The sequence below is a fragment of the Aythya fuligula genome, chromosome 5 (assembly GCF_009819795.1).
Source record: "Aythya fuligula isolate bAytFul2 chromosome 5, bAytFul2.pri, whole genome shotgun sequence".
Lineage (NCBI taxonomy): Eukaryota > Metazoa > Chordata > Aves > Anseriformes > Anatidae > Aythya > Aythya fuligula.
Window position 1 is genome coordinate 57310072 of NC_045563.1, and position 288358 is coordinate 57598429.

The window sequence follows — 288358 nt, forward strand, 5'->3', positions numbered from 1 at the left end:
TGTGTTTGTGGTATTTTAGCACTTTTTACATATTGCACTAGGATTCTGATTTTACAAGATAAACATGTATCTTCTTTATTAAAGGAAGAGATTAATTTTGTGGATCCTCTTTTACGTCGGCAGATCCTGATAGTCCTTGCTGAACTGTGCTGCAACTAACTCAAAACACCTATGGAACTCGGTATCTTTCTTTTCTTCTTTCTCACACTATAGGAATTTGTCTATAGTTATTTTTGTTTAGCTCTATGTAACAAATTATTATCATGCATTCCCATTTCCTGTCGTATTAGCATTATTTGCGCAAGTGCAAAGCAGTTCAGTTTCCACTGAACCATAACTTATAAAATGACATGTGATAGCTTTTTGTTCCAGCAGGTTTTTTTTTTTTTTTTTTTTTTTTTTTTTTTTTTTTTGTTACAGTTTTGCATTAAATTCAAAATTCTGACTCTTACTTCACCTTGCTGTTTTGATGGAAAAAAAATGTTAATCCTTTAAGAAAAAAAAAATGTTTTGAAAATTCAGAGATGCCAAGACAAAGATAACTACTTAGTATTTTATATTTAGCATCATGATATGCTGTCATTCAGCTGCAATCTTCTGTCTGCTACAACTTTTGCTAGGAAACTAGTATTTATTAAAATCTTTGCCACTGACATTAAACCATGATCTTTCTCACTTCTTTTGAAAAGACATGTTCCTGCTTCTAAAATGTGCCTGATTTTCAGCAGACTACCTCATTTTCAGGTATTATTCATTGTACATTTACCACTTCTTTCCAAATGTTTTTCTGGGGCAGTACAAAGAAACAAAAACATAAAAAATATAATGTATCCTATATTAACACATAAAAATAATAAAAAATACTAATTCTCACCTTTTACTTTACCAAAAAATCTGAACAATTCTCAGGGGCACTACACCTGAACACTCCTGCAGCACTGAGAGGTTCTACCACCAGGCTGTAGTCTACTCAATGAAAAATCTTTAAAAATACATTCATTGTATCTGGGAATTTCACGATAAAAACAATGACCAACATAGTCTAAATGGCAGCATTAAGAAACATCTTCCAAATAAGGTGGTGAGTGCAAATATAAAAGGCCTATTTTGCTAATGGCAAGTATCAGAAAATCCTCAGAGAAAATCAAACAAACAATAACCCCACTTTAGAAAAACATGCATTTTTTTCTCCTTGTCAGTAATCAAACAGGTTCCTTTTTTGCATAATTATACAGTTCTTCTAGTAAGCTTGTTTTTTTATTTGTTTGTTCTTCTCTAAAATAATCAGCAATTAAATCCATTCTGCCTACTGCCCATTTCCCATAATTAAACTCCCCTTTCATCTCTCTGGCAAGATGCACTTCTCTAAGGATACACATCATGCAAGGGTTGGTTCTTCCCACTCACCTGTAATTCAGAGCCCTGAAATTGTCCTCAAATTCTTCCTTGCCTATAGTGTTCTTTGTCCCTTTAGGTCAGCTTCCTGATGAAACTTTTTATAATGCAATAATTCATGCCACTTTTTTAATGGTAAATCTTCATTTCATATTACCCATACCCACGGTTTTTAAGCCTCATTTGATACATGGGTAACACTGTAATTCCTAAGTTTTATTCCTATGGCCTCTTTAATAGCTTTATTTTTGCACTGAATTGACAGGTAATGTCAAGCGCAGGTAGCATTTAACAACTGTTTTACTCCACTATCAGGGTTGTTACTACTCTCTATCACTTGATTACTTTTAATTTTTTAAGTAGCTTAACTGAGCAGTACAATAGTCAAGTATTGCATTCAGCAAACACCACCACCAAATCAATTTTCAATTTTTTCCCAAGCATTTATGGTAAACTCATATAAGCTAAGTCATAAGATATTGTTTTACATTCCTTTGACTTTTCAATGGAACTTGATGAAAAAAATATTATGGAAGCATCTACTTGTAGCTAACAAAAGCAGATGAAGACAGTTGAAACCTTCAACTGATAAAGTCCATTCTCATCCAAAGGATACTCATGAGGTTTATTATATCTTGAAACATCTACTTATACTGCACCAAGCAGTATATCACAAGCATGAAAAATTCAGGTGTACAAACTAAAACAAAAGACTGAAATGCCACAGTGAAAATATGCCAAAACTTCAAGCCTTTTCCTGAGAAACTGCATTATAGCTCTTGATTTTTCCTCCAAATCTCTTTGCTGAAATTCATTTATGATTCCAAATATTAGTGGAAATTTCTCACATACCAACAGTATTCTGTTGTAGTGCTGCCTGCCACAGCATTTGTATGGCAGTCAAGATTTAAGTCCAGATGTAATGGTGAGGAGGTACTGGATGAAATAATTGGACAAAATTGGAAAACAATTGAAGTTTTCAAAAGCACATGCCTGTGTAAGAATTTATGCCTCTGTGTACTTTTCTGACCATTCCGTGATCTAATAAAAAAATGTTAATTGTCCCTACAAGTTTTAATATGCAGTGTTTTGTACACTGACATAGATGTTTTTCAGTTCCAGTACCACATTGTATCCACAGTGATACTTCATTGCTTTGGTGTTTTGTTTTCCTCTTCTAGCTTGGGGCTATGTTATCCTCTTCTAGTTCACTTTCTATTTATAAGACTATCTAATTCACAGCTACATTCTAACCACAGAGATCATAAAATGATATATGCTCCTAGATACGACCTGAGAGTAAAATAAGGAGCAAAAAAAAACACATTCCCTGGGAGAGTATTTCTTGTTCAGTTTTAAAAGAACAAGATGCAGTATTAGAGAAAGTCTTGGAGGAAATGTGACAAGACCCTACAGCATTTACTGATGAGTAACAAGCAGTGAGAGAAGCAGAGCTATCTATGTGGTAAATCTTTTAAAAGAAAGTATAGATCAAGATAGCCCAGAAATAAATCCTGACTGTGGTCAAGAACATATGAAATGAAAATATAGTTTGAGTGTGGAAAAGAACCTGATGCAAAAAAGAGAGAGAATAGTTTTTCCAAAGGTGGTGTATTCTGAAATTCTAGGGGGAGGAAGGAATTCATTAAGGACAACTCTGTATGCATTACATTTGAAAACCTGTTTGGGCCAAATGTGATTGCAAAAAGAAGAAATCATCAGAAATTTTGAGCCTGAGCCAAGTACGAAAATAAATTAGCAGAAATTTGTTTTTTAGTGATGCACTTAGTACAACCTGGCAGCAATTGGCAATCCAATTATAATCAACACAAGCACAATCACAAGGCAACATTATAACTTAGCTAGAGCTACAAAAATCACACGTTACTTGAAACCAACTCATCCAAGGATAATTGTTGCAGCAATATGAACACTGGTATCTCTGGAATTCTTTGCTTCATATCCCCCATTCACAATTGCAAAGTAAAATGCTCATTTAAAAGAACACAGGTTAGACACAACATAGTACAGAGAGAAGAGTTAGATTAAATAAAATAGCTTAGCATAGCATCAAACCCTTATTCTGCATGTTGGATACTTCACATGAAATTGCAATCTGCGGCATAAGCAAGCTATATGTTGCAGCTTGTTGTTCATGTGTTGGATATTTGAGTTGGGGATAAGAGAAAAGATCATTTAAAAGCTTTTCTGAAGAGAAAGTCTGTCCATTTTATACCATCCTGAGGGGGATTTTCCATAGTAGAAACTATGGAAAATGTCATAAAGTAGGAAAAAAAAAAAGTTTTAAAATAGTTTTGCTATTTTTAAAGAAAAAGAAAAAGAAAAAGAAAAAGAAAAAGAAAAAGAAAAAGAAAAAGAAAAAGAAAAAGAAAAAGAAAAAGAAAAAGAAAAAGAAAAAGAAAAAGAAAAAGAAAAAGAAAAAGGAGTATGTCTAGTGTAGTACTGTTCTTATTAGCAGCTCTCCTTCAGAGGAAAACTAGACAAACATTCATTTCAAACATCATTCTTAGGCCACATTTTGCTTACTTGTTTTACTTTTTAACAGATGAGACGTTTATAAAATGAGGCAACATATTACAGACAGAAATGGGTTTGAAAGAGAGATTTTAACTTCTGCGTGTAACGACAGGATTGAGGAAATTATTATCTGCACTCTTGTTCTGATTTTACATTTTACAAAGCTGCTATTAGAATTAAGTTCCAGTTCTGAAGTCCTCACATCACCTAAATTTCCATTGTTAGAAGAAGGATTTGTAGCAAATCACAAAAGCAAAACTCAGACCAAAACAGACCGCGTTTTAAAAGGAAAAGTATTTTGTAACGTGATTATTATAGAAATCCTGCTTCACCATTTTTCTGATTACCTAGAATACTGTGCTTTCATAAAAGTAAATAAATAAATAAGTCTATCCAGATATTTGTCAGAGCAACATATAAATTCATCAGGTTTGGAATAATGTAATATCTAGGAATTAAAGTGGTTTTATTAAGTGGCCTCAGGTTCTAGACAGGAAGCCAGACTAACAAAACAGTCCTTAAGGGAAACAGTTACTTGAGGCGTTTTTCAGGATCAGATTAGCTTTTCATCATAAAGGCTTCCTTAAGAACTAAGTTTTAAAAATGCAGTCATGTATCATACTGTTATCTGTTTATTGTAGTTAATTCATCTGGAAGTTTGCTTTAGGATGTTATTGAAACTGAAGTTCTTTGTATTCATGGTAGACTTTCAGCATTGTCCTTGTGATATACAGATATACCCTCCTCTTTATTTCTCTTACCCACTTTCTTCCTACTCAATTTGCACTATTTGCTTGATGAAGCCACTTTTTGCAGCTGAAATGCAGTTAGGGCAAACATACAAACTTAGTAAGTGAGCATGTACTTTTTGTACACAAAATACAAAAGTACTCATTACCTCTCACAGTATGCTGGCAAGGCAAGCACCTACAATAGGAGACTTGAGATAATGAAGTTTAATAATTTTTCCATTGAGAATGAAAAGCTAGTCACTTTGAACTCAAGAACTGTAGGCATTGAAAGACTTTGATGGTACTATGTTTGTAGGGCAACTCAATTATTTATATGGCAACCACTGCTGTAACCCATTATCACTTCAAGAATCTGTAAGTAGTTGTCTTCGCATTCCTCGGAGGTTAAAATAACCCACTGAACCTTAACTTATAGTGGCTTTCTGAGGTTACACAGGAAGCATAATGTACTATGGGAACACGATTAGTATTTGGACTCTAACCCAATGTTAGTTTACGACTGTGAGGACATAGCAAAATCAGATTAAATATTCTCCTTAGGTTATAACCTTCCTATCTCCAGCTACCAGATTTCTAGGATTCCGTTGATCCCCAAAAATGTTGTAGACACCTGGTAAAAATTTTCTTCATATCTCTACACCTACAAAGACTTCAGAGGGTTAACCAGGTTCAAATGATGGCTATGTTCATCCATGCCATGATCAATACTGCACAGTAAAAGCAAGCTACTAACATCTGAACACACTGAAAAGTTTCTGTGAAATAAAGAGCAAACAGAGCTACAAAGGTCGTTAAAGCCTAAATGAAAGGACAAATCCAGGGAAATACTTCAGCCTCTTCACAACCTCTAGGTATTGGCTTTCAAGGATCATAGATGAAGCAATTTTATATGTTTGCAATGCGCCCTATACAGGGTAATTCAATATAGCATAAACCAGCCAAAGGATAATGGTCAGGAACACACAACACATGACATAAAGAAACCATCCGGGGCACAGAGTAAGCAGGCTGCAGTGCAAGCCACAAAGGTTTTCTCAGACCATTGCACTGTTCAAACATCCATTCACCTCTGAAGTATATCAGCAGGAGCTGTCTGGCTACATTTTAAAATGACTTTCTTTGGTTTCCATTCAGGCTGAAATGGACAAACTGTTTAACGCTGTTTTACAAATACAAGGAGCCTTATTTTCTCTCTCCCAGTGTGGGAAGAGAAAGTGAAGACTGGTGGAAGACTGGTGGTCTAAATCCCAGTTCTCCCATGTGTACCAAATGAATCAGATCTGGCAGACAAGCAGATGGTATGTGATTTAAACATTTCATTGCTCTCTTAACCTTGCCTAATGAATAATTTGGAACTAATTGCAGATTGTGTAAATACAGCTCATCATTTATGACTCAAGTAGCAAATGCTTCATTGAATTCAAACCTCACTTTAGCCAAATGGTACCTTCATTTTTGTGTCTGTATTAAGACAGTATGAAGTCTGTGAAGGGAAATCCAACAGAGAGTATTCCTGTGGGGAGCAAGTTTCTTGAGTTTGCAACACCCTACCTATTCTCTTAAGCTCTCTGTTTGTGTATATTTTAATTTTTAGAAGAAAGCAGATATTTATTTTCAATGACGTGACCTAAAAAATAGGCTGAAGAGTGCTTACTATGTATGTAATTTTTTTTTGCAACACTTTTTTTCCAGCATGGACCAAGCACCAGATTTGCAGTTATAGCTTCTGTAAAACAAACAAAAATGGCACATGTAATTCCACTACACTAAGCGATGAGTGTGTAGCAGTACAGGTTGGGTTTCATTGGAATTCTAAGAGATGCTGGGAATTAGTTTCACATTCCACAATTTCTGATTTTTTGCTTTCAAAGTACATAATCACGTAGTAATTCAGAGAATACATGAAAGGGAAGTAGCTTGTGTTGCTAATGATAACTAGCTAATTAAGTACCACTTTTTCTCAAATTTATTTGATGCCTACCTCCTTGTGTCTTGATCTTAAGCTACCACTATGTTTACCATCATCAGCAACCAATACTGTGTAATCCCAGGGCAAGAAGTATTCTTAAGATATTCCATCAAGGGTTTTTATTGTTGTTGTTTTGTGTTTTGTTGGTGGTGTGTTTTTGTTTTGTTTTGTTTTTTAACCAAGATTAAATCTCCAGGATTAGCCATGAATTGTATTTAAAAAAAAAAAAAAAAAGAAATTTAGTTATTATTCAGGAGCAAAATTTCAACAAACAGGTAAAAAAAAAAATGCATGAATACAGTTACTGTGAGGAGTAAAATGCACATGACAGTGCGCAGACAAAGCATCATCAGCCCTAATCCCTGCCAGTGCAATGAAGAATCAGACTTCGAGTAGGACAACAAAAGATGATGTTTTTTCATCAATAACTGTGAAAAAGACTTTGGTCTTATATGGTACCTTTGGCAGCAACATGAATCTTCAGTGCATTCAGTGCAAAAGAAACACCGAAACCTTTTGGATTTAAAGAGAATTTTATGCACAGTGAAAGAAAAACATGCTCACAAAGTTCCTATCGCTCCAGATTTGGGTCCTAAAAGATGTAAAGATGTGCTAGATTGTTCTTTTGGAAAGAAGTGTTTCTATACATACATAAATACTACCTGAAGTTTTCTGCTATGGAAAAATGTTCTCTTGTCCAATAAAACAACTCTCCCTCTCACCTATATATACACGTGTACATACATACGTTTCCATGGTTTTCCTTCTATCTTCATAAAGCATATTAAATGCTGTTTTCTTTGATCTATTTAAGACCATGTAGCTGTTCATCTTTGTAGCATGTTAAAAAAAAGGCAATGGAAAGCACTTTTGTGACAAATGGGCTAGGTTTGTAGCCATTGCAGAGAAGTTCTATATCACAGATCATTTGGAAAAACAGATAGTGGCTATCTACACAGATATGTATAGTCCTTAAAGCCGACATATTGAATGGAGTAATTTCCATTTGTATTTTTAATTATGAAGCCTAAGCAATATGTTATTTTGTTTAAAAAAAGTCTTTATTACAGTGATGCTGAATTTACTTTCATATCCACAACAAAGAAATGCAATTTACATAGTGGTTTTAAATTAATTCTGTTGTGTTTTCTAGCTATAAATTAATTACCCTTTCAGTGATGTTAGACTATTGTTTGTGATACAGTGCTTCATTACAAGAGACATAGGAAAATAAATGTATAAGACATGGGTTTAGATTACCAGTCAAGATATATCCTTTTTCTCCCTGAGTGGTATAGTAACTTCGGTCATTTTCAAGGTGAGATCATTATTTAACTCCATCAACTCAATCAAATTAAATCTGACTTACACATCACATTAGTAAGGGTACCATTAGGTCAAATACTACAAAAATTACTTATTTATATCTCTAATTACAGCTTACTGTTGAGCTCTTGTCCTTGAGGAACTTCTTTTTCAGAAGATATGCAACACAAACTTGATAAATTCTTTATGAAGTGCAGGAACTCCTTCATCTTTGGAACCAGGGAAGCAATGATGTCTACTTTGCCAAGCAAAAAAGGCGGCCCTGCAAAGATAACAGCATAGCATGCTCAGGAAAATATGTTTCAATCAGTCTGAAATTAACTGAATTGTTCAGAATTAACTGAAATGTTCTATTTGAACTCCATCATATAGACACAAGTATATAAAACATAACAGTTAAAATGGTCAATCTAGCTGGTAGATACCTCAAGATATTTATTCAGCAGTTGTAATATTGATAAGGCTTAAATTCCTGAAGAATAAACAGAAATCTAATTGGATTACCACTCAGACCATCAAAAATGGACATAAAACTCAAGCTTTTGAATCTGTCTCCTGAGATGAACTTCAGATTGATTAGATTCCACAGGAAAGCAAATGTAAAAAAGATTAAATAAAATGAGCAACGAGGTAGGTAGCAGGGACAAATCCATAGTAAAAACATTTAATCTTCTTTAAAAATAAAAATTGCTTACTTATTGCTTAAATAAAAATTGCTTGCTTACTTTTCTGGTTTGTACTGTTGCATCACAAAGAAATGAATAAAACAATGATGTCTCCCTTATGCTAGCTTTGGTTCTCCACACCTTAATCCTTTGAACTCTGCCTCCCAGATATCACATGTATTCTCTGAGCACAGAAAACTACTGTTTCCTTTTTTTTTTTTTTTTTTTTTATATATAGATCGTCAGAATGTATACATCATATGACTTGAGAACCACAAAAGTATCTAATTGTAACAGCATATAAGTGTTTTAAATGTTGGAAGAAATCAAAGCAAGTAATAAACAAATGCTACTAAGAAAGGACCATGAATTCCACTCTGATTGCCTGTCAAGTTTTGTGGAGAAACACACAAATTCTTCTTGGATTTTTCTTCTACAAAGATTTATGCTTTTATAAGTTTTACTGGAAGCAATATTCAAGAGGACAGAACTTTAAAATCACATGGGTGCATAGTTACTGGTATTAACATGTACACTTATTCACATAGTCACAACAGAAGTGTTTTCTCATATACTTAGTCAAGTAAATGCAAAATGATCGCAGTTAGTAAAGATCACTCACCAAGTATGAAATTTACCCCATCAATCAATGTCAGCACAAGGCTTAAGTAGCTCTAATTCCACTAAAACCTGGGTGAGGACCATCTCTTATATAAGATAATTCCACTTTTGTCCTCTATTTTTTTGATAAAGATAAGAAGATTGAAGATGAGACTGAAAAAAAAAATGAATTTTAAAGATAAAATGACTCTGTATCATGGAACTAAGTGATTCATAAACAACTGATGATACCTAAAAACTACCACACAATCTATCCTCAAAAATGGTTTGAATTCTTCAGGTTGCTTATGTTCAATTTTCATGTATGTTCATGGCACCCAAGCCTTTTTGCACACCATTCGTAGAACTTCTGCAGGTTTCATCAACTGCAGCTATGAAAGTTTCTCAACAAGATTTTGAGGTGTCTGTTTATATTCTATCATTTATGATCTATTTTCTCTTTGAACTCCAACCACATAAGAAAACATTTTATATTCATTTACATTCATTATTCTCAGATTGTTCCTGAACTAAGCGTAGGAAAGAAGTAACAGGTAATGAATTATTAGCTTGTACCACACTCTCCTGTTGATCGCTTTGGCTCTGGATCATGTATTGTAAATACTAACCTCTGAGGATTTTAATTTATGCTGAATAGCAATGATGTGGATTTGGAACTCCAAAGTACTTAAAGGTCTTTCTTAGTTCCATCATCACTCATTTACTTGGCTAACACTTCCTTTTCTGTTATATGCGCAATGACAGACAAAAACTTTAGCTTTATAAAACTAGGAAATCCCGTGGCTCTTAGAAAGGGAATTCTTAATCTTCTCCAGTAACTGCTTTGGCTCGGAAGCCTAAATTGGAAAAATTCATGCTTTACTATCGCAGTTACTTAACTGAACCTTTAAAGTTACAAAACACAATGGATTTATATTTTTATTGAGAAGTGTATGTTTTCCTTTTCCCACTTAAATTCTGCAGTACTGTTTTCTCATTCTCACATTACTCAACCCTGTCTTATGTGGAACCGGAAGTAACTGAATAGTAACAATTAGTAACAGCATAAAAATTCATCTAGTGGGTTCAAGGCAGTAATGAAAGCTTGCTGCACTCTCCCTCCCACTTTTTTGGTGGTACTCAATCCCAAAATTCTTAGTAAATATGTCCAACTTTGTACTTTTTCATTCATAAATCAAGATTTGATGCAAGAAATTCTGAAACTGAGTCGTATTCTTCTGAGACACATAGCCATGTGCAGAAGAAGTAATGGAACCTTCTTCCTTACTAGGAAAAGATAATTTTGAAATAAATGTATTGGTCATATGTGATCTTGGAATTTGGTTTCATCTTCAGACTTGTATTTTTATAATTTAAGTCATCAACCTCTAGAAAAAAATTAATAATATCACCACTGATAAATATTTTTCTGCTATTTGTAATCAAGCTCCGTTTTTTCTCTTGTTTTCTTCTGTTACTCAAAAGCTGTTGAGAATGTTGAACAATACCCTAATTGCTTGAATTTATCTATAGGGGATTTCCAAAATGAGTTAACGCTTGCTGAAAATTTAAGTTAACTATACTTGGAAGTTTCACAATATATTTACTAATTCAAATATTCCAGTTTAGTACAGGTACACTGATTATAGCTGCAAAGATAATTGATTATATTCCTGTTATATGTACAAATGCACTGATACTCTGCACATTGTAGGTACTATATGATATGGTACCATATGATGTACCATGTTTGATGTACCGTGTATGTACCATGTGATACGCTACATTTTGAGCCACACCAGCCTCTACCTTTTCTAACCTTTTCTCACAAACCTAATTCTGAGAAACAGAAATCAGCACATGAAACAACCTTCATTCCATTTCACTCTTCAAACTTTCTTCTGAGATGGTACACAAAATCTGTCAAAACTGAGGTATTCTGTGAAAAGGGATTGATTTCTATCTCTTGTTGGACTGAGATCATCAACACATTTGGCAACTGTAAGATGATCCTTTGTTATTCCTGACTGATGTCAGATTATTGCCTGGCTTTGAATCTCCTGTATATTTCAAAAAGGTACAGAAGATAATTGTTGTGTGATACAACAGTGGAAAAAAATAAAACCATGACAAAGAGGAAAAAAGTTCACATGAAATTGGTGCAAATACATTATCAACACTGGAGAAATGTAAAGAGCTGTTGTTATTTTCTCCACTCACACTACAAATTGCTCCACACCCAATAATAGTTGTGCCATCAGAAATTTTCATTAATTCCTGATAATTCCTGAAGAACCAGTTACATTTTGAATTTCCACAGCTACCATCAAAAAAGACACATAAGTTTGAAAGTTCTCTTTCATTCGGTCTTCACAGAAGAAGCAGAATAGAATCAATCCATAACATCAAAGAATCTCAGGATGACTTTCAATTCAGATATTCAGTTGATTTCACAAGACTCAGTACTGTGAAAATAGCTATGTCCAAATAAATTCATTCATGTGAGCAGTCCCATTGGATTATAGTAGGACAAAATGTTAACATTTTGTGTTAGAAAAATAAAAATCTGACAAAAATAAACGTTTTTAACAATGTATTTGCCTTCAACTAGACCTTCAACTGAAAATGAGTGTTTATGTTTTGCAGCAAGTCAAGGTCAAAAAGATTGCCAGTATAGTCAGAACTGAACCATATTAAATGAAGCAAAAATTGAACTGGCTGTACCATATTCATGTGGTGCTTCAGGCCTCCAACCTGCCACCTTTTTAGTAACAGTCATAAACTTTTAATCTTACAAAAGATTCCATTTGTGACCACAGGGCTGGCTGTGTCTTTCAGCATACAGACACAAGTGAAGCATGCTGCTATATGATGTGCACTGCCCTAGGAGGTGCTCAGGGACGTATAGCGCGTGACTCACATACAAGCCTTTTTCTCTTCTCCACTGGCTGGCAAAGGCATAAATTTAAACTGGACTCTTTTTGTAACAAGCAATGTCATTCTTGCAGCAAGCAAGCTGCTTACTTTTTCCCCCCATACTCACTTGTTTGCAGACATGCCCCACAGCAGGTACATCTACTTTGCAAATTAAAGGTCTGAGCCTTTTCTCATGTTCAGCCTGTTTATGTGCTTTCATGTTTAAACGGACAGACCACCAGTAAAAAATGTTACAGACTTGTACATAAGCATCAGCTCCAAATAGAACTCTTCCTAAGCACTGTGAGGATGATCTACACCTGACCTGTATCTTTGCTTGGTCAGAAAATGTGGACAGAATGTATACAGATCACTGGCACTTTTATGCTTACCTTGTCCTTGACCCATCATCACATGTTCTTTTCTAGATCTTTTAACTGATATTTTATTTAATAGAAATAGTGGAAAAATTAGAGCTTATCTAGCTCTAACTCCATTACAATGTGTAACAAATTTTGAAGCTTGAAAAGTAAATCTATTTCTCAGTGCTTCATTAAGTTGTGTCAAATATATGGGTATTTGTGACTATGTGCTAATTTATGTACTTGTCTTAGCTATACAGCCCAACAAAACCAAGTCAGGGTGCTCTGGAACCATATGATTATGGAGCCCTATTCTGATACTGCTGACAGGAGACGCTTCAATAGAAATTCCTAATACCTGGTAATATTAGAACCCATGACCAGAAAAAAAGACTATGCAGTACAGAAGGCAATAGTGAATGGAACTCATCTAATTTAATCTTTTCTTCTAAAAATAAGCATCAGAAAACATGCCTCTGAGTAGGAGAATTCCTCAGTAGGAATCTGTATGAAATATTGGAGAGGTTTGTGGTCCAGGTCTTTTATATTCATAGCAAGAGGAAATGATTAAAGAACAGTTTGACACTGTAAAATTATGGTGTGAAACTTCACAAGCAGTATGGAAGATATACAATCAGTGGACTATCATACAGTGCGAAACGTGAAATTGGATAATCAAATTTCTGTCACAGATCCCAGATTCAGCAATCATATCAGACACAACCTCATTAACTGTGGTAGGCTACGTAAAATAAAAGAACAGGCGGGTTTTCAGATACGATGCAGTAGTCTTTTTGACCACTGATGCAAAACACATCTCAGTGTTCTCTTGTTACTTGTTGCTATTTTTGCATGTCTATAAAGAATTCTCTGGATATAATTCTGAACGCAAACATCAGAATCCCAAAATATTTTTAGTATATGGGTTCTATTATGTAAAAGATGATGTCTAATTTTACCGAGCATAATTTAGAATTGGCAAGTCACCTGGTAGCAAGGAGTAAGGAAAGGAAAGACTCATTATGCTGTATTACCCATAGACAGACATGCCTGCACAGCAGCAAGCAAATATGACCGTATTATGAGGGACATATAATTAGCATAATATCCAAAGGAAGCAATTCACCATCTTTTCTAGATCACTTGAGGAGACTTTAGACTGAACTGTACAAAAGGCCTCCTCTTTACTTCACAGTGTAATAGAACTTGCATCCATAAAAACAGCGGATGCAAGTCACCAGAACAAACTGTCTCAAAGACAACCAGAAAGGCTCTTTCTGGGAACTATGACTAAAGAAAGCACATGTTAAAAATTAAAGAAATCAATCTTTAAATTTTTGTTACCCACAATAATATTCATTAAACTCCTTGTCCTCATATTCACTGGAAATGTAGACTTACAGGAATTCAGCTTTTTATTCTTTACCTTATTGATATAAGAAATTGTTTCATTCTTCGAGGCTTAAATAAGACATGCACGCTGAAAAACATTGTTTTTAAATGACTCTTGTTTTTTCACCCATATAGAGACACATTTTGTACTTGCTGTTGGTCTGATTTTATATTCTGAAAATATTAGGAGAATCAGGATAAGCCATTGCAGTCAAACCTTCACTCCTTTGTTACAATTAATTTGATCAATCTTTTTGATTTCTCAATCTTTAATACGGTTTTTGAAAAACATACTAATAAAATAATTGATTATGGGTGGTAACATTATTTGCATTTTCTCTAATAAAGGCAGTTTCAGAAATCACAGAATCATTAGGTTAGAAGAAAATTAAGGAGTTCATGTAGCTCATCCTCCTGCTCAAAGCAGACTGAGACTAAGACAGATTTCCTTGGGCTTTGTCCAAATGGGTCTTGAAATTCTCCAAGAACACAGATTCCACTACATCTGGCAAACCTGTTCTAATGCTTAGTTATCCCACAATGATATATTTTTTTCCTCAACATACCTAATTCAAGCCACTCTTGTTTCCACCTATGACCACTATCTCTCTTTCTTCCACCTCAGTTAAGAACCTGTCTTCATTTTCTTGGTAACTCCTTAGGTTTTGAAAGTCTTGTTTGTCTGTTAATGGATGCAGGATCTACATGTGTTTAGAAATGCAAATGGAATAACTAGCAATGCCTGTAAATGGGAAAAAATCACACTGCAGTAAGTTTTACGTTCTTGCCTATTGAAGTTTTTAAAAATTTTGCACAATACTGTTCATATTTTATAATTGTTTTTAAAGTATGCGCGCTAAAAAAAAATTGGGGAGGGACAGCAACATATGACTCAGTTTGATTGACAGATAGATCACAACTAAATGGTGGGAGTTGAACTACTTTCAGTTTTCTTATTACACATTCCCCTACCTAGTATCGGCATTCCCACTCACATTACAGCCAGCAGCTGTGAAGACAGAACATGTATCTTTAAATCTGGAACATAAAGAGAGAACCTTGGTTCAAATGATGCTGTAGTAATTCACAAGACAGAAACAGTATGAAAATAGTAGACAGATGGCCTTTCGAATAGGACTTTCTTAAACATTTCCAATCAGTTGTCAGAGAAGGTTCATTCCAAAGTATTCATTCTGGGCACATTCCTTTTTCCACTACGTTACAAAGAACATCTCATGAATACTGCCACTTCTGGATCAGCGGTGTCTTATCAGAGGCACACGTAAGCTTTGACATCAGTAGATACCATGCTGTTGTTGTGCTCTTTATGTGCTTAGAAGTTCAGCGCATTCACTTTCCCCTGTCCAATTTCTTTGTTTTTTTATTAACTCTTTTACCATTAATATTTTTTTTACTCTTTTTAATGAGAGAAAAGCCTCCTTGAGCCTGCAGGTACAACAATCAATTTTTTAAAATGTCAGAGCTCTGATAACGGCCTGGTTCTTTAGCAACTATTAAATAATTAAGAGGTTGCAGCAGCAGTTTGAAGTGGCCCACGTCCATGCTTGATAATTTATTTTCGTATCAAAACCATTAATCATGGACAACCTGCCTTTCCATGTCATTTGAGGACAGATTGTTTTAAGGCTGTCTTGATGAGAAGGAAAAGAAAACACACTGTACTAATAAACAAGTAAAAGAAAAATCTTTTTAGGTTAAAATTAGATTCTACAGCTAAAGTTTGTTTCCCTTTCACACATCTGCCTTTCCATTTTCCTGCTATAGTGAAAACGAATCTACTTTGCATCAAATGAGAACAGACCGAGACTGCAGAAACAGCATGTGTTGGTTTATCACCCCGCATTCTTCCAACTTTTTTCTTAGTTACTGCAGCCCAACTCCTGTGAAACCAGTGACTTCCTATCCTTGATAAAGGAAGGGCAATGGATCATTTTGATACGTAGGCTCTGTGAGATAGTAAGACATGAGCCAGCAGAGGAGCAAGCATGGGGTTGACGATTCCAAGAACATGTGAATCTTCAAGAAAAATGGGAACTGTGAAGCTATTTGAGGAATTAATCCTTTCCCTTTCTAGTCCCTATACATTTCTCAGTATTCTGGTGCTTTCACAATTCACTGCAGACAGCTTCTACCTGGGTTGATTTAGTTGTGTGTGTCATCAAGATAACTGCACGTTTAATTAGCTATAGGATTCCTCACGTAACAGCTTGCGTACTCATAAGGTGACAGTTCTCAAGGAAGACAGTGAACTTCCAACAAGGTTATATCTGTCAGCAGGGAAGCTTTCTCATGGAGCAGGGCTCCACCCAACACTTCTCTGCCATTATTCAGCAATTTTGGTCGATCAAGACAGCCTTCCCATTTCAGAGTATGCTGCAATTAAAACCAATATACTGGGGCTCTTGGACACTCAATAACAAATGTAAAAAAGCACAAAGGAGACCTAATTATGTCACCTAATATACAACAGTTCCTCATGGCATCAGGAATGGGAAAGACCCATTTTTTCTATTCACAGAAAACTTACTTTCAGCTTTTGAGAATTTTTACTGCATGAGTATTCCTTTAAATTCTCCTTTTGAATTAAAATGTCTGGCTTTCCAAGAAGTTAATAACTAAGCCAATCCTAGAGGAGGAACAGAGTCAAATTCTTTCACTCACAACATATGATTTTTTTATTCTAAAAACTAGATCCATAATGCATCCAAATTTTCATCAGATTTTCAGTTATTCTGAAATAAAATTTATTTATAATGAAAAGCAAATATATATTTGAAGTAACTCTGCTTTCTCCAGTCTTTTCAGGCAGAGAGACCTAAATTATTTTTACAGTAATCTTAATGCCATAAAGAAGAAACCACAATAGAACAAAGCATTATGGTTCTATTTATTCATTTGCTCCTCCATAAAACATGGTAAAAGATCCCTTGGCAAAGGATGGAAAAGGTCCAGTTCAGGTAGAATTCAAGAAGGAACATACAAATTCTGGAAACTAAAGTCACTTCCTAAGAGCGACAAGTGTCATTTTAAGCATAATATAACCGCATGTTCTTCTTTCTTCTTTTTCTCTTCAAGCAAACAGAAATCAAGATCAACACCAAATGTTCAGCTACTGTCAGTCAATAGTCCTCAACCCAGCTGATGGTATCACTCCACAACTTAGACAATATTGAGGCTGAGAAACACTCAGCTGCATCATAAAAAGAAAAAAAAAAAAAAAAAAAGAAAAAAAAAAAAGAAAAAAGATAAACAGATAAACTAACATTGCCACAAAGCTTACTAAATCAGATTGTTCACTTGCAGTCCTTTGTATTCAAAATTTCTCAGTTGAAAATAAACACTAGCATATTGCTATTCAGTAAGAGTGCAAGAGCAGTACACTACCTACAAAAATAAACCACTCTCGTGTTAAAGAAAAATGCTGCTGGCAATGAGATGCAAATATGCACAATTTACCTTACAGAATTTCTGGAAAAAATTAATTACTCATTTTTCCTCTAAGCTAAAGCAAGCTTCACAGGGTATCAAAGCAGCACATAGCAACATAGGAAGTAACTGCAATATTTAACTCTATAATTGAATGAGTAGCAAGTTATAGCTAATAAGACCTGTCAGCGAATTTTATTTCAATGCACACTAAAAGCTCAAAAAAAAACTTTGATAGAGGATTCTGATTATTTTTTTTTTTCAACAAGTGATACAAATAAGGTAACACAAACAAAATAATTCAGAAGGAAAACAAATGCTTAAGAAGGAAAAAAAAAAATGCTGCTATCATGTTTTCTAGCTTCCTCACCAAAAAGCTGATCAGAATTTCTTCAGAGAAAGATTGTGATGGTGAAGGCAGGTTCCACAATAAAAATCTCAAAATCGAACTAAGGTTAGCTGACATTAACAAAGAAAGGACAAGAAGAGGAAGTTGAAAACAATGGAAAATAAATGAAAATGATGAGTGATCTGCAAACAACACAAGGGAAATTCAGGAAACAACACACATGATGACAGTATTGGAACTCAGAAACTACATCTGTGCAGGAAGAGGATCAGAAATACATTACAACTGTAAGATACTACAAAAACCAGAATGATCTTTATATTCTCAATGCATGCAGCCTCAGTGAAGGAAGTGTATTCACTGAAGTTTTTTACACCAGAAACACATTTCTGATCTAAATACTGCATTTCATAAAATCCTTAAGGACAGAATGGGAGACACTTGCACAATAATAAGATGAGAAATGCAAACACCAGATTTATAACATGCCTTAAAATTTAGTCATCCCACATGATAAAGGAGTGCTAGATATTCACAGGTTATTTGTTCTTTAGTTAAAGGAATAGCTCAGAGCAAATATCCCATTAGAAAAACAAATCTGCTCAAATCCTTCCTTCTTAAGACAGAGCAAATTATTTGATTGTCAGAATTATGGTAAAAACAAGACACTAAAAAATAGAATTAGTCTGCTTGGAAAATTTCCCCTCTTCTTCTGCCACTTCACAGCTGCAATCAACTGGTATAAAATTGAAAGGGCTACTGCATTTCTCCCTGCATAAAAGAAACTATTCTTTCTGAATGCAAGAGCCATCTGTAAGAACATGATCCAAAAACTAGAATGAGCAGACAGACCCTGCTACAATATATTTCTACTAATTAAAGTATCATGCTGTGTGCTAAAGCCCAGTGCTATTTTCAGGCTAAATGTATCCATTAGCAGGTTTAGAACCCTTTATCCTGGAGCTGACACTGTTCCTTAGCTTAAGCATTTAGCCAGCCTGATACACACACCCACCATGTTTATAGAGAGAAGACATCTCTTTTAGCCTTACTTTGCTGGCTTACAAAAGCAGTTTTCTGGCCTATTTCCACATCAGCAGGTGCCTACAGTCACATGCAGCGCGGCCTCTGTTTCAGACTCGCAACACCCAAATCAGCTCTAGTCCTAGAACTACAGCCCATGGGCAAACTATCCTGCCCATGCTAGTCTGCTAATCAGTTACAGGCAAAGCTCTTCACTTCCTTTACTCTTCTTATTAATGCATATGCTACAGCTTACTTTCATCCGGTTTAGCTGTCCAGAACCACATATGTGATGATATGATATGCCTGAGGAAATCTTACCAGTACAACAGCACTACTAATTTCTCCTGTCTGCTATATCTGAGCATGATGTTTGCTATTTTCACTGTCATATCTTTACTAAAAAATAATTATTTTGCAGCTAATTAGTACACTCATGTGTTGCTTCTAATCAATTATTATACATCAATGAAGCTCTAGTTGACAGCAGAAATCCTTGCAATTGGTCCCTAACTGCATGACCTTGCAGTTTAATACTGCATTTCATCCTGTTTCTATTAGTTCACTTCCAATTCATTTAGCCAGTTTCACCTCATCTTTGAATCAAATGATGCTTTCCAGCTTTAAGACATCAATGAATTTGCCTATTTACAACAAGGTAAAAATGAAAAAAAAAGAAAAAAAAAGAAAAAAAAAGCTGAATAAGATTGATGCTTACCCTGATTATGGAGTCTTTTGTTCAGTCCACTAGTTCTCATTTCATTAAGGATTTCATTATTATCACATTGATTTTTTTTTAATTACATCACAATTAATCTGTTATACACCGCCTTTTTAAGCTGAACAAGTTATGTTGCGCAATACAAATACAATACATTCCCAGATACCTTAGAAGTGAGAACTTCTGTAGTCCTTTTGTTTATAAAGGAGTCAAAGCAAACAATGATATCAGGCTGCTCTATCACAATCTTTCCTAGTTAACTTTTTTTGTTGTTGTTCCCTTATTGTTTTCTTTTATGTCTTTATTGATTCATTTGCTTGATAAATTCCCAATCCTTGCATAGTATTAATTCAGACTCACGGGTTTACAGTTGTCTGAATGTTTTTGTTATTTTTAATATAGATGTTATGTACAGTACTCTCCAACTTCTGTACATCAGTCAGGTTTTAACAGATTAATTATACGATCCTTGCTAGTAGTAGTTTCATGCGACAGTTTTTCCACTACTACAGAGTGAGATGTATGTGACTATCGAGTTCTTTCATAAAACTTTCTACCTATAGATATCAATGGTAAAAGTTGTTATTTATGGAACTGGGGGATCTTTTTGAGTAATCGTTGAGGTATCGCTTCATTATCTGAGAAATCGTTCTTAACTTTGCTGAAGTATGACATTACGCCTTGCATAGAAACTTATGGTCAGCTTATGGCAAAAGTTTCTGAAGCACAGAACGATTTCATTTCTCACACAAATAGATACTGAGAAATACCTAAAATGGAATATTTTTAAATAAGCACAGGTTTGCTTCACTGATAATAACTCCATTTAGTTGTAGCTTACAGTTCATTGCAGAGCAAAGGATATAAAAATCTCTTCACTTAAAACTTACAATATGTGAAAAAAATGAATGCATTCATTTCCTTAAGATATCAAGTAATTCTCTTGAGATGCAGAATCCAATTATTCCCTAATTAAGCAAATCTGCATCCTTTGTTTAATTGGAAGAGATCCAGACTCAAATAGTTGAATGTTCTTTTTTGTCACCATTAACAAAAATGAACTCTTTGTGTGTTCAGGAATTAAATCTAGAAGAAAGAATTGACGCTAATTCCTGGAAAATTACTTCTATTTCAAACCTGGAAACACCAAATATCGTGGACAGTTTTACACCATTGATCTAGACTCAAATTATTGTATCTGCATGTCATAAATATGCCAATTTGTGTACCTAAGAGTTCAATTTTTTTTACATAAGCTGCTGCAGAGAGATCTTTGAACGTCGTGCAAAGGCCAGATTTGCAAATGTCTGTGCATATTTGACCTGACGTCGCTGAGGGCTGGGGGTTATGGCCTGACATTAAAATTCTGCACTGCACAGGTGGACTGCAAGATACATGTATTATTTCATTTGCATGCAGAAGTGCATGTACATGTATGCTTTTGAAATTCTGCAGGTTTTAACTATTGCTTGTTGGTAACATATAAATTCTTTCTAAAACTTGTTTTAATCCCCATGGGGTACTCTGAATCAGGACTTGAGAATACCTGGTAGACATAATTATTTATATACCTTAAAAACACGGACTCCTTTCCTCTCCTTTTCTCAGTTTTATAGTACCCATGATAAATTTGTCTTTAATTTCCTTATAAAGCGATCACAGATTATACAGGGATCAGCGCCTCACAGAAGTATATAATAATCTTTCACAATTCCTCTGTTTTATGCTAAGAGGGGGTGGGAGGGAAGAAATTCAGCAGATGAGGGAGGAAAAAAAACATCATTCAAAATTCAGAACAGCTAAATAGGTCATTCAAGTCTTATAATAATCTCCAGTATCCAGGAGCAGGTGATGACATTGGTAGTCAGGAAGAGAAATTAAGAATACAGAACACACCAGCATTTTTTGCAGAGCTTATAGGTCTCTCAAACACTGGATCACCTCTACTACTTGTGATGCTCTAGGTGGCAACCCCAAAATACATTAACAAATATATGAAGGCAAAAATATGCATAAGAATATGCAGAACAGCTCTGCAAACTTAAAATATCTCCTTTCAAAGCCACTCAAATGTATTCCACTCAAAATGGCTTAAATATTACTTAAAATCCTTTAAAGTCATTACTGCAGGTAATGACTAGTCCTCACTGTCATTGTGACAACCACCACTTCTCTGATCTCTTTTGTTCTAGCTAATATTGACTAATGATTCATGGTATATTAAAAGATCACTTCAGTTAGCCAGCCAAGAAATTAATTGAAAAGCTTCCTCTCTTACAGTCTGCAGAAGGTAACCAATCAGCCAATTTCATTAGCAACTTGCAACTTGGCCCTACTCACAAGAGTGCGGTAGTACGCTCTGTGACCTCACCTGAGTCCATAAAGGTTGTCCATAATGGGAGAACGGTTGTGGACATTTGACAAAACTTTTCTTCACTGATCTCAGAAATACATATTGAGTCTTCTGTATGCTTTTTTGTTTGTTTTCTAAAATATTCAAAGCCATCAGCTTGATAACTGAGACCCAAGGCTCTCCTTTCCTGCACTTCCTGACCTCAGTGCAGGTAGATCCCAGTGTTCTTGACCAATGAAAGATCTGCATGCAGCATTTTACAAGTCTATGAAAATCACAGCTTATTAAGTTGCCCATCAGTATTCCCTGGGGCTGAATGAAGACAGCAGTTCTCATCTCTACTTCCAGGACTGCGTCTATGGCACTATCACATTGTAGCCTCTCCAGATTACTTCAGAAAGAATGTTATGCAGTAGAATTCATTTTCCCTTTCAGTGCTCTGCGTGCTCAGCTCTCTTGTGATGATTTTATGTCTACTACCTATATGGAAACAGAGCTGTTAAGCAAAAAACTTTTCTCTGGAGCTATTCAGTCATACACGGCCAGCAATTCTGGGATTCATAATTTTTACAAGCACCAAGAAATTTTATTATAGATGGATAAACATCTTCTTTGTTAAGTCCTATTTGTTGTGTTTGTTTGTTTGTTTGTTTTTATATACAGACACTTAGAATTCAGGAAAAAACAAATATAATGAAGATTTTTCTGAAAATGCCTGTTAATTTTCAGGATGCAATAAAAAAAAAGAGAGACAATATTATCACAAAAAAGAATAGGGAACAATGGACAACATCAACAAAATAGGAGGCTGTGAAATAACAATTTTAATGCTATTTCAAGTTTCCTATTTTTGAGGCTTGAAGGGAAAAATAAAACCCAATAAAAACAGACTTTCATTAATAATCTACTTGTCAACATGACTTTGGAAGAAAAGGAATATATCTCAGAGTAAACATTGTTTTTCAAGCTTTAGACAGCAGTAAGACAAGTGAGGCTCCCTAAACAGGAAAGGAAGCAGAAAGACTGCTGGAAATTAGGAGAAACACCCCTCAGCATACAACCTCTGCAATGTGTAGGTGGAAATGAGATGGAGAGAACCAGTATATACACTTTCCTATAAATCTTTTTTTCTTATTCCAACCAAGGCACATAAGCAGCAGGAAGACTGTACTTGCTTATTTACTTTGAGAGAAATTCTGTTCTTAAGTGACCAGCAGGAATGATTATACTTAATGTTCCACGGTTTAGAGAGAATGAATAAAGAAGGCATGTTTTCCTGAGTGTAGTTCTCCTTGCCTCTTATACACAGGGACAAGCAAAACGGCCTGAAGTAATTAACACCGCTGCATTTAAGGACTGTTATCACTACTCGGGCTCCTTGGTGAGAGTTCTGAAACTTCTTTTTACCCAGAGGCCTTACCTGATGCAGAAAGGATTGAACACAGCGGGCATGTGGCCGAGAGGCAGGAGGCTTAAAGTGCTGTTTAATTTCTAAGCACTCTCATTCGGTTTGGCTTGCCGCAATGCCGTAGAATCTGCTTCAGCTGTGAAAGAACTTTCCCAAGTGCGTGAACTTTTACTCGACAACCACTAGATGGCACCACAACTAGCCACAACAAGCCCTTTAATTACCAGCAGCTAAGGTCTTGCCCATTTATATAATTAATAAAGCAATCGAGTAGCACTGTTTCTTCTTCAGGCATTACTACAGAGATTACAGGTGGATTTGTGCTCTGTGGCTTTCCTATTCCTATAAAGCCGATCAGGCAGTGTTTAGACTTCTATTTCAAACAGCTGGTTAATACCATGCCGAAACAGACACAACATAGATCGGTATTTTAAAAGGTGATCCGTGACGACAGGTACCCAATTTCAAGGTAATTTTAATCATACTTTGGAACCCCCCTTTTACAGGCTGTCTCATTCAGCTTAGCCTGCAGGATGCCTACCCTGTTCATTCCTCCTACAACTCTTTTCAACAATCCCTGCCTGCTCCGGTGCCCTGCTTGGCATCCCACGCTGCCCAGTCCCCACACAGAGCCTACCAAGTGGGTCTTTGGTGCCTGACACCTGCCATGGAGGTAGGAGAAAAGGATCCCAAGCTCTTAACAGATTAGGAGTTTACAGGGTTCTTGGAGAAGGAAAAGAAAAAGGGGGGAGGGAGTGGGAGGGGGGTTACTCCAGGATCCTAAAGGGAACTATGGGCAGTATTTTCTGATGGCATTAATGGCACTATGGCCAAGACTCTGGCTGGAGGCTCCAGTTGTCAAGTAGCATTACTTTTCTGGCATAAGAAAGCTTTCCATCTTCTGACATCACGTAGATACAAGAGTATTTACTACACAGGCTGAGCAGCATTTATGTCCCCCTATGGCCTGGTGCAGTGCGTGCTCTCTGTCACTTGCCATGGAAGGCTCCTGCTGTCTAACAGACCCCCCCAGCCATTTCTTTATGCCCTTAGATAATAGAGTGCTTCTGGTCACTATAATTTACATCCCCTAGATGTGCTTCATCAGTGCTTCATCTTCCTGCTTCTCAGAAAGAGTATTTCTTGATTTTCTCTGTACACTGGAGAAGACAAAAGAATGACATTACGGGACTGTGCTCTCCCTCCTCAACTTCCAATGATCACCAAAGAAACAACCTCAAATCCAGAAGACTGAATAACCGAACACACAATACCTAAAATAATATACGTTCAAATAAGCTTTCTAGATATGTATGTCTGAATAAAGGCCGTCTGTATTGCTGCCCATGAGTTCAACCCTCAGTGAGCAGATCCAAATACTTGATTAAATTAAAGCAATTTTCTGATAGATATCACACTGTGCTTTTTTGGAAATTCAGTGACAATGAGGTGTTTCAGATATATATATTTTTTTCATTTTTTTTCTTTTAAATTGATTGCTGAAAAATCATGGATGCAATTATTTCTGTAGTAAAAATACCACTTGGCAGTACCAGACCAATTCTTCTAGAAATGCGCAAAACTGCACTGGTGGTCCTCCAAACTGAGATTCTGAAGTCTGAACGCTGCTGCCAGGAAAACAAACAAAACAGGAATCTTGGGGTCTTGGCATGGCTAAAGCCAGGAAGATATCCAGAGGAGTGAGACAGATAATTGTTTCCTCTACAGGAGAACTAACCCCAAAACTCTCACTCTCTCACAGACCTGCTTCCAGCTCTGTCACAGGCAGAGAAGACAACAAGGTCATGGCTCTTTTCCTCGCTCTAGAAGTCTGCTTCCCTGCCACAGCTTGCTTTGGTTATGCCTGGACTAATTCTGCATAAGAACAGCAGTATTCCTGCACTGTGGTTAATGAGAAGACAGTATCACATGAACAAAAAAAAAAAAAGAACAGGAGGAAAAGGAAAGAGCTGCACCCTTCACTGAGAAAAGTAACCGTATTTTGCTAACCGCTGAGTTGGTGGAACAGTGCATAATGGTGTACAGTGTAAACAAATGGTAGGAATTCAGATCAAGCCTGAGCTGCCAAGTCTGCATCTCCTTTATTTAAGAATAAATCCTCTGGCTTTATTATACTTTTCCTGGAAAAATATACCTCCATTAGGAGTTTAGACTAATACAGTGCTTGGTTTTGTATTTCATCATTCTGCTAATGCAACCTATCAAATAAGATTTGTTTATTTGAACTATAGACTGGGCTGATACTTGCCAAGCTTTTCCTGTAATAAAAATCTGTTCCCTCATTAGATCCCTGGAATTCTGCTTCCTGTAGTACGGTTTTGTGAAATTCTTTTTGCAAATTTGCAATCTGTATTGATTACAATCAAACTCCTACTTGATGAAAATCCCCATGAGTCAGTTAAGTAGGAATTTCTGCTGCTTACAGAGCAATGCCACCACCTTATATTTTATTCATCAATGGATCCGTGCCCTGGAACAAACATTTCATTAGACCACTGAGAAAATATGCTAAAAAAAAAAAAAAAAAAAAAAAGTGGTTGGTCAGATAAGAAGTAAAAGTCACAGCTAAAGGTGGCTGTGGCTCTATACATTCTCTTTGCCCTATTTTCCTTAAATAATTTGACCTAAAATTTGCAGCACCTGAAAAAAGAATATGGGTCAGGCATCTCCAACCTCCTAGGACTTTATATAGCATCCCAAATATGATCTTTTTCTCAATTATCCAGTGTGCTGAATCATTCTACATCAAATTCCATGTGCTATCAATGCACACTGTCAGCAAGATTCAAATAAGCCTTATACTACGTATCATAGACATAGTTTGAAATCAATTAGCACATACTGTTGTCTATTTGTGAGTAAAGGCATAGTCCTGCCAGACTTACTGTTTAAGAAATGCATGCTATTTTTATTAAAAAAGAAAGGAGCCTTCTTGCTCCTAAACTGACAGGTATGCCACTCAGCAAGCTGCATGAAAGCAGCTAAGTATTTCAGCTTTCTCTTAAGCACTTACTTTTCAGTGTATGCAGTAACAGTGTGCTCCAACAGTCTAATTAGACTCTGCCCTTCAAATGAATACTCAGGTATGTTTGGTTTTCATTTTGGTTTCAAAATTCAGTCAGCTCCTGATCAATATGGTTTAATAGAGTAATTAATACACACTTAAAAGCTTCCTTCGCAACTTAGGAACACTGTTCTCCAAAACACAAGACCAAAAAATTCTGACATTTTTTTTCTAGAAATTTACCATTTTTGGAGGTAAATGGCAAATTCCAAGTTGGTTGAAAACCGATCCTACAAAGACTATTTCCATGAAGTTCTTTGAAACCTAGGCTTCCTGCCAGCTTTCCCATCTGCCTGCCCCAAAGCCTACCAAGCTGGGTTGCTGAGGATACTACACTTCCAAGGCCGGGGAACCCAGCGCTTCCGCAACTGGCAGCTGCCTCGGCAGTCCATGTGTATGCTCTGGCTTCAACTTACCGTAACTTGAGAGAGAAATACGGCAACCTGAAGCAACTCTGCAAAGTAAAAGGCTTTCCTTCTATGGAGGGTTTCAAACTTTTCAGGTTCGTTTTGTATGAAATAAACATTTAAAAAACAAACTGCTCTTCCTCTCTGACAGTTTTGCTTCCACTCACACTGAACTGTTTAACAACCCATGACCCCAGTAAATCCAGAGGGGCCTCTGCTTCTGCTCAGTGTGGAAGATGAAAACACTTAGCACGGCTCCTGCTTTACAGGCATGCAGGTACCGCTTGTATTGGAGTGTGACAGTTCTGCACAGGTCTCTGTATTCTGCACAAAATCAGCAAAGATGATTCATAATGAATCATATCAGGTGAAGCCTCATGCTCCTATTTCTGGTTTCTTCAACTCACATCCCAGCAGAAATATTTTTGCTCTTTAGCTATCAACATCTTAACAGCAAACCCATATAGCCCCAAGAACTGCTTACATACTGAAAAGGAAACCCTAGCTGGTTATGTATCAATGGCACATGTGACTTGGAAGATATTTTCCATCAGATCTCTCCCTTGCTTTTTCAATTCTTTTCTAATATGACTAATCTTTTTTGTCAAGTCCATGAAAATGCTTTCTTGTTCCTTTTGAGAAAAATAAAATAAAACAAAATAAAATAAACACTGCTCTCATACTTACAGCCAAATATAGAACCATATTTCTCCAGGACAGTCACAGGAGCAAAACTGCTACTTTATTTACATACACAGAAATTAATCCAAAAAGATATATGTATATAAAAAAAAATAAAAAAATAAAAAATAAAAGGAAAAAATACTCTGAAATAAAGTGAAATGCTAAAAATTTCTAAAAATGAAAGAATGCAGGATGGTTTAGCATGTCAGGAAAATAAAAAAAACAAAACACGTGTAACAAACATACATTCAGTGCTCAACAGAATCTTAACACACTTTCTATCAGATACCACTGGATTCATCAAATTATGTTACATAAGAAGCCAAGATCATACAGTGGTTTTACAACAGCAAAGAGCTGCAGGTTGTAAGGATCACGTCACTGAACAGGGTAAGAAAACACAGCTGTTATATATTCAGAAATGTGGTATTAAATTCGGACAGGAATGAATTTACATCATGAGAGCCAAAACTACATGAAAAATAACTGAATGCCATTGTTCTTTGTATTGTTCTGTGTATACTAAACACATTTCAGAAGGATTAGCTTCTGCTGCTGTTGATTGCAAGCAGGATATCTACAAGACTTAAAAAGACGAACAGTTCATGTAGGTATTGCCTAGGGAATATGGGAAGCATAACCTCTGCACTAAGCAATGGAAACTGACATCTCAAAAGCTTTCTAAACTTCTGTGCTACCAAACATGTAGCTGATGCATTTTGTGATTTTCTTTATCCTCCTAAGGCTGAAATATTCTATTTGCATATAGGTGCATACTGCAATTCTTTATTAATTAATAACTCTTTAGCTGATGATGACTAGTTTCAGCTATGTGCTTGGCAGGCACAAGCTACTCCACAATTCTGCATCATCAGTGCTGGGAAATTAAACCAGTATCAGCAAAAATAGTATTGAACAGTAGTGACCAACTACCCAACACAATTACTACTAAAGTCATGAGGGGTTTCTCCAGTGACTTGGATAAGAATCTCAGTAAATCCCAAAGGCACCTAGAGGGGCAATGCAAGGACATAAGTCATCTGTTGTAAGCAGCAATAACAGAAGGCAAAGACTACACTCCAGTGAACTTATTTAACATTGAAACACAGGCCTGTGCTGCTGTGCTGTGAAACATCAACCCCACACAGAGACTGCAAATTGCCTCTGAATCTGTGCTTTATGAATCTGCGTACTTCAAGGATATCAATTAGCAAAACACTGGGTAGCAGCAAAAAGGTCTGTTGCTTTAAATAGCTCAGGTTAAATTTGGGCCTCTGCAGAAAAACATTTGAACAAAAAATAAGAAAGGAGAGAGGAAGAGTACTCAGTCAAGGAAGGCCACCCATAGAAGAAACTTGACACAAAAGCCATTATACTCAGCGAAGCACACAACTCCCAACTTGAAGAACCAGCTCTTCATTCTGTCCTAGTCCCTAGGAACTTAGCTAAAGCCACAGTTTTAAGCATCTTTAAAAATGTCTTGAGGCATACTTGCCATGAGAAAAAGCTCTCAGATGAAGAAACCATTCAATTTCCCAGTAACATAATATTTGACAAGACCTAAAACATGTAACCACAACCAAACTTAAACCCAAGGTCCCTTGACACTTTTTAAAAATATATAAGCTATTTTTTTTCTGCAGCTGGAATAATTTGCAGATAAGTTTCAACCAGACAGAGTCAGATTTATTACTCACAGTGTACAAGTTACACACATAAAGACAAGTTTTCCAATAGTACTTTTATAGATGCTGAACTTCTCTGAAAGATATAAAGCACATTCTTTAAAGCAAGGCAGATTTATGACTTCTAGTAACAGAACTGCTAGCCTTACCACCACCTCTCTTGAAGGCAGGAATTTCATTAGTTTAAGCTATATAAACAAAACAAAGTTTTCAGTCCTGTGTTAAATGCTTTGGGGGAAAAAAAGGAAAAAAAAAGAAAAAAAAAAGGCAGAAACATTAACTACTACATAGGAAACAATAGCAGAACTGTGTCACACCACTTCTGGTTGAAATAAGTGATTAGAAACAGCAAAGCAAGTGCTCCCTTGTGGCAGCACTGGTAACAATAGCTTGCTAGGTTACAATAATAAACAGTCCAAGGGAAACAACCAAAGAACACAAAAGATAGCAATACAGAGAAGTTTTTTATTTCCCTGAGAAGCTACTAAGATATTAACGCAACCATATGAATGTGATGTCTGCTCTGTCTTGTAAAAAATGCTGTCACGTCTTTTAATTTCCTAGGCTGCATACATTAACAACCATAATGACAACTGCTATATCTGGGAGGAGCAACACTGCTTAAGAACTACATAGATAATACCACTACTTAACACGTACAGATGCTGTAGCGTGTAAGGTGGGAGGGTTCGTCCCTCTGCATCTACTCCCGAAATAAGCATAAAGCATTTAAAATGGAAAACATTTCTATTACTGAAAACAATACAAAATCTGGTAACACAGAGCCTACGTGTAATATTCATATATGTGGGATAAAGAAAGTTTCCTGAATCAGTAACATCTGCAACTCCCTTCACAACAACCATAAACTTTGTTTTAACCTACTGGGAATATAAACTTGAGGGAGTATGACCCATTTAGAACATGAGGATTTCCCAGAGATATGAACTAATAGTCTTAGAAAAAAAATAAATACAGCACTTTACCCAACATGAGAAGGAATTCATTTCATGTATCTTTCCAAGAAAAGGAATGGGAATGATATCAAAGTCACTATCAAAATAACGACTCTCCAAATTACCACTCCTTGAATGATGTATTGCAAATGAGCTGGCTTCAATTTGTAATTTCTTATTAGCCTTAAAAATACATATTCATATACTTGAACAATCAATTTAGCAGAGATAATAGCTGGCTCACCAACTTGAAAACAGAAACAACCGCTCTTGAATTGAGGGTAGCAGTGGAATCCACCTGTTAAGAGCGTATTGCAGTTACCACGTGGCTTCAGGAATTCTTCAGTGAGAAGGCTGTGCAAGCATTTTCTGTTTACCTCCCTACTCATTCTCACTCCCCAAGCAATCCCATCAACTGCATTGCTGCAGCTGTGTATTTTGTTGGGGAACAAGCTGATACAGCAGTATTGAAAGCAAAGCTGTAGAAGAGGGTTGGTTGGTTCTTTTTTTTTTTTTTTTTTCCCTTTTAATCAGAATGATTTCCCTAATTCACATTGCCACAATTGAAGAGGCTGTGTGAGACACAACAAAGTAACATGGGGAAGAAAGCATGGCAGGGGCTAAGTTTGCACGCTCTGCTTGTGAAACTATGGTGTTAGTGAATGTGTATGACTTCTGCAGATCATGAAACAGACCACTGCAAATTAGAGATTTCATATTTTCTGTATTGCCCTTTGCAAATATAGTTCATTTGGCTTTATTTAATTTGCGTAAGTTAGTACCAGGTACTCTGTAGGGATATAATTACTTTTAATCAGCTTTTGTCTGGCATCTATGAAATTAGCGAGAATCTTTCCTGAGAAGCATGACTATATCAACTCTAAACAACAGAAAAGACCATTATTCAATCATAGAGTTTATGTTATCAGTAAAAAAGGTAGATATCTGCTTTCTTGACTTCTTTATACATTTAATTGGGCTGGATTTTCATTTAAACAAAACTATTATTACAGATGTCTAGGGAGAAATTGCAGATCACCTCCTAATTTTGTTGTGACAGGAAATTCAGTAACAAATTACAGTATTGCAGACTGGGTCAACACTGGAACAGATGGCCAGACTGCAGGACCGCAGGAAGGTATGAGACACTTAAAGGGTTCACTTGTAAAAGACATTCTGGAAAGCATCCCGTCTGCAGGACAACTAATAAGCTGGTGAGAATTTCTTTTCATGATGAAATGCTTTTAACTGCATGTCCTTGTCTAGTTTTCTTTTGTGGATAGATTTCTGTAAAAAGTCAGACTGACCATAATAGAACAGTCATAACAAAGCAAGACTGGCTGTTCTGGGCAGGTGATAGTAAATACAGTCCTACTGTGAGTCATTTTCCCCAGAAGTGATCATATGTGAAGCTCAACAAAGTTATTTCTCTGTCATTATTCTGGTAAAGAGGCACACATCGCTAGCTTTGACAGCAGAAAAAGGGCAGTGAACAGGGAACACTGGTCATAGAACCTTATTATAATGACAAACTAGGGAATGCATTCAAGTTGGGTTACACGATTGCCTGTTAGAAATATTTTTAAGTTTCCCTGTAATGTGACAATACTTGATCTGAGATCGCTGGCAGAAAACACAGATCTAGAGTCTAATTATGACATCTTTATAGTCCCTTTCCACAATACAGATCCCCCTTACATAATTTTTTTTAAAAGTGACAATGTGACAGACTGGAACCAGGAGTGCCTACACTGGGATAGAAATCAGAACCGTGATGAGCTATGGTGGTATTGTAGATGGTAAAGAAATGTCAAGTTTGGTTTAACAAAACACATACTCCTAGCCTTCTTGGACCCCTGATCAATAAACAAGTACACACACAGCCTACTGAGTAAAGTCACTCATACCTAACTTAGAGAAAAGCAATTAAGACTGGTATCCTGAAAGTCTCAGGAGCATACTCTTTAGATAAGAAACACTCTGGCAATGTCTCTGCTGTGATTTACCAGAGGACCAGCTTGCACCCTAGCATATCCTTTTGGTAGCTGACACAGAACAGTTAAAATACCCAAGCATTTTCACAAAAAATAGACTTCTCAACCCATTTCCAAATTGTGAAATGGGTCAGCTATTTCTAAATGCCAGCGAATAAAACCCAAGCAAATTTCTAAAAAGACATTGTAACAGTAACCTTCACGATCACTTCCTAAGTGTGTTTTGCTTTTCTTTTTTCCCCCCGTCTTAACAAGGCTTGATCTCACTGTCTGGCTGAGCATTAATCCTCTTTCACCAAGTACCAAACTAATGCTTGCTGCATTAATTCTCTGCAAATCCTCAAGGTATAAGTTACACATGATTTAGTATAAAAGGTAAGCTTGGGGCTTTCTTTTCACTATAGCTATTACCAGGAAGGCAAGTAGAATACAGGTGAGTTTTCATCAGATCTTGATCTGGAAATATTTTTTTGAAATTGCGAACACTGTATGCAATTAATTTCTTTTTTAAAGCAGGTTATCCTTTGCTCTTTTTTTTTTCCCTCGTTTCATTTTCTTTCTCCTAAAAGACAGGACACATTATCTGTACCGAAACTTAGATGAAGTTATTTCATTGAAAGTAGTATAATGTTCAGCTGTTCTTACTCTACAAAGATTGCTGATATACCATTTCAGTTGCTTAAGAAAATCAAACTCCTTTAACAATAAGCATACAGATAGATCTACTTAATTACTTTATCCTCTGAAAGCTTGCTATTATAGAAACACTTGAGGGTAATGTGAAGACTTAATTTATCCCTGTCTCTATAAATATTTCCTGTTGTAAATAATTATATGTTTCTCCAATACAGATCCATTTTCTGCTTTATGCACAAGATGAAGACGCTTAACTGCTATGTGCTGTTATTTTGCTGGAAAGCAATTTGTTGCTACAGCTGTGAGCTCACCAATATTACTATAGCAGTGGAAAGAGAAGAATGTGAATTCTGTATTACAGTGAATGCCACATGGTGCTCAGGATACTGCTTCACAAGGGTGAGACTCTTAAGTTTAAACTTCAGGCATCAGAATTAAGTACTGAAGTGATTTATGAATAACCAATTTCTCCAGTTCATAATATACACATGGGCAGGATGAGCCTTGTGAAAGAACAGGCTGAATAATGGCTATGTTATTTGATAGGAAAGTAGATATACTGACGGTCTGAACAGTAAAGGGAAGGGTGAAAAGACACTAGTTAAATTCAGACCTTTATTTGGCTGCATACATTGTTTATATTGTATGACTAGAGTTGAAAGTATGAGAATCTGGATCTCTGCTTTCTGTTCAGTTTGTGGTTGCAAACAGACACAATAAAGCAGTGATCACTATGTAGACTCTACTTTTCCAATAGAAAATAATTTAAAGAATCAAGCCATTGATCTGCACCTTTGTCTGGTGATGGTATGAAACCTATCTTGCACAACCATTCTCCTGAAAGGAGAAGTATATGGATCTAGGTGCAATCCAAATAGCCTAATCCAAACCCTTTTTATCTCAGTGGGATTTTCCCCACTGGTTTTACAAGACTTCACATTAGGTCTTCTATTTTGTAAAAACTAAGAATTCTGCCCTGTAATGAATTTCAAAATAAATATTTCCTTCTTGTAATTTTCAGGATCCGGTATATAAATATCCACCAGTATCATCCGTTCAGCAAACATGTACCTTCAAGGAGGTTGTGTACGAAACAGTGAAGATCCCTGGCTGTGGTGACCATCCTGAATCTTTTTATTCATACCCAGTAGCTACAGAGTGCCACTGTGAGACCTGTGACACTGACAGCACTGACTGCACTGTGAGGGGACTGGGGCCATCCTACTGCTCCTTCAGTCAGAATGGAAGCAACCAATGAAGGGTACTTGAGATAGCAGTTTGACTTTAAATGTGTTCTTCTAAATAGTGCTGACCAGGCTTAAGTGGAAGTTAATAGCCGAGGCTATTTAGAAACAGACAAGATTGAAAAAGATTTTTTAGGCCAAAATGGAGAGCTACTGACTATACTTCTCTTCAGGCCTCCCCTACTTCTTCTAGTTTCCTTAAAATCACTTTCTATAGAATGTCTATAGAATGTTGCTTATGATTCCTTCTGCTCTTGCCTCCTCTTCTTTTCTATTCCACCTTCATTCTTTATATTTCTGTATTTCCACAGCTTAGTTTGCTTGGCTTACTCTATACTATCCCATACTTTTAAGAAGTTCACAATCTCCATGCCTTTATTATGCCTTGCATCTCTCCTTAGAATTCACTTATCCTAAAAAGCCTTGCAGCACTGGTTTTTATCAAGTCCAACATCAATAGTGTTAATAACTACAGGCTGGACTGTAAACCTCTCTCAGATGAGATTCTGATTTATTTATTTTTTTTTGGCAAAATATTTCTTAGTCATTATGCTCTTTAAACAATAACAACATGTTTATTTAAGAGCCAAAATCCTGTGTTCAAATGTTGAAAGTCACTAAACTCTTGTGCTCTCTTATTAAGGATTGTTAGCTAAGGCTCAATGACACAGTGACACAAATGACATGAAATCCAGGTCCTACCTGGCTAACTTCCTACTTGAAATGCTTGGATGTTTACCTTCACCTGGGTAAACAAATGTCCTAAGTCAGTTAAACAATTCTGGAAAAAAAAAATTGCCATGCATTTGAAATGCTGCATTTCCTCTTATTATGCAAGAGAACTTAAGAATGAGAATTATTTCAATGCTATTTAATAGAGGAGTCTCACAAATGGTTTAGGGATGAATCTAGAAGAATCTGACCCTGGTTATGCAAACCTGGTGTGAGAGCATACCTTCAAAGTCATTCACAGTAGTGCCTCTGAGCCTGAAGTGAATTCATACAATTCTGCAGCAATCAGTATGAATGGAACAGGCTGGAAGCAAGCTGGAGAGCTAAATGAGAATGGAAAGTTACCTAAAATTGTTGGGAAAATGGTCAGAAATTTACAGAATGAAATCCTACCAGAAAAAAAGAAGATATGTCTCTTCAACAGAAACAACCACCTACACAAATACACAACTGACAGTAACTGGTTCAACAGCAGTTCTGCACAGAAGACTGAGGTTATACAAGCTAAGCATGAGTCAACAGTACCACGCTACTATGGAAAAGCAGAGATGTAAGAACAGGAGCAGAACTGACATGATGCACAACCTACATCCTCTACTCTGTTCAATCTTCTAAGGGTCTCAGATGAGACATTATTTCCAGTTTTGGACACAGAACATCAAGGTATTGAAAAACTGGAGAAAGTCCGCAGAAGAGTAATAAGAATGAATGGAGACCTAAATAACATGACTTAGAAGAAAGATCTTTTTTTAAAAGTGTAGTTGTTTGTCTTATGGATGGTAATAGGGGAAAAAAAAAAAAAAAAAAAAAAAAAAACAGTGAAACGTTTTACATGCTTGAAAACTGTTACAAAGAGAAAAGGAACAGTCAGTTTGCCATGTTCATAGCAAACAGAACAACTAATGCAAGATTCAGAGTAGTCACTAGCAAATCTCCCAAAAGGAAAAGATAAATAGACCCTGAAATAAATAGTCAGGGGAAGGAAAGAAGAGAGAAGGGGGTCTGTGTAGTGGCAGGTCTTCAATAATATGTTCACCTGTCAGGAATGACAGCAGTAAAGTTAACCTGCCATGAGGCAAGGGAAGGAAGTAGACCGCCTCTTGAGGTGCCTTCCAACACTATTTTGGTATTACTCTATGAGCTGTCGTGACTGTTTTTGAGACCCTTATACAAATGTTTATTTAAAGGGAATTTGTTACTCTGGATCTCTCTTATTACAGATATTTTAACTTATTTCATTTGTAACTTTTTTACTGTAAGATATTAGCTCTTGTAACTTAATTTTATTTATAAGTTGTATCATCATGGGCATTTTCTTCGGTCTAGTGAAGTTTTAAAAATGGTAAAGTAATAGGTAAATCAAATTGTGTGTAATTTCAATTTTAAGCAAGAGTTGATTTCAGTTAAATACAAATATATTGTTTACATCAGGAATCATTTCATCTGGATGAGGGAATTCTGGATAAAAATTGCAAAACAGAGGAGCTTGAAGCAAAAAGTATGGAAAAAATATATGATTTATTTCTGTAAACATCTACACTGTTGTGCACTTTGGAATAATAAAAACAACTTTTTGTTGCACTTGTGTTACGTACGTCTTTCTTAAATTGTAAACTAAAAACTTAAAAGCCCATCAAAAGTCTACCTGTGCACTTAATAATGCTTTAAACCACACCTTTCTTCCCCAGAAGTATTTTCATGGGACCAATATACCCACCTGAGCCATCTGTCTTTTTTTGCTTTGCCAAAAAATGTATATCCAAATCACATCAAATAAAAGATTGATACATTTTAGCCTGATCCGGTAACATTGTGATGAAGTATATTTTAGTTTCAACACAACAGAATTGTGAATCAGAATAATGATTATTACGAGTATATTTTTTGAACTATAGGGATTAGAACTTCTCCAGAGCTCAATCCACAACTCTCATGAATTTGCTTGCATGTGAAAACAAGAATTATACAGATATTATTTCATCTACCAGACAAACGCAACCACTCATTTTCATTTTGCAAAGGAATCTATTCAGAACCTCAGAATTGCAACAAATGGAGTCAAAGGAGTAGTAAATTTAATACCAGAATGCTAACAAAAAACTCCTAATCATGCACCATTTCAAGCCTCCAGACTCACTTCTTATCTCTTACATATCTTAGGTACCAATGCTGAGTAAAATACCGAGACCTAGAGTCAGAAAGATGTAAATAAAAAGGTATTTCATATAAGCATTAACTTCTCATATAAAGGTGCTCTCCATACAAGCACAAGCGAAATACAGCCTTTGAAAATACCTGTCAAATGCTTCCTCGACCCCTGTCTAGTACTTAGAGATGAGTTCTACCAGACTCTTTTCCATATAGCTGGCTTTTGAAAAGATGAGTATTTCATGCAGCAAAAACATTATGTATTTCAATATATCAATAGGAGAGCAGTAAAAGAATAAATTCTTGAATTTAGCTTCTTTCTCTGATCATAGGTGATCACAAAAAAAAAAAAAAAAAAGGTTTAGAAAACATGCAAGCCCCATTGAAATCTTTCTGTTAAAAACAGTAAGCCTTGAACACACACCTCAATTTTTATGAAACTAGCAATGACATTCTACTCCAAAGTAAAATCCATTCCACATCAAGTCAACAGTTATTTGCTGTTCTGTAGACTGATTGCAAACATTTCAGTAGTTTCACTGACAAATTCAGAAATTCTTACAGAAGCAGCGCTGGCTTGACTTGAAGATACCACGGACTACCTTCAACAGTTTGTCTGACAGACTTTGTCTTATCAATGTTCACTTTCCATTCAGTTCCCAATAATTGTTTCATTAAACTTAATTATACTTCAATGTGTTTCAAAAACTTTAGTGTAATTTGAGGTTCAAATCTGCTTGGAATTATTATTTTTAAAAAAAATTTTAAGAAGTAGTTCGTATGCCTAGTGCTATTATAATGAATAAATGGCAACTCTGTCAGAGGTATAAGTCTTAGTATGATATGCTATTAAGTAGTAAATTAGTGGGAAAGCTGTTAGACACATTCCTTATAGATTCAGAAGGACATTGGCAAAAGTTCTCACCATGGGCCTAACCCTTTCCACTGAAATCAATAGGTAAAAGTTTTTCAGCTTTGATGCAACTGTTCTGCTAACACAAAGCTTTTCAAAAATCTCATACAAATTCTAACTTTAAAGGCAGGCTATTAAAAAAAAAAAAAAAAAAAAAAAAAAAAGAAAAGAAAAAAAAAAACTTTTTAATATGTCAGCATTAATCACCAACCTACAGAAATTAACTTTTTAGAGAAATGTCACGCCCCTGAGGTAGCAAAAACTAAAATGGATTAACCTATCTTCATTCTTACGCAATTTATTTACTCCCAGGTAAATATAATTCTCTCTTTTCTTGCTTGAAAGCAGGAAACCTGGAAAACTATTACTTATAATCCCCTGCTGAATGCATGCAACATAGAGGCAGGCCGTACATAGCATTGAACTGTCCATTAAAGACCTTTGGGAGGAGCACAATGTAGGATGTTGTAATTAACTGAGTCTTTCAAATACCCAGATGTACAGATAAACCGCATGAAGATTATTCATCTCTGCCACCACATCTATGAGTGAATTAATATTTTCTATCATTTATTATGCAGACAGTTTGTCCTTGATCTTATGAGTGTCCGTGCCAGTCGTACTTGAAGCTCTCCAGACATCAAGATGGGAACATGAAGTTCAGCAGCAGTGTTCATAGTCCTACTAATTGAAATGACCATTTAATCCTAACCGCCTTTTAGGTATAAAGCACACCCTGATTCTACAGGGATGCAAAGAAAAATGCATTCCTCACCTATAAGCTATTAATAAAGCATCAGCATAATAGCATCGCCCCGCTGCTGTCAATGCTCAACTGTTATTCTCAGACTAAAATCTGTAAACCTTTAATCCTATCTTTAAACAGGTTGCCACTTGTCTTTATAATGTTGGCATAAAACCGGGCTCACAACATTATTATTATTTTTTTTTTTGCCATAATTAAAGCATATATATATAAATGCCACCTGGTATTAACCCAACTGACACATAAGAATGTATTAGTCATTAAAAAAAAAAAAAAAAAAAAAACAAACACACATACAGATCTAAGCTGAGAGAGAGGTAAGTACAAACAACAGGTGGAAAACAGGAATGTTAGAACTGTGGTTTGTACCTGTGAGGTAGAGGCAGCACTTATCTGGGGCTATTTATATGGGAAAAGGAAAGACAGTTGAGAGTGTGGTTACTGTGCCATATTTCTTCACCCGCACACCTCAGGAAGTGCATTTTGCTTTGGCAGTACACAATGTTTAGCCACATGCTTTATTTTCATTAAAAATACAATTAATTAACATCTTGTTTGAAACTACAAATAAAGAAAAAAAAAAGAGATGAGCAGTTAACCTGAAAAATTCATTTGGAGATGGTAGCCTTGAGGTTAGTGGCTCCCCTCCACTCAGGCAATGGGATCTATAATTTTTTTCTGTGTATCTCATGTTTCTCTTCAATTTATGTTAATAACATAAGCTATCAAAGCCTTGGTCTTTTAATGTGACTTACACTGACAGACATTACAGCAGCTCACAAGGCTGCAGTCTCTGGGAAATACAGCAAACAAAGCAGCAGGGCTAGAGAAAGAACATACTTTCAAGAAATCAAATGTCAGTGTTTTATTATGTGTAGGTGGAGAAGAGACAGAATTAACTAGCTATGCTTTACCACCTTTAACTATTGGTTTCCTTACATGCTACAACTCTAAAGGGCAAGAACAAAGTTTTTACTTCACACTAATGACTTCTTAATTCACTGAAAAATACTGTTTTTCCAGATGCATTACATACGTAGCATAATGTTATTCTATAAGAGAAAACTTGAACAACTTGAGAAAACTGATTTTCCCTTTGCTCTGTGTATTTAAAAAAAAAAAAAAAAAGTTTCATTCAACTATGGTATTAGTTTTCATTGTTTCCTTCTCTCATAGTAAAACATTGGCAGGTCTTCATGCTTTTGTGAATGCTAAGAAGCAAGAAAGAACTTTTTTGGTTTAGACGCTGTCAAAATTTTATTCAATGATGCAAAAGGCTAAGGATTAGGTCTATGCCCTGGCAGCAACAGCCTTTTCAAACAGGCCTTTAAGAACATCAACAGCATGATTCCACATAACACAAAAGTAGGGTCTGCATTTCAGCTAGAGTAATGATCAAGAAATAATTAAGACAATTTAATATGAACTCTGCCCCCACTTCCAAGTAGTATCAAAGACACATCTACCAAGCAATTGATCTGGTCCAATCTGTTCCAATTTCTTCCTCACCGTATGACTTCTCCTTTTAGAATAAATATCTGAGTCTTCATGAGAATTCTCAGTCACAGGCAATCTAATGCTTCAGATGGGAGACTGATTTACACCATCAGTGTTACCACACGGTGTGGTAAACCACACTGGCTTTGTTTATGCAATCTAGCCTTAAGACAAGTAGATCTTTATCTATGAGTAGCTGGATGTGTTCATATACTTGGATTATTATGTCTGGAACTTGAAACCACTTTATGCTGAGATGCTTAGTTCAGGGACAACATAAAAGTATAATGAAACCAGCTCCTGTCTATGCACAATCTAGTCAGTTTTTGTCAGTAGGCGTGTACAGCACACAGAGGACTGTCATTTTAAGGCATATATTCATACAAACACCAATACGCAACAATTTATTTACAAGTTATGTTGGCTATTGCAGATTTTGACCCCACCAAAGCTATTTTGTGATGCTTCCATACAGTGATAACCCATTATTCTCAAACTGTTTCCAATTTATCCTAATCAGCCTATACCTTAGTATCAAAATTTTAAGACAGACAAGATGACAACATAAAGCTATGTAAGGTCAGAATGATCTTTCTCATAGAAATGGAGTGCTTCTACTATCAGCAATACCATCTAGCATTTTAGCAAATCCTAGAAGGGAAATGTAGTCCAGAAAAGAATTCCTTTTATTAAAGTCCAGTCACCCTTATTTAACTCTCTTATGCAGCAATAAGAAATACACATGACCAGAGACCTAATTTGAGATAAAGTTGGGTCACAAATTTTTCTGGTCCATTTTCTAAAAATAAAATAAAATAAAATAAAATGCTATTTTAAAAATATTTCAAGTGATGATATTCTAATAAATATTTTAATAATAACAAACAGGAAAAAAAAATTATAAAAAGGCCAGTAGTCTCTATAAGTGTCAATAAAGTTAAGATTTCTTATAATTAGTATTCTTCTCCATAACATGTCTGAGTTAGAAGCTACCCTGTCAAGTTCCCATACTCAGGTGTTAAATTCATTAGAGGTAATGAAGATTCAGGAGCCTGACAAAGGTTCTGTTCACCTCCATGCAAGCACCAAACACCACCTCTGAAAACAAGCACTGCAGGAATGGAAAATGCATTGCCTGGAATGGTCTAACAGACTCATAGGAATCACTGTTTTCTTCAGAGCATGTTTCAGGAGTATCAGGATAGCTAGCAGGATTACAAAGCGTTTCTATAAGCATCTCAAGAATATCCATTTAATTTTCCTTGTAGTTTCTAGACCAATACTGCTTTAGTAATAAATAAAAAAAAAAAAAATAGCACAAGAGCAACTCTGGGAATGAACATCATTACATCAGAATAACTAAGCCTCAGTTATGAATTTCAATATTTCGGGGGTTAAATACCCAAGGGTTTGAGATGCCCTTAAATAATTCAGTCCACGTCCTTTCAGTAGATGTCTGATCTATTAAATATTCACTAACACTTTGAAGACTGGAATAGTGTCAGATCTCAAATTAGAAAATTTCCTTTTAATGTCACTCTTGCGTTAATTTCTGCCATATTATTTCAGGTTATTTGCCACATCTCAAACTAGGTAATATTAATAGCACAAAAAAAGTATAAAAAAAAAAAAAAAAAAAAAGATTTTTCTTTCTTATGTATGCAGTATGCAGAGGGGAGGTTAGTAACCAATAATTCTGCAATTGACATCTGCAGCCCCATCAACTTCAAAACAGGAAAAGTAACCTGCCCAAGGATGTGTCAATCAGTAAGAGAGACTTTAGGACCTCCCTGACTTCTAACTTCAGCAAAGCAACACAAAAACACAGTTTGAAGCATAATTTAGCTGGCAATATTATTAAACTACACCAGTTTATTAAAAATGGATCCATATATTTGGTCTGAAAATAAAATAAAAGCTTATTGCCTGTGAAAAAAGGAAGAACAAAGGATAAGAGTCAAATTATAACTCTACTATTAGATGAAAAGAGCCTACTGTAGAGCTGCCAAGATTTTGAAAACAGACAACTAAACTGGGAAATCCCTTCCAGTCTTGATACAGTGTTACTACATAAATCCTTATTATGTTATATGGCTACAAAACCATTATGCAAACAGCTGTTGGGAAAGCACTGAAACAAGATCTTTTACACATCAGGAGCTTTGTGCCACAAAACAATTCTTCTGCTTGAAATATGTCGCATTCTCCTGGTGAACAACGGGTCTGTGCTGGCAAAGGATTTCCTGTTCACCTCAGCTGATTCCTGATGTTTTCATTTATGCAATTTAGTTCTTTCAAATTGTGAATTATTTTCAGGTAGATACTAATAAGTGTTTTGATTACATGGGTTTCAGGTCCAGTTTGTACAGATAATGGATGAATTATGGACGGCTACCTACAACTATTGGCTAGAATATTTAGTAGAGTTAAAAGTCAGTAATATTTCCAAAATCGAACAATCCAACAAGACTAGAAAGCAAGATGCCTCATTAGTTACACTTCTTTGTATTAATGAGGGAACACAGTAAGGGACCTGTTTTCCTGATACACTCTGACCAGCGTGTAAGTAATGATGCAGCAATAAATATTGCTCTTCCCCTGCATCTCACAGTGTCCCCTGCGCCTAAGGCAGCAACCCCTCTCTGTAAAATACCCAAATCTTATTTGGGTATTTTACACTTTTACTCAAATTAAGGAAAAAAAAAAACAGCTTTGCTCTTCCTTTTCTCACCACTTTTTCTGCCTACTGCTACTAGCAGAAAGAGACATTCTTGCACATTTTCTATCATGACTTCATTAAGAAATCACACGTACTCAGAATAAAGCCTTTTGAAGTGCAATTCCAGTAGAGTATTCATGTCAGTAGCTGTTCTCATTCTTTTCACAAAAGCACCTGAAATCATGCCTGCTTCTCCAAATCATGTGGATAGCTGCATGTCCACCTTATTCCCATTTACAGAATATGCATATATCCAGTTATTCAATATATATAATGCATATATCCAGTTATTCAATAGCTTTTCTAGCTTTTGCTATAATACTAACTGGATGCATAGCTGCACTCTCACATTTGGGCACACAGAGCTGCATGTCTGAAAGTCAAAATTTCAGTAATTGATAAATGGCAATAACATAAGGTACCAAGAGCCATCATCATGGTCAAATGCAAGGTCCTGCACCTGGGCTGGGGCAATCCCAACCACGAATACAGGCTGTGTGATGAGTGGCTAGAGAGCAGGCCTGTGGAGAAGGACTTGGGGGTACTCATGGATGAAAAGCTCAACAGGAGCTGCCGATGTGCACTTGCAGCCCAGAAAGCCAACTGCATCCCAGGCTGCATCAAAAGAAGCATAGCCAGCATGTTGAGGGAGGTGATTCTTTAGCAGGGAGTGCTGTGCCAGGACAAGGGGTAATGGTTTAAATTAAAAAAGGGTAGACTCAGATTAGACATTAGGTAGAAATTATTTCCTATAAGGGTGGTGAGGCCCTGGAACAGGTTGCCCAGAGAAGCTGTGGATGCCCCATCCCTGGCAGTGTTCATGTCCAGGCTGGATGGGGCTTTGGGCAGCCTAGTCTGATGGGAGGTGTCCCTGCCCACGGCAGAGGGTTGGAACTGAATGATCCTTAAGGGTCCCTTCCAACCCAAACCACTCTATGCTTCTATGATAATTCATCTTCTGCTTAAGATGCTAAATGGCTATTTTCAATACGGCTTTTGATTTAAATGCACAACAGACTGTGTTCTTTTTAAAAGTTCTCAGATGAAGGACATATGACAAAAGTGAGTTAGCTCATGCACAACTATACAATGCTTGTATTTGGCAGTGAAGATAAAATAAAAACTTTCTGAAGGACTCCCAACCCTGGTTCTCTTTGGAAAAAAATATGTTTATAAGTAAATCCCCCCAGATCAGGAAGAGGTACAATAAATTCTATAAATAAGCTACCACTTATTTAAGCTACCACTTCTATAAATAAGCTACCACATTTTCAAATGCTTCTTTAAGTGGCTTTCCACCTCTGCTGAGTACCACACTGAGTCTGTTTTACTGCTGTTCTAGCAAGAACAGAATGAAATTGATACTGTGACAAGAAATGCACATGTGAGTAATGAAACTCACACAGTCTGCATTCACAGTAGAACAAAAGATAATTTTCCCTTTCACCTCTTTAGCTCAGACACCCTTTGGCATTCATTGAGCATAATGTTTTGATTTCAAGTAATGTTTTTCTTTGCTTGGATGAGTATGACCTTTATGTGGCACCTGCACTAAAGTAAAATTCATTGGCAAACCAAGGTCGGACAGATTTTCCTGGTGAACACTTGAGTTTCCAAAACAATTCACACTAATTCATCGTAAGCAATCCTTTCAGGAACCCAGCTTTAGCTATCTAAATTAAAATCTCCACAACTCAGGTTTCCTAAGTCAGATTTACTCAGTGCTACACAAATATGTCCTCAGGTATCTCACCAGATCAAGCTATGAGTCTGTGTATCACTTTCCTGAAGTTAGGCTCTGAAATTCCAACCAACTTACAAGATTTCCCACACTTGAATAGCCCTTCCTTAACGCATAATTCTTTTTTGAAAACAAGACAAACTTGAAATCACAAATGAGCTTTTGAACATACAATCCCTTCTGATTTGCCTATATAGCATTAAGCACAGCAATGAATTTATGCAAGTCAAATGTTTTGTGCTTAATTCCAAAATTCACTTCTGGATGACTTCTTATTATCTTTATGATATAAGTAGTCAATTCAACTCCATTGCAACTTAAGAATATCTTCGGTCTATGTCACATTATTATGATCCACCCAGGAAGTTGAAAAGAGATGAAATGGAGCCAACTATTTACCATGTGACAGCACCTTGGCACTAAATATTATCAATTATTTGAAACTGAAGCACAAGACTTAAAAAGAAACTACCTAAGGATTTATCCTTGATTCATCACCTACGGAATTTGTACTTGCTTTTCCAGATCATATAGCTACTGTTAAATTTCTGTCACAGAAATGTATTTAGATATTTTAGTTTTGCTGGGACCCGAATAGGGGACTTGGCTTTCCAACATAAGCCACACTGTATGTCCTTATCTTTCTGATACCAATAAGCACAGGTATAAATATGAAATTTCCTTCATATGATCATTCTCACACATAAACAGAAATTCATACTCCTGAATTTAACTTAAGTAAAAAGAGAGACTGAAACTAGTTGATCATAGCAGAAGCACATTCATTGTGGGTGGGCAGGGGAATAAACAAACCAAATATACTCACAGAACTTGGTTCCTAAAAATTGTTCTTAGATAGCAGCAAATACTGTCAATGTAGCAGATACTAAACAATAGGTATCGGGCACACTATACGACCAAGGATGAGGGGGTTATTTCATATTCCTAGGACAATATTTGCCTGTTTATTTACTTCCGCTCAAGTTATGCAGTTACTGTGTGGTAAGAAACCAACAGAAAGTCAGAGAATTAAGCATTGCTGTTTCATCTGTGCTATACATAAGCATCTGTAAACATCTATGTCATATAGGGGATATTCTTGTTTCCTTGGATAGATTTCTGCTGCACAGCTTCCAGAGAATATGCCTTCCCCCAAGTGATATTGTCCAATAACGAAACATTTGACAGATGGGACAAAAAATTGTCCATGATTATATTAACATACACCAGTAAAACACATGGAAAAATAGTAAACCTTTGGGCTTGCTATAGACAAGAGTTTAATGAAGAATGCTCCTACACCGATCATCAGCCTTGCTTGCCAACCTACCTGTGTCATTGCTTTCTGCAGCCTTACACTGACCACGCCTTCTCTATTTTACCAACTGTAAGATATTTTTGCCATCACTTTCAAGGCTCTTTAGGATCGATCCTTCCTACCCATCAACTCTTATAAAGTATTTAGAGGTCTCTGATCAAGCTACAGTGACAGCTTCCATCATCTAGTAGTTAATTTTCCAGATAATCACCTGTATTCCTTCTGTCATCAAGTTTAGAGCTGACACATGAAAAAAGATAGTTTGTGGTTCTCCTTCATATCTTTCTTTCAAATTCTCCTTTATTGCGATGCCAGTAAAAAGCATATTATGATGTATGAAGATACATATTTAACACATTGATCAGGAATATTAAATTGTCTCCTTGACGATCTGTCTATAAGTGTCTATGTTATTTTAAAGCTATGAATTATTTATTCCTCTCAATAATGCTTTAGAGCCTGGTGGTTCATTCTACCACTTATGACACGATAAATGTGCAGGCATCCCCCCGAGGCAAAGGAAGCACTCGCCAAACCCGCAGACTTCACCCATTTTAATTTAGAGTAATACAACAACATCTCCACAAGATGGCACTCCTCCACGCCCAGATGGAGGAATGTGCAGCATTGGCACTCACTCTCTTGACTGCTTATTTTCAGGAAGGATTCACTACTCACTGAATTGTATGGAAGTAATCAGCACGCAGAAAAGACATCCCAGTCTCTTGGAAGTACATAAGAAAATGTATAAAGGGAAGGAAAACGCAGGACAGTGAAAACTGCAGTTTTTCCTTTTAGAAAATATGGAGTACATATTTCATAATATGTGAGCAGTCTATGAAATATGATTGTCCCACTGCCACTGCAAGACCAATTCAATTACTTCAGATGCTCACTCAGTCCCTGACAAAGACAATTCTCTACCTGACGCTCTATTTTTCACCCATGCAGACTGGCCCATAAGGAATGCAAGATTAACATTCAAGTAGGGTGAAAATTATCAAAACACACAATTATTAAAAGTATCCAGTTAGCAAGGAAACCCCAAAAACAACAAAAAACTGCAGTGTAATTTCAATGTCCTCCTAAGAGTCAAGTAAAGTCTTTGTAAATTGTTGCAAGTGCAGAAGATGCATGGTACCTCTGCAGTAAGAACATAGTACGATGAGATTTCAGGGTGTTACTGAAGATAAGCCAGTAGCACACTGAGATTAAGACAGTATCTTCTCAGAGGCTCTGGCAGGACAACAGTCTTGAAGGATGCATGCAGAGGCTGCGACAGAATCCTAGAGCAGGAGAGAGATCCTATGAACTGTAACATCTCAGGCTGAACAAGATAATCTACACAGCTAGAACTATGCTCCTTTTTCTAATTCTACCTTCACTACTCCCAGCGCCCAAAGAAGGGCAAGGAAGCTGGTGAAGTGTCTAGAGAACAAGCCTCACATGGAGCAGGTGAGTGAACTGTGGCTACTTAACCTTGACAAAGGGAGGCTCAGGGGAGACCTTGTCACTCCTTACGATTACTTCAAAGGAAGTTGTAGAAGAGTGGGAGTTGGTCTTTTCTTCCAGGAAGCAAGCGATACAGCAAGAAGAAATGGCCTCAAGTTGCACCAGCGGAGTTTTAGGTTGGATGGTAAGAAATTTCTCCACTGAAAGAGTTGTGAGACATTGTAACAGGCTGCCCAGGGATGGAGTTGAGTCACTACCTCTGGAGGTATTCAAGACATGTAGATGTGGTGCTTGGGGACATGGCCCAGTGGTAGATTTAGCAGGGCTAGGTTAACAGCTGGGCTTGCCAATCTTGGAGATGTTTTACAACCTAAACGATTCCATGATTCTATGTTCAAATAAAACAGATTTGTACCAAAGCTGTAACTTACTTGGTCACTGTCCTGTTCGGTAGTGCACAGAGTCACAGAATCAGCAGTACAGTGGTGAATTAAACTTTGTGTCAGGAAAGACTCAGACCTCCCAGTAAGAAGTACTAAAACTGACTAACATGATCTACCTCTTTCCCAAAGATCAAGTGAAGGGAGAATCAATTAAAACAAACAGCCATGGCAGTTTCTGCTTTATTGTTAGTTTTATCTGAAACACTGCAGGCTGTATCTAATTCAAAGACACCTGCTGACCTCAGTGGGCTCTGGATCAAGCCTGAGTTGAGGAATACTTCTCAGTTCTCTTTAACAAGACACTCAGTTGATTAACAGCCCTCCTGCCTGCTACTCTAATGGGAATGCTTTCATTTTTATGCTTCTCAGGGCAGCAGATATGCTTGCACAATCATCAGCAAGAAAAATTTAAAGAAAAACTGTGTAACTGCAGCATCCCCTAGTGTATTTACACTGCTTACCTGTTACAGAAGATCTTAAGATCACTGGGGGCAGATCCTCATTTCAGAATGAAGCTATCGTCATAGTGATTGAAATGCTGATTCTAACAGAGTAGGTTAGCTGATCTTTTTACAGCACACCTTTCTCTGCATATCAAAAATGCTGATATTAAAAAAAAAAAAAAAAAAAAAAAAAAAAAAAAAACATTAGAGACAGCAGCATGAAAAAGCGAAAACTCTGAAGACCTTCTGAACTGAACAGTCGAGGGAAGCTTAACAGAGACCACAGATTTTCCATAAACTGCAAGATAATAATGTGAGCTCACTGTTCGGAAGATATTTGATGGATTATAAAAAAAAAAAAAGCAGAAAGGATATCAAGGGGCTAGCAGTTAGAAGAAGTAGAAGCTTGTAGAGAGGGCAAACCAAGTCTGAATACAGCAGCACTATATTCCCACCCGAAAGGCTACAATTAGTGTGTAAGGGAGTGAAAGGAACAGTCTGAAGTAGCTTTTAGTAATAACAAAGCAAGTAGCCTGAAATTGTTTGCTCTAGTTTAGCTCTTAACTCATGCTTCAGAGAAAACTACATGCGTAACATGTCACTTCAAATGAACCAAAATATGAAGACATGAAAGCTGATACAAAAGGTTGGACACGTGAGAAACACTGTAGCCAGTAACTTCTGCTCAGGCCAGGATCTCGGTGAAGTAGTAATTTATTTGCGATTGCAAAGACCAGCACCCCACAAGCAGGAGAGCATGCCTACTAGTTCCAAAACACAGTTTATGTACTTTTTGATGACAGGACCCTCCCCTGTTTCCCCACTGAGTGGGTAATCCAGGTTCACAACCTATCTGATGCTTCACAGACAATGCATGGCCTTCAGTTGCTGGCCTGTTAAATTTCAAATTTCTTTTGACATTTTTACTGTTTAAAGTGGTAATGTTTTTTCACTTACCTGACTTGACTTAACACCGTGATTTTCACCTAATTGCTCGGAAGAGTCTGGTTGTCTGCATTTTACAATGTTGCCTGCTAAGCTTTCTTATCACTGTAAGCATATCTCAATACTACATTCCTTTCCTCCAAACAATGTAACTCTGCAAAAACATTTCTATTCCCACAAACACATAGTAGGTCTTGCTTTCTGAAGAATGAACGTAAGAGTGAAGTACAGAAATACTCAGAGCACTTTGTTTTTCATTTCTTTTAGATGTAGACTCAACTAGGTTTTCTGTTTGACTATCTTGCTAATGCAAACATTACTGCTCAGAATACTGTTATATTTCAAATAATAGAAAGGGTGATTTCCACTGGCACAACACTGTGATTCAAAGCATGTATAAAAATAAAAACTAAATTGGCTGATATTACTTATTTCCTTTGAAATTATGCTGCTTGTCGTACAGAGAACTTTTCATTTCCAAACTGCTCGCTTTCTTTCTGCTTCATCTCATGGAAGTCATTGCCACTAATAGCAAAAGAAACAGACATTATTCCATAAATTATCCACTGATGAGTAAATAGTCTGTTGCTCCAGAAGAGAAGGGACAATAATACCCATATTTTAACCAGCATGCACAGGAAAACCTTTCTTGCATAGAAAAACTGCTGTCTGGGCTGTTTCAGCATGTACTCATGAATCATCCAGTTAGCAACTTGGAATTCAGATCCTCCTCCAAGAAGATCAAGTCCCTGTCACTGGAACAAACAGATTTCACTTAACTGACAACACTCTTGGAATACAACACGAATTCACACTAAGAATGGAATCAGAAACAAAAAGGAACAACGGTTACTCAATCTAGCGTGATATGTATGATCAACAAGTGCTTTGCAACATCAATACAACTACTTACTTTATGTAGGCTTTAGGGATACAGCTAAAATCCATCCGAAAATATCAGTGGCTCTGAATTTGTAAGTAAATCTAATTTTGGTTACACTGAAGAATATGCCATTTCTTCAGTAGTAACAAGGTGATGGAAAATAAAACGTATTCTGTATTTGGCCAAGCAAGGACTACTACTAGCAGAAATACAGGCATATACTTTATCATCTCATTCCTACAGCACAGTGATATGCCAAAGAGACATGTTCCAGCTCAACAAGAAGTTTTACATTTAATCCAGGAATTAATTTGTTTTATTTTTTAATCATTATAGGAAATAAAATTGAATGACCTTAATGATACTTCCTGAGTTTATAGACTTTGACTATGAGCCTATTTATGCCTGTGAAAGGTAATAAAAAAATTGCTATCAGATTCAAACTGTTTAGTAAGGGCATACTCTGTTAATACTCAGGGGAGACCTTTTCTTCTTCCACTTTAGTGGGAACTAAAGTGACCCCTCAAAGCTGACAGTTGTTTATATACTTCTTGAAATCTTTTTTCAGTAGTTGTAAATAACTGCAAGAGAAGAAAGATAAGAGAATTTGGCCCATATTGTTGCATTCTAGTAAAAAAAGATGTGTTGACATTTCTTTCCCCTTATCAACATAAATTAGAGGATATTATCTCTCCCCTGCACTTGACATTCAAATGAGTGATTGGGAAGGCAATGAATGGTAAAGGGAAGTGTAATTACACAGGTATGACAACACATACCTGTGTAATAAGTGGGGTAAGACTGGTAAATCTTGACTAAATACTCCAGGAGGAGCAACCAAATTTTCTGGTTCCTGGTATCTGAAAAAACTAACCCATACAGTTTAGTAATCTGAATGGAGCATTTGATGACAGACTCCTACAACCCACTTTAGGCTTTTTGTTTGTTTCCTTGGGAGTTACGAGAAATAAACTGATCTACCTATTGAATAATATCCACCCCTAGCTGCTTTGAATGCTGTATATACCTGTATTAAATGGACTTTTACATTAGAATTTTAACCTGTTTCCTTCTCCCCACCCCCATTCAACTCTATGATTTTTTTTTTTTTTAATTTATCTCTAGAGTCCTAAAAATAACTAGAATTGATTGATGACACTGAATAATGTTTCTCAAGTTTTAAACACATTCAGTTTGAAATCTAGCATGACCTAGTGTAAAATTAAACATTCGACTTCAAATCAGAAATCTACTACGTATGTCTGCTGCTTATGCTTTGGTTTTGCAGTTTCACTGCATAGAAATTTTAGAATGCATCTGACCAGAAAAACCCTTGCCAAATGTACAAAGAGGAATTTGTGGCAATTTATCAGCTTGTCGCCAAGACTAGGCAGGGTGCTCACGGAAACCACAGAGTAACACTGATGGAACATCAGCATGTGACTGCTGACGCCTCTAATTTGCTCCTTGGGAACCAAGTTATTCTACAAGCTGGATGTCAGCAAAAAGCCAAATCAGTGCTTCCATCACTTTCAACCCTGTGTCTTGTATAATGCAGCTCAGGAGCATTTGAGCTCTCCTTTTGTGAGCTTTAGTGACTTTTCTGCTGGTCGTGATGCTACCTGGAGAGTAAAGGCAAAAGTAAAAATGTTTAATACCCATCCTGTCTGGTGGTATAAATAATCTATTTCCCATTAAGAAAATATTTCTACTTTTTTTTTTCCCTTTAAACAGAACAAAAATCAATGTTTGCCATTTTCTAACACTTTCCACTATACCAAAAAAATCAGTGCTAAGATCCAAAACCACACGGAAAACATACTGTTAAACACAGTTCTGACCTAACTCTAGAATACTCACTCTGACTCAAGCCCATTACACAGTAGCCACATTTCACTTCACAAAATTAGTTTCCTTCTCTTTCTGCAAAGAGAGGCAAAAAGAATGAAACACTGTGTAAAGTACAAGTTACCTCATGGGAACAAACACTGAACAAAGCAAAGGCTGCTGTATACTCCACTGAACTGTAACACTCCAAAGAGTTTGTCATTACTAAACAGAAAAGAAAAAAAGCAGAAACACAAAAATCATACATTTACCAGAAAATATTCTCCTGAGACTGAATACTATGGTTTCCTTGCATATCCCTCACTTGAGTAGGCACTGATCTGAGAAAAGATAAACCTGCATCCTGCCATGTGCAGTCTGGACCTTGGGAAGGTTCAGGTGAAGCCCAGATTAAAAACATCTCTCCAAGTGTCTTGGTGCCAGTTAGATAAACACAAAACATTAAAACAATTCTCGGTAAAAAAAAAAAAAAAAAAAAGCACTAAAATATTAACAATACTAATAATTCCTTTGATGGATAATTTTCCTCAGCCTAACTATAGCCCTCATACCCTATTTGCTGAACCATCTGCTGGACAGGTTTCCCAATACCTATTTGCTTGCAGCAACAGAAGATTTTATTCTTTTTTTTTTTTTTTTTTTTTTTTTTTTTTTTAATATTGCACTTGACACAAATTATAGCCCACAAGCATGGCTCCTGGCTGCTAGATTAATAACATACCAATAAAAACAAAATTATTGCAAAATACTGGCAGAATTTGAGTAAGGGATTCCATCTGATCTCAGTGCCTAGATGTGTACTGGATACAGCAGCGTTTCTGTGCTCCTAGATTCGAATAAGCAGTTTAGGAGCAACTTGAGTTACAGGGGCCAAACAGAACCACTGACAGCCTTCCCTTTTTCCTATTCCCCTTCAGCTGCAAATGCTTTCAATTTACCCAAGACAGAACTCTAAAGCACACTGCACATGCATCTTTAGATACAACCACTGTCTTTTTAATTTCTTTTGTGTAGCACTTTGCTCATTTAAAAATACACATGTTCTGATGTGTTATTTAATAGGTCGAACAACATAGGGTAAGACACTGGCTCCATCAATCTTGCTCATAACTGCATGCTGCTTAGCTGAACTAGAACTTTACTCTTAACTGCTGCTTTAAGGAAAAAAAAAAAAAAAAAGAAAGAAAGAAAAAAAGGAACAAGAAATTTGCTGGGTTTCGATAGACTAACTATCAATGCTGGCCATAAAACTGAAAAATCACACCATCCAAGCCACCCTATATTCTGTGAACTCCAGTGTCTGCATGTGTATCCGCCAATGGGCGGTAAGTTATTGCTCAGCTGTTAGATTGCCTATTGCTCTCCTCAGATTTTGCACTTGCACATGACTTACATTTTCAATAGGACACTAATACCAAGCTGACAGCTATGTAATATTCTAAGGACTTTTCCAAGGACATTCTAGATTTTCAAAATCAATGGAAAGCATTATAAAATAAGTCAATGCATGCTTATCATTCAGAATAAGAATAATAAGGAGACTCAAAAAATTATCCTGCTCATTCTAATACAGTAGCATAAAGAGGCTGCATGACAATACCACTCAAACTCTGAAATAAAAGAAAGCAATATAAAACACCGTAAACATCGAGATTGCAGAAAGAAAATGGGAATTGCACAAAAGGAAAACAACATTTTGGTCACAGTCCATTAAAGTGAATAAATAAGGAAATGTTCCAGTGGTATGCTTATATACTTAAAATGACATGAATTCAAGATGACAAATGGCCCAAATGCTCATCTCCTATAGCTGGAGGATAATAAAGATAGGAAAACAAAACAAAGCAAAGCAAGGAAAGGATAATATTCATTTCAAATATCTGAGATGTCAGGCTTCCAACTCCCCCCTCCATAGGCATGCCAAGTCATTTCATTAGCATACTTGACAGTCATTATGTTTATTTACAAAATAGTTCATAATTGGGTAACCTATGCACCTCTGTGCTATGCATATTTCTTCAAGCACAAGTGTGGGCTCTCGGAGCTGTTCCCATCTCTCAGATCATGACTTCATAGGTGGCCAACATCCCATTCTTCCCTTTCAGACTGACCCACACATGGCAAGAGCTGCCACACATTCCAACAGGTCTGTCCTGGTTTCAGTTAGGACAGAGTTAATTTTCCTCCTACTAGCTGGTAGGGTGCTATGTTTTGGATTAGGATGAGAGCTCGGAGAGGACAGACCCAGGACAGCAGACCCAAACTGGCCAAAGGGGTATTCCATCCCATCTGACATCATGCTAAACAATATATAGGGGTGGCTAGCCGGGGAGGGGGGCCTCAGTCAGTGGGTGGTAAGCAATTGCATCGTGCATCACTTGTTTCGTACACATTATTAGTAGTAGTACTATTATCATTATTATTATTTTCCTGTCTTAATAAACTGTCTTTGTCTCAGCTCACAGGCTTCACTTTCCCCTTTTCTCTCCCCCATCCCAGAGAGGGAGAGGGGAGGGTGAGTGAACGGCTGTGTGGTGTTTAGCTGCCAGCCAGGTTAAACCACAACAAGGTTCCTCAATCCAGACAATCAGCGACCACAACAAGCACACTGAGCAATCTTCTTGGTCTGCAATGTAGACAAGACACTATTACCTCCATATGATGTGGGAATTTTGGTGTTCAGCCAGCCAGTTTATCATGCACTTATAAAGGAGGTTTTAAGTATTGGGAATGGGGAGGGTATTGTGTTTACTAAACCTTTGAGATGAGTTATCAGCTACTGCTCTTCTCCACATCTGATCTTCAGAGGTCTCGGAGAAATGACCACCCTGAACCAAGAGCCAATGACAAAAAATCCTGGAGTATAATTTGAGTGCAAGTGTTCAGCCAAGATCTGACTCTACAATGGCACCCAACAGCATGGTGGTTCTGTCCAAATAGTGGAGATGCAATCAAGCAACAAGAAAGATTATCAAGAAAAATGTCCTATCAAACCTACTTAAATACAAAACAACAGAAATGAAAATAAGAGTCTAATATTAATTCCATAAAACAGAAAGGCACACGCTCCTTTAAAAATAAAAACTGGGAAAGTACCAGCAGTTTTTTTCAAAGTAATCAGTAACTGTGTTACTATGGAAAACCTACAATGACGTATAGCTGCCTAGGTATCAGCTGGATAAGTAGATAAAGGGAATCCTTCTGATCTTGCTAAACAATGAGGATATGGAGTTTTGATGCAATGGTATTACTCGCAATGTCAGAATTGTTCGTTGTAATTCAGGATTGCATGACACCAGCTTCAGAAGCGGTATTAACCCTGTGACATCATGACACTATCATTTCCCTGGGATTTCAGTCACCACTGAGCATGTTTTTATTAGCTTTGAAAAAGCATGTGATGCTTCCTAATGTAAACAACTTTTGAGGAGGCTGGACAACTTTCTGAGGAGGCTCACTAACCACAAGCATCTCAGTGATTTTAACAGAAGTCTCTACCATTACCAACAAGAGCTGGTGATGGTAGTAGTTGTTGCTGAGTATCATGAGAGATAAGTGTGTTCTCCCCTCAGTCACACAGAAGGTAGTACGGACACATCATGAACAAATTGCACAAAGGAGGTGAAATCTCCTTGTCTCTCTGAACTATCTCAGGTGCACTGATCATACATCAATCTTTGCTATGGAATGCAACGAGCATTGGAGTTGGCTAAAAAATCTTGAGAAATGCTGATGATCCTATGAGGACAGAGCATTAACACAGTACACTGACTTAAGAAATGGTGCCAACAATCAAAATGTTAGTACAAAAATTATCTGAGAGTGAAATGAAGCTGTTCTGAAGAAAGAAAGAGTGTTAAACAGCTTACTGAAGTTCAGGAGGACATGAATTTATTTAAATGGAGAAATAATTTATTTTCTCACAGTAACTTGTGTTTAAGGATCAGGGTAAATTCACATCACTGACACAAGAAACAAAACATTTGAGACATGATGGTGACAAAGACATCTTAGAAGATGACAAGGAACGATTACATCAGAAGTATTATTGGGAAAAAATAAAATTTTGTCAGCAGTCAACCAGACAACTTACATGCTGGGATAACCTCAAAGACAGAAGAATAGCCTTGAGGAAATCATTACAGATAAAATTATAGCAGGTCATTACTGTACAACTAATATACAACACACCCAGAGAAAAAAAAAATAAAAAGAAAATTTGAAGTTGGCAATGAAGAGAGAATATTAAAACATAAGTAAAACCAGCCAGTGGTATGAGCTTTCTTCTCAAGCCATTTGGGGCTTTCTTATTTTTTCCTATTTTTTTCCTATGTTATTTTTAAATAAAACTGTCTAATACAGTATGTATTGGTTTTACATTAGTTTTTGAAAGTTAAAAACCACCACATTTAGGCTGTGACTATTTGCAGTACTTGCTGGTACCTGCTTACAGGCCTATGAGCCTGCTGCAGCCAAATACACCATTTTCTCTCCAAATACATAATGACGCATGAAATCCAGGGGCAGGCGGTGTGTTGTTAGGCCACCAATTTGTCACGAGGCTGTAAAATTGCTGGACAATGTAATTGTCTCCCACACTTCAAGACACATACACAAAAATTACTCCTTAATGCAAAACCAGAAAGGATATAAATAAACTCGATTTCAGTAAGGGTTTCATGGGATAACCGCCTCATTTCTACAAGGATTAAGGAACCATGGTGATTCCCACAGCTACAGTTGACAGAAAAGTTGAATAGGAACATCATTGTGCAGCAAGCAATGGAGAAAAGGGCTGTAGAACTGAAGGACGGACTTACAGAACTTTGTGTAGAACCCAATCCCTCTAACAGACGAGGACTAAACAAAATCTAAGCTCACAGATACTTTTCATTTCAGGTGATGCGTACACACATCTGCACTGACCACTTCATTACCAAGGCTTTATGTTTGATAGGAAGTCGTGCAACACACAGAGTTAAAAATATGAGTCAGTTTCTGACATTCCTCATCACAAACATTTCAGGACTTGCTGTTTCACAAGTGTAACTGAGGAAGAGGGGCAGAACTCATCTGTTAGCAACAACAAGATAAGCAAGCAAATGTATTCTTGCAGCAAAGTCTGACTAAAGCAACAGGCCATACTAAAACATGTCTCATATGAATTATACCAATGCAACAGCACCAATAAAACCTTGCACAGCTGCTCCCAGGGATATAAGTCCACTCTGAGACTTGCTAGATGTTATTTCTACTTGGCTACTGAACTACTTCAGAATTTCAGAAAGTCATTTAAAATCTCTAAGTGCCATTTTGCCAGCTATAATAAAATGGTGGTAATGACTAGGACCTCCTTAATAAGGTAATAAACTGATGAGTGTAAGACCAGGGACTGGCCCTGGAAAAAACATGCTATTTAAACTACAGTCTGTATCAGCTACCCTCAGCAGCAGAGACACTTTCATGCCAGTATAACTATGCCAATAAAACAAAACTTTTCCTTACATAAAAATATCAGAGGAGAAAAATTTCTTCTTTTCCAGACAGTATCACAGAGCAAGAGTTTCCAAGATACTGCTGATAATCACTGGAGCGGTTTGTGCTGAATACCTTTTCAAAAACTAGGATTTAACTACAGTCCTTGTCAATGATCCAAATCTGGTGGCAGCTGTACAGCCAACACTCCTAGATGTGAATGCTGATCTGTCCGTTTCTTCCCCTGAACTTTGGTGTTCAATTCAGGGAGCCTTACAGTTTGCTCTCTCTGGCAGACAGCATAAAAGAAATGCAGAATAACCATGAATCACGCCCTGCTCTTTAATGGGAAACAAACTTACCAGGCTTCCTCGAACGATGTATGACCTCTAAACCCACACTTGCATTCAGAAATAATGCCCCCTGATGGGCACATATTCATTATTTATTTGCTTCCTCAGGCACAAGAGAGCATTGGGAAGAAGTAGCAGATAAATAGACAAATGCTCGAGCACGAACCAATGTGAAAACAGCAGTTTCTCCGTTCGTATTCAGTGTGCCTGTCAGATTAACAACCTGCAACGTCCAGCAATCCAAACATGGAGAGGACATTTTTCTTAGCAAAGGTCAAAGCCTAAATTCCTTGAACACCCTAACCTGTTACCAGTGAGTAAGCACTAACTGCACTTAGGTCTGTGCAAGTATTAGCTGCTCTCCAAAGAGCCTGAAAAGAGGCTGAATGAGACTGCTTTTACTAACATTCAGAATTAATGTCCCTGTTTTTTGAATCAGAAAAAAAACAGTATTTTTACAGATGCGTAAGAAAACTGAAAATCAGCACCATACAAGACTAATGTCAGAAATGCTACCTTACTTGGGCTTTCTCATGAGACACAAACCTGACAGAGAGATGTTGCATGGATTGCAAAGCATAGCAGACACCCACGTTTCAAAGCACGTTCTCGTCAGCCCTGAAACAAAGAACACAGTATACCAACAGGGTGATGATGCATTTGTTGCTACAACATCTGTGAAGTTGCTCAAACAAGAGGAGTAGATTGGAAGCAAAAGCCCAAATCCTGCTCAACGCAAAAAGAAAAATCTCACTGAGTAGACAGAACATGCCAGGACGTACATTTATAAAGGGTAACAAGAAATCAGCCTACAAAGGGCAAAAGATTCCCAGAGAGGAAACCCAAAGTCAAATGCCATTAAAGCAGATGATTCTCAATGTGACATATCCAGTATCAAAGCACTGAGAGGATTTTAGGTTTTTGTCAGCCTGACAGAATAGAAATATGTTACCCTAAAAATAAGGTGTAATATGAATCCAAACACTCAATATTTGTGGGTCAGAATTCAAATCCAGATTTTGAAAATAATCAATAATCTTTATAATACTGCCAAATTAAAATAAAACTAGAACACTCCCAGGCTGGAAAGTGATTTAAGCCAGTATGTAAAGGGGACCTAGAACAAAGCTGGGGAGGGACTCTCTGTCAGGGAGTGCAGTGACAGCACATGGGATACTGGTTTAAATTAAAAAGGGTAGCCTTGGATTAGACATTATGAAGAAATTCTTCCCTCAGAGGGCAGTGAGGCCCTGGAACAGGTTTCCCAGAGAAGCTGTGGATGCCCCATCCCTGGAGGTGTTCAAGGCCAGGCTGGATGGGGCCCTAGGCACTCTGGTCTGGTGGGAGGTGTCCCAGCCCGTGGCAGGGGGCTGGAACTGGGTGATCCTTAACATAACTTCTCTTCCAACACCCAAACCATCCATTCTATGATTTTATGTATGCTTTTATATCCAGTCTGACAAAACAGTGACTATTACATCCACATTATGCATAGTATATGTATTATATCCGTATCTTACAAAATAACAGGGTAACATTAAAAATACCCCAAAGAACTTTTAAAGACCTTCTGAAGTTATTTTAAACCAGTAGCTTTATGGTGATGCCTGCACTTTCAGCAGGTTTAAGATTTGGTGTGAAAGAAAGTTCTGCTGCTGACAATCATTAGTTCAATACTCTTAGATCGAACGCAGCACTTGCCATCACATTTTTCACGCGACGTGAAGGAGAAACTCATTATGTGCACTACTTATTTGCAGTTTTGTTAAGATTTACTGGTTGTCTTTATGCTTACGAGTTTGTGTGGGCAAAAGGATATATCAACACTTTAATTTGTAATAAAATATATCTATTGAGGCATTGTGCAAATAAAACTGTAGCTCCTTGTAAAAGCCAAAGACAAGACAGTTGAACAAATGGCAACACAAAAAAAAAAAACAGTTGGACAACACGAAATTAATGGCATCAAAATAAAACCTCTAAGGTCTTTTTTTTTTCATCCTTTCATAAACTAATGCTGCTCGATTCACAGCTGACACAAACAGGCTATTATTTACTCCTGTACTGTAACGATCAATCCCAAAAGAATGAAGTCCCCCGAGTTAGGGATCCCCGTAGCATCAGGGAACGTACAAAGCACAGCAAGAGTGGCAGCTTGCTGACCACAAAAAAAGCTGAGTCTGACCGCAAACCAAGTAATACTTTCTTCAAACACATCTTAGGATTTACTCACAATTTATCATCAGGTTTTTTTTTTATTATTATTTTTTTTTTAAATCAAGAGCATCGTAATTCACTGCAACCCTGTCTTCCAACTCAGACAGCCCTCCTTTCTGCATTGAGCCTTCCTAACCCTTACGCAGCTTCAAAGGTTCTGAGCTGCACCTCACAGGATTCTGCCCCTTCACGCTGCTTTTGCTGCTACACTCCTCCACATAAAAGGCCTATTTTCCATCTGTGCTAAACTGCCCTCCCTACCAAAACCATCAGCTCTTTTCTTCCTCCTTTCCTGCTACAATCACTCACGTTATCTCTGACATCACATATTTGAACCTTACATGAGCATATTTCACAGAAAAACTCAGAGCAGGCAATGCCTTATCCCTACCAAGTGTTCCAGCACATTTGCTAGGTGCTAGACACACAGAGGTGCTTGCTTCAAAAACTTTAAGAAAATAAACAGGAACTCTGGCTGCACAGGGATATATAACCACAAGTAGGCACTTCTTCATATCAAATAGGCCAAATACCATATTCAAATTTTATTTTCAATTAATATCCAAATTTAAAAGACATGTCACGTGATACTAAAGGTTCTTCACAAGTAGAATATCTCTATCTGTTTCAGTTAAATAATAATAAAAAATAAATAAAATGAGCTTTAAAACTTAACTTAAAAGAAGAAATCAAGTCTCTCACTGTTATCAACATTTTCTAGTTTCTAGGCCAATTTACATGGATACCATATAGTTAAAATAAATTGATAGCATTTTTGTATGGGCATGGTTCAAGCTCTTTAAAAAACGTTATTGACATAAGTTACCAAAAACTTAAACCCCAGGAAGAAAAAAATAGCAAAAGATTTCGTTTCTATGCTTTCTCAGGCAGTTCTGTCTCTCTCCCCCTCCCCCCCCCAAAAAAAAAAAAAATTTTTACTTGACTATCTTTCAAATTGACCTGAGATACCTAGCATTTGTACTGAACGCGGTGCTAATACCATCGCTCCCCTTCATCTGTCCCGGTGTTCTGCAGGTCAGTAACAAACCTGCCGCTGCTCTGGAAAATCAGGGCTATTTTTGTGTGCTGACAGATGTCAATATTACTTTATCCAATTTCACATGTGGGTGAACTTAGGTACATGCTAATTGCTGAATCTTAGCACGCAGATCAAAACTGGTTTCAGAGTATGACTTCTACCCCTCTCCAATTCCAGATCCATTAAAGATTACTATGACAGCATACATTCCTTTGCAGCACAGGCTTTGACAGTTTTCAGATGCATTTATGTATGAAAACAGCATATGGAGTCAACCCGTGCTAGCAGAGTAACAAATTTAAATTCTAGCTCAAAAACCATGACAATATTTTTACTTAATATAGCTGATGATCCTACCTTTCATCTTCCATATCTAGAATCATTTTACTCTAACCCAGAACTTCTCCCTCATTAGGGTGCGTTTCCAGTTACGCAGATGAAAACTAATGCGATCAAAGCCAGTCTAAACCCATGGGTGGCAGACTCGTTACAAGCTAACACACAGGTCAGACTCTGAACTCCAACTCAAACCCCACACAATCAGCCTCACTGATTGACACTAACACTGAAAAAGTGAATGCACACACCTCAGTGCTCTTCTTATATTTACTTAATACAAATTGATGTCATAACCTGTACCTCAAATATCTCCTCTCATGAATTATTCCCTTTCATTAATTCCACACATTTCATCCTAAGCAGCACAAGGCAGCAGAGGAAGCCTTATCACCCTCCTTGAATGATAGCACTTCACAGTCTCTCTGTCATCATTAAGCCAATGTATGACTTAAGCAATATATATGGAATTTATAACAGCTTTCTATTAATGGTCAGATACACAGCTTACATCCCACCACTGTCACATTAGGATTAAAGCTTTATATTCCAGTGCTTTAGAATCCCGGCTATCCCCAGAAGTGCAAAATTCTCCCTCATCTCCATAGGCTTTTGCTTATTTCTAGACAACCATTCCACCGACTCTTCAACACTGTGGCAATAAGTTAGATGAAAAGGCATCCTAATTTATAATCTCACATTTTAAAGGGATGCTTAAAATTACAGAAAAAAAAAAAAAAAAATGTATTTCTACCTTTGGATATCTTTTACAAAATCTCTTTATCAGTGATGCCAGAGGCTACGACAAGTAACAGACTAAAAGAGAACCCCACCAGCACCTTGTTACTTTGGCTCTTTCGAGCTGCTTCTAACATTTATGCCCAGTTGACTTCAGTACTTCCTTATGCCAAGAAATTTTTCTAGTTCGAAAATACAGCAGAGGGGGAAAAAAATGCTAGGCCTCAAAAAAGTTGTGTATTATTAACTATTTGAGCTTAAATTGTCTATACACTTCAAGCCATTTGCTTTGCCCTTTTAGACAAATTGAGCTTTTTAGGGGGGTGTGGCTACTGTTTCTAACATTGCTAAAGAATGTTTCTGAGGAGACCAGGGCCAAAAGCTGTTGAAATAAATTTTAACCACCTGTATCTACTCCCAGATGTTTATGCTGAATCAAAACTGGTTTCTGTTGCTCTACTCTCTACCCTAGCTCAGCTCCAAAGTCTGTTTGTTTAGTAAAAGCTGTCAGCTGTTACTGTAACATCCATCAGCTGTGCCTTGCTGCAGGTAAATGGTATGGTGTTACTCAGTGCTCTGTTACTAACACCAGCTTGTACTGCTCGTTATGATGTTTCTAGGTTCATGCTATGCCTGGCTGTACTTGCTCTGAGTACAGTTGAACTTTCTTATTCTTATCACCCACTCAAAGTCTGCTGTAAAGTCAATTAGTAATTACTTGGTTATAAATGACAGGGGAGGGAAACACAAGTCTCTAGAGCTGGTAACTGGGTGGCCTTACTTTGTTCACGTTGGGCTGTGAGACACGAGTTTTTGGGTGGGCAGAAATACAGTGAATTCTCTCTCTGATCTTTTCTTTCATTGTATGGCAACTCTGCAAAACACACATACTGTGTAACACAGCGGCAGCAGGTGGAACGACTGAGTCCCTTAAATCCACCTGCTACAGCTCACCTATCGAAAGGCTATTCTGCCTTCGAAGAGGTTTGGGAAGAACAGTCCCCTTCTGTAAAAGAATGTTGGTTGTGAATCCAGTCTGGAAAGAAAACTACCGGGCAGGAGTTGAAGAAAGTTTCTAGCCGATATTTTTTTTTTGTTTGTAAATGCTCAAATTCTAAATATAAACAGGGAAAAAAAAAAAAAAAAAAAAAAAAAAAAAAAAAAAAAAAAAAAAAAAACACTTCTTACCGGTGTATTTAAAGCCTTCTTTTAGGCATTGCTAACATCACCACGTTGGAACCCCTCACCTTCTCCACACGAAGAGGCACCGTCCTGACCGCCTCACGCCCCAACGGCCGCGCCTCGCGCCCAGCCCGGCAGCGCGCGCCGAAGGCGGGAACGTGCCGGCCACCCGCTCCCTCCCCGCTCCGCCGGGGGGCGCCGCCGGCCGGAAGCGCCGCTCCGCGCCGAGCTGAGGCGGTGCCGGATGGAAGCGGCCGAGCGGCGCTGAGGCAACGGGGGGCCCGGTGTGGAGGCGCTGGCAGGTAGCGGCGGGTGGCGAGGGGTTTAACGGGCGCGGGGGGGTTGTGGGGTGGCTCCCTGACAGAGAGGGAAGCGCAGGCACGCTGAGGCGGCGCCGCGGTGCGAGCTCGTAAATGTTGCGCTGGCCGTGCCTGCTCGCGGGGCCACAGCCTGGTGCGCTGGGAAGCGGGCACCGAGGAAAAAAAACGTAAAACTTGACCCGCGTCCACTCCTCGTCCTCTGCCCGGAGCATCCGGTGCGCGTCTGAGGAGCTGTGCAAGGCCGAGACTTCAAGGGGAGGTCTTTGTTAGCTGACAGGATACAGAAACCACGGCAAAGAGGAGTTCAGGTCAGCTAGCAATTCAGGACCGGGCTGGTTGTAGTCCTTAAAAACAGTCCTTAAAAAAGGGGTTTCAGTTTTGACCCGAGAAATCAATGTTAAATAAGCCTTAGCTATTAACTTGTTGACTTAAGTCTTTCTGTACAGATAAAGTGGAAAAAAGAAAAACAAAACTAACCTTATTTTCTTTTCAGAATGATACTTGCTTTGCTTCTCAGACTCCGGCGTTTTCACATTGTCCCTCCACGTTCAGGACTCTTAGTGCCTCCGCTGTGCCTGCTGTAGATCTGAAAGCACGAGCATTCATAACAGTAGGCTGAGACACCTGGTTTAAAAATAATTGTTATACTCTGCTCCATCTTGCACAAGATACAAACTTATTCCTTAAAACAAGCTGACTGGTCTAATATAGCCAAGTGTGTCGTTTATATTTGGAACAGGTGAAGCACTCAACAGTAGCATGTCCTGTGCAAAACGTTTAATTGCTGTGCATACGTGGAAGTGTGTTGTGTAACTGCTTCAAATCACCTAGTTTAAAAAACAAACAAACAAAAAAAACTAAAGTGTTACAGTCAAGGGGATTTCTGCTGCAAAAATGCCCTAGGAAGTGACTTTGGGTGTTGTGTAAGGCCTATTAACTTCTTGTTGCTCCGTGATAAGCTTTTGCACTAAAGTTGCTATGTTCCTGTTTCTTTTTACTGGTTAAACTTACACATTTCATGTTATTAGGTTGTGTGTGATGCTGCTTGCTTTTATTTTATTGAAGTAGCATCCTGGTCTGTCTCTTTCTGTTAGGCAACTGGCTGATATCTTCATTGATTAAAAAGATGTTAGAACCAATAACTGTGCTTTTTCATTTCTCTGATTTTTGGCTTTGCAGAGTAGCGTATAGGTGAACATTACAATCCCAGTTAGGTCATAGTCACATTAAGGCTTTCAGAGGTTTTGGAAGGCAAATTAATTCCTTTTTTGGGTAGAATGTTTTTCCCATTTTGTTATGGTAGAAAATAGCACAAGATTGGCTCAGGCTCTTATTTTTAGGGCTAGCACTGGACTTGCAACAAGCGTTGGCATGGGCAAAACCAGTCTGCAATAGCTAGCTTTATTTTTTGTAGTTGTTTTTGCGTTCAAGTAACTTTAAATGACTGCTCAATATTCTTAGTATTTACACAGAACTCAGGTGGAAAGAGCTGCATGCATAGGCCAAATGACCAGAAAAACTGCACACATGCAGAGCTACCACTCTTCACATATACCGTGGGCTGATGTTTCTTGGAAAGGCTCAGGGGCATTCTCTGTGCATTGACTTGCTCCTGTTCAGGAAACTGGTGTCTGGAGCAGGCTCCCGTCTGAGCAACTCGTCCACCTCACACCTCCCTTCCAGATTGCCTTTGAGAAAGCAATGCTGCTACTAGCGTAAACATTTTGAATCAATACTTACAATGGCTGGAACAAATTGCCTCTGAAGGGAGTATAAAATGCATGGCTTAATTCTAAAATGACATTCAGTGTATTTTTAGTCTTACCTAGACTGGAAGGATATAGTACAATTTCTTTAAATGTATTTTAAGCTACTTAAACCTAGTCTGTCAAGCTTACAGGTAAAGGTTTGCAGCACAAATCTGATTGATTTTAATGCTTTCTCTAGGGTGATCTTCACAGAAACTACTAGAGACTTCAGAGAAGTCATTTTAGGCCAAATAAGTGAAATAAGTTGTTCTGATAAAGTAAAATGGATCCTTGTTCAGTTGGAGTTCAGCTTCAAGCTGCCAATGAATGTCATAAGACCTATTACACCCGTCACACTGGCTTCAAGACTAAGCAAGATATATCATCATCTGATCTACTGTTACTTCAGCTTAGGACTGGAATGTCCCTTTCAGAGAACAACACTATCTGCTTCCATCACGCAAAAATCTACATTGAAAGATTTGAAGACTTGCAAAAGTCATGTTGTGATCCCTTTAACATGCACAGAAAGCTGTCAAAGAAAAACTTGCGTGCAATTGACTTAGATGACGCAACTTTTCTAAGTGCCAAGTTTGGAAGACAGTTTGTACCTGGCTGGAAGCTTTGTCCTAAATGCATGCAGGTCATAAATGGAAGCGTGGATGTCGAATCTGAGGAGCGCCAAAGAAGAAAACTTGATTCGGACGTATGTATATGGATCAGTTTTCCCACTCCCTCTAAATTCTGAAAACTATTGGAACTGGGCTTCATTCAGTGCTACATAAACATTTTTTTAATAGAATTATGAAAGGGTGTAGTCTTCTTGATGCATGGTAATTTACTGTATTTAATCCTTTACTTGAAGGACTGCTCGGTGAAATGAGTGCATACACACATTCCACTTGTTTTACCTTAAAAATCCTCTTCCCTAATTAAATATTGTGGCCTTGATAATTAAAGTAACTACACGTACCAGGGTGACTTACTCCTTTAAGATTATGTAAGTACCAGACTGCTGCTAGTATTTTAAGCTGTTACTCAAGCCTTGCAAAAAGCAAGCAAACTGAACACTGCGAAAGGTTGCTTCTAAGGATGTTGAGATAAACTTTATTTAGTCTCCAGTTTTAAAAACATCCACTGTTTCTAGCAGTTTGTTACCAAGTGGACCTGCTTTGAGACGAATTAAGTGTACTCTGGTGTGGTGTCTGAATGGCGAAGGCCACGGTGTCTGTTCAGGGGAACTGGTGTGGGAGGGTGACACTTCAAGTACTGAAATCAGAATACAGCTTGTACATTTTTGGATGCTTTGTTCAAGAAGTTTGCGGGTGTGGGAAACAAAATCAGCAAGAGCTCATCCTCATGTGCTCTATAGTAAAACAGCATTTGAGCAGCAGCTATCCAGCTATATTTCTCAATATGCCTATCAGCGTCCGATCACGACACTGATGGCAGGGGGGAGGGAAGGATGAAGAAATGTGAAAATATTGATTAAAACTACTATAAAGCTTGTGGTAGTATTTTTGAGACTGGTACAGTTCTCCAGTATAACACTTACAACTTAAGTCTTCTCCAATGCTTAGTAAACTGTTGACCTCAACACTAAGTTATTGCAGCAATCTGGGTAAACTGTATATTTTCTTATGAATTTACCTTTGTATTCATAATGAAGTGAGATTTTCTGTCTGTTCAGGGACGTACAGCTAAGGCTCTGAAGTCTCTTCAGTTTGCTAATCCAGGGCGGCAGACTGAATTCACTCCTGAGACCAGTAAGAGGGAAAAAAGAAGGCTGCAATCAAAAACTACATCATTTAATTCAGACAGGTGAGCAGCTTCCTGTATTTACAGGAATTACCTAATTTATAATTAGCTTTATCTTAAAAATAAAGAAATTGATAGTTGATGTCCCTATAACACTAACGTATTCTGTATAGAGGATGTTTTGTTTGTCTGGGGGTAGCTTTTTTGTTTTGAGGGTGTTGAAGGTTACTCACTGATGTAAACAAAACAAGGTAAAATGATAGCAGACAGTCCATATTTCAGATGCTTAAAATACAAACAAGCGTTTTGTTAGGTGTGACAGTACTGCACAGATAATAGATGAAGCTATTAATTTACGCATAAAAATCTGATAATAGATTAAACTTGAATACAGTAAGGTTAAGTACACTTGAAATAATGGAGTTGTCATATTTCAATAAACTCAGTAATTGCACTTCAGAAACAAAAATGTGCAAGTCAAATCCTTACATTTAATTAAGGGAGATCTTCACATCATTTGAAAAGTAATAAAAAGTTAACCTCATAAATATTCCTAAGTGTTATTACTAATAAATATTTGAAGTATTGAAGAAGTAAAAGCTTCCTGTTCCTGAAATGAGTTCAAAAGCACTATACTGGAAATATAATATAAAGCTGGGAAACATTGTCAAGTACATTAACAACTTAAATTAATGCAGTGTTAAAATTAAAAAAAAAAAATCCAAAAAAGCAAACTTCTGTCCACATCTGTTAGCTGCTGGGCATCAAAATGTGTGGATCTTTTTTAACAAGGAAATAAGTGTTGTTTTTCATCATACAGGCAAGTTATACCAGCCAAGAGTAAGGTCTACGATAGCCAGGGACTACTGCTTTACAGTGGGATGGACCTCTGTGACTGTCTTGATGAAGATTGCCTGGGGTGTTTCTATGCTTGCCCAAAATGTGGCTCCAATAAGTGTGGAGCTGAATGTCGCTGTGACCGCAAGTGGCTATATGAGCAGATTGAGATTGAAGGAGGAGAAATCATTCGAAATAAGCACCTTGGTTAGTGCATATGCTTTTTTTTTTTTTTAACCTGGATGTATGATGTTCCATGCTTAAACACAACAGATTAATTATTTTTTTATGAAATCCACTGGAATTTATCACAATCTACATGACTAATGTGCTTTCACATTCAATCCCAGTATGATTATGAAAATTTTCTTAATCATACTACTTGTTGTTGCATTTCTCTCTATCTTGTACTGTCTTGTCATCTAAGTTCTCATTGAACAGTCTTGCACTATAATAACATATAAAGGTGCTATTTTCCTGTGACACATTAGCCACTCACCATCACTTCCTATACTGCTTTTGCCATCTCCGTGTATCCCTCATTTTTCAGAATCTCATGGTTTGGAATTATTTTGTGAAACTCTCCTATTTTAAGTTACCACTGAAGTTATATGCAGTATTAATAAAGCTCTCTCCAGTATTAATAGCGAATGCTACATCTTCTATAGATTACCCCAGCTACATCTGAAAGTCAGTCATTTCCATTTGATTCAAGGGTATTTAGAATAACAGATCCCATCCAAGCTACTGGGATCTGTGATCGAGTTATCCTTATGAATTTAAGAGCCTCACTCTTAAAGTGTTACTTTTCAATGCCTTGACAGCTTAATATGTCAAAGTATTTCATTATGGTACTGTTTGTTTCAGTTGTTACACAGAAACCAATTTTGCTGTATTTGTAATCAGTCTATAATTGGACTGTACGGGTACTTCAACAGCCCTCTCCTCTTTTTTCTTTTTGCTTGTTTTTAAGGTAAAGGTTTACATGCAGCTGAAATGAATTCAAGTATCTGTTCCCAAACTAAGAATATCCAGACTGCTACAAAAAACAGTTGAATTTTTTTGCTTCATACAGCATTTATCTTCAAGAACTTTAAAACTTGCAAAATTACAAGATGTATGGAAATGAGATTTTGTAACTGAAATATTAGTTGACATTTGATGTGTTATTCCCTGGTATTTGTGTTACGTGCTGGATGAACTTTATACTTCTGTGACAGACTTGGAAGACCTGCATGTTTGTTGCATCAGATTTTATTCAAGAATACTCTGAACTGTTGCTTTCTGAAGGCTCTTACTTGGTAAAGTTACATAATCTTGCTATTTGTTTAGAGTATTTTATTTTCTGCTAAGTGTCACAAAGGTTCTCACCCCAAAATCCAAAGTTAGGCTTTGAGTTTTACTGACATCTGCTGGTCCTAGTGAAGTATTGTTTCGTACTACATTTGTTAGGTCTTATATTTGTTATATTTTTATAACTATTTGTTAGTCTATATATTTAGAAAATAAATAGACTCTTTTTTGATCAGAACAAACAATGCATGCTTGTCTCATTAGCCTTGGTTTCCAGCCACAACAATCATCATGCAGATTTTTGCAGATTTTTTCACTCTTTTCCAGGTAGAAACACCAAAATAAGTAATATCTGTGGCTTCCATTACATGCAAATAGCATTTAATACAATTCAATTTGTTGACTTCAAAACATGCTTATCCTAACAGTAGTTTAAGTCACGTGCTTGATCCATATTTGAAACTGTTACAGCTTGTAAATGATTTTGTATTAGATGAAAATACTAATATATTCCTCCATGAAAGGGAGGGGGGAAAGAAAGCCAGTTCAATCTTGTAAGTTTGATGGTGGTTATTTTTTTTATTTTTATTTTTTTTTTACGATCTGACCAGAATCAGCAGTAGCTGTTCTTAACAAGCTTCCATTTGTTGAATAAAACTTATTAACACCTAATCCCATGGTTGGGCTTTTGAATGGCTGAGTGGCTGTTGAATTTCAATGAAGTGAAATGCTTTCAAGTCCACCCATAGCTTAAATTGTCCAGAGCATCCCATTATTAGAACATTTTTCTGCATCTCCATTAAGTCTCTGAAAAGCTAATACAGTCGGTCTCTCACTTTACACTAGTAATGTTGACTTTCCCAAATAAATCACTCAAGTTCTTTTCTAACAAATTGCATAGAACTGCTGTTTGACAGAAAACCTGTAGTAAGTACTGAGCACTGTTAATTGCTGCAGAAGCTAGAAGAAGCATTAGATTTTTCCTGTATAAAGTTTTTTAGTGTTGGCTGTTCAGTTGCCCTACTTACGTATTTTGGACTCTCAGTTACAGAGTACTTCCCTAGCAAGCCTAGCATTCAGCACTGTATTGAGTTGAATATTATGTCTTTATACACTACCATGTCTCCCTGCTGTTTGCATCTGTTAGAGATATACTGTTACAAGTCAAATTTTACCCTCCTGCTAGATTTAAAACTTAGAGCCGTGAATTTCTGACTTACCTGGATGGTTTTACTAAGTTAAACACTAAGTTATTCCGACAGCCTAATACAGAAATTTCATTGGGATCTGAAAGTAACGTTCCCAGTAACTCATATCATCTTTCAGAAGTACTCCAACTAAGCCTATCAAACAGTATGTTCTACTGAATATAGCCAAAAGAAACAAATACTTTCCATAAAAGGCACAGTTCATAATTTTGCTATAACCATTCGCAGCTCTGCCTGCATTAAAGAGAACTTCTTCTTTAAGAGAAGTTAACTTCTGCCCTTGGATATTAATTGCAAAAATTAATGCCTAGACAAACTTCACATATTCAAAAGACAGAAGTCAGTGACAATAGAAATTTGTGGTTTGTGAATAATGCATGTCCCATCGATCAATTTGGTTTTATTAAACAGAAGCTCCAGATATGGGATCTCAAGTACAGTGCTAAATACTGTTTTGGTTTATTTCTCACAGGGAAACTCGCATCAAATTTAGTACATGAGGAACAAGGTGAACATGTAATCACCTATATTAACAGTTACAGAAAAAGCTGATGCTACAAGCTTAATACTTCAAAAAGATCACAGAAAACTCAAAGCATGTCCAGAACAACTGATTACTTTCATGAAGTGAGGCTGACTGAAACCAAGCCTACGAGACAGATACAATGAGGGGGGTGTTTCAGCTAGCTTTCTCAGGAGAAATCTTTTATTGGAAAAGCTAAATACTTTTGCTTCAGATGAGTGTACGAACAAGGACAGGTTCAAGGCCTTAATGTTGTCTAATGTGAGGGAGGAGGCATGGAGGAAAAAGCAGGAAACTGAGTTAAGGTGACAATTGAATGTTCTTTTCAGTCTAGGTGCTATCAATATTAGCCAGAAAAGACCAACAGGCAACTGCACAAGAGCAAACACTGAAATCCCAAAGTGACATAACTACAGAGAAGTTAAATGGTCATGTGCACACCTGTCTTATGCGACAAAAACAGCTACTACTTACCTTGCTAGAATCAGCATTAAAGCCTTTGAGTTCCTCTAGTCTCATGAAAAAACAAGCAAAGCTTCCAGTTTGTTTGTTTCCCACTAATTTTAGGAGGTTACATTTTTAGTTGTATTTATGTCAATAAATACAGAGTTTCAGCATGTTTCAACTAATTTCTCAACAGAATGGAGGATGTACAGACATGTAGTAACTCCGATTTAACATCTTTCCCCCTCACAGCCTAGATAGTATTCCCCAATAATTCTTCAAGAAAACATTTCTGAAGTTTTATTCACATTCATACTGACTTCTAATCAGTTATTGTCCTAATGACAGTGTTTCTTTACTTAAATTGGTTAACCACTTCTCTCCAACTTTACGTTATACACGCTTTTAAATCCCACTAATACTAGAGGAACAGTTTATTAAAAAGACTGTACTTGTATTTAAAGATCTTCAGTTGCATCTTAGACTACCAAAGTGGAAGCCCTGCCCAAACTGTTCTTATGTTCATTCATTGGCTGTATAAATTTCCAATTAACAGCTCTGCTCCAAGCACATATTAAAAGTTCTGTAGGTAGGTGTGAACGACTGTGATTAACGTGTCCCGTTCACTCTGTAGGGGTTCTGTTCAAAACTTACTAACCTGCTTGAGAAGAGCAGCGTTTCAAAGAGCGTTTTTAAAGTTCCTTGCATCCAGCAGAGGGCATCAGCTCCCTGCAAACCTCACCGTTCACTTCTGGTGTGCTGCAGAGGTGTAGCCACTGCCTTTGGGGGCAGAGAGGATTTCCTTGTTGGACAGATTCTGGCACCAAGCCCTAGACAAGAGATGCACAGCCTCCACGTCTGTGAGGCTGAAACATAGCAGACTCGAGCACAAGATTAGCGCTTCATAAGAGAAATGGATATTCTCATGCTCTTTATAGAGGCTTCTCCTCCACCCCTATATATCTTGCTGATTGTTAGTTCTTTCAGTAGAGATCAACCCAACTCTTCACAGATACGTTTCATGATTTACAATGTTCACTATGAAAACTTGACTAAAAGCTTCTATCTCACCATGCTCTTAGAAATCCAGTGCTAGGTATCCGAGAAGCCCATTCATAGCAGGGTTCTGCACTCACTGGCAAAACAGGAGTCTCTCCAACACTCACCGTGCTGCTGCTTCCAGCGTGCGACATGCAGCTGAAGAACTGCACACGCTCCATTTCTCAGAGAAATGTTTGTACTCCAGTGCAGTATTTTACTATGAAATACTAATTTACTCTGACCTATGGGAAAGCTATAGCCACCCAAGCCTCCAGAATGTCCCAACCCCAACACAGCCCTCCTGCCGCACTGTGCATCTCGCCTCATGTTACCCCTTTACCTGCTTCTTCACGTTTCATCAGGAGCTAGTGACCATACCATGCATGCAAGAATATTAAGGACAGCCTCCAGGTAGACTGTGCATCTCTTCCCACAGCCACCTTCCTGTGCTCTGCCCTATTATATCCCCCCAACTCACACACCTGCAGGAGATGCTGTTGATAGAGTGGCAACAGCAGCAGCCAGAAGTACTGCACCAGCTGTTGTAGAGCAAGATAACAGGGGCAGTTGGGACAGGGAAAAATATCTCTGGATCTCCTGTGAAGTGGTGAGAAAACTGCCCTAATTCTTGTCTTCTTCCCCCAGTTCCCTTTAGCAGCCCCGCACACGGGCTCACCAGCAAGTTCAATCTGTCTAGTACACTGCATGACCTGCCCCCGAGTTAGTACACCATTAACAAGCTCAGTTCTCCCTCTCACCCACAGGTGACAGCACTGCTGCCTCTAACCTCCGGAGAGCAAACAGGGAAAGGGATTTAGCATCCCTGCTGAGCCCAGGCTGCAGCCAGATGCTAAAGCAATTCCCTTCAATCATCTTCTGATTTTCTTTGTTATTCTTTTATTTGTTCTTGAATTTTAATTAATAGCATTACTAAATTTAAATTGTTCATTTTGGCTACTAAGTTAGTAGCATGAAGCAGAAAACATCAATTTGTGTATCAAAAAACCAAGATCAAAATAGTTGCAGCGTGCACCAGCTAAGCAATCCAGGTTAGCCACTTACCAGAATCGTTAGAACTTCTGAAAGATAAGTCACTAGAAATTCAAAGATCCTACCCAATTCACAGCCCTTCAGGCGCCCCAGTCTTCTAATAAACTGGATTTAATCATCAAAATACACTCACCACAGTCTAGTCCAGATAGAGAAGAAACAAACATCATAATCTAAGGTATACAGACCCTACAGAGCTATTCCATTAACACAGCTGCTCTGCTTAAAGGTAAAAAATTAGATGTTACTGACTTCCGGTAGTATAATAAAATTCCTAACTTAAGTATTTTTTGTTGAAGTACCTGATTGATCTGCTGGAGTACCAGTCCAGATGTAGTCAAGAAAATGAATTTCTCTCCCCACTTCATCCATTTTCTACTGTAAATGTGAAGGACCAAAAAAAGCCCACAAAAATAACAAACAAAAAAGTCAGACCAATGAGGCAACCCCCATCCCAAGAAAACCTCCTTCCTCCTCCTTCTGTTTTATAACATCTTACTGCTCTGGCAGGTGATTCCCTTGGGCGTTTCCAATCACCTGGGCTGAATCCTACCAGCTGACCTCAATGTTGCTAGAATCTTTCTCCCGACAATCGGCTCTCCTTAACAGTTAACCTTATTAATCAGAGTGATTATACTTCAGGTTACTTTTCACTTACTATCTTTGTGCCGCTTCTTGGGAGTTTGAGCTCAGTCTAAGAAAAGAGAAAATCAGCATTACTGAGTCTGTTAAATACACTTACGTAGTCTGCATAACCTCATGCCAGGCTCCTAAATTGCACAGGCTCCATCAAGCTACAGCCACGGTGTTCCATCAAGCCCACTTGTCTGTATATTTCTCCAGCAATAGCAAGTTTTGCAGTGAGCTCACATGAACAGTCCTGTTGACCTCAATCAAATTCCTCACCTGGGTAGGCAGGCTGAGCAGATAGATCCATTCTACACCAGTGAAAAAGTTTGTATACTGCCCGTTGGAGTTCAGTGTCAGGCCTGGAGACGGGGACAAGACCACCAAACACAGCAAGGTAGAACAGATAGAGGTGGATGTAGCCGTAATAAACTAGCTGGGTACAAAGTACAGAGGAATTAATTACCAGCCAAAAGTCAATTATATCAGTAGGCAAACCCAGAATTTTTCTCAAAAGGTTTTCTTCCTACTGTCATGTTTTGGTTTTGTGTTTATTATTAAAACCAAACAAACAAACAAAAAAGGCACAAATTATCTAACCTCATCTGTGCCAACTATGTTTATGACTCTCCCGTGTTGATTTCTTGTCTGTGAGCTGCTGACTCTCCGGAGTAAAACACAGGGCTGGATCTGTTATGGAGCAAATGAGAATGCAGGGCCGCTGACAAAGGAAATCCATCATAAAAATCACTGCAGAAGATGTCTGCAGCTTCTCCTCCTCCAGGTGCGAGTGAACTGCAGCATCCAGCTTTTCACGCATGCCCCCAGCCTCCCAGCTGGGTACCTCTCCCAAAACAGGCTGATACCCCGAGCCACAGTTTTCCGTGTATGTGGTTTATCCAGCCAGACTAATTGGAGCAGACCTCACAGAAAGACCAAGCACAACTTATGCGGTGTAAGTTGCCACTGATCAGAGTAGATTTGCTTGGATCTCCCGGAGAGGGGTTGAGAAAGAAGACGTGAGGATGCTTTTCATAGCACAGGGTATGACTGAAGGGAACCTGTGTTTCATCGACTTTTATTGACCCTAGCAATTATTCAGTGGTGAACAGTAAGGTCGGAAATTATCCTTCTGCATCTTCTGCTTCAATGTAATCTGAAAGGGCCATTTATCACACAATTACAGCTGGTAGCTGGTCTGATATTTTGATACCAACGTGTGCAACAGCCAGCTCTCCTGAAGGGCTGGAGCTGTGACTCTTCTCCCTCTCGCATCCTTTCTCTTCTCTGACTGCTAATTTCACAACTGGGTTTCTTTTTAAGCTGAATTGAAAACCTTTGCCTAGTTGATGATGCTTTTCACATGTCAGAAATTGCTACTGACATTTCAATTTTGCTTTATTTTTCCCCTTTCTTTCATAGTATTACAGAGAACATTTATATTTGAATAAAAAGCAAATAACGCATGTCAGAGTACGCATCAGGGAACGTCAAATTGTTTTTTTCCAATTACCATTCTATTTCAAATAGGGTAATGCAATTAAAGCATAATTGCTAGAAGTGCAAAGCCAAGGTTATGATCAGAAGTGGTTACCCTTTCACTTTTAAGTCCTGTCTTACTAAATAAACTATTCCTGAGGGGCAAGTTGCTCCACGTAGCTGCAGGTATCCAGAAGCAGCCAACTGTTTGGCACTACCAGCAGAGTGACTACGTGTGTAATGACTGCCATCTCACGAAAGAAAGGCAAATACAGGTGGCTTCACCACTGATCAGCAACGTTCACGCTGCATCCCAAGCTGCCTGCCAGACCAAGCCCCCATCTTTTCTGATGGTGGGCTCCTGGCCATCCCCCTGTGACAACTAGCTGTAGCCACTGGTACCAGCCGAGAGGGATTTCAGGGCAGGGAGTTCGCCTCCGTGGTTCAGCTTCATCATGGGAGGGGTGTTGTGGGAGTCAGGGGTTTTCAAAAATTCAAGGTTCTTTTTGCAGAGTTGCTTTAGTGTCTATGGAGGGAAACGCAGTGCTACTGTGTCCGGCTCGTCCCAGGGTCTGTCTGATGGCAGGCTGGCAGCACGAGGAGTCAAGCTGAGTGAACTGCAGGGAGCTAAAAATGATTTTCACATGACACGAACATCCATCATTAACTAGCATGAAGCATTAATTAGCTTTGCCCTTTGTCTGTCCCCATGTCATTCATTGCTGGTGCCTAGAACACCACAAGGCATGCCGATGGTAGAAAATGGGCTTTTTTCTGCTGGGCACAGAGGAGGCAAATGGGAGAACTGAAAGCCACCTGTGACTATTCGAGAAGTCGTTGCAACGCGAGGGTGCTCCAAGCTTTCGGATGGAGCCGTGGGCTCAGGCCATTTAAGAATCTGAAACTGGTGAAAAATCTGCCCATTTGCAGGGGCTGGCTCGAGGAGCTGGCTGGTGTAACACTTGAACGTCACAAACCATTAGCAAGGTTTTAACAATCTGTTTTAAGTGCTCGAAGTAAAACAGCAATCCTTTATTATTATTTGCTTTATTTGACTGGCAATAGCGCTTAGAAGGGGCCCGGGCTCCCATTCACTACACTTTGAGTCACTATTTTCTGAGGGAGCAAGTGTTCCCATTTTCTGTGACAGTTTTGGTGGGACAGCGAGCCTGGATTCCATTTCGCCTGTCTTCCTCTCTGGTAAGGAGCAGACAAAAAATTCTCCTGTGGCACTTGTGAGTGAAGCGGCCTTCCTCTGCCATGCCAAGCACAGCTGGACCCCATCGAGAGGCTCCTCCAAGCACCCCGCTTCCTAAATAACACCGGGGTGCTTTCGACACCCACCAGCCTTCGGTGACATTAGAGACTGGCTTTGGCGGCCACGAGCTCTCTGGACAAGAAGAGAGACCTGCAGGGACTGCTGCTGTTTGGCCAGAGCTGCCCCGTGAGCTGCAAGCCCAGGCACAGGGCTGGGGCATGGCGGAGCACAGCTGAAAATCTCCCATGCTCAGGTAATGTGAAGCTGGAGGGTGAAGCTGAACACACACAGTTTGTTTTGTAGCACGAACGTAACATTAACATCAGCGTTTAAAAGAAGCTGATACTAATACCTGTTTGTTTCTAGTGCCAGCCTTACTCCAAGGACATTTATCTGGTCACAGACGTGCCATCTCCCCACTGCACCAAGTCCTGCTCCCTGCCCGAAGCAGGAGACCCGGGCACACCAGGAAGCAATGGTCCCCGTGGGACAGACAGACCAAGGAAGAGCAGCTGAGTTAAAGCCTTTCTCTTGTGCCCTGGAGACGCGTCCTTATCTCGATAATTGGAGGAATAATAAATAAATAAATAAAACATCTTATTTAGCCACGTTGCTGTTGTTGGAGTCCTTTGTCTGTAGCACAGGCAGGAAAAACTTCGTGATTGATCAGGAGCGCGCAGGCCCATTTTCTATTAAAGTGTATTAATGCCAGGTTCTGTGCAATTAGTGGAAAGTCAATTCCCATTACTAGTTAACAGTATTGAGTATCTGCTTTCTTTAATAAAAAGCCATGTCCAGCATAAAGACCATAAATCGATAAGCAGCCACTTTCTAAATCTATTCTGTCTCCTCCAAAAACGCAGAGAGAGCAGTGCAGCTCAGAAGACAGAATAGATTTAGGAAAAGAGACCCCTGCCCTCTGAGAGCATAGATGTCTGCCACAGATCCTGATTTCTCACCTACTTCTGAACGGCAGCGTGGCTTCTGCTGTGACTCAGCTCTTCAGAAAACACATTGCTCATGTCTAAAAGCTGTACACATGCAAACTGGTGTTAGAAGTCTTACATTGGCTTCATGGCATCTAAGACCAGGTAGGCTGAAATCCCCCACAGAATGCAGTCTTGGATATTTGACCGCTCCACATGTTGAATACACAGGTACTGCTCTAAGCTGCCCGCGTGTCAGGGGCCAGGGCAGGCAGCTCAGCCGATAGAAGGGTTGTAGCCATGGAGAGGCAGGTGAAAACGCATGCAGGATAACCAGGAGGAGCTAGTTTTTTGCCTTCTGTTACCACTACAATCACTCCCCAGGACGTCCTATGGGTACTTGTGCAAACACAGCCTTTGGGTGGGTAACACACACTACCTGTGGCAGCCCAGGGGCTGAAGGCACCTGGCAGGGTTTGTTTCTTCATTGTAGCCCTGGCTTTCACTTGTGGCCCACAGACCTTTAGAAACCCAAAGGTGGCTTCCCAGAAGTAAAAGCTCTCTCGCTGTTGTCAGAAGCCCTTGATTTGCTAATTGTTTATTTGCAGAACCAGTGAAGAAGGAGAAGAAATGTATAGCATGGAAGATTACACATTACTAAAGAAAATCTATTTTCTTATTTTATAAAGAAGTGAGGAAATGAAGATGTTTTGCCTAATTTAATGATCATTTGCCACACATCTGAGCACCTGAGTTCTTAGTTTGAATGCGTGTAGATGAAATTCAGATACAGAAAAAATTATTTGTAGAAAACTTGATTTTCATACACACATGGACACTATTTTTGTATTTTGATCTAGCCAGGGGACAGAAATCATATTATGAGATTTAATTATGTTATTGTGACTAACAGTTCAAGTTACAAATACAGAGTATTGAAAATGGAAGCAAAATGCAAGCTCTCTGGTAGGTAAACATTTTCTTTTAAATTGACTTAATTTGAATAATGAATAAATTTGAGGAAATTGCAATCTGCTTCTGGAAGTTCCATACAAAGAAAAAGGAGCTAAGCTCATAAGGTGAATTATTAATGTCAGTATATTCGCTTTGCTCCAGTTATTTGTAACGCAGGAAACGCGAGTTGCGCGTGTACGTCATTTTAATATTAATTCAGTTGCCAGCTTCGATCTGAAATAATGAGACAGATCCTCATTCTCTGAGGATTTTTAGCACAAGTGAGATCAATACGGCAAAGCATTGTGCCCAGAGAAAGGCTAAGGACTGAGTGCGACCGCGATACCTGAGGTTGGTGGCTTTCCGACCCTCCTTGATCCTCACCGTGGCATGGCAGAGGCGCCCGTGCACCAGGAGCTGCTCAGCAGGAGCAGGAAGGCGTGTCCGGTCACTGCGGGGTTCAAATGCGTGCTGCGATCGTATCTGGGGTGAGTTTGATCAGGGTCAGCTAGAAGAGGATAAACAAAAGTAAAACATCACGTACTTCAACACAGCTGTGTGCAGCTGCCAGGGCCTGGGCCAGACCCAGGAGCTAATATCCTTGCTGAGACATCCCTGCAGAAGTCGGCATTTCAGTGCGAGCGTTACACAACCTCTCTTTTTTCCATTCACAGCACTTCCTTATTATTCATAAATACAAATTTCCATTCCATCTTTTCACCCTATCTATAAATATCTGCAGTTGCACCAAGTGTAGAAATGAAGTTCTATTAAAGGGAATTGTGAATTACAGCTATATTTTTAGATTTGAGCTTTTTGCTAATTTAGTTTCAGTGTTTCCCAGAAATGCAGGGATTTTAGTACTCGCAGCTGCTAACTGTGTGACAACACCGGGCGCTGAAGCCTTACATTTATACCCCGCACACACACAGGCCCACTGTCACTTCCCAGGCTTTCTTTTATCAGTAAGTATCAGCCTGAAGAGGACCACCTCTGGGACTGAGAAGGTTATCTGGAGCTTCACAGACATGTTCAAATCCAGACAGGACTCAGAGAGTTGTAGAGGAGTCCTTAGCACTGGGAAAGCAACACCTTCCTTCATTTGGTGTCCTGGTTTAGTATCAGGGTGTAAGTAAATGTACTTGCAATGCCCGTGAAACCACCCATTGCAGAAGAGTAACGCCCCCTCCTCACACCTTTGCTACTGATTAAGAAGTGCTCAGAACAAGGTCCTTCATCGCAGCCTCCACGTGGACTCTCATCATGATGCCAGTGGTACAAGGGGCGTGTTTGCAAGACTACGTGCTGGTTTTGTGTACGGCACTGAAATACCATCAGAATATGTTACAACTCTGCTCAATGTACTGAGGCTTTGGTGGGGGTGAGGCTTTGCTGGGTGCATCGCATGACTGACACGGAACCCAGCGTGCTCCTCCAGCTAAGGATCCTGGCACCAACTTGCAAACCAACTGGATTTAAGTCCTAGATGTTGATCTGCAAAATGCCAATGGTTCAAAAAATCTTGAAGGCCATAGCAGAAGAGGCGAGGAGACAGCCTAAATTCTGTTTAGATACTTAAAATGGATTGTGTTTATGTTCCCGTATAGGCTGTCATTGATACAGTCTTGGGGATCAAAGGGAAATAACAGACTAGGATCATTTCACTCTGAAGCAGCCTAAAACAAGGTGAGAATGCCCTTATTTTCACTAAAAACCTGAGAAGAAGTCCCAAGGGAGCAGGCTGATTTGGGTCTTTTCCCCTCTCGGGCAAGGCTGAGCCCCAGCCAGGCCAAGGCCCCTTGTGGCCCCTTGTGGCCTGCTCAGAGACCTCTACAGCATGGCCTTGCTCAGGGTGGGAACAAGTATAATGCACGAGGGAGGAAAATTTGGTCCAAAAACACTTGACCCTGTCTGTATTCACTACAGATATAACTAGGCTCTTGACATTCTAGATGTGAGAAACACAAAGCTTTGAGTATAACTGCGCATATTGCTGGAGCTGACGCTTTTAGATTTTTTAACTAGTGCTGTGCCGCTCTTCCTAGCATCATATGGACATTCATCATTCATTGCGAACAAAATATATGTGGTCTCTTTCTAACAAAATCCAGAAATGCACATTTTATAGGTCTGCTTTTTCTAATACGGAAGGCAGAAATCCATACAGTCTGGAGACTTAAGGTACTGGAAGTAATTTTTCGAAGCGTGATGGTTACCACATTCGCTGTTTCTACCAGCTGCAATGCAGTTTCTCCTCAACATGAGCCCCACACCCAATGGTTAGAATTTGCTGGGCTCAGCCTTACGATGCTAACATGTCAGATCTGTGTGTTCCTGTGAGGACTAATAGTGGTACAAGAAGTAAACATTACTCATCTGGTCCAAAATCTGCTCTCCATGGGACATGTACAGCAGAAACAATAGTGGGAGCTGGCTCTATTCTTGGGGCTTGTTAGAGGCTTGTGCCAAGTCCCCTGGAAGGATCATCTATGAATGTGTGAAAAGAATAGTGGTGTCAGGCAAAATTCAGGTCCAAGTTTCATACTGGGAAAGGCTAGGGACTCTGCTGGGGTTCAATCCAGATCAAAATGACTTTGTATTTAATTCAGAAGGTGCTGTACCAGAGGTGAGGTCACTGCAGAGCTTGGTCCAGCACTTTTCTCACTTATAAGGCTGGCATGTACATACATCTCATATTGTCTTGGGGTAGATCCAGATTTCAAACCGAGCTTGTATTGCTGAGTTGCCCTGCACAGAGCCAAGAAGATGCTGGTTTCTTAAAGGGTGAGAAGATTTTCCTCTTCTTATTTCCTGATTGTGTATTCCCCAGAGGCATCTTAACAGCACAGCCCAGTGCCAAAAATTAAAACTAAAAAAGGACGGGGAGGAGAGGAGGGATGAGAATAACAAGACATACCTGCTGCAGTCCTGGCTGTATATTCCCTCTGTGTCCCACTGACGGTGTCATGTGGAAGGGAAATTGTTCTATCAGTGACTGTGTTAGATTCATGACCCCACCACAACCTTGAATTGGCCTTTAGTTGTCGCTGATGGGAACTGAAGAACAGCTCCTGTCGACATGATTGCTGCTCTCCAATGAATCAGAACACGCAGGGCACAGAGCAGCACATTAAACTAGCAACAGAAATATATCACTGTACTTTTATATAGATGTATTGCTTTTGCCCAGGCATATAAATGATTGGGCTATCCACTTATTTTTTTTCCAAGGACTATAAATTAAAAATAAGCTAAGGGTTTTGAAATTATGTTCTCTCTCCCTCTCCCTCTTTTTTTCCCTCCCCTTCTCTTTTTTTTTTAAGCTGGGAAGCTATTTTAGGTCTACAGTATAACATTTTAAAGGTAATCTTACAGCCTGTGTCTATTTGAGCATCCTTTTTTTTTCTAAAAGAAATCCACTACTGCAGTTCTAGTTCAGGTAATTTAACACTGCAGCGTGATCACAATTACTGCATGCACCCCTGTGCTTCCTTTGCTGCTAATGAACAGGATGCATGTTTTAATTTAATAAGACAAGTATCTTAAATGGCAAAATCTATGGGTGTCACATGTCAGTGTGTGTTTTTTTTTCTTTCCCCTAACAAATATTTCATAAACTAAGATTATTTCAATATACCTTAAGCAAAGGTCACTTTGACTTGAAAGTTAGTTTGATGTATGGCTGCATAATTTAATGTAGTGCCTTCAAAACTGAAATGTTTCACCATTAAATTGCATTTAATTTTTGCAACCTTCTCTGCTTGCCGACTGAATCTTCTTTTTACACCATCCATTTAATTCAGAGATGATATCACCAAACTTGCCATGTAATGCCTGCAGGAGATTGCATTGTGTTTTGTCCATGGGATATTTCCAGCTCCTTGTGTACAGTTTGTCACTCACCAAGTTTACAGCCAGATGCAGAAAAAAATAAGCAAGCTGTTTCCCTTGCCTCCTTCCCCCTTCTTATTTTTTGGGGGGTGAAATGCAGAACAAAAATAATCCAAGAGTCCATTTCTTTATGGTGTAAGACCAAGGCAGGACAGTATCTCAGTTTTTGTTCCAATTGAAAGAAAGCAGCCCTACTGCTCAGCTCTGGAAACCCTTGCACATGCAATCAGCCCCTCGTCATGCCAGCGGAACAACTGACTTGTGTGAGGCAAAGTTTTCCTACAAGGATCTGTGGGACTGAGCCAGTCTTTTTTTAGTTGCTAAGGAAATTTGGTTTTAGGCATGCATCTGTGCATTAGAGTAAATGAATTTGTAATCCACCAACATGCAGCCTGGTCGAAGAAAATAAACTAGCTGGTTACAGCTATTGCCTCTCAACAGAGTCATAGACACTGTGACAGTTCTTATGTGTCTTTTCACTAAATTTTGAATGATTGCATCTTTACTATATACCACTTACTATCAAAGCTAGTAAGGATAAATAAAAACCTGATTGCACTAGATCTGAAAATATTGGTCTTTTTAGAAAATGCTAATGCTAATGTGGTCATTCAACATTTTGAACCTTTTAGCTGACTGCTATCACAGACAGCAACACTTCATCACACCACAGTTTTGACAATAGTTAAAACTTTTAGGCCTTCTGAGCAGCAAGTGCAATATCAAGAGACTGGAAGGCTTTGTAGTGTGGGGAGGGCGTGTAGTACATGAAAGATCGAGCATCTAACTGCCTAGGAACAAGATCTCAGTCCTCTTGCTTGGTTGCCATCTAGCCACTGTGCTTTAATTCTCTAGGTGTTTGATTGTCTATCAATAAATCTTTCTAAATGTTCCTGGCATGGTCAGAGTTAGCTGAGATCTTTAGAGAGCTGTGCACTCCAATACCTAGCTTGTGTTAAAATCCTATCAAGAGCCAGTTAACTCACGGATTATTGGCTGGTGGATGGAGGGGAGCATCTCCTCTTCTTTGTGTTTTCTCAAGAAGGGAAAATGTGATTGTAGGAGAAAGGCTTTCTAGCTGTGATCTCAGTGCAGAGAAACACTTACCTCTCTCTGAAGGAAAGCGGTGAGACAGGGGCTCAGCTTTTTGTCTCCGGCCAGCTCAGGCATTTCTGGGCAGCTCTGTGCTGAGCATGCTGGCTTCCAAAATAGGGATCGGTGACCTCTGGAGCACTGCCCAGAGAAGCTGGCTGTCAAACCTGGGCTGTGGGTTTTAAGGTCCATCAGTCAGACAGAGCAAGCTCTCGGTGACTTCTGTCCCCTTTAGAGCCCATCACAAGGTCCATCCACACAAGTGTGCATCCTTAGGATAAGAGATGCTGACGACTCATTCTCCAGATTATTATTTAAAAAAGCAAAATCATTCTATTCCAAGAAAAAGGTACTTGGTCTGTGGCTGAAGTACCACCCTGAAGCACTTGGCTTCTTTCCCTGGTACACATGCAGTTTGCCACATGGCCTTACGAAAGCCAATTAGCTGCTGCTTGGTTGCCGAGCTGGGGAATTAGGAAGTTTTTTCCTTCCCGTTTTACAGAGCTGCTGTAAGCCTTGACTCTCTAATAGCTTTAACACACACTAATTGTTTACAAATTAACTTTTGAGCATGACTGGTGCTAAATTCTAGACCTAATGAATTTATGTGTCGGAGGGCTCACTCCTAAGCTGCTTTGGGCTGCCAGGGACGTATTGGTACCTGCAGGGGCATTTCTTCCTTTCTGTGTTGCCAGCAGGGTGCTGAGGGATGGTGGTCACCAAGACAAGATGATCTCCAGCAGACCCAGGGACTAGCTGAGTGTTTTCCTTTGGAGGAAAGAAAGAATGAGACCAACCACTGCTGCGAGGCCAGCGAGCCACTGCCAGCTCCTGGCTCTTGTTTTCTTTGTTAAAATTCTGAGTCATTCTCTAATCTAGTCTTAAAAAGGCAAGGAAAAGCTCTTGTGAACTGCCATGGAAAAACAAAATAGCAACAACAAAACCAACAGAAAATGAGAAACTGTCAGAAGCTGCCTGTCCCAAATCGGGGCAGCAGCAGTCAGTGCACAGCACAGCTCCCTGGGACAGTGCTCCACACCCAGGACTGCTTACACTGAGTTGTAGCTCAAATCTTGCCACTGATCGAAAGTGAGGCAAAGTTATCAGCTGCCTTGTAACCCCACCAGTCCACTGAACTCAGATAAACTGAAAATACTTCCACCCCAGAAGTATAACTGGCACCTGAAGGACACATAGAAAGTCATTACTGAAGGGCGCTAACTTTTCTGATAATAAATTAGTTTTCTGACTCCTTGAACACTTTGTCAGCCCAGACGGTAGATTGTTTTATGACACAGGTCTGGCATGCTGTTTGCTTACTGATGTTATGAATGTCTGAGATTTTATTTAGGGTTTAGGTTATCGCCAGACGTTGAGATTGCACAGGGAAAAAAAAAAAATCTTGAAATGTCCTGGGCTGATCTGTTCATCCAGCAGCTCACGTGAAGGGGAAGGTTGACAAATTTCTGATATCAAACCCAGCTGTCAGAACAACACGGGGTAATAGCTGTCCTTGTCAAACGCGCCAATTAATTCACCGGACTGTCAATGGGGGTATAATTGATAGACTCCACAATCTGGCTGAGTAATGAAAGTCGGAAGGATTACTAAGACCATTTCACCTCCTAAGAGATCTTATAACGTAACCTGAGCTGTCAGCGCTGTGATGAGGGATGCTTAGAAAAAAGCAAAACAACAGTTTTTTGCAATGGTAAACAGAGGTTTTCTGTGAATCCTGATTTTAAGGGCAGAAAAAGAATATGTGAAAAGAGAGAAGATGAAACAATGGAATAATATTGTGGAGTGACAGTTTTTTTTCCAAATACTCTCTAAAGCGGAACAGAAAATATAATTAGAATCGTTATTCTCTGAGAATCAGTGTGTTGTGAGGGTCTTTGTTCTAATGAGTGAGTTCTTCCTAAAAGAAAACATGGCCATTGTCTTAAAAGCTGCGGCTGTCAGAAGGCAGAGTCAACTAAACATGCTCATCAGCATAATCCTTTGTCTGATTCAGTAACGTTTGTTAAGAACCCCCCCCCCCACACACACACACACACACACACAAAAAAAAAGCTATTAGAGTTCCCTGACTGCTGTGCTAACTTGTCCTCTTCTGATGTACATTTGTAATAAATTGAGTTCTCTTGGCCTTACAGGGTGATTTTCTCTTAGCCGCTCATTAAAAAAGATAAAGTTTTCTTCTTGTTTTCTTCTTTAGCACTACAGCTCAGAGATCAGGTCGTCAGACCTACAACCAGACCTACTAGAGTGACACGTGCAAGTGAGAACCAGCATATCGAGTCGTCTCTGCCAGTGGGCAAGCACTCATAGCCATGGACAACACCATAATAAAATACAGACTAGAATCTTGACAGAGAAATCCAAAAGCCATACACATTAGAAAGATAATAGCAGGAAAAAAAAAAACAACTGATGTTTGACGAAAAACGTAGAGCAGAACTGATGCTGCCCTTCTGAACCACCACGTCTGCTCCTGCCTGTACAGACAGAAAGGAGGGACAGGAGGGCCTGATCTCCCCATCACCCCTAACACACATCCAAACTTTAATGCAGGAATATATAATGCACCTAAGCTCCCCCAGGGAATGGGGAGGTACATTCCTACAGTGACCCATGAAATTTGTCACAGCCTCTTTCAGCACACTGCACTGGCCTGACTCTGAGATATCACAGCTCTGGGATACTGCAAATCCGCATCATTGAAATGGACTTATGAGGTAGCTGCTTGCCGGAAAGAGCAGGGACAAAGTCAGGCCTGCTCATCTGTGCTCAGGAGTGGTACAAAAGCACGTCAGGGAGCCCAAGGGAGGGAAATAAGCCACCTGGGAATTTAATGCATGCTCTGACACCTTGAAAAAAGAGAAAACCGAGCTTCTAAGATACTTTAGGACAGCATTCTAGGGGGAGGGACCATAGTTTTGTTTTTTTTATGCAGTTCAGGAGGTGACTGAAAAACATTACAACCACTGGCAAAGATGAGAAAAGCAAGTTTAAAAGGACTGCCTGTTCGGGGTAGCCCTGCGCTCTGTGTCCTAGGATTTATGTACTTATGGATGAATTTAATGCTGGGTGATCAAAAGAGTTCAAATAGTGGTTGTATTAATGATTTCAGCATAACCTCTAAATCCCAGGATGGCAGTAGAAATTTTCAGCCTGGTCTTAATCTTCTGACACTTTTTATTAAGAGCTAAATTAAGTGCTGTTGCCTTATGATAAAGGAGCTTACAGGAGTGTTAACCGTGGTATTGTCACTGTAGTGTACGTACACTCCGTGCTCCAAGCTCAATTTCTGGTTATACTCGTTTTCTGGTTAGAAAGTAAATTACTAATGGGAAAATCTCCTGTCTGATATTCTTTCAGCCTTTTTGCTTTGATATTTGATTAATCCCTACTTTATTTTATTATTATTTTTAAATCTTTTTTTATCTGCCTCTCTGAGTTTTGAGAGAGAGGTGCATTGGTGCCTGTATTTGTTAGGGTGTCCCAGGGCAGGAGAAGAGCCTGAGTCCTCAGGTCCATGCAGAGTGCTTTGGCTCACAATTGCCACTCTTTCTTCTGGTCTTCCCAACAAATGATTGGTACCTGCTAAAGATACCCGCAGGGCTAACAGCTCATAAAAGTGTTATGCATTTTGCAGCAAAGACCTACCTTATTCTGGAGTTTAGGTCACATGTGATCTCCGTTTCGTGACCAAGGAAATATTAATATGCCTCAAAGAAATATGAGAATCATCTCACCATTACTCTTTCTCTCTTCCTTCAGGCTGTTCCCTGAAGTATATTGATCTTTAAAGCAGTAGTTTTCTTGAGCCTGTATCAAGAGAGTGCGTCTGAATCACGGACAAAAATAAGTCATGTTCAAAACTGTTCTTACCCCTCCAGACAGCTTATTCATGTCAATCCCCAAAATGCCCAAGTTTCTAAATTAGGGATAGTCTTACCTGCTAATTAAAGGTAATGCCATCCCTAAAGACCAAAATTGTCATCCCTAGTCTTTGTTTTGAAGCTAGAAGGTATCACAGGAACTGATGCTGAGTGTCTTGAGATGAAGGACAGGGGCTTGAGCTGACGTGCTATTGCATTCCTCCCCATACATTACCATGGGGGCTGTTAAGGACCCTCTTAGTGCAGAATCTTACTGATAATACAAAAGCCAGATAACATCTTTTTTGCAGTTCATAGTTTTCATCTGTACCTGCTCAAAGTCCCTGTTGGCTGTTTAGCTTCATGTCTGTGTACTATCTGGGCTCCTAACATAAACCCAAAGCTACAACCGAATGAGAAAAGGTGGGAAAGAAGGAGCGATGCTCATGCTGGTGGCAATCACATCCCATGAGAATCTGCTACAACAGCACTACCAGGCTTTGTGGGTACAAAGCCATGAGAATAACAGAAGTGGAACGAGTGTGAGAACAGCAAGGGAAAAATACTACCACAGACTGGCTGGGAAGCACGGCCACGACAGACTGGGTGAGAAAATAACAGAAGTGAGGGGGGGGGGGGACGACAGAGTACTCCTCCATCCCCACTCCCTCCCGACCTGAGGTTAGTTGATTCCCTGTTTGGTATAAGGTATGTGGCAATAATATCTTAATGTTGTGGCCTTCAGCAAATGCAAGGTTTAAGACTTGAGGGAAAGACATCCATAAATTCTCTGAGTGATGAATGGCTGGCAGTTTCGTTTGAGTACTTTCTGCTGCAGAAATTTAACTTTTTTTTTTTTTTCCAAGGGCATATGCCAGAGAAGAGAATGAGGAGACTTTTTCATCTGAATACTTGCATCTCCATCATGAAGTGGATGTGCTCACCGCGGGCCAGCAGAGCCAGAAGATTTGCACACAGTGCCCCCGAGTCCCAGAGAGGAAGAGTGGGGACACAACCAGGTTCCAGTCTTGGCAGAAGCCTGAGAACGCTGCGATGTGCTTTGCTGGGCAAGGTGGAAGATGTGATGTTCCCAGCTGGCAACCGATGGTAACTTAATACCCGCAGATGGAGGCTGAGGGCGATACGATATTCCCAGCTGGTAGCCAAGGCCTGCCTCGCTGCATTCCCATTTGTACACGCGGCTTCTCCGTACAATGAGAAAGGGTGGGCGAAGTGCAATAAAGCAGCTGGTCTATTAGAAGATAAGCTTTGTGGGGAATAACACAAACATGCAGAATCCCCTTAATCTTAAACTTTATTACCCTAGATAATAGGCTTTGGTAGTGACAACAATCAGTTGAAATGCAGAATTGTCTTGGCTCCCGCGGCACCTGCCGTGTCAGTCAGTCAAAAGCCATCTTCTCCCACACAAAAAGGTGGCTGTTTGGTACAAGCGAGCTACAAGTTTTATTCATTTGTTTTGAAAAGGCAAAGGAAAGCTGGCTACCCGCTCTTTGCGGATTTAAGCGTGCACTCGCTCCAGGGGAAAGGCCAAAGTGCTGTGAAAGCCTGCTGTCTTTCTTTACCTCGGAGGAGAAGGAGCAAGATGTCTTTTGTCTGCTGAAGCCAACATGAAAGAGTGGGGTTGCTGTTCCTGCTCTGAATGAGGTCAAGTTTCCTAATATTCAACCAATGATGAGAACGGGAAACGTGATATCCTTCAGTATAATCTCCATAAGCGCCACTTGCAATATCTTTGACATAAAATTAATTTGGTTATCCACAGCACAATTGTGAAGAAGCATCTCTCATTCTCTTTTTGGGGGAAAACCCAGACCTCAGAAGCTCTATGCACACATGCAATCCCCACTCCTGTAAGTGGGCAGGTACAAGCTTTCGAATGAGAAGGCATTTCGCTCTAAAAATCACCTTGAATTTATTAATATTTCTCTGTCACGTGTGCTTTTGTGAAGTTATTTTCCCCCCACAGCCCTTCTGTCAAAATGTTAGGCAAAAAAAAAAAAAAAAAAACCTGTTTAGTAATATTTCAATACAAACTTTGGTTAAAAGAATAACTACAGGGTGACAGAGGGTAATTTTTAAGTCAGAAGAAATAAAGGCAATTCTAATAATTAAGTGCCAATTATTTCAACTTTTTAAATGTCCTCTAGTGATATTTGCAACAGGCACAAAAAAAAAAAATGCCTAGCAGAACTATACAAAGAAATGGAACAGAAATGGCACCACAGCTTCCCCTGAGGCAGTGGTACCTGATGTGGCCGCCTGCCAGAACTACTGCAAAAGGCAAGAGAGGAGCATAATGCTGTCTGAGTGCAACTGTAGAAGAAATGCTACTTTATCGCCACTGAGTTGCCTTCAAAATTTGTCATCATCTGCTGCGAGCAGTTCCAGGGCTTCTGATGAGCAGCTTTCACGTCCAGAAAGCTTCATCACCCTTTTGGTTTATCAGGACCAAGACATGTTTGCCTTCTTTAGATGGTTCCCCTTCCTCTGCTAGACATAACCAGAACACCTCTGCTTCCTTTGCAATGGTGTATTGATTTTTTTTTCCCTGTCTCTGTTTCCCTAGGGAATTGACTGCACTAGATCAAATTAAGAACAATCTAAGCATTTAATGGGGCTCCTTCGATACAATGAAGTTTGATTGCTGGAAGTTGAAGTTCATGATAATTATTTATGCTGACAGCACCCTCTCAGGCAATAAAAACTGACCCTTTCCTGAAGGTGCCAGTCTCCATCAGGAAATTATTTTCTTTTTGCAGTGCTTTTCTAGTACCCATACTTCTAATTATTAAATATGAGCAAACAATCATAGAACAAAATATACCCTAGTTTCACCAAAAGCACCTGCAGTTTTGAGGTTATCAACAAAACCTTAGACTCTTTGGGTACAGTTCCCAGGTACCCGATAAAATCATTTTGTGATGAGAACTGCAACATTTCTGTATTGTTTTAGGAGCTTGTGCTGAAGACTGCCTACAACCATAACTCTCTGAGCTTACAAATAGGTTAATCTGTGAGCAGATATTTTCTATGAATGGCTGAGAAGTTGAAAACAAATCTCTCTTGCAGCTTCTTGACCTCTGTTAATAAAACTCCCCCTAGCTGAGTATAAAACCAGGCCTGAAGTCAGTGCCTGTGCACATATGTACACATATCCCAAGAACCCAGGTGCCTTAGCTCCTGTGGATGCTTGTCAACATACAAAACATCAGCACACCTTCACTTTTTGGTACATACATACACATAAAATTGAAAACATGATGATGTTTCATATATACAAAATACATACATGAACACACAAATATATATGTTAAGTAGCCTTCCACCTGACTCAGTACAGCTCCTCCAGTTTCAGCAACACTTGTAGTTTTACAGCAGATGCTCTGCTTCAGAAAATGAATCAGGTAAGGGAAAGCAGGCAGGTTTTTTTTATTTTTGTTTTATTTTAAATCTTTCCTTCCTGCCTGGAGCAACAACTACATTTGTCCAGCTCTTCTCTGGAGTGTAACTGTCAAAATATAAAGCATTTTGGGGAAGCTATGGCCTCATGTGTATTTTGCCTTTTTTATGGCCGGGAGAAAAATGAACATGGCTTTAATACAAGGAATGCAGTACTTACTTTGGTTGTTGAGTCCTTCTGTGGTGGAGAGGCTGTGGTGCTCTGCCACACCTTCAGAGAAGTCCTCAGCTTCACCTTGAAGAGACAGGCAGGATCTCCACTGTTTGTGCCACACTCCTTCCTAGCGCAGGCTTCTGTCTTTGTATGTATAAAGTTCTCAGCATTAGCGCTTTAAAATGATAATGCAGGAACAGCTGCCTTGCATTACTTACTAATTCCCCAGCCAATGGACTGAGTAGAAAAATTAGTCTCTTAACTCGTCTAAATGTAAAAATGATGTTATTTAAGAAATGAGTTTGTTATCAGTTAGAAAATGGGAAAATTAACATGAAGCTGCATGAAGTCAGCAGTCCTTCCCTGGGACCATGCTCACAAAGTAGCAACAGGAGCACTGGAGCAGCACAAACTCACACCTACCGCTTTGGCCAGACAGAAACGGAGCAGCTTGAAGCCAGCAGCTGATTGAGGGGGAAAGACACGCAAGAGGGGTTCCCTTAGGTGACGGGGTTTGGTTCTTTTGTCTTTAGCTTGTTTCTGTCTTACGTCATCCACCTCAGAAGGCATGGGAATGCAAAGCCTGTCTCAGTGAGCTACTCTGGAAGGCACCAGCAGCTCGCTCGGCCCCTGCCCACCCAGCTGAGCGCAGGACAGAGCTGTCAGGGCACCCTAGGGCAGGGCAGGGTTTGTGCTGGGGTGCTTGCAGCAGGCCGGGCTTTTCAGCAGGGTGACTTGGAGTAATTAAAGAAAAGGGCTCAAACGTGCTTCTCGTTAAAAACAAACAAAACATGCAGAAGGAAGGCAAGAATCTGCTGTTTCTTTAAACGACAATGCCTGTGCAGACTGCTCTGCCTGGCTGTGCAGGCCCTTCATAGCAGTGCTGTAAGGTTTTCAGTAACACTGAACTCCTGGTGACCCTCACCGGCAGTAATTGCTTTAGCATAGGTTTGACAACAACACGCTAAAAACAAGCACAAGCTTAAAATACAATTTCAGCGCTGGAGACCTGCTCACGTAAGGAATCCAGTACATCTCCTGTGTTTTTCTTGATTAGCAGCGCAGTTCTCGCTGCTGGGAAAAATGAGTTTTCAAACCATTTCAGCTGCCTCCTGCTCCAGTTTCCAGCCTGGCAGGGAGCCAGCCAGCACTGACAGCGACAGCCCTGAAAGGGACCTCACGGTGCAGCCCCGGGCCAGGACCCACGCTCATCTACCCCAGTATCTAGCTTGTTTAAAGGTGGGGTGTGGAATAAATCCAGTTTTATTGCAGTGACTGGAATAAATACCTTCCCTTCCTTTGTAGCTCTAACATAGTTCATTTAAGTTGTGTACATCATCAGTTGCAATGCAAAGTACTCCAAGTTGCTCACCAAACCCATACTAAATCAGCCACCCTTGTGTTGGAAGAACGAAACAGCTTTCTGCCCATCAAAGGAAAAGCAGAAACTTTGGCTGCAAGCACTGAAGGAGGAATTCATTGCTCCAGGAAGAAGGGCCCACCAGACATACGCAGAGCAATGGCATGTCCAGTATTTCAGAACACATTTAGATGACTTCCTGCTATAATGAACCACCTGGAAATTAGCCCTTATCCTTCCAAGGTTTTAAGGCAGTGCATATACCTTGCTGTTGTATTGCACCTGGGGTCCAGAAATCCCGAATGTTCTCTAAATGTAAGGGAAAGTAACTCTACTTTCAGTAGGGAAGAAGAAAGCATTTGACTTGAAAAGGATGAAGCCTGCTGTTCCCAGCCCATTCAGTGGTGGCATACAAGGCAGTGCTCTCAAAAGCACCCCCAGAGCTGGTGACGTTAAAAGCTGCCAGCCGTAGTGTATGGAGCACAGGATGAATCTCCTTTTGGTGAGTAATGGAGAAGAGAACCAAATTATTGCATTCTGGCTCTTTTTAAGGACCTTTTTCTCATCTTGCCAAGCCGACTTCTTGCAGGCAGCTGCCTGACATTATGAACCACTGCAAGTTACAGTGTACTCCTCCGCTTTGCATACTCTCCTCTTATTAATATTTTAGGGAATGGTATGTTAAGAAAAGCCTGTTAGGACATAGGCTAAGAACAAAAGACGTGCACAAAATTGTGCATGGCAGTCAGTGATTAATCCAGGCTCCTGTGTTTTATTCTCAAAGGAGAACTTCAAGTATTTAACATAACGTATTTGTATCAAGTTTCAATCCTCTACAGTAAACCTATAGAAAATAAAATGTTTCAAGCTTTAAATACCAGCAAATCCCAGGACATGGTATGTGAGACAAGAAGACATTTTCTCTGCATACTATTGCCTCCAAGCTCTTTTTTTCCCATTTCCCTCTCAGATAAAAGCTAGAATTAGATCCTGACTGTAAACTGAAGTCTTCAGCTGACAGCAAATATTCAGATATTGCAGGCAACTCTTAACACAGCACTTTCTCCTATGACAAACTAGAGATATTTGAATTCTGATAAATTCATATATTAAAGTCTATAATCTTACCTTGATGTCTGACTAAACAAACTTCTGCTCTATCAGCACTGGAGAATTTGGGTTAATTCAGTCCAATGAGTTTTGACGAGGCAAAATGGTGGACTCGCTGTTGGCTTTTCAAGTGCCTTTATCTTAGGGGAAAAAATGGCTATATCAGCTCACTAAATAACAAAACTGGTGAAATTGCTTATTTTTGTTGTCATTTGGACTAGTAGCAATTATGCTTGTAATAGTAAAATGAAGTTTTAATGCTGATTAATGGAGCCACTAAGCTGTCAAGACTGCTAGTAACACTTAGGGGTCTCTGGAGGCTGTCCCCTAAAATAGTTGGCATCACGCATGTAATATGGCTTTTTTGTAGGACCAGATGTGAAGCATATGGTGACCTATTATTGTAAGGATGAGCCGTAAGTCCTGGTTGAATTATATTGGACAAACTATCCAAATGGAAAGATAACATCCAGTGATTATTACAGGATCATAGCAGCTTTCTATAGCGTAAGGGACAATGATGGGCTTGGGAAATTGCCTAGCTCAGTTAATCATTCCTGCTTGATAGAGTAACGTTGATGCTCTTTTGTGCTTATTTATATCCTAGAAGAATGCCATTGCTGTGCGTGTGAACGTACTCTAAAGCACATTGCCACTACATACCACTTGTTGCCTCTCATGCCCACTACTGCACGTGGCCCCACAGGGCGAGGGGCAGTCGCAGCGTTCCCCAGCAGCAGCAGGAGCAGACCTCAGAAGCACAGCTGCAGAGAGAAAATGTGCTGCAGTGCTAAAGGATGGGAGGGTTAAAAGGACGCTGTATTGTCTAGACCACCAAGAAGTAGGCAGAAACACTAATCATGTAATGAAACTCACTGCTCTTGTATGCAGAGACACAGTCCTGGTGCAGTCAGGCACATTTGGCACAATGGGGTCGTTTAGCTGTTGGAGCAGGGTCCTTCATGCTGCTGGCCACCCCTCACTCGCACAAAACCAGTGAACTGCTGGACTGAGCTCTCTGGAGGGCCATCGTGAGAGCATCGTGTCACCTGGCAGGAGGAATGAGGGCAAGACTCTTCTCTGAATTACTCTGTTTTACCCTGAATTACTCTGTTTCTCCATATTCATTACCTTTATCATTATCCAGTGCTGCACTCAGTCTTCAGTATGGTGGCAGGTACTATGCAGAGCAGAATATAATGGACTGCTTTTCAGTTTTGCTGCTGCCACTTTGTATTACTCTTTGGTATGATTCTATCGTTTTATGAACAGTTTAACCTATTTACTCATGTGTAAATGGACAATGGTTGAAGATTAGAGAGGCTTCATTTGCTACGAAGAGCTACTATCTTGTCTCAAAGGAAAAAGAACCAGCTGACCTAGATGGCAGCGCACATGCTTCTTACTGCGGATGTATCAAATTATCACCACAGCATTGGCCTATGGGTATAGTAACTAATAACAGAAGCGTGGCTACACATTGATTTTTAGAGACCAGAAAAAAAATAAACAAGTATTTCAATAACTAAATATACAAATTAACACACGGGATGACTCATCAGCACATGCATCTTGTTTAATGTTCATTTCTAAAATTGGTTTTTGCAATTGCTGCTGGCCAAACTTACTTTAGACATTATGTTCTTGTCTGAATATATATTTGGAAGAGGGAGTAAATTCTGTGTTACCTCCCTTTAAACACTTCCAGTATTTCTTCCATTGCCATACTCTCATACTTTCATCATATGGCCCAATTTTTTGTGATAAATAATGCCTCCACAGCTTAACTGGCAACTATATAAATATTCTGACCCATGCGCATGATACTACTGAAGCCACAGCTACAGTTGTGGTTGTCTGCATATGGTTACTAGACTCTGGATAGATAATTCACTCCTTGGAGAAGTCTGTTTTCATAGTTACATAGCAGTCTCTCAAGTGCCAATGTGCTGGGAAAGCACATCACAGACAAAAACGTAATGACTGCTGACACCAGACCAGCTTTCCTTTTGCTCTGTATAAAAGCCGCCAAACTCTAAATCATCAGAGCAACCAAGCTGCTTACCTGCCCTCATTGCTCGAGCATGTCTTTACATCAAGGAACTACATCTATCAAAACACAGCTTAAAGAAAAGAAAAAAGCATGGTGACTGACTGGTCTCAAAAAATTAAACTGGGATTAAGGTGTCAGCAAAGAATATTCCCTGCCCAACTAATAGTGCTTTGTGAACTACTTCACAAAGGTATCTGGAAAGCTGTCCGGATTTCATTAATAGAAACCCAAAATCAAAGACAACAATAAACTGAGCTTCAGTTTAAGCTGATACGCCTATTGAATTTCAAAGTTTTATATCTCGAATAAATGATTATGAATAAGAATTTTGCATATTTTTTACTTTTAAGTCTACAGTAAATTCAATAGCACTTTGTAGTAGAAGTTGTTCTGTTGATTAGGAAACCTTAATCAATACAATTTAGCTCCTCTTAGGAACTGCCACTCTCCCAGCCTGAGTTGGGCTTCAGCCAGATTCCTCCTAGTGTCAATACAATGTTCAAATACATTGTCTCCAAAACTCTCTAGATACCTCGTAACACAAAGCCAATAACAATGTGGTGTTACTGACAGAGCTGTAGTCATCTGTACCTTACAGTAATGTAAAGATTTTGTACTTCCTTCAGACCTTTTAAAGAATCTATGCTAGTGATGATCTTCAGAGAGTTTGAACTAAGCTAATTCATCACGTATTTGCCTGCTGAAGAAAAAACACAAGAAGCACTTTAAGATGATTGATAAAGGTTTTGCTGTGCATCTAACATAGATTACTTGCTCTGTTACTAAAAGCCTGTTTTTACCTGTTTATCCTCACTCTATCCTGGCTTGATTAAAAATGCAGGAATCAGCTTTGATTTTTCTCTTCCATCTAGCTGAAAGTCTCCCCTGTCAGCCTATGTTCCAGGATCCAGGGATGATTATCACAGCAGCAGCTTTGTATTTGGGTGTAGTGAAGGAATTAGTATCTCCACCTATTTGCAAAGTGTACAAAATAGAAAATCGTAAACAAAGAGCTAAAACACTGCTTGCAAGATGCAGATTCACCTCTGTGAGATCTCCTGTGTGATCTTGGGAAAGTCAGTTAGTTTTCAATCTGTTTACTCAAGAGACTCCTCTCCCACCTTTTCAGCATCCTGTCCTTTTAGATTCAGCCTTACAGCATGTGCACTGAGCTCCCAAACAAATCAGATCCATGCTGACTTTGGGCAATACTACCTACGTTCACAATTAAGAACAAGAGATAAAGAGAGAGAGAGAGAGAGAAGTTGCTCTCTTCCTCCAATTGTAGACTGACTCTCTGCAGGCAGTAAAAATATTTTGCTGAAATACTCCTATGACAGTGAACGGTGAAAAGGCTTGTACGTGATATGCAAAAAAATGAAATATTTTGCATTGTTTCTTCTCTAACAGGAAAATCATCGCTGAAAGCCCTTGGCAATAGACTGGCATGTTTGAGTCACACTAATAGCAACAGCTGTATAAAAATAATGAAATTTGAGGAAGACTAAGTCTCAGTCTTTTATTTTAGACCTTTAAGTCTGCACTTTAAAGTGTTTTTTGTTTTTTGTTTTTTTTTTTGTTTTTTTCATGTTTTGTAGTTTAGAAGTCTTAAACTCCTAGAACTCTAGCAGTCCTAGCTCCTCAGTTCATAAAGCTGACAAATCCTATTGTACCACTGAGCCATTTACCTAGATAAACACTAAGCACATTTTAGGGAAGACATGAATGTGGGACATTCATTCAGTTTTCCTAAACCCAGGTAAGTGTTTTTGTCAGACCCTCTCCCATGAATGTAAGCCTTAAATACAAAGCAAGTGGGTCAACCGTGTAATAGAGATTGCCTAGAAGAAGTGAAGGACTCCCCCAACTCTGTGCTATAACCACCAACAAGCAAATTTCCTCAGCAAAATTTAGAGGTAGAACAAAACAAGATGTATCCTTACAGCCACATCATGAATGAATCATTATAAAACTGGCTGGCACAAGCCAGAGATGGAGGTATGGAAAGCAATAGCTAGATGGGGAAAAATAAATCAATATGGATGACTGAAATCCGATTTAGTGCACTAAAACTCCCTCAGCTTTCTCTTGCATTTTCTCTTGATTAGGCTGACAGTAACTGAAGTTGAAAATGTTAAAAACCCAGCCTTAGTCTTCCATGTTGCACTTAGGCTACGCTGATTTATTAGAGTCCCTTTCTTTGTGCTTCTGGAGGTCGGACAGTGCTTTGATGGCTGGGACTTTCTGCAAAAGTGCACAGGGCATCATCCTGTGAGGGCTCACAGCTGGAATAGGTGTCTAAGCCTGATCATAACATGATTGAATGTCAATTACAACAGTGATAGTGCATAAAAAGACTGGTTACTACAAATGGAGAATCTGCAAGGAAGTTAGGATCTATACCTCAAAAGAGAGACACGGCAGAATACATTGCTCTGTGTTGCAGGCTTGGCTGCACACAGCTTTTATCATGCGTTTCTCCTTCCGATAAGAAGTTGGTCACAGCAGGCAGGGAGAATGGAATTCCCTACCTGTCTGTAACTATTAGAAAGTATCCTGAAAAAAAAAAAGGAAAAAAAAAAAAAAAAAAAGGAAAGGGGGGTGGGGAGGGGTGTTGGAATTGGGAAAGGAAGTAAAGAAAATTCCAGAAGTGTAATTCAATCAGGTGTGGTCAAAAGCAAGGTCTTAGAGAAAGCCCTTGGGTCAATTTAACACCAAATGGAAGGACTGCAGAGTTTGGATGTCTCCCGGAGACTTAAATTATAGATGGTTTCCAGGAGTTTCCTTAATAAAATTTGTCTAGGGAGAAAATATTGATGTCAGTGAGGGGAAAAAAAAAAAAACCTCTGATTCACGGAAAATGGAAAAGAGAAAGGCAGCTTCAACCAGGAGTTAGCCATCAATCTATTTCTTAGACACAGTCTTGGCAAAACCCATTCTCCTGGTAGAACTTGCCTGGAGTAGACCAGATTGATTTGACAGTCTCTTAGCCTAATAAATGCTTGACCTCAAGGTCTGCTGAATTCACTAAATTCACTATGCAGAGAGAATTGGGAACCAATCTCCTCTGGGGAGCATCCTGTTCTGCAGCCCTCCCCTGATAAAGGCCTTGACTGCTTTCAGCCTCAGCAAGACGACTAGATGAAAGCTGCTCTCAGAAGAAGAAAGGTTAATCGACTACACCGCTGTTAATCAATCACTTGGAAAGATTCAGCACTTACAATAGGTAGGTCCCTCTTCCTGCCAAGAGGTTCTTGCATGTTAACCAGGGACCATCTCCTCCAGTTTGAAGGATGAGCAATAGACAGAAACACAATCCAGAGAGATGCCAGGTGTCTGATCCAAAGCCAGCTGAAGTCAATAGAAAGACTCCCAGTGAGTTCAATGGACTTGGATCAGACCTCAGAGAAAGACTTATTATCCGAGGTTTATTCTGCATACAGACATTGAGCTACTTTTAGTAGTAAGGGATCCTTGAAAAGCAGCTGATTTAACGCCATTTTGCCTCCCAGTGAAACCAGACTTCTTCAAATCATACTGTGCCCTATTTACACTGATTGTCAGATATGGCTGACATCCAGCAAAGGAAGATTACCTGCCTGTGACAGCAGACAGACACATATACATTTCAAGGTCTCTAAAGAGTATGAAAAAAAAGCCAAACTATCTCTGCAAATGTTTTCCTGGCCTTTTTGTAATTGCTGCTATCCAGAATGTTAGCTTTCTCGGAGAGGAGAAAAGGATAGGTAACTGTTGAAAGCATGATGGGAAAGGAAGAAACACGATGTAAAAGATACTGCCACGCGGAACAAACTCTGTGATGAACAAATGGTGGTAAAGACGGTGAAGCTGACAGCCAGAAAGAGAAAAAAAAAAACACAAGAGAAACAATATATTTTGAAAGTACCCCGTGAAGACTACGGATTTCTCTAAATGGACACATATTCACCGTCAACACCACCTGATGATGAAGCAGTGACTGTCCTTGACGCTTGTCTGACTAGAAGTCTCAGTCTGTTACAAATACAGGCCCTCACATTCCAGTGCAGAACCGCTTGGTTCCACCTGCTGCACTACAGGGCCTAAAAGCTGTAAGGGAAATAGTTGAAACCAAGAGGCACGCACCTTGAAGACATACACAACGACGCGCACCAATTCTGTTGATTGCAGTCTGGTGCACACTTTTGCTTATTCAAGGAATTTTGCCTGTGATATTTTCTCACTACCAGCTGTCTAAAGGCAGACTCCTGGCTGCACTTACACCAGCCTCAATTCATCTGGCTCTGTCTGCTGCCAGAAGGCTTCATTCAGGCTGCTCACATTCTGGAGCAAAGCTGCTGACTTATAACTTTTGCTTTAGGAATAATAACCCAGTTTGCACTATGGAAAAATACCTGCAGAGGAGAATGAGCAGTCATGGACTGCTCCTGTCCTAACTACCATGCACATAGTGAAAAGGTAGGAGGTCCTTCAGAAGGCTGGAGAGGAATTCAGATGCAAGCATTATTCTCTGCTCTTCTAGAAGTTCATGGCACTATGAAGCATTCCAGGTAACGGATCCTTCTTCCTTGTGTGGTGACAACAAGCAAAAGACCAATGAAAGAGAATAATTCTGAGTGCACTATAATTTTTTTTTGTGTGTTCCAAGAAAATGCTTCACCTGAGGAAGGACAGTCATTTTTAATATAGCCACGTTCTTTGCACATAAGCAGGTGACTAGAATATTGGTTTTGGCAATCTACAGCTAACTGGGGAAAAAAAAATCTGAATTTACATCTACAGTGAATGACTGATATTTAGTGACAATGAAATTTCAGTATCACCAAGAGACTTAAAAGCTAACAACCTGCTAAGATAAATGGGAGTACTCTATCTTACTCCACTTCTGCTCACTGCAGGTTCAGAATCATGAAAACACCATTGTATCTTCTTATGTTTCAATCTAGATTTTCACAGCTCCAAGTGCTATTTTTAAAGAAGATTCTGTTATTATATACTTAACTGTACTGCAGCATGACCAGCAGGTCCTGATTCATTTGTTGTTCTGCTGGCACACACTGAATCATAATCCCGTGCAGTTCTCCTGTCAGTGGTGAATTCTGCTGTAGCCACAGAACTAAGAACAGACCCAAATAAAAAGATACATTTCATCTATGACTATTCATTTCTTAACCCACAGTGGATGAGCTTAAAGTACCTGCAGCTTGGTACAAACAAGTGAGGAACTACAAAGGCTGCTGCCTAATCCATTTTTCCTCGTGTTGTCTGGAATGGGATCCTACAAGGCTTAACTGCACGAACTTGGTCACACTGAATTCTATCATCTTGAGACAAAATCTCTTCTTTCTAAAAAGAACGGAAAGATGGATGGCTTAGAAACAGAAGTAAAAAGTCTGAGTGCTTTATTGGCCCAACTGACATCCTATGAATGGTAAACAATAAAAAATCATGGAAAATTAGAAAAGCTGTTTCTTAATCTTATTGCTGTCCCCCCCAACGTTCATACCAAAGAAAAATGCAAAATTCTCTTAAACCACATATTTAAAAATCTTGCAATTTTATTTGCATATAAAGGCCGCTAGATATAATATCACAATAAATTTAAAGAAACAACTGCTTTTCTAAATTCCATTAACAAGGTAACATAAAACAGAACAAAGCTCAATAGCATTTACAGTGGTAGAACAGAAATAACTATCTGCAACAATATTTTGTGCTAGCAAGATTGCATTTACACACAGTGCAAAATAAGAAAAAGAAAATAAAAAGACGAGAAGAATATTTAAATATAAAGGACAACTAAGCCTTATTTTAGTTAGGCTTGATTGTATCCATTTGACTCTATACATGCCTGAACTACGACAAAGATTTAACTCAGGCTCTTGAAGGCCTTGAGCACTTGGAAAATGTGTCACATCCTTCATAATTTAGATGTGCTGTACAGCATAATTTTGCAGATGCTATACTGGCAATATTAAATCCTAGCTTAGTTATAATGCACAAAAAATACATATATATATATAAATTCATATTTAAAAGGAGTCCGCATTTACATTTTTTTTTTTATTTTTATTTTTTTTTTTTTTACTGCGTGAAATGCCTGCTCTTTGCAGCTTTCACCCCCAGTTTTTTAAAGCTAAAATAATTTAAAAACAAACAATAAAAGGTAGATACCACATACAGGCTGCGGCTATCTATACCAGTCTTTAACGTATAAAGCAGGTAGAGACAAACAACTGAGAAGTCTATTCTCCCCTTGCTGCATTCCACTGTCAACAGAAAGAAGTTGACGTGTAGACATATCAAGAGAAAAATGGACCCCAAAATCTTGTCTGTACTACTACTACAAAAAAAAATGATATAAATGGAGAGATGAAAAGCTAACATTTAGACCTAGGGAAAAAGAAGACACTTAAAAAAACCCCGACAGTAACGTAAGTTGTGCAAATTTGGGTGTTTTTAAATGCTGCCTATTTTTTTAGCTTATCATATAATATTAAAATAAGGTCTCTCACTTCTTAAAAGAAAGCTTGGCTGTCCTTTTGAGAACACTATAACAATTTACAATGGCAAATTTATTGAAAAACAAAATTCATTTTACAAATTCACAATGCTTTATCAATTTAAAATGGATGCTGCATTTCCAAAAAGCACAACCCTCTAACTTTTTTTTTTCTTTTGTACCAGCAATTTACAAAAAAAATCCATCCCAAAACAAAAACAACCACAATTCTCTCCCCCAAAATGCTCCCCCCCCGCCCCAGTAATTTTGAAATAAACATGTAACAGAATGTAAGTTTTGTACTTAGAAAATGGCAGTTTATAGACCTTCCCCAGTTCCAAATGTGCAGTAGTGCTTCATGATCCTTGAGGGGTTGGAAGGTCAAATATAATTGGAGGATTGGTTGGTTGAAAGCTGACTGTACACGTTGAAGCATTGATGTAGGTTGTGTAACCGTCTGTCATAATGCCATAACCTGTAGGGAGAATGTGTCACACTTACTGTAATATAAACAAACGATGCTGCCCATGGGCAGCTGCACTGAAAGCTTGTTGTGGGATCAATGCTTTGGAATAAAATTGAATTAATCCCTTCAAAATGACATAAGCTCTTGAAAGCTGCCACAAAGACTTGATGGAAAAAACGCAATAGACTGGATTTGAAATCAGAACTGATGCTTTTGTTTTATCTTCACACATTTTTCCACGGAAAATCCTCTGCTGCAATTGATTACAGCAAAACCAGAGACAAAAATCACACACGTACTTTTCCTAATTACTTAATTAGCACATTGTACTTTGCATGCTTGTAGTATCTGTCAGATAATAAAAGACCAATCAGGAACAGGAGATTTAGAAGTACTTTCAGCTCTACCTACAAAAATCCTTGCTGTCTCTGGGCAATGAACCAAGCTTGGTAAGCTTTCCCCATGCTAGCCTTTATCATCCAGGTCCCTCTCACAGGACTGCCAAGACGGTGTTCACATTGGCTTGTGAAACCTCAGAAACCCATTAGTAGCAGGTTAAAAATACACACACACACATTACTACTCATAAAAGCTGCTGCAAAGTATTTCTTTGAAAGTATAAGTGGGTCTAACCAATAGTGAAAAACACAGGCACTGCTTGGTTCTAAAGAGGTCTTCGCACAAAAGAGGAGTCTCATTGACTCAAAGGGGAGCTGCAGTTATGGCAGCCTGAGCAGGCCAGGCGATTTGAACCCAAATGTAGGAATAGACTTGACAAGAAGAACACAATTAAAGAGATTAAGTTCTTTACAAGGAGACACCAGTGAAAATCATGACTAAGGAAAGGAATCTCTTGCTATAAGCATAATAGAGCACTGGAGGTCACTGGATAAGCACTGGCTTAAGCAGAAAGTTGAGGTTAAAGTTTAATAGATGACTGCTTTTCACTATGAAGGGATCCTGACAGCTCATTCCCAAATAAATGAAGGACTAGCCAATATTAATCATGGGATTTTTCAGCATGCCAAGGCCTTGACTCCTCAGTAACACTACGGCGTCAGGTTCAGGAGGCCGGAGACTCTTCTCAACCCCCTAAACATCTGGCCAGCAATAGCCATGTCCAGGACAAATTTGAGCAACAAGCAGTAAAGCCGCTTCACTTCTGGCCTCTATCTGTTCTTCCACTTGCCACACAGGAATAGGATGGAACAGCCCAGGGCTGTGCACTCCAAGAATTTTGGGCAAGTGGAGCAAACTATTGACCTGTGAACTGAATCACACCTGCGTCTCCATTCAGGCAATGGGATTCTATCTACTATGTGAGAAAATGAATGGTAATAAAAGCACAGAAACGTCTCCTCTTACAGACATTCTCTCAAGGACATGGAGACGGGGCTCCAGTTCCATCGGTGGAAGAGATCCATTGTTTTCAGCTGATATCCACCAAAAGCGCACAAAGAAACTAGAAAAAGTCTAGGACGAATTTGGCACAAAATGTTCCTTTTATTTTATTCTTATTATTAAGAGTTTCATGGAGACAGAGAACTTCCCATTGCTAACCCACAAAGGAAAAATGTTTTTCTTTTAAACCAACGTGATACAGTACAGCTCACTGCTGTCTGAGAGCTAAGATAAATCCAGCTACCTACAGCGTCTCTCACAAAGAATAATCACTTCAGAATTGCTGCACTTTATTTATTTGGACTGGCAATTTTGATTTAGATCATCTTACGGTGGGGAAAACCTTGTTTGTGGTTGGTTTTACTTATCAACCAGGACAAAAAGCCTGCACGATCAAAATGTGTGTATAGCCTCCCTTCATTTAAGAGAATGTAGTGTGCATTCATCTGAACTAGAGCTGGATGAGAATTAACTGTACTGCGAGGTGCTGCTCTGAAGAGTTGACCATTTGTTTCTGTACAGGAACTGGTAATTCTTATGTCTTCTGTGTAAGTACTAAAACAGGATTCTAACTTGTTTTAGTATTCTTGTAAGAATGCATTTGCACGTTCACTTTTAACACGTGCTACCACCTTTCCTATGAGATTTAGATGCGAGGTGCTGCACGTGGCTCCACAGTGCTTTTTCAGAACCATCTCGCACATTAAAATTCCTTTCTCTCCCATTACTTAAGAATATTACAACTAGAAGTTTCAGCATCCCAGGCAACTACAAAAGCTGCATTTTTGTGTTTTAGCTGGAAGTCTTGCTGTATTCAAATACTGCTATCCATGCCGCTGTACTTAAGGTCAAGTCAGTATTTCCATTACAAACTCCTTATTTACAGACCTTTATAAACCATGCGTAAAATCCATTTCATGAAGTCATGAAGGCTTTGGAAAAACCAACAATACTAGTTGACCAAGCTCTCTTTTTTTTTTTTTTTTTCCTTTTTCATTTCAGAAGTTCTCCAAATCTGTGAGCTTACAGAGAAGCTAATTAGAGTCAATGGAGAAACCTCCAGGGGGGAAATATAAAGCATTTAATGCATAATTTTGAGTTCTAGGGTCACAAAGTCTTACACTCTCTCTCTGGCAGACCTCCTAATATTTGTCTCACAGCCACATGAAAGCTACAAAATTGTATTAAATATTTAAATATCTCCAAAATACACTTAATCTCTCATTCCCTCCCACTGCCACAAACAGAGCTTTTCATTTCTGATCTGGTACTGACAATGGGCAAATCTCTTTTAAAATATGAGGCTGCTGGAAGCTAACATACACAGTATGAACTGTACTACAGGATGCTTTTAGAAATGTATGCAAAGTGAGTTCTGGCAATCTCTCCTCCCGATGTCTGTCCTCCTTTCTGCTTTTCCTTGCATGCCGAGGGAGGTAAGCTGAGACAGTAAGTTGTCTTCAATTTTCTAGCACTTTTCTTGGCTCCCGCACTTGGAATAATTGGAATAATTTTAATTTTGGCTTGCATGTGTGGGGAATCTCATCTGTTTCTCTAACAAAGTTTGTCAAAATTTACATTGCTTTCAATTAACCTGTGTAGAACAACCTTTGCACAGTGAAAGATGTAGGTGGCTAAATGTAGCACACATTCCTGAAACAGCCTGTTTTAATTCTGGCATAAATTTACAAAGTGCTGTGCATGCAATCACTTCCCTCAGTTCCCTCTCTACTTTAGTCCAATATGCCAATACCCGTCCCTTTGCAATGCGTCATGGAGAGATGCGCTCCTTTGGAATTAGCCTCAGATCCAAGAGGAGTAGCACAGGTCCTTACCTTCATGGATTCCACCAAAGACGTGGAGTTTGGGCCTTACTCGCCTCTGCACTGTGTTTAGCAGTTCCACACAACCAACTCTCTGCAGCTCCTTTGGAACCCAGTCTCGAAAACCTGAAGGCAAAATGCAATCAATAGTATTAATTTTCTCTATTCAGGTAAGGTTTTACATAGTCTTTCAGGAAGTCATAATTCACTGAAGGTTTATTACCATTATCTACACTCATAACCTCTCCATTAAAGCACACAATGGCTTTTAAGCAACATTTCACTGTCACTTCGTCTTCCTTAAGATTTCCCCTCTCCACATGCATTAATATTTTTCTGGATGTGATTTGTTTTTTTAAACTATAGGCTTCAACTCATCTTCCACCTTCAAACCCTTGAACATTTTTTCCCAGCACTGCTGATTTTTCTTCCCTTTCCCCTGGCTCTCACAGCGGTCACCTTCCCACTTCAGTGAGGTGGTCCCTCCAGAAGCAAAATACGTGAGGAAATCAGCTGTTCTACAACCTGACACCTCTGCCACCCCAAAGATTTAACACAGCCTTCCACAACTTCCAGAGGGCTGCGAGCATCAGGTAATGTCTGAGCCCCCAGTTAGCAACAAGAAGCAATGCATATTCAATTAAAGCATTCATTAGCATCTGCAGCATCACTGTATTTCTCCACGAACCCAATTGAGAGCAGATGGATTAGCAACCCATGTAAAATAGCACCCGCGAAACATCATAAAAGTGCTTGTGGGGTTTTCTGCTTCTTCGGGAAAATAAACAGATTAAAAGAGTGCTATTCAGAGCGCTGGTTTGCAATATCCGGTGTGCTCCACTGTCAGCAGCTGGTGCAGTGCTGCTTTATCAAAGCAGCAGGCAGGTAGCTCCGGGAAGCTTAAAGTGAATTTGCAGCACTATTAAAAGAGCTCCTAGTAACCAGGATATAAGAAGAGCAATAAGTATATTATTGGTCAAAAACTTTTTTTTTTCTCTGCTCTTAGCTCTCCTTCGATTGCTGACTCTTAACTTACTACGATGCAAAATAGGCATTAATTCCTGACTCCACGGTCCCTGGGAGAGCACTGAGCCAACCTGGTGGCATTTAAATGCTGCTTTATACTGGCACCATGCAATTCTGAGAACTGGGGGTTTTCTTCTTTTAAACTCACTACCATCCCAAAAGTCAATGACTTCATGTTATCGTGCGATGATCTGACCCCTTGTATTTCTAAACAATTTACTGAAAGCCTGGCAAAATCACCATCTATTAGTGGTAACGGTAATGAATAAGTAGCTGGCACTTCTTCAGCCTGATAAGCAACATTGAAAAAAGGCAATTCTCAGTTGTAAAACTGATTGAAATACCGAAAATATGATCCTAGACTGTTTGCTATGTGTCTTGAAGAAAAGCAACACATGATGTGTGATAGTATCTTGTAGGGTAAAAGATTGGAAAAAATAGTGGAAGTTTTAAAATGGTTTAGTGAGCACTTAACACATGCCCCAAACCAAGTACTTCTACCTCTGCTGAGCGATCCTCATCTTAGCATCTTTTTGAGACAACCAGAATTTACTTTATTGCAGAATTACTGTGAGATCTGTTATATCTGTGAATTACACACATGTTCAGGACAAGCAAAATGTAACTAAATGGAAAAATTTCAGCTAACTCATGAAAAAAATTTACACATTTACATAGCTGTCTTTAGTTTACAATTATCTGAGGGCGTAATTCATTCTTTCACAAATTTACTTTAAGTCAATTAGAATATGTAACAGTGGTTTTACAGATGTTATGCTTAAAAGGGAATTGTAAAGGAGAAAACATGACTACAAGCTCTTGAACTTTTGACTGCATACGCTAAAACCTCAAAGAAATATGTCATAGTAGGGGGGGAAATGTTTTAGAAGTTTAAGCCAACCTCTGAAAAATCACATGGGATTGGAAACTGTCAGATGAATATTGTACTTAAACAAAATGGCCATGGAATTGGATATATGATATTCCCTAGCTTGAGTTAAACAAAAAATGTAATTGAAAAAAACACCTGGAAGCTCAACAGATTTTGCTAACCTTAATCATCACCTTACCCTTCTTTCAGAAAGGCTTTTTAATTCATAGCTTTGAGTTAGAGTGCAATTACAGCACATGTTATGGAATTACTAATTTTGCTTAGTTGGAAGGTAAAATTCTCATGCAAAAAAAAAAAAAAAAAAATCACACACAGCTTTTGTTTCACTTACCAAGGGGAGGTCCATGTGTCATTAGTATATCAATACCCTCGGGGATAAGGTTCCACTTGTCTAGCAAAGACTGACCTCTGGGTAGGTTAAAGCCCCATCCATTAAACCACGGTGTCCTTTGGGGAAAAGTAAGATGAAGTGCATCAGTGCAAAATAAAAATCTCTTCCCTTCTCCAATTTTTCTGAATTACAGTAACTTCTGCAGCACAGAGACTACTTGCAGACAGCCTGTTCGAAGGGAATGTCTCTACAACAAACTGGTTCAAGTACACACTGATCTGTATGTTTGAATTTAATATCCAATGACCTTTTTGTACCTCAGGAATATTCAGCTCCAGGGGCATTTATCCAACAAAGAGAAAGGAGAAAAAATTAAACAACACAAGCTCAATCTAAAGCTTACATTTGGGGATGTTCAAATACAAGACCTCCTAACTTGTATTATCCAATCAAAACAATCAAAACCCTCAGTTTTTGGAGGCAAGGGAAAATTACAGCACAAGGCATCTAGTGGGTAACAGTTCATCAGGAAGACAGCGTAACATTGTGGACATAAGCACTGTGTACTACAATATTTCACCAAATTCAAACTTCCTTTGTCTAGCGCTTTTAATATCAGAACGTTTGCACATAACTTGGCTTTGAAGCCCTGAGCCTCCTGGAGGCCTCGATCAATGTTTAGCCTCCCAGTAACTTTTTTCAAGAGATCTTATCACTTAAAACTCATTTGGTATTTCTTAAGAAAAAGAGATCCTCAGGTTTCTCCATCACAGCACAGCATTGTTCTGTGACATTTGTTTATCCATCAACCCAGGCACGTAATGATAAAAAGCTTACTTTCTTAGAGTACTTTGTCAAGGTATAATACCACAGTGAGTGGTCTTGATGCAATTTTAATACAGTAACGTCTTTCCTGATCAGGTAAATCCACAATTGTTCTGAAGAGGCAGTGTTTACAGCTGTTATTTAAACATTTTGGGTAGCTGTTAGAATTAAGGTATTTGTAATAGTTTTCATCTGTGTGCGTGTTTCTTAGAGTGTAGGCAACAGAATTAAGACTGGGTTGCTTCATTTTCTAGGAGGGTTCCCCTGTACCAGCCATAGATATTTGGGGCCATCCTTCTCAGAGTTCAAGCTACTCCTGCAGTCTTGTCTGTACTGCAGTTGTGAAAAGAAAACTTTCACGTTAAAAAAAAATGTGGAAAAGCATACCTGTTAAATAAGAAAGATCATTAAGAGTCCTACATCACTTCATTATGGAATCTGCCTTCTGCACCCTCTAACTTACGAATATGTTCAATCTCAAATACGCATTCAAGTGGAAATTTCCCGTGGAGATTACATCTCTATTTAATTTTATTTTTTGTAATTAAAATACATACTTTGCTTGCCGGAGAAAGTAATTTGACCAATGAAAGGTTTACCCAGTTCTAAGTACACTCAGAGTTCCTGACAATCAGCAGTAAGGGCAAACAGCAGGCACTACCAATACAGGTGCAGGAAGGTCACAGCTACAAATCACAGACACATCCTCCTCCCATGCGGTCCTTCTGAGCTAATGCTTATATTACACATACATAGGAACTCGTTCAACCTAATAGACTTCCTGGACGTTGGAAGAATGGCAAGAAAAGACAGGAAAATTAATGCTATTTAAGAGTTTTATATAAGCTATGGGCTCCTCGTGCATAGCAAAGAAACTCCAGCTCTCACTGTTGGCTTACTCTGCACCATCTGAAAACCTGAAGAAAGATCTTAAGTTGTTAAGTGAGGGCAGTGCACCGCAGAGCAGGTTTGCAAGCAACTGAATTAAAAATGAAACGTGTCTGAACTTCAGCTAAATCACAACTGCTCCTGCTTTGCCATGATTCACCTTTCTGAAACGTCTAAATTAGGTACGAATGTTTCCTTTCCTGTAATGTTCCCACGTTTTAACATATCAAGATTATCAAAACCCTCAGGGCTGCAGTTGGCTAAACATTCAGCTGCTTAAAAAAAACAAACACACAGCACATAGGTTGAACTTTTCACTATCAATTAATGATTCTTTCCCCACTTGCATTCCTCCTGCAGATAGTACTGTACTTATTATACCATAGTTAAACCTGAAACATGAAACCACATCTGTGATCTCTCTGGAGCTCTTTGGAGACTGCAACCACGGAAAAAGCTGCATTTGTCTGCAGGTTTTTTATTTTATGTTATTCTTAAGCACTGAGGGAGGAGGAGGGGAATCCGAGTTCCAATATATTCTTCCTTCACCAGCCTCTGTAATTAGCTGTGACTAACAGCCACCACATGGGAACCCACTTGTAAGAAAACTTTCGAGATGCCTTCCCCATTAGCCAGCCCATGCACAGAAAAGGCAGGAATCTTTATTACACTCAAATCTTTTCATAAAAAATTAATAAACCGGGAAGATGAGAGGGCGTGACTGGAAGAACAGCAGGGTTCAGGCTCCGCTCCCTGACTCAGGCCTCGCTGGGGCCCTGCTCCGGGCCTCGCAGGGAAACCCACAGGGCACGTTTGGAACAGCACCGTGAGGAAAAAACGGCACAGGGTCATGTTGGGATGAGATCCCATGGAAGAAGGTCACCCCGTGCTTGCACTACGCTGGGTTGTGGTGTAGACGAAATGGAGTTGATGTGCTGCGAATCCCCTGAGGGACCAGAGGAATGGCTGCTTGTCCCCAGCAAGTGCTGAATGGGTGGAGGAGAGGCAAAGCCCGCACTGCAGGCAGGTAGCATCCTATCAGCACGTGTTGGACGGGGATATTGCACTCCAGGTATTGCCTTTCGCTGCATACCAAAGAGCTAAATAGTCACACACAACTTTTAAACAATCTAGGGGAAAAAAAACATGCACACAGACACATACAACGCCTTCCTGAGCTGATTACTTGTTGGGAGAAGACCCCTCAGCTCCAAGAGGATGTGTCTGTGATGTCCTTTGGCTGCACCCGCCTATGATAAGGTGCAATCCAGTGCAAATAATTATGCAGAGGATAATTAGGCATTCGTAATCATATTTAAGACCTGACATATTTTTCCTTCCTATTACGTTCGAAGTAACAGAGTTCTGTGAACCACCAGCGCCGTGAATAGCGTGCTTCATTTCTAAATAGTCAAAAGAAAAGAAAGCGATCAACTGTTGAAATGTCACAAGGGAGGCGTAGCCATAAAAAACCGTGGGAATTCGTAATGAGAGAGAACAAATGATTTTGTCATTTTACGTTTGACGGACCAGAACACTTCCTCAGACGCACCGCACGGCACGACACGGGTCCCGCTCACGCACCGTGGCAGCCCACGGCCAGGAGAACCTAATTTAGCCTCCGCTCGTCAGAGCCACGCTGCGCTCTACAGCATCCTTCACGTGCCATGAAGCTGTCATGGTAAGTCTTGAGCCCTGGCTCACCTGACAGCTCGGCCCTCCCCTGACTGCAAAGCTTCCTTCTCGTTTAGGCATTTCGGCTCTGGCGGCACCAGACGTGTCACGGGGAATATCCTAATGAAAGGCAGACACCTGCCCCGCTGCTGTACCCTCTTCGGTTCTTCATTTCCGCGCAGGAATCCCCACAGATCCCTCTCCACCTGGCGTTCTGGAGCTTACGTTGGCCGCAATTAACAGAGTGCTTATGCAGCAGGCTGCGCGTTGCCTTCACACCCTGTGCTGCAGGAGGGGCGCACGGCACTCGCCACCAGAGCGAGGAGGAGGTGATCCTAAACTTCAGGGCAAGGCTCACCCTCCCGTCACAGGTGCTGTGGGAGAACTGCCTGACAAGACAAACAAATCCAGCGGCCTTCAGAGGCAGAGAGCTGACTCTTCAGCAGGTGATCGCATCCCCTTTTCCCAAATAACTGAAGTGTTCTTACTAGTTTGCTATTAAAAAAAAAAAAAAATACAGCAAGGGAGCATTACTTTACGGCATAAGCTTCAGAAAACAAAATCACAACCCCTCCGTGGCATGTACATCTCAGAAGCAGCAGTCACGCAGGGAAACAGAAGACACACAGCTATGGCCAAGCTCATCCAAGTGATGCAAGAGTTTTGACTCCTTCGGGAAGGTTGATGTTTTTAAAGGACGGTATCTCCCACCATCTACTTCCATTCTTTCTCTGGCTAGGGGCTCATCAATTTAATTACACAATCCTCAGAGTTCAACAACTCAAAAGGTAAACCTACAATGAGACCTAGACAAAACTTTTCCTTTTAACCCATGAGCAAATCCAATTATTTCATTGGCTACATCTAAACAGAAGTAGAAAAAAATAGATTCTTTTTTCTATTTCCTTTATTCATTCATTTTTAAGGCTAACCGGTCACCCTACAAAAGCTCCAGTTTGATCTTTAATCCTCCAAGCGAAGTGCACAGGAGGCAAAAATCTGGGGCTGTTTCCTTCTACAGGACCAAGCCGAAGGAGCGCCTGGCCCACACCGCAGCAGGAAGCTCTTCCACGCAATGAACAGCAGGAACGAGACGCTCGCTGGGTGTTTTTGTCAGCATTCAGGGTGCACACACGGGCCTGGAAGGAGACAGACAGCTCCCGCAGCAGCAAAGACGGGATGAGACAGGGCACTGCATGTGCATTCCCAGAATCGTTGAGGTTTGGGACTAGCCCACTAGCATAGCCCCAAAATATTCACCACGACCCGACGCAAAAGCTTGCCGCGGCGCAGAGCGCTTGCTGACAGCAAACCGCAGAGGGAATAAAAACAAAAGCGACCTTTGTGCACAGCGCAGAAAAGCCTTCCCATCCGATCCTCCACCCTCCATCTGATCCTCCGCCCTCCGTCCCGAGGCGCACACCAGCGTTTGCCAGGGCGCAGCAGCACACGCGCTGCTCCGGCAATGGGCAGAGCAGAGCGTGCCTGCTGGGGAAACAACAGGGCTGGAGAGGGGAGAAGGGGAAGGCCAGAGCCTGTGTAACCACGAAGACAAAGGGCTGAGCAGGGCAAGTGCACGGCGTACTAAGCAAGCGTGTTTTACGAGATAAGAGCTTCTGGGAAGACTCTGACACTTGCCTTTGGTGCCACAAAAGCGTTTTTGATTAAGCTCTTTCTTAGAGTGAATATTAAAACCCCTTTTTTTAATATAATGTAACAACAACTAGGAAATCCTAAAGGCTAAATAATTTCCTAAACGTGCTTGTTATAACATTGTGATATTGCTCATAACGTTGTGATAGCAGAAAGGACAAAGTTAAATGGTTCTGGCTGTCCTAGCTCATTTCCACCTGCATTTATACATGCTGTGCCTTGGCATCCCACTGAGGAAAGTGGGGGCAGTAACACGCAACCTTCTTAAAAAGTATCACAGAGCCCAGCTCCTCGGGGTTTTGCTTATCCTGCATCTTTAAACAACTGAAGCTCTCGTGGGACAGCTCTTACAGAAGTGGGTTACCAGTACTGTGACGCCGTGGCTGTATCCCTCTCCTAATCAGAGAAGTACACACGTTTCAGGCACCTCTGCAAATGTCCAGAACACGGTTCTGCTCTTCTCCCAACCTTACAAAAAGCTGAAGCCGCAACAACGGCTGGGATTTTTGCAGGTTCTCTCTCTTTCAACTCACATGCTACAATTTCTAAACGTGTATTGGTTCTCTGAATGATAAAGCTGACAGTCAGGAGGTTAAAACACCAGCAGGATCACAGAGGATGACAAGACAGAGGACAGCAAGACAGGGCATGGGGCTCCCTGAGGGAAGGGGGGAAAGAACACGCAGTGAAGCAGAGAAGGGGATGACACCGGCATGTTAGTGGATGCTGGAGAGGTAGGGAAGAGATGAGATTTTCAACTTTATGACTCAGAAAAACTTTGGTTAAGTATGTGAATCGCTCATCAAAGAGGAAATTTCCTCCAAATCTTCTGAGGTTTTCCAATCTCCAGCTGTGTTGCAATTATTTTATTGAGGGCTTTACTTAATGAGATCTGGGAGATATTTTAATATCCCCCAAATCTGAAAATAATTCAAACTTGACTCAAGGGCTAATTTCATTCTACTTTTAAAACACACAGAACTACACAGACCTACTAACAGAAGAACGTAGTAGCCGCTGCGTGTGGCTGAGGATGGCTTGAGGGACACACCTGGGCCAAAGGGAGCGCCAGGCTCAGCTGGGGCTGTACGGGACCTATAAAGTCATCTGGGGCCGTAGAGGAGCCACGCTGCATTTCCCCAACTGCTACAGGAGTGCTGCGGCAGCAGGTCAGGCCTGCGAAACACCATGGGGACTGATCTGATGATCTGCTGCTTGTTCCAGAAAGGGCACCTTGTCCCCTTCATTCCCGTACTGCACCCGTGCCCCTTCCAGCATCACAGGATGCTGCAGTAGTGAAAAGAGCTTGAATTTCTCGGTTTTTGATGGTAGGATTTTCTGATTTTTGTGGAAATGAAGAGGAAGGAGCTGACTGGTCCAGAAGCTCTCCACAATGTAAAATCAACGTCCACTCTGAGGGACAGGGCAGGAGGAGGAAGAAAGAAAGAAACAAAAACAGTTTGTTTGTTAAGCTGGGTGCAAAGCCACTTACCCTCCATAGCCTTATGGAAACAGCCAAAACAATCAAAAAGTTTCCAGAGTCACGACACACTCTTATTTGGCATTTAAGTACTGCATAAAACATCATGGCTAGACCTTAGACAGTAACACTGGTTCACCATTTCATTGTGTTAGGAGGTGTCATTTCTTTAAAAAACATGCCCGTTTTCTTCTTTTTCTTCACTTATTGTAGCCTTTGCCTTGTGCTGAGAAGTAACATCTGACGCAATCAAAATTTCACTTTGCTGAAAACTGTGATCCTACTTCAGAGCCCGCAGAGAAGTTGGTAGCTTCACCCAAACACACTGCCACCTCCTCTGTCAAGTTCTGTCAACCAAGAACTACAAAAATTCATCAGGGGAAAGGGGTGAGCATGGCTCTCTGAATACATATCATACCTCCTTCTCAGTTCAGGCAACCTCATGTACTTGTTTTGTAGGCACATACAAAAACCCTCCAGCTGATATTACATACACGCTACTTACATAGGTATACACGTGTGCATATACACATAAATACACACTACCTATGTAATATAGATGTATATAAATACATCTGTCTCCTGTTGCTCTGCCTGTGACAAGGAATCTAGCACAGAAGTTGAAGAAACAGAAGAAGGCACTCCCAACCCAACGAAAACTACAAGTACTCTAGCACTCAAGCATGAACCCAGTAACCTACGTTAACATTTTCAGGTTATTACCTGGAGGAGCTGTTTTATGTATGAGCCAATTTAGCAAATCAATTAAAGTAATGCAGTTACTTGATCAACAGATGAACACAAAGGGGAAAAAAAATGACAGAAGAGGCTGACAAAAAAAAAAATGAGGATCATAAAAGAAGCAGGAGCTGCTGAAAAGACTGCAGAGCACTCAGCATTACAGAGGTAAAAGGAGCATTATTTTAATTGAAAAGGATCTGTTTAAGCATGGGTCATTCGCTTTTGTCGGCTTCAAGATCATTAAGCAAAGATCTCAGATTACAAGCAGGTCAATTTACACAACATTTAATTTTAGGCTTGCCCACCTTCATCACGCCCCTTCAAAGAGGTTTGTGGGGGGATGCAGATAACCACAGACTGAATAAGAGTCAATTTGGCTCTTCTGGCGAAAAAAGCTAACATGAAAACTTTAATTAGAAACCGATGTCGTAGAGTCTTTACCTCTGTATCAATGACTCCAACGGATCAACAAAATGCTCCTCATATTCTATCCAGTTCTCACCTTGACTGAGACAAGAATTTTTCATCTCTTCATCTGTCCAAGGCAACATGCAACACCTAATTCCCCTCAAAAGAGGGTTAACGGCACTTTTAATTAAGTGCAAGCAAGCAACAGGAAAAAAACATGAGTCAGGAAAGACCTCTTTCTCATGAACAACCCATCAAAAGTCCTGATTTTATGACAAGACGGAGTTGCCTCCTGGTTGGAGGATACTGTAAGTTCAATTTGTCTGCTTTCAAGCCCTCTGCATGCCCGCCAGAGCAAGCCACTGCTTCTCCTGCAATCACAAAGCCCGACCCCAGCCAGGGGCACCCTGCCATGGCCAAAATGTTGGCACCATCAGATGTTCCCATTGCTGCTATAGGTTCACCATCACCTCTTCATCCCTCTGGATCATATACACTTGCATTTTTACAGAACACATTTTCAAAGAAAAGACGTGAGCTCATACTCCAAGTTTCCACCTGAAGTAAATTTTTCCTGATGAGTTACAAGCCTACGAACTGGTGGTTTATAATAGAAAGGCAGACTGACATTTAAATAGAGCGGATCTAGAATAATGGCTTTACATTAGGATTTTATGGGAGGCTGAATAACCACAGAGTTAACATACTGTATTTTCTAGCAATAAAAAAATCTGTTGAAAACAAAAGGTCATTTGATTTGATAATGTAAACGAATTAGATTTGTATTGTATGGTCACAAGAGTAAAGGAAAGATTAATTCTTAGAGGAGAAGTCAATATATCAGAATGGCTAGGATTGGTTTGGTTTTAATCCTTTAACCGTGTTGTAAAACCTGCGGTTCATAACCCACAGCCATATATTGCTGTACTCTCCATTTTAATACAGGCCCCGGACTTTCAGTCTGATCCGATAAAAATCTGAAACTTGCAGTAGGCCATTATGTGGGCAAACTATTCATTTTATATTCACCTCCCTGTCGTGTCAGTGCAGAGGTCATCTAAAGAGGGGGCCTAATTAATCAAACTGTCAGAGCCAATGAGGAGGAGCATGTTAATAGGACTTTTATTTCACCCAGGAAAGCAGTGGTCTGACAGGAACCAGAAAATATGGCCTTGATGTTGCTGTTTATTAGCAATGCTGAGATCAGTGGTAATAGGTGCCAAGCAGCTTATGTTTGATAAAGTGCTGAATGTCAAGAACCTGCACCAACTAGAAATTAGACTGACAAGCAGCAGGGATCTCAGCATATTGATAGCTAGCGAGAGGAGATGGAGCTTGGACAGCACCACTAAACTTGAACCTCCACAGGCCACACTCATTTTGTGAAAAGCAAAACAAAACAAAAAAACACTCCCTCCATCCCCAAACAACAACAACCAGCAGCTATTTTCTTGCACTGAGAGGTGAGACTTCTCTCTGTGTAACTCCAGCCCAGCATACGTAAGCAAGCACAGCCACACTGGCAGAAGAGCCCTAACTAAACTCGGTACAACGGTGCAGAGCTTAAGGGATTGCCTGGATGGGAACCCGTGGTGATATAAGGCCAGCATGCTGGCCCCACATCGGTTATCCTTCGAGAGAAGTGTCAGGTTTTCAGCACAGAGTGGTTTCACACCTAACACTGACCCAGATCACTGCAGAGGCTGCTGCAGATGAAGGATGCACAGCACAGGTAGCAGTGAGGTCCACACGCCCCTTGCCTGTGTTAGGCTGTGCACTTAGTGAGTTAACCCTGGCCCCAAACACAATAATAATGCTAACACAAATGTGGCGAGGATTTCATTTCTTACCCGAAAGCCCTTTTTGCAAAATGGATACTCTTAACACGAATGGCATGCCCATAGTAAAGAATAAAACAAGGGCAGCTAAAAGGGAGTGAGTGGGAGATACAAGCGATGCTAACAGTTTTTGAAGGGCACTGGACTCATTTTAGCAGCAGCCACGGCATTTGCTGTGTGGGTGATATATGTAAAATCTTAAATTAATTATTTTAGTAATGCACCCCTACATGATTTCTCAGTCTGCAATGTATTTTATACTTCAGGCCATGGTAGGTTTTATAATTAACTACTTTCTGAAGCCATTTTAATTATTTTTTTTTTTTTTTCCCCAACACCATTATTTCCAAATGAAGAGAGAGCTAACATTAAATGGCCTTCTAAATAGAGTGCTGCAGGAATCTACTCCCGTAGGATGAAGCACTCAGAATCATGCCCCTGGTAATGCCCCCAGGAAGGTTTAAACAGAGAATGTGGCAGCAGGACGGAAGTGAGCTGCCCCAGGAGAGCCTCGGACACCAACGGGACACACGAGTAACTGGTGAAGTCAAAACCTTTCTTGGTGGAAGAGGAACGCTGTTATGTTTACGGCTGCTGTCGCAGATCCAAATATCCTCATCCTGAATGATCTTGTTTTCATTTGCCCCGAGAATAATCCATTGTCTGGATCTTCCTCTCAAAGCCAGCAGCGCTCTAACTGGAATCAAATGTTGCAGCAGGGAATTCTGTGGCCCCTCGTTCTCATGACTCGAGCCTCCATGGCAACCGCACTCCATCCCCGAGCTCTCAGGAGGTTGCCACAAAAGCACGAGCCGCTGCCCAGGGCAGAAGTGCCATCTGCGACGTGGACTGCTGTCCCTGGCGAGTGGCCTAGCACAGCTCACACTACAGAGACTAGGGAGAAACCTCTGCAGTAAGCTGGCGAGCTGGTGCTGGTTCTGATAGCTGCTTACTCATCCTGACCGGGGTTGATAGAGCTGAGCACTGAGGTGTACGAAGATACTTGGGTGGCAGAACCACTTGGAGAACCACCTGCCTTTCTCCTGAGCTTTCCCTGCTCTCCAAACAGGCACCGCTCCACCTTCTTGGTACTGATGAGACCGAGATGGGGTCACTGACACATCACATCTTAATAAATAATAAATAAATAGAAGCATATATTTTCAGTTACTTGATTTAGAGCGCTCAAATCTTCCACGGCACAAATAAAGGACAGGAGAATGGTAGAACAGTGCACAGGACTGGTTATTCAGGGCATGCACTGCCTCTTTGGTGGCAAAACTTACTTGATGTTTTACCATCAAACTACAGCTTTAGAGATACCAGTTCATTCCTACTGCAGAAAAAACACGGAGAATAATAAGGACACTTCCTTACATTCTGTTGTTTACAATGTCCTTTCGAATGGTTAAAATTATATTATTTTCCCCTTACAGTTTCATACTTCCTAATTTAAACAAAATAAGGCACAACTCTGTACTCCACAGTAAACATGTCAGGTTGAAAATAAACAATTGAAGATAAAATGAGGTCCAAATGACTACCTTTTAGAAATTTAAATGGCTGTTTTCACAGCTACAAGCAAAGTGTGTGTTGTTCAGTAAAATCTTAATAATGGCTATGAGCATCATTTTTACATTTCTCAAGTGCAGTAGTGTTTTTAAAATCATAGATTTGTTCCAGCATTAGCACTTGAAGGGGAAAGTACCACTAATTCAGAACTGTGCTAACTGAGCAACTTCTTTTTCTGCCTTTGACAACTTATTACATTGCGATTAGCACAGTATTTTATTAGTTTTTGGATTTTATTACCTAGACTGTTATTACTGGTGTGTGTGTGTGCAACATGTACTTGTATATATATACATGCTATTTTTTTTAATGATCTCACACCTTCATTTACTATTCTGGTGTTGTCTGAGTACGGCCAAGTAACTGTTTCTTCAATAGCTTTGTAAAAGTGTGTGCTTAAAATTGCTTGCCTAACTTCACAGAGATACTGCTGCTGTTATGAAACAAAAGAAAATCTGTATGCTGATCCCAGTAACACCGCGATAGGAACCTTATTTACAGTATGATTTTAAAAATAGTCTTTTCTTACGGGCTCATTAAATCTAAGCCTCATTTAACTACTAGGACATTTTTACAATGGGTTTAGTGACATACTGTGATAAACGTCTGTGTAACATCCTTCAACAATAGCCACGACTACAGTCATAACCACAGTGTGTATAAACACTGCATCGGTTTGAACAATGCGCTGTCCTGAATAGTAGGAAGTGAAGTAATACTGAACACATTTTTACTAACCAAACCAGCTTTTTGCTTTTTTTTTTTTCCCCCTCCAATGGTTTCTGTTTTGTTTTGGGGGAATGCTTTGTTTTGTCAGTGGGAAAAATAACATTCCCCCTAAAATTATGAGAATTAAGCAGCTCAACTTTTTAAGTATTACATGATCCCTTTGAAATTTCGGCCTAGGCAGAAAGGTTTCCTGAAATTTGATTCTTTAGAGATAAAAGGGTTGGCAGCAGGATGAAAGCAGCCCTGCCCTTTTTTCCATGTCAGAGAAATGAATGGAATGGCTTATGAATACATGCAACTCACCCTTTCAGGAGCCACACTGGTGCCTATTTGTCCCGAAATATCAGTGTTAGGTTACTGTGCAAATCAAAATAACTGTTAGCCAGCATGAACTTGATCCACAAGAACAATGAGGAGCAGAACCAGCTTTCCAGAGACTTAAACTTTTCAAACTAAAGTGTAATGCAAGAAACTAAAAGACATTTCTATAGGAACTGTGGTTTCCAAACACTTTATAAGCTGCTACCAATTGTAACTTGCTCTAGCTAGGAACAGAGATCAGGAGCAACAGAATTACACTGCAAACTAAAACTGAACAGGCTCAACTGCATTCCTGTTGGTGGCTGGCCTCTGATTTAATTTCACACAAAATGATATCGCAAAGCTGGACATGGTAAACCTACAGTATTTACGCTGGAGACTAGGGTCTGACATTCTGTCTAAATGAAATTTCCCAGTTGTCCTAAACACTTTTTATCTTATTTCCATGCTAGCAGTTTGAATTGTCACTACATATTGCCACAGTGACAGATGAGCAAAAGCACAAGAAAGCAACGTAGCTGGTTTCTCCAATGAATCATGCCTGGTAAATGTGAAAATCTACTCTTGCCCCAGTTTCTTGGTCCACACCCAGGCAGGTATTAATGGCACCGGGGGTAAATTCTGGAATGGGACTTCATGCAGACTGAAATATAGATCAGCCGTTAGTATTTATTTATATACAGTTAGTATTTATTTATATACGTTCGTATGTATTTATATACACACACATTATTAAAAACAGCACTAAAGGACACACCTTGCAAATATATATGTATATATTTATACATTTATTTTACTGTATCTCACTAAGGTAATGAGACACAGAGCAATAAACTTCCTGTACTATAAGGCTCGAGCCACGTGGCCATAATACATATTTTACGTGGATTAATAGACTGAGGCCCGGATGGTATTGATGAAAAAATAAACATCCTTCAGAAAAAAATTGCTTAAGAGATGAATGCCTCCAACTCAGTGGCTTTTCAGAATCTGTGGAGACTTCCCTCTCGGTGACAGTGGGGATGAGGCCATGGCACACTGAGCAGTGTCCCACCTTTGTCCCACCTCAGCTGAGTATTTCTACTGACTGCATTGAATTGTTTCAAGGATGACTTCAAGATCAAACTCTGAACTTGGGTTTCTCATTCCTAGACCTCTCTCTCGTTGTAATGAAACCTTCATTAAGCAACCTCTCTCTTCAGGCTTGTCCCTGTCATAGAGCTGCTAACCACTAAAAGAAAAATAGATGGGGTTACGTTACCAAGGAACACCTAAATGTTGCTTACCCTCTCTTCCAGGTGAGTAACGCTCTGAACAACACTCCTGTTTACCTCAGTGAGATCAAAAGACTTGCCACGCATGGCAATGACTCTTTCTGAGCAATATCAAAAAGAAAAAGAAAAAAAAGAAAAAAAAAAAAAGAGAAAAAGGAACAGTGAGCATTTGTATGCAGCAACCTCCATCTAGAAACATCCAACAGCTGTATCAACATGTGTGAAATGCTGGTCTCTCATTGAAGTCAGCGTTCAAAATTTCACCCATGATCTATTTTTCAATAAGTCATCTCTCACAGTTCTGCTCTTTTATATTGCTTTCCTTCTGAGAGCACAGAAGATATGAAAAGGTGCATTTCTATTAGCAACATCCACTTTAAAACTTCACATTTCACCCTCTTTATAAGGCTCTGCTGCTATCCATTCTCTGATACAAGAGGTTTTTCAGCCTTCATCTGGCTTTATCCTCACAAGAAATCATTTCAACTACGGCAATACTCCGTGTAAAAAAAAAAAACACATCAGAGGTCAACATGGACTCTCTTGTAGGCATTAGGAAATGAACTTTTGAGTCATAGAGACAGGTTAAAAATAGATTTCTCCACTGCATTTTCAGTAAGTCCCCAGGAGACGGGAATCTGTACAACTACTTACTTAAGCAAGTGTAGTACAACTGAGGCCCCAAATGAGTTGAATCTTCCACGAGTGAAATGACGAGAGTGAAGCCTACAATATATTAGGAGTGTATTTTCAGAGCTTAATAGTGAACCACCTAAACCAGCAGCACAACATCCTTATGGAGGTAAGTTTACCCCTGCTGTAGCTTCATTTCCTACAATGCATCAGGAACGAATGTGAGCTGTTATTGTTACGTAAAGTGAATGCAAGTCTATTAATACTAGAGTTCCTGTCAGCTAAATTTAGCCTTCTGAAAGTCAAATGTTTGGTCCAAGCCAGGGCTGGGCTCCTTTATAGGCAACGGAGAGAGCCAAGCCTTGCAAAGTGCAATTCAACTTGTCCACAGGCTGATGTTTAAAGCAGTGGGATGGAATGCAGGGGCTGCTTTCTCTCCCCATTAACTAAATTAGGTAGCTGAGGAACTTAGCTTATCTTACACTCTCAGCCTTTAAATGCAAAAAAAAACCACCCTCAACAACCCCACTTACTGTACCTTAAGGAACATCATGAATATATGCAATAAGCCTTCTGCAGAAAATAGTGGTAAGAAAGGTGTTTGTTCACATGGGAGCGCGTGTATATATACGGCATATAAAATTTGACACCTAAAAGAAAGAACATATATACACCAACTTCTGGCAATCCTGAAAACCCTTCAGCATGTTTCATCTTTCAAAGTGTGCAATGCTTATAAGAAGGCAACTGCGATACTGCTTTTAAGCTATTTTAGTAAAGGCCCTTGACAAGCTTCACATAAAATATTCAGCTTTGATGCTTTCAGGTCCACACAATTTAACTTAAAATGCTCTCAGTCTTCAGCCCACATTCTGAACAGGGTTCTTCTAAAGGCGGCGTGTGGATTCTGTGCTTTCCTTTACCCTTCCCAGATCCCTTTCTCAAGTGGAATAGTATTGGACTGCATCACAAACACAAGCTAAAATCCAAAGCAGTTTATTTGCAGAATTATTTGGTAAAAATTGTAGTAGTTTTTTAAGAAAACTGCTATGAAGGAATTTTCACATTTGCTTCAAAGGTATGGTACAGCTGAAAAGCAGAGGGGGCTGTAAGGATCCTATATATTTGGTCCTCTGATATCAAACTGGCCATGCCTTTTATGGGAAGGGTTTTGCCTTCTGAACTGATTTTTGACATGAAATTCTGGCTTTGTAGAACTGAGGAGCCAGCGATACTGATTTCAGAGGGAGTAGGCTTTCCTCCCTGATCTTTCCTTACTGTCTGCATAATGAGCAGGTATCAGTTCAGTGTAAATATGACACTTTTGCTGCCATAAAGCAAAAGCCAAACTCTTACGGGCCTGGAGACTTCAACATATTTTTCTAAGCTATTTAGATGCCGAAGCTGGCATCAAGATGGAGATATGGTTGAGCCTGGATGCTGCACTTCGGAATGGAAATCTACAGTCCTTAATCAGGCAGAAATCCAAGTGCGGCATTTAAATCTTTCTCATCTGTTGTCTGACTAAGATCTTCAGATCAAGCACATAATTTAAAGCCTACTGAGATCAATGGAAAAATCCTACTGGCTTCAATAAGCTTTGGATCAGGCTCAGAGGACCACAGGCAGGAAGCTACGTCGGGCCTACAAATGCAAGCAGGCATCGAGTAAGTTTTCCAAAGAACTAATGCAGATGCTGAAAACACTTTTACGACTGAGTGCTTTCAGCATAGATTTTGAAAACAAACAGATTCTCGGTTGAACCACGCCATTTTTTTGCCAGCTCAGCACAAAAACTTCTAGTTATCTTAGTTTTTCTCTCAACTTTTCCACCTTCCTGCCCTGAACTCACATTTTCTTTATTATTTGTTTCATTGGAAATCTGGTGCCTCTTTTTCGCTCTTTTTTTACCCTTTCCCCTCTCTCTCTGTTTGGTACACTTGGGAATTTTCTCCTTGACAACAGAACCTCATGATAAAATCGAGGCTAATAACACTTTTAACTTCTATTCATGTTATGCAAAGATATTTTAACTTCTGTTGAACTCAAGCTATAGGAAATGGTGACTTCAAACTGGACTTGATACATGATATGGTCATTGAGATATTTCCTATAAATATTTTAGATGGTAATTCTATTCTTCCCAAAGAGAAAATGACTTAATTATCAGAGTCTTTTACTTACCCTATTCATGGGAACAGATATACTTTTGTAGCATATTTAAAGATACTAAATTATGAAAACCGGTTCACACAGGGTAACTATCAGAGATAATTATTTGATAGTTCATTACAATGACTACAGGAGATTTATTTATAATAAGCGTCGTGTTTTATAACGTGGTACCAAAGCCACATGCTGCTACATAGCCAAAAAAAGCCTCCGTTGGCACCAGCAAACTAAAAATCAGTGCAACTTGGTGTACAAATATATGGTTAACAAGCAAACAGATTTCTCTTTGCTGTATTGATACTGCACAGCTACCACAATCCATTTCCTTGTCCAAAGCCCACTCAGGTCAGTCTGCTGACTTAAGAGCTGTGCATGCACATCCGTAAATACGATTTGCCATTTTCTGCATTTTATAATTCACCACTTACCCTTTAAGCATATGTTTGTTAAACCCCTAACAAGACTGATGTCTCGATTTGATGCTCATTTACAGAGACTGCAACCTCAGCTCCCACTGAAACCAGAAGTTTCCCTATGGATTTAATTCCAGGTGACTACTGCCAAGGCATTTCATTTTTCCCTGCTGTTTTTATGCATGCATGGACTAGATCTAATAATTTACTGTGCAATTGTTGCAAAACGTATTTTGATAATGATAATGCTAGAAAAATGTTTGAAATCTAGGAAAATACCATCAGAAGGAGCAGAACAAATGCCCACTGAAGCGTATGGAAAGATGAAGTCAGCTCTGGCTCACACCTTGTTTACAAAGCACCATCTTCTTTACAGCTAACTAAATTTTACCTGAGGAATTACAGGTATGTTACAGATCATCTGTACAAGCTCCCTATAGAAAAAAATGTGTAGAGAATATATGAATGCTGAATACATGGTGAGGAAGCAGGAAGACTCTATTTCCACAAGCATTTAGGTACAATCTTTGACACGCAGTCAGGGGTGATGTTTGTTAGAAATTTTTCAAGACAGCCATTTGTAGGCTGGGCTCCTCTGCTTACTTTCAGCAACCTGACTGCTTATTTGAAAAGGAGAGCAGAGAAACCACAATGCATGGATTTATTCATTAAAACAATGCTGTTTTAACGAATCACCACATTACTGAGAAAGTTGAGGTTTTGGAACAGAATACCAACACTAAGCAGTTTGGATACATGTGCCAAGTTTGTTGCCAGTGTTTGCTGAAGTAAAATGCATTCACCTGAAATGTTACCAGTGAGGAAGAGTAGAAGGTGCAACATATCATTACAATCAAAGGCAGGACATTAAAGTTGTGATATGTTAAGTTACCACCCTGGCTGGCCCCCACTGCTTACTGTAACTAGGAAAACATCTAAGAAAAAAAAAATGCTGTGCTGGACCAACTTTTAATGAACTTATGTACCATGCCTCCAGAAATGATTAATATTTCTTGAAAGGAAAATTAAGAATAGCAACAAAATAAAAACCTAGACCATCGTAACTACACTGAATTTCTTCTTGAACTACACTGCAATAAGTTTATTCCTCAAACAGTAAGATTCAGTTACTCACGTTGTAAAGTCAAGTACTACAAAATTAGGATTAACTTAGATTTTCAGTGCACAATTCAGCATGATGTTTCTGTATGAAAGGGCAGTGCTTTTGACAGGTTGGCTGAGAAACACCGAGAGTTTCCATTACAGAAACTAAAAAGGGCAACAAGAGCACATGCAAAAGGTAACTGGGAATACTTGCCAGCAGTGCTTGCTATCCGTCCCAAGGGACTGAACCCATCATCCAAAGCACCACTTGTCCCCACAAGCTTCTGCAGCCTCTGCGATGAGCACTAGGGCTTTCCACAAGCTGCAGCGTGTTGGTTCACCAACTTCATCTCAGCTTGGTGGGCGCTTTGTGGAACACAGCTAACAACTCCAGGAGTACAGAAATACAGACATTTAGCTTACTCTGTACGCCGTTCTAGCTGTGAGAGTGAGATGACTTGGGATTGTTACCTTTTTTTTCCTCCCCCACTATTCATGATGCAAGAATGCTGGTGCCTTCACTTTATCCCCTGCAAAAGGCATTCAGTCTCAAAAAAATACATATATACACATTATTTATTTCTTTATTTTTACTTTACTGATTGGTTGATTCCTTGTGCAAAATATCTTAAATATGTTTCCATAGGAAAGGATATTTTGGAATACATAACCGGAATAATTAACAAGTAAAAATATAAACATAGAGAAGTGCCATTCCGTCCTCACAACATCGCTAGCATAAAAGCTGTGTGTGTGTGTTGCAATTTACTAAGTAGAAAAGCAAAAGCCACACAAGTCATACTCGGTTCTCTGCTGCAATTTTATCACAGACATGCAGGAAAAATGTTAAGATTCACAACACTAAATGGTGGCATTGAGACAAAGTTCTATCTCTGATTTAATTAATATGGATTTTTCTTCCGATTTTTTACATAATGAATTGTAGTTTATATTAAATACATTATTACTGTTTTGGACAGCTAATTATTTTTAACATTTACCCTCAGTCCATGACTATCTACACGAAATCTACACTTCCAACAATACATTAAAATCATTATTAACTTAGTAAGTAAGCATTGTTTAATTGCCTCTGAAGTTAAAAGTCAAACCACTGAACTGGCAGAGGTCCCCGCACAAGCTCTCAGAACCACAGTTTGCTGAGAAAGGTTTTCATAGGATTAGTCTCTGCTTTTGGCGCAAAGAGAATTATTTTTAATTTTAGCCTATACAAGTAGTTCACATTAATGTTTAATTAAAATGAAAAAAATAGACTGGGAATTGGAAAAGCAAAGGTGCCACCTGCAATTTATGAATAAAATCTAAGAATGGAGGACTATGTCCATTATCTCTGCGATCTTGAAAGACTAGCTTGACCAGGAACAATAGCTCAGTTTAGAAGCTGAGACAAAAGTAATACTTTGTCTAACGAGACAAAAAAACTGCTGAAATGAACTTACTTTAGGTATTTAACAGTTGTAAGGTGGTTTTGTTCAAGCAAAACAATTTAAACATTGTGTTTATTCATAAGTTAATTCTAATTTGCATCCAAAGACTGCTTGAAGTAATGACAAAAAAAAAAAAAAAAAGTTTAAAAAAACTAATTTACCATGGTATATCCAGAAAAAATTAAAATGCATAGACTAAAATGTAAAGAAAAAAAAGTAGTGACTAACATAGACCAACATATAGCAAGCTATGCTGTTATTTAAATAAGAACAAGCAGCATAACATCTGATGTTACCACTGAAGAAATAGTGTTAATCAGCAAAACTCAAGCTTTCTTCCAATAAAAAACCACCCGTATTTTAAATAGCACAAAAGCAAAACCAGATTAAAGCTGATTAGAAATATCCCTGCAACTGAAACCAAGCCATTTTGAAAAACACAATCAAGCACTCTCTTTTCCAAGCAGGTAACTGGGTGAATGGCGGTGCTAAGCTTCCCCCTGCTCCCGAGGCTTTCCCCTGAGGAACGCTGTCTGCCGAATCTTTCCTCAGCTCCCTCGCGGTGCCACCCATCGCCGTGCTCCCCGCAGCATGCCCTCTTTCTGCACCTTGCTGCTGTTTATCCACCTTATCAGCTCAGGAAGAAATTTCGGCCAAACTCTTCCTCTGGTCACCGATATCTCTGGGAACCGAATCCATTAAGATATTTCTGCCCCCTACTCCTGCTATTTTAACTGGCTGTTGTACAGGAAGGAACTGATAAAAATAGGCTTACAATGCCCTTACAGATGAACTAGCAGGAGGCTTGATTGTGATTGATGCCTGAATAAATATACAATAACAGGCCCTACATTTCAACACAGCTTTTGATAGAAGGTATGGAGAAGTGTCGGTTTTCACTGCCCGGATTGCAGCTTTCTTTTCTCAAATACCTGGGAAGTGCCTTTCAGAGCAGCCTGACTCTCCTACTTTGATTTGAAACGCAGAGCGGGAGGTGGTATCGGTAGGCAGGAACCAATATTCATAGGAGCTGGGAATTACAAAGGTGCGTTTCTTCCCACAGGTGCTCATGTGTGAGCCCCAAGTCTGAAAGGTCTAAAGCCCTCTGAAGCCCAAACCCCTCTGCGAGACCTCAGAGCCAAGGTGGGTCCATGGGAAAAACAAGCAACACCCTGAGAGCTCCAAACAAGTGGCTCAGGCTTGGAGTTGGAGGCTGGGGTTGCTGCAGGTTTTGGCCACTCAGGAACTCCCTGGGAGAAGTTCTCAGCAGGCCTTTGGGTACAGGCTTTGCTCCGGGGAATTAAAACAGAGCCAGCTTCTTGCTTTTCTCCCAGTGGGGTCAGCTACAAGAAGAGGGGATGAGCTCCTTGAGAGGGCAGCCCACGTCCTTGCTGTACCTCACTGGTGACGGCTGCGGGTCCCTGCCCAGCACGGTGGCCACATGTTTTTAGGAAGGGCACTGTGGAGATGCACTAAGAGGATGAGCCCAGCTGCTTGCTGCTGGTTTGGACAGTGGGGGCACCGTGTTCCTGACAGCTTTCACTCACCCCACTGCACTGCAGTACAGATTGAGCTCTGTCTGTATTCTTTTATTCTTTCTCAACAAACTAGTTAGTGCTGAGTGATGCATTTACGTGCATTTACCAGCCCAAACAAAAACGTCAGGAAGCAAACTCAGTGCCCAGTTTTTATTAACCTTCCTCTTTTTGCAGAAGAGGGCTTCAAGTGTCCTGAAAGGACACATTATCAGCTCCCACTCCAAGTACCACTGCTATCTATACCACTCCAACAGTAGCTCTGATATGTCCTTTCTTATCCTGCAAAAATATAGACACCTACTTAGCTTTCCAGTGGCACAATCCAGCAAAGTACTTAAGCGAGTACACAAACTTCAGGCAGGCAAACAGTCCCACTGGATTCTTTGAAAACACTCATGAAAGTAAGCCTGAATCTGTTCGGTACCTTCCCGGATCACCTTGCTAAAAATACCTAATAGTAATACTTGGCACTTGGCAGTACTTTGTGTGGAGAAACTACTGCCCAAACAGCAAGCAGAGGTGCACATGTAACTATCACGAGCTTCGTTTTGCAGATAAAGAAATGAAGGCAAAGACACAAGTTACTTCCTGCTCCTCGCGAAGCCAGGCAGCGGCAGAGCTGGGACTCCCACTCCGTTTCCTTCCCCATATGCTCAGTCCTTCTGGCATAAAGTGGCTCTTTAGCTGAAAGCATGGTTAGCATACATAGCAGCTGCCTGCCAGTCTGCAGTGCTACAAACAAAATGGAAAGATTTGGTTCCACCGATTATTTTACAACCATTAATATAGATCAGTGCGATACATACTCGAAGATGCATTCTTTTGAATGGATTGTAATTGTGCTACCAAGTAATTTCAAAGACACAGGCATTTCTGACATGCACATGTTGCAGCACAACCCCCTGTGCTCTGCTAAGGAGCACCAACCATGTTTCCCTCTTATCCACTTAGCTTTCTGAAAACTCTGAATTAAAATTGTTTCATTGCAGGTGACCGAGGTGCAACTGGCTTTCAGATGCACACATAAGAGCAAATCACGTGGATTTCTGATGAGGGTACACTAACTTCCTAATGGATTTCTCCTCAAGCACTCAACCCACTAAAAACGTAAGCCAGACAAACAACACTGTTTAAAAATATATCATGTCCAATTCCAAATGCCTGCTTTATTCATGAAGCACTTCAGTTTAAATGAAACACCCTTACGTTTAGAGTACAAACGTGGACACCAGACCTGCCACTCCATTTCTTGCTCTTCGTTATTAGCAGATCTTCCTGAACTACTCCCTCTTCCTGGAACCGTGGTTCAACACAACAGTGAATCCCATTTCAGGGTACCCAGTACTAAACCAAAACTAGATCAAAACCCCAAACAAACTCCAGAACAAAGCACTGCGGCGACAAGCTGCAAAGCATTCACCCAGTTCAAAATGCTGAACGCACCCAAAGGAGTAGCTCTGCCCTGCTGCAGCCAGCGCAGACTCCCTTTTTGTACTCTGGATACTGAATGAGAAACGTGTCTAACTCGGCCGAAGCCTGCATTAAGGGGTCGTACGGCAGATCTCAGACCCAGCATTACCAGTTGCGGAACTGGGGCTGAGATCACACTGTGCCCCAGCCTCCCTTCCCTTCCCCAGTTTCTCTGGGATTTAAATGCTTGCAGGGTGACATCAAAACCCCCGTGCCTGAGGTCATTTAATACAGCACCTTCCTGCTTAGTGTCACTGGAGAAGTCGCTCCCTTCAGCAGGGAGAAGTACCAAGCCCTGGCTCAGGGACTCGGGTGATTTATGAGCAACACGCCCGACGAGTGTGATTTCTTTGTTTAGACTGCGCTGCTCCCCAGCCCTTACCAACCAGAACGTAACAACAAGTGCTCTGGTTTTATGTTACCATAGTTCTGGATTAGCACAGTCGTAAATCAGGGCTGTGACCCATATTTTAATACCTTTTCTTCTCCCAGTTATTATGATTCGGTTATGATTTGAACAGCATGCCATTCCAACCAAGCTGTGACAAATACACTCTCCACACTGCACTTTATAATGTAAAAATCAATTTTTGCACCGAGCTTGTAAAATAAAGCCTAACATACATAAAAGAAACTGAACTTTCCCAAGATTGTTTTGATTCAACTGCTGATAGCACAACTTGCTATTCAAGTTCATATAGGTGCACACAATGCAAATGTGGAAAAAAAAAATAAAGCAAAAGATTTTTCCTATTGCAACTTAGAATTTGAATGGAATATTAATTCAAATGGGCTACTAACCAAGTGATTCCCCTAACCCGCACAACAAGAAAGCGCTCAAGTCCGTGTTAAACTTAAGCAAGTACATAAATCCTACAAGTTTCACAAGGGTAAAAGTGCGCACTGAAAATTAAGTCGGGAGTTTGCTGTTGCTTTTACAAACAGAAGAATGAAAATTCAAACAAAGATACCTGTCATTACAAAGTAACAAAGCTCTGACCACAATGACTGCCGACAAACAAAAGGTAGTTCAAATATCTAAATATTAGTGGAAAAATTCTGGCTAAATTTTAGTGGAAAAATAAATATTAGTGGAAAAATTCTGTCTAAATATTAGTGGAAAAATAAATATTAGTGGAAAAATTCTGTCTATTGTACTAATACGGTATTATAAAAAAAAATTAATTACATTAAATTAAAATGTAACAATAACCTGGTAGATTGTATCACACTAAACTTTAGCAAAATGCTGTACAGTCTTTTTTTAAAAGCCCTAAAATTGGCTTGCCTGGTAGGAGTACCACTCGGAGGAACAGTGGCTAAAGGGCTATAAACAAATAGATTGCAGCAGCACGAGGGAGGTGCTAGTGGATTGCTACAGGGACTGGTATTAGGATCAGTTTTATTTAACATCTTTATTAATGATCTGGAAGAACGGGTAAACAGCACATTAATTAAATTCACAGATTTCAATACAGCGAGAGGTGTTATAAACACGGCAGTAGGGAAAGAAATTATGCAAAAGGAGGTTAGGAATGCAGAAGTAAAAAAAACGGGATCCCTTCTGAAAAAATGCAGCCTAATACATTGGAGAAGAATTTAAAAATGTAAATAATCAGGGAGGGGAAGCAACCTGAAAACCGTTAAGCTAAAACAAAAGACCTTAGGGCAGCACTTGACAGCGCATTATGCATGAGCTCGCAACATGAACGGGGGGAAAAAGAATAAAATGATGCAGGCTACACACATGGATGTATCGCAAGACATCAAAGAGACAATGCGGTGCAAGTCCAGGCTTCCTGCAGAAGCAATAAACATAGAGTTGCCATACTAAATCAGTATTTCAACTAGCCAAGTGTCTCCACTCAACATACATTATGTTAGTGACATCCATGCAAAACACTGGCTTTTTGCTTCGCAGCCTCTTGTGAAGATTTAAATCAAAATAATATCTGGGAAATATGTATATAAAAAAAAATAAGAAAGAGCAAAAGAGGTAAACCTGGAAGGATTACAAAGACTGAATACATAATATAATAGAGACAGGAGCTGAAAGGCACAGGAATATATACATCAGGAAAGGAAAAGAAACCTTTAGGCTCATCAAATATGGTACAACTTGGATTTTTTAAAGAAATTAAATGAATATAGGAAGATTTAAGTGGAGTATCAATTACTGTTAGTAACACCTACCAAACTAAGGAACAATTTTGAAAGGAGTTAACTAGAACACCCTTTTTTATTCATCAAAATTGAGCAAAACATTCAAAACTATAGTGCAGGAGACAACCCCGCAATGGCAGAATGACTCAATAGGTCTTTTCCATCTCTAACTTCAATGATTCCATAAGAGACAATAAGCAGAGAGACAACCCTCTGCAAAATTAAATCACTGGGAATCAACCGGAGAATGAAAATTAAATCACAGGAAAGTATTTTCTTCTTTGTAAGCATTAGCATTAATCACATGCAAAAGTAAAATATTAGTTAATTTGATTCTCTGTGCCTTCCAGACTCCAGTCGAAATGAATCAATGCAGGAAGAGCGGTTTCTCTGATAACTGGGAAATGATAAGGAAAAAAAAAATGTAGAAATAGATGGTGAAAATGAAATGACCAAAAAAGGGACTATAGAAAACCATATTATGGGCTCTATTTCTTCTGAATCCCTAATAAGAATAACATAGGTGATACTTCACAATGGTGGCTTTTAGAGAGCCTTGCCCAAAAGGGCAAGAATTAGGAAGAAAAACACCTTCCGCGATATAAACTATTACTAATTTGGTTGTTTAAATGACTGTTATCACTGCTCTGCGAGCCTGTGAAAAATGGCTTTATTATATGGCACCTTCAAACGGTGAGCCCGCTGTAATGCTGCAGGTCTGCCACAGGGAAAAGAGCAAGGTAACCTCGAATCCCAGCAGCCCCTCCTCAACTCACGCAAGAAAATAAGCAACGGGTGCGATGGATTTGCAAAGCCTGATGCATTTGGGGACCCGTTTGCCTTAATTGCTGTGAAACGGGTTACTGGGGTGCACGTAAGCTGCTCGTGCGGCTATTCATGCCAGGATCGTGTCAGCGATAAGACACAACCGAAAGAATTACATCTGCACAGTGTCAGAGCAGGGAGGGAGGCAGAACGCTGGCACTTAACGCTGTTCGTTAGGCCACGAAAGGTCAAACCGGACAAAACATAGCCTAATGAAGCAGCTTGTATCGGGGGGGGGTGAGGCAGCACAAAGCCTTTTAAATTAGCAGTTAAATCACGGCAAGAAGCGATAACGGAGCTGGGTCTTATCACAGCCAACAAGAATTCAGGTACGTACTTCACTGGAAGTTGAGACTGGTCCAGTTTTGCAAAGGGTGGTGATTTAAGCTCGCGTGCTAGTGAAACTGAGGCATGTGCTGTGGAAATAACAATAAAAAAAGGACACGCATACGGTGAGAGAGCAGCACTGCAGTCGAGACAAACCCTACTGCCTCACTGCCGGGTTATTTTCCAGCCAACAACCCAAGCTCTTAGTTCAGTGACAGACATTCTTGATCTGACATGAAAATATGTAATAAACATAATGGAAACTTAAAAAAAAAAAAAAAAAAAAGGAATCAAACCAAAGGGACAAAACAGAAAAAAATAACTAGGGGTCTGTTTTGTTTCTTCCAATACATTTTGAAAATAGATACTTTCCTCCTACAGGGAGGAAATAGTACATTTAATTGGAATCATAAATCATTAAGCTTTTATAGTTAGTAATATCTTATATAATGAAACTAGTTTCTCACCACATATACTGTTTATTGTTCAAATTTTACAGTAAGTTCTAATAATGGAAGTGTTACAGATCAGTTCAGCTTGCCATTTATATTCCGTCAGTTCCTTGGTGTTTTGTTTTTTCTTTTTTTATGTGTGCGGTTTTAGGTTTTATTTTTTATTTTTTTTATATATATATATTTTTTAATATCAGCATAAATCTGTCTGGCCTTCTACCTCCTCCAGAAAAACACAGGCTATTTTAAATGACTCTGAATATTAGGGGGCTAGAAGTATCTTTAATACTCTGTAAATGGAGTTGAAAACACAGCCTTCCTTCTGTAATCACAGCTGAAATTCCATTTCTCACCTTTAAAGATGTGAGGTTCTTCTCATTCAAAAGGCACCCAGCAAGCCCTTCCGCTGTGCCAGGCTCCTTCCTGCAGTTGCCGCTCACCTCTCTAGCAACACGCAGCCACAAATGTCACGAACTTGAGCAATTTTCTATAGGACTGCAATTATTTTCCTCTTTCTGCTTTCCCTGTCCCACAGCAACACAATCAAGATGTAAAAACAAAGAAAGTGCAACAGACACATCGCTGATTTCATTGCCATTTAAGACAAGCCCGGCAGCTCTGCGCTGCGGGCTGATGAGGAAAGCACATTAAGTACTTGCAACAGAACATCCAAGTAGACCTGCTTTGCAGCCTGATTAATAGAAACAACCTCTAAGGACTAATCACAAGTCGAGCCCTGTTTTGTAGATTAATAGAACAAAGGCACGAGAGAATAGGGAAGGTTACAGGCCTGGAATATAAATAAGCAAAGGTGTACACTCTGGGCAGTTTGACTGCTAGTAATTATCAGCTAACAGCACATCCTTACCACGAGGTCTCAGTCTTCTGTGCTAAACCAGCTCACGTCCAGATGGACAATCTGCCTACGCATCTCTGAATGTCTTACCTCTATTTTAACTCCAAACTTTACGAAATCAAAGCAAAACCTTGCTCCCAAGCTAAGCATATTTTCTTCCCCCTTAAATTGCTGTCGAGATTAGGTGATTACCAAGCTTGCAGGAGGTACACTTTTCAGTTGCATACACACAGCTCAGCAAATCCCACGTGGGCATACAGTGGGACTCAAGTGCTGCTGCCAGTGCAGCATGGCAGCAGATGCTCAGACCCTGCAAGGAGGCGAGCGGCTCCTGCCGCGCTGTTCTGGCCAGCAGGTTTTGCTGGCCCTGAGCAGGATTCCACCTCGTGAAGGAAATGAACTCAAGAGAAAAGTCCTACAAATAAACCTCTCTGAAAGGAGATGCAAGATAACTAATGCTACCATAAAACAAGAATTAGAAGTTATGCATTAACTGTGCGTAGCAGCTGTATAAATACCAGACAGAAAATTATGGAAAAGACTTCCACACCTCCGAGGAAAACAGTTTCTCTGCTTTTCAAAATATTCCATTGGATTGGCTCAGATAAAATTCAGTGATGATAATGGCAACACCAAATGCCTGCTTCAGAGCTCCAGGTACCACTTTGCACTGTGAACTTCATGAAACACGTGGAAGCTGCTGCCCAAAACCCTGAATGACCCAAGTCCTTTTAACTACAGAGAGGACAGATTTCATCCTTTATGTTTCAAAGTATGTCTTCAAATACAGGAAGATTAAACAATACACTGAACTCTACTAGAGTGATTCATACTTATTTCCACATTTTCTAAGCCTTCCCAAAAGCTCAGCCTCTTCCCAAAAGCTATGTGCACATGAACACGAGCAATATCATTCCTGAACCTTATAAATCCAGGAGTTAATTAAAAAGGATCTTCAGGTCAGGCAACGGATGACATTCTTCCTTAAAGTGGTACTTTCCACATTTCTCAGCAAATACAAAACCTAAGTTTTATTCACAAGCAGAAGGAGACAAGCTTTTTAAACACTGGAAACAAAAAAAAAATCAGATGCACAGAGTCCTGGATTACGGTGTATCGGGGCATTCCCTATTAAAAAGGGAAACACTTTAGGACTGCAGCTTTCAGGTTAATGCTCAGTTTGCCTTTTTCCTACGATTTCCTGCTATGCAGAACATGGAAGTGCCCTAAGCAGCCCAGATGGAACACCAAGAGAGGTGTTAAAGAGAACACCTTTCTTGTGGTTTCTTTTTATTACATTCCCAGTTTGGGAAACAAGATGCATTAAAATCTGTGCCAAGAAAAGCAGACTGAAAGATTCCTCCTTCCTTCTTACATAAAGCTTTTTTACATGAAGTCTGAGGCAATACACAAGCCATAAGTGTATTTGCAGGGTACAAACCTAAAGCTTTTCTCACCAGGGCAACAGCACAAATAGCAGCCTCTGTCAGTTAAGATACACGGATTTACGTGTGTACAGAAACAAGGAGGCTTTCTGAGGAACTGCAGCACACAACTTTCTGTCAGTCCTACCCGTCCAGAAACCGCTGCTGGAACACCAAAATGGAAGGCTCTCCGGAAGCAGAGGATAGCCAGGTTGGCAGGTGCACAGATACAATACTCAAGTACTCAGAACATTACTTGCAAAATAAAGGGCAAAGGACATTTTGACACACTTGGCAGGTGATTTCACATCACTACTGGCTCATTTTCGAGGAAGTATTGTTTCCTTTGACAATGTAGATGTAGGCACAAGGTTCCCAAACATGACGTGCATATCAGGATGTCAGGCCACCAGTGAAGCACATACATGAAAGGCTGCAGGTTTGTTCACAGAGGTGGCTTTACCCAAAACACTAGAAGAGGAGGAAAAAAGAATGGAGTTTCTAGCTGCTAGCTCCCATTCCTTTTTGCCCCAGCATGCTGTGCACCCAGGCTGTACAATGGTGCCCCTGTTTGTGCATGGTTACAGCATGCAAAGCAGCTCATCCTTGTGACGAGCAGGTCCAGCCTACCTGCTGGAGCTACCTCAGGTGAGGCACTTGTGGATAACCCAGAGCTAACTGAGGAGGCAGCAAGCACCACACCATGGCAAGGCCTCCTGGAGACACACAGGGGAGGATGCTACTCAGCCACTTCCATGGTGATACGTTGTCGTCACCTTCCTGCTTGTAACACCACTTCAGCCTTTTCCACGTGCACAAATACAAACAGTTCTCAAACTTACAAAGATTTTAATGCTTAACTAGTAGAGTCCAAAATGCCAGCAACTCCCCTACCTCAGATATACACAAGCCAAAAAACTGACAAGCACCTAAACATTTTAGAGGTGATAAATACCCAGTGGTCTCATTGATTTCCAACTAAATCCATGAGTCTTGACCACTTGTGATTAGATGCCAAATCTATTCTACTGAAAGGACTCTCATGAAAATCTGATGAATGTAGTTGTCACTCCTGACCTTTACATCCACGCTCAGATTCACAATCAGTGTTCTCTTATTTGGAGTGCTCGTGCAATTTCGGCTTTATTTCATAGCCTCTGTGAATTCCATTAAATATTTTAAACTGGTTAAAGTTAGCATTCTGATCAATAAGTATTAGATAAATATGACCCAAATCATCTTCAAGATAGTCATGAGAAATCTTACCCTTCATTGGGAGCTAACAAAATCCAGTCACTCGCTACATGACTTATTTTTATTAAATCCACAACACTATTTTTCAAACTTAGTTTCTCTTCTATTTCATTTTATCACTATCACATCACGTGAGTCTCATCATCGCCTCCATACGAAGCAACGTACATTCTTCTACACACTTTCCTCGTATTGCTCCAGAATAGATGAACTATGAAGCGAGACTACACTTAACCATTTCACATACCTGATCCCTCCTTGAGACAGTGTGCAGGACAATGCAGGGCAAGACCTGCAAGACCTTCTGTCCACCCCTCAAACTCATTCATTTCAAATAATCTTTAAAATGCACTTGAATGTGTCCTCTGTATTTCCATTACAACTTAATTCAGCAAATTTCCTACCCTTTATTTACATACGTAATTTCAATTTTATATAAACAATTATTTAACCAATCAATATATTTATAATATGTATGTATAAATTGGTTAAATAATGATAAATATTCATATTTAACCACTAACTACGAAGGTACTGACCCCCGTATGTCTCTTCTAACTCAGGGTCACAACTCCTGACTTAGCAAAGATTCACTCATCCAGTGCAGCAGCATTACTGACTAAACTCCCCACCAGAAGCTGTTTGGATCTGAATATCCTGCTGAAAATATATGTGCTTCCATGCACATCAGGCTCAATGGGCCTCTCTCTTCCACTGATACAGTCCCCCATGGCTTCCCCTGCAACAAGGTCTTGGTCTCCCACCTGGCTCCTTGCTGGGGTCCTGGTTTCTCAGGCTCACCAGCTCACTCTGCCCCCAAGTCCTCCGTCAGCCTCTCTGCCTCTCACTCAAAGCACTCTGCTGCTCTCCACTTCCTCGTGTTTAGGGTACACCACACAGGGGCAACGAAGGCAAGAAAGTAATGGGACCTGAAGCACACCATCCAGTGTGGAAACTGGGATGTCAACTCTGGTCTGATGTAATCCAGACACAGCCCGAGACACCCTCTTACTTTTCCAGTCTCCTATTGAGAAGGTGGCTGTCCTCAAGTCAGATAATCTTTCAGTCAGCCGTAACAGGTCGGTATTTTCAATTTTGTCTGTCTTATCCCCTGTACTCACGCACCACAGAGGTATGGCACACATACAGGAAGAAAATCAAAATGTAAAAGTCATGAGGTGCGCAGAAGCCACCCAGGAGAATTTATTTAAGTAATCAACATGTGGTGCTGAGCCTCGCCTCACGAGGAACAAAGTAACCACACATTAGGGTTAACTCTCCCCTTCCCTCCTCTTTCCCCAGCTCCCATTCTTTAGAGTTTCTCCTCCCACGGTTTGCTGTTTGCTGTTGAGCAAACCTTATTTTAATCTGTGAATAGGAGACCACCAGAATTAAGTAACCCCTGAGCAGCACAGGTGATGCTCATTGTGGCTCTTTGCTTTTTTGTGTAGCACCTACTTAACTCCAGGAAAATGGTGCAGGAATTAGAGACATACAGCACATTATTACCTCAATCATTTGTTTGGGAGTGCTCTGAAGGAGTTCAAATCCCTGCTTCCACACCAGGAAAAATGCAAAAGAGTTAGGAGAATCACCATTTTTGCCTGTTTAAGTGCCTAGACTTCCACCCACAAATAGATGCAGTTCATGTGTACTAGTAAATTCGTGTTTAAGTTGAGCCTGAATGAATAGTTATGACTTTATGACTTGTCCCAATAATGGGATGCAGACGGGATAATGTCCTAGTTCACTAGGACAGGATAGCACTGGAGTATTAAAAATCATTTACGAGATAATATATTTCAAACATTCCATTATTTCTTTAAAGAAAAAACTTTTAAAAAGTAAACAGAAAAAAAAAAAATCAACTTCAAGTAAATCTGATATCAAGCAGACTGAGGAAAAATCAGCAACATTCCCAACAAGGCAAAGAATGTAAACAAACCGCTGCACTCCTGGACCTGGGGGAACACATTCTTCAAACTTAAAATGAGAGGCTTGAAGGACAGATGCCAAGAAAAACGAAACAGAAGCCTGCACCTTAAACACAAGCATGCTACAGTGGTGGCGTGTTTGTTTAACACACAGACAGAGGACCAGAGGACTTCAGGTTTTGCCAATATTTTGCTTGGTTGCTGACTTCTCCTGAATAAATGCTGGAACTCATACAAAAACTGGTACATCACCAATTTTCTTTTCCAGTCTCCTCCTGGTTCCCTCGCTGCTAAAATAGCAATGAAGAACTTTATTGCTGAGTAGTCCAATTTCTGTTCCTCCTTTTTTTTAGGCACAAGTTAATTGCCAGCTAAGATTATGAAATAAAAGAAATGAGATCCATTCTAGCCCATCAGTATGTCTGAATCCTATCATGTGAGTTGCCAATTGGTTTTCCAGTCCTCACACTCAATATCTGCTGTTAATTTGCTTGCTATTTCAAGAACTTGAAGACTGTCAGCAAAATCCATGATGCATTACGAAACTTATAATTGAAAAGAAAAAACAACATCTGATGCTTTTCTGACAGGATAAATACAAAGTCTGAAAACACTGATCAGAAGACGGGAGACGCACTAACTTGGAGCCACTCGGATTAAAATATAATTGCAAATGAAGCAAAGAAAGGAACTTTCTTATTATAGAAATAAGTTCAAACTTACACAGAATCTTTTGATGAAACCCACAAAATTTACAGTGTGCTAAAAAGAAAAAATCTCAAAAAAAATTATTTCTATAGCAGATGACTGAACCTCTCTACACTTCCTTAAGGTTGCATTATCTATGCCAATTAAAATTTTGCTTCTGAAAAAGAAGTTAAGGCACTTCCTCTAGAGTTACTAAAAAAAAAAAAAAAAACCTTGAAAGCCTTGGCTTCTCAGAGGTGAACGATAGTGAGCTGTTTGTTCTTGACCTCTGGATCACCCTACAGATCAAATTCTTGGACATAGGAAAAACCCACCAGTATTCATTAAAAGCAACTGGGAGGCCAGCTTTGTGCTGCTGTTCTTGAGACCTGAGCAAGCTACAACCTGACAAATGTGCAGGATATTGCTGAACAATGCTGCTGTTCCTGTCAGAAGAGAAGAGCTTTATTCCCAGCTTCATTCAGGATGAAGTGATTTTAATCACAATGATGCAAATCACAGATTTTGAGTCATTATTTAAATAATCAATGTTAGTCTTTTACATTTGCACTTTTCAGTTATTTCCATAAAGTTGATTCAATTAACCATTAAAATACATTGATTTATATAAAATTAGCTTTTATATAAAACATTTTCACTCCTTAAAATGATTCATCTCTCTCTATGGTGATTTAAACAAATATATATGCTGAAAGCCTTTGGTCTTCAGTTTTATTTTTCATTCTGCTAGATATGGGTGTATTTTAGTAGCTAAAAACTAACGTACATGATTGCTTTACGAGATTACTTTATACTTATGACTGGTGACATTTTTCTGAAATTTTATGGAGAACAGGATTTAAAATCCATAAATAAACCTATCACCTCATTATTCATGAAATTATGTACCGTAAATTTCTAAGCACATAAAATGAAGATCATCAGAACACTTTCAACTTTTTCCTTTTAAACAAACCAAAAAAAAAGCTAGCTGTAGAGCAGAACAAAATAAAACAGAAAATGTTCTCCCTGAACAATTGTTCCTGTCAAAATGTGGTTTAAACAAACTCTGCCTCCAGTTAACTGCAGCTCTCCAGTGGTTTGAACACTTTTAGAGCTTCATCTGAAAATAGACGTTGCTAGAATATTTGTATTCAAATGTCAATAGCATGCTACAGAAAATTCACCCCTCAACATGGATGAACAATTTCAAATATTACTTGAACACACAAAGTACATTTGAATTTAAATAAGACTTACATTAATTCACTTGCATATATTCAGTACCGCAAGGTCCAGTAAAAACAAATGATCTCCCCCTACCCTTTTAAAGACACTCTGATATGTGAGTTACACTTATATATAAAGACAGAGAGTCCTAGGATGTAGAAATTCATACATCCATTACTGTTTGTATTTTTGTCTCATTCAGTAACTAGCCTTAATCTCTAATTTCCAAAGGAGAAAAATGTTTCTATTGGAGCCCTGAAGAGTTTTGACTATCCAAAGTATAAACTATTCATCATTTTTCCACCAAACAAGTCAGATTCACCAGGCAAAGTCAGAAGAAAGAGAAAGAAGAGAAATGTTTTTGTTGATTGTTATCTGTAGACTACATGGAAAATCTTCCAATCCCCTACTCAAGGTGTGAAAACATCGGTTAGATCTTCCTCTGAAAGTGAGCAGAGCCCAGGGTGTGACTCATGTCTCACCCTCACTCTTTTCTCTTCTAGGGGCTGTTGCTCTGTTTTCAACTCCCCTCCAGCTAATGCCATTTAATACTCACAGAACCATCAGGCTAAATTCAAATTTTCTGCTCCTTAGAGGCTGTTGATATGCACCACCGCACATTCCAATTGCAAATACACATGAATGCTCCCGTGTATTGTAAGTTATTTTCTACATACAAATTCTTCTAAATTGTAAGTTAGCAGGCACTACTTGAATTCTCTTAGGTCTTTAGAAAGCTTTCAGATGTACCATGAGCAATAACATGTAATGAATATGGACTGATATTTCTTTTCTGTAGTTACACTGAGTTGGCAATTTACATTTTCTAAATAGATAGATGACTTATAGCCAGTTTTCCCAGTCTTCTGGCAATTACTTCCTAGAAACCTCTGACAGGCTGAAGCCTCCAGAATCACAGCTGTTATTCTTGGTTTGATCCCCCTTTTTAAATTAAAACCAGTAGCTTTATCAGCAAATGAGAATTTTTTTTCCCTCTGGAAATACAGAAATGCACATAAATTGAACATGCCAACTTATCTCATTTTAGGGTTGGAGCATCTTCTGGGTTAACGACCACTGTTCCACATCTGTGACAGAACTAATTGGGGTAAGGAGGCCATAAATACACACAAACCCCCCACAAATTCTCTTCCTTTGGGGTAATCAGAAGATTTATTCTACTAGAGTGAGATGCAATTGGAAGGGAAGGAGAAAAAAATTAAGAGCGGTCAAACACTTATCTGATCATTCTGTCTTAGTTTCCAGGCACAGATCAGATTTGGAACAGATTTTTCCAGTATCTAATGCGACTTTTTCTTCCTCTTGAGGACCAAGTAAAATCCTGGACACCAGCTTAATATTCATCTTCTCAGGGGTGAGGTGGCAGTGGTGGTGGGAACCACACAAATCGAGAGAAATGAAGATACTTATCTCTGTCCTCGGACTCGGATTACATATACTGATCTAAAAAGCTGTACTTAAACTGATAACCACAACTCCATTTCCCATCACCAGTTGCTTGAAAACATGCTTTGACAGCAGTTTGTCACAGCTGAACACAAAGGAAACATCTTTGACAAGAGAGTAGAAGTCTGCATTTGGTTGGAGCTCAACTTGCCGTTTCAGAAATCTAGCCGAATCTCCCATTGATCATAAATTGGAGAAATTCACTTATTAATCAATAGATTATAAGGATGAATAATCAAGATTTGTCTTCCACAAGGTCACAATATATATGCCACTCATGGTTAAAATCAACTCTGATGGCTTGTCCCTTGGAATTTCATAAGAAACATTCTACATTCACATGTGTACCAGTGAAATGAAGGACTTCTCGACACAGCTGGATGAAAAGGGGAACTAATCACCATTATGAATTTTGGAAACCACAGAGGGCGTGGAGGGGGAAACTGCACTACATTTTGCCAGCACACATAAATGTAATCTGTCCCAACAGATTTTGAAAAGATGCCTACACACTGAAATCATTGGGTGCCTGCAGAATGCAAGCTCTCTGTCTCAAACATACATATGAAAGAAGCTGAACAAAATCTTAATCTCAGCAGGTAACCTTCCAGCCCACACAGCTACTCACAAATCTACCATACTCCAGAAGAACTTTTACAGGCCCTGTTTTCTTCTGTGTGTTATGTATTATTATACTGAAAAAAGTAATTTATTTTTTTTTAAACTTTGAAATGTCTTTACAAGATGGTTTCTAACCTGAATTAAGACCAACTTTCCCAATCAGCTGATACTGCAGGACACAGAGGGTTGGCTGTTTAATTAGTTATTTTTTAGTTAAGCAAGCTGTCGGGCTGACTTAAAACTATTTTAAATAAAGAATTTTAGATCAAGCTATATCGTTTTTCTAGATAGCACTAGTACACATGTACTAGTACAATTATCTAAAAAGTACTGTCAGAAGCATTAACATATGTGTATAAACTACCAAATACTGCAGGCTAAGTGAATGGTCAGGAGCGATGAGATGAAGGTAAGTATGAGAAAGGGGGAAAAAAAATTATGCCTGTATCTGTTTGCTCCATTCTTTGGTTCAGACCCTGCCATTCCCCCTTCCTCTTCTTTCACCTGTAAAACAAGCCTGACATAAAAAATGTAAATTGTAAGCTTAAAATAAACCCTTTTTATAGGTGTGCATAAATTAGCATCCAATCACTTCAGCTGATAATTGAGAATGCCAAGTAACATAATGATCATCACGATCACTGAAGTTCAGTTTTCTGGTAGAGGCTCAAAGGACCTTGGTTATTGTTGTTAGTGTGAGAATTTAAAACGAGTGCTACTGAAGACTCCACAGAGAGATAACAGGCATTGCAATTTAACAACATATTGAGAAAACAAGGAATAGTCTCCTTAGTAAAACACTGGACAGCAATTTTCTTCCTGCATATACTTGGCTCAGGGGTGGAATGAAAACAAAACTAGCTCAAGATCACGTTATTTTAGCTTTACACACACACACAAAAAAAAAAAGCCTCAAACTGATCAGAAATAGCACTTAAATCACCTGCTGCCTTGTACCTTGTGCTGTGTTGGTGATAAACGCCACCACACTAACCTATTAGAACAGTAGATACAAATATCTAAATAGCATACAACAGAACAGTGCTTCCTTCCCTAATACATATTACATATTAAGATGATACTGAAGTTAATCCACAAGCATTAAATGGATATTGAGTCCATAATTTAAGTGCGTTCAGCATGCAGAATACAGAATACAAGTTACAACTTTTTCTTTATTTTCACATACATGGCTAAACACAGCATACTATCCACACAAAAGAATGGCCATTTCTTCAGAGCTGTGAACAGCTGAGTTTGATACTATTCTGCAGGGCAATACAGCAAAGCAGCTTCAGGCCTTTTCAGCAAGAATGATTCCTGCTGTGGTTTAAGTAATAAAGAGCAAAGAAAGTTTAAACTGAGACTTACCATGGGGCACCGTATATTCGGAATCCTTTAACTGTTACCTCTGAATCTTGTAAGTAAATACTATTTGTCAGGAGTGACTGAACATTGTCAAAGTCCTCTGGTTTCAATTTGGACACAGAAGGAAAGCGGTAGTAATCTTGTTTAACAAGGTCTGCCATGAATTCCTTATCAAATGTCAGTTCATGATTCCCAGCAATCACTATTTTATATTCATATGGCAGGTTTCCTGAAATAACAAAAAAAGGACTTAATTAGCACATTTTCCTCCCACACCAGCATTGCCGGCACAATAAGTAGACAGCTAGCAGTGACAGAATGAAATACCCAAAATCTGCGTGCATCTCCATGTTGAGCAGAAGCTATTAATGCTGCCTCCCTTCCACTGAATGAAACTGTTTTAAAATTTAACGTAACGACACAGAAATAAATGTCATAATAGTAATAATTCTGAACAATAATTCTGCATGTAGCGCAGAATTAAACAAAACAGGCTGGTAGGCACTGAACCACCTCCAAGCGTGGCATAAACCATCAGTGCTCCCTTGCTTTCAGCTGATTATATGTTGGTTTATATTACCCTAAGCTGTGAATTACCACTGAATTCATGGGACTGGGTCAGTCAGCAGTGCTGAGCCCTAGCCCATGGAAGCGACCCACAGTGATTTAACTGGGTGCCCTGCGGGTGGGTACAGCAGAGGCAGCAGCATGCCTCACCAGGATGCCTCACCAGCACATTGTGAGGATACCAGCTACAGGGCACTGAATCAGCTAGCTGGCACAGGTGTTTTTGAATTGTGCAGTTTTTTAGGTCAACGTGTATGGAACCCAAGCATTCAAAAGATGGCATTTATCCCCAGACCTCGTCTCTTCTTCAAAGCTCTGACTCATTTGAAATGGACTTTCACTTTATTATTATTCAGTTTATGGTAGTATCTCATTTCTGTAAAGAGTACATACATTGAAGAAACCATCGAACCCAAACAATTAAGACATAAGGTAGGAAAAAAGAAACGTGGCTAGCACATTTATTTTGAGTTTCAGATATAAAGAGTACAGGCTTGATCACCTCAAGTCCATGCAACTATTTCCTGTGTTTGGAACGAGGCACAGATCAGGCCCACGGAGCCAGATTTTTTTTTGAGTTCAGAGACAGATTTTTCAAGCACTTGGTACCAACAACCAGTGCCAAATATTTCAATTAAACATATTGCGTATTGGGCTCCCTTAAAAATATGTTCCTCTACTATGGTGTCTTCATAGAAGTCAAGATCTTTTACGAAATCTGTCTTACTGTGATTTGCCAAAAATCACATCCAAGTTTGCATCAAAGCTAAAACCAGGCTCACATCTCCCCTCTATTGCCATCACTGATTCTGTCTTGAACCAAGTTGTTCATTTTAGTGCACACTCCTAATCATCATTTTAAAAATTGTTTTTTTTACCACAAATATGCACAATACTTTACAATCAAATGGATAATACATATAAAATATATCATTATATATATTCACTTCTTGTATTGCTCATGAGTCTTTGTTATTTACACAAACCATGAAAGCAACAACTGACACACTGTAATGGTTAATGCTGTTAGCCCAGATGCTCACACGTATATATACATGCAGATGTTTAATGTCCACTGGTTCAGAAATAAAGCACAGGTCCTCGAAACATACATGGGTACATCTTCCAGATCTGGAACTTCCAACATGCACCCCCAAGGGACACAGAATCGTAAGCTAGGTATTTCTCATGAATACTGTTCTCCTACTAAACAGACACAGCTTTACTAGTTCAAAACTTGTTTTAAACAGCTTCCAAAGGTGTTTTCTCTTTGTTTTAAACAGTAAGTGTTAAACTAAACCTGTAAACATCTACAGCAAGGTTAACTTTGCCCCAAATAAGGCTTATAGGGAATCAGCCAAAGCTCTCTGCTTGTCAGTATTTACAGCAGAGAAACAGGAATTATACAAGATACATAGGCACTGTCTCCATGAAATAAGTTAATTCTGGATAGAATAACAAACAGTTATATATCCCCTGGGGAAAAACAAAAACAAAAAAATCATAGATTCCTCACACCTGAACTAAATGCAGTTAATACATATCCATAATTCCCTGAACTGCTGCATTAGATTAAAAACTGGGGGAGACATGGTAAATGTTCCTCTACAGATTATACCTGACTCCTTTCTCTCTTCCCTTCCCCATCTCTGCTACTTGCTCCTCTGCAATTAATTTTTATTTGAATACTAGAAGTGCTAAAAATTCCTGCTCTTTGACACTCCTGGGCACAAGGTAAAATTGCTATTTTCTCCTCTCTCAGGAAACACAAAGACACCAGTGGCATGAAATCTGATATACTTGTCATACCTATCAATCCCCCAAAACAAGAAAGATGTGATTAAATTCTCAGAGCAGTAGGATGGAAGAGTTAAATTCAGGTTTCTGCTAAGTTATTAACATTTACCATGATAGCAGAGAAAAATTCCCATCTTACTAGATGAATGCCCAGGTTTTACACTTTCTCCAACTTATTTTGATAGGAGATCTGAAAATCAGCACATCTTGCAGATATTATGTCCAATTAAATCTGGAACGTTTTGTTTGAAGTGAATGCTTTTTATCTTGACTTGTTGAAAAACAAGGCTTACTTTAAAGACACATAGGACACACACGTAAAAAAACAAACGAGTAGTGGGATTGATGATTGTTAAAACGTACAAATGTAATATTATACATGTTATATAAGCAACTGAAATCACTAAGGAAAAATCTAACAGTAATTACTTCAATTAATGTCAAGAAAGCCATTAATTTTACTGAGACTAAGGAGACGCTCCGCTTGGTCAGCCCTTGAGCCAGGTAACGCCTCAAGGCCCAGGTCTAGGCCTCAGGCACCAGGCGTAACCAGGAAGCTCAAGACTAGGCCTCACTCCAGGATCAACACCAGGGACTGAGAAACAGGGCTAAATGGGTGCCTGAGGAGAAATCCTACAGGGACCACAATTCATCAATATCTGCCTGCAAGCTCTAGCTTAGTAGTTCTGCACACTGAAGAGCAACCAGTGCAGGCTGGGGCTGCATTCACCGTAGTCCCGAGTCCCCCCTGAAGGGGCAAGGCAAGATGCGCTTCACTCCCTAGCTGTACACACAGTGTTATTTACCACAGCATGGGCACAGAGTTCTCACCCGGCACCCCCGCTTAGTTCCCTGATTTTATTACCAGCCACATTTTGCACTTTTTCTGGAGGCAAAAACAACCAAAGTTGCATTGTGAGCTAGCGATGAGGAACATGCCTCATAAAAATGCCAACACACCAAAAGCCAGGCCCAAGCTAAGGAGAGCAGCCAGAGGAAGTCTCATCCATTTCTTTCCTCTTCCCTGAGGAAAGACTATATAGCACTAATCATGGTAATAAATTACCTGCAATCAGATTAGCTATTTGTTCATCACATTCAGGTTTTGCCTTCCTGAAAGGCCCTGGCGGCAGTGCACAACATTCATCCTCTCTGATATAATTTATGAAATACTTCGGTGTCTTTTACTTTGGCAATTTTGCCCTTTGTCTATAATCTGCTGACCTTTTGTGCTTTTTATGGAAGCATAACAGTCACACAACAAATCTCCTACTCCATGATATTTTAGTTTTCATCTTGACCAGATTAATCTCTATCTACTTCCATTCCGTCAGTTCAGAGAGCCACTGTACCACAATACACAAGTTGGAAGCAATTTTCTTCACTAAATTTCTGTTAGCTACATTTGGTCTTTATTAAACTACTTTCCTATCTACCAAGTTTTCTATCACGTTTCAGTAATATTATTCATTCCAATTTATACCACGATTCTGAAAGAGAAGAATAACTTCTCAAGCTAGGAGGAGTTTGATGTGTTCACTAGGACAAACACTTCAGAAACTCCAAATATCAATTCACAAAGTAATAGCTAAATTTAAATTAAACATACTTAACTGTTTTCCAGATGAAATCAAAAGGCTAACATCACAGCTTCTAAAAATGATTAGAGCACTAAGTCTGTGAAGCAGAGTCACTTATACGGAAGTACTTGAAATCTTAACAGGTATAGAATACATACATGTGCACATGCACATACACGTGGTGTTTATCTTCAGTATATGTTAATATTTTTTTGGCCAAGATGTCAGTTAATATCTGCCCTCAGCAGGAGTATAGCAAGGACAGAAGGTGGTAGTTGATTAAGAAAATGTCGCAGCTAGACAAGTTGTCCTGAAGGACAAAAAGTGAATATCACTCTTGCTCCAAAAAGAACAAAGATAGGTAACTGCAAATCATTTGGAAGAAAAAGAAAGAAAAAAAAAAAAAAGTAATTTATAGTCAACACATTAATCTGGCAGCCTCAGAAGATTTCTGTAACTTTTCTGTTTGTCAGTCAACTGTCAAGTTAGAGTCCCACATAGCAATACTTTCTTCCATCTGATCCACAAGCCTTTGTTCTCACTCCTCTGCCAAGCCCCTTTGCCTCCACGATTTGGTGGCCACAGAGCACAGTGGATCAGGAAACCAACCCCGCTGAAAACCGATGCAGCAAATAAGGAACAAGACTGTATGCACGTGCTAGTAAGGCAGGACAGGACTTCTTTCACTGGCAGCAATGATGTATAGCACTTTAAAGCAGAAGCTGAAAGGACTGACTTTAAATACAAAAATTACATTGTTGTTTTTTATTTTAAGTTTACCTTAAATACTTGATCCTAGGAATCCTTAATCCATTGAACAACCATTTCTATTTTAATGGCATGCTTCATACAAGTCCAGCTTAGTCACACAACTGAAGTTCCGTAGAGCTGCCAGACATGAAAAGCAGTCTGACTGTCAATGAATGTTAACTACTGACTACCTATAAAAATAAAAAATCACATTGTTTTTTGACTACTGTTATCTACAAAATGCATTGGGAGGCAGGGGAGCTAGAAATAACATGATACTAACTGTCTATATATAGTGGTACAAACCTGTACTTGCAGACCATCGCTAAGCAAATACTTTTGATGTGAAGCTCTGAATATGCACACACATGCATTAACTATTCACACCACACAACACTTCCATCAAGCGTTAAGTGCTTTCATGCCCATGTCACATAGACCCTTTGGCCATATCCTAAAAACTGTGCTGAGAAACCTTGAAGTAAAAAGCTTTGTCCTTTCAAAAAGAAGGAAAATTTCTACAAGTCAGATGCCTGTGCAAGTCAATCACCTCCAATTTACAGTGTATCATATATGCTTCAAAGAGCATAACTAGCTCTGAAACATTCACTTACAAGCAACCCTATGCATGTCCAAAGATAAACACCGAAGGAGCAGACTTTGTGTGGTCCTATGGCCTTCCAGTCCCTGCAGCATCTCAGGTTGCCATCAGCTGTCTGACCACAGCTGCATAAGTGCCCTGACAGCAGCCAGCAAACACCATCACTGCTGTTCAGTAGCACTGGAATTCCTCAAGAGGTTTCCCATGGAAAGTCCATTGGATCTCAAGGCCATGGTTATTACTCTTCTTCCCAGCATTTATAGAATAATCACAACACTCACAAGCCCCTTTCACAATTTTAAAAGGAACAGTATCAGAAAGGATCTGATTTCTCCATCAGCAGCAACAAATGAGTTAGACTGTACAAGTACAGTTACATAGACCTAAACTGTCACATGATATGCTGGACTTCTCTCACCATAAAGGAAAACCATCCACTCACTGTAGGTGTGGAGATTCAAAACTGGGTATGGAAAAAAACATACTTTCTAGGATGAGAACGATTGGCTTTAAAAATATTCTGGCTGTTTTAATCAAACAGCCCGCATAAAAAGTCTTCAACGAAACAGCTATGCTGATGCCAACTGATACACTGACTGAAAACCCATATATTTCTATTCATCTTCCCTTTGTATCTGGAGAAACCTAAAGAATGAAATAAATAACAAAAAGCAGGCAAATAATAGAGAAAACATGCACAAAAACAGAACAAGTTTCTAAAGAAGCAGAAAGAGCTGAAGCACAAGATCTCAAAATCTTTTTGATGAAAAGTATTCCACCAGCTTTTTAAACTCTCATCAGTTCAAATGCCTCTTCATTTTTTTCCTCCAAAAGAAAATCTGGAGAAGGAAAAATAAAGGCAAAACACACATGGGAAATGCAGCAAGGCGAGTAGATGAATGAAAGTTTAACTGTTTTGCCTTTATGCAAGGAAAACATCAGACCACAGCGCAGGGAGAAGCAAAGGCTGAGACCCTTGAGTTCCTGTGATAAATCTAAAGCTCGCACATTAAAGCTCCCCTTTGTTGAAAACGCTGTTAGACACAACAAAACAGAAATGTTACGTAAGTGCAAGCTCTGCCTCTGACCTTTCACTCTGTAACCGTCAGGCTTCATTAATTTTCACAAGGCCTGACAGCTCTAGCGTTAATACTCACACTTGCTGATCGAGCCACACAGCAGGTTCAGACTGCTACCTTCTCCTCTGAAACTCATGCATTAGGATTTCTTCCATGCTGGCAATGGAAAACCAAGTCTAAGAAACATTAAACACAAAAAACTACGTTACAATAATGCCAAGGTTGAGTCATAAACCCATGAAAGCAAGGAAGTATCAAGTGAGTCTTGCCTCAGCACCTGTAACTCGGCTACCCAGTGCCAGGATGCTGCAGCCTATATGGTCCACTTTGAGTGACCACAGATGCAGGCTCTGCTGTACCTATGTGGTCACGTATGAGCCCTCTGAGGCTGCAGAATTGGTGGTGCCTAATACCAAGTACTTCTGCTTTCTCCCATCTAGGTAAATGAATTGAATTTGGTGTAACACTGGGCCACAACATCACCAAACACAGCATGAACCCTGGAACAGGGCCATATATACTGCCGAACCTAGTTAGCTACGGGTCTGATTTAACGAAGCTCTGACATCGTAAAGATTCCTTGCTTTTATGTATTTATGTCTCAACCATAACATTATTCTAATGTAACTGTTTGTGATTAATATCCTTCTCCTCTAATAGAAGGAAAGTAGCATAACATGAAGGACAACCTTTTGTTTCACTTCAGCATTGCACAGCTTCTGTAGCATTCCGACATTACACACGTTGGGTTTTGATCTCAAAGTCATTTTTGATTTCATCTGACTTCTGTTATTGATTTTTTTTTTCTTGAAACAGAAGGTTTCTCTAAGGTTTTATCAATTAATACATGACATTTATTTGCTTTGAAAAAGAATCTGAAGGTTTTGTTTAGTCTAAGCTCAAAAAAAAATATCCTCAGGATTTTGCAGCTCACAGCACTGCCAACTGTAGGTGTAAGAAGTCCCCAAAATTGGCTTTAAAATTATCATAATTGGAACTTAAACAGCACAGATTTCCCTGTTTATGAGTCCACAGAAAGGGTTTCTTTTCAGGCTTGTATTTATGTAACCAAAAAGATGGAGCTTTCAAAAAAAAAAAAAAAAAAATTGCGTAACTTAAAATCAAAAAAGCTGACAGCTATGAAGTTTCCCTTTAAATTTAGCGAATTCTCAACACAACACCCTCACTGCAAATCACAATAGCCTTATTTTTCCCTTTCATTTCTAAAAAGGATTCTTGCAGAAATGGTAGTTCCTCCTCCACTTCTGCTTCCTATAAACAAAGCAATACATAAAGGCCTAGCACGACCACTTTGGTGCTGCATGCATGCTTTTAGAGAGATGTTTTAAGTGAAATAGAGTTCACTTGGGACATTACGTAAGGTTTTCAGCCAAGAACTACTTTTTGTCTGGTAGAGTGGAAGGGTATTCCTTTAAACAGGATTACCCCATATTTACACTTAACATGAAATTTGCGTCTTATCTCCTATAGTTTTTGGTCTATCCATCCTGTAGGCAGATATACAGAAGTGTTATATTTTGTCCAACAGTTTTACATTTTCTCCTGTGACCATGAACATGAAACATCAATGCATTAAGATGTAATGCACCAGAGCCAATGAGTTTTAGACTGATTTCAGCTCAGTGCTGAAAATGGAAACAAAGCATGCCTTCACAGGGCCAGCAGGGCTACACAGAAATGTTCTTCTTCAACTTGATTAAGACAAAATTGAAAAGGAATGGGTTTGGTTACTATTGTATTAGGCTAAAATAAGAAATGAACCCTAGCACTACCTAAATCTAATATGAAAAAGCCATCTTTGTTTCAAAATTTTCAAAGCATTCTCTATAAACGCATCACAGATCAATTTACATGGTACTTTTGCCAATAAGCAAAACGAAATCACAAGTTCCAATTGGCTTAACTCATATTGGAAAGTGTGAAAGCAAATGCTAGTAAATGCAATTACTGCAAACAAACTCCATTTTCTTCACTCAGGAGGGAATTTCAGCGAATATTTTATTGCCCTCAAATAATATTTCTAAAGGCATCAATACACAATTCTATTTTCTTTTTGGAGTCCCCCCCACACACACCATATAACCTAATCCTCTATAAGGAAACTCACCAGTTTTTGAAATAATATATTGGTAGTTGATATTACCTTGTGCACACACATACTGTATCAATTTAAATGATTATTCTCAGAGAATCTTAAGAACGTCAAAACCAGCAGTCACTGTCTGACACAAACAGCTCTGGACCTATTTTCATAACATGCCCTTTGTCTCTGTAATTTACAATTTCAATTAAGTCTTTTATATATTTATAAAAAATAAATGAATAAAAGCCATCCAAAAGGAGGTCATCTTGAGAACAATTATACAGAAAGTAATTAAGTTAATCATAATCATCACAGACGATAGCTTGGTACATGTACGTGTATTTTCACACTACAAAAACCTGGCAAGCGCTAAGGGCACGTTTTACCAGACAAAATAATATCTTTTAAAAAGGAATGAGTCTGGTTGGCAATTTTTCACTCCTAACTGAAAGAAACTTGCTGCAAATCCATTAGAATTATGAATACAGGCCCCAGATCTGGAGTGCCTCAGATTGTTCTTCTGCCTCACCAACAGGCAGCTTCATGGGAGCAGCAAGGCTGAGAAACGGACCTGGACCAAGATATTTCCAATATTTACCTACAGATCTTAAAATAAATACATAAACAAACTAATCAGGATTTGCAATTAATTGCCAGAAACATTCTCTTCTTTCCTCTCTGACCACCTTCCCATTAACTGTTTCCTCATTTTTAAAGGAAAGACGCAGAGTCTCTGTGGCTTACAATTGCCAAAGCACAGGCAGACACCTCCCTCTGCCTCGCAGCCTGGGAAGCCAAGTCAGTATTTCTGAACAACCCCTTCAAATGCCTCCTTTTTTCTCCATCCCAGAAAGGTGATCAGAACATTCCTTACGAGAAGAAAAATCTCCACTACGTAACAGGGAAACTTCTGATACCAAGTTTAATTTTCTTCTGATATCGCAGTGTCTTTAACGTACCTTTTCCATTTCTGTACATGGAACTGAATATCCTCCTTTGATTTTTGAGCACGCTACTGATAAACACTAAAACATACCGGTGCCCAGACTCACCTGACTACCAAACACTAACATAACGTGAATAGAGTCCAATAACGGCAAGGAAGAATTAATAAGCAGGAACAGCAAGGATAATCACGAGTAAAATAAACCAAAAGGAAGAAGAAAAATAAGGTAACGTGTTTTTAAAATATCATAAAGGTTTTAAAAGCATAGAATGCTGTCTAAAAGCAGGAGATCAGCTTTTTAGTAACTCTAAGAATGTAACATCTTCCAATGTGCTAAAGCAATCAGCTGCTTTTGAAACATGATGCTGTGTGCATTTGTTGTGGTTTTACTTGTAAGCATTTAGTGTAGGAAGCAGATCGGATATTCAGAATGGATTTTTAAACATGTTTTCAGATGGCCATGCCGATGTTGGTTGGGAATTGTTTCTTCCTCTTGTAAGTCGCAAGAGAGGAAATCTAAAACCCGAACTAAACTCTCTGTCTAGAAGCAGACCAGTACGCTTCTGACAGCACCGTGCACTGCGTTTCACAATTACCTTCACAGTCCGCCCCCGAATTTTTTAGAGGATAAAAAAAGACGAAGTACTGAGAGAACGCAACCAGAAATTACAGTCAACTAAAAATATTCAGGCAGATCTCTGTGATCCTCCAGTACTATCTTCTGAATCCCACATTCAAATTTGTTCTTCTCCATAAACCTAAACATTCCACTGCAGTCTTTCAAGATGATCTTGGATATCAGGGATCTCCTGAGCCCTGTAAGGAAATTCCTTTTAATAATCCAGCCCACAGAGAGATTTCTTAGCTACTAAAGGAGACAACCAGATCACTCCAGCTGTATCATCTTATTACAATGAACTGAATTTCTCATATTCCATTTTTTGTTTTGTTTTGTTTTCCCTTAGCCATCCACAGTTGCCTGAAGAGAATGCCACATAGCCTCAGACATTTTCCGTGTAGGTTTAAGCACATATACTAAGCCCAAACATTAAAAAATAAGGAAGGAAACAAAGCCTGAAAGCAGCTCTAATGTGAAACTGGGATTCCAATGGAAATCGGAGCCAGCAAGTTCTGAGTTCTCAATCGCACCTCTGGTACTACTTTTTCCACCTCCTCTCTTCTTCAGCTTCGCAGAATTTCAATTCCCAAGTTACTGATGTCACGGCACCCCACAGCCCCATGACAGAAAGTTCAGACTGAAGACTTTTAAAAATCCAAGGCGTCACTCTTCAACTTGTAATGGGCAAACCTATGTGCCCAAACACCTCCTAATCATCCTTCCAAAGAAGGGTAACAAAAGAAATGAATGGAAATAGCGTACAGAAAATAAACTTCATTCTGCAATATCAGAGTTCAGGTGCTTTCTATGTGCCTGATCTCACTCAGGTAAGCCTTCTCCTTCTGTCCCTGCTACTACACATACTTGGGCCCTCTGCCCAACCATCTCTGCTCCTTATTAAAATAAGGATAATAGTAAGTGCCTAACATATTAAGGTAATTAAATATTTTTAAAGCAAGCTAACGGAGTATGTGTGATTCATGGTACTTATATCTGTGCACTTGAATTTACAGTAACATTTTCGTGAAGTGTTGTAAAAGCTCTATGATGCAGCATCTGTAGTTTCCCTTTGTGTACAGAAAATACACCAAGGACCGTGGTAGATGAGTAAGTATTTCTCTATCATTAAATGGTATCATTAACTGCTGGGGTATGCAGCATTTGCAATTTTTCATCGACTGTGCTTTCTTCAGAGCAGGGTGTTTCTCGGCTTACCCATTTTAGTCACCGTTTCTAGACTAAAAAAAGAAAAAAATGCCATAAAAAGGCAAGATATGCAGATCTTAACTTTTGCTGAATAACACAGCATAGTTCATCACAGCTGGTCATTAAGACAAAGCACTACCAGAACAGCTATTTCAGTCACTTACACAAAGGTAACAATTTATGTCTTATTTATACTCCTTTCTGCTAAGGTTTTGCCCTTTCACCTCAAAGGCAAGCATCATTGTTTTTACAGCTGGCTTCACGGAAGCATTTGTTTATGAATGGCTATATTGCTTCCACTATAACTGTACGCGCCATCCTCTCTAGGAACTCAGTCAAATGTCAGCCCTCATTTTAGCACATCTACCCAGAGCTGTCCGTCAGCAAAGCAGCAGCTCTGCCTCCCCTCTGCCCCCAGCGCTGCCCCATGGGGACTGCCCAGGTGTCCCTGAGCCACTCTTGCTCAATCCTGCCCCGCTTTCCAAGTCTAGCAAATGCCACAGGGCTGTTATTTGCAGCCAGGTGACTCTTCCAGGGGAATGGCTTCCCCTACAGCAGACCCTACAGACACCGGGGCTGTTCCAGGAATTCCTTCAGCAGGGGTTACGAAGGGATGTTAGTCGGGGACCTTGGCTCTCAGGAGCATCAGCACAGCCAGCGCTGTTACTTAATTCCCAGTGACCTCCAAAGCTTCCAAAGCACAGGAGAGCAGAAGGGATGAACTCCTTCCTCACAACGCTCAGGAGAAATCCCTTGCAGAAAAAGGCAGAAAACTTCATGGTTGCCTTGCAGCTTTTCTGCTTGTCTCTCAGCAGGGAATGCAAATAGCAAATGCCTCTCACGGAGTGGGGGGATTCAAGGGTAGCACACATGGGAGGGCAGCTCAGATGACAGTAAGGAAGCACAGGAACTTTTTAGCATGTGCAGCTCTGTTTTAATCTAAAACTCTTTAACTTTCTCTTGGTAGTTACGCACAAAAAAAAAAAAAAAAAAAAAAAAAAAAAGGCAACATTGAGGAGAAAAGGAGCTATTGTACCCTGGTGCCTGGCTTGTAATATTAAAGATTGTGGTTCATTAGGAGAGATGTGTGTAACCCTGGGGCCTGCAAGTTTCACTCATCATAAGTCACAGGAAATTCAGAAGTACAGAGTGTTCCCGAGCTCTCATTTGTTAATTTCATTATCTTGGGGAGAAATGAAGCTCTGGAAAACGCAGGTGAATCTCTGCTACTTTACGTCCCCATGTTCTCATTTGTCTTTCTTTCCTCTGGAGCTGCCGTCCCTCCCCCAGTTTGAAGTCATTTGGTTCTCTCCTGTGTTGGCTTCGCATCTCCTTGCCCCTCTCCTTGCAGTGCTATCCCCTGTTGTGCTGCTTTGTTCCTCTTCTACTACAGGCCCGGCAATGGGAAGAGAGGCTTTAGGAGCCGTCACCTGGCAGCTGGCAGGCAGCACAGAGACACGGGGCAGCTCCGGGAAGCAAGGCACCGCCGCCAGCCCTGGGACACAGCAGCACAGCTTTTCACCCTGCCAGGCTCAGGGTGACAAACAGGACACAGAAAACACAAATTCCTCCTCCAACACAAGCTGAGCTCTGCCAGGAGTTCTCCTCCCCTTTTTCTCCCCACCGGTAGAGTACCACATTGCCCACGAACACAACAGCTGTCCCCTGAAATCAAACCATCCCCTCAATGTCACCAACGCAGGCTCCAAGCACTTCTAACAGGCACGCTGGGAGGTGGGGAGCAGGGGGGAGAAGAGACGGTGCTGCCCAGGTTTTTGTTTTTCACGGTCCTTTTGTGCCAGGACTTCATCGCTCCCGGTATGTAAAATCCCTGCAGAATTTGTCAGAGCTCAAAGCCTTGGCTTCACCCACTGGAACAAGAGGGTTAATTAACAGGCTACACAGGCTGTTTATAGCCAGTAAGAAGCAACCATCTATTTTTCTTTAATAAAAAAAAGTCAGTAATTCTTGGAACATTTATTAACCCCCTAGTATTGGCAATTACTGTAAGATAAAGGTCTGCCAGTCTTGCATTAACATAAATTGCTGCATGTTGCTTTTCTACTGCATAGTAATGTCCACAGTACTGTGAATAAATGCTAACATTTGGGTTTTAAGCTTGATTCAACCCCTCAATCTAACGTGTTTAGCAGATCTTCACTCTCACAGACTGCCCACAAAAAAATATCATTTCCTACGAAGCAAAAAAAAAAAAAAAAATGCAATAAGGCATGTCACTGAGGTACCATTTTTGTAGCTCAGTTTAAGGTAATCTCACACACTGAAAACTGAAACTGCAAAGAGGAAGGGGGGCACGAAGCACAAAACCCAGAAACCATTCCTGCTGTCTGTTAGCTTCTGTAGTCACATACGACATTAAAAAAAGAGTGGTGATTAAAAAAAAAAAAGTCTCTGTAATAGACAGGACACTGCCAACCAGCTTTAAATTGAATTACACAGCCTGCTAATCTTTATGATGAAATAAAATTTCTTTGAACACTACACATTATACTAAAATCTGCAGCGCTTTCTCCCCCTAGCCCCAACCTCTCTCTGCTCGAACCAACTCCTCCACCCCCTGAGACCATTGTTCTCTCCGAGCAGGAATGTGCTGCTCTGCTAACCGAAAGACTCCTTATTTTAATTAGGTATTGTTAATACGACATGCGTGATGTGAAAATGTAAGTGACAGGAGTTTTTGCACTTTGCATATTTTGATGCAACAATTAATTTCGGTGACAATAAACTGCTGGTGACTGCTTGCCACTGGAATCACTCCCACAGCTGCTGTGTGTCTGCTGCAGCAAGGCTCCGGGAACGAGCTGGTGACAACGCCCACAAAACTTTCTGTTTGGATAGCGTTACTTGCTTGATAACTGGTCACTGCAACAGCCACAGATACGGGGAAAAGAAGGAAGTGAAAGAAAGAATTATTTTGATTCCTTTAAAATTTTGTTTTCATTACGGCCCTGCTATTTGAAACCTGATCATCCCCTGCCCTTTTAAGACAACAGCAGACCAGGGAAACAGATCCAAGAAGCGACTGAGCAATTATTGTGACTGAAAGTCCTGTTCAAGACTTGTGCAATACTTTCCAATGCTCTCTTGCTCCTCTCCTTCATTGAAAATTACCAACCAAATATACTAGATTTGAACACATGAAGAACTACTTCATCTAGAACATTATTCGCTTTGAAAGCATATTTAACCTGAGCCATTTCCTAATGGCTGTCAAGTAACACTTCAGGATTTGGCATGGCTGATTGCGTTTAGCAATACACAACTTGTGCAGAGCATTTTACGCTGTATCTCCAGTAAGTAGGTGACTACAATGTAAGAAAAAAAAAAGCTCAAAGTTTCTTTGTGTGCCATTAACAGACAGCAGAAGTAGCTTCTTGTGAAATTTCTTCACAAAAAGTTGCCAGGAGTAACAAGAGCAAAACGAGAAACAAGTGATGAGATATGAATAAATTCACGTGCAACTTCTGCATAAGCACCGGTGTTATTGAGTGGAAATAGTAGTAGTTTGTGTGGAAATAATAGCACTTTATTTGATCTTTTAAGTTATACTTTAAGGTATCTGTTGCCCACAAAGCACATAATAAATATCTGACTCAGAGCAGAGGATAAATATAAAGAAGGAACCAAAAGAAACACAGAACAAATGTAGGAAAAAAAAACTAGGGTTCTTGCATTTCTCTCCTTTTCACTGTAGGCTGCTACATCAGGAAAACATTATTCAGCCTATTACAAAAAAATGCACCTGGCTGTATTTTCCTGTTATTTTATAAATACAATAAAATGCAACATGGAAATTACTTCTGTGTTCCGCTGAGAAGAAAAAAAACGAAGATCAGTACTACTCTGCAAACAAAAGCTGAGAACTGATGACTAACCTTGTTCAAGCCACATGGGAATTTAGAACTAAGTACAAATAAGAATTTAACAGTGACATTAAACAGTTCAAGTTAAAGCAAAAGCAAAGCTAATAGTCTTACGAATTCATATGGCAATAAAACCTAAACGAACTTGGAAGAATCCTTATAAAACTTTAGCGTAAAGATGGAATGAGATACATATTCCAGAAAACTAAGTAAGGAAAACCAAAACTTGCCTAAGACTCTACATTCCATCATATAAATGCTTTTTTGTTGCTGGTGTTTTAAAAGAAATTGCATCAACATATTCCCTGCTCATAAAACTCTACATGCATCGCCTATTAGAATTACTAAGCAGCTTGACGTGGTACAACTGTCTGTGCAGGCTTGCTGGTACACCACAAAGTCTGTTAGTCTCCAGTTCGGAGCATCCCCGAAGCTGGCAGCCGACCTGGTCTGGCCCTACAAATCACACAGAGCCCCTAAAGGAGCTTTCTTTTCTAGATGTAAAGAGGAACGCAGGTACCAACCTCTTGCTAAAATACACGCAGCCCATTCCGCTGTCTGAAGCCTGAAGTAGCTCCTCGCTGAAACCCCTGCCAGAAGACATCGCTGTTTTCAAAATCAGACTAATAGACATTTCAGGAAGTTGCTTCCCTCTCTCCCAGAACAGCTGTGCTAAACTCATACTTACAGGATTAAAGCTACCTCAGCATTTTCTTTCACTTGCAATGAATGCAATTTTTTTTCCAACTGTTAAAAGAGTTTTGTTCATCAAAACGGTATTTTATGTTTAGTCACTTAATTATTCATTCTGGCTAAAACAAGTAGAGCAATGTAGAGTTCAAAATATGTTCCAGATGGTAAAAACACAAATCAGAAATAAATCATTTTATAAAAATAGGAAAAAAAAATGTTTTTATTGCCATAATTTTCCTTTAAAATATGCATAAGCTTCCTTTTGGATCTAAATTAGATTGGAATACTTTGAGCTAATATCCCTCTGAGTTTTGAAAAATTTAAGAGCTGATTTGTTGTTTTTTTTTAAAAAAAAAAAGTCTCATGTCAGATGCTCAGATAATTTTCACATCTGAAATACACTTGTAAGGAGCAGAAGTTCTGAATGACAAACAGTTGGTCACGGTGAAATTGTTTTCAGTGCACAGACTCTGAAGGAACACAGTCACACAAAGCCCCGCGTGGAATTTCCCTGCATAGGAGATCAAGCCTTGGTAAAATGAGGGAACAACTGAGCCTGACAGAGTGAGAAAGAATATATGAAGACTGTGACCCTGAATTTTAAAATGGTGATAAGAAAAGCGCTTGAATTTATCATACTATTTTGTTACAGCTCTTCCCCCCTCGCCCCCATTAAGTATATTATCTTAAAGATCAAAGACTGTTTTGGCAGGTCCTAGCGGACAATTTTGGATATAATTTCAAGTTCTTACAGGAGCTAAATGAAGAAATGTAAGCGTAGACAAAACCTGCCTGTCCATGCCTCCACACCACATTTCAGAGCTTCTTGTCTTGCCATTTTTTCCATGTTACAGCCAACACTTCCAACCTGAAGCAGCTGTTTTCAGAACTAAACCTTCATCCATGAGTAGAAACATGGACTGTAACATCAGTCCTACTAACACAAAAATAAACTTTAAAAGAACCGACAGTACATTTCTGAGGACCATGTCCACACAAGCAGCAAGAAAAACCCCACATTAAAATAGTAAAGCCACTCTTTTCTCCTCACTTTAAATAACATGATAGAGGAGCTACACCACAGGAAAAAAAAGTTGAATTTTTATTTTAGTTGTATCAACACTAAACACAAAGATATGCTACAGGTAAATAAGAACTTGTTACAGTCCAAACCATAGGTAATTGGTCACAAAAGCATTCACAGAATTCCTCAACTCCTAGGATAACAGGGCGATAATAAGATAAAATCCTAAACATGCATTCAAAACAAAAACAAAACGTGAAAAAAAATATCATTAGGCTGCCAAATCCCCAAACAACTGAGAAAAAAATCTAGTCAAATTTTACTCTCATTGCCACAAGTTGTTAACTGGCAGTAATTTCACCTCCTGGATTTATCCACTGACCTTGCAGAGTTTTTGCCTGGTTTGTCCTGTAATATGCCTTATATTAGAAATGTTGCGTTGAAAACAACAACAACACAACACAGTAAGAGAGAGCTACAAGGAAAAGATAATCTGAAGAAAAAAAAATGTCATTCTGAGAAAAATGATGAGAATGGATGCAAATTATTCACCCAAGTAAGGGCCTGCACAATCAAGCTAATTGAGCCCAATAAGCATCCTATCACTCATTAAAGATACATCTACCCGAGTTTAGCTTGGCTTTCTTTTCATTTCACTTCATCTGAGCTATTCAATCCCTTCCCATCACACAGGAAAGGAAGTATTATATTAAGACAGAGCTATAATTAGACATTCCTGTATTTCATTCCCATATGTGACTGAATGAGAATGGCTGAGGGAAATATGAACAATGAGAATAATGCTATGTTGAATACGTTCGGCAAGAAATATACGGTGGTATAATAATGTCATAGTTCTTCCTCAGCACAAACTGTTGTGTTTACTGCAAGGTCAGTTAAGTTACTATCAGAGATTTTTAATGAAAACAATTATAAATTTAAAATAACTGTGTTTAAAGCATTTAACAGTCACTGAGGTCAAGTGATTACAGCAGTTACAAGACCCGAGGGACGTGTTCACACCAAAACAAAGTGAATAAATTACCTCAGCCAGTGTATGCAATCACTAAGTGACCACAGAGGTTACTCAGTGTATGAGCCTAGATGACTTTCATGCAAAACCAATAATGAAAATTTATCAGGCAAAGGGAAAAAATAAAAAAAAACAAAACATAAGAATTGGTAAAAAGTTGCACGATGGGCTGAAAGCTAGGAAAAACAGGAGGGAGGACATGAAAGCACGTTCTGTGATTCAGCTGCAAAGAGGAGGAAGAAGAATGGATGTTAACAAAGTGGATGGACAAGATGCTGTACATTTTGCCCAGGTGAAATACGCAGACTTGCAAAGGTATGCAAGACCCACAGTTGTAAAGTCACAGGGCTGATGGAATTGCTCTCAATCCTATGCAACGCTGACATATGTAACAGCCAGTGAAATAAAATCGAGACAGGAGTTAAGAATCATCACCCTTTAAATTTTCCCTTGGCTTTCTCCTGTTAAGAAAATAAGGGAACTGTCATCGTGGTTTTGTTATCCCATTATATAATCCTAGTGGAGAGTTGAGCCCCTGTTGTTCCACCACCAATAGGTAAACTAAGCTGTAAAATGAAGTCTAGCTTTAATTTTGCTTCATTCCCTAAAGGTAAAAGTGATAGAAATGCCTTGTCTTTATTACTGCTTTACAATAGGCTTGCCAGGGAAGAAAACCAAGCATGCAAAAGATATGAAACCCTTTTCTGTAAGGACAACCTTGTGTTTGATGGGAGTTCTCAGTGCATTGTTTTGGAATAAGGTTCCTACCAAATACGATGATGCTTTCCCCTGTATGGCAGCAAAAAAAGGAATCCTCCTCGTCCCTGCCTGCCACTGGTAAGTACTTTTTATACTATTACATGTCACTTCACAACCTTGAAGGTATTAATTTTCACAATATGCACAGCAAATAGTAATATGTGATTACTCCCAGCTTACAGACAGGAGCCTGAAGTAAAGTGGCAAGAGGATGTGCATGAATTCATAGTGTTTTGATTCCAGATGAGGAGAGGGCAGCACCGGAGCAAATATTCACCATTATGACATGACTCCACAGGGGAATCAATTTGCAGCCTCACTTCATACTAGAAACCTAATAACCACTATTGTTTTATATATGAAGATGCAAGAGTAGACTGTGCATGTAAAAAAAAAATAAATAAAATTTAAAAAAAAAACAGACACACACCACAATGAAATACCAGAAGAGATTTTCTCTGTACCTGAAATACCAAAGCCTGAGGCCGAAGCCAGCAGGCTCTCTCACAGCTTCCAGCCAGTTTCAGTGACACAGACTGCCAAGGAATGCAAAACCTGCTTTCTCAGATAAATACCACACTGACTTCTGCAAGAACCATATATTTGTTAAGAAAGCCCCATGATAAATTATTGAGGCTGGAACAAAACCTATTTAAAGGGTTATAATCCTTCTGTTGCAACTGTTAAACCAAGAATGTATGATAAAACAGCGTCATCATGAAATACCTGTAAAACACAAGGGGAATGCCAAGTGGCTACTGATACTCTAAGAGTCCCGGTGAAAGACTAAGAACATAAGAGCAGCTTACTTGCTCTGGCTTTCAGCAGTAAGTATCGAGTTAACATTTTCCAACAGAAAGCAAGGGACACGGGCTCTGGCTGTACCAAAATACTTGTGTAATGACCTGAAGTCCAAAGACAAACTTTGGTAGGGGCAGACTTCATAAGTCTACACTCTCCAGAAAGCAATTCCTTTCCTGGAGCTGACTGATACAAAACCCATCTGTGGCAACTGAACCTCACTGCAGAGCAGTGCTGCCCACCTTCTCTACCAGGGCTGCAACTCAGTGGAGACCACACTGCCCGACCCCAGGGAAGCTGTGCAGCCTCCCACAGTCCTTACGTTGCTTGCTCCTTCTCTTCCTCTTTCACAGTGCTTGAACATTTCCAGGTCACCACGAAGAATGCATAAAAAGGAAAATGATTCCTGTTGTGTCTTCCCTCAACCTACGCACATACCCACCTATTTCCCATACCACTTCTTTTTTCCTAGCCTTGTGATTACATTCGAGAGAAAGGAGAGTTTTGAGGCCATAAAATCTGGTACTGCTTTCTAGAAATAAGATCAGTAAAACGGAATTACGGTAATACAGCAGTACCTGAGAGCCCCAGTCCTGCATGCACAGCCATAAAAAGATGGAAAAGCATTCTTTAAAATTAGGCTAGAGAAATCAGAGGAGGTCATAAGAAAGACAGAAAGAACGGTGTGGAGAAAATGCAAAGGTAGGTGAAAAAGACAGACTACGAAAGCTCTTTTATTTAAAAATTGCTTTTGTAAATCTTTAATATTCTTTACTTAGCTCTTGAAGGGTCAGCCAACGAACTCCAATGGAATAAAATTAGGCTATTAAAGACATGTAGAGATGCAGCCATCATACAGCATGCAAAAAAGACTGCAGTGACTGAGGTAAAGCATGATGACAAAGCCATGCTTTCAGGGGTTTTTATGTAATGCTCTAAATTCACTTTACCATTCTGAGAAGATCAGCTGCTTGAGTCACTTTCATCTCTGAGTATTTCTAGCACAAATGGTGACATGGCAGTACCCAGCCAGCCTACCAGCAGCATTCGTAATAGGAGCATCATGCACAGTGTGTGAGTTCCCTTCCCTCATTTCGGTCTTCTGCTGTTGCAATCTAACTGCCTTCATCTGCAGCAGCACACCAGCAAGACACTGCTGTCAAGCACAGCAGAATACAAAATGCATTCAGCCTAAGAGTTGTTGAGTATCTGCGTTCAAAATTAGAACCAGAACTCTAACTCAAAGGGCTAATCATGTTGCCACCGCAGTAAAATTCTCCTCTTTCAAATAGGATTTTTGATTTTGCCACCCTATCCTGTGGGGAAAAGGACTTTCACCATTTCTGTATACGTTGTAGCTTTCAGCTGTGCTTTAAAGTACGATAAACCTGACATGCAGCAGGCAATAGCTCTGGATGTGCACATTAAAGCCCATGGCATCAACTAATGGGACACGGAATGCATTCACATTAGGTGTCACCAGGCCCTTAGTGCACACAGAATGTTACACAGTTGTTGCTCGGGAATGACAGAATCTTTTCCCCCAAGACAATGCACAAATACAGTGAAGTCTCTAAAATTGTCTTAATTAACAAAATCATGCTGAAAGTAGAAAGAGCACATCACACGAAGACAAGTGAAGCAAAGGTAGGGGGGATTTTCAAGTGCTCTAATTCAATTAGGAAGCAGTGACTGACACTTGGACAGGAGAGGTTAATTGGGGTCACCAAAACGCAGTAATTCCTTACCTAACCAGTCATTAAACTTCTTAACCTCTGAGGGCAGTCCCAGTTCGGTGAAATCGCCCGTGTGGAGAAGGATGTCCCCATAAGGCATCTGGATGCCATCTGTTCTGGAGTGTGTGTCTGAGACGCAGACAAATCGCGTGTGGCCCGCTGGTTTTGGAGTGTCATATGGGATAGGGTCGACCCTAAAGCAGACACAAAGATCTCGTAACAGTTACAAGATTAAAACCCTCACATCTCTTATTTCAAGTATCAACGCAAATCAATCTCTACATCAGTGTGCACGCACACACACACACACACCTCTACACACAGCGTGCTGAAAGAATGACATTGGTAACAAGGCCAAAAATCCAGACAGGATCACAATGCTTCTCAAATACTTACCTGGTTAAAGACAGGAGATTAAAAACTACACAGATACAACTACTTTTCTGATGTTAAAATAAAGCACTGGGAAAAATATGGGGGAGGGGGGGAATACTTTGAATTCACGTAGATTTTTCCCCAACTTCTGCCTTGCAAGTGAGCAGGTGCATGGACCATTAAATAACAAATCCTGCAGGTGGGCCAGCAACAGGCTCTCACCTGATCTGAGCTTAGCATAAAATTTTGTTCAAGGATATGGGCACTCCTACTGATTCCAGCAGGAGTATTTGTTTACACTCACCGAGGTACGGTGCTTTGATGAAGCCTGTCAATTACAGCACTGAGCCTAGTGACAACTTCTTGCTCTCGCAGAAAATCCTGAGCTCATCTTTCAGAAATCTATAAAGCCACAAGCTTGATGTGGTAGAGCACTAAGCAAACATTTTTTTTTTCCTACAGTCAATGATGTTAAAAATTTAGTTCAAGTGGCTATTTGCAAGTTACACAGTTGTTAATGTGATCTCATAAACTACCTATGATTCAGCATAGCAGTTTGGCTTTGAGAGTTTCTTTGTTTATTTTAATTGAAGCAGAACAGAGAAAAAAATATTATTTTTAAGAGAAAAGTGCTTTATGTATATTTAGTTGTTAGAAGTTCTAATTTGTATCATAATAACTTAAAATGTAAAAGGCAACCCATTGCTTACTTTGGAACAACAGCTGTCTGCTAACATCTCCAATCATTGCAGCAGCACAAACAAACCAAGTATTTTCAAGCACCCGAAATAATGGTATTCCAGGATTTACTGGGACAAACTGACACAACAGTAACCATTCAAGAATTGGTGCCTGAAAGTAAAAAGAAAATCAAACAGACTTTGTTTTGCTCTCCACAGTGGCTGGGAAGAAAAACAAGAAAATTCAGACTTCAGATGTGTTCCTTTATTTGATGAACATTATTTACTAGATTTAGTAAGTTAGTACTTACTATCTGCCAAGTTGTGTGATAACTTCCACTGATGTCTTTAACTTCAGCTCCATGCATTAGTAAGACTGCATTTTTCTGGGTACCATAACAGTTCAAATTAAAGTGTATTTCCCACAGATGTACCACAATTGGTTGCCATGGACCGCTGAGCTCATTTGTAAAATCCATGCTCTACAAAATTATGTTTATTTTAATACAGTCTTTATATTAAAAATGAAATGTCACTGTAGGCTGGGCAGGGTGGAAAGGTTCAGTTTGGTAAGTAGCTTTTCTTTTTCGGTTCTGCACCTCCTTTTCTCCCCAAAGCACCACATATGATTACTTGAGCCACACAACCGGTTACCACTACAGAGACCCAGTGTAAAATCTGAACTCCAGACATCAATGAAATCTTCTTTTCTATAATGGTTAGATATTAATAAGGTTACCATCCAGAGGAAAGCTCACTTATCCATTGCGATTATGCTAGCAAGATGGGCAGAAATTTAATAGTCGGCCATAGCATTCTTGTATTTGGTGTCTTCCTCCCAGTTACCAAAGGTAACTCGAAGCATTTTAGAAACGCGTCACACAGTAAGCATGGGTTCTATAAATCGATATTTCTACACTGCCAAGCATGTTTTCTCCCGACAATACAAAATATGAACACCAGCTGTCATTACCACCATATACCTTACTCAGATTGTCTCTGCATGAGCTATGATCAGTGCTGCCTGCCTCTGGGGAGTGCAGCTTGCTCGTACACAGCAGCTCTGCTTTTGCTATTCTCTGCAGTTTATTCCAAAATGAACCCTCTTTTGCTTTAGACAATCTGTACTGGAGTATAACACCAACATTTGGTTTAGGATTTTTCCAATCCTGCAACAACTTACTTACAGGAGATACTATAATCAAAATTCGCTAAGTTCCTGACCCCTCTCTTTCTCTTCTTTACATACTCTATGATGTTGCCAAGTAACCTTTTTTGTACATCTTAGCTTAATTTCTTCTCTTATTCAGTAGTGCTTGCCCACCATGTATTTGAGAGTGAGATACTGACTGTTATTGTGCTCAGCCCATCAATTTATCTTACGCGAAACAGTCTTTCAATAGAAACTTAATAAAAGTGGTGTTATTACCAGTCCTAAAAGCCCAAGTTTCCTTTTCATCCACAGCTACAGTATGAGAAACACTAATGCAGGATTTGCCTTTATCACTGCATCATGAGAGGACTGGCCTCTGAATTTAAGAGATCGCCTACGACGGTAGGCAAAGCATTGTGCTTTCACAGTTTTTGGCAGCACGCAGCTCACTAGCAGGCCCCTGCCTGGGCTGTGAGCATCATCTATTCCTGTGGTGGTCTGCTCACCTCACGACCCAGCGACTGGAAATTACAGGTTGGCATTTCTAAAAGCTCTGTAACAGTCACGCACCTGACCCTGAGAGCAACCCAACAGGAAATAATTAGTTCAGCCCTGCCCAACACCAGTCTCTACTGAATCTATCAGTGTCTACTTGGGTAGCACAGCCCTAAGGAGTCCAGCAGATTTGCCCCCATTGCTCCTAACACCATACAGCCAACTCCTTCACTACCAACACCTTTTTTGTTTTAATGGCAGACTGAAACACTTTACAGGTTATTCTATCATTGCATTTGGAAAAGCATGACTATAGAAAGATGTAATGAAAGTTACTTGAGTGTAATTGAAAACATTAATACAACAACCGGGAAATGGAAAATAAATGAACAAAATAGAAGTACCAATACAAATGAGGAGGTTTTGTCTTAAAGTTAGTCAACAAATTTGGGCACCCAACATCCTTTATAGGTAGTTGATAATAACTACTTATCTACCCTAAGGCACGTTGCACCTTAGAAAATAACGTTTTTAGGTGTTTTTTTTACAAAAGTTTACATACGACCCAAAATGAAGCCCCTACAGCATCTGCGTGATGACTGCTTTTTAAGATCATGACAGTCACTGAAGATGTCACATTTAATGCATTTATAAGGACTTAGGAATCAGAAGGGACAATGGGATCTTCATATACTTCTATAAGGACTTTGCTTATCAGATAATTACTTGGCTTTACCAAACTGCGTTTGCAATCAGTTGTTCTAATGTAGGATGAGAGTCCCTCAGACAAAACCCTCAGCTTTCCAGTTCCTCACACACCTCTGCAATCGAACCAAGGGATGGTATGAACCCAACTTCGATTTGGCTTACTTATCAGCTGTCACTAAACAGTACCTTCCTCCCAAACCACGGTTATCACGGCACTTCCAAGGCCTTGAAAGCCAGAGAGCTCGGTGCTGCCCCGCGGCCTAGCAGCTTGGCACCAGCAGCCCACCTGTGGCACTGCTCCTCACCACCACGAACACTTGGGGTTTTAGGCAGTGCTCCTCCACCACACAGCTCATTTTGTCACGCCTTTATGTTTTAAGAGCGGGTACTGATAGGAAATGCAATAATTAAACACCAACCGTTAACACTGAAGTTATCAAGGAGATTTTGGCAGCGAGGTAGGAGGGCTGAATTCAAAACCACACACAGGAGGAAAACACTGGGCCTTTCACATGCGTGAAGGCAAAGGTCATGATTTAGGATGTCAAGCTATGGAACAAATACATCAGCTGTGCATTTCAGCTCAACCATTCGCTAGTTACCCATAATGATGTCTTATAAATCAGCAGAATTAGCGAGTACATCAGAGACAGCCAAGGCAGTACGGCCCTCCAGGAGACATAGCTGCAGGGAGAATTACACTGCCATTCTGTTTTCAAAGAAAACTTCGGGAAGACACTAGCACCATTTTTCTCAGAGAAATGAAAGTTTTGATTCCAAGGCATAATTCTGCATGGGTGACTACGAAAGCTGAGAATACCGGGCTCTGCCTCGGTGAGCCAGCCCTTGCAAGGCCTGTGCTCGGAGCGCACAGCACACAGCACAGCCTGTTCGCCTTCCTGCTCTCTTGGTGTTTGAGATATGCAGGCCCCAAATCCCCTCCCATAGAACAATTCCCGAGAAACCAATCCATCCATGAAAGCGAAATAAAAATCTTAAGCATTAAGCCAGGAAGAATTTCTTGTTCCTAAAGTGGAATAAATCATTCAGATGAATGCAGCACCTATGTCGGATAAAAACATTCACAGATGCACAAAAATCCTCCTCCGCAGAACCGTCCAGCCTCAAAGCAGCAGGATTACTGCTTACAGCCCACTCCTTTTAACCTGCCACTACTGGCTTTGCCACAGGTGAACAAGCCAGAGGTCACTGCGAAGGACCACATCATTTGACTCTTTCCCAGGCTCAGCAAATAGAAAAATAGTCCTATGACAGCAGTGCCTATGTCCTTCCCAGATTTTGTCACACTTGTGCTGGTTTTTCAGCTGTTAATGATTTCTCCATGTGTTGTACCTGCGACTGAATTTATGGGTTCGGTTTTTGTAAATTAGCATTCATTATAGATCAACTTAAGCACAAACTTCCTGTTTGTAGACCATATAAAATCTGTATGTGTTACTGCACTTACTCTAATGGGTTTACGGTCATTTGGAGACACACCATCTAGCAACTGTTCTACATCTGTATTATCAGTTTTTAAAAAAAAATCACCTACTCATCCTTGCTATGCATAGTCATGGTTTGCTCTATTTACAGTATAGATTCCTCTTGCAAAATCTTCATACCCTCCCCGCTACTCCTATTTTCAAAATTTGTAAACCAATTACTTTTTCAAAGAGCCAGTTAGCTCAGTATATTTACTTTTGGATTTTAATCCAAATATTTCCTGCAAAAACGCTTACAAAAAACTTGGTTCTAAGTGCTGTTAGATCCCCCTCCTCAGCTGCTGTAACAAAAGAGTTTTGTTGAAATTGGAAAGCAAAAGAAACAGACCCTCTCCATCTACAGTGTTTTCTTTCTTTGAATTCAGTCCTCTGTCTCAGTGCATACTAACTCTGGTATGTGAATTTTGGAGGAATAAAAAGGGAATTTCTGTGAAAAACCCTTGCTACTCTACTTACAGCACTGTCACTGTAGCCAAGTCCCATCTTCATTACATTGCAATATTTGTTATTTCTCTTGGAGTGCATCCCAAGTCCTGGAATTGAGTGATCATGTGAGACCTGTGGCTTAATTATTTTTGTCAAAATACATCAATCAGTCTCCTCATTGGAGAAAAATGCATGAAATCAATCTGTATGCCTCGCAGAGGTTCAAGAAATGTACTGAAAATAAAAGATGTGCAATTGTTCTTCTTTAAAAATCAAAATCTTGGGGCTATTAGGCCAACTTCATAATTTCTGATGTTACAGACCATCAGAACTATATCAAGATCAAACAGGGTATCTGTATTTTGAAACAAAAACTCAATATACGAATCTAGAATCTCCGGCCCAAAACTTTAACATGAACCTTAAAACGTAGCGTCATCCCATTTAGTTGACCAGGCTGATAGGAATAGGGATGTGTTACTGAAGACTTGATAACCCTGTTTGATTAAAAACAGAAACCACAGCATTAAGTGCAGAATGAATACAATGCCTTTATTCCTCATTAAAACTTAACTCAAAATCTTTAAGCTGCTTCATTCAGTGGGTCAGGCTTTCTGTGCCTGTACTCTCCCCCACAGCCTGTCCACTGCCACCCTTTTGGCCCTGCCTTGCCCCCTTCTCCTTTCAGCACTCAAACCATGCACTGGGCGTGATTCCCCGATTTTATTTTGTAAGGCAGCTTGGAAGACTGAGGCATTTCCTTATCGCTTCCACTTAGCACCCTGACGGTGCCCAGCATTACCACTCCCCTACACACACACTGAAGATGCAGGATGCCAGCAGCCACGCCATACCCATGTCCCAGGGGTTTTGTCCTGCTGGCCCTCTCCTGGCCCAGTTGGGCTCTGGTTCGTCAGTCCTACAGACCTCTCCTGTGGTAGTGTGGAAACCACAATTTCCAGCCCTCAATCCAAGTCTAGGAACGTGTAAAGAAGCTGCAGTCCTGAAAATTTCCTCTAGAAAGTGAAGAATTATGTCATTTTTAACTTAAACTTCAAAATTCCAAACAGAACAGGCCTCAAACAAATATTTTAAGTTATAGTGACTATTTAATAATGCTTTGGCAAATGGATAAACTTCTCAGTATTTATAACTCATCTTCTGACTTTGAGAGGTGAACGACAAAAACTGTGATGAAGGGAAAAGCAGTTTATCTGGGGCCTATCTAGCTGTATCCTCCACTGAAAGGAAAGGTGGATAGTCTGCAGCTTCTTGCAGTATAAATTCAGTGCATCATACGCATATCCTGACATCTCCAGCCTGAGAACTATATATACATAAGCAGAGCTGATTTTGTGATACAACACATGCAGAATGACACAAAGCTAAATACTCGTTTCCTCTCGGTAAACACAAGGAATGCCAAAATACAACATTACGCTAGCTGACCGCTGTCAGATGTTAATTAAATTATATATTATATTCGTGCTTTTCTTGACTTGACTCTATCTTCTAGTACAGTAAAACACCAAGAAAACATCTGCTTTCTCCTCTGACTAAAAAGAAAGGGATGCAAATACCTTTCAATGTTCTCATTGCCAGGTCTAATTTGTACAGGCACACATATCTTAAGAGCAGAATACCTCAAATGAGTTAAAAAAAAAAAAAAAAAAAAACTTTTCTGGAAACCTCCATGTACATATGTCACCCATCAAAACCTTAGAGAGGTTCTGCAAACTGTAAAACAGAGGGCTGATATTTCTTTCAGAGATGCCATTAATTGTGTCTCGGTGCGATGTGGAAAAAAAAAAATTACACTTCCAAACCCACACGAGGATTCAATGCACCACTCAGCAGCTTACTGCTAATGTTTCCAACAATTATAGCTGCAGGGAAATGATGGATCTTTTTATTACAGGTTTTGGAGCTGTTTTCCTTCCAGTGAGATTTATGAGATTAAACAGAGAAGACCTGTATTACCCACTGCCATAATTTGGGCAAACTTAAGAAAACCCTCTGCAGAAGGAAGTTACAGCCTGATACAATAACCCATAACTAATTAAGAGTCTAAAATCAGTTAATCCCAGGTTCTGGTCAGTAATAAAACCAGGAGGTAAAATCCAGATTTTCAGGTGCAAATAGTCACCTAGCCTTTTTTCTGAAGTACCTACGGTATAAAATGGGAATTCAGAAACTGAATTACTTAAGCGGTTTTGAAAGTCCTGTTCATCATGGCTTTGCAAACAAAATTTCTTCAGTCAATGAAATACTTTTAAAAATCTGAACATAAGTGGCTTTTGAAAGGTTACAAAAGCAAAACAGAGCTCCAAATGATATCAAAACCAGTATCAGCATCACTTTAAGGCCCAGGCAGAAATTTCTACTTTAAATAAAACAGTAAAATGCTATTTTTACCCAAGTATGGTTTCAGGTCATTAAGAAGCACTTTTCTCACATTCCTTTCATGTTGGGGGACTGCTATAAATTATACCTTCCCTTCACCTTGAAAGAACTCAATTGATGATAAAACTCCACCTGCTAGGAAGACATACCATGAAGCTTTGAACACTGAAGCCTTTTTTTTTTCTTCCCTACTATAAGCTCTACAAACACTGACTCATTACACACTCAAAGCATAATCTGGAATCCCAAACCCCCAAAAGATGCGAATTTAGATCCCATTTTGAAGGACAATGAGATCTGAAAGATTCACATTTTTATATCTCAGCAAGAGTGATGCTAAATTAACGTGTGGTGCCCCACCAATTCTTTCAGCTGCATGAGTCATAAAACAAGGTGGACTTACCTCTAGGGTAGAAACCACAGAGACAGCTTCAGCCCTTGATACAACCATAAGTCAGTTTTCCACATTGAAATGCAAAAAAATAAAATTAAAAAAAAAAAATCTCCAGGATAGAGTAAATTTAACTGGTTTTGCTCTAACACGACACATTGCAAATGCCATATTTTTTTTTTCAAAATCACAATGATTTTCATCAGAGGGACAGATGTAGAGAACTACCAAGATCATTTACTTTTACAAGGTTCTGTCAAAAAAGCCTGGTGTAAGAAGAATTACTGCAGAAGAAATACTGAAGCATATACTGAGGTTTTGATGACCATTCACATTAAGAGTGAAATCCAGAATGTCCCAAAACGCAGAGAACTCACCAGCACAACTCAGTACTTTTTCTTGGAGATGATAAATTCAGCGATAGAGAATAACTCCTATGTAATAAGGCAATTGGACTTGAAGGCACACAAATCTTCAAGGAGAACTGATCACCTTGTAGAATTAGCCACCTAACCCGAAGCCTATCTTCGTGTTCCAGAAATGGAACTCCGTGGTTAGACAGCATAGAGCCTAGAGTGTTTGCAAAAAAAACACTTCAGGCTGGTTTTGATTTATGTATGCATTTTCCAATATGTATTTGGTCTGAAATATAGCAGCTACCAGAAATCTCGCCGACGTTTAGGAAATAAAAGATCCTCCTTTAATCCACACATTAAGCATACTACGCAAGGAAGAAACTCCAAGCCTTCTCAATCATTTTGCTTTCTGACCTGAAGGCAGCACCCTCTCCAGGGATGCAATTCAACCTCCATGCAAGCAAAGCGCTAGCCTCTCCTAAATGAAGTGCTGATCACGAGTCTTTCTGCTACTCTGCCTTACACATTTATATAACGCCCACTGGGGCAACGGAGCCCAGTCCAAAGAACCTGTTCAAAGGAAAGCCAATTCACGCTGGGCAAACACCACCAGTTCCTATTTTTAAATTACTAAAGGTATATGGTGCCATCAACGTGCCTATGAAATTGTCACTGACGTTAGTACATCTGTGAACTAACAGAGCAGCATGAACAGCTCAATTAAGCGCTTTCTTAGTCTTCCTGCAGCATGAGATAGTATATTAAGGAGCTAAACTGGCAAACTCTATTACCCACAAAATCCATTTGTGGATCTGAACCAACACAAAAATCCCATCTCCACCAGGATGTATATTCTCCCTCCTGTACCTAGGCTTGAGAAAAAAAAAAAAAAAAAAAACTTTTTAAAGATTTTAGTAATGAAATGCTTCCATTTAAATCTGGGCATCTAACACCATATTCCTATTAAGTAAACCCTTCAGAATGCTGTCCTGAAAGGCTTTTTTCCACTCATATTCATGAGCTACTTCAGCCCTTGTCAGAGATTTCAGCCTTTAGCTCCCTCTTAAGTTTTAAGGATTCTTCTGCAGGGAAGATGATACACTATGGACAGCAATTCAGCTCTCCTTCTAAAGTCATTCTCTTCTTAATAGGAATAGAGAGAGGAGATTATTAACTAACTTCTACCAACATCTACAGAACCTTAAAACACAAGTTCCCGTTCAGCATCCTGGTTGCCAAAAAACTCCGCACAATAAAACGGTTGACTGAAATTACATAAGCTTGCATGGTATATAGTCGCACAGCTGACCTAATATTATTCCTATGCTGCTACCAATTCCATTGCCATAAATTCTGACACCGGTCATCTCAGTCTCAACTGGAATTCCAGATTTAGACTCCATCAGTCCCAGGGTATATAGAAAAACTCATATTTACTTCCTTTACGTTTTTTTGTTTGTTTGTTTGTTTTTCAGTTCTGGCCCTAAGCACACTCTCAAAACTTTGTCTGAGACACAGAAACATGCAAGGAGACTTTGGGCACCAAATCCTACTGGATACATTTTTGCACTTTTATCTATCTTTAACTTTCTAGGGCAATTGTCTAATTGTCTTCATTACAGCTAACATCATCTCCCTAAAATACATGTCTAGCTTGAAACCTAGTCGCAGGCAGAATTGGATTCAGTCAAGAAAAGCCTGCAATTCCTGGGTGACTGCGATGGAGAGGGCTGTAGCCCGCCGTGCTGCAGATACTGAAAGCAAGTTCTTTTCTTTGTAAAAAGATTGTGCCAAATACATTCCCAGCTCAAAAAGATTGTACCAGATAAGTTCCTCTCTCTCTCCGCAGGATTAAACAACTTATGACAAGGAAACCGCAGGTCAAATAGTGTACGTTCCACAATATCTCGAGATACAAACATGAGTCTGAGGGAGAAAAGGCTAGGTAGATAAAAGTTATAGCAGAGGGAGAGAGAAATAAAACCTCACGTCTGCACTACCAGAACACTGAATGAATGCAGCTTCAGCTGAAGATATTCCTTAGAACTGCGCAATTCATTCTGACGCTTTTGCTTTTCTTTTTCAACCCTTGCTCATTATTCGGTGTGCTCACACACTTTCCCAAGCAATGAGAACCTCTGTGCTAGATGCTACTGAACTCAGCAGCAATGTCTTCTTACACAAAATGAAAAATTCTTCAGGATAAAACCCAGCAATGAGCATTGTTTCACCACCACTGTAACTTGGTTATGGCATTTATTTGACATGTATAACACTTAAACAAGGAGTATTATGAGAAGTACTGCCATATGTATCATCAGGAGCCTTTATCAATAACATAGTTAACAAGCAGAGGTTTTGCGGGTAACCACAGTGTTACAGGTTATATAAGAACATTTTTGTTTTGCTTCTACTTCTGTCATAAAAAACACAATGAATTAAAAGTCCTCAGTGGAAATATTTGGCTGCTCATATTTATCAGAATTGTTACGGACTTCTGCATTTACCAATTATTTTCTGTGTTAAGCCTTTTTTTCTCCCCTCGAAGATGTACCTTCCTAAAAATCAAATAAAAACAAAACCAAATTATAGCCAAGATATAAATCTACCTTAGGGATACTTTCAGAAAACTCAATTTAAAAATGCATTTACTTTCGCTTCTATACCAGTAACAAAGGCAGGGGAAAAGAGGGAAGCACTACAGAATTATTTCCATTTCAATATTATCCTCAAGTCAATTCTAAAGCCAAAGAAGCTTAAACCCCCTCAATATATTGTTTCTATCTGTGAATGGGAGTAAGGTATTACCCTGCATGACTGAAGTTGTTGTTAATTGTACAAACCTGCTCAGGAACCATTTAACATGCAACAGAACATGAGACCTTGAAAACGCTGCAATCTGCTTTCCAAATCCATATGTTGTTCACTATCAAAATTTTGGTTCATGTGGCAGATACAGAAGTGCTCTGCAGAAAGTAATTCCTATGCCAAATGCAAAAAGCAAATGTTTCGTAGCTTTGAAATTTAGAGAAAGGATATCACCATGAAAAGCTCCAGGAAGAAGGCAAACAGGCTGCACCACATAACATTTTACGATACGAAATGAGATGTGGGCAATGTAATTTCACTTAGGCGACTCAGTTACAAGCAATGCAAATGCAATCTCACTGATTACACTCCGAAACAAAAGAGGGAATTTCATTGTTTCAGCCAACGCTTTAAACATGGAAAAATCATGAAACTTCCTTTCCTTTCAAATAGAAGCCATTGTTCCACATTCAGATGGCAATAACCTCGGTGGGTGAAATTCATCCTGTTGTTGTGTGCGCTGGTGAGGCACAAACTGAGCAACGTAACATCTAAGCTCAGTCAGTGATACGTAAGGTCTCACACACGGGGGTGAATTCCACCAAACTTGTCATTAACAAGCCCAAGACAGAGAAATCATACATCTCAGGTCCTCCAAACCATGAGTTTAAATATAAATAAATATATATATATATATATATATTATAAATAAATAAATGCAAAAGGGTCTGTTTCATTGTTTTTATTCATCTTCTGGTTTCTTAAAGTTTGAGACCGTGAGGAGGTTTCCCTGAATTAAGACGGGCTGTGTGAATTGAAAGTACCGTAGCTTTTCCTATATGACTCCCCAGGGAGTCTATTTATTAGGCACAGTCCGGTTTTCTGATTTAGCTTAAGTAATTTTCCTAGAGAATATGAGTGTCCACACCAGGAGGAATTCCAGAATAGCAGCTGCAGAATAGCCTTTTCTCTTCGAACTACTGAAATAATTTTTCCCTTACATGGTCACGCTTATTCTTGGTTTTCATTTTCATTCTCCTCCTAGTACTTACAAGCAAAAGAAACTTAAATCTTTTTTATATGTGTTTTGATAATAAGTTTTTCAGAAGAGCTCCAGCTGCTTCAGAATTCACAATAAAACTGCAAAAGCTGTCAAAAACAAAATACATAAATATATGGAGTATTATCAGGGTGCAATCATTGTCAGCTATACTAATGGGCATTTTCTTTGTTGTTTTAAACAACCAAACCCATTTCTGCTTTGACCAAGAACATTTGCAGAATTGTACCCACTTCCCCATCCACAGTAATTTCTCTGAGCGTGCAAAATGGAGCACCAGTTCTCTTCCCTGTCACTATGGAGCAGGAGGAGATACCTTCTAGGCACAGAATATGACAAAATCCCATGATGGCTTTGCAAGGCTATGAAGAATTGAAGAAAAAAATACCTCAACAAAAACATTTGTGCAAGTTTTCAGGGAAAAAAATATATATATATCATTGCTAAACATTTTGGAGAAGGGAACAAACTAAAGTTTCCCAGCATTGTTGACAGCCTTATAACTGGGGATTTTTTTTAAGTGAGAAAATAGGCTAATTCAGGAAGCTGCTCACGGAGACAAAAAGAACAAGGTGTTAAAACCTGCGAACAGCTGTATTTTAACCATTTCTTCTCCTACATCTGGATCCATTTCTTTTTTTAGTTTTCTCTACGTTTCTGTGCTTTGGCATTGTCACTGAAGTTTCCAGTTGGACAGCACGAAGGGCTTGTGCTTGTGCTTACTGAAGTCAATGAAGCCAAAGTTCACAGTGACTGTAATGGTACAGGAATGTGAGCTAAGAGAAACTATTTTGTTCACATCGGTACTTTAGCAGTCATCTATATTAAACAAAATTAGCAGTTAAGATTCTCAGTTCTTTGACTGAAGTGACTAATTTCCTGCAACCTTTCTCCTCCTTCCCCCCCCCTCCAACCTTTTTGGCAATCAAGACCAGACTTACAGCCTGATTCATAACGAGCACTGCCCTTAAGGGCAAAATTGGCAAGACACTTCAGTCTGTTCCAGAAACCCCTTCTGCAATTGATTATGCGATCTAGTTCTACTCCACCGGTGTGTTGTGACCTACAAAATCCTCAGCTCCTTCATCTTCTGCTGGCTGTAAAGGCTTGAGACAAACTCCATCCTTAATGGGCACAACTGGCTCTTTCTAGAATTCAGAGCCTTAAGCACTGCTCTGTCTGAAGGCCCACAGACAGGAACCACACGGGAACACATTCAGAGGCTTTCCTGTAAAAACGCCTTTTATACTGGAAGCCATCTCTTCTAGTTGCTTCCCCCCTCGTTGGTATTACCTACAGTAACAGGGATCACAAGTTTTTGGTGTCAAACGTTAGAGATTTTTTTTTTATAATGATCATTTTGACTGATGCAGAGAACATCACGGCAGTGGCACACTGTGCCACAACACCCTTCCTTACAGGCCGCTCTCTCTATGTGCACACAAAACACGCCCCACTAAGTCACTACACAAAACAGAAGGAAGCGTTTACCAAGAGGACCCACTGGCTCTTGGATTTTCCCTGGTGGCTCCCAGCCCACGATTCTCTCTTCATGTTTGTCCCACCAGACCCCAATGCACGGAAGAGGACAACTTGTGCCAGGAAACCTGTAAAGATCATCACCTTCACCACCCGTGGAACTAGCCCTCGAAGTTCTCCATCACCTCTATCCCCATCACCTCCATCAGCCAGCTCAGCTCACCGGGCTGCCAGAAGAGCCCAAACTCGAGTAAAGCAACGAGAGCATTTGGGCACAGCAGGCACGAAGGCTGTGGGCTGGTCCCAGCGGCAGCAGCTCCGTGGTGGACTGACGCAGCCATTTTCTGAAGCGCTAATCAAGTGGTTTTTTTCTCCTCTTGAGGCTCAAATAAGAAGCTCCCTGGTCTAATGAGAATTTTCCCTACTTCCAGACGCTGTTTAATCTTGTAGTGCATGTTCAAATCCTAGACAGCTCGTTTTGTCAGAGACAGCATTAGGCCTGGACGGGAAACAGACTTCCTAAACGGACAAATTAATAGCAAACAAACAAAATGAATGGAAAAAGAAAAGCAATTAACTTAAATATATATTGAGATAACGAGCCCTGACCAGTTTCTTTACTGTGCTGTATTTTGCAACCTTCTTCACACATCACTTCTCCCCCCATCTTCTCAGCTCTAACCACCTATGCTCTTCTGTTACTCCCTTTTTATCCATTTTGTTTATCCTCCTTGAACTAAATTGTATCCCTGTACCTCATGTACTTATTTGAGCTTCAAAAGAAGCAAGTGGACATCCTGTATATGAAATATAGTTGTGCTCAGCTCAACTTTACAGTCTTTCCTTTTTGTTGTTGTTTTCCTACAACCACTTCATTTTTTTTTTCCAGGGGGACACACTGCCAGGGATGCCCCATTAACTGACAACTCCATGAGAAGAACATTTCAATCAACCATTACAAGTAAGAGTCAGACCCCTAAAATCCCACAGCCAGATGCTGTTTCATGCCCTGCCAGTAACCCTACAGCACGGTTATCACTGCCACTTCTTATCTTATCGTCGTTTCCAACATTGTCTGCTGTGGTCAGACAAAGTCAGACCTAAACAATGATGTTAAATGAAGACTTCCTCCCACGGCAGTCTTGAACTTCTAATGAAACTGATCACTCCTTCACGAGATAACAAACCACGTCGGATTTCACAGGCTTCGAAAACAAAGTCGAAAGAAGGTCAGAAGGAAGCAAGCTCACAGCAAATTACAAAGGCATGACTGCATGTAAACATCCTTTCCAGGCCACAGGTAAGCATCACCTAACATATATGTGTATGCATACACGCACACACATATAGAAACAAATATATGGTGTGGGATTTTGTTGTTGTTTGTTTTACTTTTCTTCATTTGTTAATAACAAAAAGAAAGGAGGGTCAAATTTTCCTCTCTCACACCACACTAGAAAGTGATGTCAGTTCGAGAAAACTATGTTTGCAATGTTTTTGTAACAGTCAAAGGTCTGGTAAATTAATTTATTAAAAAAAAAAAAAAAAAAGCTTTTTTACCAGCATAATCTGTGTCCTGAATTAGATGGCTTTGTTAACATGACTAACGGTAGAAATCCACTAGCAAACTCCACTAAAATAGATCTGGTTTCTGTCCAGACTAACTGCCCTGTACGCCAGGGGAGCCACAGGTAGGAGCTCTGTATGAGGATTAAAGGTTTTCACGGAGACGAGATCACCCTGTGCATGGCTCCATGGTACAAAAGCCATTTGTCACCCACTCAATCCTGCTGATTTAGCTTTAAGGGGAACGATGCTGGCTGCCTGCAGCTCGCCCCGGGAGACCTCCGCAGTGGGACATGTCCAGGGTGGCCACCCCACAGCTCCAGTCGGGGCATGTAGAAACCACCTCAGATTACTCTTGTAGCCTTGAACAACGGTGGGAAATTCTTCACCTGCCGTGTTTGGGAATTACAGAGAAGCCTCACTTTAGCTTGGCCATTCACCCACACACCGAACTCCAGGCCACCCAACACAAGGCACCCGCACAAGGCACTCAGCCCCTCCTGCTGCCTCGCTTCCCGTGTGTTCCCCTCCCTGCAGGGATGATTCCCAGCTCCTGGCCATGCCACACGTAGGGCAGGGATGGGCGAGAGCAGAAGAGCAGCGCAGGTGGAGCAGAGGTGCTCCCGTTGGCAGTACCTCCACCGCAGAACAACGGGGGGCAAAAAAGCCCTCAGAAAACCACGGCTTCACACACCCACCGCCGTAATGAATCCAGCAAGCGCCAGCTTGGCCCAGCTCACGTGCCAGGACGTTATTGGGACTTTATTCTGAGCAGCTTAACGCAGCCCCAGCTGCACCCTGCAGGCAGCAGAGCAGCTCTGTGGTGCCGCAGCGCTGAGCAGAGCGGGCTGCTGGCTGCAGGACGTGCTGGAGCTGCTAGGTGGGGAAAGAAGAGACGAGCAAATGCTTCACCAGCTTGGCTGCACCATGCAGCTAGTGGCATGTGGCAGGAGGGAGGATTTTGCCCTTTTTATCAACGCAGCTCGGGTTAAAAATACATTCCACAACATCTGAATGTCTCTGCAAAGATAACGAAGACTTCAACTCAAATTTTAGTCCAATGAAACCAGCCTCAAAACTTCTGTGCAGAGGTCCCACCTCACAGTTTCAAAATGTTTCCCCAGCGATCACAACAAAGTAGCCTTTTGAATGCATACAAGGGGGTAAGTAGCTTAGTGAACACATTACGTTAATGAATTCCACCCTATTTATTTTTTTATTTTCATAAATATTTAGGTCAAGTGCTGCAGAGCAGCATCACGGAAAGCTTCTTCATTCATTCCCGGAGTCAGGAGCAGCCACTTTCTTACTGAGTGCAGGGAGGAAATGAAGAAGCAAGTAAAGCTGTCAATACAGAGTTGTCTGTGTGCCATCCCCTTGTAAAAACACAAGCACTGGAGAACCTTAGAAGTCCTTTCCAGGCGTTGTGTCACTACTAACAGCTAATATAACAGGAGATTTTAAGTCAAATAGTATATTAGCCAAAATAACACCAATAAATAGCAAAATTCCAAGGCTTAGCATGAAAATGAAAAACACTAATGGCACACAGTGCAGCTTGTTCGTACCACGTGCAGTCTAGAATCATGCATAATGTAACAGTGCAACTGCTAACAGCAGGCTCACAGAAGATAATTTACACTTGTTTTTATGGACATGAGGAACTGATCTTTGAAGTTGTCCCTAATGAGATTCTGCTTGGCCCTAACAGCATCCTGAGAGAATGCGCTGCGTTTCTCCCCTGCATCCGGCGCATATTTATAACGCGGAGTACACTGGGCTGAATTGCACATGTGGGCTGGGGTCTCCCCATCACATCCCAAAATAAGATGCTCACAGGGAGGGAAACGCTTGCTGATACGTCTCACTTCAGCCTCAAGTCTTTTGGTGATTACCCACGCCACTTTTGCTAATTATCAGAAGATCCACGGGGGTTAATGAGTAAGGTTTTTATTTGCTTTGCACGGTTGAACTCCTAACTTGGTTAAGCTGCCAGGTAGGTCACTGTGAGATCACAGCTGCATCACACATCACAGAAGACATCCCAGAAACAGTCATAAGGCTCTTTGGAGAAAACAGAAGTGTAGCTGCATAATGAATCAGAAAACTTTATTTCACAAACACAGGCAGCAGCATGAGGAGTACAAATAGAAAACATCTTTTGGTGTGTCACATGTAGCCGCTGCTTTAATACTATACCCACCTGGTTTTGAAGGTCCTTTCACTTAGGACATCTGCAACCCACTGAAGCAACATCATTAAAATCTCAGCTTCCAACTGAGTGCAGTAGCCACAATGCCTTCTACATCCAGGAGGTACTGCAGCAAAGTGGCAAGGGGTAAAATGCTTAACGTCCCCAGCGCGAGGGAACAAGAGCAGGCCAGAACCCTGACGTGCTCAAACACAGATGCAGTCACATCTGTAGTCACATGTGTGTAGCAAAACCCTCCTACAGTAGTGGACTGGACCAAAAATGGCAGCAGAGGTGAGATCAGCATTTAAAAACACTTGTTTAAGTCCTGCCCAATGCAACTTCTGTGCTGGAGTATTCCAAGCACTGACACTACCAAGTGGCATTTCCTGCTCCGAGCCATGTTTCGCAGCAAGTTAAACAAGGACAGCCTCAGTTTCCCTCTCTCATCCATACTTCTCTCAGATACAGCTGCCCATACAGCACGGTTCTGGACCATCACTGTTTCACATTAAGGTATTCGAGTAAACTAGAGCTGGCTTTTATTTTGATTAATATACTGACGTATGAACTCATGCAGTTCAGGAAACTTCTTCATGCTCCATTCATCTGCTCCTGTCTTCAGGAGGGTGCCAAATTCTGACAGCTGGGGATGGTGACTCCAGGTCGCCATCCATTGTAGCTAACATATAACATACTTAATTATGCCATCGGTAGCAAGTCACTGTTTTGACACCTAGTTCTCTGCCTTTTTCTGCTTGGAAAACACAGGAGAACATCCATACATTCCTTGAAGGTAGTGGTCAGCACTGTCCCCGCACTACAAATACACAGCATACAGCTTAAGATGAGGTGCCTCACGGGATAGGTATAGCAGGACACCTGATTTTTCATTTAGAGCTTTTTGTCTAACCTGACCCAAGACAAGAGAAACGTTACAACTCAACGGCTGTTTGCTGCCTTAAAAAAACAAAACCCACAAAGGACTCCGTTTTAGTTCATGTAAAGATGTTCACATAACACAAACCAGCACTGTGATGGATGTTCTCTGAAGCAGCTCTCGTTTGAACGGGCACAGACACTAATCTCCCTCTCGGTTCCACAGCGAGTCCCTACAGGTGAGAGGCGAACGACAGTCATTTGTGGGGAACTTATGAGGGAAGCTTCAACAGCAACGACAATAGCTCTGTGTGCATACGTGGAGAAAGAATTTGTTCTCAGTGCACTGACACTTCTCACAAGTGCATGAAGCCCAGCAGAAGAAAAAATGTAAAGAATAATAAAAAAAAAAGACGCGTCTTTAAAGCCATCAGGGTCTGGGCACAGTACTGAAAGGTTCAGGTGACCTTGCCTCAGTACGTTAACGTACAGCCTCTCGGTCAGGATGGCGAGATTCCCTTGTGAACAACTACAAGGCATAAGACTAGAAGCTCAAAATCTAAAAAAAAGCTTTTGTTAGGAAAATAATAAAACACACAAAACTGAAAGGCTCTGATACTGATGCTGTAGCAATAACGTGTCATGCATTACTTCTATGTTTCACGCTAGGGCAAGATTGCCTTTAAACACATATGCAGACAGCAAAATCATAGCAAATGAGATACAGCTGCAAGGTGTGCTGAGAACTATACTTTAGGCCAACTTCTTATCTCTGGTTAGTCCCGAGTATTTGAGATCAGCTATCTGTTTCTCGTCTTCCATTTATTCTGCTTCCTGCTTACCACCACTGCATTAGTCACCTCCGGTACATTTGTCTCGCATTTTATTGGACAAGTGTCTGGACCCTAAAGAAACTGCATTGCCTCTTTATTACTGGATATCCGAAAAATCACCGTTTCTTGTACCAAATCTCATCCAGACCTCAATTTCATTTGAATCAGAAAAACTTCTACCAGCTTCCTCACTCAGTGTTTCAGTTTACCCCTTTTAACTCTACGCTGAATAAGACGAGTCATAAAAGGTCTTTCCCGTTCTGTAGAGTGATGGCTTAAAAACCCTCTAAGAGAAGTACTCACTGAAAATGATGACTCGTGCGTATCACAGCATTAAATGATGCTATGAACAGACCACCAAGAAAGCCAGGTGATCCAAAGTTAATTTTCAACTTAATATTCCTCTTGCCAATCTAGCCTGAATGCAAGGATTCCTTTCTGGAAAAGATGCCCTGAATTAATGACAACTGAAATGAACAAGCCTGAAAACAAAATGAAATCCTCCTAATAGACCATTTAATTTCCTTGAAACTGATATCAGGATTTCCTTTCTCCTCTGGCTCAGAGAAAACCAAGACTTACATCCACTTTAAAAACACCCTCTTTTCTTGAAGGCATAGAATTTATGCTAATAGACAACTAACAACAAATGATGAAAACTCTAAGAGCTAAAGGTCTTCATTTTGTTGCCAAGCTGATGTATCAGGTTCTGAGACAAACAGTACGTGTGATCCTTCCATTAACATAGTGGCACTCACAAAGCTGCAATGCAAAGCAGCCTAGCAAAACACCACGTCAAAGGTCACAGTGAAAAAAGCAAACCAAAAAAACAGCACGCGTACCACCCCTAGAGGATTATCATCATCATTTTAATTCTCGCAGGGTGCCTGGAACTTGTATTGCAATACTTCATCTGTGTAGCCTCATTATACTGCAACATTTCTAGCAGAAAAACCATCCAAGAACTTTGTACAAACAATTAAAATGCCATCTAAAAGATCCAAGAATGCAGTATCAGCCGTAATTCTCCCTCAGGAATCCAAAGAGCATGTCCTAAGCGGGAACATTTTTACTTTCAAGGTATAGAATAATAACAACAGAACCAAATTTGTTGTTCCTATAAACAAGCCTTCCTTTCAAAGCTGTGAGCATTGCTTAAAAGGATGGTGGAAAAATCCCATTGATGTCAAGAGAAATATAATAAAAATGAAAAAAAATACATAAACAACTTCTGAGTAATTGCAGAGATTATACCTGAGTTCTTTACAAAATGTTTGTAATTTTGTGTTTATTTAGTTTTAATTTTTTCTTTCCTTTCCACCAGTAGGGAAAAGTGAATGCCTGGCTGATTTGTAATTTACAAAACAAACAAATCATAAAGACAAAATTTCCTCTCTCTCTAATATATTTTAATTATCACAATCTTATACCTACACACCATTAACAACCAGAGGAATGTAATCCTTGAAGAACCATAGCTTAAAGTTGAGGGCGTCACTTAGCCTGGCAGCTAAGAAACTGGTACTGCCCCTCTGGAAGCAGTAAGAGCGTCACTGAGCCCTGCATTTAAAAAGTATAGGACTGGGCTCCACTTTACTTAACAAGCTGGACCGCACAAAATTACAATTCTGACCAATTCTCATTTTCCCAAAAATTACTTCACCATTCAAAGGAGAGAAAGAGAACCCTTTGGTAATTCTAACCAAAAGCGAACGTGCTTACAGAAACAAAGAAACCTAGAGTAATTAAAAAGTAATGACTTTTTCCTTTGTGCTCCCTATATAAAATCAGCATGAGGGAAGATAAACTGGACCAGCACCTTTTCCTTCCCATAAAATGCTACAATAGCTAAACATTTAGGAGTAATGTGCTGACCCTGATGCTCCCAGTCACTACACTCAATTCCTTATACCAGAGAAATTGTAAACGTGGTAAATAGCAAGTTTCCTGGCTTACAGATCCATCAGATAAAGTCCCGCTATCATACTCCTTTCTCCTTCCCTCCCCCATCCTCTCTCCATCTGCTGCCCTCCTGGGAAGGGAGTGCTACACTTAATGGCTGTCTGCTTTTAAGTCTAATGTGCTGGAGAGAAGTTAATGCCCAGTACAGTAAGTGGGGACTCTGCTATGAGCAAGCCTCGAGTCCTGGTTTTTCTTGCCAACATCTCCTGGAATCTTTGCAGCCCTACATCAAGCAGCATGCAAGGAAGAAGGGCTCTTGTTATATGAAGTCCTCGATTTGTGACACAAATAAATCTTACAAGATACCGTAGCACAATCATTTAAATAATCTTTTGGAAAAAACAGGAGAGTTGTGATTTTCTTACCTGTCTCTCCCCTCAATATGATGTGTATGTAGAAAACATGCCCGCTATAAAAACAGGGGCATTTCCCTGCCCATGGGGAGTACGCACCTATCTGCTGATAGGTGCGGGACAAGAACTACGGGACAAGAAATGGGCTGGATCCCTCTGAGATATGAAGAGGGTGACCAGATTCTGGGATTAGGGTTTGACTTGGTCTTCAGCCATCCTCTCTACCATTTCTTTCCTCCTTGGCCCCCAGCAGCAAGCTTCAGCAGCAGCATACAACACCAATGCTCATCCACCAGCGTTTATGTTTTGGCCGACCTTCATGCTGCACAGCATGCAGGACACAGAGAGCTGATGTGCTGGGAGGAACCTCCGGGTGCATGGAGGATAAAACCAAGCTTTGTGGTCAACCTTTCAAGAGAGAAGTAAAAGGTACAATTCGAGGTACCCAGCATTCACTGTTCAGAATCCAGGCTTGCAGTTTTCTGCTCTTACCACTTGGTACCGCTCCTGGCATGCCACCAGCACCGTGCACCTTACTGGGTATAAGATTATCTATCATACACTGACTTCTTGTTTGAAAGAGACGTCAAAATAAAAATCATTAAATGAAGTCTAGTCACATTTATTACATGATAGAAGTGTTTTGACTGCAGTGTTTTATACACATACACATTTTAGCCCCAGCCTCCTCACTCTATAATTAAAAACAACCAAACTCGGTATCACAAAAACTTGCCCTCTGCAATAAACAAGACCTAAAAATTGCAATCCTAACAGCCCATATTAAAACTGAGAGTAAACAGGCATGACCTGAATCTTCAAATCCCATTAGAAAAAAAAAAAAAAAGCTCTTTGTATCTTCTGAAATACCTTCTATGAAACACATGAAGGTACATATGCAGGCAAAATTATCTCCTTCTTCTATTTGGCACTGCTCTGCACATACACATCACAGAAGAAGATGAGAAAGCCAGTAGGAGGCCTTCTGCAAGCAGAAGCAGTCACGATGAAGTCCATGAAACTACAACCGTAGATGCCAAGCACAGTTCAAACCACTGGGAACAACAAGCCAACGCTTCCAGGACCAAAGCTGACAACTCACTGGAATCATTTCTAGGGACCTGGAAAAACCTGGTGTGAAATAAAAGGGAATGATTTTTCCATACCAGACTGACATTCAGCTCTTTCAGCTAGCACTCACTGCTTGTGACTACACAGGTAACCCCTACACCAAACTTTATTATTTCTTCAAATCCACAGCTCACTGTAAGAGATGCATCTTTCAAAGAAATCTCCCTGCCTCTCTGAATTTCAGCTGTGCTGAAGTGCATCTACTGTCTCACGTTATGCCGAGACATTTTACAGAGTTCTAAACCAAAACTCATCAAATGCTCTGTTTCTGAAGGAAACATGCTGACCCCTGACTCCTTTGTTCCCAAATTTATGCACACATACCCATGCTTGGCAATTGACTCTACTCCTAGAGCCGCTTACAGCAGCTCGAGATCAGAAATGGAAACTCCAAGGTATCTGTGCAACATTCAGTACAAAGTCCATGTTCACCGCCGTTATTTGACATAGTCCCATATCAAACATAAGCAAATAAGCTGCGTATAGTCACTTAACATCTAACATAAACCTCTAAATCTGCACTGTTTGCAGGGCTTTCCTTTTGTTTATTTGTCTAGCCAGATAGTCAAACAAGGATTTGTAAAACAAACCAACACGATGTGTCACAGGTAGGTGCGGCACTTTCCCTGGGCTTCCAACAGCCACCTGTCACCGGGAACACGGCAGGGCTGGCCTTGTTCTGCCACTAGGTGAAAACCATGAGGCCAAAACAAAGATGGGCCTGAAAAGTTTGTGAAGTCTTGACTCCCTGACTGGAAAGAAATCTATGCTCTCGAGGTTGTTTCACCAACCAGGTGACACCCTCACCTTTCAGGTGTTAACCTACAGCCCGCTGCCTTCATTTCCCTACTGCCCTACATTTTTAAATGAAGTTGACACGCTGCCCATGACAGTGCAACGTTGTGATCATGAGGTGTTTAATCACAACATTGTCAACCTACCTCACAGCGCTCCCTCGGTGAGCAGTTCCCCTCAGGCACAGGATCCCGGGGTACCACTTCTGCAAAAAGCATTCTTGGTCAGATCGCACCACAAACCCCCTGGAAGATAAGGACTAATTGTGTGCTGTGAATAACCGTGAAGCCCAGAGCCCACTGTCACTCATTATGACTGAACACTGGAGCAACGACATGGGAAAGACCGTAATGTAGAATCAGACCATATAATGAAAATTTCCATTTGTAGTGCTCAGCTAATGAAACGAGGACTTACTAATAACAGCCTTGTTACCAAAGGCTTCTTTGCACAATTAATACAGCATGAAAGAACGTTAACGGACGTGTGCGTAAAAAACACACCGCTTTCTTTCTCCCTCTCAGGGTTTACCACAGGGGCTAGACTGACCCTACAACGTGCTGTCCTGGGAACATGATTTTGTCAATGAGGAAGTCGAAGGAATGTCCGATTGCGACCCTGGACGACTGCGGTAGGTGTGGAGACCAGCACGGGCAGTCAGCGACTTTATCACCCATTTAAATCAGATCTCACCTCCATCTTAGGACAACCTAAGTCAGGAATATAGTAACCGATAGAGAGCTGGTGACAAAACATTATTTTAAACCTGTCCTACATTTATTAAAATAATATTGGCACTTTTAGGGCATCAGTCTTCCAGGGACGTCAAAATATTTTTAAAGGTAGGTCGGTATGGGTCCTTTCTACAGTGACAAAAAGAAAGGTCAGAAACTTAATCAATTCTTCAAGAGAGATTAGCATGATATGGCTGCACTGTATAAACACTGTATAAGGGGGCTAAATTTGAGCTTTAATTACAAAACTGCATGCCATACGTCACCTCTGCACAATGCTCACTTTCAGCATGCTCCACTCAAGCATCTCGAAAGGCTTTACACGTAATTAAAGTGTACACCCATGAAAATAAGTTTTTCATTTTGCATCTGAAATTTAAATTGAGAATGTATCTTATGCTCAGATTTTGCAAAATACGTCATTTAAAATCATTAAGATCAATAGAAATCTTCCATTATTTCAGCCCACAGAGACACAGACACATGCACACGCTCCAGCGAAACATCTTCTTAATGACTATTAAAATTAGCATCTTTGCAACTCAGCTTCCATTGTTCTAGAAAATGCAATCAGTTAATGGTCCTCTTCTTGAGTGGGGACTATTTATTTTGGGACAGCTGTAAGGATTCTCACCTACAGCTGTCCTCCCCTCTTTTCTGCTGGAATCCCCACTGGCGCAGGGAGAGCTCAGCTGCTTCAGAGGCAGCTGCTGAATGGCTGCTGCTGTCTGCTTGGTGGGCTAAGAAAAACAGGTTTGTTTTACTTAATGCATCACATTGTGAACTGCTGCTTTTCAGCATCCACCGAGGGACCAGCGAGGGATGGGAGACTCAGACTGCACCAAGGTAAGCTAATGGTGAGCCAAAGGCCCCGTAAAAATCACTGTGAAACAGAAGTAAGGCTCAAGTTTTAACAACACTTGTTCAATGCACTCCTGTTTCCAGTATCAGAGCTTAAATATCATTTGTTTGGGGGCAGTAAAGTTTTTTCAACTTTTTTGGAAAAGCAGTGAAAAGCAACTACAGTGCTCAGAAGCTACATATGCTTTTGTAAGAAACGTTATTTTACTGAGAGCAACAGTCAGCACCAAAGCTGTGATTCCCTCATCACCTCAATATCACCTGAAATAACGAGCCCAGCCACACAAGGTAATAGATAGATAGCTTAGACTGAATATCTGTATTTTCTCAACCAGTATTATTACATGTAAACACTCCGCTATTCTATAAACATCAAACAAGTCCATGTTCTACTAGTGTCAGTCTTTCCCCACCCCCCCGAATATCACACACCTTTTATGAATGAAAAGTTAAGAACGTAACCAACAGAACGCACACATTTTCTGCTAATCTCACTGGGAGTTTATAAAACCCATTAAATGCAGGACGGTTTCCCCGAGAGAAAAAAATCTGCAAGATCCTATCTGTCAAGGTCAGTAGTCTGGTAAGATCTTGGAGTTTTAACTGTTTAAGGCTTTGCCACAGTTGAAAGTTTTTTCTTCTGTGACTATACAGCCACACTTTTATATTACTACCATTATTATATCTCACGTTTACGTACATTCACACATTTATGTACTTTATTCAACTATATATAAAGTTCTACTAACATAAAATGCTATGTTTATACTCTATTTTAAAGTAAGAATATTCACGGAGGGAATTGCTCTAGTACAGAAAAGGCAATAAAATTATATAGTTAGAGATTGTTCAACGCATCTCCGCGCGTGAATAAACTCATTTCGAAGACTTCCTCTTGCACTGAAACCTCTTTCTTTCTTACTCCCCTAGCACTGAACTTAAACCATCCCAGAGTACTAACGTATACTCAGAGAATCCTAAAAACAAGCCACTAAGCCATTCTGGTGAAGTCTGAGGAAAGCTAATGAACTTAATTAGAAGACTTCTAAATGGATGGGCCTGCAGCAGCTTGGGCTACAGCTGGCTCACCTTCACAGCACGCATACCAGCAGCAGCAGGGCCCATCAAAAGAGGCGTTTCCTACCACAAACCCAAGATGTTTATTTCACTCTCCCCTTTTTTTCCCTGAAAGTGATTAGATGTTGTACCCGACAGGAAGGTTCTTCCCTATGATTTGAACTTAAGTAAACTATTTTCAATTCAGGTTTGTCCCATTTTCTTCTCGGCTCCTTTCCACTGGCCTGGGGCAGGAGGAAAAGGTGAGATGGGAAGGTTCTGCAAAACCAAGCCACACTGATTTCTGCTAAACTAAAATGATTTAAAGATCCACTGTGGCGATTACTGGAAAGTTGTAGAGTCTCATTCTGAAGCCCTGTGAGTCAGTCGTGCTGCAGAACAGAGAGGGCAGCACCACACCGAAGGAGCAAGAGGCATTTTCCTAACAAAAAATGGGGGAGTACAAAGACATCCTGAAGAATACTAACCATTAAGAAGCCAAGAAAGGTGCATTATCCTTGTTATTATTTAACACCTGCCCTTTACACCAGGGAACTAAGGTAGTGCAGTTAATTAAAACTAAGTGAAAATATTCAAATGCAAACATTTAATAACATCTTCAGACAATTAGGGAAACCTGCAGGTGGGGGCATCGCCTCAAGACGTTCAAAAATTTAAGATGGTATCTCTTTAGCCAAAATAAACTTACAGTAAAAATTGTCTTCACAGCACCTGCTCAAACATTAATTAGTACAGAAATAAAATAGAAAGGCTGGACAAAATGATATAAAATTTGTACTACAGCAGACTCCAAGTAACTCACAAAACTACTGTCTGCCAGGCTAAGCACAGGGAGCTTTAAGATACTGATATTTACTTGATGGCACGCTTAAAGGGGTTCACAGAGAAACGCTAGTGTAAAAATACATATAAAGACAGCAAAAAGACAACCATGTCCCTGTTGATTAAACTACATGACACTATCATGTGAAAGGCACTAAATGAAAGCAGGAGAAAGGATACGCCTCAGGGAACAGGAAGTCTAATTCCAGGATTTCTTTAAACATCAGTTTTACACTGGTGATATTCCAAGGCTTTTAATTTGCTTCATGTGAGATAAGAATCTGGCCCAATGAATACTAGAGACAGAAATGACTCAATATATGCCAAGAATCCAGTTCCTGCCTTTGCATGTGAAGATGCATATGCATTAAAAAAAAAGACTTTTTAAGAAATTAATTCATTTAGGAAATAACGATGTCCTCAAACTGCATCCAGCCACTCATTTATGGTTTGCAACAGGGCCTTGCAGCAATAGATCACCCCACTATTTACATACATGTCATAGCACTCGGTTTCTATGTTGTTTTACTCATTTCTCAATACCCCGAGATTTTAAAATTATTTTTTCACTGGAAGAAGACCTCCTCAAACTTCTTCTTAAAATAAATAAATAAATAAATAAATATGCATGCATTACTTTCAGATAGCAAAATAGAAAACAATCCTGGCAACTGCAGCAATGTGGCATTAGCAAAGGTACAACATGATAAAAAAATAGATCATGGTTTCTTTGTCAATATTGCTTTTACTCATTTTCTGTTCAGAGTTTCTTATTTGGTATCTTCTCTCAGAAATATGCACAATGCTTCTTCCATTATAAAACACTGGGAGCAAGTAAGGACCCTGTCCCCCCTCTGAACGTACAACATGCTCTAAATTTTCCCACTCAGGAATAACTCTGTTCTTACCATCACACAAACCCCTACCCTTAGTCGTATCTTCATTTCTTGCTTTCGTCTGCCCATAACTCTAGACCCTCAATATGATCCTATCATCTTTTTCCTCAAGAGGTTTTCCAAAACCCATAATTTGCTATCCAGACCTACACCCCAACTCACCTCCTGTACTGCAACATTTTCTTTGATCCAACTCTTTCAGACTAATCTTCTTTCATTCAAGTTCTCATCTCTCTTTTAAGAGAGGGAGACCAAAAGATCATATGCCACACCCTTGAAACCAAACTAAGGAATTTAAGAATGCTGCAGTATTTCAGTTACTCTTTTTTAAATAGTGTCACGATGTTCTACTTTAGAGCTTAAGCATTTGTCAAGTGTACAACTTCTCTAAACAAGTAAAACATTTTTGAAAACGTCTGTCAAATCAATACCATTTAAGACATACACAAGTTATTAGGGAGGTGGTTGTATAGTTATTTGTGCATTTTTGAACCAAAGCGCAAATAATTCTTCAAATGCTGAACACCACACTTAGTTGGTCCTAAAACCAGCTCCCACTGAAGTCAGTTGTCAATAAGGAGGGGTTCTTTAAAACTGCTTTCTAAATCTCTATTGTTTGCTCTGAATTCATTCTCTCCACAGAATTTGTGCTTAACGTCAGTCAGAAGTGCAGTCTGGAGTGCAAAACTCGCAATAGAAATTTGCTGACAAAAGATCTGAACAGTGAATAAGAAATGGAAATATTCCTAAAGGCAGAGTTACAGCATCTCGGCAGCAATAAATCAAATTAATTAATGAAAAAACTTTTTCAGTCACATGCACAACAGAGCCTCCAGCATCCTTCCTCGGGAAAATTCCTTTACGGAAGATTGTAACCACATGAAATCCTATTAGAAGGTGCTGAACTCCTACATTGTGACTCTTCCGGTAGGCTTCTACATAACAAAAATGCAATGAAGTACCCTACAACTTTTTTCACTCTTATTATGCAAAATCCTTATCAAATTCAATAGTGTGACATCACTCAAAATCCTGACTAACAATGGCACACAGGAGGTCAAGAGATGTCCTCTTTGTTTTAGTTTCAAGTGCTTTTCACTCTATTAATGTTAAAAGAAAAAGAACCTTAACAGAAATAACTGATAAAGATCAAACCTACAAAACAATGGGAAGGAAATTCAGACTTAAAGCCGGTGCTTAGCTTAACAGGAACCATTGTGCCTAGGTGCGGGCAGCAGAGCGATCTCGCCAGTCACACAATGCCCAAGAATAACAAGGTGAGGTAAGGCGGCCCAGAGCTCGCCACTTCCCATGCTTGTGGTGGTTTCAGTTCAGGCCATGCCCGTTATTTTACCGCAGTATTTGTATTTCTTGGGAGCAATTGTTCAGCAGGCTCCCACTCCTTTGTGCCCCGGCTTGCGTGGAGCGCAGCATGCGGCACACGTTCCCCTCACAACCAGGAGGACAAAGGGCTCAGTGATCAGGGGGGACAATTAGTCCCAATTAGGCCTATTTCGCAGCTGAGTGTAAGGGGCGGGGGAAGGGAGCTGAAATTTTCAAGCCGTGGGTCCCTCAGGCAAGTTACAGTGCGACCAGCAAAGTGCCAAGTTTCGGAAAACGTACAGTACCCCGCCGAACCTCGCCGAGGGACGCTTCTGGAAGTCGGGGCACAGCTTTCCTCCAGGAGCTGATGGAGCAGGACTTCTCTCGCATGCTACACAGAAAGCCGATAGCCATTTTGCCTATGAGCTAACGTGACTAACCAATTTTTCCAGTTTTCAGCCCACTCCTTCAGCAGCAGTTCTCCATTTAAGCACACGCACACACACACACACACACAGAGGCAACGTTAGTAATACTTACATATGCACATGTGGAGGCTGGAACCTGCTCTGATTAATGTTGTAGTGTGTAAACGCCTGCGTTGGGTTGGAGCTGTACTCATCCACCGTTATGGTAACTTTGCCTTGTGAAGGAATTCCATGAGCCATCCTTCCTCCTTATGGACATGAGCAATTCACAGCTTCCCAAGGCCAAGAGCGGGGCAGGGCATTGTGTTCCCGGCAGCTCCCGAATCCCAGCAGCTCCTCATCAACGCCGCAGACCTCTGTGAGGAGAGAACAGCGCATACTGCTAAAACCTTGAAGGAGACATAAGCAGGCACAGCCATTACTCTGTCCTCTCCCCATTTCCAGAGTGTTTTTTTTTCTTTATTTTTATGTACACATCACCCAACACTATGCATTACTATTCACTACTGTATTCACCACCTCATCGTTTAACTCCATCACTATTACATAGATTTTAAAAAAATAATAATACTTAAAATAAGGCTTTATTTACTAGAAATCTATCTGTGTGGAAAGCCCCACTTAAGTACTCTGTATTTACTATCCTTTATTTTAAGTAACATCTTGTGCTAATTGCAACCATGAAAATTAACAAGTGGACCTAGTTTCCTGAAGGACAAATGGCTTTCCGCAAATACACACACTTGTTTTCAAGGCCCCGTTTTAGCTTTACAAAATGAGTTACATCTGACGGACTTTGGGGAAGCCGACTCAAGGCAGAAAAATCTACAGTTGCACAGCAAAAGGTGCATTCAAATACCTTTGCATCAATGTATTTATCTGCCTGCAGCAAGGCTAACATCTAGGCAACACCCAACAGAATGACCACGTTACAGTCCACTAGCAATTAAACTGGTTTGGATTCATCATCAGACAGAAATGATTTGTCCAGTAAATTTCAGAGCAATTTCATGCACAACTATTTCTGCATACGATGAAAGAAAGGTTTTTTGCCTCTCTAGGCATCCTGATCTTTCACTTCTTCCAAGTGCTCTTAAATATAATTTTGCACTATGGCTGGAAGCCTTCACAATAAAAGGATAAGCTCAAGAGCAAGCAACTCCCCAAATCTGATCTCCGTCGAGTTCCCCACACACAATTTGAGTCTCAATTTCTTGAATCGATAAACTAAGGTTACCTCAGCTGCCTGCCTTCGGAAGGACTTTGTGAAAATTGATCTGCTTGTATTTGAAGAATACTTTCAAGACGAGCAACTCTTTAAAAGCATTGCTCATGAGGTAGACCCTCAGCTGCTGCACACTACCATCGCTGCCACGACTTCAGTGAAATTATCGCACCCCGTATCACTCGATCTGCTCTTTAGTTGCTTCACACAATAGCAACATTTTTATATCTAGCGCGTACTTTACAAAACTAAGCCAGCACTTGCTGGAAAGACAAAGAGATAAGAAAAAGAGGATGATTTGATCCCTGGGCATCAAACTAAGCAATGTTTTTCCAGTGTGATATTCCTGGACTTCTCTTAGCTCCCAGATCGAAATGTGTTTGCCATGTGTAGCATTAAACATTTGGAATCTTTGATTTGTACTCAAAATATATTTTTAATACAAAGACTAATTTCCAGTTTGGCATGAAGTACAATAAAAATGCCCTGCAAATGGCAGATGGCCTGCTATAGGCCATTTATTTTATTATTTTACAACCTCAGGCCTACGTAGGCTTCCATATGTTAGCTGGGTTAAGACATTCGGCAACCTTCATTCCAGTAATTGGGTTCTATTCCTCATCTTCTTTATTATTTTTTTTTTTTAAACGCAAGATGAAACTCAGCCATGAAGTTCCCATTTAAAAACCGAGCCATTGCTGAGCCAGTCAGTCCATCTCAGTAACTAAGGTTGTGGTCTGGCCTTTGCACTAACCCACTCTCCTAAAACCAAGCACAATAGTTTCAGGGGGAAAAAATCAGCAAGGTGAGCTTTATTCAACTAAATCTCGGCTGTGTTTTAAGATATCTGCAACAACTGCTTCCGAATTGTAATGTGGTGGTTACCATACCAGGTTTGCAGCTGTTTCCTTAATTTCCCTTACAATTATATTTCAGTGTTATTTTGCATAACAGTAAAACACAACACCTGCTTCAAATTGCAGTCCTGTTCCAAGCACTGTAATTCTTTTGAGATACAAACTACGAGGAGTGTGCAACACAGAACAGCATAATTGCCCTGCACTGAAAAGTAAATACAAATGAAAACATCTTCCTGTTGGAGAAATGACTGTCATTAACAAGAATGCTCGCCATCAAAGCTCCCAGGAAAAAAAAAAAAAATAAGTTTTTCTTTTAGGCAGCAAGAACTTCAGCGTTTGCATAAATTAAGTGGTACGAAAATTACGTATCCATGTTATATTTCTGCAATTAAAAGCTACTATATAGAATAACATGTTAAAGCAACAACAAAAATATGCCTGGACTTTCAGAAAAGCTAAATCACACTATTTTCAGTAATCTAGCGTAAGAAAGGTCAGAGCATTAAGTTTTACATTATAGTTCACTCGTTGGGAAAAAAGAAATCCAATTTGTTTGTAAGAGTGAATCATACATAAAGACAATAAGCGTTTTTACAAGGTTTATAACCTTTGTGTTACAGAAAGAAATTACCACAACCGGCATAAAACAAATGATAAGAGGATATTCGAATAGCTCTATTAGATACTTTAAAGTTGACTTTTGTATGATTTTAAGCATATAAGCTACAATTGCTTCCCACTATGCCAGTCTTTAATCTTGAGAATAAACCTCTCTACTTGAATCAAGACAAAGCCAAGCAAAGCATCTTTTTAAAATGAAATTCAACAACAAACGCCGGACTGGAAAAAAAGTAGCTGACTTCTGTGTCAATTCTCTACATTCCCTGTAGTGCACTATTTCGTACTACAGCCCACCTAGCAGAAGTGCCTAATTAATACCTTCTTTAATGAGCTCTCTGAAGAAAATAGCAAAAAGGACCTGAATGTTTCTCAACTTTAAATATATTTTAGGCCCAAGGTTTTAAAAACAAACAAACAAAAAAAAAAGGCTACTTTGCATCGCTACCATTCTTTCTCCAAAGGCAATCACTCTTCGACGATTACATGCAAGAGACGAGTAGCAAAGAATGGAAGTCGCATTATTTCTCACATCTGTCAAGTGAAACAATTTTACACACTCGATATGCTAACGCTGGGTTACGAACAACCGGCCTGAAACCCCACATAAACAATCGCAGCCCGCTGCGGCTCCCCACGCACAGCTTACCCCGGCTGCAACAATCATTTTCCAGCGTGGGTTTGGACTGACAGCGAGATGCGCTATTGTATAAATCCGCTCGCTTTTCGAGGTGCGAACCGCTGCGAGCCTCTTTCCCCATACAAGGGCCGGCACAAACTTAGGGGCAGCTCCTTTTACAGCAGGCTAGCGGGACCCGAAGGCGATCTATGCCCCGAGGGGTCGTTTCGGAGCGCGGGGCTGCATCCCCGGGCGCGCTGCCCGCGCAGGCTCCGCGCACAGCCATGGAGGCGCACGCTGCGAGCACCGCACCCCCCTCGGCTGCCAGATCAGTGCCTCCCCGGCCCCCCCGGCTGCCGGCACAGCCCCAACCCCAGCCCCAGCCCCAGCCCCGGCCCCGCCGCCCCCCCCTCGTTACCGCTCGCCCCGGCGGCGCTCCCCGGCCGCACTTAGCGCCCAACTCCGGGCTCCAGCCCCCGGCCGCCCGGGCACGGCAGCGGGGGCCGCGCCTTCTCTCCCCTTCTCCTCCCCCCTCCCCAGCCCCCCAGCCCGGGGGGCCGGCCCCGCTTCGCCCCCCCCCCCCCCCCGCCCTCCCCGCCGGGCCCCGGCCGCTCCCCACACCTCCGGCCGCCGCTTGGGGCTCCCGGGGCCGCCCCGGCCGCGGCCCCGCGGGGCTCCGGGCTCGGCCCCCGCTGATTGATGGCTGCGGGCGGCCAATGGCTCCGGCGCGGCCCCGTCCCGGCGTGTGCCGCAGCCCCCGCCCCGCGCCCCGCGCCCCCAGCCCGGCTCTGCGGGGCTCTGCCCTGCCCCCGCCTCGCCATCCCCGCGGCTCCGCTGCGCGCCGGCTGCTGCGAGCAAAGTTTGCAGCGCTGTGTGTGTGTCCCCCCCCCCGTCCATACAGCGGGGCTGCACCGCCTGGGGAGGGGGACGGGGACACCGGGGGGGGGGGCCGGCTGCCAGCTCGGCCCGGCCTGGCCTCCCCTCCGGGCGCGGAGGGCAGCGGGGGCACGGCCCGGGCAGGGCCGGTTCAGCGCCGCCGCGCACCCCCGGCTCGCCCCGACCCGACCCGGCTCGGGGGCGGTCACGCCGGGCTCGCCCGGGTCATTGTGTGCAGGAGGCTGGAGCCGCCCCCCCGCAGCCGCCGGTGGCACGGCACGGCCCCGCCGCTTTGTAACCCGGCGCTTTGTGCCTCCCAGCCCCAACCACCCCCCCCCCGGTCCCCGCTCACCTTCTTCCCTGCGGGCGGCGGGGCCGCTCCATGGGGCGGCGGGGGCAGAGCCTGGGGCTGAGCCCTCGGCGCTGCCCGAGGCCGGGGCTGAGGGAGGAGGCCGGGAGCGGGGCCGGGCGCGGTGCAGTGAGCGGGGCTGCCACTGGGGTCAGGGAGCAGGCACCAGGAAACACGGCGGCCACGGAGCGCTGCTCGCACGCACACACACACACACACACACACACACACGGCTCCTCCCGCCGCCTTGCACTTCACCCCCCCGGGCAGGCAGGCAGGGAAGGAGGCAGGGAGAGAGGGAGGGAGGGAGGAATCGCTGCTGCATTTCCATTTCCCAAGTGCGGCACAGCCTCCCCCCGCCCAGCCCGGCCGCACAGGCCGCCCCGAGCAGCGGCCGGGCCCCGGGGCTCGACCCCAGCCCCAACCCTGGGGGGCGATGTAGGGTGAGGGGCAGCGGCCCCACAGCCCCCCGCGGGGCTCCGGGCGGGCAGCGCCTCCCCGCAGCCGGCTCCTGAGGTGGCTGAGCCAAGCTCGGCCGCCGGGAGGGAAAAAGCAGCGCCCGGCAGCGATACCCTTTGGGATGAGGGTAAGCAGGGGGTTTCTGCGTGTTCAGGGAGCCTGCTGGTGTTTTTTTTTTGTTTGTTTGTTTGTTTGTTTCCTTTTTTTTTTTTTTTTCCTTTCAAAACCCACATTTTGTGGCAAGAGCCGCAACAGGGACAAAGTGAAGAAGTGGAGAGGAGCCGTGTTGGGGTTCCTGCTTCCCAGAAACAAATGGGAAGGGAGACTTCCCCACAGCCGCAGAGTGCAAGGGAAAAACAGCCAAAAGGAGCTGACGGAAAAAAAATGAAAGCTCCTAGCAGGCTGCTCAAAGCACGCTGTGCCCCACGTATGCTAAATAAATAATTTTGACTCTGACCAACCTTTGGATATGCATGGCAACTCGGCAGGTTTTCCTTTGTTGCTGAAAACAATGAGAAGGGTCCGGGGTATTGTCAGACAGAAACCCACGAGGATGGATGGTCCCCTCTAGAAGCACAGCAAACTACGAAAAATCAGCCTGGAAAAAAAAAAATACATTGCATGGTTTGTTTTGTTTTTCTTTTTTTCCAATTTGACATCAGATTTTTCTGACCTTCTATTGCCATTTTCCCTTTTAATAGAAGTAAACGCTGTGAACCAGCAAAGGGAAATTCCTCCTCTCCTGTTTCTGACAAAACGGCCCACAGTTACTCGTCCTCCTCACCAAACTGAAGCAATGTTTTCAGGGAATCTTTGCCTGGCATGGAGGCTGCGGCCATAGTTTCACAAATATATTTAACTGCCTGCCCCTGATGCTGCTGGAAAATAAGCCATCCGGCACTCAGCCACCTTCTGTCCCTGCATGAGTCCTTGTGCAAGAACAAGGAACCCCACCTGGGACGGAGATCAGCACCGGGGAAACGCAGCCCGTTTCCTCACCCATCCGTCTCCGCAACCCCTCCACCTCACGACTGCACACACACTTGTGCTGCAACGAGGCAGGGGGCAGGATGAGCAACTGAGGACACAAAGGGGACAGGATAGCTTCCTTGGTGCCACTGCCTGCTTCAATATAAAAATATGGGGAGTGAGGGTGAGCGGGTTCCGTACAGAACCGGCTGTGCCCCTTCTCCGCAGCCGCAGCAGCAGGACTTTTCCTGTGTCTGCCTTCGTACTGCATCCAGAGCCCTCAGCACTACAAATGTGAGCTTCTGGCACAGAAGGAAGAATGAGGAGGAAATATGGGTAAGGTGACTGAAAGCTCAAAGACCTCCTCTCTGATAGCTTGTACAGTCAGAGACAGATCAGACACATTACCCCAGCGTCTCGGTGTCCTCGTACTGAAATAAGCATTTACCTAATTTACTAGTCCTTACATAAAATAAAGTGTATGGCTTCAAAGTTAGCCTCGCTTGGCTTTTGCCACCATGAATCAAGCGTGGGTCCTGATTCCAAGGTCACACCTTTTTCACGATCCTGCACGTTCAGCTGTAACACAGGCACTGGGAGCACTGTTTCTAATAAGCGACTCCACAAACTCAGAAACATTTTCTGACAAGAGCACATAACGAAATTCTTCCTTTTAACAAACTGCTTGTTTTCAGTTTCCCCAAGAACACTGTGTGTTCCAAACTACCCACTTTTAGCAGTGCATTGTCTGTGGAGTTGCTACAAGAGGGAAAAATTGTTTCCTTAAATTGATTACAGGCTTTTCTGAGGAAAAGAGTTCTATTTTGCTGCCTTTCCTTTCTAGTTCAAAAGAGCAGCCTCAAAATGCAAGTATGTAAGTACAGAAAAAGAAAATGTCTTTATTGTGGCTGGAACATGGACTTACTAGCAAATACACACTTGACAAGAGGATCTCAAAGAAATTTGGAAAATTAAAAAGTAAAGAAGCTGTTTATTGTGTCACAGGACTGATTTTTCTAGTTGGGTGAAACTTAAAATAGTGAACAAGCAGCTTTTGTTTACTTTAATACTTCCTATTCATAACGTTTCAAGTGTGTATTATACATGAAACTGCAGTCACGTTCAGTTTGTTCTGGATTTTTTTCTTTCTCTTTTACAAATCCAAGGCAAGCATCATCAAATGCACAGATGCAGCTGATGCACATTAAAAATTATGAAATGCTACAGTGTCGTGAAAAGCATACAGATTCTCCAAAACCTATCCTGCAATCTCTGATAGTACTTTCATAGGTATTATCATCTCCAGTTTCTGCCAAGCACAAGAAAAAAACTATAAACTTTTGAGATACACACACAGCAGTTCAGAGTGAACTAGGGAAGCCTGTCTCACTTTGATTTTCACTTTTGTACAAACCTTCCCTAAATATCTGTGGACACCTTTTAATCTTTTACATAGAAAAGAAAAAAAAAATAAACAAACCACACACACAACTTTCCAACTGCACATCGTGACATCAGTCTACGATTGCAGTATTAGCCTGACTGAGATCCTACCCGGTTAGGATGTACTCTATCATGTGGTGCCTTACTGTGCTCCATGGTTTGCTGCATATCATGTGTTGAAGCTACTCACAGAGTAAGGTATCTCAAGAATATTCCAACATCTGACCCAAGGAAGCAAGAGCTGATTACAAGCCCATGTTTCACAGTATAAAATGATTGACAGTGCTACTTCGAGGTTGTTTCCACAACTCCTCCACTCCTTTACCATTTATTTTTTTGCTCCCATTCTTTAAGGACACAAACCACATAAGAAAAAAAAAATGTTTTCAAAAAAAGCCTCCTCCAAATAAGCTTTTAAAGCAGTTCAGTTTCCCCAGCCCAGTTCAAAACAGTCTCTTGAAAGCTTTCACTACCGTAACACGGGGCACTCCAGTCAGCAGTGCAGGAGCAAGAGGGACGCACACTATGTTATGGTTTCAGAAAAAGGCCACTGATACACATTATCTCTGAGTCTGGACACAGTATCAGAGGGTTGGTTTTTTTTGTTTGTTTGTTTGGTTTTTTTTGCAACCTTTTTGTTTGTTTGGTCTTGGCTTTTTTTTTTTTTTTTCTTTTCTTTCCTTTTTTGTTTGGTTTGGTTTCAGTACATGCATTACCTGGATTTTTGGCCAGTTTAAGACAACAGCAATGAGGGTTCTCATTTGTATTGCAGAGAGAACTCAGTTTCAGCTTTCAGAGACTGGGGCATGGTGGTGCACTAGTAAATTACCTACAGCGCTAGACAATACATATTTCAAGAAAGCAGAAATTGATCCAGTGGGCATCCACTGGTGGCAGCCTACACTGAAGTCACTAGACTGAGCGTATTTCACCACGTGCCGCAGCGATTCTGCCAAAAATTGGATTTTTAACGGGCTCGTTCCCCTCATTGAAGCAACAATTCTCCAGTAAGTACAGAACAGAAGACAACTGGAGAACACCATGTTAGCTTAGCCTTTATGCCCCACCGAGCAAATACTACATCTCAAATTTGCACAATGTAGCTGGATAGATGAACAGTTCTCTATTGCTCTCCTCCTCCATTTGTAGCCTGAAAGTCATCAAGTATTTGGTGTGCCTGCTGCCCAACACCAGGCATCCAACAGAAGAACACAGTACCCGATATAAAACCAAACCAAGCAAACAAAACCAGGATTCGAGCTTTGAAGATACACATTGTTCTTGTATCACTTGGAGTTGCTTTCACGTAGAAAATCAAAGAATAGAACTAACAAAAAATTAAACCCTAAAAAAAAATATATAAAAAAAAAATACAATACTCCTTGGCTTTAGATTTTTGTAGGCTCTGCTGTTACCATTTTTTTATCTGACTTTTTCTCTCACTATATGGGCCCGTACACTAACCAGTTCAGCACTCCAGCAAACACTACATCCTGAGGAAGAAACCATGGCCCCTCCAAAGAAGTGCCCCAGCTTTTTCAGCAAAAGGACAATTCTCTTAAGGAAGTAAAACTGAAGCCTTCTGTCAGAAATCTGCAGACGGAGAGGAACACATCATTATAATGCTGATAGAGCATCAAGTAAGACTACTGAAGGAAATATCATCAGTTGTCCCCTGGGCATTCTTTTTATATTCGATGGACCAGAACATTGTCACAGGATAATGGTTGTCTGCCGCCTTGCCCCTATTAAATTAAATTAAATATTTGATTGGAACTTTCCTACTTGCTCTCTGTAGAAATGAAAACTGATGCAAAAAAGCTGTAGGTGAATCATTTGCCCTTCTAAAATCTCCCAGTCTAACTGCTAGTCAAGGTAGCTAGAGAAGAACCCATTCCTATTAAGTTTTGGGGGGATCTGAAATTTTTCAAAATTGAGAAGGATGTCTGGGTGATTTATTCCTTCATAACAGAGCAGGCAGTGACTTCAGCTTTGTATGTACATAAAGATGCAAGTACTGTTTGATGCATGGCAGTGATTACAAAGATATTACTGCGGGAACAGTTAGGTTTGCTCCCAGATAGTGAAGGCTCAGGACACGCAACAAGGAAAAGATTTTGGTGTTCACCTTCTGGTCAACAAGCTGTGGCAGTAAATAAGGAAAGCAATGTGAGGTGGTCAAACATCCTATTTGTTGGATATTGATTTGCCTGTTTAGGAGAAGGTAGATGACATTTTCTCAAGTGATCTTTTTATCAGCTAATTGGTCTACAATGTATTCAGCCCAGGCCAATGCATCAGAAAGTCTTCAGTTTATTCCTACTGCAGTTCAGCCACTCATATCCCATTGTACCAAATAATTCCCAAACCTCAGGTTCTGGCAGGAAACAGGCATCAGCTACTACAGCAGAGAGAATGATGAACCTCTCTTCTGCTTGAACTTTCGCTTACTCAACAACCGCTGTCCCTTTTCATCACACACATTGCTTCATCCTGTGGCAGACTGTCCACAGTGCATTTCTGGTCAGAGATGTAAGATGAACTTCATACCCAGGAGTTCTGAGTAGTCAAGGCAATATCAGGAAGCTTCCTGACTACACCCTCCCTCTACTCATGTCCTTCTGATTTCAGAGACAATGTGTAGTGAAGTGGGTTTCTATCACATGAAGCGCACACTGCAAATTACAGATCTACAGATCATTCTACAGATGAGTAGAAACTCTGTCGATGGAGAAAAATCATTCTGTTCCTGAGAGAAGGTCCCCATTGTACTGAAAGCTACCTATGAAATTCTCAACATCAGTCAAAATTCCACACGGAAAGCAAATTGCAAAACTGAAACAGACCTCAGCTCACAGCACAAATTAAGAAGTCTACATGGCAATGCTGAAAAGAGAGTATCACTCCTAGGCTATCTTGAATTTTTCTTTTTAAAACTACAGATCCAACTGCTAATTCAGCTGTTGCTGATGACTTTTGTCAAGTTACTCACAGTTAACCTCTTTACATCCAAACAAACAAACACCACAGCTTCACTTCATGCCTTGCATAATTAACTTACATTTTTGACAGAAGTTACAACCATAATCTCCAGCACACTTAATTCTAGTTCCAGTTTATGGACTCCAAATTACTTTTGGGCCAGGAGTGTGTTCCCTTTATAGAAAATTGTAGGGAACTGTAGGATAATTATAGTGAAAAGCCTTAGAAGGGGACAGGCATTCCAATATGAAGATCTTTTTCGTTTTGAGCATGCAGCTAAGAACAAGACTTCCTAAAGGAAGGAAAAAATTTTCATGTTTTCAGGAGTCTCATCACTTTGAATGTCCACAACACCACTGTTGATCTGAAAGCACATGGAAACCTAGAGCCCGAAGCCAAGGTCTTCATTATGTGTTAACTACCCTAATAATCAAATTCCGTGATACTCACACAGGATGCTTATGAAGCCCAAATTCTATGGTGAAAGAGCGAAGCTTGAATTCACACACAGGTCTGTTTAGTGTAAGATAGGTTTCTGGAAAGAAACAGATAAGATCTTAAGGCATAATCTCTGATAAATTACCATTTTTGTCACTTGATTTGATGTTTTAAAATCAATATCGCATAGCAGCTATTGTCTAGATTTTGAATGCGTACAGGCTGAAACTGCTTGTTCACTGCTGAAAGATCCTGTGCTGTTGGATTCTACACTCAGACGCCCCAGGAAAAAAATCCTCTATTCCAGTTATTGTCTAGCATTTGAGTTCAGCCTTGGCAAACTGGCCCCTGCATGTCTTTGAGGCATATGGAAATTGATGATGAAGGTGTCTAGTATAACTAGAAGTATAATTTGATGAAAACTGAGGCAGTGAACTGTGAGAAACTGCTAAATCGGTGTCATCAAACTCTGCTTGAAAAATAATGAAACAGAAATATTACTAGGACACAAGAAATGCAGAGCAAGGGCTGTGAAACCAGAGACTAAATGCAGAAATTAGGGAAACATACAAGATGTTATTTTCATTGTTATTTTTGAAACACATACCCAAAATACAATGCGCTGTTCCTGTCCAAATTCACTTTATGGAGACAGTGACATCATGTCTCCTCCAAATTGTTCAAGCCTGAATCTTGGCACGAGCTCTTCCAATAGAATACCATGTTTGGCCCTGGCACTCCCGCCTGTCTACCCGTAACCATGTGCAGAGTAAGAACAGCACCATGGCCAATGCAAATCCTGGTAATAGCTCAAGTCCCTCGGGGCAACAGAAAAAGACCAAAATAGAAAACATATTACAGTTTTCAAGCAATAATATTGCTAAGAAAAATAAAACAAATGTAACCTCAGAAGTAAGATGACATTTATTGCCCAAAAGTTAACAATTCCTGAAGCTGTGAAAGCACTCTATAAATAAAGACCTGAAGATGGCAGTGGAAAGATCCTGATACCGCTTTATTCATACATTTTGAATGAAAACAAACCAGACGAACATAGAAATCTGGGAACAAGAGGACACAGGAAGAAGATACATGTTTTAAGGACTTGCTTAGATCACTAAACACACTTGAAGTACTGGAAATAAATAAATGAAGATTCTGTTCAGCTGTACCCATGTTTTGAGACACGTGTACTCTCAAGAAAGGGACATAAGCTTGCATATTCAAAGATTTGCCAGAAGATTTGTACAAAAAGATCACAGGGAGACAGAGACAGCTGGAAAAATTGGAGCAAGGGCTCTGATTTTCATGCCAGTGTTACACCTAATGCAAAGAGAATGCAGATGATGGTCTGCAAGCTATATGTTATTCCTCCTGCCACTGAGCAGTGTGCTTGGACAAGAATCGGAAAGTAACGAGGAAAAAAAAAAAGACACAGAAATGATAAAAATTGTGCCATTGTAAACAAAAATATTTGTGTCAAAATATTTCTTACAGTCATAACATCTTTATGTACAAATGGCAAATGTCAGCATCAATGCAGCCATATATATCAAGCACTAATTGCTTTAAAGCACAGACTGACTTGAAAATTTAACGAAGCTATCCCCACAATCTCACCATAGCATGCACAGAGCAGAAAACATGAAATGGAAAAAGATCTATAAACAAACACCCTATATCATGCTTTAAAGGAATGATAATGAGATGTTTTTGCACATGGATTTCATAGAATCATAGAATCATAGAATCATAGAATATCCTGAGTTGGAAGGGACCCTTAAGGATCATCAAGTCCAACTCTCGACACCGCACAGGTCTACCCAAAAGTTCAGACCATGTGCCTAAGTTCACAGTCCAATCTCTTCTTAAATTCAGACAGGCTCGGTGCAGTGACCACTTCCCTGGGGAGCCTGTTCCAGTGTGCAACCACCCTCTCTGTGAAGAACCCCCTCCTGACGTCCAGCCTAAATTTCCCCTGCCTCAGCTTAACCCCGTTCCCGCGGGTCCTGTCACTAGTATTTATTTATGCAGATTAATTATCAATAAACCTAATTAGAAAGTTGTGCCAGTAAATGTCTAGAAGATTTCTTTCTACTGGGGCATATACAGACAGGAAGCTTAGTAGAAAAAGGGTAAATGGAATCTAGAGAGGACTTACTGGGAATACATGCAAGTTTCAGAAGTAATCTATGCATGATTGCCATGGGTTTTAGTATCATCTTTTCCCATAAGGTGATCTTAAAATCTGTGCGTTAAAAAGTCATTTTTTCTGTCAGTTACTGTTAATCCAAACTCTGCACTTGAGAAGCCTTCTTCTGTCAGGGTAGTTTAAATTTACCATTTACATATATTTTTTTCCCTATCAGAAATATTGGCTGCAGTTCTATCTTTTGTGATGTCATTACTGCAGATTCAAAACTGTGATCTTGTTTGAAAGATATGTTTTAAAAGAAAAACAGTTTCTAAAATCAGTTTATGAAACTCACTTTGAATTTAACCAGGGTACCTTTTTGTCCATATTGGATTCCCATTGATCCCTGTTGCACTTTCAGATCTGCACACAGCTTTTGACAGTGGCTGAGAGAAGCAGAGTCACAGTGTCTCTTTGGAGCACCTTCGCTGTCACAATGACGTGTTCATGGAGATGTCTCACTTCTGGAAAGGAGAAATGAGGAGAAAAAATTAAAAACATAAAAAAAGACAGAGGAAAAGACAAAGGAAAAAGAAGGGATTCAGATCCCAGCTCTCCACAAGGCCAGTGGCATGTTCAGTATGGGGCTAAGCCTACAAAACTCTACAGTTTCTAAAACAAATCTGGATGGAAAACACTCAGAGTAGCTGATGTGTCTGCCGAGATGCCAGATAAACCAACAGCCTGACAGTTATGCTTTCCTATTTAGAACAAGCAGTTAGCCAGCCATTTCTATGCAACAAAGCCTATTAAACCTTACTACCTTATCCCTCCTTGTTGGTTTCAGGAACACTTTCCATTCTTTCCAATGTAAGTTACCTGTGGTGTACTATCAACTTAAAAAGAAAATTAACATATTCGCAAGTTCTTCCGTGGGTAAATTATTCTTCCTATCTGGAGTTCTCCATTTTAATTAACATTGTGAGCCAAAAACAGTAAAGGAAGAGATCATAATTGTCAGTTCATGCTTTAGTACTTTCAGTTCAGAAGCTGAGTAACTGTGCACAGGTCATTTTCCAACATTCACTCATCTGATGGATTTTCGTCGGGGTGCTCTTTCCCAAATACTTGTTGGATCAGAACGCTAATTACTATGTCCAATACTGCCAAATTAACGAAGCAAAAATCAATGATTAAAGCTCACAAACAACAAGATTGCCACAGTCTGCAAGCTGCTTAACCTCTTTTTTTTTTTTTTTCATTTTTCTTGCATTTTGTTGTTGCTACACTGTTGTAAGAGTGCTTATGCCCTTACATTATATTCACATCAGAACGTGTGTGCGTGTTTACAGGAAAGCTCAGCGGCATTGCCGCTGAAGGAGCTCTGTTCTCCCGCACAAGAGTGACCAGAGCATGGCACCACGGGGAGCTCTGCTGCTCCCTTCTGATAGCAGGTGTTAGAGCCTCTGGCAGGAGAGATCTCCAAGGTTTTGGACTCTGGATTCTCCACATGTTGGAATCAAAAACCTACTTCTTTGTGTGACTCGCAGAAAAAGGAGTCAGGCTCTCAGGATTTTAAAAAATCTGGATTTCAAAATGGAAACCACATAAAAACATGCTCGTAAACTGCCCAAGAAGTGATCCAAGAGGTGGTGTCTTAAAACACCCCAGGCCGTACCTATACTGGTTTATTACTGTTGTTTTGTTCTTCCCTGAGAGGGAACAAGGATGGGAAGAGTCACACGAGATACTTTGTCTGACTTACCGAATTACAATGCTTTGTAACGACACACTTGTAGCTAGGGAGTAAGAGGAGTTGAAAGGGCTCAAAAGATACTATAAAATAGGAACACACTCCACAGACTACATTTTCCTTTTAAACACAGGTTTCTCTCACAGCCAAGGCTCCGTTCAGACCTAGCAAAAGCGCTCTTTAAGGCAACAGGACTGGTACATGGCTTTGCGAAAGCTGAATCTGATCCATGCTTAGTGCCTTAAAAGTGTCCCTTCCAGTGTCATCATTATCCCACCATAAACCAGCGCTAAATCTTAGACTTCTTTCCTCTTGCCAAACCCCACTGTTTTCAGAGACAATCTGGGATTTGCAAGGAATACAAGATCAGCTTCCTTTCAGATGCTAACTAAATATTTAAATCTTGCTCCTACTGAAAGAGGCAGAGGTTTTACCATTAGTTTAAACAAAAGTGAGATCAAGTTGCAAACTTACAAACCTGCACCCATTAAACATTTGCTGTAGCTTGGAATTCTCCGTACAAAAAAGGTCACTTCAAAAGCAAACCCAAATGTAACGTACTTACAATTTAAGACTCCCTAATGCTGACAGAGCAAAGGTGTTGCACTGTAACAGAGATGTTGATAATGGTGTTACCCAGTTTACACGACTCTACAGATTCTCTTTTAAACAGTTTCTGGTGCTAAATTGTTAGTTCTTATTTGTGAGTTAAGGCTAGACCCCACCAGCACGCAATGGTTTATGCTGCCTGCTCCAGAAGCCATGCAGGTTCAGGATTTTTATTTCCTTTGTTAAGCTCCTCTTCACACACCAGTTTGAATGTTTCATCCTACAGACATCAGGGGAATCACAGCCAGCAGCTCAGTGGTACACAGCTTCCTCTACTGAAGCCAGGATTTGCACGTTCTGTTTTGAGAACAAGACAATTCTGTAGTAATGGACTCAGACGTCTTTTATTAACAGAAGTCTCCATTTCCGATCGCCTACTCGTCACTATTCTTAATTTTGTCTCTTCTTTATTTGGCACAGAAGAAGGATACATGACACTTTTTAAATACCTATGCTAAAAATGAATATTAGAAAATCCTATATTGTGTTTTACCTGTCAGAGGTCATCAGCAGCTGTATTTCAAGAAAACTGAAGGCATTAGATGTAGTTTGCCCAGTAGATTAATACTGAGCTGTGAACTTTCATCCTCTACAGCAAGATTTCCATCCAACTGACACAGAACTGACACGCAGTAACACTTACAACCAGGGGGATCCAATTTAGACGGAGTTCAAATGGTTTCAAGCTACTCATAGGTCACAGAGGTAAAGTATGCATAAGAGAGCTGGCTTTAATCAGAAGGTTTTCAGTAATGTCACACCAGAAGTGATAGGCCACATTGAAAACGAACTGGATGTTAGGCTGGAGAATTAGATTACAAATACATTTAAATATTTTGAATGTATTCTTTACGGCATTTTCACAAGGCCAAAATGTTGGGATTTTTTTTTTTTTTTTTTTTTTTTTTCAGGATAATAGAAAAAAGAGTTTTGCATGAGCATGAAAAAAAAAAAAAAAGACATTTTTCCCACGTGGTATCATATCTGTGATACCTATTCACGTGCTTCTGAGGAAGAAACAGTCCGAAACAAAAACAAAATAGCTTCGTTGTGGGTGACAGTTTGGAAATAATCTCAGAAGACTCAGCATTTTCTCCACAGTGGAGCATTAGAACATAGGAAAATTGCGAGGGATGGCAAAGATTGTGGTGAGAAAGGATTTAGGAAAGGCCAATTTTAATGCAGTTATCAAATGCTGACCTCCTTGTGAAACAGGCAGGTGTATTGTCCTTTTAGCATTTCATACTACGGAACAATGTGCAAATGAGAGGATTCATTGAAAGACGTGTCCCTGAAATACAAAATATAGCTCTCTTGAGGGGATTTCAAGGGCTGTATCCCACCCAGGAAACCCTGAATCTGTCAGGTGCTCTTACTTCAAGTTTCTCTCATTACTTTGGTTGGATCCAGACCAGTCCCATGCTCTCCTTCTCACGCAAATGGGCTGAGCTGTATCTTCATGCCACTAGCCAGGAGGCAAACTGGGAAACAGCTCAGTAAAACAATGGAAAGCATCAGACACCTTTTGCACACTGGTTTGCACTACATTTTAGAACTGCTTCACAGCAGAAATAAAAAACAACTACTGCAGAAAGCCTAGCAGACAAGCTACGTCAACTTTCTGCAGACTTACATTGAGTTTTGTTAGGAAAAGGATTAAAATCCTGACTGCTGTGCCTGTCTACAGCATCCTCTCTGCAAAACGCCCAGCCCATGCCACAAAGAGAAGGGGGAACTCCATCTGCGAGCAGATGAACAAGTCTGCTGCTAGAAACACAGTGCTGCATCTCATGTCATATTACAGCAAGCAGCTCAGCTCAGATCAGCAAAGCAGAAACAAGGAACCTGACAGGGTGGGATGCAGTGCTTTGTTACTGAATAGTCACCCAGTGGCATCGTATTCAACACGCTGGATGTGCAGCGTCACATCCAACAAAACTGCACCCTTATAATCTGCTAATTTCCCTGCATCCTGCACTGATAATTTAACATGCACAGACAGAAAAGGAAAACAAAGAATTCAAAACAGAATTTTCTTAAACAGGATGAAGTTGGGCTTGTCGAGTTCCTTACTACAACTGTTTCCACCACCCGGCTTACTCTTTTACAGCCATTTCAGGTAGCTCTTTACAGAACTCTAAGATGTGTAATGCAGGCATAAATTTAAACACTGGACTGGCTAGAGCATCTCCGTCTAGGTTAGTAAAATAAATATTTATTTTTTCCCAAAACTGGGAGGCTTTTAAAGACCCATCCATCACAGCTCCCTAAGTCTGTATCCATTTTTCTGCCTCGCACTGAAAGCACAAGTGGTTTATCACATCCAGGAAACCATTCATTTCACAAAGTTGTGTCTTTCATGTGTTGCTCTCACTCACTGATCAGACTAGCACCGCTAAATTAGACGCAGTATTCCTCAATTTTAATTACACTGCACAGCTCAGTTTTCTATATGTGCTCAGCTTTATAGGAAAAATAGCTATACTGTCCAAACATGACGAGATTTTCTTTCTTTTCTTCCAGCCTACCAGCTCACATAACTCTTGAATTACGAAAAAGTCATTTTTCTTACTTGTCCTTGGCACCCTGTCTTAACAAAATAAGATTCTAAAATCACAAGAACTAGCATAGGCCCAGTTGTTCCAAATCCTCCACATTTCCCTTTCCAACCTTCTTACACTCCCCCCGTGTAACTCTGAAGCTTTTGATTAGCTGTGTTTCCATTTCCATGTGTACCTGCACGATCCTAAACTGGTGGATTTAAGAGCACAGGGACTGCACCTCAGCAGAAGTGCAGCATACTCCTATAATTAAAAACAGTTTACGATTAACTGCGACAGTTTTCCTCCTCTTTTTTTTTTTTTTTTTTCTTTTTTTTTTTTTCTAGAAAACCAAACCATTCTGGTTTTTGCCTTTTGAAACATCCTAATGACTCATGGCATTTAAAATGGAGTTAAGTATTTTTCTCAACACAGCTGTATATGTTTTATTTCATACTTTTGCCAACATTCCTCATGCACTCTTACAACTCTTACAGTCTTCCTTTCATGTTTTTAATTTTTAGTTTCCATAGTTCCATAAAATAGAAGTTGCTGAATGATCCCTAAGCTCTTTATTCCATAGCTTCATTAGAACCTTGGACAGATTTTAACATCCATCTTCTAGACTTCTCTTCAGAAGGCAGCCATGGACTAGCAATGGACTCCAGCCCCTAGTCTCTTCCTTGCTTCCCTGAAGCAACTTCATCTTTAAAATACTGTCCAAGATTCTCCTACCTTCTTCCACTGATCATGAGTTTTCTTAGCTCTCTCCTCACAAAAGCAAAAATCCCACAGGAACTGGAGAACTCAGCAGATTCTCATGTCTTCCTACCAGAGGACAGGTGATCCATCCAAGCTTTTCATCCTCATCGGAGGATGGTATTTATTTTTACATGGCAAAATAGGGTAAAATATTGTTAGGATGCATCTCAGATCAACTGAGTGGGAAATGGGAAACATATTTAGCTGTACTCTTGAAATCCTTGCTAGTGCAATGCCCTTACATGGCAGCAAATGAGGCTTCCTTCAATCTTCTGCTAAGTGACTCCATCCTATCGGGCTTGTTAATGATCTGGCTTCAGTTATTCATCTCTCTTACCAGTGCAAGACATCTGGCACGAAGGCTTTCGTGCTAAAGAAAATCCAATTAGTGCAGAACGCTTCAGTGCATCCCTTCAACAATGCACACTATCGTCATCTCACCATCATGTCCTCTACCCTCTACACTGGAAAGCCCGTGAATCCTAAAGCTTTGCAATGAACAACTTTCCTCCTCCTGCAAAATGGATCCTTGGAGAACACGGCAGGGCTCAAGCCCTGCCATGAAGGCTGACCTAAACCTGTGGAATGAAACGCTTTAGATAAAAAGGGAGCATCTCAGATCTTCACCCCCACCTGCTGCAATTTCAAGTCATGTTTTAGGATCTTGTTTATATTTAACATTAAAAAGGAATCCGCACCCAAGAGATGTGTCCAAGCCCTACCAAAACAAATGCCCTGCAGAACAGATTACTGCACTGGTGGTTTTGAAAACCAGACCAACCCTCCACCTGTGCCCCAATGCTACTGAAGAGATGCTAAAACATGGACATAAGATAAAGAGTTACTAGCCCTCCCTTTTGGCCCTGATTTGAATGCCACTTAAGAAATAAAGCACAACACAGCACAGAGCACTAACTTTGTTGTAGAAATAAAGGTGACAGCTTGGAAACAACTATGCCCCAGCATCAACATTTTCTAAACACCAAACATTCCTTAATGATTTCTCATTACGCTGCTTTTCATTCATCATCTTCCCAGGTTCTGCTCAGAGATTACAATTCTCTCAAATGAGCTGCCTAACTCGTTTTACGTCAGCTGAAAAAACCCTCATGCCGATTAGGAGTATTTTCCCCTCACTGATTTTTAAAAAATAGGTATTTTCATTTAACTGACACCTGATAGTGATGCTACATAGGACTCAAGATATTTAACGTTTTTTAGTCTATTAGCACCAACATCTTTCTCTAAAGTTGTAAAAATTATAACAGTTGAGCAATGTCCTCTCCGTGGCTGCACAACACCTTTCAAAAACCAGAGGATGTTTATTTTAGTTGCTAAAGATGATTTACCCATTGATTCTTCAGCATCCCTATTTCATCAGCCCCCAAACCGTTAAGCCATCCCATGAGATGCGTATCCAGTAACATCCTTAACTATCTCCATTTCCACAATAACAGCACATGGAGATACGAGCATTCTGCTCAGCTGGGTCTGAGTGATCAGCATCGATCACCGGGGAAATGCCAGGAACCATAAGGGTTAACGCGTGGACTACCTCAAAACCCATTCGTGTTCTTTTGCAATAACGCACCAAACTTAATGACCATCATATAATGGTTGCACAATCTGAGATTTGGAAAACCTAGCCGCATTCAATTGCTTTCTCTGATTAGGTCTGTACTTATTTGGCATTACCAGAGATATCTCAATCCCTAAATAATTAACCTACAACCAATACGTATGAAATTGCCTCACTAAGCTCACTATCCAGGACTGTTTGCTGTTAAATTAGTAGAATAAATAATTTACACCAAAAAAGTGTGCACAAGATAGTGCCAATGAACCTGAGGGAACTTGTTCATTATTTGCAAGAAAATTGGATGAAACACAATTCCCCAAGTACAAGCCATTCTGTAGAGTAAAAGGTGTAGTATTATTAGTATTATTGCTGCATGTAGGGAACAAATGAACTTGCGTGACTGTTCACTTTGGAATATGCTCTCTTCATTAGCCTTTTCTCCAGAGCTATAAATACATCCAATACACTGTATATACACAGTATGTATGTATATATACACATAGGAGATTGTACATTTGCATATGAACTGCAATTCTTATGGAAAAAAATCACAAATAGTGTAGATTTATCTTCACTCATGACTGGATGAGCAAGGGGACAGAGCAATAATGTTTAACACTGAAATGGCAGCTGTGTATCATTTCAAAAATCTGTAGATTGTGTTTTCTAGTGGCAAAGGTTACTATTGCTAAGTCTAATTGCTCAAGAAATTGGTTTGCGAATTTGTTATTCACAGGATTGTTATCATTTTAAGATCATTCTAAAATGATAAAACTTCTCTCTTTCAATGTTCTGCATGGTTACTCCTATACCACTTGCTCCAGCACACAGTGAATCAGCGCATATCTGCACTAATATCCCTAGGAACTGGAAGAGGCAAAGAAAAACAACACTGATTCTTGATAAAACTTCAGAAATATATATATATATATATATATATTTTTTTTTTTTTCCTAAAGGCACATTCTGAATTTATAACTAAAACCTCACACTTAGAAATAAATAAACAAAACCAATTCACTGAGAACTATTCAGCACAGAAACTAGCGCTGAGGCCAAAGCAGAGTTTATGGCTTTGGCTGGGGCCCATCTCTAACAAGGCTCCTGAAAACTGCATGCTCCGGCACTCAAACTGCTTGTAGTGTTCCAAGGCATAGCCTTCCCTTCACAGCAAGCTCTGAGACTGTCTATCGTGTCTTTCTCTGTCTATCGTAACTTAAGTTTTTGGCACAGAATACTGCTTTATGTTCCTCTGTAGATACTCCAACGCCCTGGGGATATGCTCAGCCAGGGAATGCCCTAAGCTAAAAAAGCAGCACCTCAGAAGGAAGCACCATCACACCACCTCCTCTTCAAGCTAGGTCTTCCCCACAAAGAGAGAAGGTCGCTATCCTGTGTTCCTGTCTCAGCCCAGCAAGAGCCACAGACAGATTCACCACATCCAAGGAAGGTGCGGTAGAACTCGCAGAATTTCGGGCTGCATCCAACCCCTTGTTTGAGTTTGAATTCAGTGCTAGCTCTCGGCCTGATTTGTGGTGGGTCGTTGATTTTTATTCGGTCACAGGTATCCTGGGACACGTTTTCTGACCTTGCTGTGTATTCACACTGAAAATACAATTGATGCTGTTCCTAGGTTATGAATCATGTAGTTGCATGATGTGGGTCGCAACGCTTCCTGCAATCTATCTTATTTAATACTGAAAGAAATAGATATGAATACCAGTTTACCTGTTCTCCTAGGAAACAATGCTGGGGAGACCAATTTCCCTCATCTTTATCCCCAAAGAACAACAAAGACAGCAAAAAAGGGTTAGCCCTGTGGAGTAAAAGGTGTCCCAATGTCATTGTTGCATGCAAAGATCAGATAAGCACCTGGTTTGTTCTGTCTGTGAAGACAGCTTTATCCAAATAAAGCATAGTGCATTTTATCATTCTGTAATGGAAAAGACCTGTCACTCTTTGAATATCATCATATGGTCGGTGGCCGGCAGATAATGGACTGTTAAGTGTCAAGGTGACTGGCTTTGAATGTGCACAAAACTAAAAATTATAGACCTGTCATTCCATAGGCAGGCCACAATTAGCTGTCTATGCAACTTGAAATTTCCATTTTGCCAGCTGAATAATCAATTGGCTACACTTTCTCAATATAGATGCATTTTTAGTTTTTTTTTGCACTCAGGATTTTATCTTTTTTATAAGGTTTTTCAAACAACTGTGCAGTGCACTTAAGCAGATGGGGTTACAAGTAAGCCACACAGTTGTCGTCTCCCCAAACACATACACAAAGACAGTCACCAGTATTTTATAATCAACACTTTTTCCATTAATTTCCTCTAGCCATACTCTTGCCTATAATGTTTTTGTCAAGGATATGGTGCTATGGAACACAAGCTACAGAAAATTCACAGCTTCAGAGTTCACAGCTGTTTGTTTTGATTACCAAGGTAATAATTTTTCCACATTTTGCCATCAGTCTACCCTCACATAGCTAATATATGAGATGTGAGCTAATGGTACAATATGAGTTAGAAATAAAATGTTTCCAATTGTCACCTTCTAAAAGGAAATGCACTTTTTTCTTGGAGACATTTTTCTCTATATAGCTTACTAAAAACGTTTTAAGGTGGTTTGGGCAGGGGCCTTATTTTATGCTGCTAAAGCTGCATAAGCTACCACAGTGATACATCAGTGATGACTCTTACACAAGCTTATTTGAAAAGAAACAAACCACACAATCAAAAAAGTTCAGAGTCCTGTGATGTATATCAATGTACGTACAATAACTCTTTCCGTCCTGGACGACTAGCAGTAATTTGCTTTCTTTCAGGCTGCCTGCATTTGCGGAAGAAACTGCATAACATGGCGCCTGACCGTGAGAACGGGATTACAAAATGGCGGCCTTGGGAAGTTTGTGGCCTATAAACAGCACAGTATCAAGCAAATGCTGCCTCAGTGTAGTTCTAATATTAAAAATGTGCCTTAAAGCTATACCTGCAGCTTCACATAGTGTTACTGCAACTCTCCATTCCCCCTTTTTTTTTTTTTTTTTTTTTTTTTTTTTTAAATAAACGCAGCCTGATTTGTACCACATGATGGGCAGAATTCCTACCACCTGATGTGGAAACGCTACACACAGGTTCTGTCCAAAGCCATTTGCAATAAAGGAAAGACATCTGGGATCTTCACCAGACTTTGAATCAGGCTGCAATATGTAGTCTTGTATCTTTACAGTACTTCATACATTGACAGAGCCCTCGTATGCAGTCCTGGAAGGTACACGGGGATACTTTGGTAATCTAAGGAGGGCTGTTGAGCATCAAAGCCTACAACCGGGTCTTAGTTACATGACATATGGGCTTTTAGTGATGACTGGCTCGAGGGATAATGGCTCAAGGAGCTCCTTGTCTTCCCAGCCTCCTCTCCTAGGCCCATGTTCATTTCCTCTCCCACCGCATAATTTGCTTTTCCCTCATTTGTTCTACTTAGGTGCTCCCCCCATCCTTTTAGGATGAAGACTGCTAAGAGCAGTTATTTGAACAGTCTAATTTACAGGAAGTCACAGAAGGGTCTGTATGCACAAAGCTGAGGATGGGGCAAATTACAGCAAGAGAACAAGAGGCTGGAGGGAGTGGAGGGGAATGTTCTTAAATTCACATTGCAGAACTACATTGTTAGCCTGGATTTCTTCCCTGCTTTTCCTCCTCTTTCCCTCTAGAAATAGAAGGTTAGGCCATTATAGAATTCAATTGGTTCCAGATGGACCCTTAACCCAGCTCCTCTAACAAAAACATTTTCCTGTTAAACAACCTGTGTCACATGGAATAGATGAAATTCATCTTTAGTATACCGCCACTGAAGCCTGGAAAGACAAACCTGAAGTATGAGTATCCCTATCACAAATGTAAAAGGGTAATGCAGCAATGATTTATCTCACAATTAGGCAGCAGTAATTATAAAAGTAATGCTGTACTAGACATACTATAAGCTTCTAAGAAAATTTATAAATAATTACACCTATCTTTTTTAAAGGCCTCTACCTTCTTTATAAAAATCAAAAAAAAAAACCATTTGACAGTATGACTCCTAAATCATCTCTTTCATAGGCCATCACCATGTTTTACTTCTATTTTTTAATACATGAGTGAGAGGCCCAGTTTTACTTGTGTGCAAATCAGTGACCAAAATCTTCAATTTTTCTCCCGAGCCCGCATTCAATCCTTTTTGTACATTAGAACAAAACCCTTCTGTGTCTCAATTAACATTTAAGGTACATAAGAATAAGGCTGGACTGAGATCTCCCACTCAGCAGGTGGCAGGCTGCTCACCTGGCTCCCACCCTCCTTCCCAGCAACCTCCTCCTGCTGCACATGCCACCCAGTCTTCTGGCTGGCACAGGCATTTGTGTTGCCACGTAGCCACCATATATTTTATCCTTTACCAGCTGGATCTACTCCTCGATCAAGTTCACTGTGCCACTGTGCAAGCAGCTGTGGCAACCCAAATGTAGGAGCCAGGCACAACCCACCAGCAGCCAGGAGAGATGTGCATGCTGCTTAAGCTATGACTTATAGTCAATAAACACTCACAGTCCCACAGCCCATGCAGCCTGTCTGCCTCCTCAGTTCCTGTTCAAGAACGCTTATTCACACATCACCTTTGCAAGAAGTGCTGCGATCCCCAGCTTGCAGCCACGGAACTGTCCTGCAGCTGTATTTTCAAAAACACCTTTCAAAGAGGCTTAAATTCTGAGTGCCTACAATGCTTTCAAAGTGAGCTCTTAATTGACTTAGATGCTTTTGAAATTATTTGCCTAAATGCAATCAAGAAATGGGTTATAATGGGTTCTAGACTGGCATTGTAACCAGCAAGCTGTCCTAGCACTGTTGCTTTGTGTGTTTCCTTCCATTTTGCTGTGGCATAATTTATCATGATCATGAACCCAATTATGCATTCTGAAGTTGGCAGACTTGCCATAAAATAACAGCACCTCAATGAAAACCATTCATGGTGGAATCTGTCTGGGCAAATGAAAGAAAAAATGCTGTTCGCCTCAGAGTCCATCTGCCCTCCGCCAGTACAGTTTGATTCTACCGTTATTTGGAACATGCAAAAATGCAGTGTTTTTGTCCATTGTAGAAGCTCAAACTTTTAAAGAGGCTGGTTTAGTGTATTTTTTCCCTCCATGTTTCCAGAGGAAGGTGCGCTGGGGTCCATCGTGTATTTGATCTTTAGGTTCTTTGCTTTGAGAAAAGGGCAGAGCCTTCGTACTGCAGCACAGGTGCCTCAGTGTGTACAAGCAGAATTCAAAAGAAACTTAAAAAGCCACCGGTAGTCTATACAGAATTGTACCTTATTATTGGGAGAACAAGTTGTCCTACAGAAGCTCGTTGGCACTATCATTATTGCACACTCCGGGATTTTCTATAAAGGCACATCCAAAACAAAAGACTGAGATAGCTCCCTTTGCTACAGCTGTCAAAGCTGACTTTAGGATTCTATACATTTCTTTTGAAGTTGATATGATCATCATTATGCAAATGCTTGGCTATTAGAAGAGAAGCACAATGCCTTAAATTCATATCGGTATTTTAAAATGTGTTCATTCATCCTTTGACTCTTCATATATATATATATATATACACACACACGTATACATACACATGAGAAAGAGAATATATTTCTGTATCTGCCTTTATACCTGAGCATTACCTACTTTAACCTTTTTGAGCAGTAATTAGAAGAAATACCATTAGTCATTCTTACACTAAAACATTTGATTTTTGATTCCCATGCACGGCACCTAAGTAGTTATTTGTATAAAACTGAATCTTAATCATCTAAGAAAACCCAATACTCTGTTTCTGATGCAAAAAGTATTTTGTTTCATGGCTACTCTGAAACATTCGTTTAAAATCTACCATTTCATTTACAAGGAAATTCGAGCAAGCACGGTAATAAAGCTGCAAAAAAGCAGAAACATGGAATATTAAGTTGATTACAGATAAATACTTCACCTGTCTGGCAGTATTTGTTTATGTTTCCTCAATAGTAACACTCTTTATAAAACATAAAATCAGAAAGGTCAGTAAAATAGCTGATTCTACCAACCATGAAGAGCTAGATTCTTTTAGACAATCCACAGTCATCACATTACATACGTAAATTTCAAGGAGCCAATATCCAATTTTCTGTGGTTTCTTTCTTCCCACACATGTCACACTTCAAATTCGTTTTGACAACTAAACAATGTTTCCCTTATTTCATTATAATTCCCTTATCTAGAGTCAAAGCTTCATGACAATTTCGTAGAAAGAAACATGAAAAGACTTTCTGGTAGATAGGTTCCTTATTTTAAAGATTTCTTACAAAGATATGTTGGTAAACAATCCAACTGCATGGGTTTTTAAAGGCAGTATCTAACTCTTGCCCTACGTCACTCACAAATTCCATTATAGATCCAATTCTCATTATTAATATTCTATCTCCATTTATATATATATATATATAAAGACATTCTTCATTACCTTGTTTCTGTTTTATTCTTCTTGAAGCTGTAGCATCTGTGTAAATATTCTACCGACACCATATATATTTTTAATTTACTAAACTCAATAAAAAAATTAGTTGTCATTTGTGTAAGATACATTCACTCGTGCTTTTTTCAGTTTATGTATAAATGTAATTGAATTCACTGTTAAAGCAGATATACTTCAGAACAGGGATGCAGGCACTGATTACTAATGCACAACAACAATGTGAATTAATTCTTAGCTGGCTTCCTATCGCCCAGTGATCACAGAAAACCAGAAAGCTCACTAGAAGAAAACTGCAAAAAGGAATCGGCAACAGCTATTGATTCTGGGACTGGTTTTCATGCTGGACTGAGACCCAGCATGGCTCAGCAGGTCTTACTGAATTGCCACGCTGTGATTCCCAGAATGGACGCCCCACCTTGCATGGGCTGGTGAAGCCCAAGAGCACTTCAGCCATTGCCCTCTGACTCCCTGCGTCCACTCCTGTGGAGGCAGACACTTTAGGAGGGCTCTAGGAGGCAACTCCACAACTGAACAGATAGAGGAATTCAGACCTACCTGCAGTGGAGGAGCTCTGGATTCTTCCTTGTCCTTCAGTGCTCTATAGAGAAGGCTAGAACTGGCCAAATATTCTGTTGGTACAGCAAAAGTGCCACGAGATAGATGGTAGGTAGACAAACAGCAAACTGCCAAGGTGGCAAGCAGTCAGACAGAAGGCGAGAGAACAGCCTTAGTGACTTTAACAATCTTAACAGGTATACCCCTGATTTTACGACACGGGTGAAAATGACATTGTTGGTGCTTCCTCGCTGCCATGCCAGCCTGTGCACCATGCACTCTGAGACAGGTGGGAAGACTGCTTAATGAATCCCAAACACGGGGCAGGAAGGAGCCTTCTAAATCAAAACTAATTGCCTGCTATCACAAGCTGCTTCATCACAGAATCCGGTTTATAAATTAATCATATTTTATCTTAGAAGAACCTTGGCATTTTTCTCCCATTGCTACTATAAAACAGCACTTCTGGCATCTCCCTCCTTCGGTCCTTAAGAGATCTTCTCATTTCCAGCCCAAATGTATGCCTATTAAGACCAGGTGATAACACAATTTGTTCTTGTGCCAATATTTTCCTTTCTCTTAAGCAGCTGTTTTGTCTGCCGTTCACTCCTTTAACACACTTGTAAAGAGCAAGCAAGCTACTTTTCTGCTTCACTTTGCTAGGCTAAACAAATGAAACTATTTCAATCTGCTCTGTGCAGAGAGGTTCATCCCATCATTAATCCTTGCAGCCTTTTCCTACACCTCTTCCTATTGGAACTGTATTACTGACACAGGGGCAAGAACAGCACGCAATAATTTAAATGACATGTAGCACTGTCATATGTGACCTTAGCAATTTGCTGTCCCTTTTGGGAATACTTCTTCAGGTGCATGTAACTATTGCTTTATTTCAACCCACGTCACAGCGGTAGCTCACCCTCATTCTGTAACGTGCAAATATTTTCAGGTTCTTCTCTTTGTAGTCATTCCCAATTGATTAGCTCAGATCTTGCAAAAGACATTCTTAGGACTAGTTTTTAAAAGAATAGCATCATCCCTTGTAGTATTAAATGCCTTCCCCCTTCAGTCACTCCTCAATCACCAAATTTCTCCTTTATGAAGCTCATTTTTTTTACAATGATTTCATAATTTGGGGCGTTGCAATAATTTAATTCTATTGTACCTGCTTTTTATTCCTATGTTATTACATAACAATGTTTCCAAAGCTGGCCTTTAAAATAACTCCAATCTACTTCCAGTCAAAATTTTCTACTTTTGGAATACATTTTTGTAGAATTCTTCAGCCACTTTACATAGTTTCCCTCTTACTTCCCTCTGCCCCCAGCCTTTATGATTTTTCGTACATTACCCATAAGAAGTGATTTACTGAGGTCAGGTTTCAACAACAAATCCTTTACATGGAGAATTTGATATATGAAAGAGAGATTTTGATATATGAAAGAGAGATGTGGCAAAATTTATCTTTGGTGTGTTATCCTATTATGCATCAATCCCCAGAGCTTTCTGTTTCCTTGTTTTTAATACTTTCTATTAACCTTTGGTTTAAAGCTCTGAGCTCTGTATACTATTAAAGCTGAAGCAACAGAAAGTTATCTAGGACCATCCTTATCACCATGCATATGCTTCCTAATTAATGCTTTTATTTACCACCATATTTACCATTTTAATGATCTATTAAAAATAAAAAGGAACTCGAGCAAACAGTGTCATGTACCAGGTGCTTGTTTTTTTTTTGGTAGGAGTTGTCCAGTTGTTTTTCTCTGCTACTTCTCCCCTACCAGGTTGAAGTATAATATGCTTATTTTTCATTTCGGCTTTACTAAGATTGTATTTTTATACTTTTCGGTCTCTTTAAGAACTGCATTACTTCACTGACACCCTCCCTCTTCATCCCCTCCAGCTGTTTTGGCCCAAACTAGATTATCCTCAGTCTAAACCTTATTTGTATTAAAGGCATGTCCCACTTTCTCTCACCAGCTTTTCTTTAAAAACATCAGTAAGGAACTATTTACCATGGGTTTACTTTCCATTTCTTTCCCATATTAAGCCATCTTGACTTCGGCACTTTTCCTAGGCAATTTTCCTACCCATGACAGATCTCGTCCTCTGTTCATCAGCTTCTTGCCTAATTTCTAGTGAGCTTTTACTCTTAATATTCTTTTAGGTGGTTAACCCAGGTTAACATAACAAAATCGGCCCTCAAACCCTTACAAGTTCATTCCCTCTTGCTCGAATGTAAATTTCAAACTTTTTTTTTTTTAAAAACCAAAAGTAGACAGCTAATCCAGAACCTGACTTCTGCAGTACAATGACTCTACTGAATAGCTCTCTACTTCGATTAATTTCTTTCAAGAATAGATTGTAATACTTCATTTTGATTTGAAATTAGTAAAAGAATCAACCAAGCCAAGGCTTTGCTCTTTGAACAGCTTTCATTATTACCTGGTGTCCAGTCCATGCCGTTTGCTGTATTGACGAGGTCCCTGGCATTCCTTAGTCCATAAACATTTTGGATGTTCCTCAAATAGTCTGCCAGTTTGCTAATCAGATAACTACTCAGCTACCTTGCTGCACACCTGACCATCGTTATCACTACCATTATGCCTTTACTGATCAATGTTTTTAACAAGGCTACGCACAGAGCTAGGGGCACTGCCAAAAGTCCTCCTTACTTTTATCCTTTAAATGGAAACTATTTTAAACTATTATCAGTAGTTCTTTATATTAACAAACTCAGGTCAACTGCCATAGTTGTCACAGAAATTTTCTTGGTATCATTTCCCTTTGCTAATAGTCATTATCACACTTGGAAAGCAAGCTGATAACGATGATGAGCTGAGATCCTGAGCACTGACAGTAACGCAGCCAGTCCCTACTGATGGCAATGGCATCAAGATTTCATTGCTGCTGGTGGTACAGTTGAGCATTAGACCTACCACAAGGTTCAGTGTTTGAGATCCAAGTATTGCTGCTTTAGCTGGTATCTGGTGGATCCCAATAACTGTGCTATTAAGTCCACCTTTGCAAATTCTCTTGGTATTTTAAGTATTGCTTAAACAGAAGTTCCTAGTAGTACCTCATAAAATTGATTTGGGAAGAAGAGATTGGACCAAAGAATGGGGTACAAACAAAACAAAACACTTTCATTATGGAACTTATTCTGATTATCGTTCCCAGTGGAGACTTGAAAAAGAGCAGAACTGATGAGCAATTTTATATCTGCTCTCCATCTGACACTAGTTTATTACTATGTGATAGAAGTATTTCGTTTTGAAGCATGGTGTTTCTTCTTGGGAAGTAAAAGCAGCATAGTTACAGCAAAGGCTAAGGGCTGGGGTTTTTGAACAAGTCTCCTTTTTCTGTGATGTTTCGTGACCCTTTTACCTTGAAGGACCCCATCAAATGACTCAAGCTGCCAAGGGTATGCTGTAAAGTTTGATTCTTACACACACACGAAAAAAAAGTAAAGAAAGGAAGTTAATTGCAGGCTGCATGTCTTTCAGGAAGATGATATATCTCTGGGTTAAAAATAAAAAGCACTACTTTTTGGAGGACGTTTTCTGGAGATGAGCAAAGGTATTAAAGGGAAGTCTCGTTAGAAAGACATAGTCCTCCCATCATTGAATGTCTCAAGCAAAATAATGTTTAAAACCATCCAGGTTTAACAGAGAAAATTCTGCAATATTTGCTGCTCTACCCTGTGACAGGTGTTCATCCTCATGCATGAAACCACACAAAAGAAAGGGACGGGAAAAGACACAGCCAGCTTCCTGCTTTGTTCTGCTCTGACATCTCTGTGTTTCTGCCTGACCCGAATTCATACGAAAAAGGCTATCTGACAAAAATTAAGGGAACATTTGAAAAGTAGTTAAATAAGAGAATTAAATTAAGAGTAATTAAAAATTCTGCAGTATTTCAAAAGTTGATTTTAAATACTAACTTCTGTTTTTATAAAGAGACTTCTGTCTCCATTGATTACTGTGTAGTCTCAAAAGCATTCAGCATACAGATATCATTTCAACCACTGCTTGTATTTACTGCAGCTTAGGAGCAGATGTGTTTTACAAACAACTCTTTGAAACTGCAGAGAGAATTAAAAATGAACGTAGGTGCCCCAAAATGAAGTAAAAGAAAAAGAACGTAGCTCTGGACTTAAAGCTCTCGTCAGTTTTAAGTCTTACTCATGAGGCAGTGCCCTGAGTATAAAATCATTCCTTTGGCACTACAGTGAAAAATATGCTCAGTCCTATCAACAGAGGCTGCCTGGTAGGTCATACAGGAACACAGTACATGTAAATGCAATTAGGGAACAGAAACCACCTGGCAAACAGGAAGAATAAATAAATAAAAAATACCAAAGGGACCAAAATGCTAGCCAAAGCCCTGGTAATAATACGTTGGTGTGATTATACATTCAAATGTGTCCCATCTGCAAGTAGTTTGGTCTTCCTACTCATTTTGCATTTCATGTCAAGTCTCATATTAACTGGATAGCACCAAGATGCCACGGAGTAAAATTGCCACTGAAAGTGTGTTGCAAATAAGGAAGAAACCAGGTGGCTGCCTCCCCAGAATATCCTCAGCTAAAAAAGCTTTGCTACCACCCCTTCCCAGGCAACATAAGGGATTATTTTTCCATCAGGTAGTCATGTTCTGTAATGCATTCCTCAAATTGATTGTATTGCACCAGAAGATTGCTTACACCACCACACTTAGCCCTTAATACTATTGCTAGTAGTATTGTATCTCAGAAAAGTTTTGCTTTAGTCTGATTGCCAGTGATTACCATTGGCATTTTCAGGCTACTGACTGGTTTTCTGACCATGTTATTCCACAGATGCTGCATCCAACTGCAAAATGTCTTGCTTATCGGTCACAGATGTAAAGGAATCGGGTGTTTCAGTCTTTCTGTATGAGTCCCCTTTGAGAATCCCAAACCTCTGAGAACAAACTGCATCCCAGAGAAATGATATCACATTTGTCTCTTTTTTAAATGATTTAAAACCCTTTTACTTCAGCATATATACTTTTTCACCCCTCAACAAAATAGCTACGAAGTGTTGAGAAAACATAGTGTATGTATAAAATATACAAAAAAGCTACTGCTTAAAGCTTTTTCAAATTATATAAATCCAGAAACATTAATTTATTTATTTCAACTATAATGGGCCTCCTCTCTAATAACCATATCTGCAAACATAAAAACTGAGCACAAAGAAACCCAAACAGACTGAGGACAGTCAACTTTTTTACTGCTCATCCACTGGTGCTGGCTTATTTTGTATTATTTTTCATCTGAGAATTGTTTGAAAATGAGAGAAGCTTGACTCTCTTAGAGTCACTGAAATTTATACAAGGATGATATTGGCACTGTTTTTAGTAACAAATGTTAAGGAAGGACAAATAAATTCATATTTGTCTGTTGACACTCATTTTCCTAAAGCTAACATCTTGTCAGAATGAAAGAGAAGCACCGAGGAGAGGAGAAGGGTCTTGCAACAACCTGCACTTGGACTTTTCACTGAGAAAATCCATGTCCTGTGCAAACAAACCCAACAGAAACAACCTGAAACTGAGGGCAAAGAAAAAAGGAAGTTTTCTTTGAAACACGCCTGGAAGCTCCCAGTGTGTTCTCCAAAGGAAATACTGCTTTACCTGCACAATATGATATCATGCGTCATTAGTTACGCTACTTCCCACAAATAACCAAAATATAGAGGAATTTGAGATGAATATCTAAATCCTGATCACGTTGCAGACTGAAGTAGTCACATATTCATACAATCCAGAGTAGTACTGCCATCCACTTGCATTTGACCAAATCTTTAGATGAGATGAAATAAGTATTTAACCAAAAGAATTGCACATAGCTCATGTGATTTTAGCTGCTTGCTCTGGAAGTACAGTTTTGTTCCTAATGTTACCCTGAAAAAACATGAAAGGAAATAATGCCAAAATGTCTTTGCTCTAGATTTTGCAACGGTAAGTGAACCTCCTGAGTTTTTCTTGTTCAGACCATGCAGGGGTCAAAAACTTCCTTTCACATACAAAGAGGCAATGCCAGCCTCTGTGTCCCCGGTCAAATGCAGTTATACATGCACCGCAAACAAAAACACTAATCAGCAAGTTGCCTTAGTGCTGCTGCAGCAAGTTGTTGAAACATGACATAAACTAGACCAAAGTTTCTTTTATATGGTGTTTTTCATACCCAGAGTGTTACAAAGCCATTAAATACTTGCAATAGCAGGAGTACCCACATGGATGATAGCTCACACGCAGCTTAGGCAATTAGAAGCTGTTTTATTTGGAAAGAATACGTTAATATTGGCCAGGACAGCATAAGGATAAGACATCTTGTTACTTGGTGTGAGACTGACCCTGATAAGGAGATTATATGAGCTTGGCAATATGATAAGCCTCTGTGTACTGAATAATTTCAGGAGCTTGGGAAGACTGAAAGCGTTTCTACTGTACTGAGCAGCAAAGAACGCAAAGATCCCCGAGCCAGGGCTGGATATGCTACCTGCAGATCTAGGAGCAGAATAATCACATCAGTGCAATGCTGTACCACGGTTAATTACCCTTTTTGAAATTCACTGTAATCATTCAGAAGAAGGAAAAACAACAAAATACAATCAATAAGCAATAGAAGATAAATGTAAACAAACAAACAAACAAACACAACCATGAACCAAATGTACTGACAAAAAGCAGAACACCCACCCTGATCATTCAGCAATAATTTATCTGAAAATTCATCCTGCACACTTGTAACTTTACTTGTTTTATTCAATTTTGTGAGCAGAATAAAGGACCAGTAAGGCAGACACATCAGGATATTATTTTAGAAAGCCATGTACAAATGGCAGAATCAGCATCAGTGATTTGTGACTACTATTGAAGAAATTAGAAATAATTGCAACCTTTCATTACAAAACCTGTCATTTGGTATCTGCAAGCAATTTGGTGTAAAACTAATCTTGACGACTGAGTCATTGCCAAACCTAATAATTTGCTGCATAAACTTTAAACCATATAATTGCTCAAGGTGAACGCAAGAATCTCTAACATTAACTGTTACTATATCAAGCCCCAATCATACAGTTCTTGATTCAAAGAAATCGAGACTATAGGATCAGGCCCTTCATTAGTTTTTCTCTTTGAACATGATGTGGGTTAATATAAACTTAAATTTCATGAAAAAAAAATCATCAGTGAACGAGACAATAGCACTGCCATTCAGCGGGAATATTTTGGATAACTCACGTGAACCACTGAATTCACAAAAATTCACTGAATTGTGAAAACATAAACTGCATTCACTAAAACAATGAGGAAAAAAAAAACAAAACACACAACTGCACAAAGTAAAAAATCCATTACTGTTTATCACTGATCAAATTAAAAGCAAGAGGTTTTTTTGTTTGTTTTTTGTTTTGTTTTTTTGTTTTTTGGTATACAGAAGGTGTACTGGAAACCTGATGTAAAACTAGCATTTGCTGGTACTGTCACTGAAATGATTTCAGAAGGCTCCATTTGCAGCCTGTTTTATTTTGCTGCCTACCGTTGTTATAAAACAATTACCACGTGCATGTATTTGTATCACACCCACATGTAGGAACACTTTTTTCTTTAACTTCGATTCAAGGATTTGGAGAGCAGGATCGACTGGCAAGGAATGTAAGGTGTTCCCACAACATGTGAAAATAAAGTTCAAATCACAGCACAGTGCAAAGCATTATTGGAAGAGAAAAAGAAAGAATTCTGCCCTACAATGTGTTGAAAGCTTCCCAAATGGTGAGAGGTATTTCAGAACATTTATTTTAGGTAAAAGAAAGCTTTTCAAGAACATGCTAACATAGGGATATACATTACAAAAGTTGCTTTCCAAAGCAAAGTGGAATTATTTTCCTGCTACTCATCTTTTCAATGTATGCTGCTTCTCCAGGAAAAAGCTACCAGGGCATGTCACCTAATGGACAGCACATACATATGCATGTATGTCAATTTGATTTTCTAGGAAAAGGCAAAGTTAGAAATATGTTCCTTAAAAATATAGAATCACTAAGTGAAATTAAAAAAGACTAAAACCCCTCTCCTTAATGTTAAGTACTGAGTAAAAATACAGTAAGTTTGCATACAAGAAGTATAAAGATTCCTTACAAGCCTTTTTTTCTCCACATTTCAAGAAGCCTTAAAAGATGAAATATTAAAATTCACTCCATCAGTTCTACCCTACATTAAGTAGCTGTACCCTGAGGACTAAATGTGTCCTGTGAACTTAAGCTTTAGGATCTCAGAGGCTAACCAGAGCTGTTCCTCTCCTCCTTTCCTCCAGCCCAGCTTGAGCACAGCTCCCCAGAGGCATGGCTGAAGCCTGTGGTGGGAGGAGAAGTTTCAGGTGGAGCCCTCCCTTTGCTGCTTCCCAGCACACTCCTCTTTAGCATCCCAGAGCTCTGTACGGTGTCTGCTTTCAGTCCCAAATGAGACAGTGAGCTCTTCACCACGAGTTCAGTAACAGACCCGAGATCTGCAGGCCATACTGCACCCTCCTCATGGCTGTTTGCATCGTTCACTGGAGATGGGGAGAACCAGGAAAGAGAAGAGAGAGGAGACTGCAAGAACCCTCTCTTTAGCTGATGCCGTTACAACTTGGAAGCTCACCAGCAGGTGAAGTCAGCTAACAAGGACACGAGATCTTTCACAATGAGCCTGCATCATGTTATCGGAGAAAACGTGTGCCTGCGTGGCAATGAAGCCACCTGTTAGGCCAAGGGATGGACTTCACAAAGCGTTTCTGAATCAGTAACTGGAAAATTAATTTGACTGTGATGCTGCGAAGCAAAACTTACAATACAAATAGAAGGTTTGATTTTTTTTGCAGTGAGCTGAAAAATAAAATTAAATCTAGGATTTTCTTTTTTATTACTTTTATGAGCCTTACAGAGACTATAAATAACAGAGCTATAGTAGCTACAATTAAGTCCTAAGGCCCTGGAGGAAAAAGGAGCAATTTTTTGTGTACTGAAGCAGCCCCAAGATTCAACCAAACGGGTAAAAGATTGGATTTCTCTCAAGCTTTTTCAGAGCAAGTGACCTCTGTATGCAGCCAAGCACCAACCATAAGCTAGCCCTCCTAATGCAAACAAGTTGTTTATTTATCTACTCTACTGAATACTTGAGCTTGCACAGTAAAATAACAAGGGGGAAAAAATGTCAAGTATGATTAAAAAGAAAAGATTTTTCATTTATTTTAGTGTTTGTTAGAGCTCATCAAAAGCAACTTCAATAAATTTCACATTAAAGTGAAAGACAATTTTTCCCTTTATCATGATGGCTTAAGTATTCCAATACGACGTTTTGGAACAACACAAATACCGGTATGGAACTCGGCTTTTATCTGATTAAAGCTATTCATAGAAATTATTTTACCCACTAAACACAGTGGTGTGAATGTAACAGGCTCAATGTGGAAGGTCTGCATCATGTGAGTAGCAATCAATAATTGCTTCTTTATAAGGCAGGAAAATATATAACAGTAAAACTACTCCACTAATTCATTTCATTGTATACGGCACAAAAACCTGAGATACCACAACAAATGTGTCTTCACTGTTACGAAGTAAGGAGGACACAAAACTTGGGAAGCATTCTGCATACGTATGAAGAAAGAGAAAGACTTGCCAAGAGGAAGGTGGTCTTCTGTACTCAAAACTGCTGCGGTTCCTTCTGCGAAGGAAGGAACATTGCTGATGGACATGGCACTTCAGCTGCCAATGCCAGGATACACAGAAACGGGCTTCAAAGTTTTTATGGAACTTCAGAACCTCCAGAAAAAGAGGAAAAAAGGAAACAACACACATTTCTTGCATCTGGGCAAGATTATATTTGTGTAACTTCAGATTCTGTTGAAATATTATACAGAAAGCAAAAGTCCAAATTAGTAAAAGGAGCCTCAAAATATCTATTATACAAATATTAAAGTTATTCAACCTAAACTCCTGGAAGTCCACTATAATTGCTTCTTTTATATCTGGCATTGCACTTCAACTGCTGAATTCCTTAGCCTCCGAGAGCAGACTTATAGAGATGCTGTACTGTTTGATTTGGCACTATTCACGAGCCTTGGCAGATGATCAAATAGAGGGCACAGAAGAGCAGGAAAAGCCTTAAGAAACTGTCTGGGCTGCTGCCGTTACTGCCTCCATGGAGAGCAAAGTTACTGGTAAGCACAAAGCAGCTGTATCTATTACTTGTTTAATTTTATACTGTTTTATTATGTATCTTGACAAAATAAGCATCAGCATTTCTTCAACAGGGACTAATTTGTGTCAGGCTTGAATTACAACTCTTAACTCCCCAACAGGTAGACAAATTATTTTTTCCTTTTTGCAATATTCTGGAATAAATGAGTCACTAATGTTGCATAGTAACTGAAATCTCAAGACAAAACTGTTACAAAAGGCAACAGGAAGGAAACAGGACAATTTAAAAGATACTTGAAAAAAGCCACAGAAATTATAAGATTAAAACTAGAAAATGTCAAACATTGCATCTATAAAGATCCAAGAGGCATAAAACTGCGTTTTTGCAGCAGGGTTTAGATGCAGAGCAGCATTTTGAAGTTCAAGAGGACCCAGTAACAACTTGGAGAGTCCTGAAAAGCTGCCAAGAAAATTCTGCTCATGTCGAGTACCTGGGGGACTGGGGGAGGATGTCCAAGTAACCCAGAGGCGGCAGAAAATAATCCTGAAATCTACCACATGACTGGAAATTCACGGAAAAGCATCACCCGTAAACAGGAATCCCCCAATACTGACAGCCTTACAAAGGCGTTTACATGCAGCTTTTAACTCCTGCTAAGCTCAGGTGGCAGGGCTGAGGGCAGGCAGCAGAGCCCCTTGCCAGCAGCCTGCTCCTCCTCTGCCTTCCAGCAGGCACTCCAGACAAGGGAGACAACCCGAAGCTGCATCTTCCCCCCCCTGCTGCCCCCAGGAAGCCCTGAAAACCTGCATGGCCCTAAGACGCCTGCGCTTCTGCTGAGCATTGCTCCAGCAGGAGCTGGGAGGAGAAAGAGAAGGCTGCAGATTGCAAGGGGAGTTAATGCTTCAAGCACTTTAACTCCTCTACTCCTATTCAGCTTTCTGCTTGGAGAGCTGCCAGGTTACCAGGGAAGCAAGTCATACAGAGCAGCTGTTGCCCAGTTATGATCTTCTCTCTCCCCAGGCTTCCTCCACGTACATGCTGCAGATCCTTGTCCATAAACCGGGACTCCTTAGGAACCCCACAGCAGAAAGACAGAGAGTCGGAGCTCTTTGCTTGCCTACGGCTTTGGCTGTGTTTCCTCTCCCCTCTGCACTGCAAGTGGAAAAAAACGTGATGCTCTGGACTGTTTGGCAATGTTGGGTAGTGCCCCCAGGGGAACGGGCACTGGGGATGAAAATAAGCTTTGGAAAATATCAAAATAAGCTTTTCTAGTTTGTGCAAAATACGCACAGCTTCATCGAGCTTACCGGCTATATGTCAGATGATTCTCAGCCTATGGTTCAGCCTTCAGACACAGAGCCAGATATAGAGCTCTGTAAAGCCAGCATCACGCCCTGTCACAGGGCTCAACATGAGCCTTATACACGTGGAAGTGTACTTCTCACCAAGGATTACTTAAAAGCCATCCCACTGCCTTCCTCATTTTCCAAGATTTGGAGACTACTTGCCAGTTCTCCCCCACCTGACAACCTTCAGGTGCCTGCACGCCGACCTTCTACCTCAGCCAGCATGAACGCACAAAAGAACATTTCAGTATCTTTATGCCATGCCTTTACCAGCATTTCTGGTTAACTATGAATGGATTTGACACATTACAGAACCTGAAGTGAAGCTTCCTCAGCTTACATGTTTTGTCTCATGTCCCATATAAATTAGGAAAGCAAGCCTGAAGGCACTACTGCTAAATGCTCTACTTGTGTATGTACTTGTTTAATACAGGTGTACTGAACTGACGATCTCTTTCTATCAAGTATGCATTTTATATACTTTTTTTAAACGCACGAATGCTTTACTATATTGCTTTAACAAGAATTCTTGTGACAGTTCAAAAAAAAAAACCATATTCACTAGAGACAAATATTTTCTATATTTTTCACTTATTTCCTTCAAACTTCCTTTCAGAGCGCACTTTATGATTGCTGGTTTACTGGTCTAAAGTAGAACTATCCAAGTGAGCAGCATCCAAGAGTGATGCATGTCTGTACACTTGCTGTAGACAAAAAAAAATAATAAAAAAATTAAATCACTTAGTGGCCAAATTCCAGTTACAGTTACAGTCCCTTAATAAAATTACATCTTAATGAAATTGACCTACTTATACATTAATACTACTGTACCTAAAATATAACATAGATGGAAACATATTCTTTGTCATTTTATCTGCAATTTGCAATATTGATTTTAACCCCGGATCAGACCTCGATCTAACTAAGTGCACTGTGAATCCAAAAATGTTGACCTCCAGACCAAATGTGTTCTTTATTGCAGGCGCAAGCAGACCGCCTCGCATTTGGGTGACGGATGTGAGCCCAGTCTCAGTTCGCACTGGGTCAAGGAGCAATTCTGCCACACGCAACTTTATTGCCCTGAAAGCTATAGCAGAGTGCTCACCGAGAAAAAGTGATGCCTCCTCATTCTCAGTGGTGCCAAGAACCACCGGGGTATTGGCCCTGCGGAGTAAGAATGAAAAAACAAAACCAACCAACCAAACCCTACCACAGAAGTCAGGGTGCTAGTTTACAAACAAACAAACAAACACAAAAGTATTCTTCATACCAGTGAAAGTTGGGGGGCAAGAGAGTCTTAATGCTCTTTTAAAACACGCTGAAGCACTCCACCTCCCATCACAATATTCTCTTACCCTGATTTAGACATTCTTGAAAGGTTCATTCATTGCAAGCAGAAGCATAAGGTAATTCTACAGATTTAAAATGCTGGTCTTCCCTATAGTGAATGAAACCTGCATCTCCAACAGCTGCTTAGATGCCCGTTTCCCTCTGGTTTTACTGGGCACATAAATGCCTTTGAACCAATTCAATGCTTCACCACCCCTCTTCCTCCCAGTAACTGGAAGTAGCCAAAGGTAATGCTGTCTCCCAGTTTCAAAGAAGGAAGCACTCAAAAACACAGAATCATTTCAAATTGCACGCAGCTACCTAAATAATTCTGAGGTCTTGGGCTTCAGGGACAATCTTAGGAACATGGATGTGGGTAAGCCCCATACAGCATTATAGGCTTGCTACCTGTAGCAAAAGAGATTTAAAAAAAACTTCATCACAAAACCAGGAATTTATTAAAAGGAAACCGTGGTTCCAATTCTCCTACGAGGAGAGGAGACGGGTTCACTAATTCTCCTTTACATCTTTCAAAAAAATCTCTCTTAGGAATGACCAGAGTTTTTATGACTGAATTACTCCGTCCTTAAGGAGAGGAGTCCACATCTAAACCTTGGAGCAAATCAGATCTAGCGGACCTTTTTAATCCAAGATAGTCTCTACATGACTGGAAAGACAGACTCTATTTAGGCTGATCTTCTACTTACTCTCACAAGCACTTCTGAATGCTCATCCGTCTTCCTTCTTGAAGAAAGGAGCAGTACTGTCTCAGTACTCTCAGTGTAGTCTCACGCACTGTATGTTATTTTACGTGAAATGGTTAAAATGAAATAGCAGATAGAAAAGAAAATAGGAAGCAGAGTCAGGTGTTCTGTGGTTCTATTATCTCCATCCTTAAAAAAGGAAATTCATAGGAAAAGTCTAAAATGTAGTCAAATTCACACTTACTAGTGGCTCAACTGATTTACTGGAAAGGAAACAGCATGGCATATGAGGAACCAGGTTAAGGCTGTTTGCTGAACTGCCCACAATTCCAAATTGTAAAGAAAAATACAAAACATTATGACTGCAGCAAACTTCAGAGCATTACCCAGCTCATTGACAACTGCAGAGGGTGCATTTACGCAGAAGACATGAAATTAATTCACTGGATGTCCCTAGACTCTACTGCATGGCAGAACACTTTGCAGAAACTTCCCAAATGCCAGACGTGAAAGAGCACAATCATTTTTGACTTAGCATATGACCTTTGATCATTTTCCCCTTGGCCCATTATTTCTGCGTTCTGTTTACCTGCACATTACAGCCTTGCATAGAACTACCATGGGTTAAGTGAGTTCAGGTGCTGGAAGTAGCTCAGTGCTCATTATGGATGTGAGGGCTTTGCTTTGGGTGTCTGATCTCAGGAGATGGTGCTAGAAAAGGAAACCGCTTTATATTTCCCCCTACAAAAGACAGTGAGAATACAGAATCCTAAACACTTCAGCTATCCTTGTATGCCCCAGTAAGTCTTCCGGATAAGATTCTGGAATAAAGACTTCAAGTTTCCATTCAGGAAATGATTTTAAAACATTGAAGAAAGATGGAGAATACTACATAAGAATAAAAAGGTAAAAAAGGAAAAGATGAAAATACCATAGCAAAAAGTTACGACCATCACAGCAATTTCCCCTGTTTGGTAATTGTTCATTTCGTGCCAAAGTATTGCCTTTGTTTTTAAACAGTATGACACAGTGGTTCTTGGGAATGTACCCTTCAAGACTATGATACAAATTTTTAATTATTTTAAAATATTAGTGAATTCTTATCTGTAATCACAAAATAGACTCATCCCCGAAATAAGCGAAAAAATGCCACAGAAGGCCAAAGGAGATGGTCTAACTAGCAAAACACAACATTCTGACGAGGTGACAATCAAGAGCATTTGAGGAGATCTGCACCAACTATATGAGCAGTCCTAAACAACCCACCGCATATTTTTTCCAAAAAGCAGCCAATAAAAGAAAAATTACATTCCTACCAGTGCACAGAAGCAAGAAAGCCTTCTCTCCTGTTTTAATAGAAGTATTTACAGATGAGAAAGCTCCAACCAGAAAGGCTACATTTTGATAGAAACCAAGGAAATGTCTCCTGTAAATAGCTCCAAAACACATGTGCTTTATCACCTTGCCCCAGCAGCTTCTCTGAAAAACGCCAGATCTACAGGGAAAGATCCTTAAAATATTAAACACAGTCTGTGAGAGAAGGCAGCAAAAAAATACACTGCAGTGTACTTCAGCTATTTCAGGAACGTATATTGTACGTGCCTTTCAGATCAGCATAATGGTAGCCTTACATACAACACGCCAGTCTTGCGTGAGATATTGAAGTCCTCCTTTTCCTCAACACCATACAGAAGAAAAGAGTTGTTGCACGCAGTAAAGTAGAAGTATGTGTACCTCAATATCATTTTGTATTCACAGCAAGTATCGCTTTAAATTATTTTTCTAACATGATAGATCGTTTCTTTTTACATCTGTTTATCTGTCCTTAGCCTGAGAGTCTTGTAAGGCACAGACAGGAGCTTTTTGGAAAGCGTCCAACCGTCCCCATTGAAATAATGACTTTTGCTTAATGAGAATTAATTCAATTACAACAAAGCACAGCAAACAACAGAGATGCTCTGGCTTGATTTTACAGAGATGAGTTGTAGCGAAACTCCGAAGTAAATGATAACGCCAAAGGAAAAATTCTTCACTGTTGTCAAACTGTTCGGAAAGCGTTAACATGGTTCATTCATTTTCAGCTGCAATACCATGTTGAAAACATAGTTTTGCTGGTCTGCAGTTGATTGATGTACATTACTCATATCAAGCTAATGGCACTTTATTTTCCAACAGTAGCAGGTAATGAGTGACCTTGAGTGCATATTGTTTTGCTGAAAGGTTTTGTTGCTCCGTGTACTCTATGAGCACCCCCAAGGAAATGAGGGCCCTGTATTGGTGTTTTTCAGCAAACCTCATTTCTTTCATGGCTTTCTGTAAAAGAATTTGATACAGGGATAGAAGCTAACCTCAGTGAGTAAATGAAATATTGATCCACGCTACTCTGGCCTTGCCTTCACCTTGTCCCAGGGCTGTGAGTTACTGACTTTTCCGTTTTGGCTGTAATAGGAATTATTACAACAGGCCTGTGCGAGTAATTACTTGGCATGGCAAAAAGGAGGGTCCATCATATATTTCTGTAGAGACGTTAGTTTCCATCAGCCCAGCAGTCTGCTTTTTTGGCCCTGTCTTTCCTACTCTTGATTCAATTCTTTTAACCATCATTAATCAAGTTCCTTGTCAGTAGAAGTTTATCAAAAGTATTAAGTGAGCAAGGTTGCATGGCCTCCTAAAAAAAAAAAAAAAGCAAAGAAAAAAAAAAAAAGCTAAGAAAAAGAAGCACCAATGCAGGGCAGTAAATTTCAAAATATGGAAGGCTGGCTCCGTGATATATACGAGTGTCTCTTCAGCTGGAATGAGCAGTTTGTTTTTGTGATAGATATTGTAGTTTGAGCCGTGATAGAATCCTTCTCAAGTTTATATGTCATAGACTATCGTTTATGAGAGACCATGTGTTTCTAAATGGTGAAGGTCATGGCTGATGGCAAAAGTAAAAGCAGTGGTGATTCATTAAAAATAGTTAATAGGGCCTGCTGTTGACAGGGATAAATAGCAACACGCTGATTTTTCAACCCGCAAGCAACTAGTTCAGGCAATGTTTCTTCTGTGTTTTCCACCACTCCTGATTGCCAGACAGCTGTGAACATACATAGAGACATAAGCAAGATTGCTTCCCCTCTGTTAATAATAGATGCAGGATGGGTTTCCAGTGTGAATGACATTCCTAGATACAGATTTTCCAATCGGCAGCTTGGGCAGACTGACTAAACATTCACTTCACAGTGATTTGTTAGCTAATAATCAAGTTCAGGCTGTACGGTGAGCTCTTAGGGACGAAACACATTAGCTAACTGTACTGCTGGGATCCCAGCCTCCGGTTTCAACAGCAACCAAAGCCCTGGTAGAGCCTAACATCCTTGGAAGCATTGGAGGCATAAAGGATGCTGAAATGGGACCTCACAGCACTGGCACGGCTCAAATATTAATCATCTTTATTGTATGCTTGATCAGAAAACTCTAGCTTCCTTAAACTATTTTTGTTTTCTTTAGAAAAGGTCTGAAAACGCAGTTATAAATAAAAGAGGGGTTGTGGTGGTGCTGTTCTTTTTTTTAAAAAGAAATAAATCATTTTTTAAAACAGAGACATCATTAAAATGAAGTTTTAGTCCACTTATCAAAATTTACAAATATAGTTTGCCAAACTGATTTGGGACTGCGTTTGAAAAAAGTTTGGTAAATGTTCACATATGGGTGGTTTTATTTTTGTTTGATTTTTAATGCAGAAGGCTTTACTACTACTATATAGTCATTATTAATATTGGGGGGAAACCAAAACCAAAACCAAAAAAAGGCAGAGCAATGCTTCATAGCTTCCAAAGAAAACACCAACACCTTGAGTCTTCTGGGATTCTTTCTTGAGTCTTTCTGGTGGAGAAACCTGACAAAACTCCACCTTTCGCTTTACCAGATATAGGATCAGATTATCGTTAGTCTAAACTGGTGCAATCACCCTGAGGCCAATGAACTGGTTGCTAAAATGAAATGACAGTTTCCTGGCCCTTTAGCTTCTGTCAAACACACAAGCTTCAGCCCTGATATATTCTCAGCCTGAACAGTGCAGAGGCAGACCCCATCTCTCTCATCAGCTCCACTGCAGCAATTTTATACTGCACTAAGGTTTGGTGTATTCATTTTCAGTGACTGATCAGACAGAATGGAAAGCTGGAGAAAGAGATCATTTTATTTCTGATTCTTTTGTTAACTGAATGTTTTGCTCTGTGTCTCGTGACATTGCTCTTGCTCTACCCTTTCTACCTAGCTGACGTCCCAGCTAACGTGAGCACAGATGCTAGGGAGGTTGGGGTGTGTGTGTCTCCTTCATTTTAAGAAAAAAAAAAAAAACAAACACATTTATCATTCAGCTCAAGTAGTTTCCTCCATGATCTCTGTCTCAACTATTTAGAGAGATCCAATCCTTATTTGATTTTGAAGCACTATCAAAATGAGTATGATTAACGACTTCCCTAGGAGTTGATCGTGCTCTGCTTGACTGGTTGAATACTGGAACACTAACAGAAAGAAGAAAAAAAAGGAAAAAATTTACTGGATAATTAAAAATAGTAACAAAGAGAGCAAGAGAAAGAGTGAATCCATTAAGGCTTGGTTAATTCTGCCATCTCCAGTCCTTTGTTCTTCCTATGATACATATGCTTTGCAGCTGCCCAGATCAGAACTGAAATCCCATAATTACTGACACTCCCTCACTTTTTTCCCCTCGTTTTATTGTAGGGAAGAAAAAAAAATTTGATTTTCCCCTACTTGCTAGCTTAAGAGAAATGCTTTTTTTAGGCACATTGGGAGAGAGGTTATCATCTTGACAGAACAGACCTTTCTTAAATGTAGTTTCATCTCAAATGATTTTACTTTTTTAGGCATTGATCAAATGCTGCTTCCCTTGGGCCTATCACCTCTGGAAACAACACCAGCCTCTAAGTGAAATAGGCAGACAGTGAAAAATATTTAATTACTAAGCAGAAAGGTAAATGAGATAGCCGTGGTGATGATTTTAATGCTTATATTTTGATACTTCTATAAAAGGATCAGTTACCCTAATATAGCCATCTTGAGAAAGACAGGCTGCAGTGGTTACAAATTGACTTTTTATGGAGAAAATAAGACTGTTCCTAACCTATTGCACCGATATTATATTTTGTTAATATTTTATGAAATAAAAGTCCTCCCATTAAGAGTGGCAAATTGCTTTATAATTATAGCACTTCGCACACTAGAATGACTACTTCGTTTTATGGAAAAAAGCTCAAAATACAATTTCATTATCATCCAGTGTCTTTCATCCTCCTAAAGGTTTCAGCAGAAAGCTGTTACATGCGCCTCAGATCTCTCCTTCTCCAAATATTAGCTCATTTAAAAAGAAAAAAGAAAATTGTGGCTTCCACTCCACGCTGCTCCATGCTAATGAACGAGTTGTGTACAGCGCACATAGATCGAGATGAATCAAGCAAGCAACCATAAAATATGGACCCTGTAACTTCTGCATCTACTGGCTGATTTATACAGAGGATGAGCACTGAGTTAACTCAGGTGGTTTAGAAACAGATTTAGTTAAACCTGTGCAACTTCCTGGTGCAGACCCTTTTAAATCAGGTTAAGAGAACCTTAAATTGATTTAGTTTGATGTGGTTTATAGACCTGAATTGGTTTCTAAACCAATTTAGTTAAAATTGTTATTCAAGTTGTGTTCAGACTGCCTCCAAGCTGACCACACCGATCCAAGTCTGAATCTGTCCACTTCTGCAGTTTCCAGATGAGACCCAAGTTGCAGCCCTGAAGATTTTTCATCTTTCTTCTTTGAACGTTTTGGTACAGCCATGAAATTTTTCTCCTGGAAATCATCAGTAGTCTGGCTCATGTATCGACGTCTTCTCTTCTACCTGCACACAGCAGTGACAGTTTTGGTGCTTAGGATTGCAAGCTCAAAGGTTATTTGATTTCCAGTGAAAGGCTTTGTCTGTCTGCCAGCAGATCATCACTGCAACACTATCAATAGTGCACTACCCACGTTACAAATGAGATCTTAGCTGACTCTTGTTACTGAAAATGTTGTCGCTAAAATATTCCAATTTTAGAGGCACTCATTTAAACATAACCTAATTAGTCAAGGTGCAGAAAGAGCTATCAAACAAACAAACAACAAATAAAAAAATATCTTTCCCTCAACTGCAAGGACGTCGTGGAATGCTGTCTGGAGATGACACTAACCCCATCCTCACAAAACAACACTAAAACAGAAAATCACCAAAAACTCATCCCCAAAGTGAGGTACTTCCAGCTGGCCTCCTGAACAGCAAGGAAGTCTGAAATTTAGCCCTTGGGTGCTAAAATATGAATCAGTTTAAATATCAAAGTTGGAACGACAAACTGATTGTCCACACATAAGCACAAGTCCTAAGAACCAGAAAAGGATCAAACCCCAGTAATTCTTCAGTACAGTGAACTCCTTCCAAGCACTATATTATATTTATATCCTACTATATATTTAGCTTTTTGTCTGTAAGCATAGAGGAGAGCAATCTGGTTTTACCTTTTTACACTTCTCTCTCCCTCTTTGTTTCAATTACTGCCATGGCATCTCGTCCTACTGTTTGCTTTCCAGGTTAAGTGTCTCACCAAAGCAGCTCAGCGCCTGGCGAAGGTGCAGGATGCACCTGCTGCACCTGCAGGACGGCTGCCATTTCCTCAGTATGGGGAGCATTGTCCATTCACCATGTACGTTTGATGTAATCTGGTAGTTATGTGCCAAGAAGATGCAAAGACAAGTTGCCTGTAGCTCTTCTACTACAATCGTGTGTTATGAATTTCAGCCCTTCAAAGCTAGATCATCGCACAGAAAAAGGCAAAACCTCCTTGTGGCACAACTTGTAAGGCCAGAGACTCTGAAGAAAACATGTCATTATTTCTGCTATGAAAATTGGTCTACCTAATGGATTTTCATTAAAATATATTTCTGAGTTTAAAAAAAAAAAAAAAAGGAAAGCAACAGAACTCAAAACTGGACTAAGTACATGGAAAACTAGGTACACCTTTCTACTCTCTCTGCTCCTCTCTACAGATAAAATGTAGTGGGGGCTTTCTTTCAAAATGAATAACCAATATATTGCTCACTTAGGATTTTACGAGGCTATTCTTCCATGATAGAGATTTTATTATTAAATATTCACCCAGAGGTACAAGTAAAAAATATTCTAGGGTGAAAGTATTCGTGTCCTGATTTTTGTCTGACATAGTTTGGCATGATGCTGTCAGTCTCTGTTGTAAGGGACCCTTCGCAGACACATGAGGGGTGTTGACAGGTCAACCAAGACACAGCCAGCAGATAAAGCAAGGCCAGCATGCAGACATCTGAATGAAGCTTGCCCTTCCACGTGCTTGAAGTGAATTATGCAAGGTCTTATTTGTTTTAAAGTTTACTACCTTCACAGACAGGTTCCAGTGGAGCTTTTTTTTACTAGAGCTTCAGGATTCCTCCCTAGTGAGCATTGAAGACATATTAATGAAGGAAGATGTCCTTACCCTCTCAACTATTAGAATCTGACCTGGAGATTAATTACTATTTTGGTCTAAACAGCCCTCTGTGTGAGACATTTCCACGTGCTTCATTCTCTGTTGCTTTCAAAGACTGGACCACAAGTGCCTTGAGACTTCAGTAGGACTTTGCTACGGTGCGGAGGAGGAGAAGGGTTTGACACACTGTGGTAGCCGTGGAGAAGCAAAGGGGGCAGTGGTGGTTCCTAGGTCTTGTACCTAACCTCGGGGCTGACATCACTGAAACATGAGCCTGGACCTTTCCCTTGTTCCCAAGCGCTATTACACAGTGCAAGTTTTACACATAAGGACCCCTCAATTATTTCTGCACTGGCTCTGTACCAATACAAGCACTGGCAAAAATTCAGAATGTTTCCCAAGGGAATTACTAATTGTGTAAGTGTTCTGAGATACACAACAATTATTCACTGATTGGTATTACCTTCTCAGGCTCTTACCGGCCAAGATAACATTGCAAAAGTCTTTGGAATATCTTGACCTATTTTAAACAAAAAAAAATAAATAAAATCACACATACCCACAGCAGCCAACTGTCAGAAGCAGGTTAAGCAATCAGTCAGACATTTTGCTCTTTGCCTTTCTCTTTTGTGGCTTTGAACATCTATATATATATATATGTGGAAATGAAAGTACCTTTGCAGGCAGTTGCAAGGCCTCAGCTGTGACGTAGCGTAGCGCAGCACGGTGTGCAGTGCGGCGTGGATAACTCACATGGCTCGGGACCAGCACAGCTCATCTGGCATCCACCTAGGAGGGATCAGCTGATGTTGCCTTTTTTTTTTTTTTTCTTTTTTAATTCCAATGACATAGCTTTTGCCGCTATAACCAAGAAGGTGATACAAATGTTGGGCTGCATCTCCATAGAGGTTTCCCGGTTCCTCAGAATGGCACAGGGCTGCAACACGCTCTACCCAAACAGCTCTACCCTGAGCCTCCAGTTTCCAGCAGCGCAAGGAACTGGAGCAGCTCATGCCACTGAACTCACCAAAGGCTCGCTTCACTCTTACGTTCTGCTTTCCTTACACCCCATTACAAGAAATTTCTTGTAAGGCACCTCTTTAAGGATTATTTTGTAGAAAGACGATGTACATACAACCACCACACTCCAAAGTAAGTATTTGCACTTTTTGGTAGCTAACAATGCATCAGACCCTGCAGGGTTTTTCTCCCCCTCCTGTTTCCTGCTCTCATTAAAATATTTTTTAATGAAAATGTCATTGACATGTCACATCATTTCACCCAGAGTCAACTCTCAGATGCTCATTACGCTTATTCTTGAGACAAATGTTGGACTAAGAACAAAAAATATTTTTCCCCTTAGGAAAACTAAAATAGTATCAAAAAATAAAATATGAACCACCTCATCAGCAAAATTCATTCATTTCAAGACATTGTTTCAAGTGTTTCAATTAATTAAATATCCTAAAATTGCAAAATTCATTAATTGCGTTTTTTTTTCAGGATACATACATATTAAGCAAAGGGTGGTTTGTGTTTTTTTTTTTTTTTTTTTTTTTCAGATAAACAGAACAAGATCACAGAATTCTAAAAGCAAAGTGCTAGGAAAGAGAAAATTTGATTAATCAGATGCAGAAAGATGTAGATTCACAGAACAAGAATTCATGGCAGAAATCAAAGGCCTGTAAATCTAATGCTGATACCCACTGCTCCCAACCTGACTGGTTAATTAATATTTTTTAAACCATCATCACTCCTAAAACGAATCTCCACAGCAATTATTAAATTCTAGATGAAATTATTAGCACACATCCATACATATTCTTTCTGATCAAAAGAGTCATGCAACAGGGGATTGGGCAAAGCATGAAAGGGCAAATACCAGAAGCAGGTTGAATTCCTGGAACACAGGATCCAAATTGCATCAGCTAGAGAGAAGCCAACTGAGCCTTGAAATAAAAATGTAACTTGCTTTTTTTACAAGCAAGTAAGGATGCTTTACAGCAAAAGTTATTTACAAAAATACCTAAAATGTTTCAGGGTGGCCCTGCCAGTTTAAGAAAACATAATTGTGGCAGTAAGAGCTGCAGGCTGTGTGGGTGATCGGAATCATTGTTCAGTGACAAAACACCAGTACCATCAGTGGGAAGTTTGTTAGGGCTTGGTACAGACCAACTTTTATGTTAATGTGTACATTCCATGGGTGTGCACATGTGGTTTTAACTCATGCAAAATTACTAATAAGCTGGAAGAAACTTGCACAATTTGAGACAATTTTCATCACCTTATTTTTAAATTACCTACATTTATAAATACCTTTGACTTAAAAAGCAAAGTATAATCAAATTTTTCTCTGGGTTCACTCTTCAGGATTGCAGTCCTGGATCCTGTCCTAACATGCAGACTTTCAGAGAAACACTGTTAATCTTTTTACTTATTTTGTCAGGAGCTCATTTCTGACATGTGCCTGGTGGGAAATAAGGAGCAAGGTAAAAAAAAAAAAACAACAACTTTTTTCTGCCAGTGATATGGCAAGAAAAAAAAAAAAATCAAACACTTCCATTTAATGGGAAGGTTATTTAAACTACTGCCTTATGTAAATTATTCTGTAGGAAAACAGTCAGATACAGTTTGGGGGTCATGCTGTGTCTCAAACCAAAATAAAGGCATAGGCGATTCTGAAACAGAAACTTCACTTCAGATTCCATTTTTTCCTGATCCATGAAGCCTATTTTTTTTCCCCTGGTGTTTTCATTTAAGCCAAGTAATTAGTGTTTTATGAGAGATCCTAACAGTAAAACTAAAGCTCCATCTGTGACTGTTTATACAAATTACATATCTCACCCTATATTACTACTGGTTCAAAAGAGAAAGCCATACCCTATGTACTGCCTATTCCTATGTTTTTTTGGTATGATACTTTTGCAAACCATATTTTGTTTACAGACTAAAAAAGAGAGGTTGCCAAAACAGCGATTCCAAAAGTAGTTGTAAATTACCACCAAAATTAGTATAATAGAGTAACCTTCATGACCAGTTTGTCCTAACACATTTATATACCAAGTTCTCAGGCTCTCCCTTGCAACCTTCTTAAGACAGGTAAATAATATTTTTATGCCATGAAAGAGGTGGCGTGCTTATAGAAAAAGACAAAAGGAAACCCTTTTCCCTCCGTAACAGTTTTCTGAAGCTCAATTTTGAACCACTGGGGAAAACAGGAAAGAAACTGCTAAGTGAAATATTGCTGCCTTGCAACAAAGCAAACAATTTTAGAAGCTTCCAATTCAATGGCAAAAATGCAAGTCAGCACAGAAGATCTGAATGAGGACGAAGTCTCCCAGCCCTCAGGCCCTGCTGGCAGGGCTGGCACAAGCAGCTTTCCTTCTCGCCCCCCCAAGCAGCACGCCTCATTGTCTTCTCACTTGTCTGCAAGGCTGATTTTAACCAGCGTGGGCTCCCATTGAAGACCAGCGCCACAGCAAGCTGGGCAAGCACGAGGAGACAGAAAGGACTGGCCAGGCTGGAAACTGCTGAAATCAGCCCAACCACCCAGAGCAATGAATTGAAAAATGGCATCCCTGAGGTTTTCAGACTGTTACATGTATAACAAAGAGCTTGAGTGGTGCTATTGCACTTTTCAGATGACATGAGTAAGCTCACTTCTAAAAGTTGTGCTATACCTAGAGCCAAACCCAAGTTTAAACTGTTACGATGATGCAGAAATACAGCTAGAGCTCCTTAGAGCAGAGTTTAGCTGATCATTTTAAAGTGCAGATAGAAAGCCAAAGTGTTGTCAATTCATAATGTTTTCCTGTTAACTATATCCTAACTAATGCCAGTGTGGCAGACAGCTCCATACCCAAGAATTTGCTTCATATATGCTTGAGCATGTCTACTAGCATCTCACCACCAAGTCCGGTAGCTCCAGAAACAAAGCAACCCCTTCCCAAAGCCACCCTATATCACTATTGATGATTTCAATATTTATGCTTCCTCTGACACAGAGTATGTTTGCTTGGTAGCAAAGAAAGAAGCAGCTTTGTTTTAAATCAGGAGCACATTTGTCACAGCTCAGTAAATAATGTGTGCTTTCTAAAATAAGCTATACCTAGCCATCCTCTCCAGAGAGCTTTAAGGGAGTAAACAGAATCTCAGTTTAAAAATGCAAACAGCCACTATATGCATTCCCCCATTGGTCCCATCCCGATTTTGGCTGTTATGGGGCCACCAGACTTCCCAGAACACTCCCTGTCCAGAAGCAGGCTAAGAACATCACACAGCAATGGAGCCAAATGACAGAAGTTGCCCCATTTTTGGTGCAGAAGTTGCACCATTTTTGACTGGTATCATAACTGAATGCCAAACCACTTCTAACAGGTGAGCAAGAAGCCCCCCACTATTCCCAATTCATGGCTTCTTCATCCGCAGGTACACCCACAAGCAGCAGACCCCGATGCCAGCTCCTCCCCGCCACAGTTGAATGTCCCATACAGAGGAAGAATTCCCACCACCACCCACCAGGCAGGGAATCCACAGGACCAAGGCTTCTGTGCACGCTCCCCTGGCACGAGGTAGGTACAGGCAGCGCACCCTGGTCTCACAGAGTCCCCACGAGGGCTCAGAGCAGGGCAGGAAGCACTTGGTGAAGCTGCGTGTCCTGCGGGAACTTCCCAGGGTAGGCAGGTGCCTGAGGGAGCTGCCCAGGTAGAGACGGCAGCTGCAGCTTTATGTGAAGCCCCTCCGTGCTGCAATACACTAAGATGTTGCTGTCTTTTTGATATGTCTTACCTTAAATATTGAATGAATCATGTGGCTGGTTATTCTTCACCATCATATTCTAGACTCTGATCTCAAAAGGCTGCTCATACATCATGCAGCATAAAAGCTAATACGATTTCAGGAGGTGTAGTACACAGCCAAGGTCAGGAACATTTTCTCTCTGCTGGCACTTTCTTAAGCACTTAACAAAAGCTTGTCTTAAACAAGAGGTTTGTTCCGATAACAACAAAAGAGGCTACACCCCTGACCACCAATTGTATCTGTTTTAACTCATGCAGGCAATGATATTTAAGAATTGAGAAATCTAAGTTAATGTACAATTAAGGGTTTAATTTGCACGGGTATTTGTCACTGCTACTCACACACATCAAGTGTTGCTTACAAACGGCCTGCTAAACATCCAGCCCTACAGACAGGTACAGGGCTTGTGCACGCCAATATTGTGTCGGGTTTGACTGCACAGCCACAGTCTCAAAGCGATGGGAAATAATGAATGTGCAGAAACCAGAATGCAAGTATTTAAATAATTCAGTGCTACAGTATTGAACCCCCAAGTTCTCTTTCACTTCGTCTAAAAAATTGCACCCAAGACAAAGGTCTTCTATTAAAATAAAGGTTTAGAAAGAAAAAGGTTGTAATTATAAATCTTTTCTTCCTAACATTTTTTTTTTTTTTTTTAAGTAAATACTTGCAAATCAAGCAAAATGTTACTTTAATATTGGTAATTGCTATTAGCACTGCATTTACACATGCTGCTTGAGAAACAGTGGAACACGGCTAAACGTAACATTACCAAATAAAAACACATTTGGGGGGCATTTGAATGTTACCCTTCCTCATGAAATAAATTTTAAAAATAAATAAAACATACAGTACTTTGCCCACGCTGTAATTTGTCAACTGTTGAGGAAATTGGCATGTCTTTTCTGCTGATTTATTGGTTAATCCCAACAATTCATTGCAGAAAAGGCCAACAATGAATTACAATGTGAGGAAAAATTAAGCAGTGCATTTAAAAAGTGCTTAACTATACAGCCCTGAAAGCAAATTTCAAAGCTCTCACAGACCTTGCTAAAATATTTTAGGTACCACTGCAGATATCTACAGTTACAGATACGCTATTGCAGACAGTAATTTAATAGTAACAAATATTCTCTGTCTTTTAAGTATTGTACCTGTGTAATAGCCTTGCTAATATACTCTCCTAGATTTAATGTCCAGTGTTCAATAAACAAATAGTTCCTGGATCCCCAAAACATGAAAGGGACAGGAGATGTTATGTCAATTTAATAAGCACTGGGTACACTGGATATTTCTATATACAAACTACACAAATTACTTGATTTAAGCCAATACCTAATCCTGTTTATGATAATATAACAACTTCCTGCTCTTAGCATTAGACAGGTTTTGAAACTAAGTATGTAACATATTTAAGACCTATATCCATATACGACTACAAACTTTTAGACACCTTATTTCCACATAAAATCACCTGTATGCCTTTAAAAATATCAGCTGCAGGTGATATGCATAAAATATTGGTAATCAGACTTTTCTTTCTCTTAGGTTTTACAGTGTAAGAAAAGGAAAATAAGAAACACCTTGAGCTGAAGTAACAGGGGCTGTCCAATTAAACCATACTTGTTGCTTTTGGATATAATTCAAAGACGATTTACAGTCAATGGGAGTCTTTTGAAAAAGTACACGAGGTTTGTAACAAACAAATTTCAAGGGTAAACCCACGCTGTGCAGTACAGCATTGTGCAGAAAAATACCAGAGGCCACTCAGTTCGGATCTGGTTTACACCTTCAACTTCCACCCACCTTTTAGGTAGCACATCTAAACACGGTGGGTTCCACCTTCATTCCCACTGGGTCTTCTGTCCCCCATGGCTTGTTTTGGAGAGCTGTGCCAGAATCTCAATGGTTAGTTCTCAATCTAAATTTATTCAGAGCAAGATTACACACATTTGTTCTCCCACCAGATTTGCGTTAGCTTAATTATAGTTTCGGGGCATGCAAAGAACATGGTTATATACAGGTTGCATACCTTAGTTTTGGCCCGAAGTTATCTCCGTAGCAACTGTATCCTGAAGCCCTGTAATTAGGTCCTTAGTTGCAAATTTCATACTGTACCATGGAATTCCTTTAAATTGAGGTTCCAGAGCACTTTTTCCTCACAATTTTTCAGTCCAGTTAACTCGATTGATCTTTAATTAATCCATTTCCCTAATTCTTCCCTTCTGAAATTACTTCAGTGTTTATGTACATCCTTCCACCTAATTTCAACTGAATTGCTAGTGATCACTTACTTCAAAGTTAACATCTCCACATTCCCCATTCCTCGCTAAATTTAAGTCTGAAGTATGACAGTCATGTGCTCGGCTCCATGCAATACGTGAAAAACTGAATTTTGCCTCCTGAAGAACAAACCTTCCAAGACAGAATTCATGCTCCTGCCTCTCTCAGGCACCCGGTCCTGCCTTTATTCTCCTGCCAAAAGTAAGCAAGCAAAGCTCATCACGGCCACCTACTCTTCAAGGCAGTGAACTCACCAGGGACTCAGTCAAGAGCAGCAGCCTGCTTAGCTACAAAACGTGGGCTCCAGGTGACCTTGTTGAGCAGCACTGCCTTGTCATCCCAGTTTGCACTCCCACATTTTGCTCAGCAGTAGCAAGAAGAACAAATAGCAACGTGGAGGCATGCTCAGGCGGCGTTTTTAGGTTACAGTAGACCTGCACTGCTGCCTACTGAGCAAGGCACGGCGGAGCATGGCAGGAAACAGAGGTGCACATGCAGGGGACTGGCATCTACTAACCAGCACTTCATCTCTTTCTAACATTTAGCCAGATGATTCTTCTGGCTGGGAAATACTCCTTTACTTCTTTTACTAAATACTTCTATAATACTTAGCCACTTCAGAGGCTCGTTAAAAGAAAAACAAAAATCAAAACTCCAGCTGATAAATTTTGCAGATTCTAGACTTACTTGTCTTTATGCTTGTTATTATTTGAACAAATTTCTACGTACGTGCCTTGCAACCTACCAGCAACTCTATAATGGAACTGGAGAACCCAGCAAGGCTCAAATTTATAAAACTTATACTACATTATTTAGAATGAATATTCTAAACTAAGGAATAGCCATTCTGTTACTAACTCCACTTTGCAACCTTACTAGACAATTTAGAAACGTTTGAGCAATAAGAATAGGAGCTAGAAACCCTGATGACAAAAGGGCTACTTAAAAACAAAAGGAACCAAACCAAACAAACAACCCCCCTCCTACCCCAACCGCAGAAAGTCTGGCAGAAATTTTGGGTCCCACCCAGCCCCAAGTCCACGGCACGTACCAGCAGCACCGAGCACCTTTCAGGATGGGACAAGCAGGCATCGTCCCCATGGGCAGAGCACGCTGTGGGTACTGGGAGGCTTGCAGGAAAAGCTGTCAAGAAACTTTCAAAGCTGCTGCTCCTAGGCTGAGTGTGCCAACAGGACATACAATATTCACGGCACTCGACCCAGCCTCCGTCGGTGTCAGATCACATCTGCCACTTGGATGGTGGGAGAGCTGTAAAAAGAGGCAGCGTTTTGCCACAAACCACTTCAGTCAAAGGAGGTCTATCGTTTTTGCAACTGCAGTGCAGACCTGAAGGCACTGAACTTTGTATGTTGGAGATCTCAAATATCTCTAGGCATCAGAAAGCGTAAGATCTCAGAAATTTCAAACTGAGCCCCAAAGCCTTGCTGTCAGGGTACCACCTCCTGCTGAGAGATCCGTGACACAGCCGCTTGAACACGAGTTAAAGCAAGCAGATCCCGCATCCAGTTTGCCACGGAGAGAGAAGGTAGGTTGCAAAAATAAAAACTCTCCCAATTTGGTGAGTCTGCATACAAAAACCTGCGGCACTCGCATGCTGTAGCGGCTTCTCTGTGAAGCCTTAGAGGCTCTTTAGATGCGTTAGCAGTTCAGTCATGAGACCAGTACACTTTGATCAGCACAGCAAAACACCGCAGAAAAATTATCAGATTCGGCTTCTTATGATAATACTCAAAGCACAATCACAACTGTGTGAGCTGTTGTGATTTTTAAAAGAAATTGTTCCCGTACAATTAAAAACTTTTATCTGTTGAATCTTTGATACAGTCACAAACTGCAAAATTTGGCGAAACATCACTTTGGCCAGGGATTTTTGCCTACTGCTGAAGAGGACTGTCATGCACGGTCCTTTCAAAACTCACAAACCAAAACCAAGCCAATACGCATACTAAATATTGGAAACATTATTCCAAGTTATTTACTGGAAGACTTAATTTGGGCCACCCCAAGGCCACGTGGGTCAAAACTGGTAGAGAATTTGTGTGAAACTCACCGTAACACACTTGGAGAGTGAAAAAACGTTTCTGAAGATCAATTTTCTGAACTGTCAGCGGAGCTGTCAGCAGCATGCAGTAACAGCAACGCAAGGCCAGATGCAATATCTTTTTCTGCTTAGGAAAATCTGAACCTTCATTTCTCATTCCACAAGCCAAAACCATACACAGCATCTGTGAACGTGATCTCAGCCTCTGCCGTTGATACTCCTTCAGTTAGTGCAAAATATGTAAATATTTACTGAGAAAAAAAAAAGAAAAAGGCATAAGAAAGTGACTGTACTGCCGGGTCTGCGAGTTAAATTTGTAAGATGCAGGTTCAACCGAGAAAAGACAGGAAGCAGCAGGGTGTTTTTGTGCTTATTTAAGTTGGAATTATATGCTTTGTTCACTTTCCCCTCCTTCATTTAGATAAGAAGCCAAGATTTGCTTTGGCTCAGAAGCAAGTTTTCTGCCAGCTTTTTTTTTTTCTTCAACAGCTGACCTAAGACTTAAAAACAAGCAAACAAACAAACAAACAACAACAAAAACACACCAATTATTTGCAGCTACTGAATTGTGACCGCATTCTGGAACCAACAGGATTATCAGGAGGAAGAGGCAGGAGCAGGAGGACCATCTGTTGGCAGACATTGTCTAGAAATTGGATGGGAACTATAACACCCCACCAACAAATGACATGCTAAGAAATCACAGCGGAGCACGTCGCCTCTGACAGGTTATTATCGGGAAGCATATTGACAGCTTATCAGCAGGCAATACCAATACTGCCCCAGGGGAACCGTGCTGTACTAAGTCAGGAAACCCAGCGCAGTTGCTCTGAAGCAAGCAGATGATAGAGCAGATGAGAACCAGCGTGCACAGCAAGAGCTGGTAGCACGATAACCTACCTCCTCAGGGCACCGACCTCACCCAAGTGTGAACCGAGGAGATGCAGCTGAGAACTATCCGAGGGGATGAAGCAGCAACCTCAGAAAGGCATTTGGCTGCATCAGCACCACCTCGCAGCGAAGCTATCACTCAGCAATTTTAAAAAGGGAATTGCGTAATGGAATGTATGACACCAGCACACACGCTGCAAAAAGCATTTTTGTGTGACAGTGAACTAAATTCACTTCCAGACTGTGTTTGCAACGTTCAGTGCCTCTGCATTGTACGTATGCACACATTCAGCTTTTAATCAAAGCGATGGCATTTGTGTTATGTTTATATATGCCCTATATAATGCTGTCATTTTGCAGAAATCCAATATTTGAGTGACATTATTAATTCAGATAATTACAAATTTATTTATTCAGTAGGAACAAAAGCCATCTCAATCTCCTTCCCACATTGCTCACACTCCTTAGCTGCATTTTATTTCTTATGCTGAGGATTTTAGCACCTTTCCAGACTTGAGATTAACAGTTGCTGTTCAAGGCAATAGAAAGTTGTTTCCTTGGTCCTTATTCTGCCATTCCAAGGGAGTTTATGGGACGAAAAGCTCCGCTACCGGGTAGCTGGGAGATCCCTGACCCCAGAGACAGTCTTGCAGAGGCTAGTTGAGCCAGCTCTGTGCCACACTTCAAACCTCTGCAAAAAATGCTGGTGCTCAGCAACTTCAGAAAGGCCCCAGAGACGAGGAGGGAGGAAATGGTATGGCCAACACAAACCATGACAAGCAACTCCCAGCTGGGACACAGACCCTTGGCGATAGCAGGAGCTGGCTGAGGATGGCCCAGCTGTGTTATTCCAATACCTACAGTCTCCCCGGAGATGCTGCAGGATCAAGGATGGTAGAAAAAGTGTTTTGTAGCCACACATAGGGCACAGTTGAAGAATAATCCCACAGGGTGTATACGGTGCCCAAATTTATTCTGATTTTAATGCTTATTGATTTTATTATGCTGCTCTTACATGTTGTCTGGTAGCACTTTATAAATGTTTTATGTAAAATAAATAATTCAGGAAACACACAGCTTTCTTCAGTAAAGTTTATGACATCACGAGAGCTATTTTTTTGTTACTATACTGACTGCAATGATGAAAGAAATAGGAAAACTGGGATCTAGACATTTCAAACGTGACCATTTTCTAAATCACAGCTGCTTTTTGTGTTGCAGCAACTCTATGTTCAGGTCTTTATTAAACAGAATATAACACAACTCTGTCCCTTTCTGGTGCTTTTTAACATTTGTCCCCTCTGACTCTTGCTTACAAAATCATGTCCATAAACAGACTGCAGCTTTCTGTATTTTAATGTTCCTTTGTCTGTATTTCCCCATTATTTATTCTCTTTTTATTTTGTCTTCATTACCTCTCGCATCATATCAAAGGGAAGAAGTGCAAACCAAGCTAAGAAAAGCCTCGCTTTTAACCTAATTGAATCAATTGACATCTGCTTTTTTAACACCCTTACGGTCAACTGCCATGAAAAGAGTCAACCAGTCGTAATGGTTAAAATCAGATAGGCAAGTTTTTTCTAATAATACTGCACCTGCCCTTACGTACCTCCTCCCTTACACACCTACCAGCCAGTTCCTTTACCCCCCAGCAGAAGAACAAGTGTTTACCTACACGATTCCTAGCACTGTGGTATCTCGGTGTCACTACATTCCTATACCGACACGTTAATATCTACGCTCATCACTTCAAAGGAATTAATAGATCATGAAACATGGTTACGTATCTGTGTTTTTTTACAGCTGTCAAGCTGGCTCTTAATCCTGCTGCACAGAACGTTTTCTGACTTCACAGAATCACTGCAGCAAGTTGCAAATTTCATGAAATGAATAAATCCTGCCTGGGGCATGCACACAGATAATGCTGTGCGTATCTTGCTGCAAGTCATTGTCAAGTCAGCACACTGCTCACCTCCCACAGCACTGCTCTAGGGGGAAGACAGAGCAAAGCAGGGGCAGGGATGGGGAGTCAGAAGGATCCTACTTTGTTAATTTTACTGTCCCATAGTACTCCCTTATGCACTTATCCAGTAGTTGCAAAAAACTAGTCAAGACAGGGTAGAAACCCAAAGATAACTCCTCTTCCTTGAAATTTTGAAAGTCGTATCTCCCTGCCACATTCAACCCAAGCAATGATCACAGCACTGCGTAAGAGTAGCTTGCTGGACTACAGCTAAACTCAGACCTCACAAACAGCAAGTAAATAAAACGAGAGCCTCTGCTCACTTCACCATAGGAAATACTGAGCCAGGAATTCCCTGTCTTTTGCTACCGGATTCACTGGGTCCTACTGCTTCAGCATTTTTCTTAGCTCTGACTCAGACAGCACTGTTTTGGAATTGTAGAACGTGTTAACATTGCTAGGTGAAAGTCAAAAAGCAGGCTCCAAAATAAAAGACACCTTTGTTTCAGAGAATAATGTAAGCCATTAGCATGTTTTTTCACCATTACTGTTGAACAATCCAACAATTTTGGTCTTACACATCCATACATTTTTATCCTTATCATATTCATAAGAAGTGACACAGTCTGAGGGCAGGGCTATCTAAAAAACAAACCCTGACCAGATCTAGGGTATCTGCAAATGTAATTCCAAGCTGACATTAACACCTAGAAACTTGGGGAGGGACTCTACAAGGAAGTATAGGGATAGGACGAAGGGGAATGACTTTAAAGTAAAACAGAGTGGATTTAGATTAGACATAGAGAAGAAATTCTTCACTCGGAGGGTGGTGAGGCACAGGTTGCCCAGAGAAGCTGTGGATGCCCCATTCCTCGTGTTCAAGGCCAGGCTGGATGGGGCTTTGAGCAACCTGGCCTGGTGGGAGGTGTCCCTGCCCATGGCGGGGAGGTTGGAATTAGATGGGCTTTAAGGTCCCTTCCAGCCCAAACCATTCTGTGATTCTATGAAACCAAGTATTTAGAGCCTGGAAATGTATATAAGCATTTATATAATCGTTCATATGAAATGCTTCATCGTCACGGACACCTAACTTGCATGGTCCGTGACAAAAAGGGGAAGAAAGGTTGGCACACAGAACTCAGCAAGAGACTTGGAGAGCACAGCTTCTTCCTAACTCACTTCAGAGGAAGCCAATGTCCACAGGTAGCTCAGCTGCGACCCCACGCTGCCTTCTCATGCCAGCGTGCAGCAGTCCCGCAGTGGGCTGTGTCCTAATGCAGATGGCCATCAGCAAACAGCCAGGCAGCTGCTGAACACAGCATGCGGCAAGCTAACAATCTTCTACCTTCTGCACTCTGTTGATCAGTGATCAATATTTTCAACAAACAGAACAGCATCCCCATGACACCAGGACACACAGAGCTGCTTCTTACTTCCACGCCTCAGCCCTGGTGTCTGTGGCAACTACAAAGCATTCCATGTGGCTTGCAAATGAAAGTGTTTACATCTAAAACAAATCTAAAACCTTTTGTTGTTGTTTATTTCCTAGGCCTAAAATGGCCAATTCATTAAAAAATGAAACACAATACTATTTTCTTCCTCTGAAATGGTTTTCCTAAGGTTCTGAACAACTGCAAAGGTAGTGCAGGAAGTCATACCAATAAGACTTGCCTTACAGGCATGAGTTTTCTTGATCAAAGCCCATTAAAATATTTAACATACTTAAATGCCAAAATAATACATATTTTATTTATCTCAACAGTGGAGATAAATCCTACCAAGAGAATGTTTTTGTTTAGTAATAATGCAGAGCAGGCTAAAGGCCTCTGCTGAGAGAAGAATGCCTGGTGCTAGTCCGTGCAGTCAGAGATGAACCTATGAAGGGTTCCCAATCTAAATACCTAAGGTTCAGAAAGAGTTAAAAAGCTCTGTTGATCTCTTAGCACAAAATTTTGAATACACTGGACACTTCAAGAACAAGCATTCGCCGCTTTTTCACAACCATTTGATATATATGCAGTGGATAAGTAAAACACACATTTAGAGCAGCAAGGCTTTAAAATAGTTGTGCATTGGTATCAAGAACTACTGTGAGGAACAGTACAGAATCCTGTCCTCTGTTTTGTAAACTCTGTACCACAGCTACACTTTAAGATTGACAGTTTCACCTCGCGTGTTTGCTTTTCCATTTGTCTTACGTCTTAAATGGCACCACTTGTACACAGCTCCCATTCAGAGGCAGTTTGGTGCATTCAACGAGCTCCTGGAGCCCATCTTCTTTCTCCGGGTACTGAGGCAGTTTTGATGTGCCCTTGTGCTAGCAAAGGGTTAAAAACTTTTCTTATGTTCCTACTGGGTTGTAAAAGAAACTGCTGAAGCTGATCAATGACCACTGTTAAGACCTGGAAACCAATTATAAACCTGAAATTTGTGATGAACAAAGCTCTGAAACACTAGGATGAAAACTACTGAATTAGTCCAGTTCATTAAAATCATTAATAGTCATGAAATGAAAACCACCAGAGTCCAAAAAGGCTTAATGCCCTATCCATATTAATTAGATGGGAGCAAATCTGAAGTGAAAAGCAGCACATGCTTTGTAGAATTAGCAATTGCTCTCTACAGACTACACAGATCTCTATTAAAATTCAGTTTAATTAAAATTGATCACGTTAAGAAACTGATGTGGTTAATTAACTGAATTCCTGGACTTCTTTTCATACATTTCACAAATGCATTGTACACCGCTTTCCTGGGCGACAGCTCACGCTGCAGTGACAATGTTGATTTCGCAGGTTAACGCTGCGCGTCCCGTGAGGCCGAAGGCTCAGCACCCCACCAGGAAGCGTGGGCAGCACCGAGAGAGCAACGGGCCCTGGGAACCACCAAAATCTGCCCCCAGAAAGCCTGGCTGGCATCTGAACAGCTTACCTCATAGATCAGCACGGATCTCTGGGCATACACCAGATGTCTTTTAGGGCTTTCCAAAGGTCCATCATTAGAAATAAAAGCATGTCACGCGCACTGCACCGGCACAGACTGACCTAGGCAGGCAAAGGATCTGGTCCATGCAGTCTGGGAATATAAACATGCAGGCTGCAACCATCCCAGTTCTTAAAGCACGTTGTCCCCACGTATTTCACCAGGATGGATGAAATAACAGGGCTTGGCTAAAGGCTTAAGTTAGAGCTGCCCAGAAACTCGGAGTTGGCACAAGCAGCAGTGGTCTCTACGCTGTTTGCCGGCGGACCAGCAACCTGGTACCTCTGGGAGTTTGCAGTATCATTTCTAAACAACTAGGTAACAACTTTCAGAGCTTTAAACTTGGAATAAACCACTGCTACCCTACCAACTTCACGAGATAAATCTTAATTGGATGCAACATCCTATTTTTACGATATCGTTGTTTGAAAATAAGCACCAAATGAAATAGCACGATGAGTTGTGCTGTCCCGTTTTTAGTAAGCAGAATCCAGGATTTTCTTTTCTGTGCCATTATTCATGGGTGGCTTTTGGTCTGTGGGAGCAACTCAGTCATAAAGTACTGCTGCAAGGGATTCTTGTGTTTCAGAACATCACTTCTTACAAAAAGATCAGCAAATAGCCCAGTGCCTGCCCCTCACATCATGCCATTCAAGACGACATCAATGCAGCCACTGTTTGAAAGGAAGCAGACAGACAGACATCAGTACTGACACGGCATATAGGATCATGCTACAACATCCAGATTATCATCTGAACTGCCAGCCAGGTGGCTTTCCAGCAACAATGAATGTGGAATCCTCCACGACTTGGAAGCAACAATACTTCTGGATGCAGCCCAGAGGTACAAAACAATATTTTAAAGGGTGGACAACCGTGGCCAGACAGCTCCTGGGTGGATCAGGGGTTTGAAAATGAGAAGAAGTCTACATGGATGCTACAATAATTACCAAAGAATTGCAATGCCACAAGTTTATAATGCATAACTCATCTTTACACATGAATTTTAAACACCTTTCATTTAGATTCAAATCTATCTGAATAATGCTGCTGAACTTGGCATAACCACATCTCGTTCTTTGTTACTTCCATTGCCTAAATTCTAACTTTTTCTTCTCAGAACACATTTTGCTACTCAATGATTGCTATTAATATTTAGTGCTAATGACATGCTTTATACACAGATGTTGTGTACAGGCCACCCGTGTATGTGGATGGACAAACATATGCGTGTATATGTTATCTATGTATGCGTGTGTAGAACCAACTGCAGTTAATTCCAGCACTTTTTTAAAAAAGAAAGAAAAAAGCAACATCAGACTAGGATATAAGATACATGGCTGACTCTTAATTCCCTCATGGCCAAACCCTTGTTAATGTCTTGGCCTGTCTCAGTAAAATGATCATGGTTCAAGTAATGTAAAACACACGCGTTCAATCATTTTCCTTTTCCCTAAAGGCAAACACTTTCTTATCATGGTGAAACAGGAGTCCTATGCTGATACACTGGAGAGCCTAAGTTCTTTTAAGCCTCATCAGAAAACTGAATACTTACTGCAACCTATCATTTGTACTCAGTGCTCAGTACAGAGTAAAACAAAAGCGTAATGCTGACTGAACCTCCTGTGTTTGTTTGCATTATTTTGCATTGCATAAGCCTAAACAGCTGCCTTGCAAAATGAGAGTAGACAAGGAAAGACACAATATCAAACAGAACAACAAAACAAAACAAAAAAAACACATTACATCTATTTATATTTAAATCAGAATTTCATAGCCAATAGTTAAATACAATTGGTTGAGACGAGGTGCTTGATATACTTGCCTTGGAAGGGGAGTTATTTTACTAAAGCACTTCTCCCAGTAACCCCACAGAAGGCAAGACCTTAACACAGCAGGTGTACACTCTTACTTGAGCAGGGTCTTCTTATAATCCACTTTTTATAATAAAAACAGAATATTCATATTTTAAGAAGTTAAGTGACAGTACAGCTACAACTGGAGAAAATGGAATAAAGGAAACTCCATGATAATTAAAGCAGGTTCTGCACTGGTTAAAAAAACATCAGCAACAACGATTACTAAAAAACCCTTTTAGAAAATTCTATCATAAGTTGCCTTATTCATTTTTCCTTACAGGTTCCTATGCCCATCTTCAGTTTCTCAAAGAAGTGCTTGAAAACTTCCTAGGGCTACCAGGCCAAGCTGCATCATTTCCCTGCGTAACAGAAAAACAAACTGGAGTTGTCCCTTTCAAAGCAGAAGTCAGGGAAGTTCACAGGAGTCATGAGAGATGACAGAAAGGGAACAAGAAATGTATGACGATCAAATCCACCCTTGTACAGAACAGGGCCAGACCTCAAACCTTGAGTGACTTCCTGGGCATTCACTGCCTAAGGCTGTGGCATTTTCTGGAGCAGCTCTGGCTCTCTCCTAACCCTGCTCCTCAAGTGCAACTCCAACAGCTCCCAGCTCACCAGGACTCCCCAGGCACACAAAGGTAACAGCAGTGATTTCCAAAGGGGCAATAAGAAGCCCTTCCCCATTCATCTGTGCATCCATATCCTTACCCTAGCATCTCTCTCCTAAAAAAGGCAAGCTCCAAAGAAGATGCGGTTAAAGTGTCATTGGAGATAAGGGACGTGGCATAGTGCGTGATATTGGTGGTAGGGGGATGGCTGGACCAGATGATCTTGGAGGTCTTTTCCAACCTTCATGATTCCATTGTTCTCTGCTGCTCTCTGCAAGCTGCCTTTGCTTGCTGCTAACATGGTTTAAATACAAGCGTTAGACCCATCTCAGCAATGGACATGACTTCCCTGTTAGTAGGTTTAGAATGAAAGATGCCATTGAACAGCTACAGGGAGCAACCTTCTCTACAAAAAAAAAAAAAAAGTTCAGATTCAACTTATATTTTCCACTGCCTTCAGCTCCATCAATGAAGAATTCCCATTATTCAGGACTTTTTAGCACAACCTTAGCCTATAAGTGCTTTTCTGGTAATTATCAATACGTGTTTTATGTAAACTTCTGTATACACATTTCAGAGAAAACAGGATGGGATTCATGAAGCAATTCCATGCCAACAACAGGCATGCCACTACCAGCAAATCAGACTCCTTAATTTCTACTTATGAAGGAAATCACACCTAACAGAACTGAATGAGACCTAAGACAGAGACCAAGCCTCCACCTGCTTTACAATCACACGAAGCTACTATAACTATTCAGTTAGTGGCATTACTCCAGGTTTACAGATGAAACAAATAAAAGGAAAAGAGAAAAACCTCGATTTGCCAACAGAAATACAGGCCATGCCGTATTCTATTTTAAACAGATCAGGAGGACAAAACCCCAACCAAACAAAAAGCAGCAGTTTCTTCTGTAGTTAAAAGCCTGAATCATCAGAACCAAAGACACATTCACCACAAGGCTTACTTGAAAATCAATAATTGAAAAGTAATATACTCCTTTAGGTTATCAACATCAACAGTCAAATTGTTTTATATTACTTTCATATGCCTCATACACAAAGTATTTAAATGCAATAACCTTCCATCTGGCCTTCTAAATACATCTTGGGTCCATTACCTGCAGCAAGGTACAGAATGAAGACTTTGGCTATCGACTGGGTAGATGAAGATGTAAATCATTTAAATGAACATGTGGAAAACTGGAGGCACTGCCAGAAAAAGTTACTGCTGGATCTCATTTCCAAAGTCTACCAGAAAGCACTAAAAGGAAACTGCACTACAGAAATACTCACGGCTGACTCTGGAAAAAAGTGGCAATATTAATTCTCAGTAAAGCAACACTGAAGCTACACAAGGGTGCAGTTTAGCCCCGTATCTCATCAACTCGTTAGCAAACCAATGAATATAGAAAAATCATGTTTTTTATGCCTTCCTGTGCATGTATTTAAAGATTACGTGGAAGGTTAAGGATTGTTTCATTATTTCTTGACGAACTCATCAGTAGGTAAGGTGAAGTAACAGCTGCACTCAAGATGTAGAGCTGATACATACTTCTCCATTTCATAACTTTGTTTTTCTAACAGGTCGATGGCTATCGTCCGTAATTTCAAAAATGATTATTTGTATTCTTGGGTACTGAGAAATAGTGCTGGTTTCATACACTGAACATTAACTACTTTCTGAAAGTTCAGGCCCATAAGGCTATTTCAAAAAGCATGCTTACCTTGGCTGTCGTCTTCTAACTCAAGGAAATTCTTAGCAGTGCCTGACAGACTTGTTACTATCCTGTGTTTTATCATTTTCTTTAGTTTGACCCTTCTTCCTACAAGAATTGTCAAAATCTAAAATGCTTGAAGTGGAAACAGCCCAAACTAAAATTTCAGGAAAATGAATTAGTAATTGGATTTTATACGTGAAATTCTGCCACGCTATAATTACTTTTGAATGAAAATCCCCTATTCTTCTTGCAGTTTGGAAAGGTAATGCTCACTTTGGATGTACAAAGTACATAAATGCTTCATGTGAATTATATACCTTGGCACGCTGCTCTAAAAAGACCATTATTATAATTAGCTAAACACATACAGGATTGTTATTGGTAAAACACATGAATTATTCCTACAGTGAGATTAAAGCCTCTAAATAGAAAAAAAATCTTAAAAGTTGACAAGTTAAATCACCTAGAAAGACGGACACGGAGAATGCTGGACAGGAAGGTGGATGATACACGCAAGGCACCCAGCCTCAGTAAGTTCAGCTACAGTTCATCATATCATACCAGACCCCGCTTCAGTAATCCATTCTTGTGCTCTGCATGGAACAAGGAGCTTTGTAGCAACCTCTTGCGTTAATTTTGCATGAAAACACCATCTGGCCCTAAACAACTATCTAGGCTATGGATCTGTTATAGCCTAGATGTGGTCAACATGATATTGAAAGGTCAAAGAGGGGTCTAATTATACGCCTTGGTACTTAGAGGCCACGGTCACTGGAGCATGAACATAATCACTCAGGCCAAACAAGAGTCATTTATAATTTTAATTATCAGTGAATCAGACATCTCTCAAAGAGTTGTTCCATGTAAAAGAATTATATGATTGTTGCTCAAAATATCTGTCTTGTCTTGTTTGTCTCTAAAATAACCCCTTGAGATAATCTCCGGTAATTTGTTGTTGATATATTTAGAATCCATCAATCTTCTCAACTAATGCATATTAGCATATTTGGAGTATTGTACAATTATGCACCAAAAAAACCCCTTGTGTTACAACAGTATTGAGCCTTACAAAAAAATAAAAAAATAAGATTTCCAAACCTGAGAAATATCTGACTATGGCTGACTGAACAATTCCCTTCACTCCATTCCATGCAGCATGTACAGCACACTGTAGTGACATCTTCACAAGTCTTTTGCTTCATTCATGGAACTTGGAGTTCTTCTGGAGAAGGAATGGAGCTGTAACTAAAGGAAACCCGCTTTAGCTGCTTAAAAAAAAAAAGCAAAGCTGTGTTTTGAGAGTCCAGGATGATACAAAAAAAGATATGTCAGCTGTTAAGTTGGCCTAGAAAGCTTATACAACCTCACGGCCTGTCACATAAGCTATTTGCTACACAAATCATTTTTGCCCTGCCTCAGATGGTCACTAATTCCTCAGGTGTTTGTTGTCATTGCTTGACTTGAGACATGGGGTTTGATTTAGGCAAGTATGAATGCAGTTCTGCAGATAGAGCACATTCAAATGTGACCTCAGTGCAAGTTCAGCTTTCAACGTATCAAGCGCCAGTTGCCAGTAAGCTTTCTGAAGTAGATGTCCTAGGCATTTTACATTCAGCATCCAAAAATAAATAAAAAAAAATAATAAATCAGTGCACTGTTTTGCAGCTCTTCCAGAGCTTCCCCTCTGACCCCTCCACTTTCCCCTCCTACTCATCCAGCACTCGCCAGTTCCACTTTCCCACTGGACATTCTCTGCACTCCCCACCTCACCCCTACGAACAATACCTGGTGAGACAGCAGCTCACAGAGGCCTGGGAGAACGAACAGAGCTGTTACTGGAGCCAAAGACGACTGTTGGTTGCTGCTGAAAGCATGGCTGTGTTAGATAACGTTGCTGTAATCATCAGTGAAAGCTTATGAGAAAGCTGTTAATTTAGTGTACGATACAAGCAGTGGGCACTGAGATAAAACATTCACATTAGGAGATAAAGTATTATTACAAATATATTTATGCAAGTTATAAGGGACATGATTTAGTAGTGCTAAAAATGGTGTACTGTGATTCCTTTAATAAATAAATAATCCACTAGTGCTTCTCCAGGAAAACAAGCAGACAACAATAAAACCCTCAGCGTGTTTCTCTGATGAATACTGTCATCGCCTGGATAACAGGTTTCAGCCTGTTTTGGTCTTCAGTTAACATTAATGTCACTGTACCTGTCAATCTGTTTTGCATAATTAAAAGCGCACGAAATGTCATCAGCACTTTCTTTACATGGTACTTCAGGTACTGCTCCCTTATTTGCGTGAGGAGCACAGTAACAGTAGGAGATGCCCGTAGGAGATGTGTGAGGGGAGCTCGCTCTCAGCCTGTGTCATGGGGATGGCTGGGCTCTTGTCCCTCCAAATAATCTCAGCCGGGTGGTGATGGGGAATGAAGCCACCACGTGGAATCAGCTCCTGGGGAGCGTCCAGCTGTACCGTCAGCCCAGCTGCCCTCTCGAAGCCCAACTGTCCTCTACACCTGCCCTCTGCCAGGTTTCTGATGTGGCCTGATAGCATTTCAGACAGCATACCGTGTACAGGGTGCAACTGCTCCTGCTCAGTGCCTGTGTTTCTGGCTGCTTGTAGGGCTCCATTTTCCATCAAAAGGTCTCAAGGGCTCCATGGCAGCATTAATATGAAAAAGAACATAGCCTACAGTTCAGCATGTTACATATGCTCACATTTAACTGACTTGAACTTTCATGGAGACTGCTGACATGCTTAAAATTTAAGAAAGCAGCTAGTATTTTTGCTGAACCTGGCCTCAATACTCAGCTACAACGGCTCCATTTTCCACCACCATACCCATTAAACACTCTGCAACCTCTGAACCCTGGAGCTCCATCACCACCGGGACAGGATAACCTACATGGTGTACTCACCGTGTGGCTGAAGTATGCTCAGACATGCAGAAACTCCCCCGCCCGGTCACCCCATCACCAAACCCCTTGGCCCACCGTACTGTAGGTCAGCTCCCCTCTTGCTCAGACAGCCCCGTCTCCTTCTGGAGGAAAGCAGAAGTCATGGGAGATTGGGTGCTGAGCCCAGGGCTGACTGGCAGCACAAGTCCCGGTACCCACACCATAGGCACAGCCATGGTGACTCCAAGCACCGTGCACACAGAGTCTGTAAGACAGGCTTTCAATAGTAATAAATGATTAGCATTACAATCTGAATCTCAGGAAAAAGATTTACCTCCCCCAGCGTTTCAGCACTGAATTGAATTTGCAAATCAGAAAAAGAACGCTTAACGCATTTGACCAAGTCTAACGCAAGTCTTGAGCTGCCACTGTCACCAGCCATTTTAAACACACCTCGGCTAACACAGATTTCTCCCACATTTTTATATGGCTGGATAGAGAAAGAATAGATAGTTGTAGAGTCAAAGCAGCTAGAGTAAAATGCAGAACTAGAATCAAAGACAAAGATAATTATTAAACAGAAAAAGGTAATAAATTGGATCATTTGCTTCCATATTTATGCTTTCAATCGTTAATCAAATCCATTTCCATTTCTAATTTTACAATTTTTCTTTGCTTTTGACCTTTAATAAAATGTTTCAATTGATCAGGGTAATAAAAATGTGAATTATATGAGCTGGCACAGACAAAGAAAGACTGTTGAGTAATCTGTGTTTCAGATATAACAAGGAAAATGCCTGTGATTAAGTATGGGCACAGAGAAATCTGGAAAATAAATCCAAGTATCATATATTTCTTACTTAAGAATTTGACAAAAAGCTTTTTTATTTTATTTTTAACCATGAACCACCAAAATAAAGGGGGGGGGTGTGCAACAGTAACTCATTCTGTTGACATACAAAATCTGTTTGCTTATTAATATCATTTTTTTTAAGGCTAATAACATATTATAACATATATATGTAATATATATATACATATATAACACATATGTAATAATATATTCTCATCTGTTCTCGAGTTTTGTTTCAACTGATTCTTAAACACTAAGTTGTTTAAATTGTTTCATAAGATAAGCACTTAAAATTGTTTTTTAGGGGTTTTCTAAACACCAGCACACTCCTATGTCAGCAGGAATGTAATCAGGGCAAGCAGCCTGGCAAAGCCCGCTGACCAGCAATATTATTTGTTTCAGTAGCTTTCCCTTGAATAGCGAGTATTGATTTTCTACATCAGAACTCTTATACAAAGAGCATTAAAAGAGAAATTATATTTTCTATTTTTTTCTCCATCTTATTAAGGAGCACTGCTGAAGACTAACAATAATCATCAGAGATGGAAAATTCTGAGCAGAATAGATCGATCATTTAGGAGTTCTAGGAAAAAAATGTGTGTTTTTTTTTTTTCCCCCTTCCTTTTTTCTTCTCTTTTAGGAGTTCTTACAATGAGGCAATGGCACTTCTGCCAGAAAGAATGTCTTCTTCCTTGGAAGAAGGCAATTAGCTTAAATGCATTTATTCCATTACTATCTGGCCTCGGTTACCCGTGTTCCTCAAAGCATTTCTCACAAAGCTCAGGGAAGCAAAGGCATCATGGAAAAATAAAAAAAAAAAAAAAAAAAGGCAAAAGAAAGTAAAACAAACAAACAAACAAAGCACACTGTGAACGGTACGAGGGGACTGGTGGAAAGAAGAGGCTCTGGGAGAAGAGATCAAGGGGAGATGTGTGCTTAAGAGGCAAAGGATGGAGCTGAGCAAGCATGAGAAGACTGGGAAAGCCAGAGAAACGCTGCGGGAAGGTGTTCTTTGGAAGAGATGACAAAGAGGACTATGACTGCCAGAAAGCAAAATTTCAATAGATTCGGCACTTCAAAAGCCTTTTCAGTTGTTCTTGCATATGGATATTTTTCTGGGGAAATACATGGCAGCTGGTTTTGCAGGTTTTCTTACTCCTCCCGCAACAGCCATGGACTGACATAATTAGCAGCAGTCATGACAGTCTATGAGGATTTACAGTCCTCAATTAGCAATGCTCTTCAGCGTCTCTCAAGGAATAACAGAATCTTTTTTTTTTTTAAATCATGCTACGATAATTTCGGTCCACTGTTACATTTACATCACCATAGTTTAATTAGAGTCCAGAGATGCACAGCAGATTCATCCCCGCTGCAGTCCCAGCATCGGTGCCACCAGTCAGTTGAACCGGGGAGCCCGGAGTAACCCCGCTGAGAATTACTGCAAAAGGATTACTCACAGAGGAGACACGAGCTAACATTCGCCTTGCTCTCTGGCTGTGCTCTTGGGGTTAGGTATGCCCAGTAAGAGACGTGGGGCTCCATAAAGAACAAGCAATGACATTTAACTTCTAGGCTTCTAATCCCAAGGAGGGAATTCGGATTTCAGAGTCCGATGTCTGCAGTGCATGGAGGAACTTGGCATTTCAGAGCAGGATTCAAAACAACCAGCGCACTGAATCCAGAGAAAAATCTGAGCTCACAGAACATCCTAAATGCCAAACTAATGCATTTATTCAGCAAAGCAGACAAGCACCAGCACACAGAGTACTGGACCTTCTCAGGGTAGTCTTCTGCACTTACTCTCCTCACCTAACAAGGGCTCAGCTCTGTGTTTCCCAGCTCCAAGGAGAGTGCCTGGCCTCCAGGGTGTACGTAAAGCCACGACAGCTCCTCCTGCCATTCCTCCCACCAGCCCTGTGCTGTTATGCACAAAGGATTGCTGATCTGAAGGAAAAAGCATGGGAAAGAATGAACACAACCGGTCATCTATAAAGACAGGGTAACTTGCCCCTAGGTTCCCAGATTATGATCTCTGTTTCCAAGTCTATCTGGGATAGTTTCTACCCTCGTGGCAATGCATTAATTGTCTGGAGAGGAGACTCATTCCTAACACTGCCCAGCACACGTACTACCCCACTACCTCAATCCCTCAGCTGTTCTAGCAGGTACACTGTAACATCATCCTCATCCTGCAAGTTCCTGCCTCTCTTTTATAATTACTCACCTTCATTTTTTTTTTATCTTAGAACTCACTCTCTTAAGCACTAACACATTTTAGGTATCATCATGGAAACCCATGGAGAAAGCCCCCCCTTTGTGCTCGAAGTGCCAACAAGTGACTAGAAACACCACCTAAAAGTGCCACAAGGAGAGTAATGGGCTGGGGGAATCTGATTCAAGGAGAACAGCTCAGATGAAAACTTCACCCCCGGCTTAACCAAAATCCAACACAAAGTTTGGATTATCACAGTGAGCTGGAGTATCAGCACCAGTTGCTGAAGGCTCTGGACTAATAAGGGAATATTCAAACAAAAAGCATATTAACTCAAAGTGCACATTTTTATTTAATTAGAGGTAAAATAGAAAGAACAGTAATAGGTCAATAATAATGACTTATTACTTCCTTTATGTGGCACATTTACAATAAATGGTAATTTACCATTAGAGAGACATATTAAATTTTTTTTTTCTGCTAAAGAAATTAACATTAGTCATGTTGAGAAAGAGAAGGCTCTCCATTTCCAGCTTGAGGATTTGCATTCAGCAAGGCAGGCTGCGGATATTACAGACCCCATTCCCCCTTTAGCAATGCAGGAAGAATTAAAGCATAACCATGTATGACATCATTCCAGCTGTACGCTGATGGGCTACAGATCGTTTCATCCATGCTATTTGAAAAACATTCCACTTTCCAGTCATTAGACTTGCTAAATGGATTCACCTGCCATACCCTTGGAATCATTAAAAAAAGAAAAAAAAGAAAAATCTTTGGCACGCAAGAGCCTTGCTTTAATTTTATTCTCTTAGTTGATGTACTACTACTTTAAACTCTTAAAAATAACTAAGAACATATTTTTCGCTTATTCCATTGGAAAAGAAAAGCTACATTTCCTGCTTTTGCTCTTGCTCTAGGCTTATTTCAAAGTTTCTGATTAGCTATCTCCAGAAAACACATACAGCATGACTTCCTAGACAAAACTCGTCATTACAGCGGGGCTGTATTGTGCCTTAGTATTTTTAAGTAGCTGCCTGTTAGCCTGTTGCACAGAAAGGGGGATTGGTTTACCAATCTGAAGTCTATTTCGGGTAATTTTCTTACTTATTTGACATGAAAATAGAGAGCTGCTATTTAACACTCCTTCCAATCACAGGAAAATATCACACAATTTGTGCACTCATTATGGCTGCACTCTTAAGTTCAAACTCATTTAAAAGCTTCGACTCTTCAGGTGGGATTTTCAAAGCTGCCTCTAGGTCATTAATTTCTAATTGGACACCCCAACCCTCTAGGCTAGCTTTGAAAAACTCATCCTAAATTATCAATATTCTACTTCCTAATAGCCTGGTCTGCAATGCAGTCGCCAGGACAAAACATTTTGCAATTGGAGGGAGACTGCTGTGAACATGGGGGAGAAAAGGAAGGAATTGTATTCTGCAGTTTTAATAACAATATTATTTCCCATTTCTGCCCTGAGGAGTGAAAGGGACCAGACAGATAATGGAGGGAGGAAGAGGGAATCTTTAAAAACAAACAAAACGGGAACCCAAACTTCATCCCTCCCTTGAAAACAGAACAGATTGAACAGCAACGTGCATGGCTTGGGTGTACATTTAAAGTAAGTTTAAAACAAAAGTTAAATATCAATAATTAACCCTATTGGGCTAAGTATGTTCTAAGTAATAGTTACATGTAAGATTAGAAGATTTCGTTCAGGATACACATCAGCCTGAGTGACCTACTGAAATGGAGACAACGAATTACATTGCGTCTAAGGCAACAGTAGGAAAAAATGCAGTGAAACATTTGAGAATACTCACCAATTCAAGATTGTAAATAATTTGAAACATACCTCTCCAAACACACCAGGAAAGGGGAGGAGAGCACTGATCTATGCCATTCCTACATTAATTAGCAGGCATTCAAACAATCAAGTTGTCTAGTAGGTGGGGAAAAAAATCAAAACCCTAAACCCACTCTCATGTAGGATTTTAATTATTAGTTTCTTTCTTGGAGTTTCCTAAATTCTGGAACAGCTGTAGAACTCAGTCATTACTTTGTGGAGTCCTTGCAAAGTAAATATCCGTAACCATCTCAAAGGAGAAAAAGGACTCCATTTGTTTTAATATGTCATATTAAAACCACAAATCTTTGTTTTGAAATCCAGGTTATTCAGTATAATCAGAAGGAAGCCTTATGGTTCAGCCTATTTGTTTTACCTGCCGCTCTGAGACTTGACACAGCTTAGAGTACTGTAGTTCTTATCACAAAAGCCTTGATCCTGAAAACACTAATTACACATTGGCATTCACATGCTAGGTAGCGCGCTCTGTTTGATGTTACACTGGGCATCAGAGCACGAAGAACAGCAATGCCGGCAAGGTAAGAGCTAGGAACAAGCGTGTCTACAAAACACATTTCAGAATGCAAACCGAACAGCTGCATAGGGAAAACGTATACATGCACACTTAAGGCTACAGGATACTCAGTGCAATGCTCCCAGTTACTGTATTTTCAAATGTTTAGCCTACAGATTATTTTAAGTGACAAAGCAAAAGACTTCCCTGCAGCAGCTCATAATAAGCATCAGTGCAAGTTAGTGGAGAAATACAACTCTTGGTAAACTTTGTATAGCTGCCAGGTTCAGATTTTCTAGTGTCTCCTTTGCCTCTGCCTTGCACAAGTAACCTGGTGACAAGGATTTTCTTTTTTTTATAAACACTTTTTTTTTTTTTTTGGTAATAGGTGTTTCAAATACAATCAAGATACTAGTAAAATACTCTACTACTAATACTGCTCAGAAGCTGGCTTACAAGTCAACATACGATGCCTGGAAAGTCACACCATTATAAATCTCAAGTATTTCAAAATACTTTAAGTAGTTACATTTGAAATACAAAATCTAGGAGAAACATTTGTCACTGTTGTTTTATAACTCCATTCATATGCATTAGGGGAAATTTTGCATAGTGAAGGAGTTCGGGCTATGGAGTGAAGAGACAGTGTAAACCAAACAGGTGAAATTCCTGAGTAAGGTCACCATCTGGATTTTACCTGCGCACAATTCTCTTTGTGGCTTTGTCCAAAGAGTTAGTTCAGATTCAATTAATTCTATATTCTCTGTTTCAAGCTGTGGCAGCCCAGTAACACCACAACTGATCATATTGGGACATTCTTTGAATACTTAATAAGGTTTTCATTTTATGAAACCTTAATGAGGTTTTCATTTCTAGTATAACGATAGCTGGTGACATCCTTGCTTTTCCTTAAAAGGTACTCTTGCCATAATATGTATAAAACTCTAAAGCTGCATCCAAGACCAGTAATATGTACGTGCATATATTCATATATATGTCATATTCCCTGGTGCTGCTTTCCCGAGCAGCAGACTATTGTACGTTGAGAAGGTGGTGGTCTGTGTGGCAGCTCACCTGAGCAGTGCCCGGCCTGTGCCGCGCTGTCTGTACGGCCAGACCTTCAGGCTGAGATGTGCCCTGCATATCCCTGAGCCACAGGATAAACTTTACTGGCTCAGGGTAGCAGAGGAGCAGCTCCCACTGGCACCAGTGATTGCACCACCTGCATGGCCTTGCCTTTATCTCAAAGTGCAGCAAGAATTTCACACGTGAACACCCTTTCTGTTTGACAACAGGAATGATGAACAGAGTTGTCTCCTTGTTGGACAAGCCTGCAACAGCTTCAGTGGCCAAAATGGGGTAACCCTTCCTACAGACAGGTCCGTGTGGTGTGCAGCATGGGGGTCAGTCCCATTGGACACCGTACAGCTCAGGGCTCCCTGTATGGAAAGGGATGTAAGATCATCTATACTATTCTCTCTTTCTTTTTGGTGTTAGCTCCAATAAGTAACATTTCAGATGACACTTTACAGAGTCTGAGTGCCTTTCCTACTGGGATCATAACAGATCAGCACCTCCTGGTACAAAACAGTCCCAAAATACAGTTTTTTCTAGCAAATACAGGACTACTCTGCACTTCTCATGCCCCTGTATTAAATGTACTCGACCTTTGTATGACCAAGTAGTCTTTACATGGATAGTGTACAAGTATCAAGAGAATACTTTGAGTGCATCCAACCACCAGGAAATTCTCAGTATCTGCCATTCCTCACTTCTCGCTAACACACTTCTGCGCGCAGCTGTACAAGTTCGCATTTCTCATCAGTATTTCCCACATTTATACTAGTTGCCACTTCTTAAATATTAGGATAGCCTTTCAAAGTTTTATGACAATGTGGAGGACAGGAGGGAAAATTAAGCAACTAGTTAAAAACTGAGAATTAAAGTGAGATATTTCATTGTTATTACTTGCCTTGAAAGACTAAATGGACTCACATAATATGGAATTAAATTATTATTTTCAATTAAAGTAGATACACTGCTGCAGCCCCACAGACCTCAGGATGCTTTAAAGAAAATGAGGTAGGCGTTTCACAGGAGAAAAACGCATTGTGCATCAGTGATAAGAGAGGCAACACCGTGACTCCTTCTCTGCTGCTGTTCACACACTGAAGTCCAGGGTCTACCGAAGAGCAGAGGCCTCAGAAGAGGGCTCTCTGCATGCATCTGCTTCTCACTCCCAACTGTTTTCCCCCCACGGTGTGCCAAACCACCCCAAGAAGCTCTCCCGTGTATCTATACAATTTTCCACAGAGATAAATAGGCAATTGAAATCTAAAGACCCATGACCACACACATTTTGTATACAAAATGCTGTAATCTTGTAATCAATACACGATTTAACACGAAGCTAGTACAGCCCTTGGGGGAGGGGGGCTGTGCTGTGAATGCTTAGTTAGGGCAACAAGGTTTGCTGCTGTCTTTCTGCTTCATGGAAATGAACGGGACTTTAATGTTACTGCTCAACAATGCTATCTGATGGTCACAGCGTCTTGGAGTCATCAAAAGCAACTATAGAAAAAAGCAGTTAAGGTAACGCTTGAAAACAGAGCATAAGCATACCTGGTTGGTTCAGAAACCCACGTCCTATGGCTCAAAATGGAATTTGCTGCCACACTCATCGCAGCACTGACAGCAATTTTTGAGAAGTCATAGCAAGCTAGGAGAGACAGCCTGCCCCCCTTCACCCTTAAAAAAAAAAAAAAAAAAAAAAAAAAAAAAGCACACAAAACAACCACCACCAACATCACAGCATTGCTTTGCAGAACTAGAAAGACGGGCGTACTCCTGATCATCTCTGTTATGAAAGTGTCATTATGTAGGAACAACTTTTATCGGCTTTCAGGCTTGAAAAGAGCTTAGGACAGAAGCAGGATAGCATCTACTGAATACCATTGATTCACAGAAACTATTTCAAATTTAATTATATCAGTAATGTACTCTTTCCATCTGATAAAGTTACATTCACTTAACTGAGGATTTTTTTTAAGTGAAATTTCCAATACTAACATTGTTTTTACATTTAATTAGACAATAAGGAATTAAAAGCCAGAAACAAAGAGTGAAATTACCTTGAAATCATTACACATCTAGAAATCCCATATTTAAACAAGCTGTTACCCTTGTCCTTGCTGCTCACGACCAGCGGTGGAGACAGAGCAGTGAAATACACAGATCATGGCTCTAGCACTGTACAGCAATTGATGTGAACCACGGTATTAATTCAAATACAGAAATTGTCTCCTGTGGCAATAGGAGGGTTGCTATTTTGGTTTTAGTTAGCATTTTCATTTGTGATTAGGACTACGGTGTGAAAAAAATGTACTGTGATCTTTACAGCTGGTAACAATTTGGGAGAAACAGCAAAAATGCATGAGATTACAAAATTTGAAGAAACGAGGTAAATTAGAAACACATGCAAAGTTAATACATGTGGCAAATATAATCCCAAGTACAGATGGAAGAAGCAAGTGAACAACACAGAAAGCAAGCTAACTATCAAGGAACAACATTTCCTTATGAGCTCTTCCAAGCCCTGTTAGCTAGGTTAAAGAGCTTTCTTGGTGCTGGCCGTCCTACCTCCTGCTGCAGGCTGCTGCCTTCTAGCAGGAGAGGCAAAAGAAGTGATGTGCCTGTTCTTCAGTTTCCAGTTCCGAGCCAGGCCCATTATCATGTAAACCACTATTGATTTCAGTTCACTTTAATACCCTGGACTGAACTGTGGTGGTGAAGGGCTCCAATTCATAACTCCTGTCAGATTTAGCTGCCACAGTGAAATCCACAGAGGTTGTGAATAAGAGACCTTAGAAATCATTTCAAAGTGAAACATGATTCAAATAGGCAGGTACAATTTGAGGATATATACACCAAATCACAAGGTCTTCTACACCAAATCAACTAGCTCTTCTTCTACAATGGACAGAGACAGTTTAATTGAATGGATACCACAATGAACTACAAGCTCAGACAGTGAGTTATGAAACCACTGCCTGAGTGGCAGGGGAGACACACAACTGAGGCAGTCAGCAACAACACAAACACCTTCCATGTTTTGGACACTCATTCTGGACTCTGCGTTACAACAAAGCAGGCCTTCAGGGAATTAATTCTCCCCTTGAGAATTACAAGAATCTACAAGAATCCCCTTGTAGCCTCGCAGCACACCCTGGGTGGGCAAGATTACCAAAAGCAGTACTGCTAAGAAGTCTGTGACATGCAAACATTGCACAAGCTACTTGTGGATCCTTTGGCATCTTGCCTTTTTGTGCTTTTGCTTCCCAAGCCTACATCTGTTCAGACCATAATCTTCTATTTATACCCACCCTCCAAACTGCAATGGTTCAGTTCCTTGGCTGAGGCCAAGCGTTTAACAACCAAAACAACACAGCAATTCACAAACATATAAAAGTCTTAAGATTCATTTGTCCAGATTTAAATGTCTGCACTATACAAGCCCACTTATGGATTAAATGAATCATAGTACAGATTTATTCTGTCTTTCTACAGACAGAAGCCCACAGTCTAGACATCTAGCCCAGAGGTAGCTATTTATCTAACTACTGACATCTTCAATACAAGATTAACTCTACCTCAAGTCACTATAAGAATAACTAGAAGTAAAGGAAAAAAGAATAAGGACGTTAGATTAACTCTAAAAAATATTTCTTTTGTATATAAAGGTTCCCCTATCTCAGATTTTTTTTTACAAGGATTAGGCAGAAGCTTCTAGCAGATGTCCTATGGGTGAAGTTCTGCTCAGGCAGGAGGAGCTGATGATTTAGCAGACTTTCTCCATCAGGAAGTCGTACTGCCATTACTACCTCAAACAGTAAGAGCAGTCAGTTTATGGTGCCTCTTGGCATCCAGAAATACTTCTTCAAGCACATGACTAACCACAAACAGCCTAAAATTCCTCCTGTGCCCAGACTACCACTGTGATTTAAAATACTCAATCAAGACTAAAATAATACAATTCAATCAAAAGGATACAAGAGGCAGTCATAATCTCCCTGTGTTTGCATTTACTTCTGCAAGATTTTACACAGACTAAATTTTGACAGGCAAGCATTGCTGTCGTATACACAGAAATACTTGTATGAAACAAATGTGTCCAAGCACTTTCTGCATGCCATTGTGCGTGTGTAAGGTTTGGAAATGCAAGCTGCAGTTCCCATATACATACAGGAAACCCAGGGACACGCCCAATTCATAGCCCTGGGGAACCTGGCGGTTCACAGGGGCAGTATCAGAAGATGAGATGTTTACAGTGACAAACTGGCACCACTGAGGCAAATACTAATGAGGCAGCGTCGGGGCAGGGCCCACGGGGCTCAGGATCTTCTACAGGTATTTTAAGAGAAATCTATGATCTCTAGTATCAAAAGCCACTGAAAGATCACTAAGAATTAAAATTGACAATGTGCCAGAATCCACCTACTATAAAACAGAAGGTCACTACAAATCCTCATTAAAGCTGTCTTACTGTTTTGGCCTGCTTGAAATTTTTCAAACAGTTTATTATTACCATGAAGGTAAGGGCTGTAGTTGCCCTGCCACAACCTTTCTCCAGGACCTTTGCTAGAAAAGGTGGATCTGAAACAAGGTGGAAATCTGAGAAATTGCCTGTGGACAGCAAAAGGCTGCTTAATCAACTGCTCCAATCGCCAGCAAAGAAGAAACTCTTACAGATGCCAACGAGGTGTTAATGATAGATATTATAAAAGGGAACTGCTACAGTATAACTTCCAAGGACTGCTACAAAAGCCTTGCTGGCAACAGATCAAGAAAACAGCTTGCAAGTGCAGGACCGTATCTATAATAACAGTACAATGTGACAGGTTTAAAATCCATGAGCTGTGCTGAAGTACATAGTTCAGAATCCCAGTGACCCAGCTGGAACTGAAGCTGTTGAAAGCCTTGCTGTCTAACCACCACAAGAAAAGATCCAAAAGCATCTCACATCTCCTCACCACTACACCTTACATTGGGAACAGCAGCAGCCCAGATCGCTTGCCCATAATCAGTCGGCTTCCACCACCACGCCTGGAAGACTTCAGCCGATAATAATAATAGCAATAATTAGCCATAGCAGGAAGGTAACAGCAAAACCACAAACCAAAAATGCCAAGGCCACCACAGATGCTTAAAACAACAGGACGTGCTAGCAGCTGGGTGTGCAAAAGAGGCAATGGCAATGTCATTTTCCTCTGGACTTCAGGAAATATTTTAGCAGGCAACGTGGCCATCTACTTACAAAAGTATGGTGATTTTCTCCCAGCTCTATTCCTCTTGTCATCTCTTCACTTGTGGTTCTTTGGTTCTTTTTGCTCACCACACTTGTTTTGGTTTTCCTTCTCCCCTGCAATGGCAGAAAGACCTTTAGTTTAAAGTTGTTTATAAATCTGATTTAAGAGAAAAACTTAACAGAAGTCCCTTTTAGCATAGAGTTTACATCTCCTATGCAGTACAATATACTCGGTATCAACCAAACATTTACACAAAAACATCTAAAGGCAAGAAAAGAAGGAAAATACATATAGCTACAGATATGTAGCCACTCTATATCCAGAGCTTTGTTTTGTTTGGTTTTTAAACTTTATAGTTGCTAATTCAGCTATAAAATAAAGTAGCTCTCTCTAGGTAAGAAGCCAGAAAGAAAAACTGGATGTGTTACCAGTTACTCATTCAGTTCCAGTAGCATGTCACTTCCCCCTTCAAAGGCCCAGTGAAACAACCAAGCAAAAAATCTCCCTGGCATCTAACACCCTCCCAAACCGTAAGGAGAGCAAAGGAGCAGCATTTCATTAGTGCCCTCTGGGTTAAGTTTGAGAAGGATTAGCATTTGTGCACATCTTTGGCAATCGAACATTGCTGCTTTCAAACGTTGTCGTTGTGAGTGCTTTGTGGTCTACAAGTTAATGCAATGAGTTTTTATTTTCCTCTTTTTGACCTAGAAGATCTTCAATTTAACTACATCTGACTCGGATGAAAACTCTTCATTAGCCTCACGTGAGCGTGTTGAGAAACTGGTTAACAGACAAACCTTTCTGTCCTGGGTACCATATCATTCTTTTTTCTTAGATGTTGTGGTTTAGGGTGGATGACAGGTATCCTAGTTCTGTTTTGCCTTTCCCATTATCTGATTCTGTTTTTTCTAACAATGGTTTTGCTGGTTCCAGACTGGAGTGAGCAAGCTGCTGCTTAGTAGCATTTCAGTTGAGCCAAGGTTAGACCAAATTTGATCTCACTAGACATTTTCTTTCAGAAACGGTAGATGTATTATCAAATATTTGTAACAGAAAGTGGCTGTATGTCCTATAGGAAAGCTATTGGGAAAGGAGCATGTGCTCAGACTCAAATCCTGAGGAACGGAGTAGGCAGAGTGTTCTGAAGTCCTGAAAGGAGAAACTGATTCCTGAAAGAGGTGGTGTGACAACAAATGTTATTAGAGAAACGAGAAACTGTACTTGGGCCAACAGTGCCATGTTACTAACTTTGTGTCACAAGCTACTCTTTGTTGCACAGCTCACAGCAGAAATTGACACAAACAGAAAAGCAAAGAGTAAGGATCATCACGTATCTCCTCAATCCTGACTCAAACAGAAAGCAAACCTCTACCTTGTCCTCTGCAACAACATATATTTACAATCTGGTCCACAGAGGAAAACATTCCACCTTCCCCTTCAAAAACATACAATCCTTATTTGGGATATAAAAAGCAGACAAGATATTACCACACCACTGATTATGCTACCAGACGGTGTTCATATGCCAGGACTACAATATGAGAAAACATTTTCATTAAAAAAAAAAAAAAAGTAATAGTGAAGAAAAATGCATTCTGGTAGAATTTCTGTCATTCTTGCATGAATATATGTATGTTTTCATAAGCAAGATAAAGAAGATCTGGTTATGTTGTCCGTAGGCAAAATATATTTTAATTTGTCCATAAATTGCAAGCCAAACTTGAGCACAGACATTGCTTGCCTGGAAGCTTACCAAATACATATTTCTTGAAGTAGCAAAGTACATCAATAATATTTCTCCAAGTCTTTTATTTCTCACTTGCTAGTGATTACTTTACTTACTCTGCATCACCACTTCATCTTTGTAAAGATGCACGCAGACCCAAAGCAAGCTCCTACTTCAGCACAGCATTTGAGCACATGTTGAACTTCAGCACCAGAAATTTCAGCTGAGTTGTTTGTGTATTTGCTCAAATATAATCATCATTCCAATTTCTGAAATCAGACATAAGCAACAGTAACACTGCAAGCAAGGCAACATCGAGCACATCTCACCTGTTCATTGCAACTGAGACCAATGCCCCTGTCATCTCCTGACTGCTTTTGCAAGAAGCTAAACATCCTCATTTGTGTAGAATCACAAGGTAAATCCCCAAACACCCCCATTAAGGAGGGAGAAGTCACTTCCCTTCTCGTAGAAAATAATACAGCACTGAGACTACACAACAAACAGCAGGAACATTTTGCTATAACATTCAAAGAAATGCTATTAGGAGCGTCTATAGCTGTGTGAATGAAATGCTGAAGCATAACTGCTTAAAATGAACAAAGAAGCAAAGGAACCACCATAACAGACGTGATCAATTCAATGCTCTCCCTGCCACAACACTCATTTGTGGTATATGATACTGTATTTGCAAAATAAACAAAGCCAAAACCACCTGACCCGGGCAATTAAATGGCACCCTAACTACAATGAAAATCTCATTGTAACCTTAACATTTAAATGCTGACTTCTATTTAAAGCACAGGAGTTTATCTCTTACTTTCAAGAGCACTCAGGCATGACTAGCCAGGTTCTATGGTGCTTCAGAACTGAAGGAGACAGCTTCTGTTAGCTCAAAAAGCCTCAAATAAAGAAAACTCATATGTACAGAAGAATAAAAACAGCTGATAAAGAATTATTCTGTCTCAAAGTTCATGCCAAGCAGTAGCAAGAACCACAAGATGGTGATAACAGGTATTGTCAACCTCAGGTCAAGGATTCTTGCTATATGCTCTGTCAATACACTGTTAACCATGATTGATTTGGTCCAGTGACAGATAATCTATTATGCACTCATACTCCAACCCTACTAAATCAAAGATAGTTTGTCTAGCAGAACAAAATGACACAAAATAGGAGCAAGTACAAAGACAGAATAGTAGCTTTCTCTTCATCCAACTTCTCCTCCTACAAGAGGAGGAAACCAACGCACAGCAAAAGCTTTAGCAAAATGCTAATTCAAATCTTTCTAGTGAACGTAGGGGAGGAGATTAATATTGTAAATGAAAACACACATTGATAGAAGAGAAGCAGTAAGAAGTCCTAGTGAAATGTCAGTCGCAAATAGACTAAAAACAAAGAACAGAGGGAGAGAAGTGAACTTCAGAGTCAAGCTGTGTAGATGTATTTACATAAACCCTTGGGGTGAGCCTGGTTCCATTCCCTCATTGTCATCAGCTACTGTATACAGGGGAGAGGGGGAAATCAATCCCCTCAGAGCACCAATTAGCATAGCTTACATGCTTTTATACCATTGCCTGGGACAAACTTGCAGCTTCCGCTCGATTCCCTTTCATATTCTTTCCTCATTTGATGCAGATACCTTCCTACAGACAAGATGTCTGGAGTCAGGATCTTCTTGATACCTGCACTCTAACACTGCTATTCTAAAGCTAAAGATATCAGTATATAAAAGATATTTGTGATATCAGTAGCCCATGCTGGTAACAGGCAACGCATTTCCGTGAAGCAAATGATCTCCGTTACTGTCATCCAGATACCCTTTGTTGGTCACAGTGACTGAAGACAAATGGACCAATCGAGTATAAGGAAATAGCAGAGGACATAAACAAACAACTACGAGACAGATATCCTGCATAAGTCTGTAGCATTAAGTTGAACACTAAGCTCTGCTGAATGGCATCCTTTCTCAACACCCAGCTGTTCTTATACGGACTGCACAAAGGCAGCTAGGTGCGCTGAGATGGGTAGAAGTGTGACAGGCAAAACCAACAAAGGATGGCACAGACACCTGCAGCGTGCAGACAGAGCATGGTCCCTGATCAGAAGTGAGGAGGGACTAGAGGGATGTGCCACCATTGACCTACCTCTGAGCTGGCCTGTCCTTGGCAAATCAACCAATACCTTTCACAGCTGCACAAATCCATTTCTGGCTGTACTGAAGAACCTGATTGCTATGCAGGGGTGTGGAGAGTTATTAAATAAGATCTCCCCCTCGGGCCTTTTTCTTTTAAAGGTCTACATGGCATGGGCCAAAACTAATTTTCTCATCCAACCACTTCTAGCGAGAACAGCTCAGCCACATAGAGGAGCTGCAGAATATTTGACAAGGACAAAACTCCTCGGAGAACACTGAAAAATTCACCTGGAGGTTGTGTTCATCCCCCTCTCCATTTAATATGGGGCAGAAATAAGTGGGCCACCCTGCATCGCAGAGTAAATATATTACTATTTTACATTATCTTGTGCAAGTACAGTATATATGAATTCAACTCATTTTTACCACAGGTAAGTAGCCTGAAGACACTTTGGTGTTTCCTCGGTTTTATTATTCTATTCCTTTAGAGTATACATACATAGCCTTCTTTTTTAATAAAGTATATGGGAGATGTGTATAAAATTTCTCCTCAAGCTTTGCAAAGCATCATCAAAGCAAAGGAAGAAAAAAAGCCCACCAGAGTAGTAGTGATGGTGACCTATTTCACTTATGTGCAGCTGGCAGAATCAAATTTACTTCAGCTTTAAATGCATTGCTGATTTGAAAAATTTAACACGGACTTTCTTCCTTCTATTAATACAGACCATTAATAAGTAACACTTACAGACTGCTTCCAGCCTTCACAGCATCTTCAATATGCAAAACTCAATATTCTTACATAGGCTGTACTACAGAAAACCTCTCAAGAAATACACATGAAATACACAAGAAATACACATGGATCAGACCTTCAGTTTGCACGAGCCCACACCACTCTGGGGGTTTAAGGAAACTGTTTCAACTTAACCTCATTGAAGAAATGTCCCACAGCTTTAAAATGTATTTATTTCCATACTGTGAGTGACACCCTGCATACCAACTTTAATCTAGGTATTTATCCCATTTTATGCATCACTGAATTAAACTTAATAGTACCCATGTGAGAGGAAAAAGAATTGTTCTCAATTTATAGACAAAGTGTAAGGGAATTATGTGCTTGCTCCAGCTTACACATGAACTCAGGACCAGAGCAGAAATAAAGCTTGCATTTCCTGACAATGAATCCAGCATCTGACCAACAAGCCCCCATCCTCTACTTAAAAATAAATCAGACGTTGATTTTGACCATACAGGGACACATCTTGAGGTGGTCCAAGTGAGCACAGCGATTCCGATACCAGCACAGTTATGCTCCACCTCATTTGTTTCTCTGAGCCAGAGTTTTATTTACATGAAAGACAACTAAATGCATGACAAATAGAAAGTTTAAGCAAATTCAAGTTATATGGTCAACAAACAATCTAAAATTTTATCTCATTACCAATGAAGCTCCCCACCAAAAAGTTTAAATGTGAATAGTTTAGTGCCAATGTCTATTTTAAATAGTTGATTTTAAATCTACCCTGCCTCCCCTCAGGCAGTTAAATTAGGCTTATGAGAACATCTGGGGATGTATTTGTCTCTTATTACCCTAAGAAGAGTGACCTCCCTGGCTGGATGATTTCTAAAGAAATCACATGGTGGTGCTATCGTTTACCCATGGTTAATAACTCTGTTGTGCCTCAGAGGCAGAGAGAAGAAAAGTCTCATACTGATTAAAGCAAGATCTAAGAATGATACCTACTGTCAACTTTAACAATGCAAAAAAAGAAATGAATATATAAACATATTTATTTATTCAAATATGTTCACTTTACAAAGAGAAGACCAGATCATGCTTCACTCAATGGAGAACATTCATAGCCTGTAATTTGTGTCCTATTTCCTGTAACAGGCAGAGAGAGAAATGAGAAAATACATCAAGAAAGTTTAGTGGCTGAGTACCATACAAATGGAGAATGTCCATCTGAGCTCCTTGCCTCCTAATCAGCACTTCAGCCCCGAAATACCGAGACTTCATCTGAATTTGTTGACTGTGGTAGAGCCATACCCTATCCCCAAATGTGTCATTTTAAGGAAAGGCTTACATCACAGCTGTACTGTTTAAAATCCAAGAACAAAAAACTGTCACAACAAAAGCCACTTGGAAGTAGGCCACTTCTTCTGAAAAATATTTTAGTCATACTTGATGGATGAATATGACCACTACACAAACCACGCCCCGGTCCATCTGTGTGCCCCAGCCCTACTTCACCAAAAGTAATACCTGAGAAATAAACCTAATTTGTTGTGTTTATGCATTTGGGAACAATTGCGGTAAATCTTTTGGAGGCTTCAAAGCGTAATTAGCAAGCCGGGCTCACCTGGGCGCCTCAGCGCTGCCGGGGGAGGCCTGGGGCCGGCTGTTCCCGGCGCTCAGGCGCCACCTTGCGGCGGCCGCGGGGTCCCCCGGCGGCCTCCGTGTGCCCAAAGGAAGCCTCGGGGGCGCTGGGCCGAAGCGTTCCCAAATAAATAACGCAATAAAAACTCGTCCCCAATACGTAAATAAATAATTAAGCCTTCAGTGGAGATTAATGTCTGGGAAAATGAAACCTCCTTCCTCACCGTTGTGAAGGGGCAGGGGAAGGCCGTGCTCATGGCGGCGGCCTGCAGCCCGCCGCCCGGCCCTGCCGCCTCCTCTCCTTCCTCGCCAAGCGGCACATCCAGGGGGAAACACCGAGAGAGAAAAGGGTTGTTCAGAAAGCTTTTGGTGTGCCTGTGGAAAAGAAAACAAATACACAAATAAATGTGTCTCTATGTCCAAGGACAAAGATCTCTACTCCGAGCTGATACTGCCTCTATAGCCCCCAAAAGCAGGGTTTTTTTGCTAGTTCTCTGAAAGTATTCGGTCATTGCATCAGTTAAATTGTCCAACAAAACACTGGACAAGAACCAAAGCTGTTGGGGCACAAGGCGCTGTCTTTTTGTCATGTTGACTACTGCACATTTCTGGTCTCCACAGCTATGGTAAAACAGTAAATTTAGAGAAGATGCCAAGAAAGGCAACAAAAACGTTCAAAGAGAGTAACCTTTATGTGAAGATGAAAGTCTAAAAATCTGGAACTGGTGTGGAGGTGAGAAGACAGAGATGTGAGCAAGCTTTACCCGTTCACAGATGCAGAACTCTTACACACCACACTGCAACAGGAGGACTTGGGACACCCCATGAAACCAGCAGGGAATTAGTTTAAAATTTGTGCTTGTCCACACAGGCAGGGCAAGGCAGCAGTGATAAGTAGACAGGTGTTTGCTTGCCTTAACACCTATACCTTTTTGGATTTCAAATTAAATTAACAAGAAGAAGGGAGAAGAGCAAGGGAGGAAGCGGCAGGGTGCATGGTTAGAGACCTTCTGCGCTGAGGGGAGTCAAGGGAGGACACATCTAAATGAAGTCCATAGTGCAGAGATTTTGGGTTGTGAGCTGGTGGTGGTGCTGGGAAACAGCCCAAGGGTGTTCACGGATGCTGGAGATGACCACAGCAACAGTGACAGGCTAAGGGAACCAGCAGGATAGTATACTGTGCTTTGGGGACAGTTATCCTGCTCCCTGGACCGCAGCTACCCAACTGCTCTGGCTTTTTGTAGATTATGAATAAAAGCACGGGGTATGACAATAAAAACCTTATGTAAAGAGAAGAAACTCCTGAGATCCTGAATGCTCCCTGCATGTGCTGCCCAGTGAGGTGTGTGAGTGGAGTGTGGACAGGATCAGGCTGTGAAGCAAGGAAAGGCCTGAGACACAAGAAGTAGATGGGTTAACAACATGCTGGAGAACCATAATAATTTGATAAACTACTTAAGTAGGCTTAGCATGTACCTATTTTCTGGACTCCAAAGAGATGCTCTCCAGAGCTCTATTTTTTTTATGTATTCTAGCACTCAGAATACTTGGGCCTTGATATCAGCTGGGACATATTCCTACTGCAATAATAAAAAATGACTAATTAAGTGTGAAGGGTTATTTAAATACTGCATCAGTCTTGTGCTAGATGGCATAGCATTATACAGCCTCCCTATTCACTGTATGGCAATTAAAAAAAAAAAAAAAGTCCCCTTTTTTTGGTTTTAGAAGTTTTCTTTTAATGTCTCCTTCTCTGTGCTGTTATCATAGGCCTTTCTACTGTATTTTCCATGTGAGTTTCAGATGTTAGCATAGGGCAAAAATCTGTAATTATTATTCTGTATCTTAAGGACTGTGAAAGAAGAGACTGGTGTCGCATTACTGAGCTCAGGGGCTCTAAGCATTCTTGGCATTTTGTGTGTGCTGTTAGAGAAATGAAATGTTAGAGTGGAGAATACTGTTTCCTGACACTTATTTTTTTTTATTATTTACATGTTACATGCTTGTGTTCTATTGTATTCTCCCTTGATATGACAGATGTTGCAGAAATGCACTAGTAAATGCACTAGTTTCTTGTGTTCTTAATAACTGTTGTTGTAATATTTGATACACTATAGGGAATCTTACAAACATTATGATCAATGTAAAAGCAGTTTGAATCCCAGCAGTCCTCTTTTTAAAGAAAAAAAAAAAAGTTTTTAACCTTTCCTATCTAGCAGTCTTCCTCCTGAGCCCAGTTCTGCAAGTTGCTGAATGGCAGAACCTCCAAAGATTGAAATGGGAGTTAAAGGAACTAATCTCTGCCTATTCAGGCATCATTACAGTAACTGAAGTAAGACAAATATAGGAAGGAATTGGTACAATTTATCAACTTCTGATAGGTAACTAGGACCAAGAGCATGCTCTTCTTTGTCCATTAAAAGATAGTTTTTATCAAAATCAACTTTTAATTGCACCTTTAAAGCAATAAATAAAGATATTGTACAGACTAAATAAAACTAAGAATTCCTCTTACGTATATTCTGTCACATATATATTAAACATGCCAATATGTTAAGATTTTGTATTTATTTAATGAGCTACAAAATCAGACACTAAATCAGAGCAGCTGGAACTCTGAAGAAAGGTTCAATTTCTGCTTGAACCTGATAAATGAATACTTTTTATGATTTAAATATGAGGGGAAAAAAAAAAAAAAAAAAAACAAAAAAACAAAGCACAAGAAGCCATGACCCCTTCGGGCATAGGTCTTTTCTTTGCATTTAAGATTTTGCATGAATTTTGGAAACACTGTTTCCAAAGAAGTCAAGTACACATTTTATTAAAGCCCACCAGAGATTCTGCCAAATACCTTGCTTCCTGGCTACACTTGCTCCTCTGTTTTAACATCATTCCTTCATCAATGACTGATGGGATTTTGAGATGTACACTGATGTTTTTTGGGAAGTTCAATACCAATGCTAAATTTGTATTACACATTATTTGGTCTTCAAGCTCAGTCTACAGAAGGACTCTGACTACAGAAGGACATGCGAACATGCTTCACACAGTATGAGCTGATTTTAGTGGATATATTTCACTATATTTTTAGACATGGGTCTAAATTCAATGAAACATTAACAAACACCCATTTATTTAATTGGACTTTGAATTACTTATGTTTTTTATACGATTTATTAGATCTGTAAGTCTTTTCTGACAGAGGCCTGGTGCTAGAACCTGCATGTGATTGCAAGACACTTAAAAATTGAAGTTTGGATAGGTACATGCTTAACAGCAAAAGCATGATATTACTGTTCTCAGTGGTTCATTAGGTATAAACAAGTCCAATGTTTTCTCATTTAAAAATACTTTCCTTTATCAAGGGAATTAAGATAACACCTGGTAAAAAAAAAAAAAAGATTGCTTGGACATGACTCAGGCACTAAAATCAGTGGGGGATTTCAATCAAGTTATTTTAATGTGAAGTGGATAGGCTTCTTCTATAGTCTGCCTTTCTAATTTCTAATGCTTTTCAAGCTACGCTTTACAAAGATTCATCTTAAATAAATGAATACATAAATAAATAAAATTAAATAGTAAAGAATATGTAGCAGCAATAACATAAAAAATACACTACATCCATGCCAAATGCCAGATAAACAGAATTCAATTTTGCAGAAAAAAATGCATTTAGTAGTCTATCTTGTATAATATTTTTTAAAGCTACAAATGACTCTATAGATTCTGAAATAATTCAGTACATGGCAAAAATACATGAATTACACATATTGACGTATTACAATTATTCCTAAATATAAAAAGCATTCATTTAGTGATAATTTTGAGTTATCCTTAAAAGCTTTACTCGTAAGTGCATTACTGTTTCTTTTGATTTAAATACAATCGCTTCTATAAGTAAAAGCCAATTATGTGAAAAATGCAAAGGGTAGATTTCATTTTCATTCATTCATTAAGAAGCACATATTATGTACAGCTATTTTAAAAGTCACTAACAAAATTGTTCAATTAATGCACCACATGAATAATAAGGTTGTAAGATTATGATTCAGTTAAACTTTTAATCTGCTTCCAAATGTACTTCTACTGACAGCAAATCACCTACTTGCATTCACTTTCTTGTGGGAGTGATTCTCTTATCTAGTTTTAGTGAACTGGTGGAAGTCCAATACATGGAGAATACCCTTGAATGTGTA

At 40.0% G+C, this 288358-nt stretch overlaps 3 protein-coding genes across 11 annotated transcripts; 2 read left to right on the forward strand and 1 right to left on the reverse strand.

The window, feature by feature from the left end:
- Window positions 1-32903: 32903 nt before the first annotated feature.
- On the forward strand, window positions 32904-33921 carry FSHB (follicle stimulating hormone subunit beta). Its single transcript, XM_032188970.1, has 2 exons — window positions 32904-33062; window positions 33685-33921. The coding sequence occupies exons 1-2, from the start codon at window positions 32904-32906 to the stop codon at window positions 33919-33921; spliced, it is 396 nt and encodes a 131-aa protein (XP_032044861.1).
- A 29411-nt stretch (window positions 33922-63332) lies between these two features.
- On the forward strand, window positions 63333-69293 carry ARL14EP (ADP ribosylation factor like GTPase 14 effector protein). 5 transcript variants are annotated; one of them, XM_032188965.1, is made up of 6 exons: window positions 63333-63397; window positions 63909-64338; window positions 65363-65869; window positions 66854-66984; window positions 67742-67965; window positions 68732-69293. In XM_032188965.1, the coding sequence occupies exons 3-6, from the start codon at window positions 65447-65449 to the stop codon at window positions 68812-68814; spliced, it is 861 nt and encodes a 286-aa protein (XP_032044856.1). In that variant the 5' UTR covers window positions 63333-63397; window positions 63909-64338; window positions 65363-65446; the 3' UTR covers window positions 68815-69293. The 5 variants fall into 5 exon arrangements, with proteins under 5 accessions (XP_032044856.1, XP_032044858.1, XP_032044855.1 ...); XM_032188967.1 differs by having other exon boundaries at window positions 63909-64154; XM_032188964.1 differs by having other exon boundaries at window positions 63909-64025.
- A 33047-nt stretch (window positions 69294-102340) lies between these two features.
- On the reverse strand, window positions 102341-209179 carry MPPED2 (metallophosphoesterase domain containing 2). 5 transcript variants are annotated; one of them, XM_032188856.1, is made up of 8 exons: window positions 209035-209179; window positions 201155-201291; window positions 195800-196043; window positions 166010-166191; window positions 144822-145047; window positions 108030-108145; window positions 105793-105906; window positions 102341-102565 (listed from the first exon to the last, which is right to left on the reverse strand). In XM_032188856.1, exons 3-8 carry the CDS (start codon window positions 195925-195927, stop codon window positions 102447-102449), a joined length of 885 nt encoding a protein of 294 aa, XP_032044747.1. In that variant the 5' UTR covers window positions 195928-196043; window positions 201155-201291; window positions 209035-209179; the 3' UTR covers window positions 102341-102446. The 5 variants fall into 5 exon arrangements, with proteins under 5 accessions (XP_032044747.1, XP_032044745.1, XP_032044749.1 ...); XM_032188854.1 differs by having other exon boundaries at window positions 209015-209179; XM_032188858.1 differs by lacking the exons at window positions 201155-201291; window positions 209035-209179 and adding an exon at window positions 200238-200395.
- Window positions 209180-288358: the final 79179 nt, after the last annotated feature.

Coding starts and splice junctions, on each gene's coding strand:
- FSHB (XM_032188970.1), top strand. CDS start 32,904: ATGAAGACGCTTAACTGCTATGTGCTGTTATTTTGCTGGAAAGCAATT. Junction 33,063..33,684: donor CAGGATACTGCTTCACAAGG/GTGAGACTCTTA, acceptor TGTAATTTTCAG/GATCCGGTATATAAATATCC.
- ARL14EP (XM_032188965.1), top strand. CDS start 65,447: ATGGATCCTTGTTCAGTTGGAGTTCAGCTTCAAGCTGCCAATGAATGT. Junction 66,985..67,741: donor ACATCATTTAATTCAGACAG/GTGAGCAGCTTC, acceptor TTCATCATACAG/GCAAGTTATACCAGCCAAGA. Junction 67,966..68,731: donor CATTCGAAATAAGCACCTTG/GTTAGTGCATAT, acceptor CTTGTTTTTAAG/GTAAAGGTTTACATGCAGCT.
- MPPED2 (XM_032188856.1), bottom strand. CDS start 195,927: ATGGCTCATGGAATTCCTTCACAAGGCAAAGTTACCATAACGGTGGAT. Junction 108,146..144,821: donor CGAATATACGGTGCCCCATG/GTAAGTCTCAGT, acceptor TTTTCCCCAAAG/GACACCGTGGTTTAATGGAT. Junction 102,566..105,792: donor CTTTGGTGGAATCCATGAAG/GTAAGGACCTGT, acceptor TTCTCCCTACAG/GTTATGGCATTATGACAGAC.